Source organism: Macaca nemestrina, chromosome 15 (assembly GCF_043159975.1).
Source record: "Macaca nemestrina isolate mMacNem1 chromosome 15, mMacNem.hap1, whole genome shotgun sequence".
NCBI lineage: Eukaryota > Metazoa > Chordata > Mammalia > Primates > Cercopithecidae > Macaca > Macaca nemestrina.
Genome location: NC_092139.1, coordinates 45360958 through 45649315, shown reverse-complemented (window position 1 = coordinate 45649315; position 288358 = coordinate 45360958). Strand labels below are relative to the sequence as shown.

The 288358-nt window shown below is 39.4% G+C and overlaps 1 protein-coding gene, 2 long non-coding RNA genes and 1 pseudogene across 12 annotated transcripts; 1 reads left to right on the top strand and 3 right to left on the bottom strand.

Annotated features, from left to right (window-relative positions):
- Positions 1–65760: 65760 nt before the first annotated feature.
- On the bottom strand, positions 65761–101434 carry LOC105481513 (BTB domain containing 3). 10 transcript variants are annotated; one of them, XM_011741143.2, is made up of 6 exons: positions 101286–101423; positions 74360–74593; positions 73770–74037; positions 73191–73281; positions 72533–72651; positions 65761–69731 (listed from the first exon to the last, which is right to left on the bottom strand). In XM_011741143.2, the coding sequence occupies exons 3-6, from the start codon at positions 73910–73912 to the stop codon at positions 68699–68701; spliced, it is 1386 nt and encodes a 461-aa protein (XP_011739445.2). In that variant the 5' UTR covers positions 73913–74037; positions 74360–74593; positions 101286–101423; the 3' UTR covers positions 65761–68698. The 10 variants fall into 10 exon arrangements, with proteins under 10 accessions (XP_011739445.2, XP_011739441.2, XP_011739442.2 ...); XM_011741139.2 differs by lacking the exon at positions 74360–74593 and having other exon boundaries at positions 101286–101434; XM_011741140.2 differs by having other exon boundaries at positions 73770–74593.
- Positions 99806–180454, top strand: LOC105481512 (uncharacterized). Its single transcript, XR_986998.3, has 7 exons — positions 99806–99905; positions 102813–102959; positions 119164–119246; positions 163437–163545; positions 164413–164576; positions 179228–179360; positions 180038–180454. It is a non-coding gene; the product is annotated as an uncharacterized lncRNA (long non-coding RNA).
- On the bottom strand, positions 151765–151988 carry LOC112426625 (anaphase-promoting complex subunit 13 pseudogene; annotated as a pseudogene).
- A 79925-nt stretch (positions 180455–260379) lies between the features above and the next one.
- Positions 260380–288155, bottom strand: LOC139358969 (uncharacterized). The gene is made up of 3 exons (XR_011614470.1): positions 288104–288155; positions 287468–287608; positions 260380–260394 (listed from the first exon to the last, which is right to left on the bottom strand). It is a non-coding gene; the product is annotated as an uncharacterized lncRNA (long non-coding RNA).
- Positions 288156–288358: the final 203 nt, after the last annotated feature.

Here is a 288358-nt window from a genome sequence, read left to right as displayed (position 1 = left end):
TTGTTCTAGCTGAAGCATTAGGATCTAAGCACTTCCCCAATAAAATAACAAGCCCTAATATTTATGCCCTCTTCATTTATCTTAGAGCATTTTATGATAGCCATTCCTTGATCTCGTCCATTCCTTTGACAAATATGCATAAGAGTTATGAGTCCCCATTTGACAGATATAAACAGTGAGGTCCAAAGATGGCTGTTGCTATAGTGATCTATAAAGAGGAGTTTGGTAACATCAATGTTTATATTATATTAAACCTAGATGTGACCTCTAATTAATAATATAACCAATGATACATCAGTGTTTCTTAAATGCTAATGTGCATACTCATCCCTGGGGATCTTGATAAAATGCAGACTCTGTTGTAACAAGTCTGGCTAGAGCCAAGGTTGGCTCCCCAGTGATGACGCTGCTGCCCATCCTGGGACTCCATTTGAGGCTTCAGTGAATTCAGCTTTTCTCAGCTCTGACATTTGGTGAATTCAGCTTTCTCAGCTGTGTCATTCTCCTCATTATTCTCATGTGTTACTAAGCATTTGCAAAAATAGTGGCTAAAAAGATGGACTGAGGGTTCTATGCTTCGGTATTTCTTATCATTGTTAAAAGTTTGGAACCAATGCCTTGGAACAATGCTTTTTTTCCCCATTGTACTTTAAGTTAACTTCTAAAAATACATTTAAGTGATATGTAGCCTCACGATTTCAGCCTTTATTCCTTTATCTAAGATGCTTATGTATGGGACTGTAGTGGCAACATTTATATGCAAAAGAAAAGGTTTATAAATCAGTATCGGCTCATATTTTTTCCTATCTTCACTTGAATATGGGTCTGTAAAAAATCACAATTTTTACTTTGCAAAAATAACCAATCCATGTGTGGTTGGTTTTTATTTGTTGTTTTTTGTTTTTGTTACTCATTCTTACCTTTAAAATAAATACATTTTCTTGGCTTGTGTCAGAAAAAAATAGCCAACTTTTCAAAGATGAGTTCTAAGCTCAGAATGCGGGCAGCTCTTGATGTCAAAATCCAGATGTCAAAAATGAGAGCAGTGTTTGTTTGGAAAAAGATCTCCCAGTTGACAGTGTCCTTAAAATCATCCTCTCAGAGTTCCCAAGAGGACTGATAGAAGAGTTTTCAAAGGTCTTCAAAAGTCTCTTTGCTCTTGGTTTGAGGAGAAAAAAGAAAAGAATGAAAAATATCACCTCCTCCAACCCGCACACACACACACACACACACGCACACACACACACCCCTACACTCACTATTGTCTGAGTGCATTCCCATTCTTTGTTTTTGAAAACCTATCACATTTTTCAGCAATGACGAAGAGAATAATGGTGCCTCCATTAAATAATGGTGCCTCATATAAACCATCACTTATCAGTTCAATCTTTGTGATAGATTTATTGCATTCATAACCCAACTTTTTACTCCTCCCTGTGGCTTTGGTAATGACCTCCCACACTGACATCAGCCATGTGATTTGTTTTGGTCAAAGTGAGAGTAGCACATTTGGTGCTAGCAGAAGCTTGAAAGCTATGTGTGTTTTCTGCCTTCCCTCTTGCTCCTCTGATTAGGTGCTTTGGTTGTCCCATTAGAAGCTTATAAGGAACATGTGGCGGGGGACAGCAGCGTTGTTCCAGCTGAGGCTGACCTGGATCAGACATTCCTTAGCAGAGCCATCAGCCGACAACAAACCCACCAGAGATCCCAGCAATATCAGCTGGACTCAGCCGACGTCAGCGGAACAGCCCTGTTCCACTCCTAGACTCGAGAAGTATTAGTTGTTTTTTTGAAGGTAGCTTCCGTCTTCTAATAGTGACCATAACATCTTCAGCATAGACAAGGGCTCCAGCTCATCCATTCATGGAACCTCTAGTTCAGACTCACCACAACGCCAGGAACAAGACTGGCTCAACTGGCTCAAGGACCAACACCAGCAAAGTTAGAAAGAGAGAAGACAGTCAAAGAGCACTTGGAACTAACACAATCTTAAAGTTCCATAATGTTGAAGTTCACAGTATGAAGAAATCCATTCGCCAACAGTAAAGTAAACAGCTGCTATAGATAGAATCCATGTAAACACACCTGCCTATTCCTTGACACATCAAGCCTTTTGTTGTGTATTTCATTCACATGGGAAGAGAGCAGCAGCAGGACTCCGAAAAGTTACCGAGTCTTTTAATCAAACAAATGATAGGAGAAATCTGTCAGGTTTACCAAACAATGAAGCCTACAGCCCCTACAGACATTTATTATTGGAAAAGAAAAGAAAATATTATGATTTGTGCTTATACTGTAGGGAGAAGGAAGAAACGGGCTTTTAAATAAAATGGGGAAATACGAAAGCCTTGTTCTTTTTTTTTTTTTTTTTTTTGAGACGGAGTCTCGCTCTGTCGCCCAGGCTGGAGTGCAGTGGCCGGATCTCAGCTCACTGCAAGCTCCGCCTCCTGGGTTTACGCCATTCTCCGGCCTCAGCCTCCCGAGTAGCTGGGACTACAGGCACCCGCCACCTCGCCCAGCTAGTTTTTTGTTTTTTTGGTTTTTTTTTGTTTTTTTTTTTTTAGTAGAGACGGGGTTTCACTGTGTTAGCCAGGCTGGCCTCGATTTCCTGACCTCGTGATCCGCCCGTCTCGGCCTCCCAAAGTGCTGGGATTACAGGCTTGAGCCACCGCACCCGGCCAAGCCTTGTTCTACAACAAGACAAACAGCCAAGTCATATCTACCGCTAATCTCTGACAGAGGCATATTTGAGCCAATAGCTCGATGTTCATTCTCATATTAGAGGAGGCAGAAGACTGCTTGCCAGTCCTGAAATTCATTTCCACCCAAACTGGGAAATTCCTGTGAAGGTACAGATTTCATGTGTACATTTCACAGTATTTACCAGCCAGAGTGGAAATGAATTTGCTCTAGAGGAAATAAGTGGTCTGAGTCCTGAGAGTAAATTTCCTATTTTCTCTTCCCATCTTCCCCAGTTCCCTCCCAGGCTGATTGCCCAAGGCTTTGTCAAACCCAGGTCCAATATGTGGCTGCACTTAGGAATTACCTGGAGAGTTATTAAAAAATATGTTTCTCTGGGACCCACCTCACACTTGCTGAATCAGAACTTGCAAAGGGTGAAACACAAGGCTTAATATTTTTCAGACGTTCTTCAGGTAATTAGCCAAATAATTAGCAAACTAGCCAATAGCCTGGTTTGAGAATCACTCCTCTAAAAATGATTCTGCCAAGCTCATGAATGACTTTAATACAAACCTACTCTTGTCTCCTTGAAATAAACAAGGGGGTGCAATGAGAGGAAGGTTCTCCCTTGAATAAATAAGTAGAAAAGATTTGAAGGTCTTAATGCAAGTACTCAATTGTCCTCGCTTGTTACTTGTTAGATTACAGAAAATCATTTAATCTCTTGGCTTTATCCCTCAGCTGTTAATTGGCAAACTTAGATTAGATGGCTTGAAAATTCTCTATGTATCTGTCATGAACCAGTCCCAGAATAAACTCTGAACTATTTGTTTCCATATATCTCTTAATTCTCACCCAAAGCCCTGCCACTTTTAACATACCTTCCTTAAAGACGAATGAGCCATGTCTTCAACTCTCATCCCTGTGGCTCAACTGGTACCTTATACAGGCAGGAAAAAAAAAAAAAATCAAAGAGGAAAAGGAGGCTGGGCATGATGGCTCACGCCTGTAATCCCAGCACTTTGGGAGGCCGAGGCAGGCGGATCACGAGCTCAGGAGATCGAGACCATCCTGGCAAACATGGTGAAACCCCGTCTCTACTAAAAATACAAAAAAATTAGCCGAGTGTGGTGGCGGGCACCTGTCTGCCCAGCTACTCGGGAGGCTGAGGCAGGAGAATGGCGTGAACCCGGGAGGCGGAGTTTGCAGTGAGCCCAGATTGTGCCACTGTACTCCAGCCTGGACTCCAGAGCGAGACTCTGTCTCAAAAAAAAAAAAAAAAAAAAGAGGAAAAGGAGGGGAGGGCAGGGATTGGAGGGCAGGTCACAAGTAGAATTTTCACTTCAGGTTCAAATTACTTCTTGAAAATCCTCTATCCTCAGTAACTCAAAGTTATTATGTTTTACGCTGCACAGGTGTGTGGCACTCAAAAGGTATTCAGAGAAGTCTTGTATATAATATTTATTTGATCCAAACTAGTGAACAACTACATTCAAATATGTCAAAGAATAACCAAGGCCCAAAAAATGTTCTCTGTTGAGGCTGAATGCATATGTAAAGCAAGGAAAGCCATGCCTTTCTTTGGGGAGTTCAGCAGGCCTCTCCATTGGGTGGTGTGAGGGCTGGACAGAAGTCAGGGAGGACGTCCTTCCAAATGAGAGAGGATTTGACAGGCACTTTGTGACTTATTGTAGAAGATGGAAATTTCTCTCCTGAGATCCTGAGATGGGTCATTGTTGCTGTATGATGTCATCTAGATGGGCATTAAACTGGACTATAGTTCTCATTTGGGTGTGAGATCAGCTGTTAAAGGCTCAAGCAAGCTTTGGGTTATGCAGGGGTCAGGCCTTTCAGTGTATGTGCAAGGTCCAAGCAGAAATTTTCCTTATCAGCTACCAAACCAAACAAGATCATACTGCATTTACGGCTTTATATCCTGCCTTTTGCACCTAACAATAGATGGTAAACATTTTCCTCTACCAGAATACAATCATCTTTAACATTATTTTTAATGACTACAAAGTATTCCATTATAAAAGTAGGCCATCATTTTCACATGGCCCACTGTTGACATTCATAGCTGCAATGCAAAGTCTCAGAGCCAAATTTTACATAGACCCTCATTTATTTTCTTTAAATACATTTCTAGTGATAGGCATTTTCAAATCTGTATTTACTGTCCAAATTGTCCTCTAGAAATGGATTCTCATTTGATACTTCCACCAGCAAAAGACAGGCTACATCATTCACGTTTGAGATCATAGGTAAGGATAAGCAGGAAACTGGGAACATACTGGGCTTGTGGGACTCTAGTCCTTCCCCAGTGGGGAATGGCTGACCAGTGGGTTGCCGGATTAAGGCACTGTTGGTTACTCTCATAGTTAGGGCTCCCCCAGAAGCAGACCCTGAGACAAGAATTCATCTATAAGTGGCCTACTTTAGAGGGTAATCTCAGAAAATACTAATTATGGGGTGGAGTGGAGAGGAGGAAATACATGAGACAGGGCATGAAGGGTAGTGAAGAAAGGCGATGTTAACAGCTAGTTACCACTGTGAGCGACTGGAGGTTGATTTTTCTGGGTAAGTCTGGAAACAATGTAGAAGACATTCTGCAGAGTTATCTCCCTGAGGATGAAGTCGTGGAGTGTTCATTCCCCAATTCCCACCAGTCACAGGTCGAAGATTGCTCTGAAAGGCGTTGATTCTGCAGCACTTCCAGCCTGCCCTGAGCATAGCCGGGCAAAGTGATGCACAGCCAGCTGACTCTGAAATGGCATGGGTTGCAGTAACCATATGGGTGATGCATTTACAGCCGAGCTACGTCGTTCAGTTACACACTGCTCTGCAATTTCTAGCCAGTCTCCTCCGTTACATTTTAGCCCCTCCACAACACGCAGAGTTTTACAAAATTATCCTCAGTGTCTAGGTTATGATGTAGCCTCGTGGAAGAGAGTGCATCATGATAGTTCATGATGAAGTATAACTTACATGCAGCGAAATGCACACATTTGGAACTTTTGCTTCCAGTCATAACAGAGTAACAAGAACTAGATCTTTTTTCTTTCATCATAAACAACTAAAAACACCGGACAAAATATATGAAACAATGGTTTTCACACATTGTACAACAGGCAGCACTGAACAGCGATTCTCAAGGGAGTGAAAGAAGGTAAACCTTATGATTGTCCCAGCCTACTACTAGGAGAGATTTTTCAGGCTTCCGTACAGGGAGGGGAACCCACACAGGGACAGGGGCAGGTAAAACCAAGAAAGCTAGAGTTTGCAAGGTAGAATGTGGGAGAAGAGAAAGAGACAGAGAGTTTCAGAGTTCTGCAGGCAGTTCTCACTAAATCTCTAGCTGAGTGCTGATTAGCCTATGTATGTGAGGAAACCACTCAAAGCTAGAAAAAGAACCACTGGAAAGAAGTCAATGGAACACTTCTCAGAGCTCCTTGAGAATCATAAATAGCTTCCATTTTAATAGCAAAATGAAGAAACTTCATGATACATGGGGCATCTGTTTGAGTACTGAGAAGGATATTGCCTCAGCAGTCGAATCAAATAGCCCTAGAATAAAGGTTCTAGTACTGCCTAATAAAGCTTAAAGCAAGCCTCGAAAGAACCTATCTGTTTCTAGGTACAATATTCAAGTATATTTAAAGGAAGACCAAAATAATCCAACAGTGTGTCAGACATTCAGTCAAAAATTACCAGGTATGTAAACAAGCATAGAAATAGAACCCATAATAAGGAGAAAAATCAACCTATAAAAATAGAGAAATGGGCTGGGCCTGGTGGTTCACAACCGTAATCCCAGCACTTTGGGAGGCTGAGGCAGGCAGATCACCTGAGGTCAGGAGTTTGAGACCAGCCTGGCCAAAATTGTGACACTCCATCTCTACTAAAAATACAAAAAATTAGGTGGCATGGTGGCTTGCACCTATAATCCCAGCTACTTGGGAGGCTGAGGCAGGAGAATCGCTTGAACCGGGAGGCGGAGGTTGCAGTGACTCAAGATCCTGCCACTGCACCTCAGCCTGGACAACAGAACAAGACTCTGTCTCAAAAACAAACAAACAAAAAAAGAAATAGAGAAATGACACAGATTAATATCCTTAATGTACAAGGACATTTTAAAAATTATAAATATACCTCATGAATACCTCAAATATATCTCTTGAATAAGAAGGTAAAGGAAAGCATGCAAAGAGACATAAAAGGTAAAAGAAGACTCATAACTTCTAGAGACCAAAAACACAGCGGAGGCTGGGTGTGGTGGCTCATGTCTGTAATATCAGCATTTTGGGAGGCCAAGGCTGAAGGACTGCTTGAGCCCAGGAACTTAGGCAACATAGCAAGACCCTGTCTCCACAACATATTTTTTTTAAAATAGCTGAATGCGGTAGTGCACACCCATAGTCCCAGCTACTCTGGGAGCTACTCTGGGAGCCTGAGGCAGGGTGATCACTTAAGCCCTGGAGTTCCAGGCAGCGGTGAGCTATGATAGTGCCACGGTACTCCAGCCTGGGCAACAGAGCAAGATGCTGTCTCAAAAAAAAAAAAAAAAAGAAAGAAAGAAAAAGAAAAAAGAAAAACACAATGGGGAACAATATCTGCAATAAAATACTTATACTGAGCAGTATCAACAGAAGAAAAGTAAAGTTTAAAACATAGTAATATTGCCGGGCGCGGTGGCTCACGCCTGTAATCCCAGCACTTTGGGAGGCCGAGGCGGGCGGATCACAAAGTCAGGAGTTCAAGACCAGCCTGGCCAATATGGTGAAACCCCATCTATACTAAAAATACAAAAATTAGCTGGGGATGTGTGCCTATAATCCCAGCTACTCGGGAGGCTGACACAGGAGAATTGCTTGAACCGGGACCTGAGAAGTGGAGGTTGCAAAGAGCCGAGATTGCACCACTGCACTCCAGCCTAGGCTACAGGGAGAGATTCTGTATCAAAAAACAAAACAAACAAACAAACAAACAAAAATTCTCAAGTATACAAGATAAAACCCAGAGAGAAAAATGAAAAACCATCTTATTTGTACATTTTTGACTATAATATTCTTTTACACAGTGTCTATTCAAATATATTACCCATTTTTAAATTAGATGTTTTCTCTTATTATTGAGCTATAAGAGTTTTTTATATATTCTAGATACAAATCCTTTTTAAGATATGTTTGGGAAATATTTTCCCCCAGTTTGTGGCTTGCCTCTTTTGCCGTTTTTCCTTAATGGTGTCTTTCAAAGAATAGATGTTTTGTTTGTTTTTGAGACTCACAATTTAATTTTACTCTCAAAACAGTCTTATTAACAAGATGAGTCTGGCATTGTTTTAACGTTTCAGAAATAAGGAAACCCATAGGTTCTTTGCCTTGTTCAAAGCCACAGTTGGCCAGAGACAATGTCAGCAGGAGAACTTCAGTTTCATGATTCCAGGTCTGTAGGAAATTTGAGTTTGTCAGTTGAGCAGTTCAGGGATTTACAGTCTTGAATGGCATCTAAGGGAGACCCACTTTCAGTGGTGATCTACTTCTTCATAGGTGGAGGGGTTCACAGCTCTAGTTATAAATCTGTGTTCCAGCTGTGGCTGTCTTCCCACCCACGAAGGAGATGTGAAGAATGGACAGGAGCCACCAGCCGTTTCAAATTCTTTCAAGCTGAAAGTGATTTATTAAACCTGACAGATGATGGTAGAGCAAGGCTGTGTGCCCTCTAACCTCCTCTGACCCCCCAGCAACTTCCATTCCCTTTTTGGACTTCTAAAAAATCTCTTTTTAATGATATCCATAATTCATGAAAGAAATGATAAAATCAAAACATATTACCACTGGCTTATAAATGCCAGTGCTATTAATTATTAACAGACCAAGAAGGAAGTCAGAAATGATCCCAAAGGTGAGAGAGAGAAAGGCAAGCATGTACATGCACACACATACACACACACACACACATACATATACACACACACATACAAGTTGACTGGAAACCTTTGTACTCAAAGGTTTCCAATTTGTACCGTGCATATTAAATGAAGATTTAATTCCTTTCTGCAAGCAGTTTAACTAAAATAGTGACCTTAGCAATTATCTAATGAAAAACTCTCATGCCACAGATGAAAAACCGAAGCCCAAAGCGCGGCCTGCCCTGTGTTACAAGACAGCTAGTGACAGAGCTAGCAGTGAAGCACGTTTCTCTTTACTGTCAGTTCTGTTCTCTAAGTGACACTGCCTCTTTTAGTGTTATTAGTGAGTAGTGCCACACTTGACACCATGGGAGGATGGCAAGTGTTTGCCAAAATAAAGAAAGTTGTCATTGTTTGCAAAGTCAGGGAATCCATCCCCACTTTTATGGTTCCACTTATCCCATCTAAGCAGGTGGCTCCCTCCCCAAGGAGAGATGGCCAGTGCAGAATCAGACTTCACATGTCAGGTGGTCCTGACAGCGACTTACCCTAAAGAGCTACCACATCCTCAACCTCTCCTAGCAACTAGTATTTCTCAAATGGAGATATATTTCTTAGGGATGTAGGGGTTGCTCAGAGCTTCAGAAATCCCAGACTAGAATGTGAATACTAGGTGAACTTGGGACACTTCTCTAGGGCTCACTTTCTTCATTTGTAAAATGGAACAAACAATTGACCTTTGTCTTCAGGTTGTTCTGAAAAGTAAATGAGGGGCCAGTCATGATGGCTCACATCTGTAATCCTAGCACTTTGGGAGACCGAGGCAGGTGGATCACTTGAGGCAAGGAGTTCGGGATCAACCTGGCCAACATGGTGAAACCCTGTCTCTACTTAAAATACAAAATTTAGCCTGGTGTCGTGGCACATAGCTACAATCCCAGCCACTTGGGAGGCTAAGGCAGCAGAATCACTTGAAACCCAGGAGGCGGAGGTTGCAGTGAGCCGAGATTGCACCACTGCACTCCAGCCTTGGGCGATAGAGGGAGACTCAGTGTGAAGGAAGGAAGGAAGGAAGGAAGGAAGGAAGGAAGGAAGGAAGGAAGGAAGGAAGGAAGGAAGGAAGGAAGGAAGGAGGGAAAAGGAAGGAAGGGAGGGAGGAAGGGAAGGAAGGGAGGGAGGAAGGGAAGGAAGGGAGGGAGGGAAGGGAGAGAGGGAGGGAAGGGAAAGAGGGAAGGAGGACGGGAGGGAGGGAGGGAGGGAGAGAGAGAGAAAGGAAGGAAGGAAGGAAGGAAGGAAGGAAGGAAGGAAGGAAGGAAGGAAGGAAGGAAGGAAAGAAGGAAATGAGGTGATCCACTAAAGTTCCCAACACAGGTAGAGGGTTAGTTGAGGATGGCTTGGGGAACCACATGAAAGGCAAGAAGAGAGGAGAAACACTCAAGAGGGTTGGAGAGGGCAGGGGTGCCTGTCTAGCCCAAAATTCACTAGAGCCTCCTATACAGTTTTGTAGTGGTCCATGATCTTGCAGAAATAATTAAACACATACACACACACACACACACACAGAACCTGGTTAAAAGACAATCCTTCGTTGGATGAGTGGCTCATGTTTTTAGTCTTAGCACTTTGGGAGGCTGAAGTGGGTGGATCTCTTGAGTCCAGTAGTTCGAGACCAGCCTGGGTAACATAGCAAAATCTCATCTCTATTAAAATTACAAAAATTAGCTGGGCATCATGGTACGTGCCTGTAGTTCCAGCTTATTGGGAGGCTGAGGTGGGAGGGTCAATTGAGTCCAGGAGGCTGAGGTTAGGTTGCAGTGAGCCAAGATCATACCACTGCACTATAGCTTGGGCAACAAGAATGAAATCCTGTCTCACAACAACAACAACAAAACAAAACCGAGCAAAACAGTCCTTCTATGGAAGGAATTGCTCCTGCTCCCGGGGAGGTCGGTGAGGGTCACCTGAGCTATGCCTTCCTTGCTACTGGAAGTATGGGATTGAATCAAGTGGGCAGCTTTCAGTGATGAAGAGGACACTGGTTATTCTCCTCTCTGGAACCTTCTGGTTTAGCCAAACAAGGCAAGTTATTCTCTTATTTTTAAAATACAATATCTTATGGTGTTTCTATCATATGTTCCCCTCAACATTTGAATTCTCCCAAAATTCTACAGAAGTACATATTATTCAACCTAAGGAATGTGTACTCTTTTGAGGACAAAAACAGAAGTTTCAGAGAAGCCAGACATGAATGGCTCTTTTTGTCTGTGAAGAAGAAAAGATCATTTGAGGGAAACACCTGCTCTCCACAGAAGGCTGATGTTGTCCCCATTACCTTCTCCAACATAAGGTACCATGTCTACACCTGGTCTTCTTCTCCCCCAAATCCTCCTCTAGAAGTGACCACTAGAGGCTGGTATTCTGCTTAGATGTCTTCCAACTGCAGAAAGAATAGGAAAAGTTAGCCTTCAGCCCGGACAGCATCTACCTTCTCCTTTCTTCACTTCCAACCCAAAGGCCAAATTTACCCCAGGACTTTCTAACAGAATTTCAGCTCTCAGAGACAGAAAATAGAGATGTCAGAACTTTCAGGCAGCCTTTTAAACGGACTTTTACTTTTAGCCATGCTATGATACCCTCCTGTATTTTCATTTTAAAAACTCAAAATGTATTTGCTTTCTTCTCTTCATTGGCTCTAATTTGATTTTGAAAAGTACAAGAATATGTAACACGCCTTTCTTCTTATTACTATCCAGCATAGTTTATATTTGAAGAAGAGAAGAGAAGCAAACCACAACTGATCACCAGTAAATAGACATGAGTGTGTCCATTAGGGACTGGATCCCCCAGCCCCACCTCACCCTGGTTTCCATGGGAAGTCTGGCATCAGGGAGAATGATGCTTAGACTCTGGGGGGTGTGTTATGTGCTGGGCTTTGGCCCTCAGTGATTTCTACAGTAACTCTAGGATGGATTGTGCCTTCTATTTTTGGATTTACACTGGGAAGCCAATTAAATTAAAAGGCTATTCATTTCACTGTATTTGTCTCCAGGCTGCTCAAATAGAAATGCAAATGATTCCTATTGAGTGGGTTTTCTACCTCAAAGAGAATGAGATTGTAACACCAAGCCCTGTGTACTTCACAGAATCCGATCTGCCTTGAGGAGAAGAAACAGAAACCTCACCCTTAGGCTATTTATAGGCTTCTTTTGCAAATGTGTTGAAAGTCACCCTACTCAGGGTTTCTCAGTTCAGTTGTTGATAACGGGTTTGCATTTACTGAAATGGACACTACCGAGAGGGAGAACAAAACTTTTCCCCCAAGCTTACCTCGGAAGAATGGGGAAAGGCTAGAGCCTAAATATGACAAATGCTGCTTCCTTGATATTGTTTCCTTGCACAACAGACTGTGTGGCCTTGCAGAGAAGAAGGCTGCAAGGAGCCCCGAGCTCAGCGATTGCATTTTCAAATCCTGCAAAATGCAGACAGTTTTCTATCCCAATAACACAAACCAGAGCCAAAAGTGAGTGCACTGGTCAGATTGGCCTGACTTAAAACATGTGGCCAATGATGACCAGATCACAGAGGCTAAAGTGCAGTTGGCTTAACCAGTGCAGGGGCCAACTTTGATGCTGTGGGTGGGGTCCCACCTGACTTGAACATGAAGGGCTCCTGAGAAAGGTCGAAGGGGAGTGAACATCGGGGAGCTGAACTCACATGTCTACTATGAAGTCCACAGGTAGAATGACCTTTCAAAAATAGATTAACTGGTAGTTTGTCCAAGAAAAGAACTAGAAGCAACTAGAACATGTAGTTTTTTTTCCTGAATACATGTGTGACTTATAGAGCATAGAGATTGTCCTCCGCTAGTCCTTGTACAGTAGTAATTTCAATTTTGAACAGGTGAGCTTCCCTAGATGGAACAGGACTTTCAAACTAGCCTATAGTCTACAAAATAACAGCCTGCAACATGCCATTTGTAGATCATTTTGTGGTCTGTCCAGCCCAAATTGAAACTTGCCCACCATCATTGGCAGATGAAATGGTAGGTTGCCTGTAATGGCAGGACTAGCAGTCTCAGGAATGGAGAGGATGTGGGTTATGATGGCTGCTCTGGCCTTCTTTATGGCTTATGGAGACCCATCTGGCAGGATGTAATAAACAGAATGAAATTTGAGACAACAAAAATGTCTCAATGTTTACAAAAACTGAAAGCTATTTCCCAGGAAAATAAAACATTTAGAGCAAATTGAAAACCATTTGACTTTATCTTCATTTTCATGAAAAAAAAAAACCCACCTGAGGATTATTCAACTCAGTTTTTTAAAATTTATATCCATCTACAAATGATTGGAAGGAAGAGAGAAAGGGAAAAGGAAAAAGGAGGGAGAGAGGGAAGAAGGGTTGGTACTCAAGAGACTAGAATGTGAATACTATTTGAACATCTTGATAACCTGCCTCTCAAATTTCAAAATACACTCTTTATTTTTATTTTTATTTTTTCATAAAATAGAGCAAATATAAACCTGAGACCTAATCTTCTATCAGGCAGAATCGCCTCCGAAATTTCTGTTCTTTTCTGGCAAGTGCCCAAAATAGAAAACTGGATCAAAATGAATGAGCAATTTTTTATTCTATTCTATTTCTACTATCCCCTAACAAAAGCAAAGCCATCAAAAAATGCAAGCAAACATGGACCAGAATGTTCATAGTGGATTCATAATAGCCCCACACTGGAAACATCCCAAATGTTTCTCAGGAGTAAAATGAATAAATAAATTGTTATATATTCAGACAGTGGGATACTAGACAGCAATGAGAATAAATTATTATACAACTACATGCAACAATATGAAATAATCTCACAAGCATATTATTTAACAAAAGACACAATGGAATACTTATAATATGATTCCATTTATATTAAAGTTCACAATCAGGCAACCAGCGTATGGTGACTTAAGTTAGTGGTTACCACTTGGGAAAGGGGACATGTGAGAACCCCTGGAGTTTCTGTATGTTCTATATCTTGATTGCGATATTGGATCCACTTGGTGAAAATTCATCAAGCCGCAGACCTATGGCTTATGCTTTTTTATGCATGTATGCTTTACTTCAATAACAAGTTCACTTTAAGGTGCACGTGATACAAACAAACTTTGGGGGTTGATGGCCATGTGCTATATTTTGATTATGGTAATGACTACAGGACTATATACATTCATTAAAACTCACCAGACTGTATACTTAAAATTAGTGAATTGTACTATATGTAAATTAAGATTAATAAAAGTGATTTTTTCAATCTCAAAAAGTCTAGGAAAAATAATTCCATTCTTTACACACCAAAGCAGTTTGTGAACAACTCAGAATAAAAGCAAATGCATGCATTTATTCCTGAGCTTTATTTTGCAAGAGAAAAAAATGAGTGGCCCAAATGCTTAAATGTATATAAATGATTAGAATATAAATCCCTAAAAGTAGAGATCCTATTTATTTATGAATTTTAGTATTAGCTAATTGGAAAACCAAGGCTAGGGATTCTTGTAATTCTAATTCATAGTCCTATAAATTTCCTCCAGTGTCGCTAATGTGCTGTATCGGCACATTTTCATAGCTGCGTATAAGAATGCTGCTAAACAAACAACCACAAAACCTCGATTATTGTTTACACATCTGGAGCCAGCTGGGGTTGCCTGGGCAGCTAGCTCTGCTAAGCTCCCAGGGCTAATGTCTGGCATTAGGCTAGATACTGGCTGATCTAAGCTGGCCTCAACCGGAATGACTCAGGCAACTCTGTGTAGTTGTGATCCTCCAAGATGGTCTTCAGTGACTTTTCCCTCCTGGTGTTCACGCCCCTATGTAGTCCCCTCCCACATAAAATAGAGCTGACCTGTGTAACTAATAAGATATTCCAAAAACAACAGAGTCATTTTAAGGATTAGTGACAAAAGACATTGTAGCCTCTACCTTGTTCTGTTGGATCATTTAGTCTCATGGAAGCCAGATGCTATCTTATGAAGACACATAATCAGCCCTATGGAGAAATTTCACATGGCAAGAAACCAAGGCTTCCATATCCAGCACCAACTTGCCATTCACATGAATGTTTTGGAAATGGGTCCTCCAGCCTCAGTCAAGCCTTCAGATGACTGCAACCCCTGAGCCAGAACTGACCAGCTAAGCTGCTGCTGAGTTCCTGAACCACAGAAGTCCTGAAAGACAAGTATTTATTGTTTTAGGCTGCTAAGTTTGGAGATAAATTGTTAAGTGGCCATAGATAACTAGTATTTTAGACTTTGTACCACCAAATCTCATCCTTTAATTGGCTGTGCTGGATACATTCTATGGTGATAGCAGAGATGCAAGATCTATGGTGATAGCAGAGATGCAAGAGGACCAGTGAAGACATGAAGCACTTTTCAAATCTCTCATTGCATTATGTCTTCTAAGATCCCTTTGGCCAAATCAAGTCAGATGACTGAGTCCAGAGTTACGAGGCAGGGCAGTTTCACTCATCTATTGTAGGAAGATACTGCAAAGTTACTTGGCAAATGGCATGGTTGGTGGTCTTGAAATGTATCCACAAATTATTTGACACTGCCACATTCAAAAGGTAGTGCTATTCTCCTCCTCTTGAAGGTGGGCTGGACTTAAGACTCATTTCTTTTTTTTTAGAGACAGATTCTCACTCTATCACCAGGCTGGAGTGCAGTGGCACAAGCTTGGTTCACTGCAACCTCCGCCTCCCAGGTTCAAGCGATTCTCCTGCCTCAGACTCCCAAGTAGCTGGTACTACAGGCACATGCCACCACGCCCAGGTAATTTTTGTATTTTTTGTTGTTGTTGTTGTTAGTAGAGACAGGGTTTCACCATGTTGGCCAGGATGGTCTCGATCTCTTGACCTCATGATCCACCCGCCTCAGCCTCACAAAGTTCAGAGGATACAAGTGTGAGCCACCACGCCTGACCACTGACTCACTTCTAATGAACAAAATGTGGTAGACGTGATGGTGTTGGACTGCCCAGGCTAGAAAGAAACTGCCTGTTTCTCTCACCATGAACTTCTTGCTCTGCAGAAAGCCCTGCAGCCACTTGTCATGAGAACAGTCGAGCAGACCTGTAGAGAAGTCTACATGGAGAGAAACTGAAGTCAAATATTAACAATCAGCTCCAACTTGCCAGTCATGTTGTAAATGGATCCTCCAGCCCGAGTCAAACCTTCAGATGATTGCCATCCCTGCCCACATAGCCATTGCAAGTCTAAGCTAAGCCACTCCTGAATATTCCTAACCCCAGAATCTGTGAGAGATAATGTAATATTATTATTGTTGTAAGCCACTTAGTCATGGGATAATATATTAGGCAGCAATCGATAACACATGTAAGGAAGGATGAAGAATTCGCATTTTTTGTTTGTTTGTTTTTTGTTTTTGTTTTTGTTTTTTTTAAACTACAGGGTCAGGATTCTTAGTTGCAAACAACAGGACCCACTCCAGCTTGTTTAACCAGACAAGAAAGAGTAAAGAGTATTTAAAAATCTCTAGGAGAATTACAGCATCATGTCTAGAGGCTACAAAGGTAGCAACAATTCAGGAAGCACCTCTGGTACCTCTGCTTCAGTCAGGACCTCATTACTGCTGCAGTTGGATAAAGATACCTCAGCTCATACCACTGAAGTTGGTAGCCAGGTGCCAGAATCTCCACCATTAATGACTTAGAAAGCTAGATTCCTGTACCACCCCCTTTATTCAAACATGGATTCTGTGAAGCACCAGCTTCATTATACCGCTGTCTTTCAATCAGAAGTCTTGCATAGGTCCATCTACAAGGGAGGATGGGAAGAAATGGGCGGTGGGCTCCTTTCTTACGGAGGTGTTATTTTTAAGGTAGAAAATATCCCAGTCATACAAAGTGTGGTGTGTTCCAAACAGGGCTAAGTAGTTAGGAAAATTTACAAATGCACATATCTTGTCCTCATACAAGATAATTGTTACATTACTAAAATGTAAGTAATTGGAGAAAATATTGACATGTCTTTCTATCTCCTGGAATCTAAAATTGTTAAATTAATTTCATTTCCAAAGCCATTTCTAATTAATTGCTAATGACTGCCTAGAGTTACATGTTAAGACATACTCTGAGGTTACATCTGGGCACAGCTGGAAAGAGATCTGAAATCCAGATGTGATGAAGCCCTGGGTGCTGCATGGTTGGTGTTAAATAGCAGTATCTGCAAAAGTGAACTTCTTCAGGCTCTGTGTTACATTCATTTCAAAAAGGGAGAATCTGAACATACCTCATGACCTTTTGTAATTGTTTAGGTTAAAACTGTTTCCACTGATCAAACCCTCTTTTCTTAATCTCACCGAAATGCCATACATACCAATCCATGTTCCTTTTCTTCATTCCAGTAATTGGCAGAACCCACACATTTAAAACAGAGATTTTGGCTGGATCTGACCTCCTGCTCTATCTTCCTCTCACCTCCTCCACCTCCATGCCACCTACTGAGGGATCGCTTGAGAGCACCAGAATTTCAGAAGACAGAGTTTGAACATCACTGACTTTACCATTGGTATAACCAACTCTTTACCTCCCAAGGCTTGCTCATTTGTACATATTTTTTCTCATGTCTCTCAAATTCAGCCAACTGGTATGAACAAACTGGAAGTAAATAGTTCTACACTTCAGGCTTTCCATTTCTCTATGTGGATGGTGTGATTTTTCCATGTGGGAGTCAATAAGATTCATAGTGTTAGAACTTGGCTTGACTTGCTGGCTCTCAGTCACATCACACATACCAGTTTCAGGAATGGCCATGATGAGTCTCCATTATATTGTTTCACCTTCTTCCTTATACTAACAGCAGACTTCCCTATCTAAGACTGAATATCACATCTTTTTTTTTTTTTTTTTTTTTTTTTTTTTTTTTTTTTTTTTGAGACGGAGTCTCACGCTGTTGCCCAGGCTGGAGTGCAGTGGCGCGATCTCGGCTCACTGCAAGCTCCGCCTCCCGGGTTCCCGCCATTCTCCTGCCTCAGCCTCCTGAGCAGCTGGGACTACAGGCGCCCGCCACCGCGCCCGGCTAATTTTTTGTATTTTTAGTAGAGACGGGGTTTCACTGTGGTCTCGATCTCCTGACCTTGTGATCCGCCCGCCTCGGCCTCCCAAAGTGCTGGGATTACAGGCTTGAGCCACCGCGCCCGGCCATTGAATATCACATCTATTGTGTGAAGGGTTCAGTAGGACAGATTCCCACACTTTCCTCCATCCTCAGTCACTGTTGTTCTGAGTGTCCTCAGCAGTGGCCTCTTCCTCCCTCCTTCTTCTTCCTCCTCTTCTTCCTTAGAAGCAGGGTATTTGCTTATGCAGTAGAGCAGTGCTTCTCAGACTGTAATGTGCCCATAAATCACCTAGACATCTGTTTAAATGCAGATTTTATTATAGCAAGTGGGGCCAAGATCTTTCATTCACATAAAGCTCCCAGGTGATGCTAATATTCCTGGTCTATGGACTGCAATTTATGAACCCATGTTGTAGAGGACCCAGTCTTACCCTCAATGGGAGGAATTTACTGGCTTTGCCTAATCTGTATTTGTACAGAGTTTCTTTTCACCTCTTTCTTCTGGATCATATTCCTTCATCATCCATCCCCTAGACTTGAGTGTTCATTTCTTGTTCCACCCTCAATTACACTAATTTTATTCCCTCACTGAACCAATAATCGTTGAGCACCTATCATCAGCTAGATGCTGTGCTGGGCACTAGGGATATATCCACACACAAGACAATACCCTGAGTATCCTTGCTCACATGGAACTTATAGTCTAAAGAGAAAGACATTGAATAAATAATTACTCAATACCTAATTGTAATTGTAAGGAGTGTTAAGAATGAAAATTACAAGATGCTTTGCTTTGAGAGGAAATTTAACCAAGACTCCTGGATCCTTGGGGTTTCCACTTTACATGATTTCCTCTGGTTTTGTATAAACTCAGCCTTCTCTATGATGAGGCAATGTTAGTGGTTTCCCCTCATGACCTTGTATCTTCCCCTTGACCATGGCCACCAGGATGAATTTGGTGTTGCATGACTGCACTCACATTTGGCAGGAAGATAAGCATGGCATAGTGCTTATGATTGGCAGATGAGTCCTGGGTTTCCAGAGCTCCAAATTAGTATTGTGTTACCTTGTGTAATTCTTATGCCTCGGCACCCCTTAGTAATGGGTCCAGCCATCTGTAATGGCAAGCTGTTCCCTCCAAGTTCCGGAAAAAACGTCCCCTTTCCTCTAAAATGACAGCATTTGTAATATTCCAGTTTCCTCCCTCTCATGACCTCTTTCGCTGACGTGCTACCTAAAACCATAACTCAGCTATTGCCAGCAAATTACCACTGATTTCCACTATGGTCTTAACTTTCAAGCATTAAGAATGACAAGATCCAAATCCATTTGCCTATCAGAGATTCTGACCTCATCAGGCTCAGGCTCAGGCTCTCTAGCTGCAGTAGCTATTCTTTCCAGATGCATGGGGTATCAGTGGGGGAGAAAGGGAGAAAGGGCATGGAAATTGCAGAGCCATTGTAATCTGTACACAGTGATGCCTTCCATGGCTTCTCCTCGAAAGTTCATTCCTGTATAGTGTTATTTTCAAAGAAATAATGATCCATCAGCTAAACACACCTAAAATGCCAGTTGAATCTTTCCTGAAGTCTTTTGAGAGGGGATTCTATTTGTCCACTTTAAATTTAAAGACAACTTAAAATTGTGTTTCCTGATATTTGTATTTTTTAATATTTCACATCTACAGAAGCTATCCCAATGTCCTCTCCTTCTTCTCTCTTAAACTCTCCTAACTCTCCAACAAACCAGAGCCATTGTACTTCCAGATCCTTCATTCCCACTCTTTTCCATCCCTGGATCTGTTCTGCCAACCTCTTGAGACACTGGCTTTCCTCTCTCTCCAGTGTGGGTAAGCACAGCAGAACCTGGCCCTCTCAGGCCTATTGCTCTGCCCAATGGCCTGATTCAGTCCAGATCTACTGACAGACCTAGAATTCTCCCAACCAGGAGGAAGAGAGCACGAGTGTTCATTCTCTCACATCATCTGAGCTTGGTTTCATTACTTACTGTCACATCATTAATACAAGGATTTCATTCCTTTTTATTTCAAGGAAAAGGGGCACAGCATTTATTAGTAAAATTCTAATGTTTGCTGATTAAGAAAATAGAACATGGCAAAAAGGCTAGTGTGAAATCTGTAAAGTTTTTATTCAACTGATTAGCACCTACTATATATATATGAGAGACAGAGAGAGTCTATATACAATGTGTGATATACAGTTGACTCTTGAACAATGTGAAGATTAGGAGTGCTGACACTCTACAGAGTCAAAAATCCATATATAGCTTTGTTTTGGTTTTTTGTCTGTTTGCTTTGTGAGACAGGTCTCTCTCTGTCACCCAGGCTGGAGTGTCATGGCACAATCTTGGCTCACTGCAGCGTCGACCTCCTGGGCTCAAGTGATTCTCCTGCCTCAGCTTCCCACATAGCTGGGACTACAGGTATGCGCCATCACGCCTGGCTAATTTTGCCTATTTCTTGTAGAGGGGAGGTCTCTCTATGTTGCTCAGGCTGGTCTTAAACTCCTGGACTCAAGCAATCCACCCATCTCGGCCTCCAAAAGTGCTGAGATGACAGGCATGAGCCATGGCAGTTGTCATCCACATATAACTTTTGACTCCCGCAAACTTCACTACTAACAGCCTACTGTTGACCAGAAGCCTTATTGATAACATGAACAGTCGATTAACACATATTGTATATGTTATATATATATTATACACTGTACTACTACAATGAAATGAGCCAGAGAAAAGGTTATTAAGAAAATAATAAGGAGGATAAAATATATTTACTATTCATTATGTGAACATGGATCTTTATACAGGTCTTCACCCTCACTGTCTTCATGGTGAATAGGTTGAGAAGGAGGGGAGAGAAGAAGGGTGAACCTTGCTGTCTGTCTCAAGGGCGGCAGAGGTAAAAGAATCCACATATAAGTGGACTTGCACAGTTCAGATCCATGTTGTTCAAGAGCCGATTGTACATACAGATTCAGACTCCCTGTAATAGATCCTAAAAAGAATCCTCCCATGGACCCCTCACCACCATCACCTCTCCACAACCCACAGGCTGAGAATTAACTTAGCTAATAGTTATCATATATCACCAGCATTTTTAAATTTTACCTTAGCCTATGACTTTTCATGAAATCTCCAAATAGTTTGAAATTAGGAGCAAATACAACTCATAGTCCTAATATTTCATAATTTTGGAAATATTAAAGGAATAGAATTTAATCAGGTGTCTTTGACATGCATTTGACTTTTCTGTCGTTCTGTAGAAAGCCCCATAAAACTTTACACTGGTAGTCAGCTCTGAGCCATTACTTGTGGATGCTAATTGCGCACAACATGAATGGAGAATGTGGATGGCACTGGCCTTGCAACCTGCAACTTTGTTTCATAATCCCTGGTTCACCAGCTGGGGCTTTGATGGGGCATTTTACAGCATAGCCTTTGCTACCCTATGAAACATTTTAATCACGTAAAATATTATGCTGTAGCACTGTAAGTAATACCAAGCCTACCCTTGACATCTGGGCCTTAATTACCTCTTTCATCGCTTCACTGCCCATTTAGGAGTCCTTAGAAGGCTTCCTTCCACTTGAATAGGGGTGGGGAGTGTAACCAGCCACGCCTGGCAAAAACACCATCACTTCCAATTCCAGTTAAACAACTCACCAAAGATGGTGTTGGGAAATTCACCCAACTTCCTTGTGCTCTTTTTTAATCAACATGGAAAGGACGTTTCCTCAGTCTTCCGAGCAGTTAACATTTGCCCATTCCAGAGTCAATAGACTCTGGAAGGCCTATTGCAGATGCTCAAACCAACTTCACCAATGAAACCTTGAGCCACAGCCCCATAGTGGCCACCTAACCTGCCTGAGTTTTACCAAGGAGGACCTTGGCACCAGGAAAATAGCCCTAGTTCCCAACCTTGGGGAGATAGTAGGGATGTGTCTGGGCCAAAACTTGAAATTGACAATGCAATCTTGCCCCTATCTAGTTCTGTAGTACCCACAGGGTAAATAAATTCCCTGGCATCCCCCTAAGTGTCCATGCTCACTGTGATCTTAAAGCAGACACAGCCCAGACGTTTCCCCATGGCCTGTAGTTGACCACTAGCTGGTTTCACTGAACTTTCTGGTGAATGGAAGAGCAACATGTAGCATGAATGCAAGTCAGCCAATTGGTAGGGTGAAGAAAAACAAGGTCCACTTTCACTTAGCAATGACTTCTGCAGAAAATACAAAAGGAGCCCACTCGAAGGTGAAGGGCTGACACTCCTCAGGTCAGGGACTAGCTGTGTCCCAGCCACTGTCCCAGAAAGGCTGGCCTCTGGTGGCCTTTGTGGGTGCTCTCCTGAGGTCAAGCAGCAAGATGGGAGTGCAGCAGGCACGGATAAGAGCCAGGCTCACTGAGGCCCTGACAACATACTGCTGATGTGAATGATATCTCTGTTGCAACCACAGCCCTCTTGATTCAAAGGAGCTCACCTTCTTTATGTGGATGCTTTTGATTTTGGCAAGTGTGAAAATAGAAAAAAAGTCAACCAACTGGAACAAGAAGGGAGGGAATGCCTCTCTCTCCCTTATTCACCAAGTCTAGACAAGCTGGTGCTCTTTCAGGCCCTCAAACACTCAAATGCTACATGGGGCATGGCACGATGCCCTTGGTCCCCAAATCTGCCCCATATCCCAACCTCCTAGGAGCTTTCAAAATCCCAGTGCCCAACTCTTGCTTCACGCCAATTACATCTGAATGGCGAGGCAAGGGAGCCAGGCATCAGTTTTGTTTTTGTTTGTTTTTTTGTTGTTGTTGTTGTTATTTTGTTGGTTTATTTTTAAGATTTCCAGGGGGTTCCAATGTGCAGCAGTGTTTGAGAACCATTAGCAAAACAGTTACGAGGGAAGATGTTGGGGTCAGACTTGGGTTTGAATCCTGACTCTATGACTTACCAGCTGTGTGACCTTGGGCAGGCTACTTAAACTCTCTGTGCCTCAGCTTTCTTATAAAATACTGCATATTACAAATAATAATAGTATTTAACTCAGAGTTTTTGTGAGGATTAAAGGAGCTATTCCTTACAAATTATTTAGGTCAGTTTCCAGTGTTTGATAATTGCTATAAACATTAGTTAAAAAGAAAAATACACGTACTGAGTTCATCCCTGCCTTGGCCTTTTGCTCTTGCTGTTCTGTCTGTCAGGACTTCCCTCTTTCTGACTGTCATGTCCAACAGGCAATCACCTGCCTTAGTTATACTATGTCTTAGTGTCCTCTTCCCTCTCATGCATTCAGTGTAGATTTATTACATGTATTTTGGTTGTTTCCTCCAGTTGAATGTAAGTCCTAGGAGCGCAGGATCTGACGGTTACTCAGAACAGTCCCTGAGTAAATGAGACACTGATGCAATGTGAAGATTGAGATGGATTTAATTCCTTAGTAACATATAGAAAAGACATTGGATAAAAAGGCTCATGCTTTTGAATAGAGACCTTTCTACAGACCACCACATGCTGATGATGCCAATAGATGCTTGGGGTTGACTGTGGATGAGACATGACTGGGAAGAGATACAGGTATCAGCATCCCCAAACCTTGTGTAATAAGAGACTTGCTTATAAACAAGAAAGGTTGCCTCTCCCTGAAAATCTAGACCTGCTGAGATTCTGCAGCACATAATTGCCTCATTTGAATTCTCTCCTTTCATTTCAGTAACTAGTTCTTATCTATTTTATTTAGTTTGAAGCTTAATTGTCTATTTTCATTTCTATAAATTGCCCTCTCCCCAACCAGGGTCTCCAGTTCTTCCTCACTGTTGGGGTATGATAAATCATCTTCAAGAATTTTAAACTGGATGAGACGCATCAGGGCCTCGTGGTGAAGAGATTTATATTCTACGTAGAAATAACATTGCGGAGATTTGCAGTGCGGTTCCATAGGTACCAGAGCAGTCTCTGTGTATCTCATTAGGATTCGACATTTCCATTGATGTTAAATTATCATATACATGCGTTCCATTTCATGGAACAGAATATATCCTAACCTGGAACCCCACATCATCCTGAGTGTGATCTGAATTACAAAGTTGCCTCCCTTCACAGAAGATGTGCTATGGATTCCTGCAGACTTCAGCTCCCACCCATGCCTGCTTCAGATCGTAGCTACAAAGTAGCTGACAGCGGAGCTGGGACTGGGGAACCTAAATCCATCCTCAGCTGAAGAGTGTAAAGTCTATGAGAGTTTACTGAAATTGCTGAACTACTTATTTACAATAATGTTTTAGAAACAAATATGTGACAATTTAAACTTTTCTCTCCAATTCACCATAACAGGCAACATGGCCCACACAGACTAGTTTCTTCTTCTTTTTCTACTTTTCATTTTTAGACAGTCTCACTCTGTCACCAAGGCTGGAGTGTGGTGTTTCGATCACGGCTCACTGCAGCCTTGACCTCCCCAGCTTAAGTGATCCTCCTGCTTCAGCCTCCCCAGTAGCTGGGGCTACAGTCACACACCATGTCTGAATAATTTTTTAATTGTTTTGGTAGAGACTGGCTCCTACTATGTTGCCCAGGCAAGTCTCAGACTCCTGGGCTCAAGTGATCCTCCCGTCTTGGCCTCCGAAAGCCAACTATCAATAGTTTCTCATACAGGTTTGTAGCAGGCTTGGCTGAATTAACCAGAGCAAACATAACAAACTGTCCCCAGGCTTCAGCCCAGGCTCTACCCTCCTGGACCTCCCCCACCTACAGTGCCCAGGACAATGATCCTTCTTCACCTTTAGACTCAAGTACCTGGAGACTCTCAGACCCTCAGGCATCAAGATAGGGGTCTGGGAAGCCCACCATTTGGTTTAGCACCTCATGAACAACATTCAGTGGCAGATGAAAACCAAAATGGGTTTTGGGTAAAAATATGATGTCTGACAGTTTGTGAGACAGTCACATTTGAAATTTTTGTTAACTGGAATTTTGCTGTGGAAGGTTGCCTAGCGGATGTCACCCAGGCCATACCATTCTTACCTTTGTTTGTTATTACTCACTGAGAGTCCAGGGCTCTGTCCCCAAGAGGCCACCAAGAGATATCGCTGTTGACCTACATGTTGGCCCGTGGTTAGAGATTACATCTTGATCTTTCAGCTGCTTTCTGCTCTGCATGCATTTTGAGGTTTCTGTCTGCATTTCTAGATTATGTGTTTGCCCACCAGGCTAAATGATCTCTGGGCCTCTTTCCTTGCCCCACATGACTACTATGTGGTGCCATTTCGGTCTCAGACATCTAGATGAGTACCTCCCAAACTTCAATATGCACACAATCACCTGGGGATGTTTTAAAATGCAGATTCTGGTTCAGGAGGTAGGAGATGGCACCTGAGACTCTACATTTCTTCCAGGCTCCAGGAAGTGCAATGCTGCTGATGGAAACCACACATTGAACAGCACATATCCATAGCTTCTGTAGTCTCCCTCCCCAAACCCATCAAAATCGAGTCCTAAAAAATAACTGTTTTGATTATAATGGTTCAAATGAGAGAGGAGGGTTGGTGTTTTTCATTCCAGGCATATTTTTCATTTTATAAGAGGAAGACTGCTTCACCAAAGGAGTGATGTGAACTTGTGAAATTCTGGTGCTGGAGGTGGTTTGAGTTGGGCCCAGGGGACTTCCTTCTCAAATCATCTGAAATCCTGATCATTGTCTATATCTCGAGGCCCCACTTACGCTGAGCAGTGCCCAGGCAGGAGGCCAGTGCTGGAGGCATACATCTGTGTGGCTGAAGCACATGCAAAGAGGAGGTAGGGGTCCCAGAGTGAAGGGACGCAAGGTCTTTCTCCTTGCACAAAATAAACTGTGGATTTGTGCTGTGGGTTTCCCACGTCAGGACCACAGAGCAGGAAAGTGCACATAGTCACCTCTTCTCCAGGCTTAGTGGACCATAAATTCTGCTTCAAGACCAGTTCCCGATGGTCACATTACCAGCAGAAAAGGCATCAGGTGGCAGGAAATGGTTAAAATTAACGCATTGCTTTATCATCCAATGCAGTGGACGGGGAGAGTATACATGAGGCTTCCCAACTGCTTTTCTCCTTTTTGTTCTTCTTAAGGATCATTTTATTTATAGCCGGGAAAAAATAATTACCTACAGCTGGATGTCTCAACTGCAGGGCACTTAAGGCAGCACTTCCACACACCAGGTGGCTCCTCGCTGAGCAGCTCCCTGGGAGAGAATGCCTGGCCCTCTTCTCCTCAGCCCCATATCCTCCCAGCACTCTTTAATCTTGAGACGACTCAGGTTATCAGCCAATGACCTTCCACACAAGCCTTCTATGACTTGTCTGGGATCATTAGATTAATTTCTTCATTCCATTGCACTATCAAGTAAGAGAATTTAAAAGACAAATAGCTCCCCTTTGGGTCCTTCTTGGAATTCTGAGAGATGGACCCTCTGGAGGGATTTGTTTGGCAGAGTGGTTTGTGGCTATGAAGCTCCAGACAGATTCATATTGGAATCCTAGTCTGCAGGTTCCTTAACTTCTTAGTTTCCTCATCTCTAGAGTGTGGATGATAATAATGCCACCCCATTGGTGTAGAGATTAAACAAATGCATGCAAAGAATTTACTCACATGTCTGAGCAAAGGAGGTATTCAGCAAACAGGAGTAATTATTAGATGGGTGGTGGTGAGGGATGGATAAATCAGAACCACAGAATTAAAGCAGTAAGAGTCCCTGGAGGTCATCCAGGCCAGTGCATTGCAAAGTTTAGGAAGCATAAGAATCACCTAGAGAGCCTAGATTTCTGACCCCACCCAGAGATGATTGGATTCAGTAGGTCAGAAGTAGTGCCATGAATTTGTGTATCAAACAAGCTCACCAGTTGATGTTTTTAGTACCATGTAGCTCAACCCATCCTTTTCCTGATACAAAAATACCTCTTCTTACCACTCAAGTTCCTGTAAAATCACTTGGAAGTTCTAATGGACAACTCCCAAGATAGTTGAAGAAAGGAAATGAATCCTTGCTGGTTACCTATAATGAGTTAAGAGCTTTAAATATGTCACTCTGTTCTCATAATAACATGTAATTACCTAGAGTTGTTCCTAGTTTGTGCTTGTTTATTTCTTAAGATGAAATCGAGGCCAAAAATAACTTAGGTGCCTTAGACACCTAAGAATTTGAACCCAGCTTCTGAGGCCTGAGTTTTTGAATCAGTGATGTTCAATTATATCTGGGAACCCCTACCTCACACCACCTTTTGTTGTTAGACAACTCTAAAAAGTTAGGATACATATTTGTTTTTATACTGAGCTGCAATCTGCCTCCATGGTCCCAGTAATGGCTTCTGGATATTCCATAGAATAGAAAAGGACTTAACATCATTTGGTTAGAGACCGGACAATCATTTACTTTATTGCATGATGGCATAATGATTAAGTATATGGCACCCAATGTAGAGTTTCTGGGCTCAAATTTTGACTCTCCTGCTTCTTATTATGTGACTTTGGACAAGTTTCTAACTTCTCTGTGCCTCAATTTTCTCAAACCTGTAATATGGGACTAGTATTAATACTTTCATTAGAATCTTGTTGAGAGGAGAAAACAGGCAAATGTATGTACAGAGTGACCCAGTAATTTTGGCTTTCATAATTTCAATCCATAAGGCCCTTTAAAGTCCTCACAAAGCCTTGAGTAACTGCAGATCTTAAAAATTAGGTCAGTATTTTCCTACTTATGATATGAATACATGTAGCAGTGTCTTTTTAAAAAACTTCACTGATGATTAGAAGTACTGGGTAAAAAAGAATGTCAAAGGTAAGTGTGAATTTCATAAGCAAGAGGCCTGTGTTAAACCAACCAAGGTGCTACAGAATTATTTTGTTTTCTTGCAAAGGTGATTCTTCTTCTTTTATTTGAAGGCAGAGAGATGGAGTCACTTGTGGTACTAAGTTAGCCTTTTCATGTAAGTCCCAGCCAGGAGCCTCCTAAAATTGCAGGAGAATCAAAAAAAGTGGAAAGATCAAAATTATCTAATAATTAAGATATAGAGAAATTGTTAGTTTTTCAAAAATCATTTTTTAAATTAAAGAAATAATATAAATGGTGAGGCAAAGAACACAAGTATTACTTATATCTCCTGCCTAGATGGGTTGAAAATAAAAAAGGCTTCAATTTTGCTCCCTTGCCTGTGTCCCTGCCTTTGGCAATGTGACTTTTCAGCTCCTCCTGTCAAAGGATGGAGTCTATTTCCTCAACCCTTGAATTTGGGCTTGACCATGCGGCTTACTTTGGCCAACAGGATACAGCAGACAGAACACAAGGCCAGTACTAAGCCTGGGTCCAAAAGACTTTATTCTTCTTGAAATAATTTTGCCACCACCTCAAGAATAAGCCCAGGCTACCCTGCTAGAGGGTGAAACACGTGGTCCAGATACGCCATTGTCCCAAACAAGCCAGGAAGGCCATTCAGGATTAGCAAGCCCATAGTCATCTTACCTGGTTACAGACTACTGAGCAAACCTACTTAAGACCATCAGGTCTGGCCCAGAACAGTAGAATCACTGAGCTTACATATACGCTCATGAGAAATAATAAGGGTGTATTGTTTTATCCTTCTGAGTTTGGGGGTAGTTTGTTTCATAGCAAGAGCTAACTGAGATGTCCCCTACAGAGTTTGTAAGAATAAAATAGCAGCAGCAACAACAAAAAAACCCTATTAAAAGCAATAATAGTACTGCCTATATAGTTTGAACTATAGAAAGCTGTCAATATCAACCATTTTTGACTGAAAAAAATAGCAATTTCTATGGAACAACCAATTATTAAGCACTTCTCACATGTCGGGCACTGCATTTTACATAGATTATTTCATTTAACCTTTATAACTCTATGAAGCAGATACTATTATCCAGATTTTACAAATGAGGAAATACAGGCTCAACAAATATCTATTGAAGGTATAAATAAAAGAAGAGGCAGCATTGTTCAAGGTCACATGTTCAACACCTGCTAGGATAGGAATTTGAGCTTAGATTGGCTGGATCCCTCTACCAATGCATTTATTGTGACAGGAAGCAGACAGTAATGACAATGACTGACATCACTAGGCATCCGGCTGTTCTACAACCTCTACATGACTTATCTCATTTAATCATCACATGTAATCCTGGGAGGTTGGTGTGATTTATGCATGGGGAAGTCAATGCACTCGGAAGTTCAATAATTTAACCAATGTAATGCAGAAAGTAAACTTCCAGGTCAGAATTCGAACCCAGCCAGGGCTCCCAGTCAACTACATATGGTATCTTTTAGGGGAACTGAGGGAGGAGGAATGGAAGAAGAAAATGGAGTTCATCATAAATGGAACCCTGGTAAACCTTTTGCATCTTTTAACCTGACTTAAGTCTCTATTAGCCCAGACACATTGTAGTTTAAGAGAGGAGTTTATAAAGGCTCTTTCTTCTCAAGAGGGCATACATAGTGTTTTCTCTTCTATTTCTTCGTTACAATCATGTGTCACACAGGGATATGCTCCGAGAAATGCATTGTTAGGTGATTTCATCGTTGTGTGAACATCATAAAGTGTATTTACACAAGACTAAATGGTAGAGCCTACTACTCACCCAGACTATATGGTGGGTTGCTCCTAGATTACTATATGGTGTATTTCTCCTAGGTTACAAGCCTGTGCAGCATGTGACTGTACTGAATATTGCAGGCAACTGTAACACAATGGTATTTGTGTGTCTAAACATATCTAAACATGGGAAAAGTACAGTAAATACAGGGTATTATCATCTTTATAATCTTACGGGAATGCCATCACATATGTAGTCCACTGTTGACAGAAACATGGTTATATAGTACACGACTGTATTATATGTCAACTTTTGGGAAACTGGGTTACACTCATGGAGACATGGCAGGTGACTCTTCTGTAGGGTCACTGGAGAAGCCCCACAATTCTCTGCAGAAGCTAGCCACTGCAGTCTGATCAGTACAACACTTCTTAATTAAGGCCTTATCTCCAGAAAGCCCTGAAAGTTAATACTAACTAATTAGTATTATGCAAACTTAAGTTAGGGGACACAAACTTAGGGGCCAATAGAGACCTGACACATTAAGACAACAATGAATGTGGCCTGGTGTAACGCACGAGGGGATGATGGGGACTGTAGCAAACTGAAGAGTGTATGTCCCTTCAAAATGAGAATGCTGAAGGCAATTGTTACCATTGACAATGACAGACGTTTTCATTTTGCAAAAGACAAAACATTTAGATATTTGTGGGTAATTTTCCTTTAAAATATTACAAGGAAAGAAATGGATTCTAGGGCTGGAATTGGCCTGCAGGATGCCAGTTTGCAACCTGTGCTTACATCAATGTGTCACTCTTTAGAGCAGAGCTACACTAAGTGTGGTCCCTCAAGATATCAACATCAACATCATCACCACCTGGGAGCTGGCTAGACATGCAGGACCTGAATGGCTGGGAGGGTGACCCAGGTGTCTGGGTTTGACAAGCTCTTCAGGTGATTCTTACATATATGTAAATGGTCCAGAAGCAAAAAGGATCAGCTGTGTAAGGCATAGGGCATCAGAGACAGGGTCTGGGTCTGACAGGGAAAAAAGTATCCCATCCCCAGAGCCAGAAAGAAGAAACGGAAGCGGCCAACAACACCTGAGAAGGCTCCTGAGAGCTCTGCAGGCAGCACTGTCACCTGAGCTGCCCGAGGGACCTTGCACAGCCTCTCAGTTGTTCCTCCTCCAAAGCCAAGATACCAGACTCAAGCCTGGTACCTCCTCCCCTCCCAACTCCTGAGAAAGTGACAATGTGTCCCCATATTTGCAGAGCATTGTCAATGCTAAAGCTGTTCGAAAGTGTGTCTTCAAAGTTGTCACCATTCTCAACTAATTAGTCAAAGGCTTCCATCTGCCTAGTGGCTCACCACACTTTTTATATTAATTTTTGCATGCAAATACAGTGGTTCTGGGGAGGAATGATGTCAAGTAGAGTGATAGGTACCTCACTTGAGCCAGAATAGGATGCATCCTTAACATGCAACCTGCAAAGCCCCCAGAAACATCATGTTGAAATAAGCTTTTGTATTTGGGCTTCTCCGAAGCTTAAAAATAACTTTAATTAAAGTCATAGGAAATGTCTGAGATATACACATGTACAGAAAGGAGATATTGACCTAACCTTCCTGTTGTAATCTTAACAGTATAAGAAACTGCCCACCAAACCAATCATTCAAAGAACAGTTCAATTAAATTTTCCTTCTTCCTTCTTTTATTTCCCCTCACTTTTTGCTTAGCCATGCAATCTTATTCTTTCCTTGCTCCCTTCTTTTTAAAGAAGCTGAGTTATCTTTCAAGAACAAATTCTATTGTAGCAGTGACCTCAAGGACTATGAGGCAGTAGATTAAAACCTAGTAGTCACTTAAAATACTGAGGATGATTTGAAAGAAGAGGTCAATTGTCTAATATTAATTCAGTAATAACTGGAGAGACATGATTCTTATTGCCTCCTTCCAGGCAGAACTATCTCGTGCCTCATGAAGTTCTTTGCCACTGTAAGATGGAGTAAAATAAAAATTGGATGGAGGTTAATTCTAACTCCAGGACTGACCCCCATATTCAGATTCTACCTAAAGATGTTTTTTGGGTTGGAAATTAGACTCAGGGATCAGGTAATTTCCATCCTTCCTTATTAGATAGCTGTTGCTGCAGACAAAATATGCCAACATTTAATGGCTTAAGACAACAACCATTAAGCTAACAATTCTCTAGGCCTCACCTGTGGTTCTGCTGCTCTGCGCTGGGCCTGACCTGTGGCTGTGGCTCCTGTCTCCCTAGTCTAGGATGGATTCCCTTTCTGTGGACCACAGCTGCCTACATAGACTTCAGCTTTTAGAGAAACTCATAAAGATGGAATAGCAAACGCTGTGGGTGCCCTGCCCAGACCCACAGGGTCCCTTTTGCTGGTTCCTGTGTCCATGCCCCTGTTCAGCAATGCTTTGCTGCTAAGGGGTGACCAGTCCTGAAATCCTCACCAGCACAGAGAACCGGAAGTTGCGGAGAGTGATATCCCCTGGGTGACATGTAGCCAAGAGTATAAAAACCCAGCTCTCTTACTTTGATGGAGATAAATTCTAAGGTGTAATTGATGCTCCAGAACCTCCCACAGGATGAGACTGAGGCTGGGAACTTGCCTGAAACTGCACCTTTGCTCAGCCTCTTCCCCTCCCCTGTCTTGCCTTCCTCGCTTCCTCCTGGGATTGTGCCCTTAATAGATCATTGGCTCATGCACTCTTGTCTCAGGGTCTGCTTCCAGAGATCCCCACCTAAGAAAAACGGTCTAACCCACATGTTTTCAAACTGAGCAGAGAGCAGCTTGCTTGTGAGATCTGTGTAGTTTCCTGGGCTTTGGTACCAGCTCCAGCCTTTGCTGATTCTCTCTTCCCCCACCCACCTCTCCTTCTCTTTCTATTCTTCTTTCTCTTTTACTCTCCCTCTCTCTTCCTGCACTTGCCCTTCTGCTTCCCTTTCTCCTCTCCCTCCTCTCCTTCCTCCACTTAGTCCTCTTTTCCTCCCCTCCTCCTCCACTCTCCTTCCCATCTCTTTCCTCTAACCCTCCCCTTCTCCTCCTTTCCCTCCCATCTTCTCTCTCTTACCCCTCCACTCCATCTCTCTCCAGCTCATCATCCTCACCATCATCTTTATAATTATCATGATCTTCTCCACGGTCCCTTTCCTCTGAATCTTCTTCTTGTAATCATTTCTGTTTATTTTCACAAGTAAAGACTTGTGAACCAGCCATTTGGCAAAACACACACGTTTGGACTGACAGTTGTGAGGTAGCTGCTCCAAGGCATTTCCGTCAGCGGGAATGCCATCGCGGAGATTCATGGCCCGCGAAACGGAAGCACGGCGGCAGCAGCCCTGCTCCTCCAGACCAATTTCATTGGCGTTGCAGTTCACAGATCCACGAGGCTTGATTTATCGAAAGGGAGATCAACGTGAAAATACTGTCAGGCTTCTGGAGCTAGGAAGATATTTAGATCACTCCACTCACGTACATCATATTTACGAAAGGAAAAGGAAGTGGGTAGATTACAAATTAGAAGGACCTGAAAGGAAAACTCTGTCCTTTCCAAACTTAGTCTTTTAGGAACTTCCTTCCAAAAGGCTACGCTCAGTGGTAAACACCTTATGTTTGGTTGAGTATACCTTCATTTCTGACTTTCAGACAGCTATTTGGGGGGGGGAAATGCTGCTTTCAGGAATTCTACGTGGGTTCATCCAGGTCTGCCCAGTACCATGCATCCCCTCCCCAGGACCCCACCTAAAGGAAACCGCCAAGTCCCACAGTTAAACCAATTGAGAGCTGGAAAAAGTCAGCAAAATCATTGTATTTCTCTATTTCTCTCTGTAGATAAAAAAAATCTAAGGCCCACAAAGGCAAGGGTAATAGGGAGAATCCAAGAAATAGACTAAGGACCAGCACTAGTCTGAGAGCCAAGAATCCCAGGTCAGAGTCTCAGAGCTACTAAAAGTTTCCTTTGTGACCTCACTTTACCTTTTGAACCTCCGTGTGGTTGATCTCAAAAACAGCCACAGTGGTCCATACCTCTTTATATCAACACACTTTGCATGTGACTCTGCTGTGTCTCTTGTCAATATGTGGGCCTGTTTCCTGGCCCCTTCTTCTGGGCTGGTCTTGTGATTTGCTTTGGCCAATAGAATGCAGCAGATGTTATGGTATGCCAGTTTAGGACTTGGCCTCAGAGGCTTTGCACACTAAGGTTTTCTTACTTGGAACCCTGCCAGTCACCACATGGAAAGTTCAGGCCAGTCTCTGAGAAGATGACAGGCCACATGCGGCAGAGATGAGCCACCCAGCCGAGGCCATCCTAAACCAGTCATTTCCCAGCTGAGCAGAAGCTGCCCACAAATGTGCAAAGTTAGCCCAGCAAGACAATAAAAGCTGTCCAGTTATACTCATCCTAAATTTGTAACTCACAGTATCATAAGCTAAATACAGGATTATTATTTCGAGCCACAGTCTCAGGGTGGTGTGTTGTGTAGCCAAATTTAACTGACCTACTTGGTTTTTTCATCTGTACAACAAAGGGATGAGACACTTATCTATCTCATTTTTCAGGTATAGTTTTAAAAATCAAGTCCATGGAGGGTTAAGGCCTGGCGCCAAGCTATCCAACATAGTAGCCAGCAGTCACATGTGTCTATGTAAATGCAAACTCAATTAATTGAAATTAAATAAAAGTGAAAATTCAGTTCTTCAGTCACAATAGATGCATTTTGAGTGTTTACTAGTCACACAGGGCTAGTGGCCACTGTCCAGGAAGCACAGTCACAGAACATTCCCACCATCTCTCACAGGTGTGCTGGCCAGTGCCATTCTGGAGCCACCATGCAGGCCGGTGTCAGAGCTGAAATTAGAGGCCAGACCTCTGGACCACCGCTCCAACGCTGCCTCCCCCACGGCATCCGGCTCCTTGGAGGCTACCCCTCATATTGCCTTTGAAAATTTCAAATCTATATTTTTAGTCTTCTGCTTTACCTAAAATATCTAAATCACCAAGGAGTCATGGAATTGACTGCAAACATGTTCAGTATTTTAGTAAGAGAGCGAGGACTGCAGCTCTTAACAAGGTAGGTGAAGTCTCCAGACTGATGCCAAGGCTTCCTTCCTTGGGGGGATTGCCCTAGTTTTTATTTTAAGCTTTTTTTTCAGTGTTGATAAGGTTGATAGCTAACTTTATCTGCATTCAACCCTTAACAAGGATTGATGGATTGATATTTTTTTTCGTGTGTGTGTGTGTGTATACATAGGAGCTTTCCTCCCAATTCTCCTTCCACTTTTTCTTTTCCCATCTCCAATGCTCAGGGCTTCCTCTGACTTCAAAGAACTAAAAAAGACTCAGAGGAAAATGGGTATCTGACCTAATTAAGTGCGTAGATTGAGATTTTCATTCTTGGTTAATGAAAAATTCCCTTTTCTTCACAAGCCTTGTTCTGGTTTCCTGGATAAAGGGGACTTGGAGAACTGCCTTCATGCTACTCCTTGGAAAAGCGTTGCCCCTGCCAGAAGCTTGGGGCAGGGAGGGTACAGGAACTGATGGGACAGCAGAGGCAGGAGGGGGCCATTGAGGACAGTGGTCGAGGAACTGCAGTGCCTCAGCTTGAGTCCCAGTCTGGCTACCTTCTACCTCCAGTGGATTCCTAGTCTAATTACTTCATCTTTCTATGTTTCAGGTTTCACATTTGCAAAATGAGGATGGCAACTGTTCTTACCAGTAAAGAGTTTGATGATTGAATACAAGGAAGCCTGGAGAAAAGTGCCTGTCACCAAAAAGGGCTCAAGACAGTCACAGTGGACATGTCAGTGCCCCATGCAGGTCCTCGGGGACCTAAGGTACTGGTTGTGCACATGCATCCTCTGGCTCCCGTGTGCTTTGCTGCCAACAGCTTGCACCTGAAACCTTCTTCAGAGGCTGCCCTGGGCCCCCAGAGCCACTTTATCTGCACAGATGGGGAATCCAAGTGCCAGGTGTTATCCCAAGCAGCTGGTTACTGATGGGGTTGGGAGTCAGGAAGCCCAGCACCCTTGCATCCAGACAGACAAACTATGAAGTGTTACCTACACTCCAGAGCTCCCCTCAGGACCAGGCTGAGGCTGGGGCCCTGTCTATAACTGCTTAGTTGCATAATTTCTTCTTCCTTTCTCTCCTGCTTCCCCACTTCCAGGTCCTCCTGAGAACAGTTCCTCCATAAGCCACTGGAACAGGAATCTTTATGTCAGGCTCTGCTTCTGGGGAACCAAACCTAAAACTGTAGTAACTATCATAATTTTATTATCATAACAATTTTTATTACTGCGGTCATATTTTAAAAAGTGATTTGGGCTCCCAAAGTAGATGATAATTTCTCCAAATGTGCAGAACTCAGCACTTTTCAAAGCACACTCGCTTTTCCCTGTTTCAGTACATTGTTCTTACTGGACCCTCTGGGGAGAAAAATTCAGTGAAAAATCTGATCCATCCTCTTTTCTCTTCCCACTGCCAGCTCCTTCCAGCATGGCTAGGACCTCCTCTGCATCAGTACAGATATACCAGCTGATGTAACTGGGCTTGATCCTCCCCCAGTTCTCTTGCAATTTCCAACTCCTGGGCCCTGGGCTGCACACACGCCAACGTGGCTTACCCTTAGTAGGGCAAACCCTAAAAACAGACTCCTACAGACCCTGGAGAGCAGAGGTTCTCAATCTCAGGCCTACTTGGAAATCTCTTGGAGGGCTTATTACTACCCACATTTCTGGACCTTACTCTTTTGAGATTCAGTGGGTTGGAAGGGAGCTCATGAACTAGCATATCTAACAAACTCCTAGGTGACGCTGCTGCAGCTATCACGCATATCCAACTGGAGTAGCATTGGCCTCAAAGACCCTCAGCTCCTTGTGGAGGAACACAGCTGGAGGGGGCCAGAGAGGGATTGTTTCTGTGCAGGGCCCAAAGCAGGGCAATATTATTTCTGGGCAGGCAAGAACATCTACTGTCATGTCAGGGATATATAAAAGGCAGGGTTTGCAAGATGGCAAAAGCATAGTGTATTCATTTCCTGTTGCTCCTGTAACAAATGACCAACCAACAGCAGCTGAAAGCAGCATAAATATATGGCATTACAGTTCTGGAGGTCTGCAGTCTGAAATGAGCCTAAAGCCCAAGGCTTCGTTAAAGAACCCATTCCTTGTCTTCTCCAGCTTCTAGAGGCTGCCCACATTCCTTGGCTCCTGGCCACATCACTCTGACCTCTGCTTGCATTATCATATCTCCTACTCTAACCCTACTTCCCTCTTACAAAGATGCTTGTGATTACACTGAGTCCACCCAAATAATCTCCCCTTCTTAGGAATAATCTGCCCCATCTCAAGATCCTTAATTTATTCATATCTGTAAAGTTCCTTTTGCCATTTAAGGTAACATTCTTATGTTCCAGGGAGAAGGACATGGGCATCTTTTGGAGCTTTGGAGCTATTATAAACACGGTCTCACCTCTTTCTTTAGAAAGCGACATATCTTTCCTCCAAATGCTTCCAGACACCAGGCCATACTCCACCCGCCGCCTAACTATGTCTATGGCTGACAGAACTTGGAGGTCCTGATGGCTCCCTGCTTTCCATTCCTCCCTCTACCTCACTGATTATGGTATTTCTCCTTACTTATAAAAGCCCTATTCTTTTCCCTTTTTTCCTAAGGCTCCCCCAGTTCTCTCCACCCAGAAGTTATGATCAGAGGCATCACTGCAAACATATTAATTCTCTCCTAGCTTCATCTGTCATGATTTTGAAGCTGTGCTTAGCTGCAAGTTGTTCAAGGAGGAGACCATGGGCTCTTCTTGTTCCTTTGCTTTCTTTCCAACCCAGCGTAGACATAGTAGGTCCAAGTGGCTAATAAATACTTGGGGATGGAAATGCTATTAGATGAGTGTTATGTGGTTTCCTTTTCCTGCCTGATGTTCCTAAGTGACTGCTGTTTTTCAGGTAGCTTGAGGTACTCACTCCATGATGTGCTAATTGCAAAATGGTTCTCTTCTTTCCTGATTTGTGTCTACAATCTTTGTAATCTGCCCTTGTCATTTCATTGCCATAGGCCCAGACTGAACAAGAGTCCTATTTTTGTAAAAGAAATATATGAAACATCTACATTTCTGTAGACATTTCTACATATGAAATGTCTCATCTCTGTAAGAGAGACATTTCCAGTCTGCAAATGTCTCTCAGGTGGCTACCAGAATACATTCAAAATTGGAAAAAAAATTACTTTCCATTTCAGACTTCCAGCATAGTTTGTAATATTAGATTTGACTGGAAGGGATCATAAGAAGACCTTGTGGGATGCTGTTATCTGGGTGCTGGTTGCACTGAGTGGGTTTAGTTGGTAAAAACTTCATTGAATTGTACACTTGAGATTTTACCTTTTTCTGTAGTTATACTATACTTTAATTAAAAGTTAAAATAAAGGCCTGGCATGGTGGCTCATGCCTGTAATCCCAGCACTTTGGGAGGCCGAGGTGGGTAGATCATGAAGTCAGGAGTTCAAGACCAGCCTGGCCAAGATGGTGAAACCCCATCTCTACGAAAAATACAAAAATTAACCAGGTGTGGTGGTGGGAACCTGTAATCCCAGCTACTCGAGAGGCTGAGGCAGGGGAATTGCTTGACCCGGGAGCTGGAGGTAGCAGTGAGCTGAGATTGTGCCACTGCACTCCAGCCTGGGAGACAGAGCAAGACTCCATCTCAAAAAAAAAAAAAAAAAATAGTTAAAATAAAATGAGGCAAAATGAGGCTCTTGTTCAATTTGAACCTATGACAATGACATGATACAAACTGAAGGATGTTATGAATTCAACTCTCTACTCCAAAGCCTAAGATAAAAGAGAGAGTTAGGCACTGGGCCAATCACCCATAGTTTCCTTTCATCCCCATTGTCCTGCACTTGACCCATTATCTTAGTTGCTTGTTTCCTCCAGGTATCTGAGTGGGCCAAATATTAAAGAATGTCTCTTGTCAAGGCATGTTATGGGAGCACCTTCAACTTAGATTATTGGTTCGTGTTCACTCATCTCCAGTTTCTAGCTCTTTCTCTTTTAACTATTTTGGCAGTAACAATTGGGTCACTCTACCAGAGTGTGAAGTAGAAAGGAAGCTTCCCAGTGAGGGATCTCACCTCCCAGCTGTCTTTGCATCCAGGTATGACCAAATGACCAGGTCTCTCCCACAGACCGTGAGTGGAAGTGATGAGTGTCCCTTCTTTTTCAGGTATTAGATTAAGAAGCAATTGGGGCTGATCTACAACAAATCCAAGGCCCAAGCTATGAAGGTTGGACAGAATCTGGGGTCATGAATCCATATGCAATGAACAGCCTTCTGCTGATGGGAACACCCAAATTGGACTCTTAGGTGAGTAAGCAATAACATTCTATTTTGACAAGCCACTGAAATATATTCATTTCTACTGCTAGAGTTACCCTGATTAATATGCTATTGCATCCTATGGTTATTCATGCATTCACTCATTCAATAAATATTCATGAAATCCTCTCACATGTAAGGCACTGTGCCAGCTTTCTGCCTTCAAGGATCTCATACACTGGCTTAAAAATAAGGGCAGGCTACTAATGTTTGTTTGCCTTATTATGTGGCAGACTATGCATAAGTTACTTTACATAAGGTAAAACATTTGATGATCACATGAATTTTACAATATAGGCATGATCATCCCTAACTTATTAATAAAGAATTTAAGGCTCACAAAGCCTGAGAAACTAGAAATTGTTTTACTTACACCTGTGTTTTCTCAGTACATAATACTGCTTCCTAGAAGGGGGGTAAGACGCATGCATAAAAACTGTTGGACAAATTATTGAGGATTAAATGGCATAAGAAAGTAATGCTTAAAAGCTATGGATGTTCACACACCACTAGCTATTTCGATATCACAGTCACACTTACCCCAGGCAACACTGTCCACGGCCTTATCGACTTCTATCTGTGTTCTGGTTGAGCCCCATCCTTGACTTCTCTGACGACGAAGCTTTTGGGGTCAGAAAGGTCCATATTAGCCACCAAAGTGTGATGTGGCAAAAAGCACCAAGCATAAGGACTCAATACATCAGAAACTGCTACGTTCTTGCTGCACATAGGAGACTCTTCCATGTGTTGCTTTCCTAAAATTCACTTTCTCTCTCTACAGAAGCATCTTGGTAAAGCCTGTCCTCCCTTCCTCCCAGAATATGGGGAGTTGGATGAGACTGCATTGAAAATGTGTAAAACCATAGAAAGTATACATCAGTTTTGTTAATTATCCTCATTCATTCACTCAACAAATAATAATTCAACACCTCCTCTCTTTCTGATGATATGCTCGAATTTTCTCTATATCTTAATTAAATTTTGGGCACAATCTACTCAGAAATATTCTCAGAATCCTAACTTGGCTGTAAAATCAGAGGCTTGGCATAGCCTTAGATGTAAATACCAAGGGGAAAAAAAAAATCGCATGCAGTTAACAGTACAAAAAATCTTCAGATCTGAGATGCTTCACCATGTTTGGATTAGAGTTTGGCAGAAGTGGACAACCCATGGACTTCCAGGCTCCCTGTTTTAGTTAAAAGAGATACAAATTGCTTCCTCAGTGCATCTTCTCAGGGGAGCCTCCAAGATAAAATGCTGAGAACACATGAATTCATCTCCAAGCAGAAACCTGAGGCAGATGCCATTATTTTTTTTTTCATGTCATTTTAATGGGCTTGCTTTAAAAAGGCAGTGGTATGTTTGTGCTGGGGCCCTTGGTATTTTACATTGGTTTCCATAATGACACTATGATTGCAGAATACGCTGACCAAGAACCAAATGTTACTTACATATTTAAGGTTCCATTTTGCACAGTTACCCACCCTTCTCTTTTATATACACCTTTGCTTTTTGACCGGCTCAGAAAAAGATTCCTGTTTTATTCACTTGAGAGTCAACAAATATTTGTTTGAGCACCTACTAAGTGCCAGGCACTGAGCAGGGCCCTGGAGAAAACTGTGATATGCAGACAGGAGTCATTGCTCCTGCCGCATAAGGAGCTTGACTTTGAGGCTGCCAAAGATGCTCCTCTATCCTTTAATTTGTCCAAGATCTTCCTAGGCAATGGACTCCTTGAAGACAGTCTAAGTTCTACCTATTGCAATGTCCCTAGTGAGAACTACAGTGCCTGGCTTGTGGTGTGGGTTTGGTGCTGAGCACATACGTTTTGAATGAATAACTGAATGTTTGACAGGATACTTTGCCTGAATGTTATAAAGGAACAATCTACTTTATATTTCATACAAATAGCCTCAATTTTGTTGCCAAGAGCCTAGAGATAAAGCATAAAAGGACTGAAATACTCTTCCAAAAACTCTTATTTCTGTTCTACAAGGGAAAAGGCATTTGTCTATTTATTCATTCAACAAATACTTATTGACTGTCTACTATATGCCAAGAGTGTTCTAGGTCTAAGGCAGACAAGCCTATGCAAGGGCAGAGCTAACCCACATTTAAGTAGGAAGGATAGGCTATAAATAACTAAATCAACAAATAAACAATGCAATGTTCTGACAGTGATAAGTAGTACTATTTAATATATAAAAAAACGAAGAGTTCTGATCACTATTGAATCACAACAAATCACCCCAGAAGTAAATGGCATCCAATAACCAGTTTATTTTGCTCACAGATTGTGTAGGGCCAAAATTTGGACAAAGCACATTGAGACTAGATTGTCCCTATCACAATATCCAGAGTCTCAGCTGGGAAGATTCTAAGGCTGGGGTGCTTGACCCCTGGGGGCTGGAATCATCCATCGGAAGGCCTCTCATACACATCTGGTGGTGATGCAACTGGACACACATGGAGAGTGCTGACTGGAACATCTCCATGTGACCTTGCTATGTAGTCTGGGCTTCCTTCAAGCATGGCGGCCTCAGGGTAGCCTATTTTCATACATGCTGGTTCAGAGTTCCAAAAGCAAGAGTCCCAACAAGCAATGGCCGGGCGCGGTGGCTCAAGCCTGTAATCCCAGCACTTTGGGAGGCCAAGACGGGCGGATCACTAGGTCAGGAGATCGAGACCATCCTGGCGAACACGGTGAAACCCCGTCTCCACTAAAAAAATAAAAAAACTAGCCGGGCGCGGTGGCGGGCGCCTGTAGTCCCAGCTATTCGGGAGGCTGAGGCAGGAGAATGGCGTAAACCCGGGGGGCGGAGCTTGCAGTGAGCTGAGATCCGGCCACTGCACTCCAGCCCTGGCGACAGAGCCAGACTCCGTCTCAAAAAAAAAAAAAAAAAAAAAAAAAAAAGAGTCCCAACAAGCAATGCAGGGGCTCTATGCCTTTAACAGCTGGACATCGTAAGTTACGGGAGTTACGCAGTGTCATTTCTGCTGCATTTCATTGGTGTCAACAGTCTTCAAGGTTAGTTCAGATTCAAGGTGTGAGGACTTGGACTCTATCATGGTTTAAAACTACCACACAGTCTTACGTGACCAGGAAGTTAGAGAAGGTTACTCGCAAAAGGTCAATTTTGACCTAAGATGTAAGTGACAAGAAAGCCATCCATATAACAATATAGAGGAAACAATTTTCAAACAGAGAATATCATATGCAAAGATCCTCAGATAAAACAATCTGGGATGGGACGCCTTGCCTTTAGTGAGAGCTTCAGGCTCATTTGCACACGGCCCCCAGTTTGGAGACAATGCCAGCCAACCAACCACTGAGGGACAATCTGGGATTATCAAGCTCATGTTTACTCAGGCTCTGAGCCTGGATGGGCTATTCCATAATTCTAGAATATTCATGGTAGGAGAGCAAAGGCTCACTGTCCTTGTAAAAAAGGTTTCAACTGCATCTCCCCTGAAGTGATAATTCTTGTGTACCTTTATATCCAAGAAGAGGAAACAAAATAACTAGGGTTCTGTCAGACTTGTGCAAAGGTCAGGTCTCCTAAAGATACATTAGGAGACAGGCCAGCCTGGCAGCTTCTCAATGCTCCAGTCTAAAAGATGCAGCAAAACATTTCTAGAAATAGAATTGTTTTAAAAATCAATGCCACAACTTTATTTACCAGAATTCCTCGATGGAGAGAGAAGCATCCTTCCCCTTTGATGTCTCTCTCAAGGAGAGGGGAGACCATCAGCGTGACCATCCGGGCCTTTCTCGCCAAGGTAAGGGGAACATTTTTGGAGCAAGAACTGGCATTGCCTAACCCAGCCCCTTCTTCTCTGTCTTTGTTGGAATCGAACTGCTTACAAGAAGCAAGCATTTGCTCAACCCATTGTAGTAGGAAGGTCTAACTCAGTCCATCCGACCATATCTGAGATTAAATCTCAGTCTGAGTCTCTGTAACCAGAAACGCACTTTCCCACAGATATAAGCCATGCCCTCCAATATCAGCTTCATTTTAGGAAACCCATCTCTGTCCGCAGTGTTTAAGTCTTACTTCTCAGTTGTTTCAGAACTTGAGAGGAAATGAGAGATACTCTTTATTGGCTGCATCCTGAAAAACTGCATCAACCAGAGGACTAGTCCAGGAACCTCAAGGAACATAGAGGAAGTGTCGTTGATGGGTCACAATAACAAACAGAAAAGCTTGGGATGTGTCTGCAACATGGGCCGTGGCACATTCTTGTGAACAGAGCAAGTTGCAGATATCTGTGTTGGTCACGGGACTTGGCTTTATATGGCTTTTTCACTTTGCAGTTGGGCCCTTAGCTACTATGATGTAGGCAGGGAGCTTGAAGTCTAAAGTGTCAGCTTCAGCAAACTATCGCAAGAACAGAAAACCAAACACCGCATGTTCTCACTCATAGGTGGGGATTGAACAACGAGAACACATGGACACAGGGTGGGGAACATCACACACCAGGGCCTGTTGTGGGGTGGGGAGAAGGGGGAGGGATAGCGTTAGGAGATATACCTAATGTAAATGATGAATTAATGAGTGCAGCAAACCAAAATGGCACATGTATACATATGTAACAAACCTGCACGTTGTGCACATGTACCCTAGAACATAAAGTATAAGAAAAAAACATGAGAAAACTAAATAAATAAAAACTAAAGTGCCAGCCTCACAGGCTTTCACCCTTGTGGAGGCTTTGTCCATAGGTGAAGGTGTATTTGTGGAGGAAAGGCTGTGAGCAAAAGTGAGTGCTCCAGTGAAGATGCTGACCTTTGGTTTCTCCAAGGCACAAGCTTAATTATATGCCAGGTGGCCAGTGAGCATCAATCAATAGAAGGGGTCCAGACAAGCAAATGCTCTTCTGGCCTTTGCAAGGAGGAGTCCCAGTAAAGGCATGGGTTACGTGGTGCCCTTGGGAAAATTTGAAGGTTCTATGGTGCAGGCTACTGCAGCTTGTTCTCATAAAGCATCTGTGCTGACCTCAGCATGCATGTAAGGGCCACTTGGGGTAGAGTACTTCGATGACTGCAGTCCAGTAACAAGCCATGGTCACTATGTCAGTTCTGCTGATCTGGGCTTAGCTTGGCTGAGCTCGGCTCAGCTTGCTCATGTGTCCATCTGTGGGCTAACTGGTCAGTTAGGATGGCCTTAGCTGGATGACTTGTCTCTGCTCCACGTGTTTCTTGGAGGTCTTCAGCAGGGTAGCCTGGGCTTGTTCTCACAATAGTAGCAGAGATTAAAGAGAGGAAGTAAAAATGTACAAATGCTTTTTACAGTCCCTCTTTGCATTCCATTTGCTTACTGTACAATTGGCCAAAGCAGATTGCATGGCCAAGCGCAGAATCAACGTAAGCATTTAATGCAATCAAGCTACTTCTGCCACTAACCTGCGTTTTAAGGTGGTAGGACGTGTTAGCTGTAGGGCTGTGGCTGTGTTGAATGGGAGGCTGGCTAGGGCTAGAGTGAATAACTGAAGATAACCAAGGAGAGACTGAGCACCTTCACCAGTCGCCTTCCCCTCTGCCATTTCTCCTTACAACAGGCTTCAATACGGACACAATGTTTACGGAATACCATGCTGAAGGTAAGATGTTACGAGCTTACCTCAGTGCCTACACCACTTCATCCAGTCCTGGCTCTCCTCTGTGCCTGAATCCAACACAGAGTCATGAAATTCCCAGGTACATGACTGAGAGCAAAGGTTTTGGAGAGGGCACAGCCTGAATCCTGTGCCAGTTCCAACCTAACTGAACTAATGCCTTCAAGTTCACTTTCCTCATTTTTAAAAAGGGGGAGGAGGGAAAGCACTCCCTCCCTGTCAGAAAGACATTGGACAATAGACAACACAGGGCACTGAGTAAATGCTCAATAAATTATAGCATTTACCATTATTATTACTGTCTAAGAGGACAATGTAAATTTCCTCCAGAGTGGACAGAGTGAGAAAGGAGTAGGGCAAAGCAACTCCATTAGCAGTGACAGATATTAATGGAGCAGATTCATCCACAGTAGAAAGGGCTTGATGTATATTTATGCAAACAGCCTCTACTGGGATGTAGAAAGAAACACTGTTCTCAGGAGGGAGAAGAAGGCTTGTATTTGGCTGATAATAGCTCATGAGAGAAGCTGATTGGTTGATTTGAGATGGGTACTGCCCTGCCCCCGACTTTCCAACCCTCTAATGTCATGCCCCCCAGGAGAACTTTGATGAAAAAGACCACAGGGATTGGGTCTTTAGGTCTGGGGCATCTAAGGAGTAATGATACTCTAGGTTCACTTTTTTCTTAATTGTGAAAAGCTGAGGCCAAAAGACCTGAGCAGTCACAGAAAGTAGATACACAGCTTCTGATATTGGATAGGACTTATGTCAATCCCATTAATAAATGACACAGGGATTTGATTATATGGCTACCACAAATAAGTATGTATGTTATGCCTGCATGAGGCCAGGAGGAGCCATTCACCATAATAGTCTATAGAAACAGTGCTCCCAGGCTTCATGTGGTGCACAAACCACACAACTACACATGGTTGCCCTGATTAGGTAGAAAAATGTAAATTATAGAGCTAGTGTGGAAATTCTCAAACACCTGTTGGTATCAGCCCTTTGTCTTTGAAACATTAACAACTTTCTCCAGACTAGACCTAATGGCAAACCTGATGCAAAATTTGGGACGGTCAATTTGCCTTCCTGAGAATTAGGACGGACCTGAAATTGTGTATGATCTCTCATCCTCTTGGTGTTTCCATCCTGGTTTGGTTCCTATCACAGCGAAAAGAAACTGTCACTCTTTACCTTCAAAGTTGTACCATTTGGTTTTATTGCTGCTGTTGATGCTCCAATTGTACTCTAAAGTTTTAGAAATCCATTTATTATTTACATAAATGAATCGTGGACCGGCGCTGTGGCTCATGCCTGTAATTCCAGCACTTTAGGAGGCTAAGGCAGGTGGATCACCTGAAGTTAGGAGTTTGAGAGCAGCCTGTCCAATTTGGTGAAACCCCATCTCTACTAAAAATGCAAAAAAATACCTGGGCGTGGTAGTAGGCACCTGTAATCTCAGTTGCTTGGGAGGCTGAAGCAGAAGAATTGCTTGAACCCAGGGGCGGAGGTTGCAGTGAGCTGAGATCGCGCCACTGCATTCCAGCCTGGGGAACGAGAGCAAAACTCTGTCTCAAAAACAAACAAACAAACAAACAAATGTGTGTGTGTGTGTGTGTGTGTGTGTGTATAAATGAATCATGAACAGTGTTGAACCTCAATGCTTAGAAAACATGTATGCCAAAGTCCTTTGTGAATCTACGCATTTTCAAACACTACTGAAGCTACAATTCTCAGACTGGATGGGGAGGGTGTAAGCTCCATGCCCCCCAGAGAGTTTTCTTGGAACCTTGAAGAACTGTGAACTCTACAGTTTAAGAAAGCGTATTCAACAAAAACCAGTAGTATTTGTAATAAAAGTCTTAGAACACAGAGGTCAGCGAAAACCTTAACTGGTGGGAATAGAGAGAAAACAAACTGAGATAGCATTTTAGAAGACATAAGTTAAAAAAAGAAAAGTTTGAGGAACTGTCTACTGAAACATGTAATTTTTCCCATAACAGACAGTAAATTATAACTGAAAATTGTAAGTGACGCTTTCAGACTCTTGAATATTCCATAAGTATAGGACTAAAGTCACAGATATGAACTTCTGTTGAATAAGGTATTTCACTCTGTAATTTATGTGAAACTTTGACTTTCTTAAAAAGAACTGCCTCCTACATATCGTTCATTCTCTTCACTTTCATTGACATTCCGGCAGCCAAATTTCTTGGAGGAGGAGCCATTTTAAGGGAGAAGCAAAGCTATTGTTTTGTTGAATTGCAGTCTTATTTATTTCTGTTTTTTATTTTTTAAAATTTTATGGTATGTGTTTTTCTTCTTTTTTATTTTTTATTTCCATAGGTTTTTGGGGAACAAGTGGTGTTTGGTTACATGAGTAAGTTCTTTAACAGTGACCTGTGAGATTTTTGTGCAGCCATCACCTGAGCAATATACACCATATTCAATTTGTAGTCTTTTGAGTTGCAATATTATTTAGATGTCTCTATGTTCCAAGGAGAAAACTCCAAACACACAGGCATAAATAATACCAGAATTTACTAGATTAAGCATCTGTAATGTCCAGGGCTTGATCCAGCTGTCATGAGGGTTGTGGCATTTTTCTTCTGTGATTATTTTGTTCTGTCCTTCCCTGCACATTTGCCTTGTTTTCAGGCTATCTTCCCTCTTGGTATCAAGAAGGCAGTCAGCAGTTCTGAGGAATTCCATCCACTTCCTTGTTCATATCCAGAAGTGAGACAGAGTTAGTCTTGATCTATGCATTTCACTCTGACTCTGATAGACTAATTGCAAAAATGGTTCCAACACTCCACCCCTCCCTGATACCATGTCCTTTGCCATGTGAACTTCTGGTTCCTCTTACCATGAAACAGGGTCTATTTTTCCACTTCTTGAATCTGGGATGCCCTCGTAACTTGCTTTGGCCAATAGAATATGATGGAAATGACAACATACTAGTTCTGAGCTTAGGCCTCAAGAGAATTGCACATTTTCACTCTGTCTTAGAGTTTTTCCTTCATCATAAGCACAAGCCCTAGCTACCCTGATGTGGAATGAGAGACTATATGGAGCAGAGATAAACCACCTCAACTCGGTCTAACCCAGGCCAACCTGTAGACAGTCAACCTCAAAACACATGAGAGCCCAGCCTGGGAGAGCAGAGCTACTTCCTGATCTGCAGCTGACCACAGACATCTAAGTAAGCCCAACTGAGATCAGAAGAATCACACAGCTGACTTACAGAGTCATGAGTTGTAACAAATGCTTATTGTTTAAAGCAACTGAGTTTTTGAGTAGTTTGTTGCATAGCAACTATCTAACTGATGCATAGGTCTTTTAAGGCTGCCTTGATTGCATTATTTTAAGTCACCGGCTCACTTCTAAACCAAATGCTTGGACCTAATCCAAGCAATGCCCACTTGAGCTGTAATGGGGAAGTGGAAGTGGAAGGAGGAACCTGAATGAATATCAAGAATTATTAAGATGAGGATGGGAGAAAACTGGGGATGGTACAATCACTGTGGACAAATGGCCTGACTACTACTATCACTTCATAAGAGTTCCTAGGTGAAGGATGATGGGATAATATGAGAATGACAGAGTAGCCACACTGTATTAAGTGACTCCGACCCAAAAGCCAGCTTCACAGCACACTCAGATTAAATGTCCTGTCTCAACAAAAGTAAAAACTACCAACTACCCTGAAATTTCAGGTTGCTTGAAAATTCTTGAAACGACAAGGTCAAATCCACCAGCATCAATGTTTTAAGTACTAACGGTTTCTTATACTCCATATAAAAAATATTGAGACCAAATCCTACGCCTTCTAAGCTCAGAAAGCCTTCAAAAAAGAGAGACTCCTGTACTAAGTAGGGCATGTTTTCCCATGAGGATCCAGCGTAGGCATTTAAGGCCCATAACTAACACATATTTTTTTTTTTCCTGGATGCTTTCTGTAATAAGGGATTCCTCTTGCAATACATATCAATGTAATGAATGTAATGAAACCACTTGGTAACTGCTTGGAAACACCATCGAATGTTGTTTCAATATGTTTTTTAACATTTATATTCCAATTTTCTTTAAAGTAACTGAGACAGGATTGAGAACATCCTAGGAAAAAAAAAGAAAAATAAAAAGAAAGTGCGTGCATTAGAAGCATGCTAACCTAACAGGTATAAATAGCATAAAAGAATCATCCAGGCTGGGCACAGTGGCTCATACCTGTAATCCCAGCCCTTTGGCAGGCCAAGTTGGGGGGATCATGAGGTCAGGAGATTGAGACCATCCTGGCCAACATGGTGAAACCCCATTGCCATTAAAAATACAAAAATTAGTTGGGCGTGGTGGCGCGTGCCTGTAATCCCAGTTACTCAGGAGGCTGAGGCAGGAGAATTGCTTGAACCAGGGAGTCGGAGGTTGCTGTGAGCCGAGATTGTACCACTGCACTTCAGCCTGGCAACAGAATGATACTCCATAAAAAAAAAAAAAAAAAAAAAAAAAAAAAAAAAAAAAATCATCCAGTACAAAACAGTATTGGAAGCTGGACTTCAAAGGGCAAATAGCTACCATTAAGAGAAAGGAAACAGCATTACCTTCCAATGGGGAAGAGATGCTTCTGGTAGCAAACATCTCGTATATTGCATTTCCTTTTTTGAATCTCCCTTCTGATCTTGAGAGAAAAAGCACTACAGAATGTGTGTGCTGGGAGAAGTGATCTGCAGTCCTAAAACAATGTAATCGCATTTTAAAAATAGTATTTGTAAGTAGTCAGGTTTTATTACTAGACAGCATATCAAAGTTTAGGGGAAGCCCCTGGTAACTGATAAAAGAAGGCAACTCCAAGGAATTTTCACATGAAAATTGACCAGATAGATTGGACAAGATTTAACATCAAACGTTATGTGCAAATTTAAGGACTCATCCATAAAAACTAAGGAAAACTGGATTATATTAAACAGCTGTGAAAAACAGGAAAAATGTGAATAAAGGTTTTGGTATCTTGAACATTTTCCTATAACTTGACATTTATTTAAGGAGATCTGAGTAGACTGTTGTGGTACATTCATAGTATTCCTGGCCCCAGTTGACCACATCTGCCTATATCCATGCACTTAAGTATCACGCTACCAGGCGACTCTGTGCCTGACCATGCGATTCCCTTTGGCCAAGGAGGCAGAAGCAAATTTGACAAAAGCAGAGGCTTGAAAAGTGCTTGTTTTCTCCTTCTTCCCTGGGTTCCTGTCACCGTGATGTTTGCAAGCTCAGGCTAGCTTGTTGTAGCCACGTGAAGCAGAATGAAATCATCCCACCCCAGCGGCGTTTAAACTCCCAAGAATACTGCATCTATAGAATCTGTGAGAAGGCAAATCCTTAAAGAGAAGGCAAATCTTTAAAGAATCTGTGAGAAGGCAAATCTTTAAAGGGCCTTTTGTCTGACCTCATTTCTGGTACCAAAATCTGTAATAGTTATTTCTTGCTGCATAATAAATTGCCCTAAAATATAAGGGCTTAGAAAACAACAAACATTCAGAAATCCGGGTGTATCTTAACAGGGTGGTTCTGCTTTGGGGTCTCTCAAGAAGTCGAAGTCAAGATGTTAGCTGAAGCCGCAGTCAGCAGAAGGATCCCTGGGTCTGAGCATCTACTTCCGGGGGGGGGCTTGCTCTCAGGACTGACATTAGGAGACCTCAGGTCCTTGCTGGCTCTTAGCAGAGGCCTCCATTCTATACCCCACCCCTTGGATCTCTCTATAGGATGGCTTGTGCATTGAGTGGCTTCCCAACATGACCACTGGCTTCCCATAGAGCAAGTTATCCAACAGAGCAACTCAGAAGCTATAATGTCTTTTATGACCTAGTCACTAAGTCACACACCACCATTTGTGCAATATTTTATTGGTTTCATAGGTCAGCTCATTCAGTGTGCAGGAAATCACACAGTGGTTTGAATACCAGAACATGGAGATTACTGGAGGCCATCGTAGGGGCTGCTTGATGATTTTGTAAATTTAGACTTTCAAGGATGTACTCCGAAAGCTGTATGTTTCCTTCTAGATAACACTCTTGCATTATCTGAATATCTCTTAGGCCTTACCAGCGTGCAGCTCCCAGAGGCCGCTACTTCAACAGTTTGTTCTAAAGTCCATGGACTCATTGGCTACCACAGCCAAATAGCAGGATTCAGCTCACACCTGTTCTGTATCTCTCTAGCAGGCACCAGAGTTGGCAGGGGTTGGTCTTATCTCGTCTCACATTCCGTTCTTTCTAACTTCTGCTCTATTACAGTTACCTCTCTTCCCTCATTGGTTTATACAACTATCTTTGTGCAAACCTATCCTTGTTACTTATTCTCTCTGATGTCACTGATGTTGCTGCCACTGCCATCTGAACTCCCATCCCCAGATGCCCTAGGTATCCTTGTGTTGAAGAGGCTTACACTGGCTCATGCTTTCAGAACCACAGGCCCCTCCTTGAGCTCTGGTGCCCACCTCTCAGGCTGAAAGGATCTCTCTTTCTCTTCACATGTAGGTATGCATGTGTGCCTGTATACATTCTTGTGTGTAGAGAAAGCTGCTTGGTTCCTGAGTGAAACGTATTTCCTTATTTTAGTCTACCTCTCTCTCTTTACTATGGTACAGGGGAACTCTACCAGTTGGAGCTCTGAGAATAAATCTAAGACGTCTGCTGTCCTCTTCCAGCCCAGCTACTGATTATGACCAATAACCTTCCTTATTTATCATGATTTTCCCCCTCTTGACCCCATGACATTTTCTGCAATCTAACTTCCACTGCCCCACCTTTCAGGTCTATCAGATATGTCTTTATATGTCTGAATTTTGTGTTCATAAATTCTTATTCTCTTTCTGGTGCAAGTAAATATATCTATTTGATAAACAGATATTAATAATACTGAACATCTTCATTATAATCTTTCATAAAAGTAACTAAAGACAACTTAGTTTAGGGGTGATTTGTTACACAGCAATAACTAACTGATATACAGCTCTTCTAACAGCACATTTACACGCTGATTTTTTATTTTATTGTTCTTTCTAGTGTTCAATTATTTCATGTTTGTGAGACTTTTTGTTTAAAGACTTATTTTAAAAGGGAGATTCTCCTCCAACACACACCTCCTTCCTTTTGTGCATATCTCCTGCTGTCTGTGTTTCTGCAGAACAATCCAGAATTACATCTCAGATAGTGGTGCAGAGCTGGGGATGGCTTGGCTCAGCTCTTTGTCTCAAGGCTAGCTTGGCTCAGCTCTTTGTCTCAAGGCTATGTCTGCGCTATTCACATCTCCCCATATCTGCAATTGCCAGGAGCTATAGTAAGAGGCAGCTGTGATTGGGTGGGTGGTTTTTCCTTTCTCCTTTTATGAGTTTGAGAACCCACTCTCAGCCTATGGCTTCAAGCAGGGGGCTCCTCCAAAGAAATATCTCATGGAGCATGGACCTTTCCAGGACCTGTTGCTTGCACTGAGATCCGAAAATAGCAAGGCTGGAGCTTACAGCTTCCTCACTGTGTGTGTGTGTGTGTGTGTGTGTGTGTGTGTGTGTGTGTGTGCGTGCGCATGTCTGTGTGTGTGTGTGTGTGTGTGTGTGTGAGTGAGTGATTCCATTCCTTTTTCCTGGACATATTTATTCTAAATTTAATCCCAAGCTTGTCTTTTCAATTTTTCACTTTTAATATATAACCTTTGTTACTATTTATTTAGAGAACCAGGAAGGGGAGTGGAAAGTGATGAAGCTTTCAGTCACTGCACCACACCGACCTGGAAATCCTGATTTCTGCTTTTGAAAGATCTTCCTGGCTGCTATAGTGGGCTAGGTTTGAGTACCAGGAAATGTGTTAGGAGGCTGTTTCAGGTAAGAGACAACTGCAGTGAGGGCTCACATGAGGGCAGTGGAGCTGTGGAGAAATGGACAGATTAAAGATATGTTTTCAATATCAAAACATCAGGATTTGCCAATGGACAAGATATGGGAAGTGATGGAAAAAGAATCCAGGATGATTCTATCTTAAGTAGTTAGGCTGGGAGTTGTATTTTTTACTAAGATTGGGAAGATGAACAAGTTGTCTTTATTTGCTTTGGTTTTTGTTTGGGAGGAGTTGTATTAATTAAGATTTTCATTTTGGAAATGGACATTTTTAATTGTCCACTTAGAGATCCAAACGGAGTTGTGAGAAGGCAGCTAAACATACATGCCTAGAACTCAGGTCCTGGTGGAAGACATACATTAGAAGTTATTACATATCCTGCCCCAAAACTTAGTGGCATGAACAGTAATCATTTTATTCTGCTCACAGATTTGAGAGATTCGTATTGGACAGGGTACAGTGAGTACAGACCCTCCATGTTCCCTGATGTCTAGGGCTTCAGCTGGGAGTAACTTGAATGGCTGAGGCTGGAACAGCTGAACCTGGAGGATCCACTTCCAAGATGGCTTCCCCTCTCCCATGCCCCTTCCCTGGCTGAAGGCCTGACTCAGCTGGAAACGTTGACCAGGATGCCAGCGTGAAGTACTAAGGTAGCCCATCTCTTATCGGACTATGTAGCCCTCCAAGAGCAAGCGTTCCCAGTGACCAAGGTCATGGCCTTTGATGACCTAGCCTTAAAAGTCACACAGCATCACTTTCACTGGGAACTGTGAGCCACCCAAGTTCAGGGAGTAGACATTGACTCTATCTTGTACAGGATGGAGTAGCAAAGAATTCAGGATCATGCTTAAAGCTACCGCATCTTACTCATCATCTCCCTCACTAGAAATTAAGCTCTGTAACACAGGGACTTCTGTATCCCATGTATTAGTCACAGTTCTCTAGAGAAATAGAACCAAGAGGATATATAGAGAAATATATAAATGGAGATGTATAGTGCGGTAGAGTAGCTCACACCTGCTAGTAATCTCAGCACTTTGGGAAGCTGAGGCAGGAGGATCCCTATGAGCTCAGGAGTTCAAGATCAGCTTGGGCAACATAGCAAGACAGTGCCTCTACAAAAAAAATTTTTAAAAATAGCTGGGTGTCGTGGTACATGCCAGCTACTTGGGAGGCTGAGTGGGGAGGATGACTTGAGTCCAGGAGTTTGAGGCTACAGTGAGCTATGATGGTACCACTGCACTCCAGCTTGGGAGACAGAGTGAGACTTCATCTCTTAAAAAATAAAAATAATTTAAAAAGAGATTTCTTATGGGCACTGGTTTACATGATTGTGGAGGCTGAGAAGTTCCGTGCCAGCTGTTTGCAAGCTGGAATGCCAGAACACTGGTGGTATAATTCTGTCTGAATCTGAATGCCTGAGAACCAGGAGAGCCTCTGGTATAAGGTCCAGAGTCCAAAGGCCTGACAACCAGGAACTCCAATGTCTGAGGGCAAGAGAAGTCAAAGGTACCAGATCGAGAAGAGGGAAGGAGAATTCATCGTTCCTCTGCCTTTGTGTTCTATTCAGGCCCTCAATAGATTGGATGATGCCCATCCTTATTGGTGAGAGCAGATCTTCACTCAATCTACTGATTCAAATGCTAATCTCTTCTGGAAACACCCTCACGGGCACACCCAGAAACAATGCTTTACCAGCTATCCGGACAGAAACAATGCTTTACCAGCTATCTGGACATCCCTTAGCCCAGTCAAGTTGACACATAAGATTAACTCTCACACCCTAGTACCTAGAAAGATGTATATTTGTTGAATGAATGAATGAATGAACGAATGAGGGATATAAAACCATGGAACTAGATGAGATCACTTAGGGAGAAAGTACAAGAGGAAAGATTACAGGGCTCAATACCAAGCCCTCAGGGACACTCCAACATTTAGGGAGTGTGATAAAAGAGAAGCAATAAAGTTCTTTTCCATGGATCATCCAAGCCCCTCGCAAATTAGTCAAGGGGACGTGCCTACCTAGAACTTATGCTTCAACCTCTCCATTACGCAGTTATGCAGAACCTGGCATTCTCTGTCCTTGTGATCTTGAGCTCCCTTCCTCAAAAAGACAGGCCATGCAGCCATTGTGTGCACCCCTGGTTCCTAAGGTCAGTTCTTTGGTGTTGGATTGGGAGGGACTGAGTTGAATGTGTGACCTGGGGAGACCATACATAAGTAAGGAGACCCCTTGTGCTTTGAGATAAAGTCAGGGGTGGTAAGAGAAAGGGAGTAAGCTATGAGCAGGGGCCCAGGACTCAGGAACCACCTCTCATCAATCACCATATTCCTTGGTGCAGAATTTAGAGCGGCTGAGAATTCAAAACTTGAACCTGGCTTCCCAGGTTGCTACAAAGTCATATTTGTCAAGGTAGAATACTAGAACATATTTTATTTAGCAGTTTTTCAGCTTGATTAGGATGCTAGAATATATTTTTATTTAGCAGTTAGCTTAATTTATAACTTTTAATATTTTGACATATAATATGTAGGTAGACATTTGTTCAATTGTTCTTGGTTCTCTACCTGTTAGAGTTGGGCATAGTTAAGTGAAGGGTCTGAGGTGGAACAGTGTTACTACCTCCAGAAGCCAGGATATCTGAGCCTCAGTTCCAATCCATGGAAACCCATGCTGCATTGGCAATTTAAAAATTGCAAAAATTAGATTATGTTGCCACCAAGGGAACTGTGAGAATGCTCTAATGAAATCATGATCTAAACTTCCAGACCTCTCCCAGATATGATTAACAAAGATCGAGAATGCTTTTCTATTTAATTAGGGATTTTATGAAGTAGGAGTCCTCAAGTAAGCAGCTATGCATAAATCTCCATCTCTGCATTTAATGGGATGTATTATTTAAGTTTTAAAATTCAGGAGTCCAGTGTTTGTAAAAACATTAGTCTATGTTATAAGATGCTGGAGCTTGGTTGATCACAGAGACCCCTTTGTTCACAGAAGTGTCTGTAACAAGCCAGGTTTACTTTCAACATATTTTCAGCTATAAGTTATTGGAGTGGGTCCTGTTAGCAATGCAAATTAAACTTAGGGGAAACATTGTCTCTGCTCAGGAATTGCATGCCATGTATGAATTCTTTGATTCAATCCCTACCACAATTTAAAATATTTTTTCTTATGAAAATTTCCAAAGATAAAGAAACATAGATTGTAAAATGAAACAATGTACCCCTCACCCATTTCAACAATCACCAACATTTCCTTCAATTTTTTGTTTGGTGATCATTCCACAATAGTCTGAAGTAGAATATCCTCTTTTTGACTGAAGGCAATGGGGTTTTTTCTTGGTTTGGGGTTGCTTTTATTTCTTTCTTTTTTTTTTCTTTAGCTATCTGAATGAATTTCATCTTTCCTGTTTGTGTCAACCAGAATGATGGGGACCTGCTCCCCGGTGAACATCTACAGATAAATAAGTGCATTCATTCCACGTATGGGTTTTCACAGCATTCATGTTTGGCTACTCTTCTCCCCTGATTATTGCATAAATGCTTCCATTGTTAACCAGAAAGGAAAATGCTTCTGGGAAGAAATTAGAAAGGTGACATCAATTTAACAAAGCCATTTGGGGTTAGCACAAAATGACAGGACAGCAGGAAGCAGTTAAAAAGCTTCCCCTGACAAGAAAAGCTAAATGACTCAGAGAGCTGCTCCCAATCAGACATGCTATTGACAAGAGACCCGTTCTGATAATGACCTATGAAAGACTGCATTCTGACCGCACATGATAATTTGTTTTTCTAACCAGGGTGACTTAGCAGGGGTTTGGGTAAACCGCATGGCTCCTGTGCAAATGACAGTCACATGGCAAAGCCCAACACCTGGCTCATTTTATTTATTTAGGCTGTAAGAAGCCACTTGTCATGTGTCTGGTGACATTAAGCTGTTTCTTCCCACCCAACTCCATCACTGTGACAACATGGCCCCCTCTGACTCGTCCACCAGCCTGGTCCCTCCTTACCCTCCCACCTGTTGTGAAGTGGTCTTTTAGCTTGAGATGTGAATGCCATTCTGCAAGATAAATGTTCTTTCACCTTCAATCTTTGCTGAGGAATGTGGGGATGAAGATGGGGCAGGAAGTGGAACAGGCTGCCCAAGTCCAAAGGCTATAACGGGAGGTCAGTGAGCAGCACCGGTGAGGCCCCTGAGGCAGGAAGGGTAGAAAGGAGGGGTGAGGGTATCCAAGAGGACCTCTAGCTCCCCATGTGAGGCTGGCTTTACCCAGCCTGAGAGAACAGCAAAGTGGACAGGAAAGAAACTGACACCATCTTCTGGACTCCGGGTATTTCTCAAGCTGCTGTGAGCAAGACCAGGCACTTTCTGGTGAGCAACAAAATCCACACATCTTTTCAGCTGCTGCAAGACCTGAGGGCAGTGCTCCGTGGAAGGAGTCAGGAGGGGCCTGGTTTCTCACCTCTTCTCTTTATCCTGAATGACTGGTGGATCTGGCCTGCACTCCAGGCCCTAGTTGGAGGCCCAGCAGCTGAAAAACCCCCAAGGAAAAGATCTACAAAGATCATTCACGGGACTCCAGCCAAGGCTTGGCAAATCCACAAAGGCTCCTTATAGAGTTTGGGCAGTAGGCCACCAAGGTCTAACAGAGACACCTCCCTACCCCTGGCAGCTTGTCACTGTGTGACATCCCCCCACTTCACCCAAAAGAAGCTGACTCCTTTCCTTCATCCCTCTTCCAACAGCTTTGCATCTCAGAGGAAATGGTCTGGCTCTTGCTCTCTCTCTCTCTCTCTCTCCTCTCTCTCTGTGCTCACTCCCTTTTCCACCCCCAGTCCTTTCATGATTTATTTTGCCTGCGGCTATTGCTTGGATATGGTTTGCTCCCACCAACACTCATGTTGAAGTTTAATTGCCAGTGCAGCAGCATTAGAAGGTGAGGCTTAATGGGTAATTTTGTGGTCACAGGGACAGATCCTTCACCAATAGATTAATGCCATCTTGTGAGAATGAGTGAGTCCCTGCTCTCTCGGGAATGGATTAATTACTGCAAGAGCAGGTTGTTGTAAAGCAAGTTTCTTCCTCATGTGTGGTCCCTCTTTGCACACACCTGCTAGTCTTTCTGCTTCTCTGCCATGTCTTGATGCAGCATATGGTTCTCTTCAGAAACTGAGCAGATGCCAGTGCCATGCTCTTGGACTTTCCAGAATCATGAGCTAAATAAACCTATTTTCTTTATAAGTCACCCACCCTACCATACTCTGTTATAGCAACACAAAATAAACTTAAGACACCTGTGCTATCCTGTTTATAGTTAGGCCACATCCATGCTCCTTTCTGGACTTTTCTTGAGTCAGAGGCCAATGTGACTTGCATATATGGAAGATGTGGTTTTACTGATCTAATAACTGCTTAACTGACATGGTGGGTGTTTCTTTGCAACTACAGGAAAAAGTTCAGTCCACTTACTACCTAGACTCTGTCTCCGTAAATGAAGCATTAAAGAATGACAAGAAAACCCACCACAAACATCCAAAAAATACCAAGTAGAGCTTTCTTGCACATATATTATGCGTATACATTGGACCATATCAGAAATAGATGTAACTACCTCTGCTTGGTTATGCTTTCTTGGGGTGTTTGTCTTTATGGGAAGATGGGTTTCTCCTGAATGTAGCAGGAGAGGGTAACAAAAAGCGGGTGAGAAGCTTTAACATTCCGCAGCTGGGAAGAGAAGTATCCTCAACTGCAGCCCTAGTTTTCTGATTCGGGTGAGTGATGGAGACAGTCTCTGAGAAGCCACCATGGCATGTGACTCCCATTCACATTGAATGCTACCACCAACGCAAGCTGTACCTACAGTCATGGCATTTTTATAGGAGGTAAAACCACTCATTGGTGAACTTGAAAATATTTCTACTATATCACAATTGCTCTGTTTTAATATATCTTTAAGATAAGTGTTAAATATATCTTCACTTAAGATAGATAAAATAAGTGTTCAAAGCCCAAACAAGTTAAATTCCTTGAGCTGCCCTCTCTCGATTTCTGGTAAACCTATGTGGCCAATAAAATCTCAAATTTGGGGAAGGAATGGAGTGATTTAGCAACTCTGTAGTTGACTGTTTGGCTGTTCAATAAGTAAATATGATTCCTCAGTAAGTGCTATAGCCTGAATGTCTCTGTGCTTTCAAAACTCGTATGTTGAAATGCTAACCTCCAATGTGATGGTATTATGAGGTGGGGTCTTCAGGTAGCAGGAGGTAGTTAGGTCAGGAGGGTGAAGCCCTCATGAATGGATTAGTACCCTTAGAAAAAAGCCTGAGAGACTCTTTGCCCCTTTCATCCTGTGAGGATACATCAGGAAGATGCCACCTGTGAACTAAAGAGTGGACTCTCACCAGACACTGAATCTGCTGGCACTTTGATCTTGAAATTCCAAGCCCCAGAACTGTAAGAAATCAATTTCTGTTGTTTATCAACTACCTAGTTGTTTTGTCATCATAGTCTGAACTGTCTAGGACAGTAAGGAATGCAGGATCTGAGACACTCCAGAAGTTAAAACTTTTGGTTCTGTGGAAGAAGGATAGTGAGAAAGCAGCCAGGGCTTCCCTCCAGGGCCATTGGCAGAGGAGGGTGCTTCAGAAAGGAAAGGAACACAAACAAGATCAATGGCACTGTTGTACCTCCCCCAAGACCACAGAGCAAGGAGCTGACGTGCAAATGCATGTGGAAACTGTCAAAGGGAAACAAGACACACTAGTGTAGGAAAGTCACATAAGAAACCTATCCTGTTGAGGAGACCTTGGTGATATGGTCAGAAAATGCAGAGAAGATTAAGGAACTCCTTGTCAAACACTGCTTAGGAGTTAAGGGTGATGTGCCCAGACCAGTGGCTCGTGAACTAGCCCTATCTAGACTTTCCCCATGTGCTGAGTTTTCCCAGGTTGAACACTGAGAGTTGGGCCCATGCCAAGGAACCCTGAAGAGAAGAAATGGGAGAGAAGCTCTAAGTAAAAAGCCGTGTGAGGCTTCTCACTAATCTGAGCCCCATCCTTCCTCCCTCTTCCAGCCAAGCCTCCTTCTGCAGTTCTCTCTGACTCCAAGGGTTGGCTGGGCTGTTTTCTCAAAGCACACAGTCTTGCCCCATATTCCTGTACCCGGAAGAAGCATGGACCATCTAAGGTTTCCTTTGGGGTGTTGCTGTGAACAGTAATAAAACACAGAGGAGAAAAGATCCTTCCTCTTCACCTCCACAACCTTTTTTTGCTTTACTAGGGCCAGGTTTCCTGGGTTAAATTGTGCAGTGATGCAAGCAGTGCAGTATATGAGAATGGAAGTAAGCTCATAAGTGACAGGATAAAAATTATATCTAATGAGGAGTTTACTAACTCCAAATGCAAGTTCCAGCTTCAGGAGTCAGAGCTTGGGGGTGAGACACAGTCCAGTGAAAAGCTACAGCTGTGGCTGGAGGGTTGGGGCCTGAGAAGCAACTCTTATCAGCAGAATCAACTAGTTACATGGGAGGAGAACTGCCACATGGATATTTGGACAGTTTATGCTGAGTATGAGGGAGAGTTCTCCTCCTCTCCTCTAGAAAACCTTCAGTTCACTAATGCTTTTTCTGCAAGTAGATTCTCTGTGGATAACTTCAAGTGGCGTTAAGTCTAGGGTCCAGGTTGAAAAGGAGCAGAGTGAGTATCTGTAGGCTTCTCCAAGCCTAGGTTAAAGTTGTGGCTGCTTGACTGTATATATGGCTAAATATGCCATCCCTCTTTGTACCCACAGCCCTGTCTGTGTGACTTGCAGCCCTTTTCAGTAAAGAAGTCTAATTCTCTACCCCATGCACCTGGGAGGCCTTGTGACTTGCTTTGGCCAATAGAATGCAGGGGAAGTGACAATTTACGGGTTTTGAGCCAAAGCCTCAAGAGGCCATATGTGTTTCTTCCTGTTTCATGTGATATTTTTGTGCCTCCACCACAGCCATGAAGATGTGCTTGGGCTAGCTCGCTGGAGGATGAGAGACAATCAGACTAAACCTGCCCTAGCCGAAGGCAGTCAACCATCACACGTGTGAGTAAGCCTAGTCAAGACCTGCAAAGCTGCCTAGACAACCTGTGGAAGGTTGCATTGCAATATGCGATTGAGGTGTTGTGTTTGTTTTGTATTATGTGGGCAACAGAAAGCTGACACAAACGTATTTTAATTTTGACATTCTGGGTGGTAGGTCAGAGGCAAGAAGGAAAAAGACAGAGATTGGGGCTAAAGAACAGGCTGGACAGGGGCCCTGTGGAGCCTAGTGGGCAGATAAGTCAGCTTGGCTTTGGAGGCTGGGAGAGGATGCACTGCAAGCCAGCACCTATCTGGAAGAAGTGCAATGGTTACCGAGACAGTCCCAAGCATTGGCAGGCAATAAGACCAGTTCATGGTGATCAGACCATTAAGTAGGTGGCATGTCAAGTGCATGAGTTGGAATCAGCACACTGCTGATCAGACAGGATCTCTGGGCTTCTGAGAAGCAAACGGAAGGATGAGGGTATAGGGAGATGAACAGGCAGGAGCCAGGTCACCTAGCAGAGATCAGGATCAAAAAGTTAAGAGTCAGAGACTGGGCCTTTGATAGCCCCACTGTACCCTGGGTATCTCATCTTCACACTTCCAAGATCTTCATCCTTCTCCCCATCCCCTGACCCCTGTGGTCTTCATTGGCATGGCTCTCACTCCCCTAACTGCTCCTCTGGCCTCCAGCATGATCCAGTCTGTTTTTCCCAGACGCAGATGGTGGTTTTATTGGAGTTGGCTCCAAGGTCATGGGTTCAGGGTATAAGCACCAGACTGATTTCCCAAAGTATGTGGTGCCAGGGTCCCCAGCAAGAATCACATGCTGAAGCTGGAAGTCCATGTGGTGACAAAGGAAGGTTCCAGGATTTGTCTACATCGGGGTTCTCAACCTTTCACGTGCATTAGCAGAAACCTGACTACCCGTCAGCAGCTTCATATAAACAAACGGGACTGGCTGCGCCCAAGACCTCCTAAATGAGAATCTCTGGGGAAAGGTTGGAGGATGCTCTTACAGGTTTACTTTGCGAAATAGAGGAGAATCTGGTCCTGAAAAGGGGACAGAGAATTAGCTTCTGGGATCATAGAGCCCTAGGGAAAAGAGGTCCAAGTGCTGGCTCATGAACTGAGACTGCAGATGGGGACATTCGTGGGGAAGACAGAGATGAAGTGCCAACAACCATGGGTACACCCAAATAAAGTTGTGAGTGCTTCAGGCACACCTGTGTTTACTTGAATAAAAACAATTAGCCATTCAAATATTCCCTGTAACATTCACATTACTTAAAATAAAGGTCAAACCTGCCCTCAACACATAATAATGTCAATGCTAAAACTGATTTCAATCTCAAAATATTTGGAGAAGGGGCTGTATCTAAAATTGCATAAGACTGTAGGCCACAAAAAGACCTTACTTTGACTCTAGCATAACTAGTAAAGGTGATATTAATATTAATACTTTTTTCCCGCAAAATAGACTCTTCTTGGAAAATGTCTCAAAAACTTGTTATGCACACACACGTTCAGCTTTTACAAAGTAATTTTCTGAGAAATCCTACACAATTCTCTAGCAGAGAAGCTGTCTGATGTGCTAGAATCCATCTAATCAGAATAAATCATTCCTATCTCATTAACATGACAAAATTCAAGTATTTATAAGAAGTTTGGTTAGAGTATGAGATTCCTCAATAACCCAGCTCTCTGTAGCTTTATATTCTTCCTATTGACCATAGCAATTTTAAAAAGCAACAAAATCACTTTTTAATTGTCTGCATTGATCCAAATTGTTAAATGTACAAACTATAAGTAAACTGGTTCTCATAAATGCAAATGAGGCAAGTGTGTGGGTTTAATCTGTGGCTTTTAACATTTTGTTTCACTTAATGAACACTTATGTGGCACTTCCTGTTTGCCAGGTACTATTGTAAGTGCTTTAGAAATAATGTATTTCATAGTCATGATGACCATTTTGAGAAAGCACTATTGTTACTGCCGTCATCCTTGAGGGAACTGAGGCTCAGAGAGGTGAAGTAACTTCTCCGAAGTCACCTGCGGTTAGAGCCATGGTCAAAACCAGGCCGTGGTCTGGCTCTAGGGTCTGAGCTACTAACCTCTACCCTGTGGACTCTTGTTTTACCTTCTTCCTAAAAGACTGTAAAGACACAATCAAGGGTGGATATCTACATACCACTCCCTACAGAGGATGGTAGAGAAAAAACTGCCTTCCCTCTCCATAGGATAAATGGAAGGCAAGAGGTTGTGTCCCACTTCAGCAAGCCCTTTTCTGACTGGATATTGAAAACCCCACTGCACCCTGGGGATCTCCCCTCCACACTTCTAGGACTCCATCCTTCTCTCCATCCCCGGCCCCTCTGGCCTTCACTGGCATTGGCATGGATCTCTCAGCCCGAACTGCTCCTTTCCTCCAGCCTGATCCAGTATACCCTTCCCAAAGCTGTTTCTAAAACACCAAACTGTTGTTTTCTATATACGCGAATCTCTATGCCACTGATTTATTTTGTGGATAAAAGCCAGATAATTTAGCTGAATCCACAAAGTGCTTACTTCACGCCTCTGCCCAGTTGATCATCCTACTCCAAACCTGGCACACAGTAGGTGGCCTCATTCTTCCACAGGTTCCCTTTACTGAACTGTATTAAGCTGTCTGCCATTCTGTCCCCACTGATATTTCCTCTTCCAGAATTCCCTTCATCCCCCTCCTTCCCTCTCATGACAATTTGCATCACCAGTCTTCACGAAGATCATTCTAATGCATCCTTTATAACCCGGCTCAAGTGTCATTTTCTCTGGGAAACTTCCTGTTCTACCCCAAGGCATGCCGCATCACCTCTTACTGGTCGCTGACTCTCCGGCACCTCTGTGACTGCCTGGGATGAAGCAAAGGATAAATAAATGATTGGTGAATGAATGAACGGTGGGTTGATCCCTTGAATGATTCATTAAACCTTCTATCTCTTCTGGGGAGCTAAATTATGCAACAAAATTAAAAAAATTATTCTTTATTCCATTAATGCCTCCAAATGTTCTTGGAGTTTTTCTTGAAGACTGAAGATCTATGACAGCCTTTAATTTTGAGTTAACGTTCAGTGCACTGTATCAACACAATTATAAGGGGTGCTAAAATAATTTAAAGTTTAGTATTAAGACAAGCACAAAAATGAAAATTCCCTAAGACAACTAGAATGTCTTTCAAAAGCACATTTTTACATACTCTACAGTATAGCAGAATGTACCCTCTGCTTTAAGCTTTGAAAGATTATTTGTGTTTCCCTAAATAGTCACTATCTTTCTTTTGACTTTTTGAACATAGTTTAGGAAAGAAACTTCATATCGTATAGCCACAGTAAAGGCTGCTACATATCAAAATATTTTATAGACTTTCCTAGTTTCTCACAAAAGAGTCTTCATACTCCAGGCTGCTCACTAATTTGCTGCAGTACTCCATGTCAAAGCTAACATGGAGGCCACTAGTATGACTTATCTTTAATTTCTTTCAGGTGTAATTTTACTCTAAAACCATTGAAATCAAAGAGAGTTTACTAAATATAAAACTGCCCACCAGTCATAAAAACAAAAATATGTCTTAATTTGAAGTAACTTTCCGTACTGTTGTCATATGAAGTAAAAAAGGACATCATCCTTACAGTAACTTTGAACACATGCCCACTCTGGTTACTACCAACAGCTTAAAGGGAGATCTTAAGAGTATTGTTTAAGGGCTAGTAGTCTACTAGGTAACTTTTATTATGTCCTACACACAGATGTATTTAAAGTACAAGTTTGACAAAGAGTGGGTTGTTTTGTTTCACTACCTGTCTTGAGGTTAGGGACTTTTTGGATGGCAGAGCATAAAACAGCAGCATCTGCTAGTAAAACTGCTGTCCACCGGACACGGAAGTAGATGGGCATGTAAACAATGATCATGAGGATAGTTCGGGTCGGCAAACATAGGAATTACACCTTCCCTACTGCCCTTCACGTCTCAAAAAACATTTAAGAGGCATCAGGGGGAGATGCCCAAGTTCGGAAAGTGTGCATTCTCCGGAGACCAATCCGTAGCTGCCAGTGCCTTACACTGCTTGAAGTGTGGCAGGGACGGCCACAGTCTTCACTTCTTCACAGGTATTTCCATCTCACCTCCCTGGCAATTTCTTAGTTGAGAAGCTTTTCACCAGTGTTTATGTTGGTTATGGAAATAAATGAAGAAGCTATTTTTGGAAATTTTCCCTGGTATTAGTCTTTTAGAACACATATTCTGAAAAGAAGAGGGTAAGTGAAGCGTAGAGCAAAGGGAATAATTGGTCAATAAATGTAAATGGTTCCATAAAAATGTTGAAATGTACTAATGAGGAATCCACAAAGTGTGTTCATCTTCACTGAAGCACCTCAAAGGCACTCAAAACCCTGCTCTAATAAACACTTAACTACAGGTTTTCAGGGCAACTTGCTTGTTTTGGCCTCCACATTTTATACCATTTAGTTCTTCAGGAATGCTTTTCTCCTTCCTGCTTTCTTCCAAGTGTAAGCCCTTGGCTTTCACAGGCAAGTTACAGAGTCAACTGGGAAGACAGTGTCCTTGACATGTAGATCCCAAGTCCCAACAATGAAGGATTGTTCCCAATTGTCTTGGCATAATGAAAATAAACATATATGGATTAAGTGGCAACAAAGAAGAGATAATGGCTAAGGCTTTCAGAGATTAAAGATCTTTGTAACTCAGGTTATAACTGTGATTGAACTGATGAGAGTGGGGAGTTCCAGTGTCTTTGTTCTTTGGAGTAATTCCAAAACTCCTCTGGGCAGGTAGGCTATGGAAACTGAACCCTGAGTAGATGAAGTGGTTAAGCAAATATACAGGGTTTCACACTAAACTGCAGTAGAAAAGCATCAGAAACTGCAGGGAAAAAAAAGTGTATGTGTGTAATTATGTATGAGTATGTGGATGTGTGTGTATATAAATACTTGATATAAAGAAATATAATGGAAAACTAGTTGAGCATGTAAAAACTATACTCAAAATTCTTACATGCCATTTTTTTTTTTAATTCCTAGACTTAAGCTACCGTAACAAAGGAAAAAGCAGCATTGGTCATATCAGAAGCCAGATGTCATTCAGTATCAACACCCTGCTTAGTACAGGAAGATCCAGACACTTAAGCAACTATAGCTTCAGAATACCGGCCAACCAGGAATTCCATAACAGAAATATAAATGCATCCATTCACTCCTCATTAACAGTCAGGCTTTGAACAATGCAAGTCATTAACATATTCATTGTTCTGCTATCCTTTTGCCTCAAATTTTTACTTCTTTAGGGATCAAAGATATCTGAACACTTAGCTAACAAATGCCTCTGCGAAACCATCTCTGCAAAATGTAGTGGCATCAAAAGTGCCAGAATGAATTTTTGACTATTTCAAGGGTGTGACAAAAACACTAAGGAAAACAAATCTATGAACTAGTTTTATTTTATTTGCATTTAACATGATTATACACATTCATGTGTCTAACAAGATCTGCACTGTTACATTAAAAATACAGTACAATAACATTCAACATGAGGTACTTCATATTTATGTATTTTTTCCTTCATAAATAATGCTGTAAGCTACTAAATTCAAGCACGCTGATGCACAAGTGGCTACAGTGTCTTGAATTAGCTGAGCTTATTTAAACACCTTAATAAACAAAAAAGACAGTTCAGTGCAATAATTATGTAGAAATTAGACCATTTACTTAAATACTATTTTAAGATATGCTTAAAGAATGTCACATTAGAACTGCTAGCCTAGTTCCCCTTTATCCCCAGGATGAACAACGACAAAGACTGTCAGCCAGATACATTGGGGAAAAGCATCTACAGTGTATTCTGCTTAATAAAGTTGTGTTTATAGAGTAGAGTTGCCTGCTTTGTTAGAACAATGGTTTCTAGTTTTAAAAGCTACAAAATCCAAGATTACAAAAGAAAATAAAGCAAGCACATTAGCCTTCATTCCATTTCATTGAAAATGCATAAAGGAGAATAGGGTTTAAAATGTAAAACTTCTTACTCTAAATACAATTTTCAAATTTTACCCACAGCTCTCGGTTCCAGCCAATCAGATGGTAGATTTTTTTTTAAAGTAATTAACAATTAACATAAAATTACATTATACACAGTGTACAGGACTTCACACGACTTTCACCAGCAGCTCGCTAGTCACATGGAGGCAGCGAGCTAACATGGGCACTGACAGTGAGTGTTAGTGAATGAACGCTCTGCACTCGAAGACTATCACACCCACCTCAACAATCTGATAGGATGCAATTAAAGTTTCTTCTCCTCTGGCTTAAAAACAAGTGCCTTCTTATAAGGTCTACCAACTTGCATGGTAGCTATGAGTTACTGAAATGTTTAACCATAATTTAAAAACCAAATCTTTTGTAGAAGTATGCTTTTTAATTGAAAATGTACCTTTGTACATCAATGCTTTGCCAAACTACCTGTCAGCTCCCTAATAAGAAATAATTATAATTTTAGAAAGTTGTCCTGGAAATACTAATCTATAATCATCAGTAACAGCTTTTCATCATCAATGCTAATAGATGTAGGTAATGGCAAGAGTGATTAAAACATTTCCAATAATCCAGTGTTCTCCTCCCTCAGGGAAGTCAGCTGAAGGCAACAAGCCCACATCTACAGGGGAAGAAGTGGCCCAGAGGCACAGTGAGTAAGTAAGGGCAGTCACTTATGGGCCTTGCTGGGGCCAGCAGGAGGACCATTACTGTCTTACCTCTTACTAGCCAGGTAGAGAGGAGACAGTTCCTGAGCTGGCAAACACACTTGCATGCGCATGGGTGCGCAGGCACACACACACCCCAGGACTAACTCCTGGCTCCAGACAAGCCAGTTTCAGGCTTGCAGAGCAGGAGCAGGAGGCGGCCAAGGACCACACTCTGGGTGGCGGGGGGGAAGCCATCTCAGGATCACACTGAGCAGGAAAGCTGCCCAGAAACACATGGATACTTCAACTGGAAGCGAACACACTGGACACTGCCAGGGACACAGGCACTAAACCAGCACAAGCCAGCAGCGAAGGAGAATTTTTTAATAAGCTTTTCCCTGCTTTGTTTACATTATCTGTGGACAAGTAAGAGAGCTAGATGTGGATGCTGATGCAGTGAATATTAGGTATAATCAAATGTGTCACTCCAGACCATTTTTTACAAACCCTGCAGGCATATGTTGGCACTTTAAGATGGCCAGGGGCCAGATTCTAGCAGTCTAGGAACAGGACAAAATTAAAATTAACAAATAATATAGTATATAATCAAAGTGGATCAGGCAAAGTAATATTTCAAATTTTAAAAAATGAACAAAGGTATCTCATTACATTAAATGTAGTGCTACAAAACTAGTTGCTACTCCATTTGTATAAAGAATTGTTTGGTCCTCTTTTAATGGGGAGAAAGAAAATAGAAATTCTACACAGTATGACTTATACAAATAAGCAAACAGTGGGGATCAAAAGCTAAGTAGAGAGAAGAGTTTGGCTTTTTCAAACTGCATATTCTTATGTGCCATCAATTATTTGTAGTCTGAGTCTTTTTTAGGCTTCCTTTTTAAACTGTCTTAGTTTAAATAAGTAGGACTTTAACTTTTTTCTACTGACAATAAAATTTAAAAATTTACTTCTAAAAGAAGTATCCGTATTGAAATTTTTTGTCTTCTAAACTAAAAGAAAATAAATCTGCTTGTAGAAGTCATGGCCTAAACAAATGCCCCCAATTCCTTATTTTCCAATTTTACATTGATACTCTGAAGTGTTTAATACCCAACAATCTTATGAATTTAGAATTGTTTTAAATCCCAGAAGCAACAAATGTAAAAGGAATAAAACAAGAGCCAAACATGACCACTGTCTACTTTCTAAATTATTACTCATTACAAGGCAAAACTTCTTTCAAAATTGTACACTGAGGTTTATCTGTTTTGGGGGGTAAGAGGAGTTCTTTTTAAAAATAACTCTTGTTATCACTTTATTTCTGTTCATCAAATAGCATCCAAAAGGAAATTCAAGGTGATCTAAAATTATCTTCAGAGGGACAAAACTGAGAGGATGGTGGAACGCTTGGGAAAGCACATAATCTCCCCAGGTTCATAGACGCAACTCTAAAAACCACAAAGCCTTAATAAGAACGTTAGCTCTTTTAAGCATATAGTTAAAAGCGGAATGCTGCATTTTTGCCTGTACATAATTAAAAGGTTAAAAGAAATTAGAATCTGCCTACTGCTTCATTCATTACAAATTACCGGCACTGATCACATATTTGCAGATGAGCTAAGCATCAAGCAAGTTGGAACCAGATGTGCACTTTGGAGCTCACGCTGCTTCAGGAAGTGAGTTTTCAAGCATAGAATATAAGTTCGGGGATCTGCCCTCCCTGTACCCCAGTGCCATTGGTGCTATCTGAGGAGCACTGAAACTGGACAGTCACTTTGCCACACTGAACTTCTGTCATGCCTTCTTGTCCAAAGTAGCTGAGTTCATTGCCATCCAGTATCACACTGGCTGTGTAGAAGGTGTCTGGCTCAATCTGCACTGGGTATTCAAACCACACCGGAAAGGTATTGCTGGACCCATCTGAGAAGTACTTGCTCAAGTTCTGCCCCAGGACAACGCCCTGCCGCTTAAGTTCAATCTTGGCACTGTATTCTGCAGAACCACAGCTGGAGCCATACAGCCCAAAGCCAGCAATGAACACTCTTTTATCAACTGCAAACTGGATGCTGTCACAGCGACCCCGATAGCGCCATTGGTTGCTTCGATAGGCACATGACTGGAATCGGTGACAGCGCTGGGGGACAAGGCCCTTGCGGGCTTTACTCACAAACTGCAGCTCAGGCTTTTTGGCTGCAGTATACCAGAGGAAGATGTCGTTGGTCTCATTGAGAGTTAATACTCCGGACTGTGCAGCACCATTTGCAAAATCATCGAGGGCCATTGTGGGTATGCGGATCAAGTAAAGTGCCTTTCCTAGGACCTTGCGTTTATTTTCAATGCTCAACGCTAGATCTTGTCGTTGGCATTCTACTTCAGCCCAGTTGAGAGCTGCCTCAAAAACCACAATTTCTTTGGCATTCAGAGTTTCCCTACGGAGAATACTTTCTAGTGTCTGGAAGTCGATATCGCAGAATCCCTCAGACTTGAGAGCTAACTCAGCCTGGGCATCAATCACCTCCCAGCAACGCTGGGTCAGGTCTGGCTCCTCGAACAGGCAGCTCTGAGAAAGGAGCACACAGGCATTCTTGGCACTCAGGCTGGTCTCCAGGAAATTAACACAGGCTCTGGCAAGGTGAGGGACAATGTACTTTTTGGCAGCATAAAGTGTGGCCAGCACTGTGTCGGCAGCCAAGTCAATTTCATCACAATAGATATATCTGTAAAAAGCACATAACATGTAAGTGGAATTTTCACAAAATGAGTACAACCACTCATTTGAAAAGATACAACCACTTTCAAGTTTGTTCTGAGAACATCATCTTATGTGACAGTTATTACAAATATATTTGGAGAGTAAAGGAACATCTGAAACATACTAATACATCATTAATATTTCAACCCAGTAGTAAAGTTTGTAAAGTAATTAAAGATATTAACTTTGTGCTACCATTCTAGCCTCTATTTTCTAAGCTGCACTCAGTGTCATCTCAACAAAACAGAAGCTATTGAAACTGAAAAAGAACTGCATATTGAATAGTCAACATTACAAAAAAAAGCAAAATTCTACTATATATACTATATTATATTTAATCAAGAATAGTCTCATTATATTTTAAGAGAAATTATTGCATCTTCATGCTTTTGGAGTTTTCCTAAACACAAAATAAAACCTGAGATTAAATATTTTCCAAATAGTTCCAAGTTCAAAGGATTATCAAGTATGGACTGCAATATTGTCTTCCAGTTAACTTTACATAGAAAGCAATAGACTTTTTATTTGTTTTTGTTTTTTAAACTCAAAACTCTTCCTTCTCCACATATTCCTTCTACCTTCAGAATTAAAGATTACATTATTTCCAGATATATTTAAAGACAAAGTAGGAAAGCTTAAATATGTATTAATTCTGTGCTTCTGTCCTTATTTCAGGAGATAAAACACTTCATGGGATATACTTTTTGGGAGACAGTAGCAGTCTCCCAAAGAGGCATGTAAAGGTAGTCATCATCTGCTTCTCTTCTAACTGAGGTCTACAGCTACTTTATCTTGAGTTTTCCTTTAGTTATTGTATTTCACCTTAGCGAACCACGTATAACTTAAGAAATTAGCAATAGCTTCTATAAGGAAGTAAAAAAACACAAGGATGGCAATGAGAAAAATGTCCACGATCACAAATGAAACCTGCCTTTTTGCTCACAGGAACCTTTCTCTTCTATGATAGGCTAAGTCACCCACTGATGGCAAGGCCACTTGATAAGACACCTGCGACTCAGTGATGCTCTGACCGCGAGCCAGGACCCTGGGGAGGATCCTAGAGCACGGTCAGCACTTTCGAGCTCTTACCCTGGAACTGTCAAGGGGGAGCAGCTGTTCTCTTTTTCTGACAACCCCAGGAATACTGGCTACTCATACTCGATGAAGCAGGCCACCACTTTCACAACTACAGCATTAGAGCAAATGGCACCTGACTCATTTCTGATCTTACATTTTGTGGACTGCATGTATAATTTTATAAAGCTGTATCAACATATACTGTAGGCAATGCATCTGTGGGAAAAGATACTTGTCAAATGATTAATCAAATGACTTAGGTGAGATGTAATTCTCTGCCATTCTTGTTCATGTTTCCTAATTATGTATACATCAGGAATGATACAACATCCTACTTGACTGCAGAGAAGACAAAATGCTGAACTAGTGCTAGCAATCTCCTCAGCAACAGAAAACGCTGTAAAAAATATAAAGCTGACTTCACACAGTGGGGATCCTCGCAGGTAAAAGTGGTTTCTGTACATACATCTCCAAAAGATTATAAAGGTTAAAAGTAGCAGATTAGTTTACATTTTGGTACTTCACATGCTCACTTGCCTTTAATTTCCCTATCTCCCACTGTGAAAGTTCTTGTCAGTGACAATTAGATTTCAATACTGTAAAATGAATAAGGAATTAAATACTTTTAGGTTCTAGAACTAACCATAGTACTTATTTTTCAGGAGACAGTAATGTACGGCAACATTTTAACTATATGTAGGAGTATTGTTCAACTTGTTGACCCACTGAATACTTTTCTCAACAAATATTTTACTTATTCCAATGAACTGAAATCCCTAGAGCAACAGATAACGATAACCTTAAAGTGATATACTTTGCTGTGCTAGAATAAAGATTAGGAAAAATCATATAAATACTATTTAGAATAATAATTAGATTTTGATCACTTGGTGGACTACCACATTGTCTAGTACCGTATATGATAAAGAAGCTGATTCTATAACGTGGTTAACATAAACTGGAGCCTGCAGAAGATCCACCAGACAGAAAACTATCTTTTTTATAAATACATAACGTATCTTAGTTTCATATTTCTATATTACAAATGAAAGTTTTTCTGTATAAATCCACATGAAACTGTACGAGACTATCCATATCTTCATATCTTTCTAAGGTTTCCCCTCTAATATCAAATGCAAATACTTTTTAACCTTGAGAGTGTCTGATTTTATATGAGTATGTATACGTATGTATACACAAAGATCAGATTATTTCAACAGATAGTAAGTTTTTCATTTGCTCTTAGGAGACAATAACTCTTAGAATACTCAGAAATCTCCCAACTGGTGGTACTTAAATAAGGTACTTAATTTCTGAAATTGTGAAGCAAGAACATTTACTTCTTCAAAGACTTTTTCACACACAATGCTTTCAGAGAGAACATCTTCTATTAGATAATGCTAATACCAGAAAGTTATTTGTCTTTAATTCTAAGTTGTTAAAAATCAACACTACACATGCCACTTGCTCCCAAATTCTATGTCAAGGTGTGATTATAAATGCTGCATAATTCCATATGCTTTCCACGGAAAGATAAAGTGTTTTTTTCCAAAAACATTTATAAGGTAAGCAGCACCCTCTTTCTTCATCAGTCTTCTTTTCTGTTATGCAGAACTTAAATTCTGTGAAACCAGCAGGGTACAAATACAGCATAAACAAACTCTTTCCAAAAACACGAATGATGCTTACTTCAGCATAGCAAGAAAAGCAGCAGGTTCGACATCTGGTATACGGATTTCATCTTTGTCCTCTGCAAGTTCTCCGTAAAACATCGCATGGAACACAGAGCTCCCAACAGCTAAAACATACTGTGTAGAAAGGGAAATCTTATTTCATACACTAAATTGAAGGCATTTCCAGCAAATCAATGCAGAAAAACAACCCTAGGCAATCAGGTTTAGTAAACATAGCGTACCTAAACCCACTGCTTTGAAAAAGCCAAGGTACACAGGGTAGCTTGCCATGGAAGCATAAGACCATGCTGCTAATTATTTCAAAGCTTTAAGAGATTAATGCACACGTCCCCTCATTACTAAATACATACAATAAAAGCTTACATAACTGATTTCTAGGAGAAGGGTAAATATACGACTTTCCTGACTTGTCACAACAACTTCCCATGACTGGAGGGTTAAGAGGGGATGTGTGAGATATAAAGCAGTATAGAAGGAAACAAAGAAAAAATTAAGCGTGGCAAAGCCCTCTGGAGAGGGTGCGCTCTCTCCCTAATCGAGTAAAACATGCACTGCCTGACATCGGCAAGCTGCCCACACCAAGTTACAGGCTTATGGAGAGGGTCCCTCTTTGTAAACGTCAGGACTAAACCGGTCATGCAGCTGTTGCTTACTTTGTGTCCTGGCAACCGTTGAGTCCCACCTGGTGGCCCAACCACAAAATGTACATCTGCCATCAAATCATTATTGAACATCACCGCATTTCTATAAACAGAGGCAACTCATTAATTCACAGCAGCCTGCATTTTTAATACCCCTTCCCCAATATACAAAACCCACAAAAGACTTGCAAGCTAAGCAACAGTTCAGTAACTTCAAGGCAAAACAACAAATAAAGGTTCTAACTAAACAACTGTTCATAATCATTGCAAACACACAGGAAGTAACTAAAGTTTAAAATAAAAGTTATACAAACTTTTAATAAAGCTAAGGACAAATAAAAGGTTCTTATTTTCTATGGCCCACAGACAACTCTGTCACTTAAATGTTGCAGCTTGCAAAAACATTTTTATCTAAGAGGAAAACAGCTGTACTGTTTTGGAAAAGATACAAGGCAATTTTCCATTACCAATAAAAAGCTTCTGGGAAAAGAGGAAACACAGATTTGTGTTAAAATACATTATAGGTTTTGCAAAAGCAGAAACTTCAACACAGGAAAACTTTTAAAGTAAATAGACTAGCCCGACACTTACCTCTCTCTAATGGTGGGATAAAGACCCTGCCAGTTTGGGGCCGGGATAAGGTTGTTGTTACTGAGATTCTGCTGGTGGTACTGCTGGACGCTGGTGCTGCTGGAGTTGGCTGGCTTTTTACGGGGGAATATATCAGCAGCCATCTTCTTCTTTTTAGTCTTCAAGGTAATTATTTCATAACAAACTGGTGGCAACTTGCTGCTGTTGCTACTGCTGCTGCTGGTATTTGCTTTCTTCGAGCTTTTCTTGGACCTGTTCTTTACCGTCTCTGGAAGCATCAAGAAGAAGGTGAGACATTTCATGTTCTTTTCCTTGTCATCTACCATGAGTACAGTGTGTCTCTCTTTAGAGTTAGATATCCCAAATTGGTTTGAGCATCAAGGAAAAGAGATTAGCCCGAGCTAAGAGGTTAACTGAAACCAACAAAGCTGATATTTTGCTGCTTTTCTCAGCCAGGCAAGGTGACCTTTTCACTATGTTGAATAGAAACTGGCTTTAAGTTTTATCCAGTACTGGGTCTGTTAAATATATCCCCATCATGATTCCTGTTTCTCTTATTTGCTCATAAAAATAACTGTTTCCCAGATCACCTGAAAATGCTACACTGCAAAGATGACAGGCACAGAGCTGTAGCACTTGTTTTCTGAATTAGGTTAGCAAGATGGGCTGGAGCTGCGTGAGTCTGTTCAGCCGGCTGAAGTTGTGTGGTGAATGGATCGGAGGAGAGTAGGTATTACAGCCCTGCAGATGGAGTCAGACAGCCAGTGCTCCGAGCCAATAGCTGAAGTCACCAATCATGATTGGACCAAGCAAAACAGTGACACCTATTGTAACATGCATAGTTCTGATATTAAAGGAACAGCAGTTGCATTTTCTCCTCTACTGTATTTTTAAATAAGATAAATAACATATGAAATATATTTGACAACAGGAAGGGAGGAGTTTATGCCCACAGATTTCTCTTCAGTAGACATACATTATGTTCCCAGTTAAGCAGGATCAATTAACAAAGGGTAGGGACAGATATCTACTCTATATTTCTACTAAAATCTTTTTCCCGGCAGCATTTAGTTTCAAATACTTAAAACAAAATCCTCCAGTCTATAAAGTGAAAAGCGTTATTAATAGCAAAACACATTTATTACACTTTAAAGGCTAAGGATGTTATTCTTCTTTTTCTTAGCCTCTTTTGAGTGTAAGTCATAGTCTAGTGCTAAATAAGAGAACTGAGGCCATGTGTTCAGTTTACCTCCCAATGTTTTCTAGCTTCTATAACGGACTTTGACAGTAGTCTCAGGTCACAAAATACTGTTAATTAGATTAAGATTATACCAGTACACCTAAGCACACTGAAGCATAAGATAAATTCTAGAAGCAAAAATAAAAACAAATCTGTTGATCAATGTTTAAAGTCTGTAATTCACTAAAAATATTTCAGATGGGGCCCTGTTCAGGATCTCAAAATTCAACTTAACTGTTAAGGCTACATTTAGTCTTGTCTTAATTTTAAAGAATATAATCCACAACTTCTAACACAGAACCAATAACAAGGCTATTCAAAATGATAAATGTTCGGATTCCACCTAATTAAAATGCAAACAGGTTCTCTCTGCTTTGAATTAGAAGAATATAAGCTACTATTTGATTTTTATGGGTGTGAACCCTCCAACAATTTCTACCATTGGTGAGTAAAAAAACAAAAAAACACCTGCTATAGGTTCTACATATGCTTATTTACTGTAAAGAGGGACTAATGGAAATATTTAATCTCACCCCTATCTATTTGGATCACTCTCATTTGTTCAAAGCAGCCATTTGCTACCCCCCAGGCAAATGCACCCTTCATGACCACAGCCCTCCTTGTTGTAACATTTGTCTGAATGGCTGCCTGACACAGTGAGGGCTCAGCAAACAAGAGTTATGATTGTTATTGTTATAATTAATAATCTGTTAAAGTCAGTCACCAGAAATCAGTCTTTAAATCCCTAGAACACTAAATTGAACCAAGAAATATCCTCTTTATTGTTGTTATTATTCTTAACACCATTTGCAAAGCCTCTGTAAGAGAACCACGGCCTTTAGCAGGTACCTGTCTCCATTTTAGATGGATCCTGAAGCACTGCTTATTATGTTTATCATATTCTCAATACCAGAACACACACATACATACAGACACCTCCAAATCATCTTCACACGCACTTTTAACACACAATGTTAGAGAGGGATCTAGAAACCAGCTTAAAAAGCACATAGAGAAAGTCAAGAACAAGTAAGCTCCTATTGACCTAATTATTCAGAATAGGGTTAATACTAAAGGATTTCTCTCCTGCTCAAGTGCTACTGAACTTCCTGACCGCTTCCTCACAGGAAAGCCCCCATGCCAGGTAGGCCTTTCTGACTGGGATTAATCTCATAAATATTTCTAACAAATCTAGTATCTGGCTTTTCAGGTCAGAAGTAATCAATTAGAATGGAAAGGGAAACCAGCTGCTTTGAGGCAGACATACTATTAATTGGTAGCTGGATGCAGACAAAAGAGAAAAAACACAAAACACAGATACAAGAACTTAGAAGGGTTTGTGATCTTTACTCATTTTGCATATAGCTCAATATCCATCACCAAGAAGTCTCCAAAAAACATGGCTCTTACACCACTAAGTTAAAGAAAAAAAAATAAAGTGCACGTAACTTTATGAGAAAGAGAATTATGCAATATTATAGAACAAGTTTTCTAAAATTAAAGATTTCAGTTATTTAGAAAAGTAAGTTTTGTAGAAAATTCTGACAATACTAGTTAAATGAAGTAGTGCTAAATGTGAATCATCTACAACAGTGCTACAAAGAGGGGCATTATTACTCCAATGTATGTAAGGACTGATGAGCATGGCTGTTTAAAATCAAGAGAAAAAAATTGTCTGACAGCTACTTTTTCTTACCACGGTAATAAGGCAGGTAATACAGGTTCTTGCTACTGAAAATGCAGTTGAAGGATCAGCAGCAGCATCTACAGGGAGCCTGTTAGTAACCCACAATCTCAGCCAGACTCTGGATCAGAATCTGCATTTCATATGGTATTCAAGGTTGAAAAAAACCTCACATAGATAACTGCCGACTACTAGATGTCTTCCCAATGATCCAGTACCAACATCTGGTGCCATATGTTGCATTCAACTATTAAGTGAATTGAAAATAATTCAAAATAATTTAATTTGGTTTGGACATTAAAAACTTAACAACCCCTCACATCTTGTTCTAAAATTCTTCTGATTAGGCCCCAAATGTCAAATTCCAGGATTGAGGTGTGCAGACAGCCAACTGAGAGGGACCAAGATATTTTCTGGAAAGGAAGCACAGGCCCCAATTATTTTAAAAGATAATGACAGTGATGATTTCAGGCGGAAAAATAAGGAATTAAAAAATGTCAACTATGAAGCAGACAAATCACTTAGTATTTTAAAATGGTCTACTTGACTATTCTATTTCAACAAATTAGCAATGTAGCATGGTAAAATCAGCAATCAATCTAGTTCAGTCCTGGCTGGGCCACTTAAAATACAGAAAGGGGAGTATGTGAACAAATCATTTAGCCTTTAAGGACCTCAGTTTTCCTCAGCTATAAGATGGAAGAGATTCACCCAGAATGAATGTTTTTCGAACTTTACACTCAATCCACAGTCAGAAAGGCATTTTATATTCTGACTTAGTACTAAACATAAACACACATACAGGCACACAAATGGAAAGAGGTGGTTCAAAAAACAAAACCTACTCTTAGCGTGTTATGATATACAATCTGATATTTCATATTTTCTTCTTTCTTCTTTTCTTTTTAATGTTGGTCATAATCCATTCAACTGATCTCATGACCACAGTTTAATAAACGCTGGTCTAGGTTACTTGTAAGGGCATTTAAGGTTTAACACACTAGGTTCTTTTCTATCAAGAATTTGGACTAGGGACCACCAGATGACGACAAGTTCATGAAACTCTTCAAACTTCATGTGAAATTGGCAGTATGTGTGCATTTATTTTTCTAGAAAGAGAAGTGACGGCTTTCATCAGCCCTGAGTAATTGCAACCCAGAATACAATAAAATGTTAGGGTTAAAATGTTATAAAACTTTAAGACTTATTTGAATATACAAAATTTTGGTATCACTTTATTCTTTCATTTCTATTGTCTACTACATTAAATACAAATTATGGCTTCTTTTCCTCCTTGATTAAATATAAATAGTTAAAACTCCATCGGTTGAGTCTGTAACCCAGAAACATCACCCACTGTGTTGACGGGTAAAAAAGGATAGCAGCCTGATGCCTACTGCCACATTTTACTCCTAAAATTTCTTTCCAGTTGGCATTTTATCACCTGTTTCTAGACCTCCTGAATTTTAGAGCTGTCTGCCCTAATGAGGTAAATATAGGCCAAGAAGCCCATCAAATTTGTATGAAAGTATTCCCAAAATAAAACATACTGACCAAGCCATGTATTAGGTGTTGGGCATACAGTGGTGAGCAAGATTAGAAACCAAACTTAAAAGGTTAGCTAATAATAGTGGGTTTCAGTTGATTTTATAATTGCCAGAAAGCTGAATCACTATTAACTTATTTCCATTCAATTCTCAATCACAACAAAATTATCAACAGAATTTAAGCTCACTTAGATCATCCTTTTCACCACTGGAAGGTTTGTCAGCAATCCTACCTTTATTTAATACAATCTTACATATTCAGTTTGCAGACTTGAATGAGGTTTGAAACTGAAAGGGATTCCAGAAATCATTTAATGCAACTCTTTTCTCACGGGTATGGCAACTGGGTGTCAGAAGTTTAAGGGGTTTGTGAAAATTCCATAGTAAAGAAGTGGGGCAACACCTGGATTACAAGGCGGATCTCATGGCTTGTCATGTTGTTTGCTTCATTCACTCTAATATTCACCCATAGTAATTACCTCACATATGATTGTTATATTTCAAAACTACTTTAAAATAAAAAGCTTTCTTTTAAAGTTTACAAAGATGAACACCATGAACATATGTAGTCTGCACCCCTGTAGGGGCACACTACAGGTAACGATGCGGAAAGGATACTTGTGGAATGAGATGGAAGGAAGGAACCGCAGTGAGGACGCTGCTCGAAAACAGAAGAGGCTCTCCAGGTAAAATAAAGTTAGAAACCAGCTATTCACGGTTAACACCAACTTCTATGTCAACAACTAATAATGCTGGCAACTCTTGTTTAACTTGCTCTAACTCTGGACTCCTTGTCTGGACTTGTACATGGTTTACTACAAGGCACCTAAAAAGTAATAGCAGTGAGGTTAACAGAGGTTTAAACAAGGTAAGGTAGACTGAAGAAATACCTACCACTTCCAAAAGTGAGTAACATAACCTCACAGAAGAGAGTAGTTTAACCTGGTAAGTTATGAGGGAATAGTGTTTTGTTTTTTGCTTGTTTGTCCCTTCAATACTGAGCAAAAATTATGCTTTTGATTTGGGAGGTAAAAAGATAAGCAACAAAATGTTGGCAGTCCCCAAAGTCAGTAGCAGCTGCTGGAAAACAGACTATATATGCTTTCTAAATTTGGAAACAAATATGGAGTCAAGTGCTGGCAGCATAGCATAGTGAAAAAAGCAAGAGCCAATAACAAGTGACCTTAAGGTTAGTATCTGTGAGCCTCATTTTCCTCATCTGCCAAATGGGGTAATTAGACCCAGCTTCTCCCTCAGGTTTATTGTGAAGGCAAGATTATATGTTTTGTGAAAGCACTTTAGTCAAAAACACTTTACAAAGGTAAGCTCTCACCATTAGCAGCAATTGTACCCAAAGGAGGAAACATTTGTGATGCAATCATCTAAAACACAAAAACTCAAAGATTAATCTAGCTCCTCATCCTTATACTCATTCAGACACTACAGCTACTGACATTTCATCCTATCTGCAGGCTTCCTCTAGCCCCACCTGTGGGCCAAGCAGGTCCCATTTTGCTGTGAATCTGATTTTGCAGAGAAGGTTCAATAATAATCAAGATCTGTGCTGTGCACTGTGATCGGGTCCACACCCAATGTCCAAATCCCACAGTATTATTTCCAAACCTGCACTTGAACTCACACTTCAGGCTGGGTGCCCACTGTGGACTTCAAACCTCCATGAGGCCACCTGTTGGCTGATGCACTGCTGTACCCACCTCCTGAGACAGCCTCCTGCAAGTAGTCCATCTAGCCACCCAGCCATATCTCACTAGCAATTCAATTTGGCCTCTCTCGACAATGACCCAGTTTGAATTCCAGCACTAAGGGTGATAACTAAGGCCAAGTATTTGGTCAAGGCATACTTCAGTGCTGTCCACAAGGATAAGGTTCATGGTCAGTTTCATTAAGTCACCTTTTCACCACATAGAGCTCCAGTTAACCTTGAATTGTACTTTAGATTTGGGGTGGGCAGGGGGCGGGGGGGAATGCCGAAAGGTAGAATGTGGTAATTCTTAGAAGGCAGGGAACGATGATTCTTTTTAAAATTCCATATGGCACTTACCGTGACATTTGACGATTCTAGCTCTTACATACACACTGTGTCTCAGTGTGCACCTCGTTTGGAATACTAAACAACTCATCTAAATCCCAAATTATTCTCTTCCATACATTTAGTGATCTTGAAAAGGGGTATATAAAGTTTACCAGGAGATACTCTGAAGATGGCTATTTAAAGGAATATTATACTTTCTTTTGTAAAGTTGAAGGTACTTCAATAAAAAGGCAATCAATTGCTACATTTTACATACTCTGCATCAAGCTTGTCCAACCCACAGCCCCGCAAGAGGCCTAGAATGGCTTTGAATGCGCCCCAAACAAATTCGTAACCTTTCTTAAAACATTATGAGAATTTTTTTTTCTGCAATTTTTTTAGTTCATGGGCTATCATCAGTGTTACCATATTTTATGTGTGGCTCAAGACAATTCTTGCAGCGTGGCCCAGGGAAGCCAAAAGATTAGACAGCTCTGCTCTAGATGATCTCATGGTGCCTTTCCTCAGGTGTAAGTATTGACTACACGATCGCCTATCTTTTCCAATTATAGGTTTCTAGGATTTAAAAAATCTGTACAATATTTGGCAGAAATAGCGATTTGCTTAATTTTCTTTACATTTTAATATGATTATGACCAATAGCCAACTAAAACTCTATATGTATATATGTGCCGTATTTTATGGATTGTACATTCCTTGTGCCTCTCCTACCCTTGCCACTTTAACATCTCTAAAACTGGCTTGTGTTTTTTAATTGATGTCATCTCATGAGTATAACTATTAGGCTTTTTTTTTCCTTTCTTAGTGGTACATAAAGTAATGGCATGTCTTACACCTGATGGCACCCTCCAGTCAGTGAAATACGGTAAAATCTGTACAATTCAACAGAAAGAAAGAAATCTTTTTTTTAGATTGCTTAATTATTTCCTTAACCAGGCAAGATGATGGCTCAGAATTCTGGCTGAACTACATTAGAATAATTGAGCTTTCATCAAGTAGTTATTTGATAAAGTATATAATCACAATTCTCAATTGAGACTGCTACTATGACAACCATTGATATGGTAGAATATCTAGATGGAAATCTCAAAATGAGAATTTGCATTGCCAGGACGGGTAAGAGTTCCAGCATTAATATAATGCATTTCTAATATTTTCTCATGCCACACAATTGTACATAAAACTGTACATAAAATGTACATAAAACTGATCAGTATAAGCCTGTAACTCTCTGGGTAATACTTGCTAAAGATATTTTATCAATCAATTCAAAATTTATTAACTTAAAACTACTTTATACATAGGTTAAATCTAGAGCTAAATGACTCCTTAGAAGACATTGCTTACTTTCAAACAAATAGAATCCATATTAACATGTTAGCTTAAGACAGAGAAACATTATCGTAATAAAATGATCCCTATATATATATGACTCTCTACTAGGTACTTGAAAATAGTCTATCCAAAGAAAAGTAAAATCAAGGCTCAGCAGGTTCCTTTCAAAAAGGCTTGAATGGGGCTGTTCCAATAGAAGACTTCAATCCTACTGGGAATGCTGGAATGGAACAACCTCACCCAACCATTGCTGTGGCTTTCTCCAGGTCATTTGTTGGCTTTAAAAAACAGAAGAAGAAAATAATATGTTTTGGTCAAAGAAAAAGAAAAGTGTTTCCAAAGATATGTTATACTTTGGCTAGTAATAGCTTTTTTTTTCTCTGATATTCGAAAGATAGTCACCAAGAACATCTCCTCAATCAGATCATCAAAGTCCAAAGCTTCTCTCATTTGGTTACCGGAGTATCTTGTTCTATTTGGGAAAAACACCTTTTCCAAGGAACACATGGCATGGGAAGAAAGAATCCAGACAACCAGATACTCTACGTCAGTCCTGATTATTAGTGCGGTTCTAAGTGTAAGTTCTATACCTTTAGTCACTCAGTACTTATGAAGTCTCCTGTCCTTACAATTTACTGCCTCCTAACCATCAACACCAAAACACCTGAATGATATCAATTATCTTAGATTTTAAATTGTGCTCACTGTAAAATGAACAGGACAGGTTGGGAAAGGCAAGGCCAGAAAAAACTTTTTTTTTTTTTGGCAAAACCACATAGAAAAGACCAGTTACAATTTCACATTTTGACAATCACTATACACATATCCACAAGGTCTCAATTAATTCTATTTAATGAAATGCCTTCCTTTGTTTTACAATATATATGATCAGAATGAAATCTAGTTATTTTGGGCAAACAATACAAGATCTAACACTAAGAGGTCTGCTATGCTGAGTGAAATCTGAGAAATCTTGCTGTGGGAAAACATAAACATCCATGAAGTTACAACGCAGCTTCACACTCAATTTCTAACATACCTTCTCTCGAGTAGCTATCACCAAATAAAAATGAAAAAAAGGCACATACATTTCTAAAATAAGTAACAATAATATTCCCTAACAAAAAATTCAAGTAGAATTAGAAGGCCATTACACAGCGTTATTATAGAAACCAGTTTCTGGCAAAAACTCAAAGTAAAAGCTCTTCTAGAACCAAATTAAAAGATATGTTTTATGCTACTTTTTTTTTTTTTTTTTTTGAGGGGGGTTTCACTCTTGTTGCCCAGGCTGGAGTACAATGGCACAATCTCGGCTCACTGGAACCTCCGCCTCCCGGGTTCAAGCAATTCTCCTGCCTCAACTTCCCAAATAGCTGAGATTACAGGCATGTGCCACCATGCCTGGCTAAGTTTCTATTTTTAGTAGAGATGGGGTTTCACCATGTTGGTCAGGCTGGTTTCGAAACTCCTGACCTCGTGTGATCTACCTGCCTAGGCCTCCCAAAGTGCTGGAATTACAGGTGTGAGCCACCACGCCTGGCCGTTTTATGCTTTTAATTAGCTTAAAAGTATACAATCCCCATCAACTGTTGTGAAGCACACAATAGAAAGGCACAGTGTACTTTAAATGTTAGTATAATTTTAAATATAACACCACCAAGTAACATTCACAGACTACCACCATTTGCTGCAGGAAATAATAATCTGACACTGATAAAGTATTTCTTTGTTGCTTCAACCTCTCATGCTATTATAATCAGAATAAAAATTGCAGTTCTATACCTAGCTTGATCACATGTATTAGAACTAAGAAAATAGAGTATGTCAAAATAATTCAATTCTCTAATAATATTCTCTAAAATACAAATAATTATTTTTTTAATTAAGAGCTACTATATAAGTAGGTCAGTACTTGAACTGCCCAGAGATTTAGAGTAAAATAAACTAACTGCTCATGAAATAATGCTAAAATAAGTCTCCCTTAAAGTGGGGACTATTCATGAAAACGTGTTCTTAAATTTGAGTTTCTTCAATCTCTGCACCACATAACAGTAGGGAGGACAGCATTTATAATACATATGAACATTAACCATAATAAACAGATTAAAAACATTAAAGCCAAATTACATCTTCAAAGAGTGGCAACTCAACTGTCAGTATCTTAATTTTTAAAAAAAATAATACATAGAGAAGCAACCACTCCACCACAGTTAACAGAGATATGAACTCATACTAGATCCATGGTGATGATGACTGGAACCAGACCAAGGAAGGACAATCTCTGAAAATAGTGATCACAATTTACACCTGAGTCAGGTCTCTCTGCATAAGGATTTTACTTGTCATCTGTGGAAATGCCATGATTTCTACTAAGAGTTCCGTAGTAGAGGTCTACGTAGTTCCAGGTCTACTAAGAGACCTGGGTGATGTCAGTATTTGATTGAAGTAACACCCTCTTGTAAAATTTAAAATATAGCATCATAAATGAGACAAAAAGAGGCATGTGGTCAAATCTTAACTGTACTCTGTAATGCTCTTCCCTAAGGGGCTAGCATCTAAACTGAGGAAGGTCTCTTCTTACATGCCACAGGAATGCAAGCAAGCATCTGCCCCAGAGAAAGGGAAGAAATTCCACCTCACCTTTACCAGTGAGAGGAAGCATGGTTTGCAATTCATTTTAGAGCTCCAAGGCCTGGCTCAACTCACAATTAGATCTTTTGACTCATCCTCTTCATTCACCCACCCTGCAAACCAGACTATTCCCACACTACAAATGGTCCACTGCTTCCTGCCATCCTCACTGCGCTTTCTTCTGTACGACCCTACTTATCAAAAGCCTACCCACCCATTCTTCAAGATGCAGTCCAAAGGATACCTCAGCAAGGAAAGTTTCCTGATGCTTCCAGACTCATCATGCCCAACTGCAGTACTTTCTCACATTCTATCTTGCCTTATGTTGCCTGATTAAAGTGTGCTTATTCTGAGGACTGCATCTCCATATTTGCAACAGTGCCATGCTCACACACCTGGCTTTCAATGTTTATACAAAAGGAGGTTAAAGCCCAATCCTTCCAAGTCCAATGAGAACTCTAGATCACACTTGTGGAGTGCAACTGGTCCTAGATCAAAACGGTCTGAAACTAAGGTGTACGGTGTTTCTAGCTGACTGAAATGCAAGCTTAGACTAGGTAGAGTGGCAAAGAACCTGAATACCTATTAAATGTGTCCTGGGGCTCTCCTGAACATGTCTAAGCACAAATGCAGTATTATAATACTACATTAATCTCACAGCTAATCCAACAGTAAACACCAAAGCTCAACTTAAAGCAAGTCCCTACATGCTTAGAGTAAGGCTTTGCAACATTAAAAGTCTAAAATTTAATGTAATATAGATATTCACAGGGAAGTGTGGGTTAACCAGGAACAAGAACTATTAACAGGACAAAGCTGCCTTTATCAACCAGCCTCAATTCATGGCCTGGCATATTTATTTATAGTGCTAGTAAAGCATTTTAATGATTTAATGAACTGGAAAGGATGATAAATTCTCAGCAATTCACGTGAAAAGAGGAAAGCAGTCATATGAATAATCAAAAAAAAAAAAAAAAAAGGATAATTAAAAAGACTTTCTAATGTGGTCCTGAAATGTGTTTCATCTGTACTTAACATTGAATCGATGAATTTCCACTACATTAGACATACCCAATCTTCAAACAAAGTAATAAAATGAGCTTGTGTGTACAGGACAGTAGGAAAATGCATGCCTCCCCTGCAAATACACCACAATTCTAAGATGGGCAATGTCTCATTTCAGATTACTGCAGAGCAAAAGCACAAGCGGAAAAGTATAGTGCTTACATGTGTAAGTCTCTGTGTCTCACTTCACCGAGAGGAATCAGACAAGTAATCAGGTGCTTGACTTTTTTACAAAAAAATAAAGAATTCTCAACTTCCATCTATACATTCCCTTACAACATTGAAGTAACAGGCCAGGTGTGGTGGCTCACGCCTGTAATCCTTGCACTTTGGGAGGCCGAGCCGGGAGGATCACCTGAGGTCAGGCATTCGAGACCAGCCTGGACAATGTGGTGAAACCCCATCTCTACTACAAATACAACAATTAGCCAGGCATGGTGGCACGTGCCTGTAATCCCAGCTACTTGGGAGGCTGAGACAGGAGAATAGCTTGAGCCTGGGAGGCAGAGGTTGCAGTGAGCACAGACCACGCCATTGCACTCCATCCTGTGCTACAGAACGAGACTCCGTCTCAAAAAAAAAGGAGTAAAAATAAATGGAAATTATGGTATCAGTAGTGGAATAACTTATTTTTGGCCAAAGCTGGAAAGTCTCTTGCTGGGCCAGTGTGTTTATGGAACCTTTACCACCAGCAATGATTTTAAAAACCATTAAGAGTGTTGAAAATGTAAACAAACTGTTTTAAACTCATGTTGGCCTAAATAAATAAATAAATAAATCTGCTTGAATTTTTCAATAACGAATTCACTGGCTATAAAAGTATATTTCTTAGAAGGCAGGGTGAGGAAAATTCATTCCATGTGTGCCTGTTGTTTGATGTGTATATGAATTAAAAGTATGAAGCCTTTTAAGCAGTTCTGACTTGCACTGGTCAAGAAAATATCTAAGCAGAACAAGTGACCAAATCCCTCTGCAACCTCCCAGCAACATCTGCTAGTGGTGATGCAGAACAAAGACTGCCATAGGGATCATTTGCTCCTAACAGAAAAGGCAAGAGTTTCTCCAGGAACTACAAAACATAGAAATTGCCCCATAGTTGGCTCTGTAACTTTTCTTACTATTGATGCTGTTGGTTTCTAAGCCATCTGAAGGTCCCCCAGTGACTCTTGAGCAAAAATGAACAGTGCCAAAGGAGCAGTAAAGTCACCTTACTTTTCCCCAGTCCTCCTCACCCACACCTGAATGATGGGGGATTTAGGCATAGTGGTAACATGGCCTGGGTAAATGCAAAATAGCTACTGTGCATTCCCCTTTGCAATAATCAACGTATTGTTTCATGGGGAATCTCTGGGAGATGCAACAGTAAAAATTATTGATTTTATTAAACTTCAGCTGTTGAGTACACACTTTTAAAATATTCTACATCATAAAATTGGGAAGTGTGCACAAAGCATTTCTGGGGAAATTGAAATAGAATGGTTTCCTTGAGAAAAAACATGTGTACAACTATTTGTGTTACAAGTCAAACCAGCAGCTTTCTTCTTGAAATACCATTGTTACTTGACAGAAGAAGCAAAGTATGCTTATTCAGACTAAGGTATTTGGCAGACATTTTCTCAAAAATGAATGAAGTGAGCCTGTCACTGCAAGGAAAACTGACAGTATTTATCGCTGATAATAAAATTCAAGGCTTCAAGCAAAAATTAGAATTTGGAAACCTTGATTACACCACCACGAGCCTGACAGCTTCCCGATACTCAAAAGACTGTTCTGATAAGAGTAGTGATATTAAATGAACATGATTTTTGATACTGTATAATGAAATGTGTCAACACTTGAAAGATTTGCATAACTCAGTGAACCAACCTTTTCTATTAAGAATGCAATTACAATATAAAATCATGCATTGGTAAAAGATCCAAAGTACAAGACTGACCAATGGATTTAAAGTATAACAAGTGTACAAAACATTCACTGATATGGTTTTAGATTCTACATGGTAATTTAAGAAACTACTATTTATGAAGCTTTGGTGAGGTATCAAATATCCACAATCATCTGAAAATGCTATTAAAATATTCTTTTCCAGCTATACATCTGTATGAGGCCAGATTTTCTTCATATGCTTCAATGAAAACATTTATTTTTAAATAAACACTTTTTTCTTTAATTTCGACTAAATATTAATAGATATGACCCCTATAAACACGTGAGCCAATTAAACCTCTTTTCTTTATAAATTAAACAGTCTCAGGTAGCTGCTTTACAGCAGTGTTAGAACGGACTCATAGAGCTATTAACAAAAAAAAAAATTCTTAATGAACTATATACAAGATCAGGGCCAAGTTTTTACACATACCTGCTTTTTCCCTTTTATTCTCCTAGAAAACAGTAACTAATTCTCAGAGCACAATTCTCAACCATTCACTCCAAAATATATTTTTGCACATTACAGACAGAATGAAGGATACAAGAACCAATCTCTGCCACAAAAATTAAGAGCGGTGGCTCACGCTTGTAATCCCAGCATTTTGGGAGGCCAAGGCAGGCAGATCACCCGAGGTCAGGAGTTCAAGACCAGCCTGGCCAATATGACGAAACACTGTCTCTACTAAAAATACAGAAAATTAGCTGGGCGTGGTGGCGGGCGCCTGTAATCCCAGCTACTCAGGACGCTGAAGCAGGAGAATCACTTGAACCCAGGAGGTGGAGGCTACAGTAAGCCGAGATCGTGCCATTGCACTCCAGCCTGGGCAATAAGAGCGAAACTCCGTCTCGGGGGAAAAAAAAAAAAATTAAAAGCAGTCAAAGAGCTACTATTCCATCTGTTCAATGGCACTGGTTGGCATCTCGTTAATACCCCAACCTCAGAAAACTCACAGAATACAGGGTGCAAGATCGTATTAATTGACATCCTCTTTGAAGACATTAAGAAAAATATTGTAAATGAGCTTTGAGGTAGACAAGTACACCTACAAACTTCACATAAACCAGCAAGAAAACAAACATCTTTCTCCGAAAATTTGCTTTCTCCTACATCGTATTTCCTTAGGAGAATCGGGGGTAGCGATCTTTGGTGTTCTCCTAAAGCAAGTATGGCTGCCAATGTTTAAGATAATTTGTTAACTTTTTTCTTTCATTTAAAGAGAGACATATCAGGCAGAAACTGCCTCTTCCTACAGGGCCATTTTAATATTATATCTACAGAGTATGGCATTTGACACTATACAATATCAAAATATTCCTACATACTAAGTAGAAAAAATGATTTGTTAGAAATAAAGTTTAGGTTAGGACTTTGTAAAAGTCCAAAAGAAATACTTAATCTACCAGCAATAACATTTCATTTAAAAATACAGGGAACCCTTGAATGCTATGGGTTTAAACTGCTCTGGTCCACTTATATTTAGATTTTTTTCAATAACTATATTGGAAAATTAGTTGGGAGATTTGTGTAACAATTCAAAAAAAAACCCGATGAACTGCACAGCCCAGATATATCAAAACTTTTTTTTTAAGTTTTGTATTTTGTTAATGGATAAAACATGTAGCTATTAATCTGTTTTATCATTTACTACCACAAAACATACACACATCTATCAGAGTTATCAAAATTTATGCACACACATACTGACGGTATATAGTGCCATTCCCAGTCCAGAGAAATGTAAACAAATGTAAAAAGGCAGCATTAAATCACAAAGGCATAAAATTAACTGTAGTACATACTATTCTACTGTAATAATTTCACAGCCATCTCCTGTTACTCCTGTGGTGAACTCAAGTGTCGCCAGTATCTGCCTAAAATGCCGTATGACGCTAATCATCTCAGCATGAGCACTTTCACTCCCCAATATATTGCTTATGGCAGTAAAATGTGAACTCTGGTGGTTCTTGCGTATTTCTCATCATGTTTAGTGCAATACAGTAAACCACGAATAACACCACGAGACCCATACAAAGTGCCACTAGTGATGCTGGAAGTGCTTCCAAGAAGCATAGAAAATACATTACAAGAAAAAAGTTAAATTGCTTGATATGTATGGTAGATTGAGGTCTGTAGCTGTGGTCACGCACCATTTCAGAGAGATGACTCATCTTGTAAACAGATGATGTAAACTCACAATATTGATGAATACAGTACAGTTCTATAAATGTATTTTCACTTCCTTATGATTTTCATAACATTTTCCCTAGTTTATTGTAAGAATGTAGTATATAATATATATGACATATAAAATATGTGTTGACTGTTTATGTTCTCAATAAAACTTCGGGTCAACAGTAAGCTCTTAGCAGTTAAGCATTTGTGAGTCAAAAGTTACACATGGATTTTCAACTGTGCGGGTGGGAGGTGGCGGTCGGGGGGGCATCAGTGCCTCTTTATGCTCAAGTTGTTCAAGTCTTTTACTAGAGCTAGTCTCCAAACACTTTCCCATCTTAACTCTTAAAAAAATTTTAAGAGGTTGTACATTTTAGTAGGATTCTGATCCTCACAACTACTTCACACTCAATAACTATATTAATACTATAGAAACACCGTAAAATCAAAATAAATATAGGTTGTCCTTATCTTGAGCATCTCATTTTCCTATAAGCCAACCCAAACACCATTATATATTGACATCCCTAACCCACACCCACCTAGTCAAATCCGTCACTGCCTGGTGACGATTTTGAGTACTTGCTAGGAGATATTCGCTAGCTAAGAGTTCAGAACTCATTCTGACATTTTGGGGAGATCACTGATAAGAGAAAATAGCTAACAAAGTAATAAATTTCAAGTACGCGGCCGGGCGCGGTGGCTCACGCTTGTAAACCCAGCACTTTGGGAGGGCGAGGCGGGCGGATCACGAGGTTAGGACATCGAGACCATCCTGGCTAACACAGTGAAACCCCGTCTCTACTAAAAACACAAAAAATTAGCCGGGCGTAGTGGCGGAAGCCTGTAGTCCCAGCTACTTGGGAGGCTGAGGCAGGAGAATGGCGTTAAGTAAACTCGGGAGGCGGAGCTTGCAGTGAGCCGAGATCGTACCACTGCACTCCAGCTGGGGGACAGAGCAAGACTCTGACTCAAAAAAAAAAAAAAAAAAAAAAAATTCAAGTACGCGTGAGCTGATCCCCACTGATCCCACAGAAATACTTGTTGAATGGTATTAAATTAACTACACAATCTACTAATTTAAATAAAGAAATTATACAGCATTTATTAAATAGGTGCTGAAATCATCTTGGGGAGGGGTGAGGAAGTTCGCCATGAGAGACTGACTGCGGCTGCACAGGGATCAAAAGTGACTGCACAAGTGACTGCACATGTGCATGCTCCCTCCACTGCCGACCACTTTCAGTAACAACCCACCCTCCAATAGATGAGCTCCAGCTTCAAGCACTTATTCATCCTGTCTCCCAAGGCCACAAAAGACGGTGAAAAAACCACAGGAAGAGCCAGAGCACTCTGGAATGCACCTCCACCAACACTGGTGTCTAAGTGGTGGAGCGGGGAGGGGCTATGCAAGAGAATGCTACCAACAGCTCCCTGTAGCCTGAACCTGCATCCTGAGCAGAAGGAGGGACTTCTGGGTAGCTTCTCACCATTTTTTTCCATTGAAAATAAGATTTATTTTGGGAAAAGTCACCTGATATAACCTCAATTAAGAATTTTACCAATTTCCGGGTTTTCTAGGAATACAGATCATTCTCCAACAACACATTAAATGTAGATGGACTTTGGCCGAGTGCGGTGGCTCAAGCCTGTAATCCCAGCACTTTTCGAGGCTGTGGCAGGCGGATCACCAGGTCAGGAGACTGAGACCATCTTGGCTAACATGGTGAAACCCCCTCTCTACTAAAAATACAAAAACAAAATTAGCTGGGCATGGTGGCAGGCGCCTGTAGTCCCAGCTACTCCGGAGGCTGAGGCAGAATGGTGTGAACCCGGGAGGCGGAGCTTGCAGTAAGCCGAGTTGGCGCCACCGCACTCCAGCATGGGTTACAGAGTGACACTCCGTCTCAAAAAAATAAATAAAAATAAATAAAAAGTAGATAGACTTTATTGAATTTGACTTTTTGCTACATTCTCCATGAACAAAGGTCTGAAAATAGGTGACAGTCTACATTAGAAGTCCTTCTCTATCCACAGAGACCTAAAGTACAAAATAATAGCAGAGGGCCAAAATCAGTTCCTTACTATAGAGTAGGTATGTTTGCTGGTGATGGGTAGGCAAGACCGCTGCTTTCAAAAAAACTAGGTAAGTAGAAGAAATTAAGTGGCATTAAAAGACAAAAACTCTCACAAAGGCAACAAATACTTACAAGAGTCTCCAAAGCAGGTGTAGAACTTTAAGCAAGATGTGTTTTCTAACTGGGCTGTCCATTAATGGCCTAAACTGAGGGCAATGTGATTTATCATCAGAAAGATACATAGCTCAATGCTTTCCATTCAGCTTTGGCCAGCAGTACTGAATACTTAGGGTTCAGTATAAAATGAATTTGTGACAGTACTATTTTCAAAAGAATGAGTCTTCACGACAACAAAAAGTAGATCTAGTCAGAGTTACAAAGGCAAGGCAAATTCATCAGGTAGGATAGATGCATTAAAAGCACTGGAACTTGTGAAATTTTATTTCTAATATGCATGGTAATCATTGCTAAAATGTTTACACCTAATTAAATATGGGGAATGTTCTTACTTATCTAGCATCATAGAAAAATTAAGGAGAGATCAAATATACACAAGGAGCTAGGTATATCTTGAATTATTTTGACAGTAGAGTTGAAGAAAATTTTCACATTTTTGTGTATAGGTAACAGCTATTGGGCTTATCCATTTCTAAAGACAACATACATCATGGTTTTTGTTCATTGTGTATTCTTCAGTTGCATAAACAATCTCTAAAATAATCATCTTCTTTTCTTGCAAATCACACCACTTGCTTGCACAGTAAAAATCTACAAATATTTCTTGCTCTATTAAGAAAGAGAAGGAAAGGGAGTCTGGTTTTGAGATATTCCTGGATTTGAAGGACACAAAAGGAGCCTAGAAACACAGTAAGCAAAACTTGAAAATGACTGCTTGATAAGTGCAGCAAACCACCACAGCACACATTTACCTATGTAACAAACCTTCATGTCCTGCACATGTATCCTGGAAGTTAAAATAAAATATAATTAGAAAAAAAAGAAAAGAAAAGAATGCAAATACTTCAAGGGTCTGACACACAGGAGCCATGGAAAATAACGAGAAGTGTCCAAGAGATCAAACACAGTGCTCATCTACTTCTCAGATTTGTGTGAGGACTACAGGGGGCATAATAATTATTTAATATAATTCATATGAAAAATATAAAAATCAAGTATTTTAAAAATAATAAAATGACTGATATAAGGATTGCTGTAGGGATGACTACAACATTCTCTTGTCTGGAAAACTGAAGGTAAAGGACTAAGATCCTTTGATTTTGTGGATTTAGTAAAAGGTTAAATTATATGCATCTAGGTGGCTCTGAGGATTTCAAAATCACCTTAGAAGTGATTTCAGCAAGAACCTCATAGGTAAAAAGGCTAGAAGGGGTCATGAAAGATGTCCCAAACAGCAAGAAGGCATTAAAAGGGCCATGAAAGATGTCCCAAACAGCAAGAAGGCATTAAAAAGGGGAGAGCAAATGGTTATTGCCCACACTAAGGTACAAAATACTGCAGACTGGTTAAAAAACAAAATATAGTAACAATATATCACTGATATTTACCAGGGAACCAGGTATGTTTTGAAAACCTCCCAGGTGATGCCATGCCTACTCTTGATTAAAAACTGAAATATAAACAGAGAAGATTCTAGAATACAATTCACATAATTCAGATGTGAATCGGGGCACTTGGTTAGGCTTTTTTGTCAGTTAAGTGACCTGGACCTATCCATTAGTACAGTTTAGTACTTCACAAAGAGCACCCTATTTAATTCTCATAAACACTCTCTGTATTATTATCTCCATTATGAATTATAAATGTTCTTGAACTTCTCCCTTGCTGGTGGGATAAGTCAATGTTAGATCTACAAATGCTAAAACACTATGCATATGTTGCTTTATGGGAAATTCACTGAAAAAAAATGGAGAAGATAGACTATATTCATTTATTCAAAAAATATTTACTGAGCATCTTCTATGTGCTAGGCACTTGGGACACATTAATAAACATACTCACCCTCAAGGAAGTTATAGTCTAGCAGACGTAGGAAAGAGAGGCAATTCACAAAATAAATAAGTAAATAAATACATAGTAACTTAGAAGGTAATAGATGCGATAGAAAAATAAAATGCAGAGCACTGCAAGAGACATACGGGATGCAGATTGCAATTATAACTAGAGTAATCGCACAGACAAAATGCTATTTTAGTGAAGACCTGAAAGAGATGAGGGAGTTGACCATGAATATATCTGGGAGCTGGGGGGTAGGATAAAATATTATAGGCAGAGGAAAAAATCCAGTGCAAAGACCTAAAATGAAAATGTACCTGCCATGTTCAAGGATTAGTAAGGAAGTAAGGACGGCTGGAATGGAAAGCGCTGAGTGGGAGACAAGTGGGAGAAGAGGTCAGTTAGTGAGAATCAGATCATGTAGCGCTTTATTTTTAATTTTTATTTCCTTATTTGTTTTGAGACAGAGTCTCACTCTGTCCCCCAGGCTGGAGTGCAATGGCACGATCTCGGCTCACTGCAACCTCCACCTCCCAGGTTCGAGAGATTCTCCTGCCTCAGCCTCCCGAGTAGCTGGAATTACAGGTGTATGCCATCACGTCTGGCTAATTTTTGTATTTTTAGTAGACATGGGGTTTCACCATGTTGACTGGGCTAGTCTTGAACTCCTGACCTCAAGCAATCTGCCCACTCCAACCTACCAAAGTGCTGGGATTACAGGCGTGAACCACCACACCCGGCCCAGATCATGTAAGGTTTTATGAATCATTGTAAGAAAACTGGACTTTATTCTGAGTGACATGGAAGCCACTGGAGGGTTTTAAGCATAATGTGACTTGTGTTTTTAAAAGATCACTCTGATGTTAAGCTGATAGAAAATTAAAGAGAAGCCAGGGAAGGAAAAGGAGACCAGTGATCTGTTAGGAGGCCACAGCAATAATCCAGGAAAGAAATGCTGGAGACTTGGATAAAGACGCTGGTAGTACGGATGGGAAAAGTAGTTAAACTGATTCTGGAGACATTTTGAAGACAGAACAGGATTTGCTGACAACCTGGAAATAGAGTTGGAGAGAAAGAGAAGAGTCAGGAGGATTCCACATTTTGTTTTGTTTTGTTTTTGCTTAAATAACCTGAAAAAAATGGAGCTAACACCCATTAGGTTGGTGCAAAAGTAATTTGCCATTAACGGCAAAAAAACACGATTACTTTTGCACCAACCTAATAAAATGGGGCAGGCTACAGGTGGAGTAGGTTTGCAGAGAAAGATCAGAAATTTTGTTCTGGCCATATTTAGGTTGAAGTACCTTTCACATATTCATGTTAAGAAGTCAAAAAAGTAGTTGGAGTTGTCTGAGGTGGAAATATTCATTTAGGAGTTTTAAGTAGCTGCACAGTATTTTATTAAAGCCCTGTGACTATTTGTGCCAACAAGCTGGCAAGAACTGGGCCTTGGCACATTCTAAATTCATAGGCAGGTAAAAAGACAAAACCAGCACAAATTTAAAAACAACTGAAAAGAAACCAGAAGGACAGCGGTATAGAAGGAAAGACAACACAGTGTGGTGTCCTCAAGAAACAAATGAAGAGAGAATATTGAAACAGAAGGAATAACAAATTACATCAAATACTGCCAACAGGTAAAGATGTGACTTGAGTGTCAGATATAACTTGGAATATTTGCTTGTGAAAATTCCCTAGTGACTATCTCCTATACCACCACAACCAAGACAATATGCTCATGCATTGAATATGTTATACTTCATTCTTCCCAGGCATTCAACTTGTTTTTCTAAAAGAACCATCCATAAGAAAAATTTTGATCCAATTTAATATTTGGGACTCAAATCAGTAGACTTTTTAGAAATACCAGTTGATAAACTGCAGATGCTAATGATCACTTGCTAATATTCAATTCCCATGTCTTAAAAACATAAAATTACCTCTAGGCAACTTGGAAATGAAAGGACAGATTTTCTTTGTCCTGATGAAGAACTATGATAAACCAAAAAGCCAATATTCTACTATTCTTTCTCCTACTAAAATAAAGAACAACAACAAGTTTGTACATTACCACCATTACTATTCCATAATGTTCCAGAAACATGTTCCAGAAACTTGTTATAACGTTACAGAAAGCTAAATCTAATGCAAACTGCCACCGAACCAAAATAAAAGTTTTAACTATTAAAAGTAGATAAAAGTGTCATTATCTGCTACTGATTATATAACTTGGGAACATACAAAAATAAACTGCAAAGCTTTTAGCATAAGTGCCAGCTATAAAATAAATACACCAAAATCAACCACCATCTTAGTCTACCAACAGCCAATCTGAAAAGCCCATCACAAAGTAACAAAAACAGATACCTAAGAACTCTAACAGGAAACATTAGGACTCAGATGAAGAAAACAACTCTGCTGAGAGATAAAAGGTCTGAATAATCTTTCATGACCCTTAAAAGAAATACTGATTACAGATGGCAGTCCTTGCCAACCAAACAAAATGCAACATGATCCGGTATTTTTTTAGTTCTAAGGATTCATCTTCCAAGCCTTCCAGATTAAGATGGCAAATTTAACACACATATCCAATTACACCCTTCCCCTAAACTCCACTTAAGTGACAGTAAGGGATCTTTCTAGAAGACATAGAGACCCAAGGACTTAAAGAATTGAAATAGAAACTACAAATCATGAAAGTAGAAAGTAGATGGACAAGTGGCAACTGTCTCAGCCAACTTGAGAGAGGGAATGCTATACTATCAGTGAGAAAAGCCGGGAAGAACTCACTCCAGTCTACTCAAAAGACTGAGGGTAAAAGGGCGACGGGTTAAAATAAGATTAGTAAAAGCTGAATGAGAAGCTCTAAAATTCCAAGATGCCTTCCCCACCTCCTCACTGTAGACCATTGGCAGACAACCCCAGAACCCAGCAAGACTAGAGATTTGTTCTTGGAAGAGTAGGTAAATAGGTAAGTCTGCATGGTGAACCTTCTCCAAAGTGACTACACAGAGAATGGTGAAACCCCAGCCAGACTCCTCCATGAACAGTGGAACCTACACTCTCTCCTCAGTGCAAAACTTTACTGGAAGACCACTCTCTGATCAGCCTGAGAAGACCCTACAAACGGCCCCAGTGAAAAACTCAGGAGAAACAGTGAACAGTCCAAATTGGCTGCCACTGGGGAGGGAGAGTAAGGGATGGGGAAGAAGAGGCAGATGAAAGACCATTTATTTTACAATAAGCCTCTTAGACTTTTAAAGCCGTGCATGTATTAAATACAATAATCCTTATCTGAAAGGACAGGTGCATATAATTGTAATGTTAAAAGGACAGTGTGACTTGCTCTGCCAGATATTTCTAAGTATTCTAAATCTATGATTAAAAAGATGTGGCATTAAGACTAGAGATCAACACACAAATGAGGAGACCTAAAACCGAAGCAGACCCCAGTTAGTCAAGATCTTAAAAAACAATAAAGACCACAAAGCAAAGAAGAAAGGAGGAACTAATTAACAAACAGTGCTGGTATAACTCACTAACTAGGGAAAAGGAGGAGGAGGCAGCGGTATGGGAGTGCTTCACATCCACGTACAATTATAGAATTAAACGTAAAAAGATCTACTATATTTCCAAAATGTTGCTTCATTTATCTCACCTTTCAGATAAAGATTATTAAATTTAATACATGCATACAGTTTTAAAGTCTAAAAGCCCTATTGTAAAATGAGTGGTCTTCCTCATTGCCTTAGTCTTCCTCCCCAGCGGCAGCCACTCTTGACTGCTTACTGCTTCTCCTGAATTTTTCACTGGGGCCATTTGCAGGGTCTTTCTGGGCTTTCCAAGCATGAACAAATACAAGGAAAAAAATCATAAAGGACAAGGTAGAGACCTGTTTATATAGAAATAAAAGTATTTTATTGTTTGAAAAATGCCAAAAAGTGAATTAAATAATGGCCTTTGAAGAAAAAAAAAAAACCCACTAAAAATACGATAAAGGTGCAATCTTTTTTATATAAAACAGGTATGTCATTTTTTTAAAATCACCACTTAAAAGTAAAGTAGGCAAAATACCAGAAGAGAGAGCTCCCAAAAGAAAAAAAAAAAAAAAAAAGATTATCAATTTCGATAGTTACCAAAAAAAAATTAAAATATCATATTTTTATAGAAAAATCAGGAAAGATGATGAACACTGGAGTGTTGACACACTACAGGTAGACCATACACTCTGTAAGGGAATGTTACAGCATAAGCAATTTGGCAACAAGCCACAAGACTCATAACAGAGTTCACCTCTGCCCCAGGATTTCTACTGCTAAAAATGTAACCTGAGTAAGTCTGAAATACTTAAACTTTCAGACAAGGGCATTTTTCTCAGCTCCACCTGTGTGTCCACTCTTACTTACTGAGCCTACATCCTTTGGTCAACCCTGCTGGCCTTCCTCTACTTAGTTCATTCCATCTCACCAAAACTCTATGGTGCAGGTACCATGACCCTTATTCCAAGGAAATGCGATTAAAGAGGTAATTAAGGTTACTTAGGAAGTGGCCATGGTAGGACTTGCAACCAGAGGGTTTAATACTGTATTCTCAGCCACTACAAATAAAAATAATATGTAAAACAACAGAAAACTAGTTCAATAAACTTGCATGTACTCATCATTAAAAACCTTATTTTCAAAGGGTTTATGCAAAAAGGAAACATCTCTAATATTTACTTCATACTAAATAAGAGAGGAATATTTAAAACTACAGATAAAATTAAAAGCCAATTTTGTTTAAAAGTATGTCTGTGCAGACAAACAAAAAGGGTAAAATGGAAGCACATCATCTAATTACCAGTTGTTTGTTTCTGGATGATGTGATGGTGATTTTACTTTATTTTTTTCAGTGATTCCCAAAATGTCTCCCAACAGGAAATACTTTTTTATTTAATTTTTTTAAGGGAAACAAAGCAACAACAGAAATTCTCAACTGTATTTGCTTAATTTGAATAAACAAAGGACATGTCGATAAATGTACATTAATGCACACCTTCAAGGAATTTGAGACTGGACAACTACGTTGAAAGAGATACTAAATTGAAAAGGCTTAAACGTAATTTTTAAATGTGTGATGAAAGAAGGGAAGATTAGGTGAGAGATCACTATTTTAGCAGCCCAGCATCACTGCTGGAACTACAAGGTCCATCACATGAGAGGGGTTTCCACCATTATTCCTTTCTCATAGTAAACGGGAAAAATTCACCTTACAGAATTTGCTTGATAGCCCAGTTAACAGAAATTTAAACAGCACATAAAATAGATTTTAGTAAGAGAAAACCATTTCAACTCCCAACACAAACTCAAAAATCATTGGAATCCTAAAGGCATTTTGGAATTAACTAAATTCTGGTAACTTACAAAGTTTAAAAGATTTTTTAAAAAAACAATTAAAAACAAATGTGTAAATGACCCATTTCTGTACTATTTTATTCAGAAGAGTTTTAACAGTTCCTTGAAAGGCAAAAGGGAATTAGATGTCTATAGAAGACCTATTTTGAGCGTTAAAAAAAAAAAATGAACATTTTTTCCAATTGATCTTTGGATGCATGTGTTTCAGCAGGTAAGTAGGAGAATGTGTAGCCTAATTGTGCCTTTCCTTTGTTAAAGTATAATATTACAAGCAGTTTTAATATTTTGTAAAGAATGTTGGCAGAGTACTTTCTAGGAACACAACAATTTAAAAGCTAATAATAACATTTTTGCCACAGATTATCAAGCAGAGTACTTTCTAGGAACAAAACAATTTAAAAGCTAATAGCATTTTTGCCACAGATTATCAAAAGTTTTCCGCACAGATGTGGAGTTATATTTCACTTTAATTTTTAAATATAAGGTGTAACTTAGGACTTTAGAGAAATAGTGCATACAATTCTTAGGCATGTGCACCTCCAAGAAAACGTGCTAAAAAAAAAAAAGAAGAAGAAGAAAAGAAAACATTGTTTCCACTTCATTTTGGAAGCCCGTTAAACAAGTTATCAATGCAAGGATTGGAAAAGAATGAAAAATCAAGAAAGAACATAGCTGCTAGTAGTTACCATCCCATACAACGGCATTAATAACTAATCTGTAAGTATCTTAGAAAGAAAATCTTGGAACTGTATAAGCTCACCCTTACCTGCGCTGAGGCCAAGAAATGAAAAAGGGTGATTCAAAAATCTTCTGAAAAGGAAGAGTCCTATTCAGAAACCCAAGGGTAAGAGGACCCGCCCACTTCCCCTGGAGGACTCGTTGCTATGGGAACCCGCAGTAACCCTGTAAAGCCAGTAACCTACGGGGGAAGAAGATCCTCCCCGAGGTTAAAGTTAAAACAGGGGATCTGGCGGAGGGTTGAGTGGAGGACTGAGGTAGGGTTAAAAGAAGGGGAAAGCCTTTGGCTGGGCATGGGGTCAGTGAAAGCGGGCTTAGTAACCCCAACAGAAATTCAAAACAGCACTTAGAACAATTGTTTTGAGTGCTAGAGTCACATTATAGTTCATAAAGTTTGAACCATTAGAGACACTTCCCGCCCTCCCTGGTGGGAAACAAACCCCCCTTTGTGAGTTCCTGTCTAGGAAAATGAATTTGAGTTTCATCTCACCAATTACAAACCGCATGCTACTTACTATGTGAAACTAAACTCTTGACTTTCTTACATTAAACCAGTATTTCCAAACTCGGCTGCGCGATCACCTGGGGATCTTTAAAAAACACACTGTGTTAATTGGTCTGGTGTGCGATTAGGCATGAAGAGTTTTAAAACTCTCCAGCGACTCCTCTGTGCAGCCAAGTTTGGGGAAGCCGTATTACAGGATTTGGCGAGGTGGCGGGGAATGTTTAAAAAAGAAAAAGCACCGTGATCTCCCTCGGTCTTTTGAGGCCTAATAATAGAATTAGCTCGCTTTCAGCAGGCACACACAGGACAATGGGCTGCTTGATAAATAGGGATCCCCAGCAGGCCGGAACAATACTTTCTTTGAAAACGCCAGGAGGTAGAAGCCTTCTCTTCCCAAGAGAGCAAACATCCTTCTTCCCGAACACCAAACTTATACGTCTATTTTAAGAGCAAACGGGCCACGAATGCCACTCAGAACTCGGAGGACGAGTTCCAGCCTCAGGAGGAAGCCGCCCCCGCCATCGCCCGCCGCCACTCGCTGGGTTGCCGCGGCGCCTGAGGCCGCGCAAACCCGGAGCGTCGGTCCCCGGAGTCCCCCCCGGACCCTGCTCACCGCGCCCCGCCGGCAGCGCCTCAGGAAAGTTACTTAGGGGAAGTTTGCTCCGCTTCCCACCGCGCGCCTCCCCGGGAGAGGGGCGCGGCCCCCGCCACCTGCTAGGCGCCAAGGCTTCCCGACCGCGCCCCCTGCTTGGACCTCCGCCACCTCCGGGGTCGCGCACCCCGCGGGCGTCCGCACTGCCAGGAGGGCTCGTGCGCCCCTCCCGGGGTCCCTCGGCTGAGGCGGCCCTGCCCCTCCGCCCCGGGCACCAGGACCACCGCACGGGCCCGACGCACCCCACTGGGAACCCCTCGGGAAGCCAACCCGCGCAGCGAGCGACTCTGGAGCCCGGGGGGCGGATATGGGATCCACCGGACCCCTGGGTCCGAGGCCGACCTGCGCCCCCCGGCCCAGCTTCTCCTCGCTTCGCTTGGCCCCTCCGGCCGGCCGCCGGGCGCGCGCCCCTGCCCGGGCGGTCCCGCGCTGCGCACGCGCGGAGGCGCCGGCCCGCTCGCCCGCGGCGCCCTCACTCACCGCCCGCGCTCCTCCTCGCCTCGGGCGACGCAGCCGTCCGCCGCCTTGCCCTGTGCCCGCTCCTCAGGCCCCGGCCGGGGCACTCGGAGATCCAGCGCCCGGCGGGCTTGGCGGGCACCCGCACGCAGGGCACGCTCTGCGGGAGCGAGCGCGCGTGCCCGAGCACCGGGAGGGAGCGGGGCAACATGGGCGGTGCTCCCGGAGGCGGCCCTGGATACGGGGCATGCGCAATGTCTGCCCTTTCCTAAAGTAGGAGTGAGGGGTGGGCGGGAACCCTGGCCTGGAGGAGGCGGGGAGGGTGGAGGAGAGCCAGCACTCCCCCATCTCTGAGAGGCGACTTCGTCCTTGTCCCACAAACTGCATTTTTTCTCTCTGGGGCATTCATCAATGAATATATTAAGCATTTATTGAACACTTGCATTGGCAGAGCGGATGTGCGGGATACAGCGCATCCTCCGGTAATAGGGGGCCGAATACATTTGGCTTTGGGGCTCCTTTTCAGGCGCTGATGCCAGCCCTCTCTCTAACAGATAAGGAGGGTGCATAAATAGAGGTCTCGTAATACCTAACGACTATACTCTTCAGTGATCTGGGGAAGGAGAGTAGCTGCTGGTTGGGTTAATCATGAAAACTTAAACAGCATATGAATCCATGCACCCTGTCGGGGACAAGTTTAATCTGAGTGTATTGTTCTTAGTGAAAGATGAAAACGGCGGCCGGAAAGGTAGTTTCAGCTCATCTGGAAATAATCTTTAATGCTTAGCACGACTTCACCCTTATTCCGTGGATAATTGAGAGGCACAGAAGAAGGGGAGAAGGGGAGCCTGGTGGTGGCTTGATTAAATGCAAAATTTAGGAATATAAAGTGAAGGCTAGAGATATGAAATGCTGTAGTGTATGTTCTAGGTAAGAAGTAGTAGAGTCCTAAGTTCAAGGGTTGGTATCAGGCATGGAAAGGGTCGAAAAGTTTCCAGAGACTGTGAAGGACAGAATGATGCCCTTACTTATGTCACTGCTGAGATGTTTATCATGACAGGCGCCTACTTCATTAGATTAGATCATCATCCTTGGCAAAATGTGTATCAGTGGATAAATTAGACCTATACAATACTGTTAGGACCAGTAGATGCTTCTTTTAGCATGAGTTTGGCCCTGGGAGAACATATTTCTGCTCAGTTGGAAAATCATTAATTTGAGAGACAACATATATAGTGAAAGACACCTAGGCTTTGGAAAACAAAAACCCCTTTGATAAAGTCCAAATACCTCATAATAAACTATATTGTCCAAATTAGTTATTATCTGTGAGCCTTCCTGTGTTCATCTGTAACACGAGATCATGATATTTACCTTGTATAATGGTAAGTTTTATGTGTCAACTTGGCTAGATCATGGTATCCAGATATTTGGACAAACAGTCTAGATGTTTCAGTGAAGGTATTTTTTAGATGAGATTTACAATGAAATCAGTAGACTTTGAGTAAAGCTGATTACTCTTAATAATGTGTATGATTTTCATCCAATCAGCTGAAGACCTTAGTAGAAAAATGCTGACTTCCCCTAAGCAAGAAGGAAGACTGGCAGCAAACACCCATTGACTTGCACCTTTTGCCTGAGCCTGCAGCCCGCCTACCTACTCTGCAGATTTTGGGGTTGCCAAGCCTCCACAATCATGTAAGCCAATACCTTAAAATAAGCCACAATCATACAAGCCAATACCTTTCTCCTTCTCTTTTTCTCACTCTTAAACTGCAAAAACAAAACAAAACGAAACAAAAAAACAGACAGCAGGTCCAAAATGGAGTCACTCATACTAGTGTCACATAACCAAACCAAAACTTGCGTTATTTCTTTGCAAGATCTGACCTTGTGAGAAATCAGAAGAGAGATAACAGTGAAATCCAATTAGACCAACAAGATGTTGCTTACATCTGTAGAAGAAAAGTAACCTTGAAATGACCAACCATCTATTTGCTCTTTTTTTCTGCTTTCCTCTTCTTTTTTCTGCTGATAAAACTCACCCACTCTGTTTAGCTCATCAGTTTCTTTCTAGTTTGTAGACTGGATGCTGCCCAGTTCATGAATTGCTAATAAAAGCCAATCAGATTTTTGAAACTCAATTTGGTGAATTTTTTAAATTGACATATATTTAAAATAGATACACAGATACATATCCATCCTGTTGCCTCTGTTTCTCTGGAGAACTCTGGCTAATACACCTTGAAAGGTTGTGAAAATTATGTAAATTAATTCTCATCTGAAAAACAAGCATTATAATCTTTAATTTGTGAGGCTGTAAAAAATTAAACACAAGTGCGTGAAGCACCCAGTTCATAGCAGAACCTGAGTAAATGACAGCTACTATTACTTGTGAATGAACACTGAAGGGAAAAAACAAAGAGATAGGATAGATATTAGCACTTTGAAAGCCTTTTCTCAGTTCACTGGGTAATAAATATGTAAAAAACAGATTTAAGAGGTAAAAGAAAATTTTGGTGTCCCTAGCTCTGACACACTAAAAATGTGATAAATATTACAATTACTTGCATAAATTCCTTAAGAACCATTAACTAAAGATAGACTCTAGCTGTACTCTCCAACACCAAACATGCAAAGCAGCGATATGAAGTCATATCTAAACAGTTTACTCCAATTTGAGTTCCACTTGAATTCACTCTGCTTGCTACTAGGAAGGAGAAACCTGGAAGGAGTTTACTTTTGAAATAATTCCAATGTCACAGAGTAGGTGCATGCTAGAGCACTCAATCAATGTGTTTGGTGAATAGGCTTCTGGATGAGCTGATTGTTCTGGGGAGCATGCAAAAGTGCTTAAAATATTCCATTTATTCTACAAATATTACCAGTTTTTATGTACTAGGCAGCATCCTGCCCTCAGAGAATTTATCAAATAGCATAGAAAAATGCATAACTGTAACTATAATTTAAGGCAGAATGTGACAAGTGCCTTCAGGGGAACATAAATGGTTGGGCCAATTGTACCTTGCTCAGGTAGTTTAATGCTGAGGGCTCACTTTCCTAATCATGTCTCCACAGTGGTTCCCAGCTTTGCATATTTTCTTATGGTGAAAGCCAATGAAATGCATGAGCATCTTGTAAATATGTTTTGAGCAAAGTTGGTAAATATCAAGTCAACATTCTCATTCCACTGACTCTTTTACTTCTGAGTTCACATTCAGAGGGTGAAGCAGGAGAAGCACAATCCATTCAAATGTAACAGTTTATCCTTTTCTTCCTCATTATTTGTCTTGGCTGTTTCATTTAAGGCAGATTTAACTTTAGAGTGAAAAACAAAAAATACAGGTAATTTTTCTGACTTAATGAAGATTTATGAGCAAAATACATAAAAACTAACATGAAAATAACAAAAGGTGGGGCTTAGATTTATGAAAGGGTGATGAATGATTGAGTTGGAAACCATTAACCAGGGGGACAAAGATGACAATCATGTTTGTCCTATAACCAGCGTTGTCACAAGGTGACTCCTTTTTCCTTTTGGCTGACAACGAAATACTCTACCATGCATAAGTACAAACAAACTCCAGGAGTGACAAAAACAAATGATTTGGGGAAAATACACATTTTAGTATATTTTAAATAATGAGAAAGCTATTTTATTATGAGAATTTGTGAATATATTAATTTTACAAGTTTTGTCACAGTGACTTGGGAAATAAATGTATCTGGAACTAAAGGAAGCCCTGTACTACAAAATAAAATGTTTTAGAAATTGAAAGAAATGGTCTCAAGCCATGGATGATAATTCTCATCTGATGTTCCATGAAAGAGTCGTATAAGCAAAGTGACCCCCAAATGCTAAAGGAGCCAAGAAGCCAAAGAGAAGGCAGACAAATTTAGTTTGTTGGTGTTGATGAATTTATTAGGGGACTTAGAGACAGAAGCATGGCCTTGGGTAGCCACAAGACAAGTAGATCTCTGTACCTGTTACTCCCCAGACCCAAGGTTTATCTACTATAGGGAAAAGGTATACATATTCCAGCAAGACAGTGAAAGGCAGCTCTCCAAAACAAGAAAGAATGCTATGTGTGTTACAATCTCTAATTTGTGTGATAACATCAAGGTTGCTTTACTCTAAAAGCAGGAGTAGAGTTTCTTACACTAGGGACAGTAAATAAAGTAGCAATCAGGTGGTGTTCACGGGACTGGGGCTGATCAGAATTTAACACTGTAGATTAGCATCCAAGATGGAGTCACTTTTGTCTCCATACCTGATGAATAATAGCATGATACTAGGAGATGTGAAATAAGTTAAAATATATCCTGGGCCAGAGTTTTATATATAAATATAAATATATATGTGTGTATATATGTGTGTGTGTGTGTGTGTGTATGCTAGCTCTAAATGGTTTAAAATCAGACTGAAAACAGAATTAGCCATACATTATTCATATGCAGCATTCTCCCTTTCATGGTCTTTCTTTTTATTGATGCTGTTCAAAAAAATTCAACCACATCAGTATCGCAGGTAGACTGTTGTCCACTCAATAAAGAGAATAGTAATATAGGGGTTTCTTAGAGCAAATGGTCCCCAACTTTTAATGATTAGATTTACAACTTTTTGACTTTATGGTGGTGTGAGTTCAGTAGAAACTGTAATTTGAATTACAGCGTGTTCCCAGGCTAGCAATATTTGGTTCGACACTCTCTCACTATGCTGAGAAGTCAGCCACAGCTCCCAGCCAGCTACTTGATCACAAGGGTAACAGCTGATACTCTACAGTGTACTACAGTCTGCAAATTACATGATATATTGAACACTTTATTATAAAACAGTATTTGTGTTAGATGACTTTGCCCAACCCTAAGCTAAGTGTTCCAACCACATTTAAGATAGGCTAAGCTAAGCTACGATGTTTGTAGGTTAGGTACATCAAATGCATTTTCCAATTACTATGCTTTCAACTTATGATGGGTTTCTTGGGCTGTTACTCCATTGTAAGTTGAGGAGCATCTGTGGAAAAATATTTGACCATGAAAAAATCCGAATTTAATAAAATGGCTAGCAGGAACAATATTGATTATTGTTTAGAAGTTCTATCTCCCTTATTCCTTTAAGATTTTATTCAGCAAGACTGGTTCAACATATGCAAATCGATAAACATAATCCAGCATATAAACAGAACCAACAACAAAAATCACATGATTACCTCAATAGATGCAGAAAAGGCCTTTAACAAAATTCAACAACCCTTCTGCTAAAAACTTTCAATAAATTCGGCATTGATGGAACGTATCTCAAAAAAATAAGAGCTATTTATGACAAACCCACAGCCAATATCATACTGAATGGGCAAAAACTGGAAGCGTTCCCTTTGAAATCTGGCGCAAGACAGGGATGCCCTCTCTCACCACTCCTATTCAACATAGTGTTGGAAGTTCTGGCTAGGGCAATCAGGCAAGAGAAACAAATAAAGGGTATTCAATTAGGAAAAGAAGAAGTCAAATTGTCCCTGTTTACAGATGACATGATTGTCTATTTAGAAAACCCCATCGTCTCAGCCCAAAATCTCCCTAAGCTGATAAGCAACTTCAGCAAAATCAGGATACAAAATCAATGTGCAAAAATCACAAGCATTCCTATATACCAATAACAGATAAACACAGAGCCAAATGATGAATGAACTCCCATTCACAATTGCTTCAAAGAGAATAAAATACCTAGGAATCCAACTTACTAGGGATGTGAAGGACCTCTTCAAGGAGAACTACAAACCACTGCTCAGTGAAATAAAAGAGGACACAAACAAATGGAAGAACATACCATGCTCATGGATAGGAAGAATCAATATCGTGAAAATGGCCATACTGCCCAAGGTAATTTATAGATTCAATGCCATCCCCATTAAGCTACCAATGACTTTCTTCACAGAATTGGAAAAAACTGTTTTAAAGTTAGCCACATGTGACTCATGGCTATTGTATTGGAAAGCACAGATCTAGGACTAAGTTGTTGATTCTCAAACTTGATTGCACATTGGAATTACCTGACAAACTTGAAGTTTTTTTTTTTTTTTGAGATGCAGTTTGGCTCTTGTTCCCCAGGCTGGAGTGCAATGGCATGACCCCGGCTCACTGCAACCTCTGCCTCCCAGGTTCAAGGGAAACATTTTTGATATCTATATCACAGTTCCATAATTCCAGCATATTTGTTCTGGGGTGCTACTGGGGCATTGAGAGTCTTTTTAAAGGTATTTAGGTGATTCTAATATGTAGCAACGTTTAAGAATTGCTAGTCTCACTTATTTACATATTTAGAAAAGCATGATCAGAACTTTGATATTATGAAATCTGTGGCAAGTATGAAATCCGTGGCAATTATTCTTACATTTTCTTTATTTAAAACCAACATTATCTAAAAATCATGTTGAAACATACTGGTGCTGAAATAGCATACATGGTATATGTACATCACTGGTATATTTTAATAAAATTAATAATTGCTAATAAAATGTCAACACTTTGATTAATTTGGCCATGGGTTCAAATGTAACATGAATGATTCCAAGTAAGGATTTTTTCCTTTTTTTTTTTCTTTTTTGGGACAGGGTCTCACTCTGTCACCCAGGCTGGAGTGCAGTGGCACGATCTCAGCTTATTGAGACCTCCACCTGGCCCTCAACCTCCCAAGTATCTGGGACCACAGGTGCAGGCCACCACTCCCCGCTAATTTTTTAATTTTTTGTTAGAGACAAGGTTTCCTCATGGCTCTCACCAGGGTTGCACAAGCTGGTCTCAAACTCCTGAGCTCAAGGGATCCATTAGCCTCCCAAAGTGCTAGGATTAGAGGCCTGAGCCACATCATGCCTAGCCTCCAGGTGAGAATTTAGTCTCAGCACTTGAACTGTTGAGTAATGGGACTTCTGGGTGTGTTCTATTGAGGAGGAAAAACTGCATCTACCCTCTTAAGTTCAGTGTTTGGGGACATGTGAACTAAATTGAAACTGACATATTTGCAGGAAAATAAACAAAGTGTATCCATATGCATGTGGGAATGCACGAAAGCTGTGGCTCTATAAATAGCTAAAGATGAGGGTTTATATACATAATTTTATGGTGTGTGGAGAAAAGACTTCTATGGGAAAAACAAATGGGTTTCTAGGAAAACCAATGGGAGATAAAAGTTTGTGACGCTGTTTGTTTATGCAGATCCAAATGGTCTTCTCCATTTTTTTCTTCATAGCCATAAAACTCCCTCAGAGAGGGGATTTATAGCAGCCTCATTCCCAGAACTTTTGTTTTTACTGAGATAAGGGAAGCCCTGGGAAACTTTCTTTCTGTATCTGTTGAATCACAAATATCTTTATTTTAAAATAATTTTTGTATCAATTCTGGAACCCAAGTTGGTCCCAAAGATTTTTTAACTTTGTAATTGTTTAGCAAACCTCCTAATAGAGAAAGTGTCTCTGACAGTGGGTCAGGAAAACTTTTCATCATGGCTATATTTATTTGGTGTGTTAACTCTTGCGTCCAGTACCCTGAATGATAAGTATGAAGGCTAATCCACCTGCTTAACAAATATTTCCCATCTTATTTTCTACTCCAGTGATTATTCATTATCTGTACCTAGTAGGTATACTTAATATTGCTGAGTGCTTCAAGACTTAGTGACTTTAAAATCATCTTCATTACTTCCATTAAGTCTGTGGGTCTGCTGGAAAGTTTTGTTTCTGGGTCAGTCTCCATTAATCTCTCCTAGGCTCTCTCAAGCATTGACATTTAGCTGGTGGATACCTGGAGGCTAGTTGGTCTAGGACAGCCTCAAATGAAACAACTCAGTACTGCTCCATGTGGTCTCTGTTGGAAGGCTGCCACTGCTCTGAGAACAAAACCAGGCTAGCCTGCTGGAGCATGAGAGACTATGTGGAGCAGGAAGTACACGTTCAAGTCTGATTGCATCAGGTTTCCACTGTCTCAATGGCCAAAGCAATTCCCAAGGACAAGCCCAGAGTCAATGTGGGAGTACACTACCAAAGGGAATGGATACCGGTATTAGCATATTCACTCTGCTATGCATAGTGCTTTATGCAATTAGCCCTACCATGTTTTATTCTGTCCATTCCAGTTGCTCTCATTCTGAAACATTATCTTAGTTATTGCAGTGTTGAATATCTTTTTTTTTTTCAAACTAAATGTCTTCCCTTCAAGTTTTATTAGTATCCTGTTGTTTGGAACTATTTCTTTTTTTGTGATTCAGTCTTTTTTATACTTTTAAAATGCCTGTTTAAACTTGAGTATATGAATAAATAATAAAAATGACTGTAATCTTTGCTCAAGTAAGCAGTCAGTAAACAGATGCAATGTGTTTAAAAGACTTTATGCTTTGTCTTGAATTCCAAAAATGTTTAAAGACAACCTAATTTCAAAAAGATTAGATAAATAAGACCTCATAGGCATACAGTATTGATAAATGTTCCCTTCCTGCCACTCATTGTCCATTCAACATTTGTAATTTGCATGTACATTTTCAACTGCAGTCTTTCACAATCAGCTCAATTCATCATGTAAAATCATTTCTGGTTGAATTTTGATGCAAACATGCTAAAGAGTTGTATATGGAGAGATTCTCAAACTTGGACGTTAGAGTAAAAAGCATTGCATTTTATCAACTGGAAATATGACTAAACTATGTTTAAAAAGTAAAACAAGTACATTTTCTCCTCTAGGATGACTTATTTTGTGTCTGTGGTGTTTCAGAATCCTATAGAATTATCTTTTCCCCGTTATACAGTCATCGTAAATTATTTGTTCCTAGAATATAACCTTATAAGATTTAAAGAGCTTTGAATTACCATGCAACATTTTATGCCTATCTGAGTAAATGACAAAATAGTTAAGAAAACATCACCTAGTTATGTTATATTGTTTACCCTTTGAAAATATGTATTGTTATGCAAATCCTAGCAAGGAAGAAAAGACTAAATTCTCTGTGTATAACTGGAGAAAGTATTCTTTCTGATCAAATAATACTTGGACCAGGAGAAGCCCCATGGATTTGGATTCTCTCAAGATGAGCTTCACAGTCTTGGAGCATACAGGAGGCAAATGTAACAGCACAAATCCATATCCCACCACATGCTCTTGCTTTAGTTTTCCTCAGAACCAACCTCCTAAACAGGATTCAAGGGAAAGTAATTTATTCTGCAATGATCAGAGGAAACTGTAGTGAAGTAGGGAAGTGAAACAAACAAGAGGAGGCAACCATGTTACTGTGGTCAGCTGGAGCTCAATCCTGCCTGGGGGAATTGGCTGGGATATCCTGATGATCCTGATGAAGGGTGGAGGGAGCTGGAATCATTATTTACTAACTCCCATTCATCAAGGGACAAAAGAACTGAAATCATTATCTGCCAGTTTCCATCTATCGAAGACTGTGGGTTGTTCTCAGAAAACTAGTTTCCTGGCACCTACATTCAGCCCCTGCTCATGAGCTGAACATGGTTCTATGGCCGGAAAAAAAAAAAAAAAAGAAAAGAAAAGGCAAAGAATCTTATTTGCTGGTAATCGGAAGTCATCCCTCCTGCACCTGAATGTGTAAGAGACTCTTACACCAGTATGCACCAGGTACGCAGAGACACACAGCATAGCATCATGAAGGTCTTTCCCAGGCACACCTGAATATTACCTTATTCTCTTAAAGGATTGCCTTCTTTCCTATATTGTCTTTACTGCCTTCTCTGATCCTCTCAAATTTTAATACCTTCAACAGAAGTATGCTCTGAAGGTGGAGATAGTAGACAGTGACCCACTGCGCCCAGTGAACAAGGCAAAAATACAGGGTTTGCGAAACCATCAGGCTACGTGTATACTCTCTGATCAAGGCACCTTAGATGCAGATGATTTCCAGAAAGTCTGGAAGAAATTGCATGAAGGCGTAGATGTGAGGAAGCAGATCTGAAGACAAAGGTCCTAGCAGATATTCATCTAGAACAGTGATTCTCAATTGGAGGAGATTTTACAGACTATCCAACACCTGCCCTGCCCCAGGGATATTTGGCAATAGCTGGAAATATTTGGTTTTGCTTGCTACAGTTGGGGGAGAGGTGCTACTGGCATCAGGTGCTTAGAGGCCAGGAATGCTGCTGAACATTCTACAAGGCACAGGACAATGCACATAACCATAGCCATCCTCAAAGTTCCATTGTGATGCTGTTGGAAAACCCTGATCTAAAGAAACATCAGTGGAAGAGGAAGAAACTGCAGGTCATGCATTCTAGTTTTCTCTCCTAATCTTTACTTTCAGTTTTTACTCTAACATGCAAAGTTTCCATTGATTTCTAAAGGTGATTCTAAGCATGTTGGGAGGCACAAAAAGAAAGCTCATTATGGTTTTTGAAACTTTACTAAATTGAATAAGGGAGTAGCAGTTTAACTTTTAAAAATGTTTCCAGATGCTGAACATAGGATTGAAATGCTAAATGGAAAGAACTAACTATTACTGATTAGTAGTGCAATGGCAAAAAAGGGCAGTTTTCTTTTGATGTACCAAGTCATGAAGGATGGAAAGACGCTGACACTCAGTGATTAATTTCTGCAAATGTGGTTGAACGCCTCAAATTATGTATCATTTGATGCCATTAAATTTGAGTTCCTGCATTATGTGTGGACCTTTCACTTTCCAAGCATTCTCAGTGTGTGAAATTGAGTGTGCCATTTACAAGCTATCATGTAATTTTCTGTTTTCTGAAACAAAAGCAACAATCTGGGTGCATTAAAGACTATTATATAATTGACAAACCTGCTTTTTAAAACTTGATCCAAAACACGTACAATTACTATCATTTGCCAAAGGGAGGTATTCCTTAACAGTGCAAAATCATTTAAACATTAAAATGACAACCCTCTTTTGCTTTTGTTCCAATAAGGATAACTTCCATGTGTATACATTTATACCGTTTACAAAGCTTCTTTTATTTAAATGTCCATTAACTCACTTGATTTTTAAATCAACCACATGAATAAACAGAACAGATAGCATTATCCCCATTTTTAAAACAAGAAAGCTAAAACTCAGAGATCGTAATTTACTAGTTCAGCAATGAAGACACAGAGTGTCAACTCTTTGTAAGACAACCACATTTTTATCACATCATATTACTTTCACTTGATGTTTAATTCCAATATAATATACATACAGAATAGTGTACAAATCAAAAGCGTGCAACTCTACGAATTTTCATAACCTAAAAACACCCACGTAACCAGCACCCAGATCAAGAACCAAAGCATAGCCATCCTCTCCAAAACCCCTCATTCCGCTTTTAGATACCACTGCCTATTTCTCTCAAGATAACCAATTATCTTCACTTCTGACAGCTCTGTTTCATTTTGCCTGTTTTTGAATTTTATATAAATGGAATTATATCGCATGTCCTCTGATGTTCTCTTCTTGGTCAATATTAAGTTTGTGGGCTTCATTCAGATTATTGAATGTTGCTGCAAATTGTTGATTCTCATTGTTCTATACTATTTCCTGTGTGACCATTTCAGAATTTATTTATTCATTTGATCATCTGATGGCCATTTGTGTTGTCTTCAGTTTTTGCCTATGGCAAGAAGAAGTGCCATGAACTTTTTTTCTATACATCTTCTGGTGAACGTAGGTACATATTTCTATTGAGTTTATATCTAAGAGCAGAAGTGCTGGGTCAGAGAATAAGCATAGATTCTGCATTAGTGGGTACTGGGCAACAGTGTTTGTACAAATTTACACTCCTACCAACATTCTGTGAGACTTTCTGTTGCATTTTATCCCTGTCAACACTTGGTATTATCTGTCCTTTTTCATCACAGCCATTCTCTTAGATATGGTAACACATCATGGTGATATTTTGTTTCAATTTTAATTTTAATAATTGAAACCCAAATATTCTGAGATCACCAGCCTGTAGGTTAAACATTTATTTTAACACCAAAACTTGCTGCCCCTTGCCCACACCTACATAAATGCAGGGCGTTAACGCCCACTTCAAAGTCATGCAATTATTCTGGGTTATCCATTGAATCTGTAGAAATCTTCTCATTTCATCAGTGTTTGGTACCCATAAGGCATGTGACAAGTGCTTGCATCAGAATCATGGATGCCAAGCCCTATAAGTAAGTATTGTGCCCCCACCAAAATGGATTTTGTCAGTTGTTCAACTGCTGTTAAAGTCCAAGGCTGCTGACAAGCATATGCTGTGTTCCATTCTGTTCTCATTTCATGAGACCCATGTTCCACTGAAAAAGGTTGTTACTTGGGCTCCAGAGCATTATCTCTGCCTCCTTCCCAAATCCTGCCATGATCCAGCTGGCCAAGCCCCATCCAAATCCCTCATTTCAGCTCATGCCTTGTGATCTTCTTCTCTCTCTCTCTCTCTGGGCTCTTCATACCTGATTGTAAGAGGGAACTTGGAATAAACCTCCTCTACAGACTCTCTATCCATCTCTTCATATCTTACATTTCTGCCCCTGAAACTTACATATAAAACTTCTGTCTTGCCTCCCATGAGTGAATGCCATCATCTCCATAGGTCGCCACTCACAACTGGACTAGGTACATATTTCTCAATGTAGGGTAGCTAGGGATAATTGGCTATTAAAAAATTACATTTCCAATAAGAAAGATAATTTGGAAGTTAGAAAATCATGAGAAGTCCATGATGTAAATAAGTATCTCTGTACTTTCCCACTGAGAAGTCACAGAGCTACTCAAGATGGATAATCCTTCAGGGAATGGAGGGAAATAGAAACTCTTTAAATTGGATATGTTGCATCTTCAATGCCTGGGCCACTAATGGCCAACAGAGCAGCCAGTATCTATAAAGAGATACTGCTATAAAAATAACATTTTAGTCATTATCTTCTCTAGTTCTACCTTTGCTTTTATTAAATGGATGGATCATCACAATAATATTTTATAAAGAACCACCTCAAAATTAAGAGGCTTAAAACAATAAGATATAATTAACTAATGACTCTGAGGGCTGGTGATTTAGTCCAACGTCATCTGGGCAGCTCTTCTAGTCTTGGCTGGGTCACTCATATATCTGGACTCTTAACCTTGATTGGGATGACTGATGTGGCTGGTCTCTGCTGTAGGTAGTTTTCTTTCTTCCCTGTTAACAGCAGCCTAGCCTGGTCAGGTCCTTTCCATGGTTATGGTGAGGGCAAAAGTGAGCAAGCCTAGTTGTACAGGGTCTCTTCAAGACCCCTCAAGACCCTGTCAGACTCACTGACATTCCATGGACTAAAGAAAGTCATGTGGCTGGAGCCGGAGTCCGAGTAGGAGTATTGCAAAGTTATCTAGCCAGAACCATAGGCACCAAAATGGGTGAAAAACTGGCCTATTTTCACACTCCATCACACAAGTAAACTTAGACAAGTCATTTAATCAGTTCTGCTGTCAATAATATGGGGGTGATTATAACCCAGAAGCTTCTCCCAAATTTTTCTGATGACGTAAAATGTGATAAATAGAGTGAAAACATTTAAGTACTTTAAAACTGTTAAGTGATATATGCATGTGAGATCATGTTATTATGATTATTTATATTTATATATTATTTATATTATATTTATAATAAATTATATTATTTATATTATTTATATTTATATTATAATAACGTAAATTTATATTATATTTACATGGTTGGCTGTAAGCAAAATCCTGAGATAAGTGATCTTGGCTTTCAGTGTTTCTGGCTCTGACAAGTAGCCTCATGTTTTATGATATTAGGTCTCTCACAAGCTTCCATTATAATACTCTACCCATTTTTAGGAATCACCCAATAAAATAATAATCAAAATGAAGAGATGAATGAATGAAGAATGAATGAATGAATAAACGAAGTTCTCAAGAAATGGCTAGTCAACCCTCATTCTTCCCTGCATTCCACCAGAATGGATTGAGTACCTTTTCTGTGCAAAACTCCCTCAACCTGTCATTACCAAGTTCCAGGAATGCAAATCAGAACAGAGACAACCTCCTTCTTGGAGGAATTCACAGTCTATGGGTGAAAAACACTTCCAAACAGAAATTTCATTACCATGTCTGGAGAACTGCATTGGAGATATGTGCCAATAATAGTGAATTTTCATGGGTTTTCCTAGAGAAGTAACAAGGTTTCAAAGAAGGCACTTTGGAGCTGAAAAGAACTGAGGGGAGGGGGCATTCCCAAGCTCACAGGAAGAGGGTGCACATTCCAATTCGAGGCAGTGGCCTGTGGAAATGCCTCTGGAAGAGGTGGCATGTTGGGACATTGTTCAGAAAAGCTGGAATTTATAAGAGGATCACAGGTGTGATGGGAAATGAAGTTAGAGAGGCGTGTAGGGTGCACTAAAGGGTTTACATGAGTAGCATGCTCTGATTTTAGAGTGAGACCACAATAAGAAAGTTGGACTGGAGCTGAAAATGATCAGTGACAGGGAGGACAAGAGGGCTGAAATTTCAAGAGTTTGGGTGAGATATACCACAGCCCTGATCCTGGGCTATGACAGGAGGGATGAAGTGAGAGAGAAGGGTGGATAAGACAGACACTAGTGCTAATGGGAGAATGTGATTGACTTGATGAATAAGAGAGTTATACCCTCCCACAACAGGAGCATGAAAAGGATATTCAGTCAATCACTATGTGAGTCAGTCAACAGACTGACATTTACTGAGAGCTTACTTTGGGAGGACCAAGAAGTTAGTTGTTGTGGAGCATCTATAAAGATGATGAAGATAAAGACCCCTGGCAATTAGTAAAAATGTAGCTGTATGTCACAGAATCAAAACAAGAGACTTTATTAAGGAACACACAATGTGCTACGAGATCTTCGAGAAAAGAGTGATTGGACCTAATTAACAAGCATTCATTTTAGGGAGCTGAGAAACAACATTCTAACCCTAGATTGTTCTTGCCTCTGTTCATTGCCATGACGAATTCTATTTCCTTAATGAGAAACCAGCTAGCTATCTTTTATTCTCTCTAATCTTTGTAAAATAAATAAGACTCAAAATTGGAGTTCTTCTAGAATCTCCTTACAGAAACGGCTGGGCCAGCACAGTGTCTTTGCTCGGTGATGGTTGCTTTGAGGGATGTGCTTATCTTCCAAGGGTTCCTTATCTAAGAAAGATTAGGGTAGCATAACTAACTCTGGGCAGATAGACTCAGGGAGAGATGAGTTAAGATTCCAGGTGCTCATTGTCTCGACTTTGTAAAGCAGTACAAGACCATTCCTTGAAGTCCTGCCACGTATCTTCAGAAGTGAGGTTGTTTGTTATTCTGTTCAGTATCTTTGGTTGGATTCTCCAGAAGCAGGCTTCGGGATGAATAGTCATGTTCAAATTGTTAACAAAGAGATGTTCCCCAGGAAAGACCAGCAAAGGAGTGAAGGATGCAGGGCAAGGAAGGAGAATAAGCCACACAGTGGTGTGATTACAGGTGAACTCCCTGCTTTGCCTTGATTCAGTGGGGGAGTTCTGGAGAATAAATTAATCACACCTTAGGCCTTGTCAAGCCTTGGAGCAAAGGAACGAGGTTTTTATACTCTGGGACCAATCAGTCTTTGACTGCCTATGGCAAACACGCCATACTCCCAGGCACTTCTGGCTTGCTATGAATGGGGAAAGTGGTTGCAGAGCTCAGGCGCAGCCTTTGGAAGGAGTTCCCAGGTGCAAAGTGTAAGAAACAAATGGATTTTAAATAGGGCGAAGAGGGACATGAGGAGGTTGAGGGACAGCGAAGAAGCACTATGTTTACTGAATTGTAGGTCCTACTGGAATTAAAGAATTGCCAGTACCAGGGTAGTAGGAAATGACCTAGAGAGAAGTAATGTCCACTGAGAGAGCAGAACTCTTGAAATTGGGATGAAGGGGGTTTTCCAGCTATTGTTAACGAGAAAGTCTGGGGCAATCATTCTCAACAGAGAGATACTGCTCAGTCCTAGGGCATGTCTCAAAAAATTTCAGAGGCTTTACTAGTTGTCAAAAGAATAGGAGGCAACAGTGTCATTTAATAGGCTAGAGACAAAGATGTAGGTGTTTTTCATCATCATACAGTGAAAAAGTCCCCAGTAGCATGGCAATCTAATATTCCACCAGACATTCATTGAGGTAAAAAACCACTTATCTTAACCTAGAACTTAACCCCATTTTACATATCAACACAAATTATACATTTTGCATGGTTTTAGCATAGATTGATTTTTCTAGAAATGGAATGGTAGTGGAAGTTAAGGGAATATTGTACTTTGTTATTTGTAGAGCTTTAACAAGAAATGTTCATTCTTTTGGCAAATCACAACACTGATTGTAACTTGTGATAACTAAGTGACCAAAGCAACACACCAATTTTGTATTTTCTTGGAATTCGTGTTGATTTTTTTGTGAGTAGGTACAGGAATAAACTTATGTGATCCTTATTTCAAGGAGAAGAAGGAGAAGTTGAAGCAGGAGGAGAAGGAGAAGGATGAGAAGAAAAAGAGGAATAGGAAAGAGAAGGAGGAGGAAAATGAGAAGAAGAGAAGGAACAGCAGCAGTTGCAGGAGGAGGAGGAGGAGGAGGAGAACTAGCAGGAGGAGGAGAAGGAGGAGGAGGAGGAGGAGGAGGAGGAGGGAGTGTGCAGAAGCTGGGGGGAAATTCAGCACAGTTCCAACAGTGTGTGTTATACCTGGGTGTGAAGTGTCCTGCCTCAGCAAGATCCGGGGGAAGGGTTAGAGGAGGATCATCCTCCTGATGGCTGGTTAAATATTTTTGTACCCTGTCTTTCTTTATTTCCTTCCTTTGAGAATTTGAAGGTTACTTGGGGGTAGAAAGGAATAAGGGCCATAAGTTTACTTACTTATCTAAAACACACATTTTAAGAATTTTCTCAGAGCCAAGTCAATTCTGAAGCAAATAATTTACATCTGGAGTGGAAGAGCATAACCTTCTCAGAGGACATTGACATTTACCTACAAAATACTGAGAGTGACTTTAGGCAGATTACATATACCCTCTTCTTAGGGAAAAGTGGGCTGATATTTGTGGGGCTGATAAATAAAAGGACTAAGTTTCTCAGCTGCAAAGCAGAGTCCAGTGACATCAAGTTGGATAAATGCTTTCATTAGGACCATGGAAACTTCTGTGGAAACCTGTGTAAGCCCTAAACAGCACATTTACTCAGGGTATGTCAGCATTAGGTCATCTCTTTGGTCAGGTAGTTGGAAAGAACTTAGCAGAACAACGTTGAAGAAAAAAATAATTTCCTGAAATAAAATGTCTAAAGAGAATAATAAGCTTATTTGCTATCCCTTTGAAGTGTAATTGATAGGTTAATCAAGGTCCATAATGAGTTTTCTTTTGTTTTTTCTAGTAATATAAATGTACAAGGAGGTTCGAGATTGATTTATTTTCTTAAGCAAAGGGTAGGCAGGCGATATAATTGAAAAAAGAAGTTAAGTTAGACATTACTAAATTTGTTCTTTAGTAAAGGAAGCAGTTACTTTTCAGCTCCTGTCTGTATTTGCCATGTAAGAATGAGAGTTCTCATCTTATCAGAATTTTTGAGGATTCAAGAAAACTTGGAAATTTGAACATTTCCAGTGTTAAAATTTTCCCAACTACTAAGAATCTACTATGCTACCCAAACCTCATAAATAGCAAGGGTATCATTTTATCACAGAATAAATATAAAGCTATTGCTAAACATTGAAGATGTTTTTGTTGTAATAAAGTTGATAATTAACCCTGTGATATTTAAGTACATTTGATTTATTGCTCACTTTTATTTTAACTTTTTTTTTCCTTACTTCTGTCCACTCTTAGTGTTATGTTTTTACTCCTGATATAAAGTCAATGTCAAAATCAATATGTGTCAATCCCTGCATTGTTTTCTAGGGATTCCAGTGTTGGAAGCATTTTTAGCATACAACAACATCCAAGTGGATTATGATGAATGCCTAGACATCTATGGCAAACAGGTCAGTAAAAAGAACAATACATAGAATCTAAAACTTGTATTCTGTTTCTGGTAGCCCCTATTTTCTAGTCTGTAAAGGCTGAGATAACATCGGATTCTATAAAAGCTGTCTTTGAAGAACTGCAAAAAAGTCTCTTTGAATATGAATAACTTTAAACCATATGACCTAAAATTGTATGCTTCTGAATGGAAAACAGAAATTTGCCACGGTCTCTCATTTTGCTCCAATACAAATTGTGTTGGGGAAAAACTCTCCTAAACTAAATTTGTCCTCTGCTCTCACATCACAATAATCATCAACACAGAAGACCTCTGTGACCAAAGATGTGGGTCTTTTTCCCACACACCAAGCAGTGGACACCACATCAACGTCTTTCAACTCAGTTCTGACAGAGATAGCATCAGAGATAGCATCAGATTCTACAGGTTAAGGGCTCGGTCCCACAAGACCACCCCCTCTTTCCCCCCAGTCTCAAGTCTGGGCCTCCAAAACTTCTGACCGACCAACTTCAAGTCGAGGTTCCCAAAATCCCCTCTTTGGATTCGATTAATTTGCTGGAATGGCCCACAGAACTTACGTTTACCAGTTTATTATTAAGGATATTGCAAAGGATACAAATGAAGAGATGCATTGGTACACACCCTCCAGGAAGCTCCACATGTTCAGCTATCCAGAAGCTCCTCAAATCCTGTCCTTTGGGCCTTTTATGGAGACTTCATCGGTTGTCCATGATGGAAGCATGAGTAACTGTGTCAAAATGTGATTGGGCAAAAACAGTATGATCTAAACCCAGAAAGACCTGTCTGTTCAGATTCTTCTAGGTCTCTCCATGAAGCATTCCCTCCTCCAGACTATGGGCAGGACTCTCTCTGAAATGAGGGTCTTTTGACTCACGATCAGATTAGAGTCCTGCCTTGGGCAGGTGAAAGAAGTCAGGAGAAGGCCAGAGAGAGAGATTCTGTTTCCTGAGGCCTAAAGTGGCTCAAGAGTATAAAAAGTACCGTAGAAGTTAGGAGACAGGAACTGTGGATAAAAACCAATATATATAACATGACACCACACAAATTTAATTCAGTGGAACAATTTAAAAAATGCAAAAATTTACTTTTCAGATTATCAATGATTAAAAAGGCTAAAAATAGCTACTGTTGATATGGATTCTGAGCGTTGGATTCTTCTTCACTCTTGGAAGTATAAATTGGGGTAACTTTTGGAAATTCAGTTTAGTAATATGTTCAACAGTATGTATCAAATTTAAAAATGCATACATATACTGTTTGATTCAGCAATTAAGCTTCTAGAAAGCTCTTTGCTGCTCTGCCCATACTACTAAACAAAAGCAATAATTTAAACGTTTATTAGACAGAATAGTTGAATGAGTTTTGGCACAGTCAATCAGTGGAATATTCTGCATTTACTAAATGTAAAATGATGTTTATTTATATTTGTTAATGTGAAAATAATGTATTATATGTGAAACAATAAAGTAGAATTTAAAACAATGGTTTCCTTATGGCCCCATTTTTGTTAAAGTACATACACTATTACGAGATGGTCAAGAGATGAAGCAGAGAGAAGGAGAGAAAAAGAAAGAGAGAAAGAGAGAGGGAAAGAGAAAGAAGGAAATAATTTCCTATATACTGGCACACCTTGCATGGTATGGTAGTGTGAAATTGTAAAAATGACTACACAAATTGTTTCTTGCTGTCTAAGTTATATACAGAAATGAAATACTGTCATGTGTGGCTTAACAATGAGAATACATTCTGAGAAATGCCTCCTTAGGCAATTTCATCATTGTTTGAAAATAATGGAGTGTACTTACCCAAACCTAGAATGTATAGCCTACTATACGCCTAAGCTGTATGATATAGACTATTGCTCCTGTGCTACAAACCTGTACAGCATGTTACTGTACTGAATACTGTAGGCAGTTGTAACCCAACGGTGCATATTTGTGTATCTAAACATAAAAAATACAGTGTGTTGCACTACATGGTAATGGTACAACGGCTATGATGTCACTAGATGACAGGAATTTTTCAGTTCCACTATAATCTTATGGCACCACCATCATTGCAGTCCATTGTTGACCAAAATGTCATTACACAAGGCATGACCGTGTCTATTTAATACCCTCTAATATAACACATTAGAAGCATTAGGAATTAAAATGTTTTATTGATTAATAAAAATTATAGGCCAGGTGTGGTGGCTCATGCCTGTAATCTCAGCACTTTGGGAGGGAGAGAAGGGAAGATCACTTGAGGGCAGGAGTTCAAGACCAACCTGGCTAACATGGTGAAACCCTGTCTCTACTAAAAATACAAAATTAACCAGGCATAGTGGTAAATGCTTTTAATCCCAGCTACTCGGAGGCTGAGGCACAAGAATCGCTTGAACCCAGGAGGTGAAGGTTGCAGTGAGCCGAGATCACACCACTGCACTCCAGCCTGGGTGACAGAGCGAGATGCAGTCTCAAAAAAAAAAAAAAAAAAAAAAATTATGAAGAGTAGTTTGAATAGTGCCTGCCTTGAAGTCACGTAACTTTTGACATGGAGCAAGCATCTTTTCTATGCCTTGGCCAATTGTCATATTCCCTTTAAGTTTGGATGGGCTTCCAACATGAAATCTTTTGCCCTTTCAATGTCATGAAATATTTCTGAGAGTTTCTTTAACACAAGTATTTTTACTGGCATCATCCTCTCTGGGACATCTTCATCCTTCCTGTCACAACTACACTCCTCATTCATGTGTATATACTTGCCCCCACTAAACTCCTCTTCAGTGGCAACAGTGCCAGTGTTCCCAGGGTTAGCTATTTCTTCTATAATTCCATTTACATTCTATTTGAATTGCACTTCCAACGTGATGACTCTCTGTTTCTTTGCTGATCTTTCACTTTATTGGTCAATTCTCTCTTTCAATTATCCATTTCTATAAAACGTTACATGGGTTTATCACTGGGAAACACAGAGGCATCATATAAGCTTTGCTGTCTGTGTATGAGCTGAATAACAAATGTGCAGTGACTAATTACTGACAGACTTTGAAAGAGGTGTTATCTTTGGTCACTGATTTTTGAGGTGCATATGTTATATGCAAAGGGATTGGTGGACAGAAGAGCAAGAAGTAAAGTTTGTAGTTTATGCAATTACTCACAGTTAACATAATGCAGTGACTGAAATTCCAACCTAAGATGCGGGGGACTGACTTACAACAGAACTATGGTAACAGAAAGTTTTGCATATCAGAACCATGCATGTCAAGGACTGCAAGCCTAAGAAAAACTTGGAAGAACATGCAATAAAATGTAAAGAGGAAGGGGCTGTTTGCTGGGTCTTACATTTCCGGATAGTTGTATTTTGTGTTTTTTAAAACATTCTTATTTGTACTTTAAAATTTTCTACAATCAATATATATTATTTGTATAATACAAAATAAATGATATTGAGGAAAAAATTTAGTACTTGCTTGACTTCTATAAAATCCAATTAATTTTGATGTGAATCAATAAACCTAATTTGATTCAGATAACTTGAGGATAATTTAGTTAATAAAAAGTTTTAAATCATTATTTTAACCTTCCTCACTGTGAAATTGGTTTTGATTTGAATGAGTACATTTGATTAAATTAATTTGAGGGGAAAATACTTTATTACAATATTTAGTGTTTCTTTTCAAGAACATTGATTGATGTATTTCTCCACTTATTCTTGCCTATTTTATGCCTGTTCGTGATATTTTACAGCATTTTTTCATATAAGTTCTCCATGTACCAAATAAGTGTATTTTTCCTACTGATACCATGAATGGTGATCTTTCCTTTCTCACTAGATTTTTTAAATAGGATAGTTATTGATTTTGTACACTTAATCATATTAGTTGTCACCATACAAAACTCTCTTGTTAATACAATTTATAACTAAAGTAGACACATATTTAGTATGTCTATTGACAATCATAATTACTCATATGATGGTTGAACTTACCCTGTTGTCTCGTAGGCTTACGTTTCTTTCTTTCTTTCTTTTGAGATGGAGTCTTGCTCTGTCGCCCAGGCTGGAGGGCAGTGGCGCGATCTCGGCTCACTGCACGCTCTGCCCCCTGGGTTCAGGTCATTCTCCTGCCTCAGCCTCCCCAGTAGCTGGGACTACAGGCGTCCGCTGCCACGCCTGGCTAATTTTTTTGTATTTTTAGTAGAGACGGGGTTTCACCATGTTAGCCAGGATGGTCTCCATCTCCTGACCTCGTGATCAGAGCGGGGGGCCTTGGCTTCCCAAAGTGCTGGTATTAGGGGCCTGAGCCACCGCACCCCGCCAGGCTTATGTTTTAATTCTGAGTTGAATCCCATTCTCCTTTTCCACTCAAATATCCCCCTCTGTCCTGCCTCACCAAATTTCCTCTTCTACTGTATCATTCCTGTCATCATACAAACATCCGGGAAACTCACTCATATTAAAAATAAGGAAATAAAAAATAAAATCCTTTAACATTCTATATTCTTTCCAACTGCCATCTGATTTCTCTTAACTCTTTTGTAGCAAAATTCATCAGAAGAGTAGTTTCTGTCTGCTTACTCTCTCTGCTTGTGCAGAAAAGAGTTCATATGAGAAGCCTGACTTTAAATGACCTGCTTATAATGGAATTTGGATTTCAGGAGAGTTCCCACCACCATTAACCATAAGAGTGGTTCATTGGATACAAACTGTTTACACAAACAATATGGTTCATGTCAGACACCTGCTGTCACTCTGGGAATTTGGAATTTTTGTATGCATCAGTCAAAGACTGGCCACACAACCAGTGTCCGATAAAACTTTCGGGTTGTGAGACTCTAATGACCTTCTCTAGTTGGTAACATTTCTCACAACTCATTGCTGGGAGAATTAAATACGTGATTCTACTGAGAGAGAACACTTGGAACCTCATGCCTGATTTCCCCCTAGACTTCACTCCTTACACGTCTTCCTTTTGCCAATTGTATTTGTTTTGTGTCCTGTTCCTGCAATAAATCATAACCGTAAACACAACAATATGCTGAGCATTGTGCGTTCTCCCTGAGTATTGTGACCTTGGGGACTCTGTTACAGTCCTCACTTCCCATTCTCTTTTGAGCCCATTTATTAAGTTTTTCATTTCAGTGTCTCTATGGAATTCACTTTTATCAAGGTCATAGTGACCTCCAGATTGCCCAGTCCAATGGCCATTTTCCATTCCTCATCTTATTCCATCCTCTGCAGTGTTTGAATCAGGCCATCGTTTTCTTCCTTTTGAATTACTTTTGCTCCTTGATTTCCAGGGCAGCACACTTATTTCCTCCTATCACACTGGCGTGCCCTTTTCAGCCTCTTTTGCTGGATGTAGCTCTGCTTCCTGAACTCTACATTAGAGATGACAGTTTGGTTGGCATGATGGGGCTGAATGACTAATTTTTTTTTTTTTTTTTTTTTTTTTGAGACAGAGTCTAGCCCTCTCACCCAGGCTGAAGTGCAGTGGTGCGATCTTGGCTCACTGCAACCTTCACCTCCTGGGTTCAAGCAATTCTCCTGCCTCAGCCTCCCAAGTAGCTAGGAATAGGCATGCACCACCATGCCTGGCTAATTTTTGTATTTTTTGTAGAGATGGGCTTTCACCATGTTAGCCAGGCTAGTCTCAAACTCCTAACCTCAAGTAATCTGCCCACCTTGGCCTCCGAAATTGCTTGGATTACAGGCATGAGCCACAACACCTGGCCTGAAAGTCTAATTCTGATGGCCTAAGAGGTGAAGAAGAGAAATTAAAGGCAGTATAGAGAAAGAGGAGACAATTTTTTTTTCCACAAAACTTTAGTACAAAGGGGAACAAAACTGACATACTACCTGAAATGGAAATCGGAACACAGAAAACATTTTTAAGTTGTGAGAAATTATGATATGTTTGAATGTTGAAGGGAATGATTTGTGAGGAGGGTAAAGACAGGATGCAGAAGAGAGAGAGAAATTGCAAACATCCAAGGCACAAGGAGAGGAGTTACCTTAGATGGGAGGAGGAGAAACTTTATCTTTAATTAACAGAAAAGAAACCAGGATGCATGGGCCCTTTTGCTTCTAAATTTGTTAAGGTGGTGGGAACTTAAAGAGTGTTTTAGGGTGCTTCAATTTTGTCATTAAAATAAATGAGTTATGAGCCGAGAGTGGAATAAAACGCACGCTGGAAGTTTAAGGAGCAAGAAGCCTATGGAAGTAAAACAAGCTACAGAACTTAGCGATGGATAAAACATGGGGAATGAGGGTTGCATAGATTTCCACTAACCTCTCATGCCCCTGATGGAAATCTTTCCCAAAATTGATGTCAGTGAGATCTGTTTTGTGACTGAGAAATTTGTTAATATTAATTTATCAATATCACTAATATCAGTTTATTTTTTCCTAATATTGCATATTACCCAAAGGCATATGCAATATTTTGTAGGCCAATTTAAATGCAGTCAAATGGATTAGACTCTTCTACTTTGATTGTATATAATTTTATTTAGAACTGACTTGGTATGACATAATAAGAAATATATATTTAATCTCTTCCAGATTCCTGGCACAGAGCTTCTAAAATCCTTTAGAAGATGGTAGGGGGTGAGGAACATCTTTTGTTATAATATTTTATCTTAGTCCCTGACTTCCTACATAATAGTTTCTAAGACTCTTGGAGTCTCCAGAGAGAAATGAGAGTGCCTTTTTAAATGCTAATTAGATGACTAATGGCTGCGGTTCCTAGATAGCTGTAGGAACTGGGCTGGTCACCACAAAGACAAAGACATGATTAGAGAGTTAGAAATTTTAACCTTACTTTCTTACCTCTGGGGAGGGGAGAGGTGTTGGAGATTGGCTTAATCCATCATACCTAATTAAGACTCTATAACCCTGAAGGATGGATTTTGGAGAGCTTTCAAGTTTGTACAAGAATCCATATGCCAGGAGGGTGGCATACTCCAACTCCATAGGGACAGAAGATCCTGCTTTCAAGACCTTTTCAGATCTTCCTCTGTGGACTTCTTCTTCTGGCTGTTTATCTGGATCCTTGATAATATCTTTCATAACAAACTGGTAAACATAAGTAAATATTTCCCTGAGTTTTGTGAGACATTCAACAAATTATCTAACCTGACGTGGGAGGTCTGGGAACCCTTAATTTATAGTCAGTTGGTTAGAAGTACAGGATGACAACCTGGGACTTGCAGTTGGTGTATAAAATTGAGAGAAGTCCTGTGGGACTGAGTCCTTAACCTGGGGGATCTACAGTAAATCTGGGTAGTCAATGTCAGAATTGAAACTCAGTTGGTGTCCCCAGAGTTGGAGAATTGGTTGATGTCTTAGTCTGCTTTTGCTGCCATAGCAAAATATCAAAAACTGGGTAATTTATAAACAGTAGAAATGTATTGCTCACAATTCTGGGGGCTGGGAAGTTAAAGATCAAGGTGTCAGCAGGTTTGGTGTCTGATAGCTCGATCTCTTTTTCCAAGATGGTGCCTTGTTGCTGTATCTGCTGTGCGCACATGTGGTGAAAAGCAGAAGAGTAAGAGAGCCCTCCCTTCAACCCAGCATCCTTTTATAAGGATGCTCATTCCATTCATTAGGGCAGAGCCCTCATGACTTAATCACCTCCTAAAGGCCACACCACCTCTTAGTTGTGTTGCATTGGCGATTATGTTTCAACATAAATTTGAGAGGGGATACCATCATTCAAACAAGTGCTTGGTATGAAAAAGAAACCTTACAAATTTGGTGTCAGATATGTTGTAAATAGTAGATAAACTGTTTTTGTTGTTTACCCGGATAGGACAACATTCTCAAAGATTGAGTTTGAAGAAATTTGTAGTGAGTATGCAAGGATAGAGGAAGGAACTTGTATGTCCAGGTCTGGAGGTCAGAGAAATGACCTCAACTGTTGCTGAAACTTTAAGCCATTTGCTTGTAGGTAGTACTTAAAACTCTGAGTTGTAAGACTTGAGCAAGAGTAAAGCTGGAGAGTAAGTGTCTTGCTGACCATTGTATTTACTGGCTGGGGAAAAGAGAATGAATCTGCAATAAACTCAGAAAAAGATTCTGAAGAAGTAGGTGGAAAACCAGAAAAGTATGGTTTCCTAAAGCAAAGGGAAGATAGTACTTTAAGAAGGAAGGGACAGTTAACAACTCCAAATGGGGACTAAGGCTTATATTTGATGACTTCTGAAAAAATAATCTTTGGATGTATAGACCATTCATGACAAGAACAATTTCAATGAAGTCACAGGAAGAAAAAAAATTGAAACACATTATGCTTTTATTCTTCAAAATGAGATGCTGCTAACACTTGGATACACAGAGATCCAAGGTATATGGAGACCAATGTAAACAATTCTTCAGGAAATCTATGAAGTTGATAAGAAGGAGAGATAAAAGGTGGAGGGAAGATGTTGGTCTGAGGAGAGTTATGTTTTAAATGAGAAGACTTAAGTTATGTTTTAAATGAGAAACTATTGGGAATAATTAGATTTAGAGTTTAAATAATAAAGCAAAACAGTTTAACTGTCAATATAATACTCCTGAGAAGCTGGGAAAGGATAGGAGTTCAGGCATGGGTTGAAGTCTTGGCCAGGGTTGGGAGGAGAGACACTGCTCCCCTTGAAATGGAAGATGGTGGAGAGGGAATGATTGCAGATGGGTGCAGATCTGATATCCCTTCGCTCCTTGAATGTATTTTCAGTAGTAACTTTGAGCCAGGCACTGTCTGAGGTGCTTGAGATGCATCGGTGAGTAACAGAGTATAACATCTTAAAGGGCTTACACACGAAAAGGTAATGTCGCTGCACTTTTCTCTGAGAAGTTGAAGGTCAGGCTATTGATAGGAGGAAGTTGGCAGGGAGTTGGGAAGGCCCAATGGGAAAATGTAGAAGCCTTGTCATTGAGGACCAGACAGAGAAACTTGGCAGGATTTTTCAGGCATTGTTGAGGCCGTTTTGAAGTTGACATCTTTGCCTATATAGGAAAACCATTGTGTGAACTGTCATGAAACTTTCCTGCTTAGCTTGGCTCTTAGACATAAGTCTAGAAAAAGCAAAGAGGAAATGTTAGCTAAAAAAAGACTCTCCTGCAATTAAATTTATTTTCCTCCTTTTGTTTATATGCCTAATTTTGTTTCTAATACCTGTTTATGTTTTATTTCCTTTTGTGCAGTTGACAATAGATTATCTACTGAATTGGTGTGTTCGAATAATTTTCTCTTTTTCCTTTTTATCTCCAATATTGTTTTTATCTTGATTAGTTCAATTTAATTAACTTTGTGTTCATTTTAGTGCTTTTTACCCTCAGCTTCTTTTCATGAATACTTAATTAATTTATTTTAATTTTTCTTGCTTAATAATAGAAAGCATTTTACACTGCACATTTTTTTCTGAGGACAATTTTAGGTTTATGCAGTTGATTTTGATACATAATGTTCTTTAATTTATAAAATGTTTTTAACTGTACTCATTAATCTTCCTTTTGTCTCCTCTCCAAGAATTATTAAAAACAAGGTTTTTAGATTTCCAGTTAGTTAGATTTAGCTATGGTTATTTTATCCTTATTGTATTTTTAGTTTTATTATGGCATGGAAAAAGCATGTAGGTAGCACAATTCCCACATGATAGAATTAATTAAGGTTATATTGATATCTATATATGCAATTAAACTTTGTAGTCATTCCACTGATAGACATTTAAAAATGATGTATTTTGTTTATAGGGTAAAAATTTAGAAAACCATTCCTTTGAGTTTCTAATGTATGCAAGGTTTTATATTAGGTACTGGGAATGAAGGGAGAACAAGACAGGGTTTCTGTACTCATGAAACTTATGAGTACAGAAGTTGTGTCTAAAAGACAGTACAGAAGTTGTAGTATAAAAGACTGGAGGAAAAAGCACATGTCTATTAAAATATTTACAAGCCTCTATAAGCTTTTTGAAAGAAGAAAGGAATAAATACAGAGACCAAGCTGTACTCAATTTGTATAGGCTTGTCTGGAAAGGCTGTCCAGAAGAACTGACACTCTGGTGGAGCCCTAAAAAATTACAAGCTGCTGGCCAATTGGAGCTTTGAAGAGAGATCATTTGTTAGAGGGAGACTGGGAGAGGAAAAGAGATCTGGGGATACTGGCAAGGGAGTGGTTATCTTGAGCAGTCATGGACATAGAGTTGGGCAGGAGAGAATAAAAAAAGTTATGGGGTCTGTATTTTGGCAGTCTCTGAAGAGTTAAGGAATTGTAGCAGTGGGGGTTTATGAGTTTGTGAGTGAGGTAGAGCAAAGATGGTACACAGAGACTAAGATGTTTAAAATCAAGATTTCAGAAATAGTGCAGTTTCTGATGATGCCAATATCTAAGATATGACCAGTGGAGTGGGTGACTAAGTTGGACTAGAGAAAAGATATTGATGGTAAAGAGGTAAGGATCCAGCTGTCTGCGGTGTTGGAGAGTTCATCTGTGTGAGGTAACTGTAGAACTTCCTTTAGGTGGAGAGGAACATCAAGAGCCAAAACAAGTTTATTGTCTATATTATTCAGATCTCTATATTTCAATTAAATTTTATTTAATTGATTTTTTGGTTCTCAGAGACATGTTAAATTCTCCTACTATGATTGTAATTTGTGCTTTACACAGCTGATTCTCCCTATTTAAGGCAGTTACGTTCTATCAATATGGTGCAAAGACGATTAGCAAACACTGAAACATTGCTCCTAGGGGAAATGTTGTATTAGGTTCTTACAAGCTTCTGGTCATATTTTCATCAACTAACCAATATGTAATTTTGTTTTACATATGCTTCTGATTAAAGACATTTTATCATATATATATATATTCATTAATATTCAATGGCCAATGGCACTATAACTGATGCCTAAACAAAGCTTATCTTACACACATATTTTCTCCATAAGGCACATTCAAGCCTTCTTCAGCTTAGAAGTACTAGACACTAATCTTGGGGGCCATTTTAAACAGTGAGATCAATAAGAAATAAGCACAGAAATGTAAAAAAGGTGCTAAATAGACCACAAAAAAGATAGTTGTTTAGAGTATGAGAGCTGAAATAAGAAGGTAGAGCATTGCTTAGTTTAACCACAACAAAAACTTGTACATTTTTTGCTGCTCTGTACTTGCCAGTGAATGACTGAAAATGTACAAGTATTGATTTTGAGGGCTGCAAATACATTTTAGCAAGTAGACAAACACAATTATTTACCTCATGAATAATAAAAAACAACTATGCATTTTTAGATTGTTAATTGGCAGAGTCAGGACTATACTATTTTCAATGTGTTTTTAAAAATAATTTTGGAAAATAAAATGAACCCTTTGGCTCAAATTAAACCTTTCTGTCTCAAATTTTATTTTGGCTAGTGCTTATATTGCTATTCTTTATTTGTTTGTTGTTTATGTGTTGTTTGTATTTTCATGAAATACATTTCTCCATATAGCTGAATTTTATTTTTTCTTATTTTTTAATTAAAATTTTAAATTTAACTCTATAATTCTCTTTTTCTGTTTGTTGTCATAAAGTTCTCTCCTAAAATTTATCTTGAATAATCTGAAAATGATGGTCTTATAATAAACAGCTATAACTAAAATTTTTATAATTGTTATGGCTGATATTTTTGTGTCACTTTGTAGTTTGACTTTTGTACTGCCAGATTTTGGAGGGATTTTCTTTTTCTTGTCCTTTGCTATGTTGATCAATGTTTGTTCCTTTTTATTTCCTGTAGTCACTTTAACGTTGTAGATAATACTTTTTTTCTACTAGTGATGGCATTAGCATTTGATTGTGGTTGTTTTTATCGAACATTGAGTATGTATAAAATAATATAGTATAAGACATATGAGGGAATAAAGAAAAATAATGCCATAAGCACCTTAGTACCAGTCACCCAATTTGATAGGCAGAACATTTCTACTGGAATTGTAGTACCCCATGCCCCATGTTTTGTTCCAATCCCACCCCTACCAGTCCCCTCAGAGGTAATTAGCTTGAATGCTCTGTTTTACCATTCTCCTTTCTTTTTCATTTATCACATATATTTTATGCCTAAACAACCTGTTGCTTCATATTGCACATTCTAAACTTTATATCAATGGAATAAAACTATAGGTATTTTTCTGTGACTTATTTTTTTTTGCTTAATACGTTTTTGAGGGTCATCCTTGTGGATATATTCAATTGCTCATTTTTACTAAAAGTTGAATTATGCAACTTATTTATCCAATCTACTTTTACTAGAAATTTTTGTCTGTTTTCTTTTTTGTGTGTGTGCATGTGTTTGCAATGTTGTAAACATTCTTGTATAAATCTCTTGAGGCGAAGCTGTAACAGTTTCTCCCAGGGTATATTCCTAAGAGTGACATTGTTGGGTCACCTTTAACTTCCTTGAACAATGACAAAATTTTCTCGAAAAGTCTTGCTTCCTTCTGTGGGAAATGCCTGTTGTGTCTCTTGCTCACTGCCTTTTCATTTTGAGTTGTAGGAAGAGAATAGATGGATGAATAGTTGGATAAGTGGATGAATAAATGAATGGATGGATGGATGAATACAGAGAGACAGATATTCCAGTACTTTGGGTCAGTTTTATGTGTTGCAAATACCTTACAGTTTTTAGCTTGACTTTTCACTCTCATTTCTGTCTTAAAAACATTTTATTGTATACACATTTACATTATTATGTATAACACTTACTATCCTATAATAACACATTTAATTCTCATCTCAACTTGACGATGTGGATACTATTATCAACCCCACTTTACTTTTGAGGGAACAGATGCAGAGAGCATAAGTAAATAGCCCAAGTTCACATTGGTGGTAAGTAACAGAACTAGGATTCAAAAAGAAGCCATTAGTCTCTAGAGTATGATATACTAATCCCTATTCTGTACACTTCTTTATGATGGACATAAAAGTCATTTTCTTTGGGAGACTGAGGTAGGAGAATGGCGTGAACTTGGGAGGTGGAGCTTGCAGTGAGCCGAGATCGTGCCACTGCACTCCAGCCTGGGCGACAGAGCGAGACTCCATCTCAAAAAAACAAAACAAAACAAAACAAAAACAAACAAACAAAATCATTTTCTTCAATGATTGCACTTTCTATGTCTTAATTAAGAAACCCTCCCTTATCCCAATGTAATAAATAAAGGTTTCTGGACTGTCTCTGAGAATTGTTTTGTCTTTCACTCAAATTTTTAGTCCATTGAAGATTTTGTGTGTGTTTTTATGTGTTGTGTGTTATGTGTGTGTGTGTGTGTGTGTGGGTGGGTGTGTGTGTGTGGTAAAGGATCCACATTTTTTTTTTCATAGGAATAGCTGTTAAATGCTGATCTATCTCTGCTGATGTATAATATCATTTCTGCAATAACATAGTAGGATTAAAACTACTAGAAATAAGTGAATTTGGTGATGAACAACTGGAAAATAAAATGGAAAAATCTATCATGTATAATACATAATAATCTGAAATACTTAAAACTTGTATAATGAAACCTCCAAAGCACTGCTGAGGAAAATTATAGAAGGCTTAAATAAGAGAATAGATATACTACTTTTAAGGATCAAAGGACTCAATACTGTTAAGATGTCAATTCTGCCTAAATAGATCTATAGATTCAAATTAACTCCATATTCTATCTAGCTGTTTTCATAGAAAGTCACAAGCAATTCTGCCTTTTACTTTAAATATTTTTTGACATAATGTTTTATATATACTAATATATTTATGGATTATAGAAATACAATTAAATTTTCCATATTGATTTTGTTCCAGCAAATTGGCTAAACTCTGTTATTCATTCTAATAATATGCCTATAGATTTTGGGGAAATTTCTGCAGACAATCATATTAGCTCTGAATTCTGACAGCTCTATTTCTTCCCTTCCAATTCTTATGCTTTATAGCTCTCTTGCTTTACTTCACTGGGTAATATTGAATAGAGGTGGAATAGCAGGCTTATTTATTTATTTATTTATTTATTTTCCTGTTCTGAAACACTTTAAAATCTGCACATAAAATTAGATGCTCGCTATAGTCTGTCTGTCTGTCTTTCTTTCTTTCTTTCTTTCTTTCTTTCTTTCTTTCTTTCTTTCTTTCTTTCCTTTCTTTATTTCTTTTCTTTTTCTTTCTTTCTTTTCTTTCTTTCTCTTTCTTCTTTCTACTTGTTATCAAATCAGCATAATTTCTTTCTATTCCTAATTTGCTCAAGAATTTTTCAAATAAACGTAGTGAATGTAAGCTTAATTTCATGTAACATCCTTTCTATATGTATATGTATTGAGGTGATTTAATTTTGTTTTTGTTATAATCTTTTTTTCTATCGTTACTTATACCTTCTCTAATGCTCTTCCTTTCGGACCCATATCATTTTCCCAGTCTCTGAAGAACCTTTGTTTGTTTGTTTTGTTTTGTTTTGTTTTGTTTTGAGACGGAGTCTCACTCTGTCACCCAGGCTGGAGTGCAGTGGTGCAATCCTGGCTCACTGCAACCTCCACCTCCCAGGTTCAAGCGATTCTTCTGCCTCAGCCTCCCGAGTAGCTGTGATTACAGCCACATGCCACCACGCCCAACTAATTTTTGTATTTTTAGGAGAGACGGGGTTTCACCATTTTGTCCAGGATGGCCTTGGACTCCTGACCTAAGGTGATCCACCCGCCTCAGCCTCTCAAAGTGCTGGGATTACAGACGTGAGCCACTACACCGGGCCACCTTTTTTTTTTTTTTTTTTTTTTTTTTTTTTTAACATTTATTGCAAGGGTGGCCTACTGGCCACAAATTCTCTCATTTTACTTGTTTGAGAGTGTCTCCATTTCTCCTTAAATTTTGATGATTAATTTCGCAGGATACAGAATTCTAGGTTGGTGGGCTTTTTTTTTTTTTTTTTTTAATTTCTCTCAACACTTAAACGTTTTGATCCATTTATTTCTCCTTACTTGCATGGTTTCTGATAAATCAGATGTTATTTTTCTCTTTGTTCCTCTATAGATAAGAAGTTTTTTTCCCTCTGGCTTCTTTAAAGGTTTTCTTCTTTATCTTTGATTTTCTGCAGGTTAAATATGATAAGCATGCTTAACTGTGGTTTTGGGCATTTGTCCTTCTTGGTGTTCTCTGAGCATCCTGAATCTGTGGTTTCATGTCTGACGTTAATTTGAAGAAAATTCTTAGGCATTATTGCTTTAAATATTTCTTCTATTTCTTTCTCTTTTTATGCTCCTTCTGCTATTCCCATTACACATTTGTTATGCTTTTTGTAGTTGCTCCAGAGTTCTTGGATATTCTAGTCCTCTTTTTTAGGTATTTTTTTTCTTTGCTTTTCCGTTTTGGATGTTTATATTGACATATCATCAAGCTTGGAAATTCTTTCCTCAGTTGTATCCAGTCTAACAATAAATCTATTCAGTCATTCTTCAATCCTGTTATAGTGTTTTTGATCTTCACCATTTCCATTTTATTCTTTCCTAGAATTTCCAGCGATCTGCTTACATTACTCCTCTGTTTTTGCATGTTGTCTACTTCCATGAGAGCCCTTAACATAATCATCACAGTTGTTTAAAATTGCTGATCTAATAATTCCAACATCCCTGCCATCACTGACTCTGGTTTCAGTGCTCATTCTAGCTCTTCAAACTATGGTTTTTACCTTTTAGTCTGCCTTGTCATTTTTTCTTGATAGCCAGATGTGATGTTTTTGGTAAAAGGAACCGCTGTAAACAGGTGTTTGGTGATGTGTGGTAAAGTCTGGGGAGAGGAGAAGGGTAGAAGATTCTATAGTCCCATGATTAGGTCTCAGCCTGCTTTAAGCCTGTGCCCTGGAGTGTGAACCCAAAAGTGCTTCTCAGTTTTTCCCTTACTTAGCTGGGACAGGATGGCTAGAGGGGACTGGAGTTAGATTTTCTCCTTCTCTCAGGTAAGTTTTATTTTGGTAAAACCACAGTAGGTTAGGCTTTGGTAAAATAGTTTATCTTGAGGGCAGACCTTGTTAAGAATAGAGTGATCTATTTCAAGATGGCTATTTTTTCCATCCCCATGTTGAAAGCAGAGGAAACTAGTTTTTTTTCTTTCTTTCTTTCTTTTTTTTTTTAGAAACGGAGTCTCACTTTGTTGCCAGGCTGGAGTGCAGTGGCATGATCTAGGCTCACCGCAACCTCTGCCTCCTAGGTTCAAGTCAATCTCTTGCCTCAGCCTCCCGAGTAAACTGGGATTACAGGCACATGCCACCACACCCAGCTAATTTATTTATTCATTTATTTTATTATTTTTTATTTTTTTTGAGACCGAGTCTCGCTCTGTCCCCCAGGCTGGAGTGCAGTGGCGTGATCTTGGCTCACTGCAAGCTCTGCCTCCAGGGTTCATGCCATTCTCCTGCTTCAGCCTCCTGAGTAGCTGGGACTACAGGCGCCCTCCACTATGCCCAGCTAGTTTTTTGTATTTTTTAGTAGAGAGGGGGTTTCACCATGTTAGCCAGGATGGTCTTGATCTCCTGACCTCGTGATCCACCCGTCTCAGCCTCCCAAAGTACTGGGATTACAGGTGTGAGCCACCGCGCCCAGCCTACACCCAGCTAATTTTTGTATTTTTAGTAGAGATGAGGTTTTACCATGTTGGCCAGGATGGTCTTGATCTCCTGACTTGGTGATCTATCCACCTTGGCCTCCCAAAGTGCTGGGATTACGGATGTGAGCCACCGCGCCTGGCCCAAGCAGAGGGAACTTTAGGCATTCCTATGAGAACCTAGTAGAGTTACTTGAAGTAAAACTCACAAAAGTATGCATGTCCCCCCAAATTAGCCCCTCTAGAGTTTTAAACTCTCAGCTTGTCCACACTGAGCCTCCAACAATTCATCACTTACAGTCCAGATTTTCTTGCTCCAATGCTGGTGCTCACAGAGAGTTTTCAACCTGTGAATCTCTGCTTTATTAAGTTTTGATTCTCTGTATCCAGCTGTCTGTCTGTCCAATTTTTAGGGCAGCAGTTTACCTTGTGACCTAAATTCTCTGATGGAAATAATTGATTTTAGTTTAACTTGTTATGTATTGTTTGGACAGAGTGATGACTTCCAAGTTCCTTACATGTCAGACTGGAAACCAGACTCTTAACTTGTTAATACAGAATACAGTAAATTTTATTATTTGTATGTAATAGATTTATATATTTAATATATATTAAAAGTTATATGTATATTATGTATATATATAACTTTTTAAACCAGCATCACATTCTTGGGACAAATATAAATTGGTTGTGATACATCCTTTTTGTACATTGCTCAATTCAATTTGTTGAATTTTTCTTTCAGGATTGTATACTTATGTTCATGGGTAAGAATTTCCCGTAAATTTCCATTTCCTGAATCTTGTTTGGTTCTTGTGTCATGACTATGTTAACCTCATAAACTGTTGGGAAATATTCTTTCCTTTGCTATTCTCTAGAAGAGTATGAATCATATCGAATTGTCCTAATGTTTGTTAGAACTTGTCCACAAATCTGTTAGGATCTGATATTTTCATTGCAGAGAAGCTTTAAAGTGTTGATTCCTTATCTTTAGTGGTTATAAAGCCACTCAGATTTCCTATTACTGTTGAGTCAGTGTTGAAACATCATCTTTATGGGAACTGGCTTATTTTGAATTTTAGGGGGATAACATCCTCCTATGTTCTTTTGAAATAGCTATAATAGTTAGAGTTATGTCTCCCTCTTCTTTATTTGGAGCTTTATGATAATTCTTTGAAGTCTGGAGTAAGGTAAATTCCCTCAGACACTATCTGTTTCTGCCTATTCTTAGAGTGTAGGAACTAACAAATGAGGAACACTTCTGTAGTAGAAACGGGTGTCCACCAAAACATTTCCTTCTTCATCCTGGATGCATAGCTAGACTATATTTCCCAGCCTCTCTTGGGGTTGAGTGTGGCCTTGTGCGTGAGTTCTCAACAATGAAATATGAGTGGAATGGAGTGATGACCTACTTCCAAACATGGAATATAAAATCCTTACTACCAAATGAACACCCATTTCAGTTCTCTTTTGCTGTGTCACAAGCAACCCCCAAGACCTGGTGCCCTAAAATAAAAATAGGTTTATTTATTTCAACAGTCAGTTGACTGAGTCAGACTTTGCTGGTCCTGTCTGAGCTCCTCATATGTCTGCATTATGTTATAAACTTGCTGGAGCTGGAAAGCCCAAGATAATCTCTTCCATATATGGGATCTTTGGTGCTCAGTGTGAGCTGGGACGCTGTTGTTCTCCTCTTTGTGACCTGTCTCTCTATGTGATGACCCATACCTCTGGCCTCTACCTGGCCTCTTTCTCCAGCAGGATTGCCTGGACATCCTTACAACATGGTGGTTGAGCCCAACGGGGAAAATGTAGATGCTGCCAGTCCACTTACGGCTTGAGAGAGAAGTTCTGTAATGTTGCTTCCACCACATCCTATTGGCCCATGCTAGTCATAAGTTCAACCCAGATTCAAGGCATGGGAAAGTAGACTCCACCTCTTCAAAGTAATATTGCAAGGGGTCATGGGGACAGGGGGACAACATTCACGGGAGGCCATTTTTAACACTCTAACACATTACCTCTGACATCCCCACACACTCCTTTTTCCCCTGACTGACGGGTAGATGCAGATGCTCAGGGAAGCCTTATGAGCTGTGTAATGAAGATAGAGGGGACTCCTCACCTCCAGTTTCCAACCTGTGGCATTGAATGTGGTGAAAGCAATAAATAAATGTGAATTCTGTTAAGCCACTGATATTTCAGGGGTTTTTTTTTAATTAATATTTTTTTGTAGAGACAAGTCTCACTCTGTGACCCAAGCTGGAGTGCAGTGGCCCAATCATCGATTGCTGCAACCTCAAATTTTGGGGCTCACGCAATATTCCTGCTTCAGCATCCCAAGTAGCTGGAACTACAGGAGTATACCACTGCATCTGGCTATTTCGTTTTTTGTTTGTTTGTTTGTTTGTTTGTTTTTTAGAGATAGGTTCTCACTATGTTGCTCAGTCTGGTCTCAAACTCCTGGCCTCCAGGGTTTATTTAGTAAAGCTAATCTAACCCCAAAAATACAGCCTTAAGCTAAGTTCTTAGCTTGAGGTTTTTCAGACCATACAGGTAATAGTAATCAGATTGCAGATTTATGAAAGGAACAAGTTGTGACTCACCCAATGCTAAGGTTTCATGATCCACTTTTCTTACTGATCCATGTGGTGTGAAGCATTGGAGAATTTGTGGAGGATAGACAGTAAAGGCAACTTCCCCACACAGTCCCCCAGCCCATTTATCTTTGCTCTGAGCATAGCCCTATGTGGATCACATTGTATGTGTGTAAGCTCTGGCTTTGTCTCCCGATCCCAGTCAACTCCATCCCACAACTAGATTTCGAGAGACACCAAATCTCAAATTCCCTTGGACTTTTCAAATCTCCTTAGCCTGAAGTTGGCCTTGACTGTCTGCTGGCCTGTCTGTTATACTATTTTCAGTTGGTGTTTGGCCCCTGAGAAGTCCACACTTACTTATTCACTCAGCATGCATCTAAAAATATGTTATTCATATTTTAGCTAGCATCTTAAATTGTTTTCAGTGTGAGGGTCAGTCTGATTTTGTAATTTTCAATACTCCCAGTAAGAGAACTGGGCTTTCATTTTTAAAGGCATTTAAATTTATAATAAGTTTATGTATTTTTCATAACTTCTATAAATTAATTCATCTCATTTTGCTTTTGTGAATTTCCTATTCACATCCACTGCTTTTTTTGTTGTTTTTATTTTGTTGTTTTAAACTGGAAAATAGTACCACGAGTGCTCTAAGAAACGTCTTGATATGTTTCACTCACTGTGACCTCTGGTGGCTAATTTACATTTCAGAACCATGAGTAAGATCAAGATGGACACCACCCCACCTTTCCCTGCCCAAAGAGACCTATTGAACAAGCCCATTCTTGCCTTCAAGTCCTGCTTCTCAGAGTTAAGCAATGTTTGTTTCATTCCACTAGATTCTCTTCTATTTCCTAGGCAGTCTGCTATGAATTTTAGGTTTATCCATGTTTCCTTCAATTTAACATTCTCAACATTAAATATATATCTTAGTCTGAGAGCTCCCAAAAGCAGACCTTGAGGCAAGAATTCAAAGGCAAATATTTATTTGGGAGATGATTCCAAAAAGCTGGATCATACATCAAACCAAACTCTATTTGCATTATGAAAAGAATATAAACGTAGATGTCCAGGACAGACAGATTATAGTCAATAAGAAATGGGTTCTACATAATGGTCAGATAAATGTTTAGTCCCTTAGGCTGCTATAGCAAAATACCATAAACGAAGTGGCTTATAAACAGTGGAAATTTATTTCTCATAGTCCTGGAGGCTGGGAAGTCCAAGATCAAGGTGTCAGCATGGTCAGGTTCTAACTTCTTGTTGTGTCCTCACTTGGCAGAAGGGGCAAATGAGCTCTTTTGGGCCCCTTTTATAAGGGCATGAATCACATCGTGAGAACTCTTCTCTTGTGGTCTAATCACTCCCCAAAGGCCCCACCCCCTCATTTCATCACCTTGGGGATTAGGATTTCAACATATGAACTTAGCAGGGGCAGAAATATTTACACCACAGCAAATGCCAAGGAAAAAGGGATTAATGAACAGCATTCTGTTTTATAATCACCAAGGTAATAATAATAATAATAATAATTAATACTTATCAAGCATTTACCATGACATTTTTATTAAATTTAATTGATTTAATCCTCAAAAAAATCCAATGAGTTAGCTGTAGCAAAAGAAAGAAAAGAAGGAAGGAAGGAAAGAGAAAGGGAGGGAGGGGGAGAGGGAAGGAGGGAGGAAGGAAGGATAAAAGAGAGAGAGGAAGGGGGAGGGAGGGAGGAAGGAAGGAAAGAAGGAAGGAAGGAAGGAAGGAAGGAAGGAAGGAAGGAAGGAAGGAAGGATCAAAGGCAAAATAAAATATGTATTTAGTAGAAGTGAATTTCTAAATTTAATGTTTTATTTGGAAAGAAATAATTGAAATTCAGGTCATATACACAGACCTGGTTGGTGGTCTTTGGTGTGTCTGCAGAACAAAGAGGAGGTTGGAAATATTATATTATGAAAAGGAGAAACACTACGTATGCTTCTTTGAGAAAGTTCATTAGCACGGGTAAAATCTGGGGGTAGCTGGAAAGTTCTGATTGGTGAGTGACTCTGGTAGGTAAAAGTAGTCTTTGTGTTGCAGCCACTTGTTTCAGAAGCCATTAGATAAAACTGGTTTCAGGTTACAGTAGGCAGTTTTAGCAGCCAAGATTGCACAGAATTACAGTCTTAGAGCAATGTTATGTGCCCTGAGTGCTTTTCCTCCCTGGCTTCTTGACTCTGCTTTAGTTGACTGTGACAAGAATGACCCAATTTCATCTGATCAACTTTCATAGAAGGAAGGAAAGAAGAAAGGGAGGAAGGAAGGGAGGAAAAAAGGAAGCTTAGAGAAAGGAGGGAGAAAAGAAGAAGAAGAAAAAAAAGACAGAGAAAGGTGGAACCTGGATGTAAGCCAGATTTCTCTTTTCTTCATTCTAACACTCCAGTTGGCATAGAGGATTTATTTCAGGAGCACATTATGAGATCTAAAGGCAATTCCGTTAGAGTGTATGGGTGTGTGTTTACTTGCAACAGCTCATAAATCTTTGAATCTGTACATGGAGTGTGTGAGGTTTTTGTTCCACATCTCCCCTCTCAGGTCCCATATTACAGAAGCTAGCATATTCTTTTAACTTTATATCTTTGGACCAGACATAGATGTAACTGTTAACTCTCTCGTAGCCTTTTAAGAGTTTCTGTCTCTCTGAGGCTCATTCCATATTTAAAATAGTCTCGAAATAATATTCAGGTCATTTTTCTACTAATAAAAGGAGGATGATCTAAATGATCAAGATAAAATGAGGGTATATAAATACAATTTTAGAAGGAAGTGATTTGCTCTTTTTATTTTAAGCATTGAAGTAGAAAGATAGGTAGAAGGAAGAAATCACTGAAGGAAATTAAATTAGGGACCAAGGAAGGGCAAGTGCTTAACAACCAGCTTAATTGTAATAATTTCTAGAAGCTCATTGTAGGATGATTTTAAAATATTATTAATTGGATTGCAACAGATCTGACCTAGTATGTCTTAAGCAAGCAGCTTGGTTAGCAATCAGTCTGAAATCTTAAAGCCTGTCAAGAGAGCATCTGCAATCTGTTATTAGTGGGGAAAATATAAATTATTCTGAGCCATGGAGAATGTGGTTGTCACTGAGTATACCACTATTAGATATTTTAGAGGGAATAAGACAAATGGCACAATTAGGAGAAGCAAAACCTTGTAATTTAAGAAAACCTTGAGATGGATTTTTCATTTCGTACACAGGCTGATTATTAAAGTCTAATATATAGTCTTTATTTTGCTTTTGTGTTTTGGTTTCTCATGTTGGCTGGTGGTTACTGTCCTTGGCCTAGATTAACTTTTTCCTCCTGTAAATAAACATGAATTATCTATGAGGCACATAGTACTTAAAATGACCTGCAGTCATTATTTAGTCAATTCCTGTAGCACAACTTTAAGCTTTTTCACAGAGTGAGTTCAGTGTGTTTGTATGGGTTTTCAATTGATTAATACCTTGCCATTTAAAAAATAAGGATTTAATGTAATTAAGTTACTTCAGATGGTTAAAAAACAGTGCTAATTAAAGTGTGGTCCCTAAACCTGCAATGTCAGCTTTACTTGGGTGCTTGTTGTAAATCAGAATCTCAGGCCTCACCCAGATGTACTGATTCAGAATCTCTGCTAGGTGAGGACCTAGAATCTGCATTTTAGACAAGCTCTCCAGGTGATTCTTATGTACAATAAAAGTTTAAGGCACAGGACATTAGAGATGGGTCTGCAAACATTTTCTGTAAATATTCATAAATATTTTGGGTTTTGTGGACCTAAATGGGCTCTTTATAATGACTCAGCCCTGCCACTGGAGAAATGGCAGCCAGCGACAATGGGTATGGCTGTGTTCCAACAAAACTATATTTACAAGAACAGACTCTGGGCCAGATTTGATGCATAAGCCATAATTTGCCAACCCCTAGGTTAGAGCCTGGAGTGTCAGTTGTTGCAGGTTTTAACATTCTGTTTGGAAGTTTGTAGATGGAGGTAAGAAGAACTACTATTATTAAGTACCTATTGTGTACACGCCATCTCATATTTACTCAAACGACCTAACTACCATTACCACAACCCCAAACTACCATGACCAGCCATGCAGGTTATATACTGAAGAACAACAGTTGGTGGAATTTGAAATGATACAGTACACAACCAGGACAGCATTATGTGGGGATCATAGGTTTGCATCATTATCTTCATCTTACAGATAAGGAAACCAAGAATCAGAAGGATTAAAAATTTGACGAAAAATACATTGGCTGTCAGTGTCAGAACCAGGATTAAACCTGAATTTGTCTGATTGTGGAGGCTGTGCTCTATCCACTCACTCTGCTGAAGACAGGTAACATAACTGACCCTGGCCATTGGCCGTATGTATTTATGGTCCCAGTCATGAATGCAAAAATTTGCCACTGGATATTGGAAGACTGAGAAGGAAAGAAAGAAACTGGCCAGGCACCGTGGCTCACACCTGTAATCCCAGCACTTTGGGAGGCTGAAGCAGGGGGATCACTTGAAGTCAGGAGTTCAAGACCAGCCTGGTCAACATGGCAAAACCCCATCTCTACTAAAATACAAAAACTGGCCGGGCATGGTAGTGGGTGCCTATAATCCCGGCTACATGGGAGGCTGAAGCAGGAGAATCTCTTGAACCTCAGAGATGGAGGTTGCAGTAAGCCAAGATTGTACCACTGCACTCTAGCCTGGGCAACAGAGTGAGACTCTGTCAAAAAAAAAAAAAATGAAGGGGGAGAAGGACAAGGAGAAGAAGAAGAGGAAGAAGAGCAAGAAGAAGAAGAAGGAGGAGGAAGAGGAGGAGGAAGAAAACATGTACCAATGAGAGGTGACTCAAGGAAACATCTTCAACAATAAATGAAAAAAAAACCCTCAAAAATTGCTTTGGGTCAAGATAGAGGCTAGTATTATAGCAGGATGATAATAAACTCGTTCTATCAGTTAGTTATTGACACATAACAAACCATCCCCAGACTCAGTGAATTTATTATTACTCTTCTGTTCTTGGCTCAGCTCACTCGTGTCTCAGGTTAGCAGTGGGTGGGGCAGCAACTCTGCTGGTCTTTGCTGCATTCTCCTTCATGTTTAAGGGCTGGCAGGCTGTAGACTAGTCTGGGATGACCTCAGCTGTGACAACTGGACTCTCTTCCATGTGTTCACTTGTCTCCTCACAGATTAGTCCAGCCTTTCAGTTATGGTGGCAGCAAAGTTTCAAGAGCAAGCAAGCAGATGTGTGTACATCTTCTTGAAGCCAAGGCTTGAAACTGGCATACCATTATCAGTACTGAATCTCCTCCAGTCAAAAGATATAATCTATTTCCCCATCTCTTGAGTTTGGTCTGGCCTTGTGATTTGTGTTGGCCAAAAGATCGCAACAGAAATGATGGTGAACTAGTCTAAGCATAACCTTCAGGTGGTCTTGATGCCTGTGCAGTCACTATGCCCAGGCTAGCCTGTTGAAGGTGAGGTGCCACATGGAGCAGAGGTGGGCTACCCTAGACTAGCCAGCCCCGACCCACCCACAGCTGACTAGAGAAGCATGAGTGAGCAGTGCGAGACCAGAAGAACCACCACCCCACTGAGCCCAGCCAAAATTGTCAATCCATAGAATGCTGGGCTAATCACTAAGTTTAGGAGTGTTTTTCTTCAATGCCACAAAAATTGAGCAATAGAGGTGTCATACATGTAAAGTGGCCACCATTTACTGTGTATCTGTTTTGTATAAATGTTGAGGCGAGTAGTATTTAATCTTGTACTCCAATTTGAACCACAAAAAGTTGTCTAAATATCAATATAAATCCTGTAGCTTGCTGGTGGATACTACTGAGGTTTGTCTGGCCTTGTGATTTGTGTTGGCCAACAGATTGAAACAGAAATGATGGTGAACTAGTCTAAGCATAGCCTTCAGGTGGTCTTGAAACCTGCTCAGTCACTATGCCCAGGCTAGTCTGTTGAAGGTGAGGTGCCACAGACAGCAGAGATGATTGATGTTTATTGATTCAGCAAACATCTCCAGAAGAGCACTGAGAAGTTGTCAGGACATAATTCTTATCTGCAAGAAATCATGGACCTGTGGGTAAGACAGCTCCATAAATAGATACATGACAATCCAATATGATACATGTTGACATAGAGCTGTGGAAGCACAAAGCTGTCAAAGAAGAGGGTGTGATTTACTTTGCTTGGAGAAATTGAGGGTGGCTTTTCAGAGCTTTTTCCTGGGTAAGGGGAGTGAAATTTCAAATAGAGTAAATGACATGTGCAAAGGTGACTTGGTTCTAAAAAAAAAACTGATGGGTTTAGGAAACAATAAGGCTGGAATCAAGGAAATTTAGGAGCCTCTTCAACCTCCAGGGTAAGGAGCTCCTCACTTTTCCCTGTGTTTATCTCAGCCTTTAGGGTAGTAACTGCATTCTTCAGATATTAATTCTCTGAATTACCTCAACCTTAGAATTGGCAATAACCTTGAAACTGCTGATATCTGGTTTTAGCTCAGTGCCCCCTTTGTGCTCTTTCTGCTTTCTAATCTGGTTACAAAAGTTTCTTTTATTAAATCCTCTCCGACGATACTTAGTGTAGATTCTTTTTTCCTAACTAGAGCTTGACTGATCTAGTTTTCCAGGGAAATGATTCTGAGACTTACAGGATAATCAGGAGGACAGTTTTGAACAGGAAATAGCAGGGAGAATAAGAGACGGAAAGAAATGGAAACCAGGACACTAACGGGATTTTGTCCAGGATAGAGTCAAAGAGAACCTCAACCAAAGCGGGGGATGAGAGAGAACATTCACTCTGGCCCCCAGTGAAGAAGCCATCTTTGATCTTTTTATTTCTCTTTCAACACCCTCCATGTGCTCTCCCTCCTCCCCACACATGATTGCATTAGCAGGTACTGTCAGCTCTCCATACAGGAATTTTCCAAATCTGACAATGTTTCATCACATCTGCTGCAGCAATTCTAGTCTAAGCCAATACCATTCCTAGGCTTGTTGGGCACAATAGCTTCCCACTTTCTCCTGTTCTCACTCTTGTTTCCCATATAAATCCATTATCCAGACAGCAGCCAGAATCATTCTTGGAAAAAAAGATAATTCATACCATACTGCTCCCCGCTTAAAACTCTGAGTGATTCTCCTGGTAACAGAGATAAAATGGAAGGCTGCCCATGCACTGGCTTTGCCTGCTTCTTTGGAGTCATCCTATACCTCTCTCTTTCTTTGCCACTGTCCTCCATCCCCACTGATTTTCCTGTTCCCTGAACTCACTGAGCCATGCCCTCCTCTGAGTCTTTTCCCCCCTGCCTAGAACTCTCTCCTACTCTGTATCCTATGGCTATTTTATTGTACACATCTCTTCAGCATGTGTATATTTGATGTCAATAGGATGCTTTCTTAATGTTTTAAAGAAATTAACTTCTGCTTGTTTTCATCACTCTGGTCTCAGTTCAGACATCATCCATTCAGAGGGGCCTGTCTTCTCTTTCCTTTCTGATGTAGATTCCACTTACCTTGCTAGACGCCATTATATCACTGTTTAATTTCTTTCATAGCATATATCTGAATAATCCCATCTCCTTTCCCAATTTCCTTCCTTCCTCCCTCTCTCCTGCCTTTTCTTTCCTTCTTCCTTCCTTCCTTTCTCTTTTCTTCCTTGTTTCTTTTTTCCTTTCCTGTTCTTTTTTTTTTTTTCCTGGCTTTTCTCACTATCATGTAATCTGCACATAAACACCCCAAGGACAGCGACCTAGTACTCACTCGACAAGAAGTTTCTGAAGGGATGAGTGAACAGTTTGAAGAGACATTTTTGAGGTAGATTCTACAGGCTCTGGCAACTATTTGAGTGTAGGATAAAGGAGATCAGAGGGCAACTTCTAGAGATCTTGTTAAGATCAGTCTGCTCATGGTGGTTGATAGATGACAGTACTATCGACCAGATCAGGACTGTCTTTAGAAGAGTACATTTTGGAGAGAAAAAGATGAAATTGATTTAGGACTATTGGAATCTAATATACTCTCCAAGATAGCTGGGAGAGGTCCTCTGCAAAGTGAAAATTTGGATCTAGACCTCAGGGAAGCGGCGAAGGCTGGAGACAAAAGCATTCATCATCATCATGATAGACAAACATCTATGCAAATCTTTATAACTTGGCAATCTGTTATAGCATGTACATTTATAAATATAAACAATCAATTATAAACATATTCATAAGATATTTGCATGCAAACATATTTTATAAATATAATTGTAAAAGAGTTTTACATTCCAGGACAACAGAAAGAGAGCTTAGTCCAAAAAAAAAAAAAAAAAAAAAGCTAGATTTTCCTTTTTATTTTAGAGATTTTATAATCCTTTTAGAAGCATATTACTTTGAGGCTAATTCCAGGATATATTTATGCCAGCATTTTGACATTTGGTATTGTAATAAACAGTTTGCATTTTTGTTACTTTAGTTTTATGTCCATTTCTTGGTCCTTCTGAGAATCTGTAGTTTTAAGTCAGGGACGTTTGAGTGGAATTAGTTCAGCAATCCTACTTGTCTCCTCTGATTTTCCTGCCAAATAAATCTTACCAGATAATATGCAAATTGATTTAAAGTCCAAAGTGATACATGTTCTATTTGAATGTTGTCATGGTAGAGAAAAAAGGCCTCCCTCTGTTTTGACCTTGAGTGTTAGAGAAAGAGACATTTTTTATTTCACTGTTTGGAGAGGACATTGGGGTGAAATAATCACAGCTACCCTTAAGTGAGCCACTTTATCACAGGTCTTTAATGCATTTTGATATTTCTAATGTAACATAGTTTTTTCTTAATAAACTTGTTACAAGGAGTTACCACCTGACAGGTGTCAACAGACAGGTAAGAAACCTTCAGCGTGTGTACGTTCAGTGTCAATAGGTTGCGTTCTTAATGTTTTAAAGAGGTTAACTTTTTTTTTTAGTACACTGAATATTTTTCTTGAAATATATTTTAATAACTAATTTATTTGAAAACTCCAATTTTCTACATTGAATTCAGCAAGTGTTTACTTCCTGTATGTTAAACAATGCGCTGAATATAGCAGGAGGTGGAAAGGAAAATGACACCTAGACCTCAGCCTCCTAGACCGAAAATACAAGTGTCTGAGTCACCACAATACAAGGTATGCTACAAATGCATTATAATTACCACACTTATGTTATCCCCATGAATGCTGGATTTATTCAGCAATCTTAGAAGTAGTATTACTCAGAAAAGGAAGGAGGAAGAGAAAAAATAACATTGCAATTAAGAACACACGCTGTACATCCAGATTTTCTAAGCTTGGAGTTTGGCGTGTTAATCAAAGTATCATCTTTGCTGTACCAAATATTCCTGAAGTTCCAGGAACTCAGCACGGTGTGATTTCACCCACATGCCACTGTTCAGTGTGAGTAAGGAGGATCTCCCGACTTTCTCTGCTCAAAGAGGTGACTCAGAGGTCCAGTCTCCTTTCATGGTATGGCTTCTCCATCTTGGTGCCATTTGCTCCGAGAGAGAGCGAGAGAGAGAGCATGCATAAAAAACCATGCTGCAGAAAGCAGGGGTTAGGCCAGATAATTGACCTTCATCACTTCTGGCCACATTCCATTGGCCAGAATCAGTCACGTGACTGACAAAGGGAAGTTGGAAATAAAATCTTCCTCTGGCAAATGGAAATAAAATTGAACAATTTAGTTAAACATGGCATCATCTTTATCATACCTGGTCCTACCATTTATTAACATATAAGATACAAAACTTTCTGTTGCAGTTTTCTCATCCATAAAATGGAAGTAGTAACAGTACTAACTCTGACCACCTAGGATTGTTATGAAGATTAAGTGAGGTAGTATATGTAAAATGCTTAATAGAATACCTGGCACCATATACATCATGGAATACTATGAAGCCATAAAAAAGGATGAGTTCATATCTTTTGAAGGGACATGGATGAAGCTGGAAACCATCATTCTGAGCAAACTATTGCAAGGACAGAAAACCAAACACCACATATTCTCACTCATAGGTGGGAATTGAACAATGAAAACACTTGGACACAGGGCAGGGAATATCACACATCCGGGCCTGTCATGGAGTGGTGGGACGGGGGAGGGATAGCATTAGGAGAAATACCTAATGTAAATGATGGATTAATGGGTGCAGCAAACCAACATGACACATGTGTACATATGTAACAAACCTGCACACTGAGCACATGTGCCATAGAACTTAAAGTATAAAAAAAAGAAAAAGAGTGCCTGACACATAGCACTATTGAAGTGAGCTGTTCCTACTTTATATGTAAATAAAATTACTAGAAAGGAGATATGACGGGCCATAGGATTTCAGAGTAGAATGAGATCATCTCTATAGTGGGGGATACGTGGTAGGCATAATGGCCCCTCAAAGATATCCACATCCTAAATCATGTAGCCCATGAATATGTTATGTGACATGGCAAAAGAGGTTTTGCAGATGTGATTAAGGCTATAGGCCTTGAGATGGGGGAGCTTATGCTGAATTATCTGGGTGGGCTTAATCTAACAGAGAACATTCCCAGCTGGAGGCAGATAGGATGCAACAGAGAGGAAGTCAAAGAGAATTGAGGCTTCAGAACAACTAGATTTGATGATAGAGGGCTCAGGGACCTCAGTACTACAACGGGAAGGAAATGAATTCTACCAACTAATCAAAGGAGCTTTAAAGTAGATTTATCCCCAAGAGACAAGAGCTAGTCTGGCAACAACTTTTCCATTTGTCTTCTGTGAGATCCCAAGCAGAGGACCAAGCCAAGCCTGCCTGAATTTCTAACATACAAAATTGTGAGACAAATATGTGTTGTTTTAAGCCACTAAGTTTCTAGTAATTTGTTATGGCAGCAATAGGACACTAATAAAAGAGAGAATCAATAAAGTATTCATGATAGAAAAGACACTTGAACAGAGATTTGATTGACAGGCTGGGTTTTCCTACTTAAATAAAGTGGGAGGACAGTCCAGATAAAAGAAAAGTTTTGAGCAGAGGAACAGGGAAGGTAGGGCGGGAATTTGTCAGAGTTGAGTTCCATGTGATATTAGGAACTTATGCGCAATGATTAAAAATTGGTAGCTTGGGCCGGGTGTGGTGGCTCAAGCCTGTAATCCCAGCACTTTGGGAGGCTGAGGTGGGTGGTTCACAAGGCCAAGAGATCGAGACCATCCTGGCCAACATGGTGAAACCCTGTCTCTACTAAAAATACAAAAGCTAGCTGGCGTGGTGGCGCGTACTTGTAGTCCCAGCTACTCGGGAGGCTGAGGCAGGAGAATTGCTTGAATGCAGGAGGCAGAGGTTGCAGTGAGCCGAGATGGTGCCACTGCACTCCAACTGGTGACAGAGCGAGACTCTGTCTCAAAAAAAAAAAAAAAAAAGTAGCTAGATTGGAGTTTTGGAGTTATGGTATGGAAGGCTTTAAATTCCAGGCCAAGGAGTCTTTCCCAAATTCCACAGCAAATGAGCAACTATTGCTTGATTTTGACTGGAGAAGTGGTGTGATCAGGGACATGCATTAGGAGGTTGTCTGACAGTACGCTAGATGGAAGGGGCACACCGGCTAGGAGGATTGCTTATGCCATAAGGAGTGAACCAAGATAGTAACTTTGGGAATGGAAAGGTGGGCACTCAGGAGAGACTGTCACTCAAGAGAGACTGTCTAAGGTTTAGCTCTCTAGAAGCAGGCCCTAAGGTGAGCCTACATGGGCAGGTAATTTATCAGAGCATTGCTCCCAAGAGAAGTCAGTAAGGGAGTGGAGCAAGCAGGACATGGAAGGAGGAGAGGGCAAGCAAGACTGTGCTTTCAGGGCAAATGCCAGCCTCAGCTTGGTCACACAAGGAGCTCTGGAGCACAAATTACAGTTCAGTGTTTGTTTGTTTTGAGAAGAGATTTCAATTATTCAGTGTTTTTAGTTTTTAAATAAGGGATACAGAAATATAAGCCATGGCTTCTTCCCAGAGTTTACAATCTGGATAGAGAACATGAAAGACACTGATTAACAGAGGCAAGTAATTTCAGGAGATAAATATACACAGATGTGTTTTGCAAAATACAGGTTCTTATACAAATATATAAGTAAATACTGATTGCATGGTGGTTTGGTTTTATCTGAAAGGGCTTTGAGAAAATAAGAAATGCCATTAATGGATAAAACTAGCAGTCTACCTAGCCAGACATGCTTTCCAGCAGCACCAATGGACATTGTAGGGAGAACAGGCGTAACTGTCAGATAATTTTTTAATTCACAGATTTATCCAACATTTGAAAATACCATGAAGAATCCGAGGAATGCCAGTAATCAGTGAATGGGATATCTACATGTCCATAACATCTATAGGCTAAACCCACTCAGAATGCTGTTCGCTAAGGGTTTATGTTTAATAAGCCCTCCTGGTGGTTCTGCTGCAGGTTCAAGTCTGAGAAGTACAAAATTAAATGAGATGGCATTTAAGATGCAGCATAGTGTAATGATTAGAGACACAGGCATTGGAGCCAGATTACTTGGTCCATGGGCAAGTTCTATAATATGAAATGTTAATAACACTGTAACACTCCTATGTCTGGCTTCTGGCTTCCTCTTCTTTTTTTTTTTTTTTTTTTGACAGAGTCTTGCTCTGTCACCCAGGCTAGAGTGCAGTGGCACGATCTCTGTTCACTGCAACTTCCACCTCCCAGGTTCAAGCAATTCTCACGCCTTAGCCTCCCAAGTAGCTGAGATTATAGCCCCCCCACTCCCACACACCATGCCTGGCTAATTTTTTGTATTTTTATTAGAGACAGGGTTTCGCCATATTGGTCAGGCTGGTCTCGAACTCCTGACCTCAGGTGATCCACCCTCCTTGGCCTCCCAAAGTGCTGGGATTACAGGTGTGAGCCACCACGCCCAGCCCTGGCTTCCTGTTTTTTTTTTTTTTTTGCCTTTCCAGCTCATACCTTCAATCATTTGTGTCACAGGACACATATAAGTACTTGGGAGGAGATAAACTTTGACAGTAAAGCAAAATCAGAGTTAAAGGCAAATGTTTAACCAATCATATCCAATTACAAGCTACTCAATGAAGAGTTTTAGATTTATAGAGCCAAATATTCCACACTCCTGAGAAATCTCAGCTTTTCATTCTGTAAATATTTTCATGCTGCACATAGCTGCCACTAACTAAATAAGTATACATATTTTAGTGTTGATTTATTACTCAAAGATTTGAATTAGGAGATTGAAATAAAACATTTGTATCTATGTATTTTTTTTAAAATCCATGCATGAGAAAGGAGCCAAGTGTCAGTTTTCAATGAGGGGAACGTTCTCATGGAGGTGTTGTAAGGTTAAGTCTGTCCACTTCATTTCTTGCTCTTTGGAAGATTCTGGGTGCCAACATTGTCTTGTTCAGGTTTAGGAAACTCATTCAGTGGAACTGCAACATCCTCCTATGGCAGCCTGTCTTCTCACCAAGCGTTGTCAATCAAATCCAAGATTCTTCCATCTCTTTGTACCTCACTGTTCATTCTCCTGGAGCTTTAACTTTGTCAGATCTGCACCTGCTGCACCGCTGTGCCAGCTTCCTCTGGACCATACCCTCAGCATCACATGACTCACACACTCTTCTCCCAGATCCCTGCAAGTAGGTGAACTCATTTGCTCACATGGAGGGAAAGTCTGGAGAAGACCTCGTTTCTTTTCTTCTTTCTTTTATTTATTTATTCATTTATTTTAAACAGAGTCTCAGTCTGTCACCCAGGCTGGTATGCAGTGGTACGATCTCAGCTCACTGCAACCTCCGCCATCCGGGTTCATGCTATGTTTCATTAAATAGAGATAGGATTATAGAAAGAATTCAAAAAATTCTTGAGTTGGGAAGTTCAATAATTGAAATGAAATATTGACTGGAGAGGCTCAACAGCAAATTTGACCTGGCAGAAGAATCAGTGAACATGAAAATTGGCCAATTGGGATTATCCAGGGTGAGAAACACAGTTTGACAGTTCCTCAAAACTCAAACATACAGTTTTTATATGACATAACAATTCCACTCCTAGGTATAAATCCAAGTGAATTGAAAACATATGTCCACATGAAAATGTGTACATAAATGTTTATTGCACCACCAAAAGTGGAAACAACCCAAATGTCCACCAATTTATAAATTGACTTTTTCAGTGTGATATAGCCACACAAATGGAATATTATTCAACTATTAAAAAAAGTAAGTAACAACACTGCCACCATATTGATCAACCATATGCTTAAAAGCACTGTGCCCACTGGGTGCAGTGGCTCACGCCTGCAATCCCAGCACTTAGGGAGGCCGAGGCAGGTGGATCACGAGGTCAGGAGATCCAGATCATCCTGGCTAACACATTGAAACTCTGTCTCTACTAAAAATACAAAGAATTAGTCAGGCGTGGTGGTGGGTGCCTGTAGTCCCAGCTACTTGGGAGGTTTCGCCATATTGGCCAGGCTGGTCTCGAACTCCTGACCTCAGGTGATCCACGCTTCTTGGCCTCCCAAAGTGCTGGGATTACAGGCATGAGCCACCATGCCCAGCCCTGACTTCCTCTTTTTTTTTTTTTTTTTTTGCCTTTCCATCTCATACCTTCAATCATTTGTGTCACAGGACACATATAAGTACTTGGAGGGAGATAAACTGGAGGGCAGTGGCACAATCTCGGCTCACTGCGACCTCTGCCTTCTGGGTTCAAGCAATTCTCCTGCCTCAGCCTCCCAAGTAGTTGGGACTACAGGCACGCACCACCATGCCCGGCTAATTTTTGTATTTTTTAGTAGAGATGGGGTTTCCACCATGTTGGCTTGGCTGGTCTCCAACTCCTGACCTCAAATGATCCACCCACCTCGGATGGGGATCTCTCCCACAGTGTTGGGATTACAGGCATGAGCCACCGTGCCTGGCCTGAAGACTTTGTTTCTACTAGGAGTGAGGGGGCAGTGGGTGGAATGAATGTGATGATGACAGAGGCTGGACATAAGCTTTCTTTGATTTTGTTTGAAGTCGAGTCAACTGGGCTTTTATCCTTTGGTACCAGTCAGTCATTGACTATAGGCAACCCAGGGTGATACGTATTTCCAAGCATTGGGAGGAAAGAATACTGAGTCTCAGAGGCAGCTCTCAGGTTGAAACTATGGAAGCATAGCAGGCAGAATCAAAGAGATGGGCACAGAGAGCCAGTAAAGAGCCTCAGGACCTGGGAGCTCACCAACAGCATCCGCTTCTGCGGTGGTGCAGCTTGAGTGCAGGGCAGCTTGTGGGGTGTGAAGATGAGGGTGATGGAAAGGAAGTGAAGGCAGCACCAATCCCTGTGCCCTTGGTCTTGGGGGAATGGTCAAGCAAAGAAAGATAAGGAAGGTGTTGGGGTCAGTTTTGGATAGAAAATGTACAAAACTGTATTTTCCGTGAATCCATTATTGAGAACATCAGAGCTTAGCTCAACTTCCGAGGGATGCAAAGGCCCTAAAACTTTGTAAGTTGTATGAACTCAGAGCCCCTGTAATGGTGGGGTTCCATTTCCCACCTTGGTGCATTAATTTCTTTTCATTTTCCAGAAATGTCTACTTAATTTTTACACATGAGGGTGATCAAAGTGAAACATTTTTTTAAATGCTTTTAGTTACTCTGAGGAACCATAACTGGATGGCAATATTTTATTGTTACTAACGAGGAAAGTGGAACTAGATATTGATCACATTAGTATATTGTTCAAGTTAAGCAAGAATGAACAAGAAACTGTTATACATTTTATCTGGCCTCCAGGGTTAGTCTAAATGAAAAATATTACTTCTGTCTGTTAAAATATATGCAAAGGCAATCTGTAGTGACAAACTAAATTTTGATAGATGAAGGAAAAACAGGCACTTGAAGAAAACAACAAGTATTTTCTAATCTAATATAACTACTTGAATCTTAACTCTTGGGCGATGTTCTAATTTCACTTTAACTTAACACAATTCCTGTTTGCTCATTGTAGTCAGGAAGCTATTCTAGACCTTGTGGGAAGTAGAGAATTTGAAAGCCTTGACTCCGTGGACTGTTCTTAAAAGTTTTTTTGTCTGAAATAAAAGTAGATATTTAAATATTCACAGTGTCATTAAGCTACGAGATCTTGGGCAAATCATTTCCTTGCTTTATGCAAACTGCATTGATTTCCACCTACCATGTGCCAAGCATTGTGCAGATAAGGTGATCTTTAAGCCCCCCTTTAAAATGAGGAAGTAATAGCATCTTCCGTGCAGGAGTCCTGTGAAGATGAAATGACTGCTCCTCCAAGTGTGGTCACTGGACCAGCAGCTTCTGCAAAATCTGGGCACTTGTAGAAATGCAGATTCCCAGCTTCATCCCAGACCTGCTGAATCAACACCCATAAGGATGGGGTCCTGGAATATGTTTAATAAGCCTCCCTGGTGATTCTGATGATGGTTCAAGTCTTAAAAGCAGCAAATTAAATGAAATAGCATTTAAGATGCAGCATAGTGTAATGATTGGGAACATAGGCACTGGAGCCAGGCAACTTCCCTCATGGGCAATTCTATAACCTTGGGACCTTCCCTGAATCTCAGTGTCTCTGTTTTCTCATCTGTTGTATGGCATATAGTAACACAGGAGGTATGTGAGCATTTAGAACAGAGTTTGGTGCCTTGTACCTTTGGTATCGTGCTCAAGAAACTTTACCTGTCATCATGGTTAAAGTGCTTACCTTGGTAAAAATTGGCAATTTTCGGGTGGATGGGGTTGATTAACAAAGGACGTTAGGAGATATACCTAGTGTAAATGACAAGTTAATGGGTGCAGCACACCAACATGGCACATATATACATATGTAACAAACCTGCACGTTGTGCACATGTACCCTAGAACATAAAGCATAATAAAATAAATAAATAAAAACAAACAATGGGGAAAAATACAGGATGTTAAGAGCTTCGGTTCAAATGCAATCTGTAAGGCCTGAGGCAAAATATCTAAGTGTTCAGTCTCTGCATCTCTAAAATGGACTGATACTAGCAACTATCTTCTGGAGCTCTTGTAAGAATGTCAAGGTGCCTGGGACACAAGAAAAAATGTAATGACCAGTACTATTAGCCATTACATTTGTAGTGGAGGAAAAATAATTTTCCTTCTATCCTTCTGAGTTCTTAGCTGTGGGCCTCTAAAACAAAAGACGAATTAACAACAACAGCAAAACAGGTTTTGAACGTTTATTTCATATATACACGGAACATACCCAGGTATTGAGTAACTCTCATGAGATGGCTTAGAACCTCAGTCTATATGACATCTTCAACGAAGAATAATACATTTTTAAAGAAGTGACAAGACAAAAGAAAAGGACCTTGAGTCTCTAACAGTGGCAGATTGTGGGAAGGCAAATATATGGGAAACGAGTGGTAGGTAAAGACCAACTAGTAAAGTTTGTTCTGTAGACTCCTCTGGTGCCACCTCCAGGCTGGTAAGCATCTATAGTTGTCTTTGGGGATCAAACTTTGTCTTTCCTGGTAGAAAGGGGAGGAAGCACACTTTTGTAAATTCATGTCCTGCTTTTAAGCAGATAAGGGGAGTGAAGACAGCTTTCCTTGTATCTTCTTTTTCTTAATTGCCTTTGGCTCAAAATAATCCTTATGCCAAAGTGGCATATTCCGGTCTACACAGTAATGATATAAAGTTATGATTGCTAAATACAGCCTGTGTAATGGAGCTTTAGGCAGGCCCAAAGGCCGGTGTATCTTTTAGGGGGAGAGGCAACAAGGTACTAGGGGAGTATCCAAGTCATTTGGTTTGAGCCCCCTCACTCAGAAACCTGAGAATTACCTGGTCTGTCTGTTGTTCCCCACTTGAGCTTTTGCTCAATGAATACAAAATATCAGCAAAAAAGTTACTATGAGAAAAGCGCAATTCTGCATTAAATGTCTACAGACAGGATGGTAGAAATGACATACCATGACCCTGCAACACCCCCTCTCACCACCCCCTTTCTGTCTCCTTCCTGCTTTTTCCCTTCCCTTCCCTTCCCCTCCTTTCCTTTCCCTTCCCTTCCCTTCCTTCCTTCCTTCTTCCCTACTTTCCTCCCTCCCCCCGCCCTTCCTCCTTTCTTTTCTTCTTGTCTTTTAAAATAAGAATATATATTAAGGGCCTACCATGTATCAGGCATTGTGCCAGATAGGTGGTTCATTGGTGAGCAAGACAAGAAACAATTTCTGACCTTATGTTGCTCACTGAATAGTTGGGAACTTAGACCTCCATCCATCCATCCATCCATCCATCCATCCATCCATCCATCCATCCTTTCATTTCCTTCAAAACTACTTATTGAATGTCTATATATTCCAGGCACTGTTTTGGCATATATAAGGCTGACACACAAATGAATATAAAATTTTGAATGGAACATATACAACAAAAAGAGATCAGTGATATTAGGAGACTTTATAATAGGGTTATAATCAAAAGAACAGTTTGGAATAGTTGTTTGTTTTCTTTCTTGTCTTGTTTTCCCCTTAACTCTCTAGTAAACAATAACACACATACAGAGGAATATACAAAAAATAAAAGTGCAATTCAAAGAATTTTCACAAGGAAACATACCCATGTTACCAACACTCAGATCAGCCAACAGAACATTATCATCCTCCCAGAGGCCCTCCTCATAGCCCCCTCCAAGTCACCACCCTCTAAAAGTAGCAAACATCCTGATTTCTAACACCACAGACTAGTTTTGCTTATTTTCAAACTTCATAAAAATGGACTCACGCAGTCTAAAATCTTGCATCTGTTTTTCCACCTCAATGTTATATTTGTGGGATTGATTCATGATGTTTTGCTGTAGCTGTAGGTTATTCATGCTCATTGCTGGGGAGCATCCTGTTGTATGAATATACCACAATTTATTTTTTCCATTCTACTTCTTTTGGAAATTTGAGTAGTTTCCAATTTAGGGCTATTATGAATAATGCTGCTATAAATACTCTATTATAGGATGGGATGTGGTGGCTCATGCCTATAACCCCAGTGCTTTTGGAGGCTGAGATGAAAGGACTGCTTGAGGCCAGGAGTTCAAAAGAAGCCTGGCCAATAAAGTGAGGCCCCATCTTTGCAAAAGAAAAATTAAAAATTAGTCAGGCATGATGGAGGATGTCTGTATTCTAGCTACTTGAAAAGTGGAGGAGAGAAAATCTCTTAAGCCCGGGAGTTCTAGGCTGCAGTGAGCCATGATTGTGCCACTGCACTCCAGCCTGTGTGGCACAGTAAGATTCTAAAAAAATTATATTATACACCTTTGGTAAAGAAATATATACATTTCTATTAAATATGTACCTAGGAATAAGAGCGCTGAGTCATGGTGGGTTACAAATGTTGAACTGTCATGGTTAGTGCTAGCTTTCCAAAGTGGTTGTACCAATGTCCACACCCACCATTAGTGTGTGGAAGTTTCAGTCAGCAATGGTTCCTAACCAGAGGCATTTCCATGTTCATCCATGGCCTTCTCAGCACTAGGAGTTAACCTCCTAGTTGTAGCTAGGATAACCTTGCATTTGATCTTACGGGGCATGAAGAGTTTTGATAGGAGAACTCAGAAGATGACAGTATTTCCTCCAACTAGAATTACTTGGAATTTAAAGGCAGAGTGAGAAAAGTGTTATGGTCAAAGCAGACTTTCCAAAGCAATAATAACATTTCACATTAACACATATAGTGAAGTGACAATTTCTTTTACAATTTTCTGTTTCTATTACTCTTTACCATTGGAATGTCTAACCATGTTTTGAATGACAGAAATAAAGCATCTTCTACAGTGCTCTCTGGTAGCACCTGTATTTCTAATAGAGAAAATGGATGGGCTGTTTTGAAAGTTGTTCAGTTGTTATTTAAAATACTGCGGGAGAGTTCAGCAATTTTCCAGCAACCTGAAAAATAAGTCATGCTTTGTTGGTTGCTTGGCACTATACCTTAAATGACCTTGTGAATAAACATAAAAGTAAGTAAATTCTAAAAGTAATCTGCAAATGACCCCCAAAAATATAACCTTAGGCTTTGTCTTGCAGACTCTCATCACTAAGCAAAGTGAAAAAATGTCTCATTCAACAAAACCCAATATTTTGGTCCCAGGATCCTCAAATATAAGGGAAAGAAATGAATCTTAACACTAAGGCCTGGGGCCAGATGTGGTGGCTCATTCCTGTAATCCCAGCACTTTGGGAGACTGAGATGGGAGGATCACTTGAACCCAGGCGTTCGAATCTGCAGTGAGCTATGATTGCACCATTGCACCACTGCTCTCCATTCTATGCAACATAGTGAGACTTCATCTCTTTAAAAAAATAACATTTTTAAAAGTTAAAAAAAATAGGACCAAAGTCAGGGAAAATTCAGGATGAATAACCAAGAAAGAAGTGGCTGTATGTCCATGTCATAGGAGATCTGTGCAACCCCAGTTTCTATGAAATAGAAAACATAGAAAAGAAATCAACCAGCAAGAATAAAAGAAATGAGAAGTTGAGGAACCAAACACAGTTAGGCATATCGATTGGTATATCAATCACTATGGGCTAGGCTACTCTGGGTAACAAATGGACTCCATATCTCAGTGGCTTACATGAATGTTTCTTTCTTGTTAATGCTTTGTGCCTTGTGCCTGCTTGCTGTAGCTCTGTCCTACATCTTCTGTACTCCGGTTGCAGACTGACAGACCAGCTTCAATCTGTCTATTAGTTATTTCTTGCCACATTAATCCTATAATTCCAAACCACCACAAAACTTCAGCAGCTCTCAGCAATAAACACTTATTTTTTTCTCATGAGTCTACATGCCAGCTGTACAGTTCTGCTGATCTGGGCCTGGCTCGGCTGAGCTCAACTTGGCTCACTCACCTATTTGGGGATGGACTGGCATAGGCTGGTCTAGGATGACCTCAGCTAAGACAATGAATCCCTGGTCCACTGGTCTCTCCTCTTTCAGCTAACCCATGCTGAATTACATGATGGTGTCAGGATTCCAAAACAGCAAATGGAAAAGTGTAAACCCTCCTGCAAATTAGTTAACAAAAAGGCACATTACTGCTTCTACCACATTCTATTGACCAAATCATGTCTCAGGCTAGCCCAGCTTCTAGGGACAGGGATCTTCAAATTTTGTGGGGGTTGCTATAAAATCATATTACAAAGGGAGAAGTGAGAAGTGAGTCATTTTTGCAATCAATGTTCTAAAACCTGGAACATTGCTGGTCATGAGGGCAAAGGAAAAGTAAGCATATCACTTCTCTCACATTTCTTTGTTAGAGCAAGTCATGTGGCCAAGCCAGGTCCCAACCGAGTAGGCAAATAGAATCCTCTCTCACAGATGGGCAGTGAATATTTGTAAAAATACTACGATCTTTCACAAAAGTTAAAGAAAGAGGGGAACATGTAGGTTTCTTTTAGTATGTTGATGTCTGGGATAGACATTGTCCTGGCATGAGGATGATTCCTGGATGTTAGACAAGACATGAGAAAGTTGATAACACACTTTCATTTTTCCAAAATTTTGTCCCTTGAAATCCCTTTAGCATATAGGCACCCCTCACTGGCATAACCACTAGTTTAATTAATACAACCTATTATCCACCTGACCCTTGGAAGCAACAGGCATATACCTGTTCCTCATATGGCAAATGGTAAAATGAACTCAAAAAGAACACTTAAAATAGGTAATTTTTCAAAACTCGGTTTCCCATCCAGTCAAGGTTAGTTGGTACCAATCCAAGCTCACAAACTCGAATGCGTAAGAATTCAGTTGTCTTGATTTTCTGCAACTCTAGTTAATTTCTATTATAAGACCCTATGCCACAATAAAGTATAATTTAATTTCAGTTAATTCAGGATCTCCACATGTTTGCCCAGGGCTGGATGTTTAGCTCTGAGGTATTCACGGTGTCATGGTTTGCATAGCATGGGATCAGGGGTATGGATTCCTCTGTCACGTTGATCTTTGTGAGCCATCCTTCACATGGCTGTCAGTCTTTGGTCCTACAGATTACTGGTGCATAATCCTAAAGTTCTGTTGCAAGATCCCAGATGAGGGTCTTTCTCGCATTGTCATGCCATCCTGGTCTGCAGGAGACCTACGCCATGTGGGGTTGAAAGCAGAGACTTGGTCAAGTTGATGAAGACCAACTGGCTAGATGCAATCTGCTTCTATTTCTAACCCATAGTCTTCCTGACTACTTGGAATTTCACCAAAGGAGGCTTAATCCTTACTTCATTCTTCCAAAGCTAACCTGGTTTTCAATCAATCTTGCCCCAAGGAGGTGTGCCTAAGGTCTTATGGTTTTCCTTTCTTAGGGAGCCACCCCCATGCCCATTCTTCTCCCCAAGTTCCTTATTTTGTTTGAGGGGTGAGTAAGCCAGTAAACTTTGCTTTTCCGAATCTTACCTTCTCAAAAATCTATTTTATTATCTGTGTATATGAGCTTGCTTTCTTCCCAGAGGGCCTAACCTTTTACAACTCAAAAGCCTGGAAAACAGTTGTTATTCCTCTCCTTTTAGTGTATCTTCCATTTTTTGAGGCAATGAACATAAACATGACATTACCAGAATGGGGGTGAGAGGAGAAGACAGGAATCAACAGGAAGTAGAAGGAATGAAAAGGACAGAAGTGAAAATGATTGTTGCTGTGTTGGGAAATGTTTAACGACCTGCTCTCAAACAAACAAACAGAAAAGATAAAAGCCTTGATTTGTAGTGTTTACTGATTTCTGTGGTGTAAACACTCCCACCATGGCTGGTTTCAATTACCTATGTGACATCACCGATGTGACAACACAGAGTTGAGAAAAGATAGGTGGGAGGGCACGTTATGTAGTATTTTCAATATACGGATCCAAAAGATATAACTAATAGCAAGACCATACAGAATAATTAATGTAGTGAAATAATTACAAAGTGATAAATTATGTTTAACTTTGTTTTAATATAATCTATTTAATGGCAAGTTTATGTAATTAATTTTTAATAATAGTTTTGTTTGGCTCAGAAAACATTTGAAAATTTCATTATGGGCACTCAGCACCTCAAAATTGTTAATATATTAAATACAATTGTTAATATTTTGTGTCTATTTTTTGACACAAAGGAAAATAGGCTTTTCTTGCTCAGGATGTGAAATGCGTCGTTTAGCAATTATGAGTGCTCTGGATGTCTCTGAGCCCTACTTCCCATTCTTTCAGACTCACCTATGATACAGCCATTTGCATCAAGCTCATGCCACTTATTTTCATCTTTCGATGTATGCCCAGGCCTGTTTGGACCTAACATGGAAGCGTGCGGGTTGTCTGCACCCACTGGGGCAACCCTTACCTAATTGGGAAAGAAGGTGATGGATCATTATTTCTCTTCCCTGATCTTCATTTACAACAAGCTTCATTTACAACTCCATAATGGATTGTTGGATTGAATTTCCTCCTATCCCTGTTACATTCTCTGTTGCCCTCACTCCTGATCTTTGAGAGAACTTCCCGATAAACTATTTGCACCGAAGGCTTGTCACAGGCTCTGCTTTCAAGAGCGCTCACAATTAAGACACTGACTCCATCTGGTCTCGCACCACTATCCTAGAAGGCTTATGTGATCCAAGGATACCTGCAGTAATTTGGAGCATGCATGTGTGATTTTTTACTCAGAAACATTATGACATATAGACAAGACATTTAGAAACTGTAGAAATGAAACAGACCAAAAGCATTGATTTGAGCCCTCTCTGTTATTGAGAAAAGTCTGTCTCTCCACAGGCCTTGAGACTACAAATAATCTAGGAATAGATTTCACTTGAGGTCATTCATGATGATCTGATTTCACAAATGTATATTAGAAAGATGTGACAGATTGTAGTTTCAAACTGACTATAAGAAGGTCTCTCATCTCACATGTTCTTCTTACAGTGTGAGTTTGACTATCCTGCCATCAAAAAGTGGTGGTCCTAGCTCATTTGGACTTCTATAACAAAATGTCATAAACTGGGTAGCTTATAAACAACAGAAATTTACTTTTCACAGTTCTGAAGGCTGAGAAGTCCAAGATCAAGGCACCAACAAATTCAATCTCTGGTGAGATTCTATTTCCTGATTCCTAGACGGTGGCTTCTCTCTGTCTTCTCACATGGTGGAAGGGGCAAGGCAGCTCTCTGGGACCTCTTTTGTAAGGGCACTGTTCCCAAGCCCTCATAATCTAATCATCCCCACAAAGCTCCACTTCGTAACACCATCACATTGGTAATTAGGTTTCAACCTATGAATTTGGAGGGGACACAAACAGTCTGACCACAGCCCATGGCAAGTGGGGTCTATGTTTTGTCCCCTTAATCTGGGCAGGCTTCTGACTGTGTTAGAAGAAACTCTATGGATTTCTGAAGCTGTTTTATAAAAGACCACATAGACCTGATTCTCAGGACAGCTTCTGAGATTCCTAAGCCACCATTTGAACAATTCAGCTGCCTTGAGGCCACCATGTTATGAGGAAGCCCAATCTAGTCCACGTGGAAAGAGAACATGGAAAGGTCCTGAAACTACTTAGAGAGGGAGAGAAAGAGAGAAAGAGACAGAAAGAGTGAGCGAGAGAGAGAGAGAGAGAGAGTGAGAGAGAGAGAGAGAGAGACCCAATCCAGCACCCGGCTGCCTCAGCTCCTGGCTGTTCCAGAGACTCCAAGCCAGAAATATCCAAGCAAGTCCCTCTTGAATTCCTGTCCATGGACACTGTGAGAGGTAAGAAATTAATTGTTGTTTTAAGACACTACATTTTAGAGTGATTTGTTATGAACAATAATAACTAGAACAGAAGAGTTGCTTAATTTATGTAGCTTTCTTCATGCTGGTAGACAGTCAATCTTACCTGTTATTGTGAGAATAAAGGGCAGATGGGAGGCAGGTAATTACTATAACCATTTTTTTCTTTTTCTTTCTTTTTTTTTTTTTTTTTAGGGATTGGAGATAATAATGGCTGCTCTTGACTACTGGAACAACTAAGTAGTAAATGAGCATGTAATAGTGAAGGCATTTTGAGTTATGCCTGCATTTTTATAAAGTAGAGGTACTGGTTTTTTACTTTGCAATTTTTATATAATTACCAACTTACAGGAAACTTGCAAGACTAATGAAAAGACATTTCACATACCATTCATCCAGACTCACCCATTGTTAACACTTTGCCACGTTTGTTTTATTACTCTCACTCCCTTTACACACACACACAAACACACACACACACATACACATACACAGAGACACATTTTTTCCCAACCACTGCAAACACGTTGCAGAAATTATGCCCATTTACCTGTAATTCTTCAGTGTGTGCTTCCTAGGATCAAGGCTCTTCATTTCCATAACTACGGTACATTATCAAATTCAAGAGGTTTAATATTGATATAATACTAATATTCTATCAACAGATATTTTTTAAATTACTCCAATCAATCACACCCTTTTTAGTTTCAACTTTTAGTTTAGATTCAGGAGTGCAGGTGTGTCACATAAGTATACTGTGTGACACTGAGGTTTGGGGTAGAATTCATCCCATCACCCAGGTAGCGAGCATAATACCGTTTATGTAGCTTTTCAGCCTTTTCCTCCCTCTCTCCCTCCCTCCCTGCTTTTGGAGTCCCCAGTGTTTATTGTTCCCATCTTTGTGTCCTTGTGTACCCAATGTTTAGCTCCCATTATAAATGAGGACATGTGGTGTTGGGTTTTTCCATTTCTGTGTTAATTCGCTTAGGATAATGGCCTCCAGCTGCATCCAAGTTGCTGCGAAGGACATGATTTTGTTCATTTTTATAAAAATGCCCTGTACACCAGCTTTTTTTTTTTCCTGTTCCAGGATCCAATCCTGGTTCACACATTGCCTTATTTTCACGTCCCATTTTGTCTAAAAAAGTTACTCTTTTGTTTGGCTTTCTAGAAAAGTCCATCACTGTGTTTGTCATTACTATCAAAGATACAAAGAAGCTGATGTGGCCTTCTGGTGCCTTTGTAAGATAACTTTGGAACCTGCTTTTCAAAACTGTCTATATCTGATTTAACAAAATTAGAAGATACAGAAGCATTCACTCAGCCAGGAGAGATGTAAGTATAGCAGTGGCACTGTTCGCATCTATCCAAGCAAATGCAGTTTGTTTACTGAATTGAAAACCACCTGCTACTTCACATTTAACGTATTTAAAGAAGGAATCAGAAGATTTGCATTTCTTATGAATAAGTAATTAATTATTATTACTGTGCCTGGAAATCGAAAACATTTGTGTTACAGGGCTTTGAAGAGGGTAGTGTAATTGGCTTGGGGTTCTGACTGGTTTGAAAGGAATACGTAGTAGATCCTCATTCTCTCACCAACCAGCTGACTCTTCAAGGCCCCTGGCTGTTTTCTTTCCGACTGAGAGTGTTGGGAAGCCATTTGTTTCTTCTTAACTAAGTGGCTCACCCTATTTTGAATATGTCTATGTCTATAGTAACATAGCAGACATAACATGTTGTACACTGGGATGGATTCTAGACAAGAAAAGAAAAGTTTGGGCATATTTGGAGAAGTTGACCATATGCCCTAGAGCAGGGGATTGTTGGAGACATGGTCCCCACTGGTGGTCTGGTGAAGCCTAGAAGCACTTCTCAAAATGATGTTTTTAAATACACACCGGAACCCTGGTTCAGTTAGGATTTCGATTAATCAGAGAAGCAGAATCATGAGGCAATCTGGCTCTCTCTCTCCTTTCTCTCTCTCTCTCTCTATATATATATACACACACACATACACACACACACACACACATAAAAAACTAATTATATATAACATATAAATATATAACAAATATATGTGTGGATATATATCTTTTTAACATAAAATAATATATAACAGATGTATATATGTACACATATATGTGCTTCAAGTGCATATACACAGTTGATCATCAATATTTACAGAGTCCACATTTTTTAATTTGCCTGGTAACATGTATTTGTAATCCCAGATCAGTACTTATAGAATTTTTTTTTACTTTTTTGTGAACATGCACAGAGAGGCAAACAATTAGCATAGCTCGCCTGGGCACGGTGGCTCACGCCTGTAATCCCAGCACTTTGGGAGGCCGAGGCGGGCGGATCACGAGGTCAAGAGATCAAGACCATCCTGGCTAACATGGTGAAACCCCGTCTCTACTAAAAATACAGAAAAATCCGCTGGGCGTGGTGGTGGGTACCTGTAGTCCCAGCTAGTTGGGAGCCTGAGGCAGGAGAATGGCGTGCACCCAGGAGGCGGAGCTTGCAGTGAGCCGAGATCGCACCACTGAACTCCAGCCTGGGAGACAGAGCAAGACTCTGTCAAAAAAAAAAATTAGCATAGCTCCATGTATACATTTCCAGTGGAGGTTGAACAAAGCACTACTCTGACTTCTTTCAGCTTTCATACTATAAACAAGGGCCTTTTTTCTGGTGTATTTATTACTACGTTTTTCACATTTTTGTCCTTTTTTTGTTGGTACTTTTGCTGTTTAAAATGGATCCAAAGCATACTGCTGAAGTGTTTCTAAGTGCAAGAAAACTGTGATGTGCCTTATGGAGAACATACGTGTGTTAGATAAGCTTCGCTTAGGCCTGAGTTATAGTGCTGTAGACTGTGAGTTCAATGTTAATGAAGCAGCAATATATGTTAAATAAGGTGTCTTTCAACAGAAAACACATACAGCAAAGTTATGTATTTGTGGGTTGGTGAAAATGTTGTGACCAGAGACTCTCAGAAACCTAATCGTGTATTTTCCCTAGGAGCAATTGTTCACTATTTGCTGATTCAGTCTTTGCAGTGACTTTATAGAACATAACTACTGTGAATAATGAGAATCAGTTGTATGTATTGTATATGTTATATAATAAAGAGTGAAATTTCAACTTTTCTTTCCCCTTTCACCTTTCATAATATAGCATATACATTATATAGTAGGTTAAATAACAAATTATATATTGTTATTAATGTATAATATAATAATATATTACTATTATATTATAGTGTAACATATTATGCTATATAATTTAATAATGTGTACTATTATATAAATATTATATATTATATAACAAGTATTATATTTTATATATGACGTACTGTATATATACATATAATAAAGGGGGAAAAGGAAAAGAAAAGTTGAAAAGTTACTGAAACATTAATAACTCTTTTGAGAAACTTCAAATTTGCAGCCATTTTATATGAAGCCCAATAGTCTTTGAGGTCTGTGTGAGAGAGTTACAGCTTTCTTACTTATTGACAAGAAGAAATTGTCACTGATTCAGCGATTTCTCTTGTGGCATATTTTGTCAAAAAAGTTACACCAGATTAAGTTAAACAAGAACGAAAGATTTTATTTAAGCCTATTGCAATAGAGGAGAGAGGCCAGCACCCAACTCAGCTCAGAAAAGGGTTGAGAGTTTTTAAGAGTTGGGATGAGGGGTTATAGGCCACCTGTGTTCGCTAAGTGTCTTCCAAATGAAAAGTAAATTTTCTTGTATCTTCATGACAGTAGATAGTTTTCAGGTTGGAACAAGGCTGAATTTGGGCTCCTATCCTCGCACAGAGACTGGGAAATAAGGGCATGATCTTCCTTGCTGCTTCTATTTCTGAAGAATAGCTCCCAGGTCCTTGAGGAAGAAGACATTCCTGGGTCTTCATGCTGCCAAGAGGCTTTAAAAAAGATTTATATACATTTCAAAGGGAGAAAGAAACAATTTGCACTTACAAGTTTTCTAAAGTGAGTGCTCTAAGAAAAGGGAAGTCAGGGATCTATGGTCAGAAAGAAACCTGTGTCAAGTTTAGTCAAGCTGAGGGGAACATTAAATCTGCCTTCATCTATCTCACTATATTTGTGAGTATATCCTTTAAATATGTATGTGCATATATACATATATTAAAGAAATCCGACTTTGTGAAATTGTGGAGATGATGCTGTGGGTCTTCAGGGGACTAAAAAATCATTACTAAGAATTGCAAGTACTTGAATACCACATTATTTGTGAAATGAATAAATATAATGCTTGTATGTTAGGTTTCCAAAATATACTTTTGTGATCAATAAAACACAAATCGTTTTGTTGACTATATTGAATAATATCTTTTTGTCATCCTTCAGCTTATTAATCAATAAATAATAAGGTATAACATTATCATCTACAAGACACTTAATTGATTTTTCTTTAAAAAGAGGTCCTTATGCACAAAGAATTATTGGCACTATTAAGCAGTTAATGAACTATCCCCATAAAATGAGTCATGGTCAATATTCTATTTCCAATTTCCTTCATCAAAAAGCAGCATTCTCCTTGAGTTGGAACATTGTAATTCTAGAGGAAAAAATTAAAAGAATTTTTTTGACATATGGTTTGGTGATAAACTTAGTAAAGAAATATCATGCTTACTCAAAAAAAGCTTAGATTTAGATTATGAAATGTGTTTAAATGCTAAGAACACTTACAGTGTAATAAAAGGCTGGGGCATAAAATCTTAAGCTCAGTTTCACATATTGTGTACTGTCCTAACATAACCTCCGGAAGAAGGACTTCAAATCCAATGTCACAAAGTCAAATAGGATCAAGAATGTTTGCAAAACCTTGTCAAAAATAAGATAAACCTGTATATACAGTTTAAAAGTAGAAGAGCTATTTTAAACCAAGCTGTGTGTCATGAAGCCCAAGACTTCGATTTCCTTTCATGTCACTAAATAGCGTAGTCCAATAATAAAGGGTGCAGTGCAGGAAAATGGGAAAGGAAAGTTAAAAAGTTATTAAAACATTAATAACTCTTTCAAGAAACCTCAAAATGCAGCAGTTTTGTGTAAAGCTCATAGGCTTTCAGGCCATGTGGACAGGTTACAGCTTTCTTCTTTGAACACAAGGAAAGGCATCTCTGAATTCAGCTATTTTTATTGTGGTGGTGGTTCTTTTGTTCCCACAGCTCTGCATAAGGAAAGAAAAATGTTCTCAAGTAGTGTAAATAAGCTGTAAAATCTAAAGGATTAAGATAAAGCTTTTGAAACTGTACTTTGAGACAGAGCCCTGAGACCTAACTCTGACATTCTCTAAAAATACACTAGTTTTCCCTTATTAAAAATTTCCTACACATAAATCCCCCTGTTTCACACACACACATACATACACACACACACACACACACACACACACACACACACTTTTCAGTGGTAGCTACATTAACATAAAACTTTTCTTCAGTCTTCAGTTGCTTATAAAAATGCAAACCCCTTTGGAAAGGTTGTTTGAACTTAATAAAAACCAGAATATCAGTCAAATGAATCACAAAGTGCACGATGAAACTTACGTGTGTGTGTGTGTGTGTGTGTGTGTGTGTGTATGTAGATATATATAGTTTTTTTAGTTTTTTGTTTTTCTGTTTTTTTTGTTTTGTTTTGCTTTGTTTTGTTTTGTTTTGTTTTAAGAGACAAGGTTTCTCTTGTTGCCCAGGCTGGAGTGCAGTGACACAATCATTGCTCAATGCAGCCTCGAAATCCTAAGCTCAGGCGATCCTCCCAGCTCAGCCTCCCAGATAGCTGAGACTACTGGCAGGTGGCAAAAAACACCCAGCTAAATTTTTCACATATTTTTTGTAGAGTCAGGGTCTTGCTAAATTGCCCAGGCTGCTTTCAAACTCCTGAGCTCAAGTGATGCTCCCACCGTGGCCTCCCAAAGTACTGGGATTACAAGCCTGAGCCACCGTGCCTGGTCTCAAATATTTTTCACTGGACTGAAAATAGAGGAACAAAGTATATATTCTCCAAATCTACTGGACAGAAACAAAACTGAACCATTGACATCTTTTTCAATCCAAACCAATAATTCACTTGGAATGTTTATTTCTGCATTTAATCAAACATGTGTCCTGAAAGCATCTTGGGTTTTATGTGACTATTTTCCCAGGTTGCTTCATTCTTATAGGGAGTCTCAATTTTCCTTAGAGCTCCATTGGAGAGAAGCAGGTGTTGAACTTGCTTCTGAGAAGGTGCTGGATTTATTTATTTTTTTCTCACAAAGTAATAATTAAATATATAATAGTCACAACAGTAACAATAATAACAACTACTGCCATGTTTTCTTAACTGGAAAATATTTTGAATCACACAGATCCATCTTATTGACTATCGTTTTTATTGAAATTTAGGAGGTAGCTAATATTATGTGCAACAAATACATCCAAATGAAATCAATGGTCCTAAAAGGTCAACTCATTTTTACCACTGGTCCAATTAAAGTACAGCAGTAAAAAGCAGAACTGACATTGATTTTCCTTTCTCTTTTTTGGAAATAGATTTTTCCCCTGATAAGCAATGAGGAAAAAAATGTATTCTACATGACTGTTTTCCTTTATGTTGTACAAGATTGTTCCTAATGTACTCCTGGCCATCTACGTGATAATGAGGAAAGTTTAGTATTAATTAATCCATTGCTATGATATTTTCTTTTGCTTTCTGGCATTCAACTTACCCTAAAGTACCAAAGGAAAAAAGAAAAGGAAAATGCAAAGACAGGAAGCTAGGCTTGTCAACTGCATAGAATATGTCACTCAAAGGTAGATTTAAAACATTGATTTTTCAATATGGTGGGGAAGGGAGTATTCAAAATTATATTCTGGACAATAGATGAAATTTATTAAAGCACTACAGATTTTTAAAGAAGCTGAAAGTAACAAAAGGTAAGTACTAATTTTTTTATATATCACACCAAGTTGATAATCTTAAAATTAAAATCAAAATGTAGAGTTGACATTGGGATACTTTTTTCAACAGTTATATACAAATGTGTTTATTTATAGCATGAGTGCTGTGGGGACAGGGAGAGGAAGTGACTTATCAAGATGTTTTGATTTCATGGTTAACGTTCAACTAGAAGCTTATCTGCCTGATGTACAGGCTATCACATATGGGTGTATATCTTGAGTACACTTCCTGTTATTCTTTATTCCTGTAAAACAAATTTGTTCCAAAGGAAGGAATCTTTTCTGCCAGATGGCAAAAGCCTTCAGAAAAATAAGGATCTTTTGAGATCTTTCATCTCAATGAATTACGTTCAGCCCCAGTGAAAGCTAACGAGGCCTAATGAAGGGCATTTACAACTCCAGGTCACTGAGTCAGACAAGGGACCACAATATTAGCCTCCATTTCCCTTTGAGAGATACACTGAACATTTTTTTCTGTCAATTTAGGAACTTCCTTTAGTAGTCATTTCTCAAAAACAAATTATGTCTGCATGTAGAACACACACATTACCCAGATTAGCTTGAAATTGGATCTTGTTTAGACAATCAAAACATCTTCAGCGATTCACTTCCCATCGCTGAACTGAAAAAGTGAAGGTACAAATAACCGTACTTCACACATAATTATGTCAAAAAGCAGAATTTCACTGATTTGAGAGTCATTTCTGGAATCAGGCTTTACAGAATTTCCCCCTCGTCCATCCCACATTGGCCTGATCCTTTTCCTCCTTCCCTCATCCCTAGGGAGGTATACTTAGGTAGAAGTTGATGATGCAAATGACTTTTACATCACTGAGTGTAAATGAATCAATATCTAATCCTGGAGTAGGTGACTTGGTTCCTTTTTTTAAGTTATGGGTTTAAGCTGAAGAGGACAATTCACTGTTTTATGCAAAAATGTAATAGGTACATTGAAAAGAACTAGAATTCTCATTAAAAAGTATATTGGTTCATCTATATAAGACACACAGATAAGCAAAATGTACCTATGTGGTTTGAAGAAAGGACAGTGGTGACCCTTATAGGGATGGGGGATAATGGCAGAAAAAGATAAGGGTGTATTTCTTGATCCAGGTGCTGCTTACGAGGGGACACTTTCTGAAGATCCAGCAGGCTCTACCCTCTTAATGTGCCCTCTGGGAAACTTTCTTTCTATTCAATAACAAGAGTAGAAAATTTACAATCATGTCCAAGCAACGCTGTTCACTTTTAGATTTGACTGTGTGAACTGGCTGAAGATCCTTAGTATTTTTTCAAGCCTTTTATTTTGAAATAATTATAGCCTCCCAAGAGGTTGCAAAGATGGCACAGAGAGGTCCCATGTAGGCTTCATTCAGTTTTTCTTAGTGGTTACATTTTACATCATTACCTCTTTCTCTCTCTCTCTCTCTGTCTCTGTCTCTCTATCAGTCATCTGTCTATCTGATGTGAGGGCTATCTGGCTGTGGCATCTTTCACCCCATTGATCACCAAGGTTGATTCAGCTGACCTGACTGGCTAGATGGGTGTCCCCTTCCTCCCTCACCGTTCCATGTGCGTCCCTCCCGAAGTTGCATGCTCAGTTGAAGAGGATGACCATCCCAGATAGAGGAGGACCGGTCTTAGTCAAGGGCATACGAGTAGCTGCACTCCCCTGCTAGAACCTCCAAACAAGCTAGCTAGCTTGATCTATCTATCTATCTATCTATCTATCTATCTATCTATCTATCTTTCTTTCTTTCTTTCTTTCTTTCTTTCTTTCTTTCTTTCTTTCTTTCTTTCTATCTACCTATCCATCTATCTATTTCAAAAAATATATAGACATCAAAAATATATATCAATAGCAAAACCAAGATATGGACACTGCTACAATGTGCAGGTATAGTTCTATATCATTTTAATCACATGGGTAGATTTTCACAACAACCACATGATGTAGATACAGAACTATTCCACTACCAAAAAGAACTCTCTTATGCTGTGTGTTTGTAGTCATACTCAACTCCCTCCTCTCCACCATTTCTAATGCCTGGTAACCACTAATCTGTTTTCTATCTCTACAGTCTTGCCTTTCTGATAATATTATATGAATGGAATAATATAATATGTAGCCTTTTCAGAATGGCTTTTTAAAAACTTAGCATAATGCCCTTGAGAACCATCCAGGTTGTGGCTTGGATCAATAGTTTACTTTTTTTTATTACCAAGGAATATTTCACAGTATGATACTCCACAGCTTGTTTAACCATTTACTTCTCGAGGGACATTTGATTGCTTCTGATTTTTGGATATTACAAATAAAACTGCTACGAATAATCACATATAGGTTTTTGTACAGACATAAGTTTTAATTTTTATGTGATGAATGTCCAGGATTGCAATTGCTGGGTTGTATAGTGAGTATATACTTAGTTGCCTTTATTTTTGTAAAGAAATTGTCAAGCAATTTTTCTGAGTTGCTGTACCATCTTATATTCCCACCAGCAACGTATGAGAGGCCCAGATTTTCTGCATCTTCACCAGCATTTTGTATTATCATTACCTTAAAGTTTGGTTGTTCCAACAGGTGTGTAGTGATACCTCATTATAGTCTTTATTTGAGTTTTCCTAATGGTTAATGATGTTGAACATTTTATATGCTTATTTGCCATTCGTATATTTTCTTCAGTGAAATATCTCTTCATATTTTGCCCTCATTTTGTTTCTCTTACTTTTGTTATATTGCCTCATTAATTCTTTCAAGATTTTTTTAGCATCTTTTTAAATAAAAATATTTCACCCTGTTAACGTATCTACAGGTTGCTGTTTCTGCTAGTGATGAGCAGCGCTTCCCACTTGTGTCCAGAGAACCAGAGTCCCTGCTTCCCAGAGAGCCCCCACTTTGTTCCTCCTCTTCCTTCTGCCTGGAAAGACCTTTTCTAGACTCTTGGCCTCCCTTGTGGGAGAAAGCTTATGGTTTCTGATGGGAAGCAAAAGCATCTATTAAGATTCACATCAAATGACAGCTCTTCCAGGAAGCCTGGACTTTTTATACCAAATATGCATAATCACTAGTCCTTTAAACTGGCATAGTACTTTTACAAATAGTTCCCAGTGGTGGCCTGGCAGATGCTGTTTGTGTCCTGTCCATATGACATTCAGCATTTCTTTGCACACTGGCCTGATTTCTGTGCTAGCAGCTACTCCTCCCTGACTGAGGCTTTCTCTGCCTTCCAGATGTTGCTCTGCCTGGGCACAAATACTGGGAGGAGCCCTCAACCTATGGTAAATAAATACTTCAGTTTCTTTACTCCTTGTGTGGGATAACTGTGTGCCTAGAGTTTCCACGTGGGAGTAAGCCCTGGTTGCCCACAGTGGGAACTGGCTTGATAATACACATTTCATTGACTGGTTTCCTTTCCCTTTTTCATTTTTCTATTGCCCTACTGATATTTTCTGAGGTCCCCTCCTGAATAAATTTAAATAATTGTTTCAAGTTTTGTTTTCTGAGAACCCAAAATTAAGTAGCAAGTACTCCCTCTACCAAGATGAATAGTAACCCACAAACCCATGGTCGTTCCTATACAACAGAAAGCTCTTGAGAGAGAGAGAGAGAGAGAGAGAGAGCAAACCAAAAGTGTAAGAGAGAGAGAGAGAGAGAGCAAACCAAAAGTGTATCCTAGCTGAAAGACGAGCAAGTGCAAAGGTCATGAAGCCAACATATTCTTGCTCTATTCAAGGAACCACAAGAGACTAACAGGGCCAGAGAAAAGTAAGTAACAGAATGACTAGAGCTGGAAATAAGCTCATACAGGAAAGTTCCATCTTTCCCCTTCTTCAAATAGGGAATGAGGGTAGAGATGAAAACAAATGGGCTGAGAAAAATTTTTGTGGCCTAAGGGCTGTGGAAATGTAATATTTCTTATGAAAGTCACCAGTGTCTAAATGGATCTTAAATAGTCTATCAGTGCACACAGGCCATTTCTCCTGGTATTTTAATGTTATTAAGATACGTAGTCAAACTAATTAGAAACCTTAGGATCTTCTTATTAAATAGAAAATGAGATAAATGAACAAAGACAGCACATATTCTTGGATTAGGTAGTATGAAAGGGTTGAATTGACAGTCTGTGAATTGGGCAGAGGTATTGCCAGGTTTCATACTGGGACGTTCCCATTATTGCATTTTGGTTAGATCTTGCTTGGGGTACATCCTCATGTTATTAATCTCAAAGATGAATCAGCCTAAATCTTGACATAAATCCTCCCCAAACCAAAGGATAAGAGCATTAACCTTAACCAGCTGTATCTGTGACTAGAGGCTGTGAACCTTTTCTGCAGAGCTGAAAAATAGAGTTCATTCTTGACCTGAGACATTGCTATCTATCTCAGAATTGATCAAAGTCTTAAGACTCAATAACTTTGAGGAGGAGAACCTTCCCTGGAGGCCAAGTTGAAAGGTCTTCAAATCCACTTCACTTCCGATTGAAGGTAGACTTCCAGGATTTAAGTTATGTCATGAACAGAGGGGAAAAAGATAAATGTAGTAAGCCCATGTTGACATTTTCCTCATATGCATTTTCAGGAAAAAAATTTAAGGAGGGATGATTCATTTGCATTAGGCTGTCTTTCTCTTAGTTAAGTACCTTTGTTTTATGTTCCTGTTATTCTGTCTGCATAATAAATTACCCAAAAATGTAGTGGCTTAAAACAGTAGAATTACTTTGCTTACAAATTATCAGAACTTGATGGGGAATAGCTCCTCTCTCCTCACATGTCTTCCACTGGAAAGAGGGCTGCAAGATGAAAAAACCTAAAACCCTACTCCTTGGCCTGTCTGCCTGTTGATGGTGGAAAGACTCTAATAGTGCTGGTGAGGCTGGGGCTCCTAAGGCATAGCTCTCTGTTTCTATAGATCTCCATGTCATTGCCCCACATTGCAGCTTCATTCAGTAGATGAACTTCTTACCTGTTGGCTCAGGGTTCGCAAAGTGTATATCCCAAAGAATAGTGTCAGGAAAAGCCATATTGCTTTCTAGTGCCTGAGGATGAGACATAGGCTCTAACTCTCAATGGAGGAGTGTCAATATCATATCGTAGGATAAGCCTGTGGGATATGACATACAATGGTGTGGTCATCTTTAGAAAATACTGTCTGCCATATTTTGCCTTTTATAATACATGCTGAACTGCAGAACTATGAATTCTCTGTCATTATCTACTAGACAAAACAACTCACAGCTTTTGAGGCCTGATCTCGATTCCTTGAACAGAACTGGACATGATAAAAAGATTAAGAAAACACTCATATTACATTTCACACTCAACATTTTTGCACATGGGCATTGCATTAGAATCAGACAGAATTGCATTCGAATCTCAGCTCTGTTATTTTCTATGCAGGTTCTTCATCTGCACATAAAAATTCCTATCTCAGCATAATTATGGTGATTAAATGAGAAAATTCACATAAACTCTGAGCACAGTACCTACCATATAGCTACTGGTTTTAGTAGGGAGTGGTAGTGATGGAGATAGAAATTAGTAGTAATTACAGCAATGTATTTAAAGGTGTCTATTTTAAGTCATGCCCATGGATTTTCTTCTACTGTTCCTCTAAATTTCACAATAAGAAGGCTCCCCAACCTCACATGCATTAGTGTTTAGAAATTCATGTAAATCTGATTAATGCACATTGATTTGAATTAACCAGAGTCAAATCAAGTTCTCTCTAAAAATAATACCTCAGCTTTCATTTTGGTTCAGCTAGTGAATTGCTATGGAACTTGGGACTGGCAAGCTTTGTGCATTTTGCGCAACTATAACATTGCTTAGGGATGGTCTCTTCTACTATAGAACACCTATTGGTTAGGAAGGTCAGCAAAAGTCTCTTTCTCTAATAGTGAGTATGTGGCATATGCCCTTCAGCAGAAGACTACCACCCTTCAGAGAAGACTTGTGAGCCTACCAATGCCCTCTGTGCTCTCTTTTTCCACTTAAGGTCCTGAGGGTGCTTGTTGTCTATACTCTTCATGTAGCTTGTAACCTCAAACTCTCCTGTGGACTCTCTTGCATTGCTGTTGCAACAGGTCACCTGCTCCTACTCACCAACTCTGCATTTGATCACTAACTTCCGGAATCTTTGAGGGCAAGTAAAGTGATAAGTATTCTACTTCATGAATTCTCTCATCCATAAATATATATTCAACACCCACCACTTGCCAGGCACTGTTCTTAGTCAAGAGAATTCACACTGAGCTACAGAAACTCTGTCTCAGGCTGCACGCCTCTTGGAGCTGACCTGGAGATATGGGTTCATCTGCAGGCAGTTTATTGGAGAAGTGATGTCAGGAAACACCAGTACAGGTGTGGGGGAAGTGGGACGGCAAGAAGAGTAAGTAAGGAAGAGGTATGTCTTCCAGAAGGTTAAACACTGGGGCCAACCAGAGCTTCAACCTATTAGGGAACCCGAGGAAACACCTTTCTCAGTATTACCACACTTGATGGGTAAGGGAGCTGAGAGGTTTATAGTCCCACCAACTCCCACCAGGGCTGCTTGCAGGGAGAGGCCACATGAACTCCTGGACCCTCCTGCAGATCTGAATTCCAGCAACTAGAAAAAGCTTGCAGGCAAATAATCATACGTAATAAAAGTGAGCCAGTGTGGATTGAAGTAAAAAGAGCTGAGGCAGTGTGTCAGTTTCCTAGGGCTGCTATAATGAAACACCACAAACTGGATGGCTTAGAACAACAGCGACTGAAGTTTCCACATCTCTGCAGGCCCGAAGTCTGAAATCAAGGTGTTGGCAGGGCCAGGCTTGCTCTGAAACTGCAGAGGAATCTTCCCTTGTCCTTTCCTAGCTTCTGGTGGTTTGCCGGCAATCTTTGGCATCCTTTATCTTGTAGAGGCATCGTTCTAATCCTCCACCTACATATGGTGCTCTTCCTCCATCTTCACTTTGTCTTCCCTCTGTGCATGTCTGTCCAAATCCAAATTCCCCTTTATATAAGGACGCCAATCATATTGGATTAGAGCCCCACCCCAATGAACTCATTTGAACTGATGACTTCTGTAAAGACTTTTTCCAATAAAGTTACATTCTGAAGTTCTGGGGCTTAGGACTTCAAACATATAATTTTTTTTTTTGAGACACAATTCAGCCCATATCAGGGGATAAAAGTGAGTATGCTGACAGCATCTGATGTAGTCTCTACTTCAAAGGACCTGTACTCTAGTACAGGGGTCCCCAACCCATACCAACAGGGGACCCCCATAATACCGGTCTGTGGCCATTTAGGAATAGGGCTGCAAAGCAGAAGCTGAGTGGCAGGTGAGTAAGCATTACCTCCTGAGCTCGGCCTCCTGTCAGATCAGTGGTGGCATTAGATTCTCATAGGAGCTCGAACCCTGTTGTGAACTGCGCATATGAGGAATCTAGGTTGCGCACTCCTTATGAGAATGCCTGATGATCTGAGGTGGAAGAGTTTCATCCTGAAACCATCCCCCCTCCATCCATGAAAAATTATGTCTTCCATTGAGGTAGAAGTATAGGGTCGGGAGTGAGGAAACCTAAGGTCGTTTCATGCTGACTTCCTAGAATTAAATTGAAAGGAAAACCCTAACTTTTCACGCCTAAGTAACAAAAGGACCAGAGACTACTCCCTTTGCAACTACCCCCCCCACCGACCTTTTCTGTCAAGCAGATGGGAAATTGACTGTCCACAACCAATCAGATTGATGGCCAGTCCAGTCTTCCTTTGCCCAGAAGTGCAACTTTGTAACTCCTCCTCAGCCTCTGATTGGTTACAAAAAGCAATCAATCAGATGTTGGCACAGAAGTGTGAACTTCGTTAACTCCACTTCAGGTCACTTTGTAACTCCATTTTGCAACTCCTCCAATTGCAGGCCACCACTTCATTTACATGAGGTGAGCATGAAGTGGCCAGTGGGAAACCTCTAGCAGGCATCTGGACCAGAGAAGATTCTGTATCCAGGCCCTTGAGCCACTTCTCAGGCCCACTCCCACACTGTGGAGTGTACTTTCATTTTCAATAAATCCCTGCTTTCGTTCTTTCGTTGCTTGGTTCTTTCCTTGCTTTCTTGCACGTTTTTCCAATTATTTGTTCAAAACGCCAAGAACCTTGACAGCTTGCAGTCAAGAACCTCTACCGGTAACACCATGAAATCAGTCCCTGGTGCCAAAAAGGTTGGGGACCTCTGCTGTAGTAGGGGAGAACAATAAAGAAAACAAAGAAATACAATGTATAGTACACATGACAATGATAAATGCTATGGAGCAAAATGAAGATGGGAAGTAGGATGCTTCTTGGTATTCCCCAAAAGCGTTTGAATAGTTCTGCACACACAGTTGGGGGTTCAATATTTATGAATGTCATGACTAAGTGTGCGAATATACAGAGTGTGCTATTCACGTGATCTTTCACTCAATATTTAATATCTATCAGTGGTCTTCCCAGTAGTGTACTAGGTCTCTGTGGAGAATCTGTGTCTTTTTTTATTTGAATGGTTTATTTACTCACTAAGAATTTTTAGCCGATTTATATGTTGACTGTGGAGTTCAGAAAAGTAGTTATATTTGTATTTGTATACATTAGTTGTATTTGTAATCTCTCTGGAGAATTATTTTGAGGAAGAAGGGTTAATACACATACACACACATGTAAAACATATATAAACACATATATAAAAACACAAATTTAAATATAAAGTGCCTCAAAAAAAGGTATTTGGTAAAACATTAGCCTGAAAATAAAATACCAATACAGAAACGATTTCTGGTTTACTTAATGAGGACATGGTGATATCTACCTATTTCATGAAGCTTTTATTTGGTACCTTTACTTGGATTTTTCGGTGCATAATATCTCTTTAACAATTCTGACATGGGCTTTTTAAACACTGAAGTTATAATTACATAAAAATTTCTGACTCTGTTTTAGTTTCATGGTGGTAGAAACCACAGCCATAAAAATCTTCTAACCGTATGTATTACAGGGAGAAAAATGACATCAGTCCTGAACAAAGGGTAATAATTGAGATGTGTTGTCAAGCAGTGCAGTGACAGAAAAATAACCTTGCTGATCTCCTCTGTATCTGTGAATAATTATCAGCTATAAAAAAGGAATAGGTTGGTGCTATAATCTTTTTGTTATTATTGGAAGAAAGACTACTTTAATCTTATTTTGACAGTCCCTTATCTAAACTATTAACAATTTATTCATTCTGTATTATTAAGTCACAATTGTGATCACTTATGACTGGACATTCTCTCTGCTCTTTCAGATCTTGCTCCCTGGGCTCTGTGCCTTGAGACCCATGGGGTTCCACTCAATACCGGTCTTAAATACATAGTTTTTTTCTGAAAGCTACTAAGCACAGCTTGAATGCCAGTGCTTTCAATTAAACCTTCTAGGTTTTGTGCTGGTGTTAAATAGGCCACCACTGGGGTTGGTTGCTTCCAATAAATGTAGAACTAAAGGCAACTGTAGGGTGTAGAGAGAGATGATCCTTTAAACCAATATAGTGGAGATAAAAGATTGAACAAACTGCTCTTTTTCTTGCTTGACTTAGAATGGACATGTTGTAAATGATACTCTTAAGCAATCAAAGCACAGTAAAAATATCCACTGACAAAGGAAAAAGGAGAGAAAATAACTTTTAGTTACCTGTGTTAGTTAATGGCAATACATATATTAAAACAGAAAAGATGAGATTTCATTCTTCAGGCTTGACTTTATACTCAATAAGATTACATGGTGAAGAGTCATCAGAATAATCGATCTTCCCCCACTTTCCTTCTAACAGTCTCTTATTGGCCTGTGCTGAGGACTACATCAGTCTCCTGTAATTATCATCTACACTGAAAAACAAAGAGGACAGAGGCACAGCTAGTGGCCCTCACCATCCCCTGCAAGCTGATTGCTTCTTACTGCAAGCACTTGAGCATCTTCCTTGACAACTTTCTTAGGCAATGGGAACCAGGCTTGGCCCATTCACAGGCAGGTGAGAAGGATGAGGAAATGGAGAAGGCGTTGTCCAAGGAGCAGTCTTCAACCTTCGTCTTTCAAGTGAGACAACTCTAAATAAGATGTGTTCTATGCTCTAGCTGCTCATGTGATAAGCTGCCTATTAATGCACCCAAGACTGCCTTTCCTCTTTGCTTTGTCTTCCTCCTGCTCTCCTATCACAGTTTCCTGGGATTGCCTCCAAATAAACCACTTGTACTCACGTATTAGTGTTATTGTCAGTAGCAAGATTTTAGTATTTTAGATATACAGGAGCGCTTCAGCTTTTAAAATTGCAAAATTTCTTCTTTATTCAGAGCAGTATTCATACCTGGCCCGTATTTTTTTTTTCCTGGAAGCATTTTATTATTGCTTAAAAATACCAGGAAGACTATCATGAAAACTGTACATTTATAATTTAATAATGGAATCTTCATGTAGTTTCTTAAACCTCAGAGGTGAAGGTATTACATATTCCAGAAATTCAGGAAACTTTCTGTGTTATAGAATAGCAGGATATTGACACCTACATTCTCTGGTTAAGAGAATGCATACATGATTTTCAAATAATTGGTCTACAGGCTGGACATGGTGGCTCACACCTGTAATCCCAGTGTGTCTGGAATTGGTGGGTTCTTGGTCTCACTGACTTAAAGAATGAAGCCGTGGACCCTCCTGGTGAATGTTACAGTTCTTAAAGATAGTATGTCCGGAGTTTGTTCCTTCATATGTTCAGATATGTAGGTAGTTTCTTCCTTCTGGTGGGTTCGTGGTCTCGCTGACTTCAGAAGTGAAGCTGCAGATCTTCTCAGTGAGTGTTACAGCTCATACAGGTGGTGCAGACCCAAAGAGTGAGCAGCAGCGAGATTTATTATGAAGAGTGAAAGAAGAAAGCTTCCCCAGCGTGGAAGGGTACCTGAGCAGGTTGCCCCTGCTGGCTGGGGTGGCCTGCTTTTATTCCCTTTTCTGGTCCCAACCACATCCTGCTGATTGGTCCATTTTACAGAGAGCTGATTGGTCCGTTTTGACACAGGGCTGATTGGTGCGTTTACAAACCTTTAGCTAGACAGAAAAGTTCTCCAAATCCCTACCTGTCCCAGAAGCCCAGCCAGCTTCACCTCTAGCTAGCACTCCCCGTAGGACCCTGCGGCACCCAGCTGGGGCACTCCAAGCAGCCCAGAAGGAGCTTGTTGCCTGATCAAGCCCAGCGGGCACCAGCTGGCTGCCCGAGTGCGGGGCCTGCCAAGCCTGCGCCCACCTAGAGAACCCGCACCAGCCCACAATCGCCTGGTGCAGCCCCGGTTCCCACACACACCTCTCCCTCCACACCTCCGAGCAAAGGGAGCCGGCTGCAGACTCTGACTCGGCCAGCCACCGAGAGGGGCCCCCACAGCGCAGCGGCGGGCTGAAGGGCTCCTCCAACGAGGCCAGAGGAGTCGAGGAGGCGCCCAGAGCCAGTGAGGGCTGCTAGCACGTTGTCACCTCTCACCAGCACTTTGGGAGACCAAGACGAACAGATCACTTGAGGCCAGGAGTTCAAGACCAGCCTGTCCAACATGGTGAAACCCTGTCTCTACTAAAAATACACAAATTAGCCGGGTGTGAGGGTCCGTTTCTGTAATCCCAGCTACTTGGGAGTCTGAGGCACAAGAATTGCTCAAACCTGATATGCAGAGGTTGCAGTGAGCCAAGATTGCGCCACTACACTGCAGCCTGTGTGACAGAGTGAGACCCTGTCTAAAAAAATTAAAAAAAAAAAAATTTCTATGAATAGTGATAGCAAGCATAGCATGTTTCTCTTCTTCAAAGAAATAATTATTGAGATCCTGTTATGTACATGTTTTGTAAACTGGTTCCCTATGCATGGTGGGGCCCCACTCAAGTTCAGGACTAGATACTTACCAAATCCTGGAGAAGAGCCTGCTCTTTTCTAAGTTTCCTTGCTTTGTGGAATTGGAAGTGATTGTCATACCTAATAAGAAATGCTTAGGGGGTGAGGAGAGGATTAATAGGGAGGCTAAGTTCTTATTCAAATACAGCTCAGTTTTAGGTCTCATTTATGGCCATTATCCCATAGAGATTTGCCGAGAAGTATTCCAAAATGATTCTTGATGATTAGCTACCAAATGGAAAAAGAAATAGATTCTTAACCTGTTCTTTGTAGACGTGCTTCCACATAGAACTAGGACTTCTAGGTCCTAAAATCCAAATATTATCTTGTCTCTTTCTTCTGCTGAGTGTTGAGTGACTGCCAAGGCCATCAAAATAGAATGGTCAAGTACTAAAGATGGGCACCCACAAAAGTCATTTCTCTAGTTTGTCCTTTCAGAAGGGGATTACATGGTATAAGGCACTGCAAAAATAAATAAATACTTGTGGCTAGTACCACAATAGCATATCCCTTGTGATGAGGAAGACCTTAAAGTGGATAGAAGTATGATGTAATGGGGGCAGAAGTGTAGAAACAAAACTGTCATATAAGAGATATACTGTGTACCTGTGTTACTTCATTTTGCACTGCTATAAAGGAGTACCTAAGGTTAGGTAATTTATAAAGAAAAAAGATTTATTTTGGCTCACAGTTCTGTAGACTGTATGTGAAGCATAGTGCTGGCATTTGCTCCTTGTGGGGCCTCAGGAAGCTTCCAATCATGGCAAAAGGTGATGGGGGAGCAGATGTGTCACATGGTGAGACAGCCAGTAAGAGAGAAGCCAGCTCATTGAAATATATATGTTGGCTGGCTAAGGAATAAGTCTAGTGTAGTCTGTCTTTCCTACTGATTACAACTAAAAAATCTGGGCAGATTGTGAATAGCACTGCCCAAGGTCTCTGCAAAGTAACCACAGCAAGTGGTTGAAGATGGATGCTAAAACATGAATAATGACCCAAAAGGGACAGAGCAGAGGGGTGGAATATGGCAGGTGAGTTTCGTGTTGTTGTTTTCTTTGTCTCTCAGCACTGTCTCAAGAGGGGTTTTAAGTCCTAGAACTGCACAGCAGGTGCTGAAAGCAAACGCTTTAGGGAAGAATCCCTTCTTTTTGACTAAAGACAAGTAAAAAGGACCTCTGTATGCTGGAGAATGTGGGGAGAATCCCTCATCTCCTTTTTTTAATCTTTTACTTCCAAACCCTGCCCAGAGCAGCTCAGTAACTGAGCTGCATAGATGTATGGTAGTAAAGCAAAAACCTAAAACCATGAGAGAAGGCTTGTCTTTCTAGCCTGAGGAGCTAAAAAGAAGCTCCTATTGTCCAGAGTGTGCACAATCCATGACATTTTTCTCATTCTCCTTTCTTTTGCTACTTAACCTTAAAGTAACCCTATTTACTCAAGAGTATATGACATTGTGAGAGGCTAAACATCTAAGAAGATTCAATCTTTCTGGCTAGAAATATCAGGGGAAAAAGGTCATTGATTATGGGAATGTGTGGGAGAAAATTTAGAGACGAAAGAGCTGAAGAAATGGAATTCCCAATTTCGGGTATGTAATGACATAACTCTTGGACTCACCCTGAGCTAAGTGTGTGTGGAGCAACACCAAGGCATAGCAAAGATTGTGAGGGCTGAAATGTAATATAAACTATGACTCAAATTTCAGGCTCTTTTCCAAGTGCAGCGTGCATCAGCCTGGCCCAAAGAGCACAGTAAAGACTTTGAAAACAGAATTGACATTGAGACCACCACCACTGCAGGCGAAACTTCTTGTCAGTCTGAAGCTAATGATGTTTATTATCAGTTGCTCAGAAAATTAGCATTTTTATATTATAACAGGACCTACAAACTTGCAAGATGAAACTAAAATGTTCTGGATACAATCCAAAATTATGTGACATAATAATGAGAAAAATATGAAAAATTTACTGTCTTCAAGGGGAAAGACAGTAAATAGATGCCAAACATAAGATGACCTAAGCCTTGGAATAGTCTGTCAAAGACTTTAATACAACTATTATTATTATTATTATTATTTTTTTTTTTTTTTTTTTTTTTTTTGAGACGGAGTCTCGCTCTGCCGCCCAGGCTGGAGTGCAGTGGCCGGATGGATCTCAGCTCACTGCAAGCTCCGCCTCCCGGGTTCACGCCATTCTCCTGCCTCCGCCTCCCAAGTAGCTGGGACTACAGGCGCCCGCCACCGCGCCCGGCTAGTTTTTTGTATTTTTTAGTAGAGACGGGGTTTCACCGTGTTAGCCAGGATGGTCTCGATCTCCTGACCTCGTGATCCGCCCGTCTCGGCCTCCCAAAGTGCTGGGATTACAGGCTTGAGCCACCGCGCCCGGCCAATACAACTATTATAACCATCTTCTGTGAGATAAAGTTAATAGTCTTGAGAGATAGAAACTCTCAGCAAAGCAATAAGTAAAAAGGTACCAAATGGAAATTCGAGAACTAAACAAAAAGCTAGAACTTCAACATATATTAAAAAAAAAAAACTGATAGAACTTCAAGAAAAAAAGGGCAAATCCACAACTATACCAGATATTTTAGTGTTTCTACCTTAATAATTGATAGACTAGTGTATTAGCCTATTTTCACATTGCTATAAAGAAATACCTGAGATTGGGTAATTTATGAAGAAAATAGGTTTAATTGGCTCATTGTTATGCAGGCTATACAGGAAGCATGCAGCTTCTGCTTCTTGGGAGGCTTCGGGGAACTTTTGCTCATGGTGGAAGGCAAAGCGAAAGTAGGTATCTTCACATGGCTGGAGCAGGAGGAAGAGAGTGAGAAGGGAGGTGCTATAGACTTTTAAGCAACCAGATCTCACAATAACTCACTCACTCGCTATCACAAGAACAGCATCAAGGGCATGATACTAAACTATTCATGAGAATTCCACCCATATGATCCAATCACCTTCCACCAGGCCCCACCTCTTACACTGGGGATTACAATTCCACGTGAGATTTGATGGGAACACAGATCCAAACCATGTCAACCATGTAGTCAGAAAATCAGTAAGTATGTAGAAGACTTCAACAAAACAATTCTCTGCAGGTGCAAAGAGTGGAATATTTACCAAGATAGAAGATATTCTGGATTATATTACAAATCCTCATAAATTTAAAAAGGATTAAAGTCATACTCAGTGAAAAGGTTTAGCTGTGTCCCCACCGAAATCTCATCTTGAATCATAGCTCCCACAATTCCCAGGTGTTGTGGGAGGGACCCAGTGGGAGATAATTGAATCATGGGGTTGGGTCTTTCCTGTGCTGTTCTCATGATAGTGAATAAATCCCACAAGATCCAATGCTTTTATAAGGGGGCGTTTCCCGGCAGAAGTTCTCTTTTGCCTGCTGCCATGTAAGATGTGCCTTTCGCCTTTCGGCATGATTGTGAGGCCTACCCAGCCACGTGGCACTGTGGGTCCATTAAACCTCTTTTTCTTTGTAAATTATCCCATCTCAGGTATGTCTTTATCAGCAGCATGAAAACAGACTAATACACTCAGTATGTTCATTTATCACAATGGAATAGATTGGAAGTCAATAACAGAAATATCTCTAGGGAATTTCTACATTTCTAAAAATTAAATATCACACATTAAAATAACTCAGAAGTTGAAACAGAAATCAAAAAAGAAATTAGAAAGTACTTTGGACTGAATGACATAACATATCAAAATTCGCAGGATGTTGCTAATGTAGTACTTAGGAAGAAATTTATAGAACTAACCACCCATATCAGAGGAGAAGAAAGGTTTCAAATCAGTGGCTTCAGCTTGCATCTCAAGAAACTAGAAAAAAAAAAAGGCAAATTAAAAACAAAATAAGCAGAAGACAGGAAATAATAAAGCCAATGCTGAAGTCTAAGAAGTAAAAAACAGAAATACAGTATAGACAATTATTGAAGCAAAAAGCTGGACTTCTGTGATGATCAATAAAATAAATCTCTAGCAAGCATGATTGTGAAAAAAAAATGAGAAGCCACAATTCATCAATATCAGGAATGACAGAAGTGACACCACTACACATTCTGTATATATTTAAAAGATAATAAGGGAATACTATGAGTGACTTTATGCCAGGAAATTTGACAATGTATGTGAAATGGACAAATATATGAAATGGAAAGATTTCTTGAAAGACCTAAACTACAAAAGTTAACTCAAAAAAAAAAATTGATAGCCAATGTATATGAAATGGACAAATATATATGAAATGGACAAATTTCTTGAAAGATCTGAACTAAAAAAGCTAACTCAAAAAAAAAAAAAAAAGATAGCCTAAACAGTCTTTTACCTACTTAAGGAATTAAATTTGTAGTTAAAAGCCTCCCTACAATGATAAATCCAGGGTCAGATGTCCTTACTGGTAAATTCAGTCAAACATTTAAGTAAGAAATCAAAACAATTCAGGTAAACTCTTCTACAAAATTGAAGAAGAGGAAATGCATCCCAATCCATTCTCTGAGACCACTCTAACCTTGATATCAAAATCAAAGCCATCACAAGAAAATAAAACTACAGACGTATATTCCTCAAGAATATAGATGTAAAAATTCTAAATAAAATCCAACAATTTTTATAAAGATAATACTTCATAACTATGTAGAGCACATTCTAGGAATACAATACTCAAAAGTAAGTCAACTTAATTCACCATAAAAAAGCAAGCAAACAAAATCTTTGTGATCTTTGACTAAGTAAAGAGTTCTCCAATACACCATCAGAAGCACAATATGTTTTTAAAAAGATAAATACAACCTCATCAAAATTAAAACATTTGCTCCTTGAAAGAACCTATTAGAGAATGAACAGAAAAGAAATGTATTTTCTTCTAAAGACTAGAAGAAAATATTAGCAAATAGAATATCTCATAAAGAACATTTATTACAGCTCAGGAAAAGGAGTGGAAAAAAAGATTTATTCATAATATTATGAAAAACACTCAAAAATTCATTAATAAGAAAACAAGCCAATAATAAAATGTGCAAAATATTTAAACAATTCACTAAAGAAGATATATCGATGTTAATAAGCCTGTAAAAAGAAGTACAACATCATTAGCCATTGGAAATATACCAATTAAAACCACAATCGGATACCGCTACATACCTATTGGAATGGCTATAGTAAATAAAAACAGCAATACTAAATGCTGATGAGGATTTGGAGCAACTGGCATAGATAGATCACCTGTGAGAATGCAAAATGGTACAGCCACTTTGGAAAGCAGTTTGGCAGGTTCTTATAAAGTTAACTATATGCTTACTATATGACCCATCTATTCCATTCCTGGGCATTTTCTCAAGAGAAATGAAAATATGTTGGTGCATAAACCTGTACGCTAATAGTTATAAGCAGCTTCATTCATAATTTCCAAAACAACCAAATGTCCTTTAACTGGTGACGGGATTAAAGAAAGACTACTAAGAAATAAAAAGGAACAATTGATAACTTGCAATGAGATGGATAATTGTTTTATGATGCTAATCTATGGAAGTCAGGCTCAGAAGACTACTACCATATGATTCCATGTATATGACATCTCGAAGAGACATACAAAAGGCATGCAAACATCAGTGTTTGCAGAGGTTAGGGTAGGGGAGCATTTGAGCACAGAGGAGGAGGAAGAGATAATTTTGAGGAAGATGGAACTGTTTATTTTCTTGACCATGATGGCGTTTACATGACTTCATGCATTTGTGATACACAGAATAATGGCCCTTGACAATGATGTTCATATTTGAATCCCCAGAACCAGTATATACGTTAGGTCACATGACAAAGGGAAATTAAGGTTATTGACAGAATTAAGGTTTCTAATCAGTGTACCTTCAAATAGAGAGATTATCCTGGATTATCCAGGTGGGCCCAGTATCATCGCAAGTATCTTTAAAGGTGGAAAAGGGAAGTGGAAAAGAAGGAGATTTGAAAATGACTTAGCTTGCCTTTGGAAGGCAACCACAAGCCAATGAATGTGGTCAGCTTCTAGGAGATAGAAAAAGGCAAGGAAACAATTATCTCCTGAGCTTCTACAAAGGAAGACAGCTCTGCCCTCAACTTGCTTTTAGCCCAGTGAGAATCTTGCCAGACTCTGACCTATAGAGCCTTCAGGTACTATATTTGTTTTGCTTAAGTCACTAAATTTGTGGCATTTTGTTCTGGTGTCAATAGAAAATTAATACAGCGTTCACTTGTGAAAACTCATAGAACTGTATTAAAAGAAATGAACTTTACTCATGTAAATTTAAAAGTAAATTTAAAACATTTAAAGTTACGTAAGTGGCTCACCTTGTATTTCTATTGAACAGCAGTGATTTAGAGCACCTCACAAGTAGAAAACAACTTTTTATCCAGAATATCTAGAACAGTGGCTGATGTGACACACCATAACTGTTAAGCACATAGTAGATTCATATGTGAAATTAAGAAGTTTGCTGGTATTGCATTTCTCTTTTTAAGCCTGTCTGCCAGTCCCCCCTACAATCATGAGGTACCCTCAAGTTTCTCTCTGATACATTCTCCTCTTCCTGACTTATTCCTTTTCTTTGTTAGAGCCAGGGAAAGATGTGATGGATGAATCTTTTATTTTAAAATGAATCTGTGAGCACAAGGACTCGGTTTTCAAAACCCAAGTTCAGTGCATATGAACAAATGCCAGAGTACTTTAGGTATAGAATATTTTTAGATGGTCACAGAAAATGTAAAGCTTTGGTTGTCTTCAAGAAGTATGGATGAAAGGTGACACTAATACAAAATGTAATTATTCTGCATTGTTTTCTGAACTGAGACACTTCAATATTACTGTGAATGTTATTTTTGATCACGTAATTTTCACAATGCTTATAGTCTTTAGAAGATTAAGAATTTCATATTTTTGTTTCAAAAGAGGAGACAGATTGCTCTCACTGAGACAGCAATGTTCATGTGTAAAACTCTCATTGTTAATGTCTGAAACACAAAAAATTGGAAGGAATCATGAAGATTGTCAATTTTCACGGCAAAAGTTGAGACACAAAGTTTAAGGAGATTCTTCACTTTTTGGAAGAATTTCAGACCAGCTATGTCCCTTGGAGAGGAGATATAGACAGCTGAAGTTACAGGCAAAATTAGTGTGCTTTTTTTCCTGGATGTAAGGAACATGCCTTTCATCAGCATCACAAAGAGAACAGGTATTGCCTTAGTAGATGCAAGAAAGTTCACTTATGCATTTACTACTTGTGGAGAAGAGTTATTTCTTTCCTTTTTTGGTGGAGGGGTGTGGCAGGGGAACGGAGTCTCACTCTGTCTTCCTAGGCTGGAGTGCAGTGGCACCATCTCGGCTCACTGCAACCTCCACCTGCCGGTTTCAAGCAATTCTCTTGCCTCAGCCTCCTGAGTAGCTGGGACTGCAGGCATGCGCCACTATGCCCGGCTAATTTTTTGTATTTTTAGTAGAGATGGGGTATCATCATGCTGGTCAGGTTGGTCTCGAACTCCTGACCTCATGATTCACCTGCCTCAGCCTCCCAAAGTGCTGGAATTACAGGCGTGAGCCACAGTGCCGGCCCAGAGTCATTTCACATGTATTATTTGCATATCAGTGTTCCAAAGTGTGTGTTATAGAACACTGGTCACATATGCATATTTAAGAGGAAAAGGATTCCATGATGAAATTATGGGGAATATATTCTACTACATACACTTTTGGAGATTCTTGATAAACATCACTATTTTTTGCATTTTATAGACCTCGACTGAATTTATTTGATAGATAAATACTTGATTCCAACTCTCACTGGAAATATATTGTTAGTGCATCTTGTAGATGCAATGTGAATTTAAAGCAATACGTTTATTTGTTTGAAACCTTTGCTGAAGTCTCATTTATCTGTATATTTAGAATTTACTACTTCAAATTGCTAAAGAAATCTGTTCATCTGAAAGCAAACTGTTTATATAAAAGTAGAGTGATATTTTAGCTTGTGAATGATTTTGGCTAAATATTAGTCTTTAATTTACTGAAAAGGAATATACTTTCTTGATTAAGAAGAAACTGTAACTCTATTTTAACTAGATCCTACAGTTCAAAACAATCAAACCCACTATATTACTGTTTTTTCCTGTCATATTTCATGGAAAACTGCTAGAAAACTTCCTTATCTAAATTACTTACTACGTCTTGGGCTTTGGCAGGCACTTTATTCACTATCTTATTTAATTCTCAGCACACAGTGTAGTATTATACAGATGTGGGATCCTAGGTTCAGAGAGGTTAAGAATTTTTTTATTAGCAGCTTTATTGAAATATAATTTGCATACCATAAAATTCTTCCATTTAAAATGTACAGGTTAGTGGTTTCTAGTGTATTCACAGAATTGTGCAACTATCACCAAAATCTAACTTTGAACACTTTTATCACCCTGAAAAGAAACTCCACACCCATTAGCAGTAAATCCCATTCCTTCCTCCTTTCCATTCCTAGGCAACCACTAATCTACCTTCTGTCTCTCTAGATTTGCTTATTCTGGATATTTTGTATAAATTGAATCATACATATGTGGTCTTTTGTGACTGGCTTCTTCACTTAGCACAGTGCTTTTTGTTTTTTTTGTTTGTTTGTTTCTTTCTTTCTTTCTCTTAGACGGAGTCTCACTCTGTCGCCTCGGCTGGAGTGCAATGGCGTGATCTCTGCTCACTGCAAGCTCCGCCTCCCGGGTTCAAGCCATTCTCCTGCCTCAGCCTCCAGAGTAGCTGGGACTACAGGCGCCCGCCCCCACGCCTGGCTAATTCTTGAAACATCATCAAAATTTTCTTTAATTGTTTAGACATAATATCCTTTAGTTCTTTGACTATATTTATACTAGCTAACTTAAAAAGTCCTTAACTGTTAAGCCAACATCTGAATTATTTGTGGGTATTTTCTATTGGCTTCTTTTGTATGAGCCATATCTTCCTCTTTCTTTTCATGTCTCATGATTTGTTGCTGAAATGGAGACATTGTAGTTAACATAGTAGCAACTCTGGTATGAGACTTCTCTCCTTTGCCCCTCACCCCATTTAACAAAATGGTTGTTTCTACTTTGCATGTTGTTGTTGTTACTTACTTGTCATCAGCTTTCCTAGACTAATCCTCTAGATTCTATATTTCCTGCAGTATGCAGCCAATGAGTTCCTTATTGACATTTTATTTAATTTTTATTTTTTTATTATTTTATTTAAGTGTTATTTTCAGTTTTAAGACTGGTACCTAGAGTTCACTCCTGGGTCAGTACACTTAGGGATTAGCCACTCATCTGTCAGGTTTCCTTAATTGCCTCGAGTCATGGAGATCTCTGTGCAAAGGCACACCTTCAAACTTCAGGCAGCAAAGGAGTCGGATTTAGCTTTCACTTCCAGCTTACGCAGGCTTCAAGGTCAGTCAATAAGAGCTGAGTGTTTGGAGCTTTCACCTTTCCCAGGTCTTTCTTGGGCATGCCCTACTCATGTGTGTAACCCTGCACATGCACACAGCCCTTCTAGAGTCTCAGAAATACGTCAGAGCTTTTCAAAGTTCCCTATGGTCATCTAGTTCTTTAAGTCATCCTTTCAAATTTTCGTCCAGGGTTCTGTTTGCCCCAATGAAATTACAGCCTTAGGCAGCTGTTATGTGACAGTGTTACCAGTAGATTGCTATTGCTTTCATTCATGCCCTCAGGATAGGACTTTTTTTTTTCATCTGATCTGAGATTCAAGTCAAATCAAATAGAAAAAACAACCTGCCTTAGAATGGGGATTTACTGGAGAGCAGCTAATTTGATCAGCATATTGACTATCCTCTGGAGATGCAGCTTTTAATGGAGCTCCAAAGAGGTCAGTTTTCTCTGTTGGCTGCCAGGCTGCGGGCATTTTATAGTCACCTGGCCACTGAGCTGGGAATGGAGGTTGGATGGGAATTGTCCCAAGTGAAAATGACACAGACTCACTGTTTTAAAGAAATGATTATATGTGATTTTTTTTGCTTGTATTTTTATTATTTTATAGGGAAGAGGGTTTGCCAAGGTCCTCATTCCACTGTTTCAGCTAGAAAATCTGAACTCAGCTATCTCAGAGTAAAATACTCATGCTGTTAATCCTTGTGCTTAGTTTACTTAATAAATGGCTTGATGAATATAAAGTGCTTAGAAGAGTTTTGGGCATATATAGGTAAATATGAGAAGCATGTAAGTTATGAGTGTTAGCTATTATTATCCTTTTCTTTTATCCTCCCCAAGAGTGGCTTCTCTCTTCTGCTTCCATTTGGAGCACAGTGAATAGACTATTTGAAGCTACAATGCTATAAAGCCATTGATAGCTGAGAAAAGCATTTAAAATGTATTTTCACAGATTTAACACAGGAAGTACAGCCATGCAGAGGGCTTTAAACTCTAAGGTAACATGCTGCAGACAAATAGATTCTACCCAAACCTGGGAATAAAAGGAGGGCTAGTTCTAAACAGTGAATGGAGACGAACAGCCTAATAACCAAGATATTAACTCATACTTAGGGTCCCTTCCTTCTTCAATTTAACATTTCTAAGTAAAAAAAAAAAAAAAAGAAAAAGAAAGTTATTTTACCCTTATCTGAGTAGAAAAAAATATCCTTTCCATTTTGGTTTGTAAGCTGTACTTCTGGGGACTGTGGCTGTTCATAGTCAAGCTGCTAATGAGAGCATATTCTGATTCTAAGTGAGATATATAGGAGGAAACTGGGAGCTTCCTGACATTGACATTTTACCTACATCTTCTAATTGGAAAACAACCTCCCAGTCTACATAGAATAGAAAAGTGTGAATCGGACTAGTGAATCCTGTGGGGAGAGACTCTTGTGGGAGGTAGCTATCCATGTCCTGGAGAAGAATGTAGAAAGCAAATATTCTAATTTTTCAAAGAATAAAAATTACCTAAAATAACAGCAGCTCTTGATAATCTATGACCAATTGACCTAAAATCTCTGGGGAAAAGATCTAGCAGTCTTAAAGAGTAAATAAGAGAAGGCTGGGTGCCTGTATTTATCAATGAAATGGAAGACCCACTTTAGGCTGAAACTGGCATTTGGACATGAAGAGGCAAGTTTGACAAAATCAGGGGCCATGCTGCCAGATGCCAATTTTCATGATGGATTTGTATTTTAATTTTGATTGGAGAGAAGCAAAAAAGTGGCTTTTTGCAAGGATGCCTAGAGAGAAGGGGCAGGTCAAGGCATTCTCTTGACTCGGATACCCTGCACAGGTGTTCAGGGGCCCAGGTTTGGGAACAAAGCATGGCCTCCATCTGCAGTCTGCGGAGGCTCCAGGGAATGCTGAGTGGCTCCAGGGTTTGAAGCCTTGGAAGCTCAAGGAGGACGACCCAAACGAAGATTCCTTTACCAAACTCTAGTCGAGCTCTTTTGAGCTTTCCTCTCAACTAGGTCTAACCTTGGCTTATAAATTGGAGCAAACACTAGCACAGTTTCTAACAGCTAAGGCCACGCTCCTAAATGACGCTACCCCTCTTTAAAGTGCCTGCCTGAGAAAACTCAAGGCTGCTAAAGAAGATTCACTGTTTGTTGTGGCAGACACCCGAGGATAGGGCCTCTGACTTCCAGTCTCAGTGGGAGGATAGAATCCTAACTTTGATTAATTGCCAGCTGGCAGACACCGCTGGCCTAATGGCATTTAAACTGACTAACCTTTTGTAATTTTTCACTTCTCTGACTCTACTACTCCCCTCCACCACCATTTCCCCCCTCCGTATTCCCTTATTCTCTCTTTAAAACATACATTCACATCTGAACAAATGGAAGTTGAGTTCAGTATATGCTGCACTCTTTTCTTTATTGCAACTCTTATTATTGATTAAAATCTGTCTTTACCACTTTAACTAGAGCCCTGTGTTGTTCATCTTTGACATTCGCCCTCCCCGTAGCAGAGTTGGCACTGAATTGCAATGGACAAGGCAGCAGCTGCTCTCAGGTAGAGGCCCTCAGCTAGGAGGATTATCAAAAACCAAAATGAGTGATGTGTGAGTTTGAGACCTACCCCTTAGGAATCCTGGAAATAATTGTGTGAAGCTTAAGGAAGGGACTTGAGGACCTCCATTTGCCCCCTCGGTGTTATGCTCCAATCAGGAAAATTACAGTGAATATGATTGCTTTAATGTCTGTAAACTAATGAAGATTGAAGACATTGTAACAGTCTCCATTTATTAAGTACCCCCACATGCCCAGCAATGCAATATATTGTTGTCTATGGTGCTTAAAGCTATTCTTTGAGGTTGTTTTCACTCTCTCCGTTTAACAGATTAAAAAGTAAGGCAAAAAAAAAAGTGGAGCAACTTATCCAAGAACACACACATAGTATTTGGTAGAATCAAAATTGGAACTCAGATCTTCATCCAAAATAAAATTCTCATTTCAGTTCACCCTGTCTCATGCCATCTGTAGAAGCATATTTCTTATTGACACCTTCAAAATGTCTGAATACTACTTTTGAGTAAGTAGAAAAGGCCAATACAGAAACAACAACAAACTTCAAAGAAAAAGGCAAATATTAATAAATGATAAAAGGCATTTCTACTGTTAGCATGTTACTGGGTCCTACACAATCACAATGAGCAACCTGGGAGAATGAGAAAAAAAAAAAAAATGCCTGCATTCAAAGGGCAAAAAGAGTGCAAAAGAAACTTGACTCATAAGGCTATTCATGTAATAATTTACAGTATGGTAGCTGAAGTGACAGCTACTTCCTGTTCATTTACCCAAGTTGGGGAAAGAAAGTTGCTTTCAAAACCTGAAATGCTGATAATTGCCTATATGATGCTTCATTTTAGAGAGAAAACATTATTGAAGCTGAAATTGTTCCAGTGAAAAGATGGTCAGTGTTGAAACAATTTGGGTGAAACTTGTGGATTTGATGAAGAAGAAAAAGGAGGATGAAGAGGAGGAGGAGGAGAAGCAAGAGGAGAAGACAGCGGAAGCCAATTATGTTTAAATATAAATTAAACCAATTCCTGCCAGATAGAATAAGTGCAGAGTTGCTCAACAAATTAGCCAGCAGGACATTCCCATTCCAATCAAGATCATGCTGATACATGAGAGGGGCTAATTTTTTGGATTAACGATTTTTATTGAAAATTTTCTTTCTCAAGGATCTGGACCCAGACACCTTAGCTAATTTATAAAGTTGATTTTCTAAGATGTTAGAACTTTAAGATTGAGAATGATAGTGAGGTCTACTGTTAATAAACTGAGTCCTGTCTTCTGTAAATTCATATGTTGAAGTCCTAACCCATAATGTGATGTATTTGGAGACAGGCCCTGTAAGGAGATAATTAAGGTTAAATGAGGTAAGAAAGGTGATGCCCTAATCCAATAGGGCTGGTGTCCGAATAAATAAAAGAATAAATATCAGCGTTCTCTCTCTCTCTTCCTCTCTCTGTGCATGCACAGAGGTAAGACCATATGAGGACACAATGAGAAAATGGCTCTTTGCAAGCCAGGAAAATAGCCCTTACCAAAAACCAACAGTACTGGCACCTTGAACTTGGACTTCCAGTCTCCAGACTGTCAAAAAATAAATGTCAGTGTTTAACCTGGTCTGTGGTATTTTGTTATGGCAGCCTGAGGATATTCATATGGGTACGTAGCAATAATTATCAGATTTGGATGTGGCTATTTTGTGTGCCTTACGGTATTTTGTCATTGTCCTTCAGTCGGCTGTGTATCAGTAGCTATTGTTTCAAGGTAAGCTTCAAGTTTCAAGATATCGTTTCAAGAGATTAACCACAGAGATTCCCAAGCTGTTTTAACTACCTTTGGATGAATTTTAAAATGAATGATGTGAACTGTGTTTAAATGCCTTTCTCTTCTCCATTTAATTTTTTTTTTTTTTGCATACGATTTACATTGACCTATCTGTTTTCTATCTGTCTTACTTTTCCTTCAATCATACATAGTTTTGTTACCTTTAAAGTCACCATTTAAATACCACTTAAAAGTATTTTTACAAGGACTTTGCAGTATCACAGGAAGAGTTTTGGCCTTTTAATTCCGTATGACTTTCACATCCATCCAGGAAGGAGAGGTGATCTGAGAAAAGTGCAGATGAAAGGCACACAGTTTCCAAGTTTTCTAGAACTCACTAAAGATAAGGATGAAACAAAGTTGTCCCCAGGTGTCTACCACTAGGCCATCCATTCTTTCAATGTAGTTCTCGAGCACTGATATTGAACTAAGTTAAGAGGCATGCAGCAAGCAACTTATGCAATCTCCAAAGTACTCATTTAATCTATCTTAAGATGACGCCGGCCGGGCGCGGTGGCTCAAGCCTGTAATCCCAGCACTTTGGGAGGCCGAGACGGGCGGATCACGAGGTCAGGAGATCGAGACCATCCTGGTGAAACCTAACATGGTGAAACCCAACATGGTGAAACCCTGTTTCTACTAAAAAATACAAAAAACTAGCTGGTCCCGGTGGCTGGCGCCTGTAATCCCAGCTACTCAGGAGGCTGAGGCAGGAGAATGGCGTAAACCCGGGAGGCGGAGCTTGCAGAGAGCTGAGATCCGGCCACTGCACTCCAGCCTGGGCGACAGAGCGAGACTCCGTCTCAAAAAAAAAAAGAAGGTGACCCCTCCAGTCCCCTTATTTTCCCCAATCCTACTCCTCTGTGAACTCTTTAAGGGAAGAGACCCTGTGCCTTCTTACCTTATCTCAGTGTCTCCAGTGTATCATACTTATTACACACTCCAAAATATATGTTCAGTTGCATTTAAGGCCACTGGAACTAATTAATACTTACTGTCCCTTAAAAACTGGATTCAAGAATAAAACTATAAAAGAATTATAGCTATTTTACCATAAATGCATTTTAGAGCCACTCACTGAGACCCAAAGAATATATTCATTTCCTTAGAAAACAGTGCACCTCTACAATTTCATGACAAGTCCATCAAACAAAAGAAAAGAAAAGTGGATCGATTTAGCCGGACAATAAAAATTAAGTTACTTCTATTTTGACTAAAGAAAGCATCTTCTTTTATGGGAGAATTTCAAAATTGCAAATTACAATTTAAAATGATAGCTGAAGGGCGTAATCTACAGGAAGGCAATTTTTGTAAGATATATTAATCTTGAACTTTTCTATTATATTTGATGATATGTAGAATCATAGCATTTTAAAACTTGAAATAAGGAAGGGGCCTTAGAGAGCTCCCATTGAAAACCAAATCACACACACACATACAAAATCTCTTTTCTATGTGTAAAAATGGAGATTTGCTTTTGAAAGATGGAGCAGCGTTTCCCCAGAGGTTTTGTTGCCAAGTGGTTTTCAAATAAAGACACAGATAATAAAAATTTCTGTTCTCTTAATATATGGTTAGAACACACACACACACACACACACACTCACGTCACAGCGTAAACCAAAAAAAGCAGGCATCCATCATCTACTAAAGATATCACCACATGTTTCCATGACACTTCACAGGATTGCTAGGTGGCTTGTCCACCTGAGAGAAGCCTTCCGTTGCATTCTCCATACCTTATTATCCTTAGGAGTCTCAACATTTTGTTATGTTTTGGGGTTTTTGTTTGACTATAGTCAATAATAATGTATTGTAAATTTCAAAAGAACCAAGAGAGTAAATTTCATATGTATCACCCCAAAAAATGTCAAGTGAGACAATCGATATGTTAATTAGCTTGATTGAATCACGTTATTGTAAACATTTGTGAAAATATCACATTGAACTCCATATTATGATTTGTCAATTTAAAATAATACAAGTTCTAAGATGAAAAAAAAATCACCCTTGTATGAGTCTCCTTATTCCCTAATCAGCTGAATGATGTTAGACACTAAATTCTGGTAGCGCTTGGGAGGGAAGTGATAAGAAGGAAATAAAGCAAGTTCCTGGGCTGCTTAATGTTCTACTTACTGATAAGGTGTTACTTATATGGGTGTGCTCACTTAAAAAAATTAATCTATAATTTTCTTATAAATCCATTATAATTCTTGCACTGTCGGTATGTAGATTATATTTCGATAAAAGTTATCAGAACTTTTAGGTCTCTTTTATATTGGATGGAAGGGGCATAAGTGGGGAGAGCTGGTCCAAAAGTTGATGAGAAGACCATCACATTCTATATGATGACTATATCCAAAAAGATGGGCGGTCAAGGTGAGTCTGACCTGTGTGCTTAAATGTCAGTGCCTTCTTTTCACCCCTTGCTTTCCAGTTTTTGCTCTTGGAGATAATTCAATCCAGTGGCTAATGCCAGGGAGACCCAATAATTGAATCAGCATTTGCTTGAACAAGGACCTTTTATTGTCCTCTTTTAATTGTGTGCATGCCCTATGCCACTGATGTGGACAACGCACATTTTAGCTAAAAGCTTCCCAGGTTATGAGTAAACTGAGTGCTTACATAGGCTATTTCAGGGACACAGCTCAGCAGGATTCTTTAGTTTAAATAGAAAGCAAAATCTGAATGAATTACTTTGTTCTTCCACAAAGAAGAACATTGTTCTCATGTAGACATTGATTTATTCATCAATCAGTCACAGGGCATCTACTGTACTCCAGGCACTGTTGTAAATGCTGGGGATAGGGGAAAAAAAGCCACATGTAATCCCTGTCCTCATGGAACTGATAATCTAGCCAGGAAGTCAACTTATTTAACATATCTAAAATGATGTCTGTACCATAAGAGTGGATTATATAAAAGGCCTTGAAACCATAGAAAAAAAATGAGTAATTGATCCTTTCCAGGGATCAAAGGAGACTTGAGTGAGAGGGCAACAATTGGGCTTGGTTGTAGAGGATAAAGTAGAGCTTTCAAGAGAGCTTTCAAAGAGAGAAAGAAGAATGGGGAGTCCAGCCTGAGGGAACAGACTCTGCAAAGTCAGCACTGTGAAAGTGTGTGTGCTGTTCACTGACCACTGACCACTGATAGAGGGCTTGTGTTACAGACCAAAGGGTCTTACGCTCCCAATGTAATGGATATAAACAACGGGGGCCTAGTAGATTTCCCACATAGGTCTCTCTTGTGGGACAAGGGAGACAGCAGAGACATAAGGATTTTCAGGCTGGCTCCCTGAAGAGTCAGCAGGTAGAGATTTTTTTTTTAATCAGGAAAAGCACGGGAATTGACATCAGAGTTTAGGTATGCAGACTGGGCTGGGCAAAGCATGTGTGGGGTAGGGTATGAGGGCAGCACATCTGGTTGCGATGGTTATCTTTAGTGATGGGCCACATGGTGTCTTGCCTGCAGCAGCAAGGCTGTAAACCAGTTGTTCAGCATTCCTTCCCAAGATGGGACACTCCACAACCTTTGTTCAATTTAGGATCTCTTAAGACTCATTTCTGGAATTCTTCGAGTAAAAGGCATGGTTAAACATTACGCAAGTACAGAAGAACAATATAGAATGGCTATTTTCTTTGTATGACTGTTAATGGCTGTGGCGTCAGTGAAGTAGTGGTGTGGGTTTTGTGACCAGTGGAAATGCGTAAAAAAAATGCTCTAGGCGGGGGTGAGCTGAAGCCAAGCCTTGCTCCTACTCTGTCTCACTTGGAAAGAAGAGCAGGAGTGAGGGACAGCCCGATATTTGGGGCTGGATTATAAAACTATAGAAGATGCTGTTGGTGCCCACCCAGGTCCCCTTTGCCTGGCCAGTGTGTTCTCCCTCTAGCTGCTCTGGGAGTTGGCTCATGGCTGCCTCCTCCTCCGGAGAATTCCCCTTGGTCTGTAAGAGCCACCTTACCCAGAACTGCCTGAGAGGATAGAGCCCTCACCTCCTGCGGGTAATCTGCAACCAATAGCTGACTGATCTGGAGGAGATGAAAGCCTGTGGCATGCTTCAAGATGAGGCCTGTGCTGTTTATGCTCTGTAGCTTCTCATGGGATGAGGCAGAGCCTAGACTTCAGCTGATTCCATACCTTAGCTTGGTCTTCTACCTGTTCTTCCTGCTTCCCTCAATCCCTCTCATCTGAGAGCACGCCTCGCTAAATCACACACACAAGAATCCCTGTCTCACATTCTGCTTTTAGGGAGGCTGACCTAGGACTTTAATTTTAATTCTATAAGTAACAGGAAACCACTGAAGATTTTAAATCAGTGGAGTGACTCAATCAGAACTGCATTTTGTGAAGTTAAGACCATTATAATTTTGCATATGAGTTTGAGAAGAAATCCTCTGGTTTCTTTTTAATGTAAGAACATATCACTTTTAAACATTGCTCTGATATAACTTCTTGCTGCCCAATTGGAAGAGGGGTGTGTGTGTGGGCGGGGGGGGGGGTTCTAATTCTATGAGGAGAATGTGATTGCATCTGGGAAAAATAGAAAAGGAGTTTACCTGTTCATTTGCTTATTTTATTGTAATTGCACTCCAGAATTTTTTCCTTTATTTAATTGTTTGCTGATAGCCATTCTATCATGTTTCTTATACCAGTAATTACTTTCATTTCTATGTGTTTTGTTTGAAAAACATTCTTATCCTATAGCTCATTATTCACAATATTATTAGAATTTGAGTTTTAATAGAGCTTTAATAATTGATCATGGACCAGTAAAGGTGATCATCATTGTAACCCTGCTGGAGATTAACAGTATTGTAAAGCTTTCTTTCCCTCCAGCCCTCCCTCCCTCGCTTCCTTCCTTCTTTCCAGAAACCAAAAATACAATTCTAAGCCACCCAACCATCTGAACAGACCCCTTATCTCAGTCAAGGGCATTCCAAAGTTAACCTGAAAAACTAGTTCAGGCCACGATGGGAAGGGGATGTTGGATATGTCACATTATACCCTCCTCCCTTTTGGAATTCAGGAAAAGTCGACCAGCATTAACATGAATACAGACCTTAAGTCTGATAAGAAACATTTACAGTCTATTCTCTCTGAAGCCTACCACTTGGAGGCTTCATCTGCATGATAAAACTTTGATCTCCACAACCCCTTCTTCATAAACCAGACATTCCTTTCTATTTATTCCAGATCTTTAGATAATAACTTAGCTCTTTCAACCAATTACTAATCAGAAAATCTTTAAATCTATCTATGACTTGGAAGTCCCCTCTTCGAGTTGTCCCGCCTTTCCAGATCGAACCACTGTATATCTTACATGTATTAATTGATGCATGAAATCTCCCTAAAATGTATAAAAGCAAACTAAACCCCAACCAACTTGGGCACATGTTGTCAGGACCTCCTGAAGTATGTTACTAGTGCATTCTTAACTTTGGCAAAATAAACTTTCTAAATTAATTTAAATTTACTCTCTCAGATACTTTTCCTTCCTTCCTTCCTTCCTTCCTTCCTTCCTTCCTTCCTTCCTTCCTTCCTTCCTTCCTTCCTTCCTTCCTTCCTTCCTCCCTCCCTTCTGATAACTCAATATGTTAAATACGTAACAATTAGCCTTCTACCACTTAGAATAATTGGCTTTTACATTTTGTCGTGTAAAAATTCAGTTTTGCTAATTAGTTGACCTTTATGAATAAAATATGTGTGTTTTCATCCAACAGGTGCTGGGGTAATTGTACATGTTTGCTGTAGACTGTTATTCTGTTCACTGTAGATGTAATTGCCTTTCCAAAACTGTAACTGTGGTGTTGATCGCTGGCATGTGAGAGGGAGAAATTTATGTATTTATATAATTTCTTCTTAGTCACAGAGGAAGGTAATAAATCTTTAACACATGAAGTATGTAAGAAAATCATTGCAAACTTCAAATGAAGAAATATTCATTAAAAATAAAGATGTTATGCTCTCCTTTTATTTTTACCTGAGGAAATTCCACTTAACTTTCAAAGCTAAATTTCATTCCTTTATGAGAGGAGGATGAGAAAGGTAATGTTAATTCCTGTTTTTCTCATCCAGAATCCAACTCTTTCTCTGAATTCCTGTAAAATTTAGTTCATCCTCTTTCAAATTGCCATCTAATACCCTCCTGGATTTCAACTACATAAACATATTGTATCAATTAGCTACCACAGCATAACAAACACCCCAAACTCAGTGGCTTAAAATAATAAAAATGAATCATTGCTCATGACACTGTAGATCAGCTGGGTGGTTCTCTCTCATCAGGGCTTGCAGATGTGTTTGATGTCAGCTGCAGATTTGGAGCTGGTTCTGATCCTTATTTGGGGCTCTCTCACATGGTTTGGGACTCAACAGGTTTTAGGTTGTTTAGAATAGTCAAGAGGCAAGTGGGCTGCCTTCCATGTGGTCTCTGTGGCCTAACAGGTTAGGCTGGGCTTGCTCACAAGACAACTGGGCAGGCTTCTGATAGAGAGCCTAAGTGTGCAAAGCTGCTGGAGGCCTGGGCTTGAAACTTCTACCTTCTGTTAGTTGAAGTAAATCACAAGGCAGACCAGGTGCAAGGAGTACGAAATGGGTTCTACTTCTTAGTGGGAGGAATTGCAAAACCACATAACAATTAACGTGGTTCAGAGAAGGGTGGAGAACTGGAGATTCTTTTGCAATGATGAATATTTTACATCTATGTGTTGTATGCATGGTTGCTTTCTGTCAGTCTAAAATCTTCTTGAGGATAGGTGATATTTTATTGGCTTGTATTCTTGCATGAACAGTGGTGTTTCAAATGATACCTAAACATAGCATCTCTTCCCCCTTTCTTTCTCTGATAATAGCTGTTTGCTCACCCTTTGGCATGCTCCTCTACCCTTAACCCAAACTCAGGCTGCAACAATGAGACTCTTTCTTTTGAAAATTCAATCTAGCAGTCCATGTAAGGAGGATATGTACTGAAGCTGAGGTTCTCTGAAAGTAAGGCTCAGAGATATTTATGGGTTATGGAAGTGTGGAGGCCTGAGGCATGGGGAGAGTGATTGGCAGTGCGGAAAAATGACATAACAGGTTTATTTTTCACAAGCGTAGTCGAGGGTGACGGCATCTCACAGGACATACGTATAGAAAATGCAGAAGTTAGCATGATCTGAGGGTGAAGCTTTTGGCCTTCTCATGTCAAAAGGCCACCTTTCAGGCACTTGTGCAGGCCCAGTTGAAGGATCCATGGCTTCAAGTGGTTTGAACTGGACAGGAGCTGGCCCAAGTTCCTAAATAACAACTGAAGTGACAGTTACCATGGTGACCTATACATGTTATCTATGACGTAGCCAGTGAAGGTTAAGTTGCTGTGTTCAGCAGGAAGGCCTTCAGCTACTGCAGCCTTCAGCTTCATGGAGAAAGGAATTTTAAAAAGATATTAAAAAGCAAGCAACCACAAACAAGCAGGCTACACAGACCTGATCAAATTAACTCCTTAGTTTCACTTATGGGTCAGTCTTACATACATACTGAGCAGTGTTACAGAAATTCTATGAATATTCACTGGGAAAATCAGGCACTTACTTGTTCACTGGGTAAACATATATGTTATATACACCCTGTGCTCACTTTGGGGTGGGTTTTAGTATTAAAATGAGGTGGAATTCAGCTCTTATGTCAAAAGGCGAACTACAGGGCACAAAGACAATGTGTGCAGTCTCCACAAAGAGGCTCAAATTGACTTAAGGTCTACAGCCATTTATCAGTAAGGAGTGCTTATGAAACTGGTCCTCTGTCTAATTAGAGCTGTGGCAGGACCACAAATTTGTCCGCTGGCTTCAGGCTGATCTATCAGATTTGCTTAGAAAATTTTCCAGTTGTAGTTGTTTCAGCAATGCTTTTCAGGAGCTGGTTTCTGCTTAATTGCAGGAAAAAATCTTATAGCAATGAATAACACTGGGGTACATGATCAATCCCTCGTTCTTGTACCCAGGATATTCTGGGGGTTTTTTCTGGTCTTGTTTTGGCCACAAGGCATCCATTTCTTCTCTCTGTTGGGGTATATTTTAGGAGTAGATACTTTTACATTTTTCGAGATGAAGAAACCAACGTAAGACACTGGGTCAAGACACGTTCAACCCAGTCTGTTACATCTCCTTCACTTTGATTGCTTGCTCGGTGCTTCCTTCCTTTGAGCTGCTTTGGCTCACAGCAAAAACAATGATATCTCTGGGGCCCTCAGGGTAAACGGATGAGGCTGGAGGTGACTGGATGTTGGGGCTGTGCTTGGCTCACACTCCACCAAGGATCCTCTTGGGGCTGAGAGTGAGTATTTTAAGTGTCCATCTGCAGATATTCAAAGACACACACTTTAGGGTGACTTTAGGATTTTTTGTTTGTTTGTTTGATAAAAGGCCTGACTCTGTCAACCAGGTTGGAGTGCAGTAGCATGATCTTGGCTCACTGCAACCTCTGTCTCCTAGGCTCAAGTAATCCTCCCACCTCAGCCTCCCGAGTAGGTAGGACCACAGGTGTGTGCCACCATGCCCAAGTTAACTTTTTGCATTTTTGGTAGAGATGTGGTTTCACCATTTTGCCCAAGCTGGTCTCTAACTCCTGAGTTCTGGCATTACAGGTGTGAGCCACAGCACCAGGCCTAAAATAATTTTTGACAACAAAGATTGGGGCACAGTGAAACCCCGTCTCTACTAAAAAAATACAAAAATAAGCCAGGCATGGTGATGGGTGCCTGTAGTCCCAGCTACTTGAGAGGTTGAGGCAGGAGAATGGCATGAACTCGGGAAGGGGAGCTTGCAGTGAGCCAAGATCGTACCACTGCACTCCAGACTGGGCGACAGAGGGAGACTTTGTCTGAAAAAAAAAAAAAAAAGGATTGGGGCAGAAAAATAGTCTTTCTGATATACACTCATGCTCAGGTAACCAGAACACACAACATTCTCCTGTTGCCCCAGCAAATGGACAAGAGGCAAAGTACGTTGATCTATAGCATTATGACATTTTACAAATCAAGGCTGGTGCTTGGGTTTCCAGATCAGCAATAAACATAAGTTTTAGAATCCATTCCTCCATTTCTTTACCTGTGTTTTCTTTTTCTTTTTTCTTTTTTTTTTTTTACCGAGAGGAGGGATTCCCACAAGAAAACAAAATATTTTTGATATGCAGCAGATGCTTGATTCTGAAATGAAAGTGTTTGCTCAGCACTGGTGGAGAGAGGACTTTGCAAGCCTTAGTTTTTGCCATGCCTGTTAAAGAGAAATATACCTGTAGCTTTATTACTGAAGAGATGGGCTGTGTTTTAAAATATGTGAATCATTGTCTCTATAATGAAATTCGAATGGAAGGGAATGGCAACGGAACTGTATGTAATTAGAAGTCAATCCAGCAAATCATTCACTGATGAAGAGAGAAAGAAAGAAACCCATCAGATATTTAGAATTGACATAAGGCTGTAGTGAGGGAAGTTCAAAAGGCCTACTAGGTGACAGTCACAATACTCCTCTAAATTTTACACAACAGTACAGTGGTATTTATCACGACCGTATGTAAGACATGCTGTTGGTTGCCTTGTCTCAAGGTGGGACCAACTCTGAGGTGTAATTCTAGCTCCAGAGCTCTTCATAGTATCAGGTGGAAGTTTGACTTGAGCTGAAACCACACGGCCTTTCTTAGCACCTTCTCCTAACTGCTTTCTGCTTTCTTCACTCCCTTTTTTCTGAGAGCACACATTTAACAAATTGCTCTCACACTAAATTCCCCAACTCAAGCTCTGTTTCTTAGGACTCTGACTTCAGATACTCCATTTTATTAATGGGATTACTGAATTTAGCAGAGGTTAGAAACTGATCAAGGATATCCCAGATTGTACATGGACGACCTGGTATAAAAACCTCTGTCTTGGCCGGGCGCAGTGGCTCACGCCTGTAATCCCAGCACTTTGGGAGGCCGAGGCGGGTGGATCACGAGGTCAGAAGATCGGGACCATCCTGGCGAACACGGTGAAACCCCGTCTCTACTGAAAATACAAAAAAATTAGCCGGGCATGGTGGCGGGCACCTGTAGTCCCAGCTTCTAGGGAGGCTAAGGCAGGAGAATGGTATAAACCCGGGAGGTGGCAGAGCTTGCAGTGAGCGGAGATCGTGCCACTGCACTCCAGCCTGGGCGACAGAGCGAGACTCCGTCTCAAAAAAAAAAAAAAAAAAAAAAAAAAAAAAAAAAAAAAAAACCCTCAGTCTTAACTTTCTCAAGCGATTTCTTAGTGTAATTTTTATTGACAGTTGGCAACTGAGATAACTAAAACACTCTTCCGTCTCTCTCTGCATTTCACTACCTAAACTGAGCTGGTGACCATGAATTAAGTCTTACATCTGAATTGCTGCCTCCAGGTGGTCGGTATCTCTACTCAGATGTTGAAGCCATCTCAAACACAACGTATCTAACTCCACCCTTTGTTTTCCCCCAAAGCTGCCCTTTTTGCAGCTTGCTCTATCTCAGTTGATGGCAACTTTATCATTCCAACTGCCCAGCCGAAAACCTTGAAGGCATCCTTGATGGCTGTTTTTCTCACATGCCCTACCTCTATTCCACTGGAGAGTTAATTCTGTTTCTTGACATTCAAAATATAGTTAGAATCCGACCAGTTCTCTCCACCTGCACTGTCATCACTCTGGTCTGAGTTGCCATTATCTCTTGTCTGGGTCTGTGCAAAAGCCTGTTAACTGGTCCCCCTCGCTGTGCTACATATAGTTTGTTCTCAACACCACAGCCAGAGCAATCCTCTTGTTAGGCAGATCACTCTGCTGGCTCTCATTTCCTTCACAGTAAAAGACAAGGCTTAAAGTGACCTACAAGACCCTACAAAACAGGACCTGCTCCAACCCCACTACCTCTGTGATAACTCTCCTATGGCTCTTCCCCCTCACTCTCCACTCCCTTTTCACTGGCCTATTTGCTGTTCCTCAAACACACTGGACATGCTTCTGCAGAAAAGCCTTTGCATGGGTGGCTCTCTCTGCCTGGGCCACTGTTTCTTGAGATATCCATATGCCTCCCTTTTTCACCCTCTTTGAGTTTTCGCTAAAATATGAGTTTTCTATTTAAATGGCCTTAACTCCAACTAACAAATGATTTTCTTTACCATACTTTACTTTCCATTTTTTTCTGTAGCACTTCCCTTCTTCCAATATACAATGATGATTATTTATTATTTTTAACTATTTTACCCTTCCCTCCACTAGAGTCAAACCTCATGAGAGCAGAATCTTTGTCTGTTTTTGGTCACTGATACAGCCCATGTGTGCCTATAATAAACCAGCAGTTAGTAGGCGCTTAATATTTGTTGAATGAACTTTACCTGCTTCAGTTTGAGCATCAGCCTTTTGATCAATATGGGAGCTGTACAGAATAATATTTTGAAGTTGAACGACCAGTGAAATAACAAGCAACATTTTCCCCAGTATTTGATTATACTGTTGAGTTCGCTGAAGTAGAGAATGTGCCTGTGAACACACACATACAGGTGTGCTCACATGTACGTGCACGCACATGCATATATACACACATCTTTTGCTCCTGTTATCAAGATGTTCTCCTTTTTCCTTTCTCTTTAAGGTAAAACTTCATCCTGGAAGCACTGAAGAACTGCATCACATATCAATCAAGGACATTGGAAAAATCACTTTTATTTGATTAACAGCTAAAGAAAAGCACAATAGAAAATCAGTTACTTAGGAAATTTCAAATGAAACACCTCAGGTAGTCTATTTTAGGATGAGCTAACCATCTTATCTGAAAATTTGAAACAAATACTTTTTCCCTCTTAGGTTGGCATTTTCTACTCTGTCAAACAACATTTTGTTGTTCCTACACAAAATGGGAATACACACTTCATGGGGTGCTACAAAATCCACATTCTCATGGGACTAAAATGCTAATGACTTGATTCCATCTTGCTTGCTCATCAGTGTAGACCCAAGTTGCTAAGGAAGTGATTATATCATAATAAATCTCTTAAACTTCATAAAAAGACATGTAAGCACATATATGGATTAAAAAGGAAACGCTGGAGGAAGCCAGCTCAGAATACGACAGTGTTCACTCTGAGGTGCAGGCCTCTGGGGAGTTGAGGTAGATCTCTGGTGCACACTTCTTCTGAAGATTTCTACAGGCTCCAGAACATTTTGTGTTTCGTTGAACAAAGATTTCAATTCCCTTCAAAGGTAATTCCGCAATTTTTAAAATTAGGATGCTTCCTTCAAACTTCAATATTCTTTCACCTTAAAGAAAAAAGTAATACCTTAAGGACTTAAAATATCCTATTGTGGACACGTTACTTCTTCAGTTGTATTTTTTCAACCACTTATATAACTGTGAAGTTTGCTCTTTCATCCATTTCCAGAAGAACACATAATACAAGTGATACGATTGTTCTTTAGGATAAAACAAGTTCTGATTGTTTGGGGAGGGTTATAATGTCTTGCTGTCATCGCCACTTTGTGACAGAGCCTGCGTGGTCCATTGGTGATCAACAGTGGTGGCTGTCGTGATGAAAGTGAAATCCCTGTCTATTACTAGCACAATATTGAATCCAGAGCCTAACGTGTTCCTGACTTCTCAGGCAATTGGCATTTGCCCCAAAATAGCTTTTTAAAAAATGAGTGATCATTTGCAGTTAGAGGTCATGCTCCATAAATATTAGAAGTTCTGTGCTGCAGGCATGTTTCAGAGTAAAGCCTGGAACTCCTCATTTATTGGTAAGATCTTTCAAACTGCTAACGGCAGACATTTCAAACTCATCAAAGTTTTAGAGAAATAAGGTAGTTTCCTTTCTGACACCATTTCTTTCTGCAGATGCAGCATTTCACACATGCAAAGACTTCAATCCTTACCCCAAATGAACACAGCGAGGGTGACCTTGAAAATATTGCTGAACTTGCCATTTACTTAAGCAGAGTGGACGCACCCCTCTGCTCCCTGCTGCATACACATCTTAATAAAATAACTAATGGCTTCAACAAAAAATAATATTAACCAGACAGGGTTAATGATTGAGGGGAGAGAGAGCTGACCCTTATGATTAATAATGAAACTTTTGGGATGAAAGATGTACACATATTCTGAAGTTGCTGTGACTACACATGCAAAACAAAACCAACACAGACTTTTGTGTTTTGCTAAAAAGAAACACAGACTGTGAGGATGCATTATGTTGAGTTACCATTTAGAAACAGTCAATTTGAAAAGAGAAGTTTATTGTATATGACCTGGAATTCTTCCCTTCTGAAAACAGGTGCAGAGAGACTATGTCTATGTGAGATGCATAAATATATTTTTGAGGGCATTTTTTCTTCCTACTCAGATACTTCTTTTTATTCAAGATTTTTATATTGTCAATTAATTGCTAACTTTACTCCAATTCTTCGCTGCAAGGAACTGCTTTTTCATTAATAGGAAAGAAAAGGAAAAAAGACCCCACAGCTGCCCAAGTGGTTAAACTAAACATTTTCTGTTTTCAACATCATCTGCCAAAAATAATGTTCAACGTTATATGAAGAAAAAAGAGAAATATATTTGGAGCTTTGAAAAAAATCAAAACGTTTTTGCAATACATTATTTTTTGAGTAAAAAAAAAATCAAAGAGATGCATGCCTTATGTATATAAATCACAGCCACACATACACAAATACAGATAAGTGTCTGCTTATCTTTAGTTCCTGAATTCTTCCTTAGCTAAAAGTTAGTTTCTTCTGAATGTATAAGGGCCTTTGGGTTTCTAGAAAGCTCTTCAGTGAATGTATCAGTACCCTTATTAAGATTCTAATGGCGCTGGGCGTGGTGGCTCATGCCTGTAATCCCAGCACTTTGAAAGGCCCAGGGAGGCAGATCACCTGAGGTCAGGAATTCGAGACCAGCCTGGCCAACATGGTGAAACCCCGTCTCTATTAAAAATATAAAAATTAGCTGAGCATGGTGGTGCATGTCTGTAGTCCTAGCTACTTGGGAGGCTGAGGCAGGAGAATGGCTTGAACCTGGGAGGTGGAGGTTGTCGGGAGCCGAGATCATGCCATTGCACTCCAGCCTGGGCAACAGAGCGAAACTCCGTCTCAAAAAAAAAAAAAAAGGAATTGGTTACCTAAAGGTTACAACTACTTCCCTAAATTACTATTTTTACTTTTGTAAAAACATGGTTTACACATAAGAAGATGTACTTTCCAATTTTCTTCTTGACCAATACTTTTCTTCTCCTTTTTAATTTTTTAAAAAATTAAGGAACAAAGAAAAAAAAATTTTGCAATTCTCTTAAACTGTAACTGTTTTATTAGTATATATTGCAGCCATAGCTATTTAGCTACTTAATACTAATTTATTTAATCAGTATTTATTGTCTACAGAGTTCAGGAGACTACCACAAAACATAAATGAAAACCCCATAAATCATATGTAATTAGTCAACAGGTTGTTCAATGGTAGAATACTTTTTTGTTTGTTTTGAGACGGAGTCTCACCCTGTCACTCAGGCTGGCATGCAATGGCACGATCTCTGCTCACTGTGACCTCTGCTTCCCAGGTTCAAGCAATTCTCCTGCCTTGGCCTCCCGAGTAGCTGGGATTACAGGCATGGGCCACCATGCCCAGCTTTTTTTTTTTTTGTATTTTTAGTAGAGATGGGGTTTTGCTATGTTGGCCAGGCTGATCTTGAACTCCTGACCTCAGGTGATCCTCCTGCCTTGGCCTCCCAAAGTGCTGGATTACAGCCATGAGCCACGGTGCCTGGTGGTAGAATACTTTACTTCCTTAAAATTAAAATTGCAAAGTTTGACTTCTTTCCCAACTGTTTTGGTGGGAAGAAATTATTTCTTACAATTCACCTTTGTTTTCTTCTTCTTTGGTCCTCAATTACAACTCATCTGATAATAACTCCTGTGGAAAAACATTATCAAAATTGTTCCTAGCACAGAAGTTGATTAATATTTTATTTATCTTTTTCCATGACTCTTTAAAACTCATTTCATGGAGTGCTGTGTCTCAACGTGGTTGTCATTTTTCCAAATTCTACCCACCCTGAAATTTTAGCTCAAAAGCAACTTTCTCCCAGGAGGTTCTTTCAACCATCCATTTCCTCTCCCATGCCAGTGACCTGCCCTTCCTTCACTGTTATCACATAGAACATGAACACTGCTTTCTGTATACCTTGAATTTTCTCCCACATTTTCGGCTGTGCCACATTATTCTTAGTATATTGCATACTTTTGGAAGGCAGAGCATATGTCTCATGCATTTCTGTATTCTCCACTCCATTCAGCAAAGTTCACTGTATAAAGGAAGCTCTCTGCATATGCATGAAGAATAAATATATTTATGGTAATCATGATATATTTTAATTTTATATATAGGAACACATGGAGGATTAGGACAGGGTAGATGTCAAGGTTTTTCATGAAAACTATAATATTTAATATAGTCTTAATATTCTGTATTTCTCAGGTTAAAAAAAGACACAAAAAGTTCTGGTGACATAAAGAACGTGAGTTCAGAACACACAACTAAAAAAGGAAACTTCCCAACACCATAAATATCACTCACGTTTTGTTTGTTTGAAATTTCCTATTCCACGGTAACAGGAAAAGGACTAGAATTGAGAGTTCTTTAGAGATACAATCGTTTCCTGATAAATATAATACGAAAATATATTCTAAACTGCTATAGAATGGTGTTTAGTGAATAGTGAATGCCCTTGAAGGAACACAGGACAGTTTGTTCTAAGCAAAAATGAAATATAAATGAGAAATAAAAGTGGTGTTTTACTCGGTACCTCTGCTTTTTCTTTTTTTCGTTTTTCTTTTTTATTAAAAGAAGAGAGATGCGGAATGTCAGGAATTGTTTGTAAAATTAGCACACATTCCTTCCATTCACACAGAAAACATCTGACCCACAGCGGCCCCAGTTTGCTCAACCCAGTTGGCTGCACTATGGATAGTGTCTGCTCTTACAGAGCATCCTGACTACTGGAGACAGAACTCCCGGTAAGCAAAGTTGGATGGTTTTCAAAACTGTCATCCCTAATAGATTTACAGTCACAAAGAGGCTGTCATTAAATTTAGTCAGTGACCCTAAGTTTGGAATAATCCCAAGCTGGTACTCTCAGCCGGCAGTGGACCAACGTCTAAGGAGCAATTAGGGAAAAATAACAAGATTGAATTCTGGCATGGGAGGTGAGAGGTGAGCGGCAAAGAACTGAAATGCTGATTGGACAATGGTAGACAATTTAGTGCTAACAAAAGAATGATTTCTCTTTGCTGAGCAGTCATGGAGTTTCTCAGCAGTGTCAGCCGCCAGCGACATTATCACAGTCAGTCCTCTCAAAGTTGAGAGTGCACCACAGTCACCTGAGGATCTTGTTAAAATGCAGATTTTGATGCAGCAAGTCTCGGCTGGGGCCTGAGATTCCACATTTCTAACCAGCTTCCAGGTGACGCTGATGCTACTGGTTTATGATCTGAATAGCAGGAGTCTGGAGTTGCATTACCTAACACAGAATGCGAGCGCTGCAGGGGATAGTGAGCGCTGCACTGAGATGTGCTGCAAGTGTCAAATGTATATCAGAGTTTTAAAAATTGAGGTAAAATTTCAACACCAGAAATGTTCCCCCATTTAAAGCACAGTTCAGTGATTTTTAATATATTCACAAGGTTGTGCAACCATTATCACTACCTAATTCCAGAACATTTTTGTTAACACTAAAAAGAAATCCAGTACACTTTAGCTGTCACCTGCCCATTCCCATCCCCACCTCCTCAGCCACCACTAATCTACTTTCTTTCTTTGAGGGTTGCCTATTCTGGACATTTTGTATAAATAGGATCCCATAATATGTGGCATTTTGTATCTGGCTTCTTTCATTTAGCATAATGCTTTCAAGATTCTTCCATGTTGCAGCATGTATCAGTACTTTCTTCTTTTTTATGACTGAATGATGTTCCATTGTATGAGTGAATACACCACATTTCAGTTTTCTATTCACTTGCTGATAGACATTGGGTTGTTTTCACTTTGTTTTGGCTACTACAAATAAGGCTGCTATAAACATTTTTACACAAATATTTTTGTGAATATATCTTTTCAATTTCTTGGGCAAATGCCTAGGAATGGAATTATTGAGTCATATGGTAATTCACGTTTAAAATTCTGAGGCGCTAGCAAGCTGCTTTCCAAAATGGCTGAACCATTTTAGATTCCTTGTAGCAGTGCATGAGGGCTCTGCTTTCTCTACACCCTCACCAACACTTGTTTTTGTTTATGTTTTGTTTATAGTTATCCTATTGGGTGTGCTGTGGTATCTCACATGGTTTTTGATTTGTGTTTCCCTAATGCCTAAATGATGTTGAGAAACTTTCCATGCATTCATTGGCTATTTGTATGTTTTCTTTGAAGAACAGACATCAGACTTTTTTAAAAAAAATTAGAGATTTTACTTATTAGACTAATTTTAGTTTTACAGAAATATTGAGTAGATAATACAGAGAGTTCTCACTCAAACAATTAACCCTATTATTAACATCTTAAATAGTATGGTGCATTTGTTAAAATTAATGAACCAATATTGGTACATTATTATTCACTGAAATGCATATACTTCATTTAAGCTTTCCTTAGTTTTCGTTTGACATTCTTTTTCTGTTCCAAGATCCCACCCAGGATTCTACATTACATTCAGTCGTTTTATCTCCTCAGGCTCCTCTTGGCTGTGACCGTTTCTCAGGTTTCTTTACTTTTGATGTCCTTGACAGTTTGAGGAATATTGGTCAGCTATGTTGTAAGATGCCTTTCATTGAGCTTTGTCTAATGTTTTTCTGAGGATTAGACAGAGGTTATGGGTTTTTGGGGAATAAAAGGTCACAGAGAAAGATAATTCCATCATACCAATGGTACATATAATACTAGCAACATGATTTATGACTGTTGATATTGACCTTGATCACCAGGCTGAAGCGGTATTCACCAGCCTTTTCAGCAAGATTATTCTTTTGTAAAATAAAATATTGTTAAAGACTCATGTCAATTTATTTTATACGTTGATGTATATAGTATTCTGTTCTCACATTGTTACAGACTAGGTAACTTATAAAGAAAAGATTTAATTGGCTCACGGTTCTGCAGGCTGTGATGGAAGCACGATGCTGGCATCTGATTGGCTTCAAAGAGGCATTAGAAAACTTAAAATCATGGCGGAAGGTGACGGAGGAGCAGAGATACCACATGGCCAGGGCAGGAGGAAGGGGGAGTAAGTATCACACACTTTTAAACGACCAGATCTTGTGAGAACCCACTACCGTGACGACAGTACCAAGAGCATGGTACTAAACCATTCATGAGAAACCTGCCCCCATGATCCAGTCACATCCCACCAGGTCCCAACTCCAATATTAATGATTGCATTTGGACATGAGATTTGAACGGGGGCAACACCCAAACTATATGAGGGTATAATCCAATCCTGTTTTGTTGCCAAAATTATTTCAGCTTTAATCTTTTGGGACTCCTTCGGCTGCGTCATTGGACAAACTCCTATCAGCGTGAAGTTGTTTCATTTGTTGTTGTTGTTGGGCGTTTTTGTTTTTGTACTTGTTTACTTTCTAGCACTACAAAATAAGATAGGTGCAGGGCGGGGGTAGGAGGGTGGGGGGGAGGGGCACTAGCTATGAATGTTACTACTGTAGTGTCCTTTCCTATAGGCCCTCTCAGCTCACAGAGCAACAAAGTATATACATGTATACCAAACATCGAATATACACATATCTGTAAATATTTCTATATGTAACCATCTGTATCTAAATTTCAGGTGATAGTAAATATACAGGTGATAGTAAATATACACAGGAGTTCAGGCCGGGCGCGGTGGCTCACGCCTGTAATCCCAGCTCTCAGGGAGGCAGAGGCGGGAGGATAGCTTGAGCCCAGGAGTTCGAGACCTGCCTGGGTAATATAGCGAGACCCCGTTCTCCACAAAAAAGGAAAAAAAAAAAAAAAAAAAAAAGACAGGAGTTCATACTAATGTCTCCAACTCTAGTCTATTACCATAGGGATCATGTTAGCCTTCTCCCTTTGCTTATCTGTGACCCACCTCAGTCATTCAGTTACTTTAGTTATTCAATTTCAGGGTAAAGTATAGCAGTGGCAGAACTGTTAACCTGTGTCTCCTTTGGGAACAACTTTACCAACTAGAGTGCAGCTCTCTTGTAGAGTCACTCTTGACTTTGTCCTTAAAGGCTCTATTCATTTTCAAAGTTACTCAGGTCAGCACCATTTTCCCCACTCCTAATGTTTGCATTTGTTTCATACATTTGTAATAAAGTTATACTATGTTGTTACAATCTGTACTCTTTTGCTGGAATTCCAAGACCTTCTAAATAATCATTAAAAATTTGCACATATCAAAGCTCAGTCTTTGTGCTATTAATTTCCATGGGTATGACAAATGCATAAAATCATGAATCCACCATTATAGTATCATACAGAATAGTTTTAACTACTCGAAAAATCTTGCTCTTTTCATCTTATTTATCCCTGTCCCTCATCTCAACTCTGGCACCACTGAAATATATACATATTTAACTTCCTGTATTAGTTTGCTGGGGCTTCTACAACAAAGTCCATAGACTCATACTTTCTTCTAACAACAGAAATTAATTTTCTCACAGTTCTGGAGGCTAGAAGTCTGAAATCAAGGTGTTGACAGGGGTGGTTTCTTCTGAGGCCTCTCTTTTGGCTTGTAGTTGGCTGTCTTATCCCTGGGCCTTCACATGGTCTTTCCTCTGTGAACATCTGTGTCCCGATCTCCTCTTCTTATAAGGACACCAGTCATATTGGATGACGGCGCACTTTAATGACCTTATTTTAACTTAATTACCTCTTTAAAGACCCTGCCTCCAAATTCAGTCACATTCTGACAAGGGTTAGGACTTCAACATCTGAATGTTGGGGGGAACATAATTTGGCTTATATCATTATGTAGTTTTACCTTTTCCAGAACACCATATGATTGGAATTACGTAAGGTATAGCCTTTTCAGACTAGCTTCTTTTACTCATTAACATGCATTTAAGATTTTTCCATGTATTTTTCTGGTTTGGTAGCTTATTTCTTTTCATGAATAATGTTCTATTTTATGGGTGCATCAAAGTTTATCTATTTATCTGTTCACCTATTGAAGGGTATTTTAGTTGTTTCTAGCCTTGGGAAAATATGAATAAAACTGCTATAAGTATTTGTATATAAGTTTTTGTTTAGACATAAGTTTTCCAATAAATTGGGTAAATATATAGGAGTGCATTTGATGTATCTAATAATAAGACTATGCTTAGCTTTGCAAGAAACTGCCAGAGTGTATGTTAAAGTGGCAGTATCATTTTGCATTTCCATCAGTAAAAGAGTTTCTGTTGCTCCACATACTCATCAACATTTGGTAATATCAGTTTTCTGTATTTTATACATTCTATTAGGTGTATGATGATATCATTGCTGTTCTAATTTGCTGTTTAATTTCCTATTAAAAATGAGGTTCAGCATCTTTCCATATGTTTATTTATTGTACCTGTATCTTCTTTGGTGTGATGTCTGTTTATATTCCTTGCACATTTCGAAATTGTGTCATTTGCTTTCTTATTGTTGAGTTTTACAAGTTATTTATATATTTTTAATACAAGTCCGTTATGTGTTCTGCAAATATTTTGTCCCAGTATTTCTTTTCATTCTCGTAAGTATCTTTCACAAAACAGAATTTTTTTCACTTTAATAACGTTCCACCTATCCAGTTCATTTTTTTTTTTTTTTTAAATGCTTTTGGTGTTATATCAGAATCTCATTGCCAAACCCTAGGTCACCTAAATTGTCTGCGTAATCTAATGATGAGTCTGTCAAAGGCATTCTTCATTTCTATTATAATGTTTTTTATTTCTAGTGTTTATTTTTTATTCTTTCTTAGAATTTTCCTCTCTGTGCTTGTATTACCCATCTTTTTTTGTATGTCATCCACTTTTTCCATTAGCGTTCTTAACATAGCTAAGATAAAATTAACTTATTAATCAGTTATTTAAAATTCCTTATCTGATATTTCCAGAAATTTGTGTCATATATGATTCTTGGTCTGATGTTTACTTTATCTCTTCAGACTCTCTGTGTGTGTGTGTGTGTGTGTGGTTTTTTTTGCCTTTTAAAATATTTTTTGTTAAAAACTGAACATAATGTATTGAGTTATGTGGTAAATAACACCTTAGCATGATGTTTTCGTGTTTGAGGTTTGTTTAATGGTTGTTGTAGTTTAAGGTGTCAGAGGTTTCAGTTTCTTTTAGTGTTTCCTTTTTTCTCTTCTTTGGTATTTAGGTTTTCCTAAGAACTCATTTTAAAGTAAGATCTATGTCTTTTATCTCCTTTAGTTTTAATTTACTGTCATGCTGGAGCACTGTTGTGGTATAAGGTATAGGAGATAGTGAACATTCTCTAAATCTTATCACTAAATCTCAGTCTTCTAGTAGGTCTGAGCTCTTGGACTGTGAAGTCCAGAAGTGTTTTGTCAGTTTTTAAAAACTTTTTTTTCCTCTCAGGTGAGGCAGGAAGGCTAGAGGGGCTAGAGTTGAGCAATTGTTATTTTACTGGGAAAGATAGGGCTCTGGTACAGTTTTTTCTCTTGGAGAATGAGGCTTTCTTATGGAGCATACTCTGCTCTATTTTAGAACGGCTACTTTAGCCTAGTGTTCCTGTCATTCCAGCTCAAGTGCATGAATGGCGAATGAGTCTTCCAGTACTTCCAGCCCCCAAGCTTTTTCATTTTTCCAGTTGAGGCCCAAGACGTCATAAAATAGACAAGCCATTCCCTCTGTGCTCAATCTGAATTTCTGATTTATGGAATCTTTGAGCAAAATAAAATGGTTGTTTTAAGCTTCTAGGTTTGGGGATAATTTATTATGCAACAATAGTAACTAGAACAGAGCCATTGGAAGCTTGGAATATGACATGATCGTATTTATTTACATTTTAAGAAGGCAACTCAGGCTGTTCTATGGAGGATAAACTATAGCAAAGCAAAAGTGGGTGGAGAAAGTTGAGGCTATTATAACTGCGTAGGAGAATAAGGAGAGGGCATTGGGTAGGGTGGTTTTGGTATATGAGACAGAAGACACGGTAGGATTCTGAGTATAGCTTTAAGATGAACCCAAAAAGATTTGTAGATAGACCATGAGGTACAAGGTAGAATGAGACTAGTCAAGGATGACTCCAGGGGTTCTAAACTGAGTAACTGGGAGGTAATGGAAGGAGGAGCAGGTTTTGAACATATTACGTTTATTATTTCTAGTAGGTACTCCTGTGAAGATTAGGGTTTAGAGAGAGACTTACATGTGACTATAGTTTAGGGTAAAAGTGGAACTGAAAAAATAAAATTGACAGATGTCAAAACATAATGATGCTTACAACTATATGGTTGGATAGTATAATTTAAGAAATAACCATAGTTAGAGAAAAAATAATGTTGTTAAACTGAGCCCTAGAATACTCTAACATGAAGAGGAGGAGCGGGCTCTAACATGAAAGCAGATCACAAAGTAGCAGGAAAATCAGCAGATTGCAATGTCCCAGAATCGGCGTGGAGAAAATGACTTACGGAAGACAGAGTCATCCAGTGATTTAAATGGTGCTTGTGGATCCAGTGAATTTAGGAATGAGAATCAACCATTGCATTTGGCAATGTAAAGAGAAATGATATTGTAGTTAAAGGGACATATAGGGTTAAAGGAGATATTGTTGAAACCGAGATAAGTTACAGCATGTTATAGAATGTTTGTATATGCTAAGAATAATTCAATAAAAAGGGAAAAAATTGAGGATACAGAAATGAGACAAACACCCAGAAGGGTTAAATACTTGGATGGGCAAGTAGTGATAAGGTCCAGAATCCATGTGGAACAAGGAGAAAGAAAGCATCTTCCAATAGAGGGGACTGAACACACAGACTCTGAGCAGAAATATTGGTAAACTGGATTTTATAGAAGATGGAACTCCCTTTGATTGTTTTATTTTTCTTATTAAAATAAGAAGTCACACTTTGATGGGAAGGAAGGGGCTGGGAGCTAGAAGTGAGCATACTGAGGAGGTGTAAAATAGTTATCTTAAAAAAAAGAAAGAAAGAAGGAGGAAAGAAAAGAAAGAAGAAAAAAAGAAAGAGAAAGAGAGAGAGAAAGAGAGAGAAAGAAAGAAAGAGAAAGAAAGAGAGAAAGAGAAAGAGAGAAAGAAAGAAAGAAAGAAAAAAGAAAAGAAAGAAAGAGAAAGAAGAACAGATTGACCAGGGAATTACAGAATTACTTAGGTAGCTATTGAGGTCAGTGGTCATGAATATAAGATGAGGCCATTTGGTAGTTTTTCTCCTACTATGTTCAACTATCATGTTGAGAGTCAGTGCAGATAATTTAAACAGGACTTGGAGTTTCCTTTCGTGATTGCAATAGAGGGAGAGGGTGAAATAATAGAAAGAAAATGGCATGGATTAGATTATTGTTTCCAGTTTTCACTTTCTCCTGTAAATAGGATTATACATCTACACCTCTTGCCATGTGACTTGTAGCACCTGCCACTAACCATTGTCTTCTTGACCATGGGCCCAGTCATATGACTTTTTGGCCAATAAAATTGGAGCAGATGTGATGTGAGCAGAGACTTTACAAATGCTTGCATATTTTGATGGTTCTGCTGAGCTGTAATTACCACAAGAAAAGCCTGCTCCAGGCAGTGTCCTGTCCTAGAATGAAGCAATATGGAGTAGACCTGAACAAAGCACGTAGATTGATGCAGAGCTGCCCAGCTGCCCTGCAGATACATGATTCAGAAATAAATGCCTCTTCTCATCAGCCACAGTGACATATGTATGTATGTATGTGTGTGTGTGTGTGTGTGTATATATATATATATATATATTTTTTTTTTCTTTTTGAGACAGGGTCTCCTTTGTCTTCCAAGATGCTATGGCATGATTAAGGCTCACTGTAGCCTCAACTTCCTGGGCTCATGTGGTCCTGCTGCCTCAGCCTCTTGAGTAGCTGGGACTACAGGTGTGCACCACCATGCTTGACTATTTTTTTTAATATATACTTTTTTTTTGTAGAGATGAAGACTCACTATGTTGCCCAGACTGGTCCTGAATTCCTGGGCTCAAGCGACCTTCTTGCTTCGGCATCCCAAAGTACTGGAATGTATTTGTTATGCAACATAATTTCAGCAGAATTCTGATTAATACAGGAGAGAATGATCACACGTATGAAAGCGTGAGGGTGTCATCATAATGATGAATGGACTGCAAGCCAGAGGAGGAGGGAAGTGAAGCCATGAAGGAGGAGACAGACAGTAACAAAGTGGCAGTGTCAATGGATTAGAAATCACATCACTGAGTGAGGGAGTGTAGCTGTTAGAAGGGGTGAGCTGGGAAGACCAGAGGTAATGTTTAGAGAATGGGATGTTTAAACTTGAGATTTGGATGGGGCAAAGTTATTGGTCTTGAGAAGAAAATGACAAGGCAGAGGGCATGGTCATGGAAATGCATGGCTGAGGTAGGGGGCAGTGCAAGGGAAGATTGTGCAGGACGAGGAGAGCAAACGCCTGAGAGGTCCGAGTGATGGGCAAGTTATAATGCATGGGCATCAAAATGACCAGAAATGATAACTGGAACAGTGTTGGAGCTCAAGAAGTAAGGAGATAGTTAACATCTTTAATGAATGAAGATATTTCTGATAGAGCTGTCCATGGAAGCAACAAGAAGGGTTAGCAGATGGTGTAGCCTAATGGCAAGTGATTCACAAAAGGCCAGACTTGTGGCTCATACCTATATTCCTAGCACTTTGGGAGCCCAAGGCAGAAGGATCTCTTGAGCCCGGGAATTCAAGACCAGCCTGGGCATCATGGTGAGACCACTGTCTCTACAAAAAAAATTAAAAATTAGCCAGGCATGGTAATGTTTGCTTGTAGTTCCAGCTACTCAGGAGGTGGGAGGATCCCTTGAGCCTGGGAGGTCAATGGTGCAATGAGTGTGATAGCACTACTGCACTCCATTCTGGGTGACAGAGCAAGACCCTGTCTCAAAAAAAAAAAAAAAAAAAAAAAAAAAGAGAGAGAGAGATTCAATAATATAGTTGTCTAAGGAGAAGAGAGAAGAGAACAATTATTTGGAAGCAGTGAAGAGGAGTAGAGATTCTTCCAGATTCTTCCAAATTCAACAGTAAATAAAGTGATAATTTTAAAACTGCAGCTACTCCTGGTGATGGCTGCAGGTAGCAGCATTCTTAGGAGACCACCTGGTTCCGAATAGAGCCAAATGGGAACAGGATTTGTTTCAGAAAGATGTGGCTATTGGAGGTTTTTTGTTGATGCACTGTGTAGGTTAAAGATGACAGAGGAAGGGCTAGAGGATCAGGAAGGGATTAGACTGGGTTAGATAGGAGGATAAATGGGGTTAGTTAAGGATGAGCGCCCAGGACATGCAAGATAACCTGGACATTTTTGGCAACCAAAGTAAAGAGGAAAACAAGGCATGAGGGGATTGTTTCTGTCATGTTTTGGTGCCTGATCTCTCAGGCAGTTTTCAGTGGAGTGTGAAGAGGGACTTGCCAAGCATTAAGGAGGATCTGTGGGGTCCCCTTCGTACATAATATCAAGACAGAGGGAGGTGGATTTACCAGGACCTTTTAGCTTTCTTGAGACACATCTGAAATTAGGCAAAATATGTCTTCATTGATCCTTACTTAAATTCTATGTTTTTTTTTTTCCTATTCTCTCTCCTGTTCCTATCTTACTTCTCACGTCTGCTGTCTTGGAGGATTTAATTTTTTTTTTCTATCCTCTGGATAAAGAAATGCCCTCATCTAGGACTTAAAGTATAATAATAATAATAATAATAATAATAATAATAATAATTTAAAAATGAACAAAAAAAGAAATGCCCTCATGACAGGATTCAAGAATCAGATATTACTGTTGTTATTCTATTCTTAATTATGACAAATTACCAGCTGCTCCTTAATCTCTACGAACATCTACTATGTGTCAGGCATTGTGCTTACTGCTTCGTTCAAATTATGTTGTGTAAACCTCATGACAATGGTATGAGAGGAGACAATTGCTCTCATTTTACAACTGAGAAATGGAAGCTTTGAGGACTTCAATACTGTATCCTGGGCTACTCAGATGACATGAGCTTGAATGAGGGTTTATACCTGGGATTCTAGGCGCTGAGTCTGAAGTGATTCATTAATCTAACCTGTGGCTGATTGCTCTGTGGAAGTCTGTGGGTAATTCTTAAATTGGGGTATTAGCAACAGGTAGAGAATTATCCACTCCTCTATGTCAACCCAGCATGTCATTTCCTTTTTCACACTAGATTTGTCTTTATGGTGGCCCAACCTGTGGTGTCTTCAACTGCATAGACATCTTTTTTCTCCTTTGGGCCAAAAGGTCAACTTCTTGTTGAACACCGCATCTGGCAAAATGCTCTGGACACAGTAAATGCTTAAAAGAATGTATTAGTTGAGTGAATTAAGAGTTACCCAGGCACCTAGTTAAGTCTTCATCCTTAGGCATATATTAAAATCAATCAGGGAGTTTTTAATTTTTAAAAAAGTCCCAATGCTCAAGTCACACTCTAGACTGATCACTCATGCCGGGCCTAGGTGTCAGTATTTTCAAAGCATCCCAGGTGATTCTACTGGGCAGCCAAAGTTGCAAATACCTGCTCTGAGGGAGGCAGGCTAATAGTTGCTGGTTTTGCTTAGGATATAATTGCATTTCTATGATATGGGATGTGAGATGCAAGAAGCAGCAAGTGCTATAGTAACATCGACGTAAAAAGATATGGAATGTTAACTTTGGGCCTTTTCTCATTCCACACTATTTGCCAGAGGCAAGGCTGTCATGTAAACACCTTCTTATTCCATTTGATTTTGCCACTGTCTTCTTGTTTTTGCCACTTCAGCCAAGTACCTGCATCTAGCTTTCACTTGATTTGCATCCAGTTCTGCCTTTGCTGCCATGAGCTTACTTGGCTGCCTAGTAGACACAGTAATCACTCCCAGGAATTGCATTTGAAAGCAGAATGAAATCTTCATAATTTGCACTATTCTGAGATGCGTTCATCCTAATGGAGGTGACTGAGTCATTTAGGCTGAATTTGAGAAGCATTCTTGGTTTTGTGTGCTGAGTCCTTCTAAGCCACCTGGCAGTTAGTGACACTCTTCAGGCAGTGCTAGATGGTGCGAGCTGACAGGGAGCCTCAAACAAAAAGGGAATTGAAGCAACCTTTGCCATTAGAATTCTCAAGTATTTGTCCAGGGGAAGCTGGAAAGAAGAGCCTGCATTTATATATGTGAAAGGGATCTTAAGTGTTGGTGGTAGGAAAACACTCAACTAACTACAGGGAATTTGTTTCTTTGCTCCTTTGGGCTTTTCTTAACTCTTTCTGGGCCTCTGGCAGATTGATTTCAAGGACTTGCCATAATGATTCCCTCCTTCCCTGTATTCACATTACTTGTAAGACTGTGCAGCTCCTCCCATCCCAAAATGAAGTCTATTTCCCCCTACTCCTTGAATCTATGTTGGCCTCGTGATCGGCTATGAGCAATAGAATTCAGTGGATTTGATGCTCCAGTTCTGAACTTATCCTCAAGAGGCTTTGCACACCTCTTGTAATCCTGAGCTGCCTGCTCGAGTGTAAAAACTGACATTGAGAGAACACAGTTGTCTCAGACCATTCTAGACCAGCCAACCTACTGACCTCAAACATGTCAGAGAGTGCAACTATGACAGCAGAGTGCCTATGTGACCCTGTATGAGACCATTCTCTTTCTCTCACACATGCACCCTCTATTTGCCCTTCTGCCACGGGATGACACAGCAAGAATGCTTTTACTAGATCCAGTCCCTTGATCTTGGACTTGCTAGCCTTCAGAATCATAAGGCTACAATTTATTTTCATTATATATTACCCAGTCTGTGATATTGTGTTTTAGCAGCACAAAATGAAGTAAGACAGGCATCAAAAAGAAGAAAATACTTAACAGTAAATTTAAGGAAGTGAGAAATCAATATACTGAAAACCATAGGTATTGAAAGAAATTGAAAAAACACAAGTAAATGGAAAGATATTATATTTTCACAGATCAGAAGGATCAGTATTATTAAAATGTCCATGTTATCCAAAATGATCCATAAATTCAACACAATCCTTGTCAAAATTTCAATGACATTTTTTCACAGAAATAGAAAAAATAATTCTAAAATTCAATGGAACCATAAAAGACCCAGAACAACCAAAACATTTCTGAGAAAGAACAAAGCTGAAGGCATCATATTTTCTGATTTCAAACTATATTACAGAACTATAGTAATCAAAGGAGTGTGATACTGTCATAAAAACAGACACATTAATTAATGAAACAGAATAATAAGCACAGAAATAAATAAACCCATGCATAGATAGTCATCAACTAATATTTGACAAGCGTTCCTAGAATACACAATGGAGAAAGAATAGTTTCTTCAATAAACTATACTGAAAACTGGATATCCACATACAGAAGGATGAAATTGGATGCTTATCTTATACTAATCATAATAATCAACGCAAAGTGTATTACAAACTTTAATGTAAGACCTGAAACTCCAAAACTCTTAGAAGGAAACAGGATAAAAACTCCTTGACAGAGGTCTTGGTAATATATATATATATTTTTATATGACACCAAAAGTACAAGCAACAAAAGCAAAAGTAAACAAGTCCAACTACATCAAACTAAAAAGCTTCTGCAAAACAAAGGAAGCACTCAATAAAATGAAAAGATGACCTACAGAATGGGAGAAAATATTTGCAAACCATCTGTCTTATAAGGAACTAATACCCAAAATATGTATATTAAAAAAAAACTCATACATCTTAATAGTGAAGAAAAATCCCACAAATAATCCAATTTCAAAAATGGGCAAAGAGTCCGAATAAAAATTTTTCAAAAGAAGACAGTGACAAACAGGTAATTGGAAGGGTGCCCAGCATCACTGATCATCAGGGAAATGCAAATCAAAATCATAATGAAATATCACCTCACGTATGCTCCCACGTCTGTTATTTAAAAAGAAGAGTTAAGTGTTGGCGAGGTTGTGGAGAAAAGGAATCCTGTGCACTGTTGAAGGGAATATAAACTGGTATAGCCATTATGGATAAGAGTATGGAGGTTCTTCAAAACTTTAAAAATCTAACTACCATATCTTCTGCATATGTATCTGAAGGAAATGAAGGAAATGAAATCTGTACCCCTGAGACAGTCACACTCTAGTAATGTTTTTTAAAGCATTATGCACAATAGCTAAGACATGGAAAGAGCTTAGGTGTCTGTCAATGAATGAATGGGCAAGAGAAATGTGAATATATATGCATATTAAAAATATATAAAAACACACATACATATACACAAAATGGAGTGTTATTCAATCTAAAAGAAAAAGAAATTCCTGGCTGGACATGGTGAGATTACATGCCTGTAATCTCAGCACTTTGGGATGCAGAGGTGGGTGAATCATTTGAGCCCAGGTGTTCAAGACCAGCCTGGCCAACATGGTGAAACTCTGTCTCTATAAAAAATACAAAAGTTATCCTGGTGTGGTGTCACAGGCCTGTAGTCCCAGCTATTCAGGAGACTGAGGTGGGAGGATTGCTTGAGCCTGGGAGGCGGAGGCTTCAGTGAGCCATGATTGTGCCACTGCACTCCAGCCTGGATGACAGCAAAATTGTGTATCCAAAAAAAAAATAAACAAACAAAAAAATCCTGCCATTTGTGACAACATGATGAACATTGGGGACATTATACTAAGTGAAGTAAAGTCAGACAAAGAAAGACAAATACTGTATGATATCATTTATATGTGGAATCTAAAATGTCAAGCTCATAGAAACAGAGCAGAATAGAGACTGCCAGAGGCTGGGGGTGGAGGAAGTGGGGAGATTTTGGTCAAAGGGTACAAACCAAATCACTGTTAAATATTATTGCATGCATATGTTCTTACAGGTTTATTATAATTTACATTTTTGTAATGGAAGGAGACACTGTTTATTTTGAACATGTAGATAGTGTTTCTCCATTGTCAGAATACAAATCCAGCACTTGGCTGGATGTGGTGGCTCACACCTGTAATCCCAGCACTTTGGGAGGCCAAGGGGGACAGATCACGAGCTCAGGAGATCAAGACCGCCCTGGCTAACATGGTGAAACCCCATCTCTATTAAAAATACAAAATAGCCAGGTGTGGTGGCGGGCGCCTGTAGTCCCAGCTACTTGGGAGGCTGAGGCAGGAAAATGGCATGAACCCAGCAGGCAGAGCTTGCAGCGAGTCGAGATTGCGCCCCTGCACTCCAGCCTGGGCGACAGAGCGAGACTCTGTCTGAAAGAAAGAAAGGAAAGGAAAGGAAAGGAAGGAAGGAAGGAAGGAAGGAAGGAAGGAAGGAAGGAAGGAAGGAAGGAAGGAAGGAAGGAAGGAAGGAAGGAAGGAAGGGCTAAAACAAATCCAGCACTTGCTTCACACCTTTGTCTCACAGTCTTTAATTTAGGCATTCTCCCTACAGAGAATATAAGAAATAATTAAATAAATGACCAAGAAATAACACAAACTCTTTAAGAGTAATTTTACTATCAATCTGATTAATCTGCTTTATGGTTTTATTCCCCTGGGCAAGGCACATTTGTGCAAAGGAGAGAGAAGATTAAAGATTTTCCTGGTTTAGAAAGTAGAAGAATGATATTTTGCAATATCTATTTCGAATAACATAGTGTAATTGCACAAACTAATTTAAATTCAAGATATAAGAAATTTATATTCAAAATGGAGGGAAGTAAAATTTATTTTTCTTGTATAGTTTGGTAAATCCTTTAGGAAACCACATTGGTCTTGCAGACATGACATCATGGAGTTTTACAGTTTAGTGGGAGGTAGATGTAATCAATTAACAACACAGATAATTGTGCATTACAAACTAAGGACAGTGATGGAAAATTACAAACAGATTTTAGAGCATGAAACTAGGGCACCCTGTTGTAGTGACAGTGGGATGATGAGGTTGAGAAAATGATGTCTGAATAATGATCTGATGGATGCATGGAATTGAACCAGGCAAAGACTCATTTGAGATAGAGGAACCCATATCTATGCAGGCCTTGTGAGGTGGGGAGCATGGCACTGGAGAGAGTGAAGGAAGGCCAAGATAGTTTGAGCCCGGAGGGGAGATGGGGGCTAAATAAGGCTGGGGAGAGAGGCATGCTCCACATCCACATGGGACAAGGCCATATACTCCATATTCAGGATTTTTGCCGTTATCCTGAAAGCAATAGGAAACCATCGAGCGGATTTCAGTGAATGAGTGCCAAGAGCAATTTTTAGAAAAAAATAAGGTTGTTTTAAAATGAGTATTCTGAATGCTGTCTTGAGAATAAACTAAGGAGCAGTGGACAAGGTAGATGTGGACATAACAGTTGGGAGGCTACAGGCAAGCAGTAACAGTGCCCTGAAGTGGTGGCAGTAGTAAGATAGAGAAAATTGGATGAATGTGATAAGGTTGAACTGACAGGTCTTAATGATGGTTTGGATGAGAAGGTGTGGTACATTTGTTGCCAACAGGACCCTGATCCTTCATTCTCTCTGCATCCACTCCCTTTGCCATGTAACTTTGAACTGTTCTCTGGCTCTGCCTCTAGACCTGACTATGTGCCTGCCTTTGGCCAACAGAATGAAGCAGAAGTGCTAAGGTGGTGGTTCTGAGTCTGTGATTTGAGAGGCCTTGCTGTTTCCTGTATTTTTGTTAGTTTCATGAGGACATGCCTGTGGTTGCCTGCTGGAATGTGATGGATGTGTGAAGTAGACCCAAGATGTTCAGCTGTCCTAGTTGAAGCTGGTCTAGATCAATAGGTAGCCAATTGGCACACAGCCCTACCAAAAGACATAGAGCCACCTGGCAGATCTCTAGCAGGCTCCTGATAGATGAGTAATAAGTGCTATTGTATTATGCCACTGAAGCTTTATGGCTGTTAGTTATATAGTATTATTGTGGCAATAGATACACTGAGACAGGAGAAAGGGTGAAAAATATTTGGAATATAAGCATCTGTTGTAGACTGAATATTTATGTCCCCCCAAAATTCATATGTTGAAATGCTAACCCCAAATGGGATGGTATTAGGAGGTGGAGCCTTTGGGAAACAATTGGGTAATGAGGGTGGAACTCTTATGAATGGGATTAGTGCTCTTATAAAAAGAGACAGGAGAAAAGTGATTTTTCTCTTGGCCACATGGGGACATGATGATAAGATGTCATCTACACACTAGGAAGTGGGCCCACACCAGACACTGAATCTGCGGGCACCTTGATCTTGGACTTCCCAGCCTCCAAACCTGTGAGAAATCAATGTTTGTTGCTTAAGCCACCCAGTTTATGGTATTCTGTTCTAAGTGATCCAAAGTGACAAAGGCATCATTGATATGCAATTACTATTATAGAAGAATATAATATATTATCATAATCCAGAGTTCTAAAGAAATGGGAAATAAATGAGATAAACTTTGATTAGAGGAAATTGTTACTCTGAAACCTTCCTTACACATAGTAAGTCATTAGCATCCCTCAAAAGTTGGATTAATAAAAGTGTCAGCCCTTAGTATAATAGTAAAAATATTGCAAATGAAGATTCCAAAGGCATCAATTAGACTTTTTGTATATTTTTCATAGTTTGATATATGCTTGCTATCAAAACTTTTCTTTTTTTTATTTTTTAAATTTATTTATTTTGTTTTGAGACAGAGTTTTGCTCTTGTTGCCCAGACTGGAGTGCAATGGCACCTCCCAGGTTCAAGCGATTCTCCTGCCTCATCCTCCTGAGTAACTGGGATTACAGGCATGCGCCACCACGCCCAGCTAATTTTGTATTTTTAATAGAGGTGGGATTTCTCCATGTTGGTCAGACTGGTCTCAAACTCCTGACCTCAGGTGATTCACCCTCCTTGGCATCCCAAAGTGCTTGGATTAGAGATGTGAGCCACCACTCCCGGTCAAAACTTTTCTTAAATGTGCAGTCAACCATGATTTTAAAAAGGAAGTTTACAAAACCGTATAGCGTGACCACGCATAAGAAAAAAATAAATTATGCTGGCCAACTCCTGTGCACTAGAGTTTCCTGTTTCCTTGTATTTTTTTGTTGTTGTTGGTTTTGTCCCTATTTTTGCACTGTCTCACCAGATAATCACAGAGAGGAACACACAATTGATGGCAGGGACAAAACAGTTCCCAACAGCGACACTGTCTGTTCAAAGTTGCATCTCTTCAAAGAAGATGAAAGGAGACAGTGAACAAAACGTCCATTCCTGGGGTTTGATGACAGAAGGGAAGCAGTTAGGGACCAGACTGTTTATATGAAGCCCTGACCTCTGCTCCATGATACAATTAAGAGTTTCCACACCTAATTGTTGCTACTAGGGTGAGGGTTTATAGCAAAAATTCTTCCCAGAGGAGAGATCAATAAACGGAGGAATAAAACTGCCTTTTCTTTTTGGTTTGAACTGTCATAATTCAAGATTATTTTTGGATGTTCTCAAGTGGTTTTGAAATGTTAGTGTGCATACAAATCACCAGAGAAGCTGTTAAACTCTCTATCCCCGGAGATTTTGACTCAGTGAGTCTGGGGTGAGGCCCAAGAGTCTGCATTCCCACCAAGCTCACAGAAGCTGCTGTTGGCGCTGGTCTGTTTGAGGTATCTCCACTCACAATGCCAAAAAGAGAGAATCATAAAAGCATTCTCATTGGTACATTATCTTTGTTATTATTATTGCCTGTCCTAAAAGGAAGGTTTTAAATACTGGTCCTGTTTCCAAATTACTGTTCAAAAACATGACTGCACATCAACCATGCTAGGTTGAAAAAAGGGTACAGTTCTTTCTAATAACTTATTGACAAACAATGTGAATTGGTAAAAATGTATTCTTGCTTTTTCCTCCTTGCCTGAATCTCAGGTTTTCCAGTATTTCACAAAGTCAATCAAGCTAAGAGACTAAAAAATTATGAATCTTAAATTAGAGGTTATGAAGAGTTTTGTTATATTCTGTCCACACCTGCAGTGCGCTGCTTAGAGAAAGGCAGCTTAATGGAGCAAGAGGAAAAAAAAAGCCCTGGGTGGAAAGAGTCAAAAGGTTCCTCCTGGATGAAGTCGCATTTTCCATTTGATGAGAATCAGCATGAGTAGAAGGCACAGCGGTGTTGTGCCTACTTGGCTGTGGGTTTCTCTTGTTGAATGTTATTGGGGCTATTCCATTTTTTTTTTTTTTTTCCAGTTTCCCTCATGTCACTGACATAGCCTGAGTGTGTGACTAAGAGTGCAGGTGGATGGAAAAAGTGTTTTCTAGCTCCTGGTTTTCCTTCTTAATTCTTCCTGTTTTTTGTTTTTTGTTCACATTACACAATAAGGATGTGAACCTTGCAGAATAATGGAAAAGCATATGAATAAAAGAACGTGTGAGTCCATTCTCAAGAGAAAATCACTGTTAATGCTTTAATTCATTTATTTTATGTTTTCTAGGTATGTAAAAATTCGTATCTTTTTAAATTTTTTACAAAATTGGATTATACTTTACAGGTTTGAATCACTGTTTTCTTTTCAATAATGTCATAGATATTTTAACGTATTATTAGATTCTAATAACAAGATTTTAATAGTGTACAATTTTCATTTTTATCATTATTCATAATTTCTTGAACCAAGTCTCTATTTATGGATGAAATGTTAAAAAATCAGTATTTCTCCTCTCTTTCCCTTTTTCCTTCTCTCTCTCTCTCTCTTTTTTGCTGTCTTACATTTCTGAGCTTGGGGGAAAATAAGGACTTTTTCTAAACCCAAAATAAGAGAAAAGCTTAAATCTGGAGAATATTCAAGTGCTAGAAACAGTGCTTGCCCTGGGGATATTTACATATTTCTAATTGTCTTAGTGTAATTTGGCCAATCGCAGACAGAAGAGTGGATAAAACCTGGGACCCCAGCAGGTGAGAAAACAGAGCCAAGCCCCAGGACAGGAAGGCTAAACCCATACAGGAGATGTGGAGGGCACCTGCTGAACTCAGCCTTTGCTCAGGGCCAAGAAAAATAAAACAAAAGCAAACAAACAACATATATATATACACACACACACACACACACACACACACACCCCACACACACACATATGGCAGAGCATATGGAGGGCATCTAGGTACCTGTAATATTCTGTTTCTTGTTTTTGGGGACTGGCTTCACAGATATGCTTAGTTTGTGAAAATTCATTTTCCCTTGCATTGTAATATGTGCACATTTTTGTGCATACATATTTTACTTTCATAAAAAGTAAAAATATTACATTACCTATCTGACTTTTTCACAAACTCATAAGATGAATATTTGTTTTAATTTGGCCCCAGGATGGTAGAGTCTCACATACCTGGGGGAAGAAAATGCAAATTTGTTTTGGAGAAATGTAAATTAAACTCAGAATATTCACAGATAAAGTGCTAAAGGTTAATAAGTGCAAGAAGAAATGAGTCACTAAGGGAGTGAGTCAGTAGAAACAATATATTTCAGAATGAGACCTATAACAACAGTCGATATTGGTATTACTAGGTAGTAAACAGAAAATAAGGATATGTCCAGAGAAATAAGAGTATTGAAAGTGTCACAAGCAATAGAGAATACAAGTTCTTCTTACCAGTAAATGAACCAAATAGTAATTATAGAAATATGAAATACAATTTTAACTTAGAGCATCAACACTTTTATAATATGTAATTTAAAAATGTCTACTAGCAGTATGAAAAAGTAAAAATAAATGAAATTTATTTTAATAATGTATTTTATTTAACCCAATATATCTAACATATTATTATTTCAACATGTAAACAATATAAAATTATTAATGAGACAATTTACATTTTTTTCTTATAAGTCTGAAATCCCAGATGTATTTTATACTTATGGCACAGTATCAATTTGGAATAGTTGCTTTTAGACAATTCTTTATGCACACACACATACACACACAAGCAGAAACCTACCTTCTTCTGCTATGTACAGATGGCTGGCACTGGTCCAAGTTGGAATAGATAAAGCAACTATTTAGATAGCTTTGTAGCTATATAGTATTAATTTAATAGAACTGATGTGTATAATTTATTGAACCATTTTCCTACTGAGAAGTACTAGTTTTCTTTTTCCTATTTCAAATAAGGCTGCAAGAAACATTACTTATATGAAACCTACATGCACTTGTGTATTTCTAAGGCATACAGTTTCAGATATGAATTTGCTGTGCAATGGAAGGTTTTACAAGCAGATTAGACACAAGTGAAGAGGTACTTAGTGAACTGGAAAAAAGATCTGAAGAAATTACTTAGAATGCAGTGCTGAGAGGCAAAGAAATGGAAAATATGAAAGACAGGTTAAGACACATGAAGGATATAGCTATGTATGTCTAAACAGAGATAAAAAAAAAAAAAAGAAGGGGGAGTAGGAATGTTCATAAAGATAATCCCTAACATGTCCCTAGAATCAACTCAAGAAAACAGTCCCAGATTAAAAACTTCAATGAATCTCAAAAAATAAGTAAATAAAAAGAAATTGATCTAGACACATTGTAATGAACTCATAGTACACTGAAGACAGAAGATCTTACAATTAACTATAGAAAAAGGAGACAAGAATCACCTACAAAACAATGATTATTAGACTGACAGCTGGCTTCTTGCAGCAACAGTGTAAGATGGGAGTCAGGGAGCAAGATCTACAGTGTGCTAAGAAAAAATACTATCAATCTATAAAAGTATGACTTGAGAAAGCATGAGTGAGAAATAAAGACAACTGCAGACATAAACTGAGGGAGTTTACAAGCAGCAGACCCTTACTTAGGGCAAATATAAGGAATATACTCAGGTAGAAAGAAAATTCCAGAAGATGTGTCTGAGTAGACAATAAAACAAAAAAAATTTAAAATAATAACCATTTTGGTAAATCTAAACAAAAGTTGAATAGCTATAACAATAATAATATCTAATTTATGAGGTTAAAAAATCAAGAGAGACCTGAATTCTGTAAAATAGAATCTAATTTAGAAGAATGAGTGAGTAAAGGTGTTTTAAAATTTGTGTGTTATACAGGAGAAGAGTTAAGATACTGATCAACGTTAGGCATTTTAAGCTAAGACTGAATGTTAAATTTTTAGACAAATCCCTAAAAGGATAGAAATTAAATGCAGAACTTCCAAGCCAGTAGACATTAAAAACGAATGGAGAAAATAAACCTCAGTTCAAATGGCATTGAGAAAGGGTAAATAAACACATACCAAACGAACAAAAATACAAGTAGGTACAAAATATTCTGAGAAAAATTTAAAAAATGAGTTTATCTTCACCCATAATCAATAAAGGACTAAATTCCCCACTAAAATATTTTTGAAATATTTTCTGTCCATAAAAATGGTTGGGGGAGGAAATGTCTTCTGAAAGACAATCGCCTAAAATAGAGGTCACAGAAAAGTTGAAAACAAAAATATAGAACAAATTACCCATCCAAAAGTAATTAAAGTTGGTAGGAGTATGTAAATATTAGACAAAATTAACTTAAAGTAAAAAGCATTATAGGACATAAAGAGGATTATTTGTATATTGGCAAAAGTTTTTATTGGCCAGAAAAATATGTTAAAAACGTGTATGCATCTTACAAAGCAGGCCTAAAATAAATAAGCCAAAAAAATTATAAAATGTTATAGAGAAAGCTGAAAAATCTACCAGTCTATTAGAAAATGTTAACATAGCTCTCTAAGGACTTAATAGGTTAGTCAAGCAAAACTAAAGCCAAAGAAGTTTTCAGCAACATAATGAAAAGGTTTCATGTAATAGTTATATGTAAAATGTTACTTCTGGTAACATAGAGAAAATTTATGAAAATTAATGGTATGTTAGGCCAGAAAGTCTTAACTTTAAAAAATGTATAGTCATACATACCATATACTCCAGTGCAATCATTCGAAGAAAAACTTTAAAAGAATTAAATTTAACAGAGTTTATTTCTGCAAAACATGAATCATGAATTGGGCAGCACTTAGCGCCAGAAGAGGCTTAAATAGCTACACCTGGCAGCCTGAGCCAAGTGAGGCTAAATAGGGAAGCATAGTAGAGAAATCATCTGATTGGCTGCAGCTAGGAGTTGGCCTTATTTGTACAAGGTCTCATCAGCTGGCTGCCTGTGACTGGCTAAATCATGGCTGTTTGTGATTGGCTGAAACCAGGCTATTTGTTTTTAAAAAAATACTATTACTAGGTTTTGGTTTGTTTACATGCTAAGTTAGGGTGAAGTTTTTATTTTTAACATAGTGACTCAAAGTACAAAGACTGCCTCAGACTAATGACCACTTGCTTATTTAATTTAACCAATTAAGTTAGAGATTAATAACAATAAAATGCCAAAAAGAAAGAGATGTGGAGGGAGAGGGAAAGGCTGATTTTTCCCATACTGGTACTCTCAAGACTGGCCTTCCAGAAAAGAAACCAGTCTCCTTCAAGCTTCATGGAAATTGGCTCTAGTGTGGCATATAAGGGGTCAATTGACGGCTTAGACTGCAGTCTTCAAATCATGCCAGGGGAGGGACACCTGCTATGCCCCAGCTATAAACAATGAGCTGAAAGGAGAGGGCTGGGGCCAAGATTCTGCCACGTCTTATTTGTGTCGTGTTGGAGCCTCTCATCATATGAGGGGAGAGACTGATGCTTCCCAGTAATGAATCTTAAAAACCCTCAGACCAAGATGTGGGATCCTTCTCCCAGAAACTGACTTTGGGCCAGGTTAGTTTCCCATGTGCTGCCCCAGAGTGTGATGAGGAACATCTACTACAGACTCCATCCCTGTGAGTTTCTCCAGCAAACACTTTTTCAGCAGGTCTGATGTATGCGCTGCTAAGTCAGCTGCCCTTGTTTGCACTTCATGGAACAAAGGGACTCTCAGACATCGATGGAGGGAGTAGACACTGGCAGAGCCCCTTTGAAAAACAAGTTGGCATTGCAACTCAGGTTGTACATCCACAGCATTTGTGTCCTGAACATTCTACATCCAAAGAAAGTGGCTCAGGTACCCTGCAGGCTCCTTGCTGTGGCATGCTATAAGCCAGTGAGGTGGCAGCATGTGGAAAGATGTCATTCCCTGCCTGCAGATGAGCCACCCTGATAGGCAAAAGAAGATCTGGGAGGGGCCCCTTTACTGCTGCTCCCATTGATCCCCAGAGAACTGACCTCAGGGCATAAAAGTCACCAAACATCAGCCTCATATAGAGTCTGCATAGAAAACTAAGCAACAATTTTTCCTTTTGACATTTATCTTTACATACCATGGTTTCTAACATTTTTGGGACACAAAGATAAAAAATTAAGGATGTGTCACTACGGTCCATTAGTTCTCTGGAAAATGCAGCATGGCCCTTGGGAACCATGGCAACAAATGACTTACTGATCAGCAAGACTTCTCCATTTTTAGTCATTTGCGTTGCTGTGGTGGCTACACAACCAGTGTTGGGGGTTTGGGAATTCCAGCTTCACATCTTTTATTTTTTCATTTCATTTTCTTTTCTTTTTTTGTTTTTTTCACAATTGACCTGTCAGGTTATGGCTAAGACATAATGGAGATGATGTAGACATAGTACTTCTGACTATATATATAGTATATATATGTATATGTACATATATACATGTATTTGAGACGGAGTCTCACCCTGTCGCCCAGGCTGGAGTGCAGTGGCGTGATCTTGGCTCATTGCCAGCTCCATCTCCCAGGTTCACGCCATTCTCCTGCCTCAGCCTCCTGAGTAGCTGGGACTACAGGTGCCCACCTCCACGCCTGGCTAATATTTTGTGTTTTTAGTAAAGATGGGGTTTCACCGTGTTGGCCAGGATGGTCTCAATCTCCTGACCTTGTAATCCACCCGCCTCGGCCTCCCAAAATGCTGGGATTACAGGCGTGAGCCACCATGCCTGGCCACTTCTATTTTTGAGGAATCCCTTAAAAATTCTTCAGAAGCATAATTTACAAACATGAGCTTTTTAATAACAAAAAAGTCAAACACATAAATATCTAGCTATATATTATAATGTCTTGTTTACTAACTTGTAAAATCAGTAATAAATTTTTATGTTTCTACTTCATAGGTAAATTAGAATTTTATTTTGTTAAAATGGGTGTCTTTTAAATTTATGTTTGTTACTCGGCATAATGTTGTCATAAAATGTATCCTCATCTTGACCTGAAACTTACTTTTCCTTTACAGCGTTTCCCTTTGAGCTATGTACCATCTGGAGAAGTAGAAAAATGTAGCTTTACTCATTATTTACATCCTTGTGAACTAGAATCCCTTCAGAGATGGCATGAAAGTCACACCCGACTTCTAGCCCAAAAAAGTAAGCAGAGCACATGCATATGTTAGATATTAGTCAGATATCAAATTGTTGCACAATCTATTCTCTTTAAATCTTATTGCATGTGCTATTGGTAGGCACATTCTGGCTCTGTTCAGAAGCATCTCCTTTTGCACACACACAGGAGGATTGTACCTCACTCTCCCTTGAAGTTGTCATGGCCACATGACTTGCCTTAGTCAAAGAAATGTCAGTGATGTAATGTGTGTCATTTCTGGGTAAGAGCGTTTAATTGCCAGAATAAGAAGCTGGAATCTTGAGTTAACACCTGTAGGACAGATGGCCTTGATAGTTTCTTGGAGCAATAAGTGTACTTTATGAAAACAAGAAATAAGCTTTTCTTGTGTTAAGTTGCTGAGATTTTTAGAGATCTTTGTTGCTGCAGCCCAACTCAGTCTATCCTGATGAATACACCATGTAGTTTAATTGAGGGTGAAACACCTCTACAATCAAAGCATTATGTTTTAATGGCTAATTTTATTGACAAATATTTTGTCATCAGAGTTAAAATAAAAGATTTATATCGACAGTTAATCTATTGTTTTTTCAGTAATTTAGTCTCAAAATCTGGGAATTATCTGTGATTCTTCAATCTTGATTCCCACATTGACTGGTTAGCTAAATTCTATCGACATCTGAAATGGAGAGTCGAAACACTGGGAAACAGAGACTGTAGTTCTCTTTCTGTTCTTCAAGTTGTCAACAGATATTTTGAACTAGAGACTTAACTTCTATGTGTCTCTGTTTCCACATTTTCTAAATGAAAGAGCTGGGTAGTGATATTTTAAGTTTAATTTTCAGCTCTAATAGTCTATGACTTTTTGAAATGTTTCACAAATGAGGTTTTGGTTTTATTGTGAAGGTATTTTGTTACAATCCTTCATCAGCGCATGTTCTGGGCTCCTGTCTCTTTGGCGCCTACTGCGCAGCTTTCCATCTTATACCTCACTTTAATCTACTCCAAAATCTTTAATTTCCCTCCACTATATAGATCAGTTTTTAAATGCCATTCATAACTGAATTGTTAAAAATGCATCTGTTTTCTTTAACTCTTAGCCAAGCTCAGAAACCATGGTTCTGTGGCCAAAATAATAAACATCCACCATTGCTTCTCTAGCAGGTGCCATGGCAGATATGAGTAGTCAATGACAATACTTTTCCTCTTTGAGTGTGGGACAACTTCAGAGTTATTCTCAACATTGAGCGTTAGGAATTCACTACTTGTCAATCAGAGATTCCAACTTTTACACTGAAATGTTTTTGTTCTTTCTGGCTTGATAAGTTCACTCTAAGTAGTGTTCCAAGTTGCCCACAGTCAAGTTACATGTTTTCTTCTCAACCAACTCAACTTCATAGTCTATTTTGTTTTCAATAGGAGAGTTTTTTTTATAGCATTATAGTCTTACTTCTGTTTAGTCCCTTCATCTAGAGAGACTCCTATGAAAAAAAGTTATACCCATCCTTTCATTACAAACTCAAATTTCTATTCTACCCATTGCCTTCTCCAGCCACTTCAGCTCTCCTTGTTGCTCCATCTTCTCTACAAATTCTTGGTGGGGCTTCCCCTTTCTCTTCTCTCCTCTTGTCTCCTCTTCTCTTTTCTTTCAGATGGAGTCTCGCACTATCGCCCAGACTGGAGTGTAGTGGCACGATCTCGGCTCACTGCAACCTCCGCCTCCCGGGTTCCAGTGATTTTCCTGCCTCAGCCTCCCGAGTAGTAGGGATTACAGGTGCACGCCACCATGCCCAGCTAATTTTGTGTATTTTTAGTAGACACGGGGTTTCACTATGTTGGCTAGGCAGGTCTCGAACTCCTGACCTCATGATTTGCCCGCCTGGGCCTCCCGAAGTGCTGGGATTACAGGGGTGAGCTAGGGCGCCCGGCTGGGGTTTCCCCTTTCTGAATGCCACCCTCTACAACTGTAGCTGCATCTCTAGAATTTATTCACAAAATGTATACATATTGACAAATAGTTACTATCAATTTAGGTACCAGTTAAAAATGAGCAAATATTTTATTAATCACAGCGACTTCATTTATTGGAAATGTGGGAGAATCCATACACATAGAACATTTTTTCTGTCTACTGACACTACATGGTGTATATAAGGAAACTCACCTTGAAAGAAGTTTGTGATAAGCCACTCATCCATGACCACAATGAGAAGACGCTATCTTAGTGAGTTAATGATGTTTTTCTTTTCTACTGGATTATGTTTCTTTAGGATAGGAACCATGTCTTACTTTTTTTTTTTTTTCTGTAGCAGAATACCTTTGCCAGCCTCCTGATATCATCCCCACCTACAAACTCAGGGATGAAGAGGCAGACATAGAAAAAGAAATACTTGTTTTCCTAAAGTGCTGCTGCTAGCATACAGTTTAGAAATGCTGAGCTATGTACCAAATACCTAATAAATATGGAGAATGGAAAACCAAGAATTATGTTCTATCTCAATGTGTCTCAAAGTGAGGTTTGTGGACTAGTGCCCGCCTGTGATGAGAAAAGTACAGGAGTTGCAAGCGAGCAGTTGAAAACTTTTATAGCAATTTTTCTGTTATGCTTTTTTGTAATCGTATTCATTGCAATGTAATTTCTGTGACTCTTTAAACAAATAATAAAAACCTGGGCCTGTCTTTTGTATGCCTTTGCTTATTTTTTTATTTCATGTTCTATTAATCATTTTTATTTTATTTTTACAAAGGTATCCATCCTTGACAGATTGGAAATTAAAAATACAACGAATTGGTTCTTCACTATAAAGCATTTGAGAATTATTGCTCTACATATCTATTTATCTACTTCTAGACTTATTTTTTTCTGTATCTTTTTCCTATGTAGTTAGGGTTCTAATAAGAATTCAAATCCATATATTGACTCTTTATGAAAACAAGAAATCTTATATCTTGCAGATTTCTCTTACAGATAATATCAGTCCAATAATTATGCAACAGTTGTTCAGCTTTTAAGTCATGGAACTGAAACAATCTCACCTTTCATCCTCAGAGTGTGCCACAATAGTTAGAAACATGAAGAAAACCGGGCATGTGAATAAAGAATTGATTGTTCACCTGCACTTTTGAATTCTCTGCATTTAGCTAGTTCTAACTTTATACATAGTATTCAACATGAATTCTTGTCCAAGAAAAATGAAGAATAACTGTTATATCCTAGGAACAGATAATATATCGTGCTCAGAAATAAGTTTCCATCCGCAAATGCTGGCATTTTGAGGTTACCAGCTGTATTCAGGATATAGGAGATACAGAGCACATTGCAGGAATATAATTTTATTGCAGTGGAGGTCATGTGGGGATTAATTCACCTACATTTTTATTTAAATTATATTCACAAGTAATGCCATTTTGAATAAAGTCATATCATTAAAAGTGTCAGACACTTTAGACTCCGTTTCCACATGCCCTATTATATGAAGACCTGCAACTTGAAATTCTCTCCAGATTAATCTGAGAGGAAAATATAGGCTCTCATTCTGAATACATCCCAGAAGGGATTAAGTGACCTGATTTCAAGAAAAAAATGGAACAGACTATGCAATGACTAATTTGCCTCTTGGTAAAATAAAAGTGACAAACAACAATTTTATTCATAATAGAAGTTTCCCTCAAAGCAGACTTTTCTGCTAACTTTGGCATATTCTATTTGCAAAATATTTTTAATGTACCTCATGTCATATGGCTCTGTTTGTGAATTCAGGTTTTCTCCTTGCAGGAGCATAACATCCAACATCTATTTTAATATAAAATTAAAGATTTGTTGAAGGCATAAGAAGCATATCATACCAAACACATGATTATATTGGAAAGTAGGCACTCTGAATCTTTTTCACCCTCCAGGAAAAATATCATATTTACATAGTCAATATTATCGACAGATTTGTATTTAATATGCAATCTCTATGTTTTATTGAACATGCTATGATTTGATAACGAAATAAAAATAATGATGACCTCTTTCCCACTGAAATAAAATTCTTGGTATATAGAACGGCCTGTTTAGAAAACTTACTAATTGAAAAACAAAAATTTCCCAGTGTTGTCTTTTCTGCATAGCCCCCTCATCTGGGATAGCTTAAATTTATAAATGCAAAATGTTGGGTGCTTGATGATTTGATGATTTAGTTTCAGTATAATAAGTCAAATGTGGTATTAGTTCATATTTAATAGCATTTTTGAAAAGAACTTTTAATCTTTTGATCCACAAAAGGATCTTCATTCCCAAAATTTTATCCCTGATGAAGACATTTTGTATCATTACTTGTAAGTGAGAACTTTGAATCTTATCATCATTTTTTAAATTCAGAGACATCTTTCAAGAAACAGAGAAGGGAACACACAAACATGAAAAAGAATAGACCAAAATAGGGCCTTTAGCTCATATCTTCATCTCGAATATTATTTCTGAGTATGTGGAGAATCTGTCTCATCCTTCTGGTACTGGTATTGAGAGTGAGGTAACAACAGCTGACAGCCTCACTAAAATCTGGATTTATTATGATGTGAAGTTTTCAAGTCTTCATGAATTTTTCCTAATCACACTATTAAATGTTTTAAAAGTGGTAGTGATTAAAGACTGAATTTAAGCTGTACCTAATGACCTGTCAGTCAGTAGCTTTGATGTATCTCAAGACCAAGCAGGAATTTCTAATATGGCATCTGATGTCATGTAGAAATGAGATGCCAAACTATAAGACAGAAAGGCTGACAGACTGGAGCGGTAATCCAAACTCATCAGCCTTTTACTTACACCGGCTTGACATAGTTAGTGAAATGCTTTGAAAGCGACTCCTAGGAGAAGGTAAATTCTGAGTGGAACAATGAGATTTCAGTAGCATGGAGAAACTGATGCGGTGGCTGAAATTCACTGAATGTGAAGTCTCATTCGTCCAATGCTCCTTAGACTTACTGTGAGAGGGGTCGCTGCTGGAGAGACATTGTGGTTGAGCCTGGAGAAATATGTATGTTTCCAGGCTGCACACTGATATGCAAACATGAACTTAAATATCTTACATGAAAACTTTAAAAAATCATAGGATTTTTTCGTGTGTCTGTTGGCTGTATAAATGTCTTCTTTTGAGAAATGTCTCTTCATATCCTTTGCCCACTTTTTGATGGGGTTGTTTGTTTTTGAAAAAATGCTCATCATCATTGGCCATCAGAGAAATGCAAATCAAAACCACAATGAGATACCATCTCACACCAGTTAGAATGGCGATCATTAAAAGTCAGGTAACAGCAGGTGCTGGAGAGGATGTGGAGAAATAGGAGCACTTTTACATTGTTAGTGGGACTGTAAACTAGTTCACCCATTGTGGAAAACAGTGTGGTGATTCCTCAAGGATCTAGAACCAGAAATACCATTTGACCCAGCTATACCATTACTGGGTATATACCCAAAGGATTATAAATCATGCTGCTATAAAGACACATGCACACATATGTCTATTGCGGCACTATTTACAATAACAAAGACTTGGAATCAACCCAAATGTCCATCAGTGACAGACTGGATTAAGAAAATGTGGCACATATACACAATGGAATACTATGCAGCCATGAAAAAGGATGAGTTCGTGTCCTTTGTAGGGACATGGATGCAGCTGGAAACCATCATTCTCAGCAAAGTATCACAAGAACAGAAAACCAAACACTGCCATGTTCTCACTCATAGGTGGGAATTGAATGATGAGATCACTTGGACACAGGAAGGGGAACATCACACATCCGGGCCTATTGTGAGGAGGTGGAGTGGGGAGAGATAGCATTAGGAGATATATCTAATGTAAATGACGAGTTAATGAGTGCAACACACCAACATGGCGCATGTATACATATGTAATAAACCTGCACGTTGTGCACATGTACCCTAGAACTTAAAGTATAATAATTAAAAAAAAAAGCAATTCATGTATAGATGTGAAACCATAAGAAGAGTTTTCTCTCTTGTTGCTTACTTCACATTATGATATCTTTACCTGGACTTTCTACAGTCCCACCCTCCCCGCTCTTCTGGAATAGTATATATATCATGATAAAATGTGTGGGTGTATCCTAAAGAATAATCACCCAAAATACATTCTTTTGTTGTCTTTTAGGGGTAATTGTTTAAATGGAAGAGTGGATTTTTTTCTTAAATAAAGTGAATGTCTCTCATCTTTTTCTCTTTTTTCCTTCAGTTATTGGGGAGCAACTCCATGAAATTAATAGTTAAACCTGAGTCATTTCATCTTCCATTTTAGGACTTTGATACCAAACATGTATTTTGGCCCCATCTTTCCTGAAACAGATTTAACAGACTATACGCTAAAATCTTTAGATAGATGAGAAAAGAGTTGAAGAGCTAGAGCACTCCATTTTTAAGTCACCAGTTTGTAAGGCTAAAGTAGCAACAAGGAAACCATTAAGAAAGTACATGCTTCTTTCCCTTGGATGAGACCCACTCAGACATCTCAAATGCATAGTAGATGTTCCTTATGCATTCGGATTAAGGATCAAATCCAGGAAAATTTATGCAGTAGGCAACTTTTTTTTTGTCTTCAATATATTTCCCTTCCCTTTTTGTAGATTCTACTCCCATTTCCTTCTGAAATTCAGCAGCCACGAGCATTCCTTTCCTCCTCTCTTCCTTCCCTCATGCAAATCCCTAAACATTAATTCGAAAAATCTGCTTATAAATCTATTTCACTCTCATACTCCAGGGAGGGTATGGATATTTACTTAGAAGTATTTGTAGGAACAGTAATTGTTTAAGACGTATCAAAATCAAAAGTAAAGAAGAGACTGTGAAATTTACGCATCCACCACTGGGGGAGAAATGTTAGCTGGATTGACATCAACAGGATTTTGCATACCACGTCTTTAGTTGAGTCAGTTACCTCTTTTATTTTTGAGTGAGACTTTTTCTGCCAGACATTATTACTAGCACTGGATAAAAGAAATGACCGAGTCTACTCTGCTTCAGAAAATAGTATAAATTATCCACAATGAGTGTGTTCATCAGCTTTCTTTTTTTCACTAAGCAAAGAAGGAAGAAAGGGAGTGCAGGAATTAAATGTTGTTGAGTTCCTACTCTGTGCAAAGCCTCTTACACATAGTAGGTCACTTAAGCCTCCTTAAAGCTTTATAAAAAAAAGAATTACTCTCTTTGCTCTTTTTTTTTTTTTTTTTTTAACAACAATCATCATTTGTTGAGCTTCCCCTGGATAACAGCCAATTGTCTACTTATTGCTTATTTAATTCTCACATCAACTCCGTGAAATAGGTGTTATTAGTACCCCAGTTTTTCAAATGAGAAAACTCAGACTCGGAGCAGTTAACTTGCAGAGCTATAATTACAGAGTTGAGATTATGGACACATTTGCATTTTTCATAGGATTAAAAAAAGCAAATGATTGTGTAGATGTAAAGTGATTAAGTTTGAAAATGAACTTATATTTGCATCGACCCCAAGCCATAGAAATGCTATTTTGGTTATGTTGAGTATGAGAGCATGTGTGTGTGTGTGTGTGTATCTGTGAGTTTGTGGGTGTGATTGAAATATATATTTCATTTTTAAAATTTTTTTCTGACATTCTAAATCTTAGCTCTTTCCTCTGAACTAATGAAAGATTCATTTAAAAATAGAGAAACAGGGAGGCCAAGGCAGGCAGATTATGAGGTCAGGAGATCGAGACCATCCTGACCAACATGGTGAAACCAAAAGTCTATTAAAAATACTAAAATTAGCGGGGCATGGTGGTGTGTACCTGTAGTCCCAGCTACTCGGGAGGCTGAGGCAAGAGAATTGCTTGAACCCGGAAGGTGGAGGTTGCTTTGAGCTGAGATTACACCACTGCACTCCAGCCTGGGCAGCAGAGCAAGATTCCATCTCAATAAAAAAAAAGAAAAGAAAAGAAAAAGAAAATAGAGAAACAAAAAGACAAAGGACAAAATAAAGGAAGAAAAGGAAGCATGGGAGAAAGGATTTCTACAATCAAAATGAGAAAACCATTAGAATGTAAGATGAACAAAACATAAACACATTATATGAAGAATGACACCTATCTATAGCTGATTAATTGCTTGTTATCATATTAAATTTGATAGATTTTCACATGTAAGACCTCCAAAAATCCTATTAAGTAGATCTTATTCTCCCTGTTTTACACATGAAAATAATATGATACAAAGATGTTAAATAATTCATCTGAGATAAAACTTCCTGTAAGATTAGAATGTGCTACTTTCTAAAACTATTTGATATCATTTCTTCCAACCTTTCCTCCTAGGCTCAGATATCAATCCTCTCTTCTAAGGAAGGAAAGCAATGCCAAGAAAGAAGACTGCTGGTCTAGATTCTGACTAGTTCAGATAATATCATTTACCTTTTTGACCAGCTGGGGAGGAGGAGAGGCCCTGGCCTTCCTTAGAGACAGATGACAGCTCAGAGACCCTAGGCTGCCAAAGGGACAGCAGGAAAAGCTCAAAATTTACTGCCCTGCCAGCCCAGCACCACTCAAAGCAGAGCTAGCCAGATCATCTTAATGTTATCCATTGATAGAAAGATAAGCAGATAGAAATTTAAAATATTTAGGATATAAGGTACCATAACACAATATTAATTTCAGAAAGTAAAATTAAATGTTGGTTTGTTTTCAGGTTTATAAGGGATATCCAGTATTAAATTGTTGATAAATACACTTCTTAGCATGAGCCTCCAAAGAGTCCTTCTCAAATTGGATATTTTTAGTTATTCTGGATACAGACATTGATCCCTTTAAGAGTGTGGGATAATAACTGTATCTTGTTAATAGGAGATCCAATGTGGAAATAAAAGCTTCTTAAAGAATGACTAATAATACAAATATGGAAAAATATGTTAAGAAAATGTAAATCAACAACAAGCAAGAGAAACAATATTAATAATAAAGAAAAAATTTAAAGTGAAAATTTTAAAGTGAAAATTTATTAAGATCAAAGGAATCTGATACAATCATTATATGAATCATTATGTGAATCATTATATGAATCAATTATAATGAATCATTGAGAAAAGACATCTTTCCCAATAAGAATATGCTGGTCTAATACAGGTTAAAAATATATAAAGCAAAACTATTAGAACTGTAAGAAAATAACAAAAAAATTTAGTGATTTTCATATACTAGTCAATTTTTTCTCAGATCAGTTAAATAATAATAATTATGAATAGAGGATTTGAATACATGTACCTATATATTTAATTAATAGTTAATAAGCTTTTTTCTCTCTAAAGCTAAGAATATATATTTTTTACAAACATATATTACATTGGTCTTAAGAAAGTAGTTTGAAAAAATTCAATAAATTTCAAAAGCAGAAATTTTAAAAAACATATTTTATAATCAGATTGAAGTAAAACTACAAATTTCCACAAAAGGTAGGCATATAAACATGAAAATCAACAATATATTTCAAATCACAAAAATAAAAATTATATAACTAACTAGAAAATGAGGATGAGAAAACTGCCTGCTGAAATTAGTGTTGTGTAATCAAAGATGTGCTCAAAGGCAATTCTATGACTGTCTTCTTCTAAATAAAGAAGGCATTCAATGTAGAAAATTATTTAAAAATTTTCTTAAAATAGTAGAAGCATGAAATAATAAAGTCAGAAACAGAAATTTTAAAAGGGCTAAAATGGAAGAATATATTCAACAGCTAACTCTTGAAAAACATGATATACTGTATGTGAAAAATTTAACCAATATTTATAATGAGAAATGATCTACTTGAAAAGATGAGAATACTTTAAAATAATAGCAGAATAACAAGTAGAGTTTCAAAATAAATTATAATAATAAGCAATATTTAGCTAATTAACTTGATAATCTAAATGACAAATATGATTGTCTAGGCAATTATAACTGACCAAAACACTATCAGGAGAGGTTGAAATCCTGAAAAGATCAATTCACAGAATGAATTGAATACAACAATACAGTGTTCATATTGAAACTTTCAGAGAAAAAGTAGGGCAATAGTCCCTTAGAGTTTATTCACTGAACACATTTCTGATTCTAAAATGTTATTAAACACACACACATATGATAGTAACACTAAGTTTTAAAATAATGGTGAAAAATATCTACTTAAAATGCTAGTGATTCAAATGTAAGAAAATACAATAATGATAATACAAATTGACCAAATAGAGTTGATTCCAGGAATGTAAACAATTTTCAATATGAAGAAACTGATTAATATAATCCTCCCGTGCAGTGATACAAAGAAGACAAAATTATATGGTTATTTTACTGTTTAACAACATTCATTTGATAAATTTCAGCATAATGCCTCGATAAAATAAAAAATTTTAAAAGTAAACTCTATAGGCTAGGATTAGAAGGATACTCCTTTAAAATTAATTTTAAACACTGGTATCAAACCAAGGATGTTGACATTCATTCTTCTTAATGGTAAAGCACGAGGAGTACCCCCTGTAGAATTAGAAAATTGACAAATAATATGGATTCCTCTTATTGCTGCCATAATTTACCTTTGTAAATAGACATTTTAACCAGTACAATTAAAATAGCAATTATAAATCATTAATGAATCATTGGTAAAAAGGAAATCCAATATTTATTGTTTCTAGATTATCTGATTGTTCATCTGAGAAATTCAGGAACACTGACGAATAAACTGTTAAACTTGTCAAAGAGTTCAGTAATTTTTATAGGTACAAAATCAATGGATCAAAATCCATTGTTTTCTTGTACAGCAAAAGTAACTAGTTAGCAAACAAAATGAGAAGAAAAAAATTTCCTTCACAGTATCAATAAAAATGAAAACTACCTAGACATAAAGAAGAAATAAGTTCTTTTTTAAAAAATGAAAAACACAATACTTAAGACATACAGCAAAGGAGAATTGAATAAATGGAAGCATGTACCAGGTTTTCTAAGAAAAGACAATATAAAGTTTATAATTCCTCCCAAAATACTTCTAAAAGATAGTGCGATTACAAAATAATACCAAAACAGATTAAAACGTGATATAAAAATTCTAAAATTTATTTGTGATAATGAAAAGATATTAATTCCAAAAATATTTTGGAAAAGCTGAATAATTAATGTACTTAGCCAAGTAGTCAAAATAAAGCAAAAAAAAAAAAAAAAAATTAAACGATGTGGTACTGGTTTCAGGAATACATAGACCAAATTAGTGAAGTAGAATAAAAAATCTAGAATAGACTTCAAAACTGAAACTGTGAAAGAATCAAGTAATCTTCTATAGATTTAGACTCATTCATTAAAGTATTCATATATTTGAATATGAAATCAAAGTCTATAGTCAAATGAAATGCTGCCATGTTATCTTTTGTTATCCTTTTTGCATTTATTTCTACAGAGACACACATACAAATCATCATCACTTAATTATTATAGTTATCATTATTGCTAACCTTTATGTAATGCTTTTGTTGTGTCAGAAACTATTCTAAGCACATTCCATGTATTTCATGATTTAATTGACCTAGCAACCTTATGAAGTTGGGACTATTATTTGCTACAATTTACAGAAAAAAAACACTAAGATTTAGAAAGCCTCAGTAAATTGCCTACAGGGATTGTGAGGCTAAAATGAAAATACAGGAAATCCAGCGTCAGGGCCAGGTTCTGAAGAATTAAACTGTAATTTCACATGTACAATCAGGTTTATATTTTATAAGTATTTCTAAGTAGAGATGCAAAGTCTTGATGTAGATGCACTAAAATTTTAATATCAATTTTCTTCTGATAGTGAGAATTTTATTTTCCTCTTTATATGCAAATGTTTAAAAATATGCAGTAAAAATTTCTTTTGTAATCATGGAAAAGTACTTTTAAAAAGGTGACCTCAGCCTGGTGATTTCTCTTTAGTGAAGAGTTCAGACAAGTCTACCAAATTGCACCATTTGCCTCATCAACTCTCTAGCCCAAGATATTAATGCTCATTTATTTTCACAGTGGCTCCCAGAGAAGCTGCTGCTATCAATTGGCATCACGATCATCATCAATACCATAGCTTGAGTTCTCAAAATGTCCCTTCTCTGACAATTGCTTTATGCATATTATATCCAGTACTCTTTTTGTTGTTGTTCTCATTTTACAGAGGATGAACTGAAGCTTGAAGTGATCATAGGACCTCCTCAAGGTGACACAGCCCAAACTTGGAATAGACTAAGTCACACACAGGTCTGCCCAGCTCTGCAGAATCTGCTTCTATTCTTCTTTGATATGTCTCACAGAAGTTTCCAACCGGGATCAGATGGAAATCTCAGGTACTTGAACTAGTGTTTTAATACTTGGTTGATCGTCATTAAATTTGAGTGCACATGTAATTACCTCGATTGAGTACATAAAAAAACTAAGAATCAAATTTTTTTTTTTTTTTTTTTTTTTTTTTGAGACAGAATCTCACTCTGTCACCCAAGCTGGAGTGCAGGGGCATGATCTCAGTTCACTGCAACCTCTGTCTCCTGGGTTCAAGCGACTCTTCTGCCTCAGTCTTCCAAGCAACTGGGACTACAGGCGTGTGCCACCACACCTGGCTAATTTTTGTATTTTTAGCAGAGACATGGTTTCACCATATTGGCCAGGCTGGTCTCGAACTCCCGACCTCGTGATCCACCTGCCTTGGCCTCCCAAAGTGCTGGGATTACAGGCATGAGCCACCATGCCCAGCCAAGAATCAGGCATTTTTTGTTATGTGAAATCTTAAGTCTCTCCTTGGTAGCTGAGAATCTTCCATTCTTCTTCAGATAATCATAGAAAAATGGCATTGTTCCCCAAAATCCTGATCAAATGCAGACACCCAGTTGCCTCTACCAAGTACAAAGAATCTCCCACATACCAAGAACCAATGCTTTCATTTGTTGAATATCTACTATGTTTTAGACACTATGCTAGCCATGGAGAATAGAATTGTGTTTTATTAGAGCAATGCTTGCCTCTACAAAAAATTCCCGAATAGTTTGAGTAAATGTCCTTCTGTTTGTGACTCAGACTTTTTCTGCCTTGTGGTAACCCTGTCTTCAAAACATGACTTCCAAGGTCTTTATCCTTTTTTATGTTCCAGTCAGTTTAAGAAAAAATAATATGGAGCATTACACATGCAAATTTCATATGGGCCTGTTCTTGAAGTGGTCCACATTCCCTCTGTCCGCATTCCATTGGTCATATCCCTGGCATATGGCCATACATAACTAAAAAGGAGGCTGGGAAATGTTAGCTAATTAGGTGCCCAGAGTTAATGAAACAGCCTTTCTTCCTGCTTATTTGCCATTTACAATATAGCTGGGGAGATGGGCATTACCAAATAATACATAAAACCAATGGGCAATTTCAACTGTGGAGGTCATCATTAAGGAGAAAAATGTAGTGCCAAAGAAAGCTTACTATTTATAGTTCATTTTGATCTAATTGGAGAAATCAGGAAGTATTCTCTGAGGGAGTAAGACTTGGACCTTAAGGATGAGTAGGCGAAGAAAGAAATGGGGACTTCAAAGAACTTTTGAAGGAGAGTTCTTGGGAAGCAGGTGGAAGAGGGAGATGCCATGCTGGCAGAGGCTGGGGGAGCCCTCCCCTGTAAGACCATTTAGGAGTCCGGACCCTATTCCATGGACAATACAAAGTACAGAAGAGTTTTAAGCAGAGAGCTAACTAGATCAGACTTACATCTTGGAAAACCAAATCACTCTGGCTGCATTGTGAAAATGTGCGGGAGTTGTGGGGGAAATCAACGTGGGGAAGCCTTTTGGAAAGCTACAGTAGAGTGACAATGACTGAGACAAAGGTGCTAGATGGAAATTCAACAAACTTGGAGAGAGAGCTAGGCGTTTGCTGTGTATCTGTTGGATTCTTTTGCTGGATGGTTTGCATACCAATAGCTTCAGTGATTATTAATGAACTTTAAAACTGGGCAAAGTTCACTTTGGGAGGCCGAGATGGGCGGATCACAAGGTCAGGAGATCGAGACCATCCTGGCTAACACGGTGAAACCCCGTCTCTACAAAAAATACAAAAAACTAGCCGGGCGAGCGCCTGTAGTCCCAGCTACCCGGGAGGCTGAGGCAGGAGAATGGCGTAAACCCGGGAGGCGGAGCTTGCAGTGAGCTGAGATCCGGCCACTGCGCTTCACTCTGGGCGACAGAGCGAGACTCTGTCTCAAAAAAAGAAAAAAAGAAAAAAAGAAAGAAAGAAAAAAAACTGGGCAAAGTTGTTGGGCAGCTAACGGCTAGCTTAGATAGCCTTGAGCCAGACTTACACAAACTGAAGCAGAGACATGAGTGGCCCAATAGCCGATTTCCTTTCTCTGTCAACATTTTCTCACTTTGATTTCCATTTGACCTCAGGGAGGGAGGAAGTGGATCTGTAAAACTAACCTGTGCCATGACGTATTATGTTTTCCTATGGGCATTTGCATTTTAAAAGAGGAATTTAAGGAAGAAGTGTACCTGTCCAAAGAGATTAACCAACAGAAATAAAGCAATGGTGCTTTGAATATTTGGGGAAAGGTGGCCTTCATATTATGCAACATAGATATCACTTTCAGTGTATTTAATAAGAACATTGATTCTAGTTCTACTTGAAACCTCCTAAGTCTTCGGTGGGGAAAGTTCCTTAAGGCAACCAAGCCCTGGACCAAAAGTTTCTTTCCCATAACTAGGACACTTGCCCATTCTGAAGCTTCAGTCTACCCTTTTACAACTTGACAACACTAGGTATAATTAAGAAACAAAGGTATATTTCATTTCTTGCTGAAAATAAACATATGCTTCTGTTTTGAAATATTTTTATGTACACAAAAATTCAAAAAACACAAAAATACATATTCTATTTTTGTACGTGTGTGTACACTTAAGGAAGCCACAAACCACTCATGAAAGGTTTATTTATGGATGCCCTTCCACTATGGCTAACAATTTGCTGCTCTATTTGAAGCAAATTATAGGAAATGATGCTCTTTTTTCTTTCTTCTAGCCCTCTCTTCTGCAGATTAAATAAGGGAGCAGAACTTGTAAGGTGGCACCTGATTCATCCCTAGGAGGCTGCACCTGTGTCTATGTATGTGGTGTGTGTCTACGTCACTCAGCACCCTCACTCATCCGTCTCACCAGACCAGTCCCCAAGAAACCCACATTTGCTTTTGAGCTGAAGTCAAGGATCAACAAACACAGTTCCTCTAGCTAGAAGTGGGGGAAAGAAATAGAATTTTGTTGCTGGCAGCTCCATCTCTTTGGCAGAAAACCGCCATGTGCACCTGTTCAACTAGATCTCAAGTGATTTTTAGCTTCCCAGCATTTGGCTGACATAAAGAGTGTAGAGTGATTCTTCATTTATTTTACAACTCAGTGAGCACCAAATTAAGTTTAATAGCCATGATAAACACACATATGCACACATACCTCCCCATCCCCAATTTAAAAAAGAGTTATTACATTCTGGCTAATAAACACTTCACACAGCTCCTTTTATTTTTGTTTTTTAACACCATGAAACTATTTTAGGTTATTTAATTATTGTTTAATCATAAGATTTAGAACTTTTTTTTCAAGGAACACTGTAATACTTCATTTGCAGCCTGTGAGTGTTGCTGATATTTTTATTTAGAAGAAGAGTAACTGGGGATGTTCAATAATATTTAGTGTAGAGTGTATGCAACGTGTAAAAGGTGCCACATATTCTTTTTTAAATTTTATTTTAAGTTCTGGGGTACATATTCAGGATGTACAGGTTTGTTACATGGGTAAACGTGTGCCATGGTGGTTTGCTGCACCTGTCAACATGTCACTGAGGTGTTAAGCGCAGCCTGCATTTGTTATTTTTCCTAATGTACTCCTTCCTTTTCCCCCACCCCTGACAGGTCCCAGTGTGTGCTATTCCTCTCCATGTGTCCATGTGTTCTCATTGTTCAGCTCCCACTTATAAGTGAGAACATGCAATGTTTGGTTTTCTGTTCCTGAGTTTGTTTGCTGAAGATAATGGCTTCCAGCTCCATCCATGTCCCTGCAAAGGACATAATTTTGTTACTTTTTATGGCTGCATAGTATTCCATGGTATATATGTACCATATTTTCTTTATCCAGTCTATCATTGATGGGCATTTGGGTTGATTCCATGTCTTTGTTATTGTGAATAGTGCTGCAATGAACATACGCATGCATGTATCTTTATAACAGAATGATATATATTCCTTTGGGTATATACCCAGTAATGGAATTGCTGGGTCAAATGGTATTTCTGGTTCTAGGTATTTGAAGAATCACCACACTGTCTTCCACAATGGTTGAAGTAACCACCAATGGTGTAAAAGTTTTCCTATTTCCCTGCAACCTTGCCAGCATCTGTGGTTTTTTGACTTTTTAGTAATCGCCATTCTGACTGGAATGATATGGTATCTCATTGTGGTTTTCATTTGCATTTCTCTAATTATCAGTGATATTGAGCTTTTTATCATATGTCTGTTGGCCGCATGTGTGTCTTCTTTTGAGAAATTTCTGTTCATGTTTTTTGTCCACTTTTTAATGTTTTTTTTTTTTTTTGTAAAGTTCCTTGTAGACTCTGGATATTAGACCTTTGACAGATGGATAGATTGCAAAATTTTCTCCCATTCTGTAGGTTGTCTGTTCACTCTGATGGTTTTTTTTTCTGTGCAGAAGCTTTTTAGTTTAATTAGATCCCATTTGTCAATTTTTGCTTTTGTTGCAATTGCTTTTGGTGTTTTCATCATGAAATCTTTGCCCGTACCTATGACCTGAATGGTACTGCCTAGATTTTTATCTAGGGTTTTTATAGTTTTGGGTTTTACATTTAAGTCTTTAATCCATCTTGAGTTAATTTTTGTAAAAGGTGTGAGGAACAGGTCCAGTTTGAATTTTCTGCACATAGCTAGCCAGTTCTCCCAGAACCATTTATTAAATAGGTAATTATTTTCACATTGCTTGTTTTTGCCAGGTTTCAAAGAACAGATGATTGTAGATGTGTGGTCTTATTTCTGAGTTCTCTATTCTTTTCCTTTGGTCTATTTATCTGTTTTTGTACCAGTACTATGCTGCTTTGGTTATTGTAGCCTTGTAGTATAGTTTGAAGTCGGGTACTGTGATGCCTTCAGCCCTGTTCTTTTTGCTTAGGATTGTCTTGGCTATATGGCTAATTTTGGTTCCATATGAATTTTAAAATAGTTTTCTTCTAATTCTATGAAGAATGTCAATGGTAGTTTCATGGTAATAGCATTGAATCTATAAATTACTTTGGACAGTATCACCATTTTAATGATATTGATTCTTCCTATCCATGAGCATGGAAAGTTTTTCCATTTCTTTTTGTCTCCTCTGATTTACTTGAGCAGTGGTTTGTAGTTCTCCTTGAAGAGGTCCTTGACTTCCCTTGTTAGTCATATTTCTAGGTGTTTTATTCTCTTTGTAGCACTTGTGAGTGGGAATGCATTCATGATTTGGCTCTTTGCTTGTCTGTTGCTGGTATATAGGACTGGTTGTGATTTTTGCACATTGAATTCATATCCTGAGACTTGGCGGAAGTTTCTTATCAGCTTAAGAAGCTTCAGGACTGAAACAATGGGGTTTTCTAGCTATAGGATCATATCATCTGCAAACAAGGACAATCTGATTTTCTCTCTTCCTATGTGAATATCCTTTATTTCTTTATCTTCCCTGATTGCCCTGGCCATAACTTCTAATACTATGGTGAACTGGAGTGGTGAGAGAGGGCATCCTAGTCTTGTGCTGTTTTTGAAAAGGAATGCTTTCAGCTTTTGCCCATTCAGTATCATATTGGCTGTGGGTGTGTCATAAATGGCTCTTATTATTTTGAGGTATGTTCCTTCAATACCTAGTTTATTAAGAGGTTTTAACATGAAGGGATTCTGGATTTTATTGAAGGCCTTTCTGCATCTATTGAGCTAATAATGTAGTTTTTGTCTTTAGTTCTGTTTATGTGATAAATCATGTTTATTTATTTGTGTATGTTGAACCCAACCTTGCATCCCAAGGATGAAGCAAACTTGATCATGCTGGAAAAGCTTTTTGGTGTGCTGCTGGATTTGGTTTGCCAGTGTTTTATTGAGGATTTTCGCATTGATGTTTATCAGGGATATTGGACTGAAGTTTTCTTTTTTTTTGTTGTATCTCTGCCTGGTTTTCATATGAGGATGATACTGGCCTCATAGAGTGATTTAGAGAGGAGTCCCTCCTTTCCAGTTGTTGGAATAGTTTCAGAAGAAATAGTACCAGCTCCTCTTTGTACTTCTGGTAGAATTCAGCTATAAATCCATCTGGTCCTGTTTTTTTTTTTTTTCTTTTTTTTTTTTTTTGGTTGGTAGGCTATTTATTACTGCCTCAATTTCAGAACTTGCTATTGGAATTCAACTTCTTTCAACTTCTTTTTTTTGTTTTTTTTGAGACGGAGTCTGGCTGTGTAGCCCAGGCTGGAGTACAGTGGCCAGATCTCGGCTCACTGCAAGCTCCGCCTCCCAGGTTCACGCCATTCTCCTGCCTCAGCCTCCTGAGTAGCTGGGACTATAGGCGCCCGCCACCTCGCCCGGCTAGTTTTTTTGTATTTTTTAGTAGAGACGGGGTTTCACCGTGTTAGCCAGGATGGTCTCGATCTGCTGACATCGTGATCCGCCCGTCTTGGCCTCCCAAAGTGCTGGGATTACAGGCTTGAGCCACCGCGCCCGGCAGATTCAACTTCTTAATGGTTCAATCTTGGGAGGGTGTATGCATCCAGATGTTTATCCATTTCTTCTAGATTTTTCTAGTTTATTTGCATAGAGGTGTGTATAGTATTCTCTGGTGGTTGTTTGCATTTCTGTGGGGTCAGTGGTGATATCCCCTTATCATTTCTAAGTGTGTCTATTTATTCTTCTCTTTTTTGCACTGTATTAGTTTAGCTAGTGGTCTACTTTATTAATTTTTTCAAAAAAACCCAGCTCCTGTATTCATTGATTTTTGAAGGTTTTTTCATGTCTCCATCTCCAGTTCTACTCTGATCTCAGTTATTTCTTGTCTTCTGCTAGCTTTGGAGTCTGTTTGCTCTTATTTCTCCAGTTCTTTTAGTTACGATGTTAAGATGTTGATTTGAGATCTTTCTAGCTTTATGATGTAGGCATTTCGTGCTATAAATTTCCCTGTTAACACTGCTTTAGCTGCCTCCCAGAGATGCTGGTATGTTGTCTCTTTGTTCTCATTAGTTTCAAAGAACTTCTTGATTTCTGCCTTAATTTCATTATTTACCCAGGAGTCATTCAGAAGCAGGTTGTTCAGTGTGCATGTGGTTGTGTGGTTTTGAGTGAGTTTCTTTTTCTTTTTTTTTTTTTTGAGACAGAGTCTTGCTCTGTCACCCAGGCTGGAGTGCAGTGGTGTGATCTCAGCTCACTGCAAGCTCTGCCTCCCGGGTTCATGCCATTCTCCTCCCTCATCCTCCTGAGTAGCTGGGACTACAGGCACCCACAACCACACCTGGCTAATTTTTTTAATTTTTAGTAGAGATGGGGTTTCACCATGATCTTGATCTCCTGACTTCATGATCCGCCCGCCTCGGCCTCCCAAAGTGCTGGGATCACAGGTGTGAGCCACTACGCCCGGCCTTGAGTGAGTTTCTCAATCTTGAATTCTAATTTGATTGCACTGAGGTCTGAGAGACTGTTGGTTATGATTTTAGTTCTTTTGTATTTGCTGAGGAGTGTTTTATTTCCAATTATGTGAACAATTTTAGAGGAAGTGTCATGTGGCGCCAAGAAGAATGTACATTCTCTTGTTTTGGGGGAGACAGTTCTGTAAATATCTTATCAGGTCTACTTGATCTAGAGTTGAGTTAAGGTCCTGAATATCCTTGTTAATTTTCTGTCTTGATGATCTGCCTAATATTGACAGTGGGGTGTTAAAGCTTCCCACTATTACTGCGTGGGAGTCTAAGTCTCTTTGTAGGTCTCTAAGAATTTGTTTTATAAGTCTGGGTGCTCCTATGTTGGGTGCATATATATTTAGGATAGTTAGCTCATCTTGTTGAATTGAACCCTTTACTGTGATGTAATGCTCTTCTTTGTCTTTTGTGATCTTTGTTGATTTAAAGTCTGTTTTGTCATAAACTAGGATTGCAACCACTGCTTTTTTCTGTTTTCCATTTGTTTGGTAAGGTTTCCTCCATCTCTTTATTTTGAGCCTATGTGTGTCTTTGCATGTGAGATGGGTCTCTTGAATAAAGCACACCAAAAGAGGCTTGAATCTATCCAGACTGCCATTCTGTGTCTTTTAATTGGGGCATTTAGCTCATATACATTTAAGGTTAATATTGTTATGTGTGAATTTGATCCTGTCATCATGATTCTAGCTGGTTATTTTGCAGACTTGTTTATGTAGTTGCTTCATAGTGTCATCACTCTGTGAACATCAGTGTGCATTTGCAATGGCTGGTAATAGTTTTCCTTTTGCATATTTAATGCTTCCTTCAGGAGCTCTTGCAAGGCAGGCCTGGCAGTGACAAATTCCCTCAGCATTTGCTTGTCTGAAAAGAATTCTATTTCTCTTTCACATATGAAGCTTAATTTGTCCAGAAGTGAAATTCTGGGTTGGAAATTCTTTTCTGTAAGAATGTTGAGTATTGGCACCCAATATTTTATGGCTTGTAAGGTTTCTGCTGAGAGGTTCACTGTTAGTCTGATGGGCTTCCCTTTGTAGGTGACCTGGTCTTTCTCTCTAGCTGCCCTTAATTTTTTTTTTCTTTCATTTTGACTTTGGAGAATCTGATGATTATGTGTTTTTAGGTTGATCTTCTCATGGAGTATCTTACTGGGGTTCTCTGCATTTCCTGAATTTGAATGTTGGCCTGTCTTGCTATGTTGGGGAAATTATCTCGCATGATATCCTGTAGTATGTTTTCCAACTTGGTCCCATTCTACCCATCTCTTTCAAGTACCCCAGTCAGTCATAGGTTCAGTCTTTTACGTAATCCCACATTTCTCGAAGGTTTTGTTTGATCCTTTTCATTCTTTTTTCTCTAGCCTTGTCTGCCTGTCTTATTTCAGCAAGATAGTCTTTAAGCTCTTAGATTCTTTTCTCCACTTGGTCTATTCAGCTATTGACACTTGTGATTGCATTGTGAAGTTCTCAAGTTGTGTTTTTCAGCTCCATCAGGTAATTTATGTTCCTCTCTAAACTGGTTATTCTTGTTATTAGTATCTGTAATGTCTTATCATGGTTCTTAGCTTCTTTACACTGGGTTAAGGCATGTTCCTTTAGCTCAGTGAAATTCATTATTACCCACCTTCTGAAGCATTCTTGTGTCAAATCATCCACCTCAGCCTCAGCCCAGTTCTGTTCCCATGCTGAAGAGATGTTTCAATCCTTTGGAGGAGAAGAGGAACTATGGCTTTTTGAGTTCTCAGCATTTTTGCATTGATTCTTTCTTATCTTTGTGGGTTTATATACCTTCAAACTTTGAGGCTGCTTACCTTTGGACGGGATATTTTTGTGGGTCATTTTGTTGATGTTGGTGTTGTTGCTTTCTATTTCCTTGTTTTTCTTTTAGCAGTCAGGCCTCTCTTCTGTAGCACCGCTGAAGTTTGCTGGGAGTCAACTCCAGACCCTATTTGCCTGAGTCCCTTCTTAACATGGAGGTATCACCAGTGGAGGCTACAGAACAGCAAAGATGGCAGCCTGCTTCTTCCTCTGGGAGCTCTGTCCCAGAGGCACACTGACCTAATACCGGCCAGAACACCCCTGTGTGAGGTAAGTGGCAACCCCTGTTGGAAGGTCTCACCCAGTCAGGAGGAACAGGATCAAGGACCCACTTAAAGAAGCAGTCTGGGCTGCCCCTTAGCAGAGTGGGGGCACTGCATTGGGGAGAGCCTCCCTTATCCAGACTGTTCAAACTCTCCAGAGCCAGCAGGCAGGAGAGACTAAGTTGGCTGAACCGTGGAGACCTCAGCTGCCTCTCCCCACAGGGGCTCCATCCCTGGGAGATAAAGAGTTCTGTCTGTATACCCCTGGCTGGAGTTGCTGGAATTCCTGCAGGGCGGACTCACCCAATGATGAGGGGTGGATTTGGGTGCCACTTAAAGAAGCTGTCTGGCCATGACCTGCCACAGCCACTGCGCTGCACTGTGGGGAATTCCTTCTGATCCAAACCACCCAGTTCCCTGGCACCGGCAGGAGAAAATGATTGACTGGGGCTGCAGTGATGGTGGCTGCCCCTCCCCCAGGGAACTCAGTCATCTTAGGCAGTATCCAGCCTGCTGACACTGACTGGTGGGGATTCCAAGCCAGTGGGTCTTACCTGGTGGGAGTGGCGCCAACTGAGCAACACTGCTTGCGTGCCACATATTCTGCAGAGTAAATTAAAGCAGGAGAATAGGCAGTTGGACATTTAGTTGTTTAGATTGTTGTCTCGGTGATGAGTTTTGAGAGACTCGGGTCTAAGATATCTTTCCCATTAGCCTGAATATTTCAGACCCATGGACTATTGACTGTCACTTTTGAGCCTTATGCTAAAGCTGGAGCAAAGCTGGTTTTAATTATGACTCTGGCCAGCTGCTGCCAATGTGCTCAGTGAGTGGGAGTCCCACCCAGCCCTCATGACTATGGCTGGCCAACATACCTGCCAATTTCCAGTCCCCATTCATCCAATTATATGCCTGAAAGAAAAGGCTTAGGACCTGCCAGGATGCCACCCAAAGGAGGAGGAGAGACCATTGATTTTACTAGGACATTGACAGAAGAGACAGAAGGAAAATGAAGTGAAATTACACAATTTAAATATCTGATGCAGTATTATTTACAGAGTACTTGATAAAAATATAGAGAGTTTTGGAGTGTAGAAGACTGATGGGTCAGTATCCTATGGGTAGCAGGAGTTTTTTGACTTATCAGGAGAACTTTTTTTGCATCAGAATTTTGTGAGGAATCCCATGAGTAAGACAGGTAAACAGAGTTCTATCTGAACTGATGATGAAGCACCTGGAGACTCACATGCTCAGAGTTCCCCTTGAACGACCCTCACTTCCCATGAGACACCTCCATGGGACCTCAGAACCCTGTGGAACCCAGTTTGAGAAATAGCCCATATACTTGAAATGTTTGGTTAAAAAGATCCGAGTGCACAGGGGGCAGTAGTGAGCATCTGGCGTGGAGGCAGAGGGAAAACAGGGGGAATGTGCCCACATGGTGCCATGGCCATTCACCAATCCTATGGTTGGGGGTTGGTATACGTGCATGCCATATTGGGCCTGTTTATACATTCTGCCCTCATCAGACAAGTAATTTTTCATAAGACACAGAAACATCTACGACAAGTTGGCTCGGGAAGGGACATGAGAAGTAGCACTTCCAAAATCCACCAGAATGGTTTTCTGGCAGCTTTTCTAGACTTTAGAAGGAATGTGTGATTAGTTGCTGACTGAGTTTCTTCTTTCTCCAATCTCTGATTTGCTGTTAGTGAACAAAGAATCATAACCCAAGAAGATATAAATATGGACAGAGTAGCAATCAAAGCCAAGACATTACCTAAAAGAGTTTCAAAGCTCACAAGCTCACTGCTCAACCACTTCTGAGGCACTCGTTTAGGTACTGTCCCACTGGCTTGCCTGAGGATAACAGAACATCACCCCCCAAAGTCTCCTTTGAGAATGGTCAGCTTATGAAATTTATTTATTTAGTGGTTTATTCTTCCTATTTTATTTCTTTCTGCTTCAAAGGAAGTAGCATTTAGTTGTAATGTGTGAATATTTGCGTCAGAGCATCTTAGTAATTTTAAAAGGTGTTTTAAAATACAGAATAAGATTTCCAGGAAAAGGTGGTAGAGCAATGACTTCTTTCCATTTTGTCTCCTGAAATCCACTGACATTTCTCTCTGATGTCTGCTGAGGATGGGAGAATATAGTATAAATTAAGAGACCTGCAACTAGATACGCTGGTGATTGCTGAAGCCTGTGACTAAAGACAATAGAGAATATTAGCTCAAGATTAAATAAATTTAGACTAATTCAGAGGAAGATGCCAAAAATAATTACAGAAACATTTAAATTTTCAGCAGGATATGGTGTTCTCTGAAAACATAGTAGAGGATCCTATTGAAATAATAAAGAAATGGAATGTGGTTGTAGTCAGAAAAGGAGAACAGATCCCTGAAATAGGCTACTTGGCCCATCTGTCCCCATGGGGTAGAGGGCTAAAGGAAAGATAGTTTGAAAACTTGATCTTTACGGTTGTTCCTTTTCATGGCCTGCATCCCTGCTCTAGAGAACTGGCTTGGAGCCCAGGCAGTATGGATTCACAAGAGGAAGTGGCCCCTAGCTTGGCAGCTGTTCATCAGAGTCCACTGTACAGAATGATACTCACTGGATGTTTGTGGGGAGCTATGCATGTATGCATTGTGGGGAGACATTTAAAGCTGACAGGTGATTCTTTGGGCTGGACAGTAGAAAATTAGCAGAAAACTTTTACAAAACAACACCATCATTTTCATACAACTGGCTGGCCTAATTTGCTATGTATTCACCTAATAAGCCACTGCACACCCTCCACTTCATAAACCTGTCTGGCTAAGAGAGTTGCCCGCATTCAAAGATTAGGAAGAAACCAAAAATCTCTAACATTCAAACCAGGCAAATATTTATCCCACGTTAATTGAGCAACTATTTGCACATAGACACTGAACCAAGCACTGTCTGAGGCACAGGGAATACAGTGTGAATTAGACTGAAGCATTGTGGCACTTCCTTCCAAAAAGATAAGAGTGTCCTATGCAAAGAACAGGTGAAGGCTGCTCATGGGGAAGTTACTTTATGTAACAGAATCCCTTCAAACAAATTCCAGTCTACAAACCTAAAGAACTTGCAGAGAGCGAGGGAAGTAACATACATTTATAGACAGAGATCTAACAATAGTTGATAGCAAGAAGGTCAGCTAATAGCACTCACAATGGGAAAACAAAACGAATGCCATGATAGGAAGACGGAGCAGAGCAGAGGCCAGAGATCGGCCTTCCCCAGGGAAGGGGGTCCCCTGGGGATTTCCATACCCTGGCCATAAACTATATGGGAGAGAGAGCCTTAGTGGGGTTGTCACAGGTCTTCCCAGAAGAGTGAGGGGCCCTCAACAGAAAGAGCCCTGGAGTGCACTGCTGGATTTCCCAAGACTGGGGAAGGAGCACTGATTGAGCACGTGTGTTCACTTGTGAAAATTCGCCGAGTTGTGTTTTCATGATTTGTGTACTTTTCTATTTGTGTGTTTTACCTCAATAGAAAGTTTACTAAAAACAATTGAGGTGTATAGACAATGATGAAAGTAAAATAAAATTCTTGGCAGAGAGAACAACATGAAAAGCATAATTCAATTGTTATGTTTGTATGTGTGCTGAGAGACAGAAGGGAGAGAGGCAGAGAGAAAGAGGGGGGCAAGGTGGCGGGAGACAGAAATGCAGTTTCTTAGTCTTAGATAATGCATAAAACTCATGGAAATCTATGCTTACCAAATAGAAAGTGATAGGCATAGACCTTCAGTAAAGTTTTAAAAGTTGCAGGAAATACAATGACTATGACAAATGGGAGTTGTCAGGTTGAATTTCTTCCATGAAAAACCGCTGGTTCAAACTAATCCACACTTTCAGGTAATGAGAACCTGCACCTCTCAAGGGAACCTAGAAGAGATAATACACAGCCATATTTTGTGTTTGGTATTGTCATGGAAAATACCCTAGATGCCCGATTGCAAAGAATAATGAATCTCGCTTATTAATTCATTTATTCCAGAAATACTTGTTGAGCCTCTACTGTGGGCCAGACCATGTAGTAGATGCAAAGATATATATCAGAGAAGATGTTTCCAAGGATAATCTATGGTAATAGAGAATACAGGTAAAGAAAAAGTGAGAGCAATGAATCTCAGTACCAGGATTAAAGGCTATCTGAACAACAGGAATGCAAATATGGATAACTGGTAAAATTAGGGATCAGCTAGAAGGATACAAGAGGCTTTTGGGAGAGGATGAGACTAAGAGAACGACATTTTGAGAGTATTGCATTTATGTTAGAATACTAACTTCCATGTTTCCTGTTGCCTTGGAGTTAGACGGTGTTGCTACACATTGACAGAGGACAAGGATGACAGCCAGGGAGCTATCACCACATCTCACTCTTATCACTTCAGTGTAAATGGGCCTGACTTCCCAACTGCCAGAACCTCTCTTTCTTGCTGGAAGGTTTTTTTTTTTTTTTTTCCTGGCTGTTGGTGCCTGCTCTGCCTACACATCTTCACAGCAGGCTGGAAGCGCCAGGGAATTAACCACCCCTCACCCAGAGCAGCGCTCGGTTTATGCTGGATAGATTGTAGAAAATGGTGTGTTTATACATAGATGGGTGTATAAGTGCTCCAGCCCTCTCAATCCCTGGTGGGACAACTTTAAAATCTGTACTGTACACTGACTTCCAGAGTTTTTGGCCACAGTGATAACCGTATTGAAAAATACACCTTGCACTGGCTTTCTTCTTTTCCCTGTCTCTCTTTCCCTCTCTCCAATCTGTGTTTCTTGAGATTATCTCATTAACTAATCTTTCATTCACATCCCCTGTTGCTTCTATGGGAACCCAAACTAAGAAGCCCATGAAACTAGTTTTTCAGCCCTTAGCACATCATCCATAAATGGAGACAAGGTGATCAAGAGAGGCTGAGGAGGGCTGATAGTGGAGAGAATTGTTGGAAAGCATGAATTTCCCCCACCACAGAAGAAAGGTAGTGGGGAAGTAAAGGAGAAGGGTTGGTTATGGAGCTCCACTGGGAAAACCTGACATATGCCTATGGAATTTAAAGGTGGGAGGCACAGGGACTGATGCCTGACTCCTACTTGGAGAAGCAAGAGAGTGTGCGATTGAATGGAACTGACAATAGGCACAGAGAACGTTTCCTGTGGGCCAAGCATGCATCCACAGGACTGAAATGAGATGTAGGTTACTGGAGTTGCATAAAGGTTATAATCCTTCTCTGCTGTGTATCTATACCCTTGCAATGTCTCTCTGCAGCTTCTCCTGTTAAGAGTCTCTTTCCTCACCCCTTGCATCTGGAAAGGCCTTGAGACTTCCTTTAGCCAATAGAATTTAGTAGCGATGGCGCTGCCCCAGTTTCAAGTCTGTGCCTTAAGATGCTTCACACACTTTGATTCTTTCACAAACCCTGCCCATTACCACATTAAAAAGAATGAGCTACCCTGCTGCATGATTTGAGATCACATAAACCAGATTTACTGTTGGACATGTAGTTGTTTCTTCTTTTTCTTTGTTTTACTTTTGCTGTTAATTCTTTTTTTTTCTTTTTTTTAAAAATTTATTTATTATTATTATACTTTAAGTTGTAGGGTACATGTGCATAACGTGCAGGTTTGTTACATATGTATACTTGTGCCATGTTGGTGTGCTGCACCCATCAACTCATCATTTACATCAGGTATAACTCTTTTTCTCTCTTTGCTAGCTTGGGATAGCCTACTTCATTCTCCCTTGTCATTGATGGTTAATTTTTATTATCTTGATCAACCCAGTTGCCCCAGTCAAACTCCTGTACAAGCAAGAACTGACCTGCAAATGCTCAGTGAGAACCATAGAACTCCCAACCCAGCCAAACCCAGCCTAAATTGCTGATCCACAGATTGTGAGCTGAATAATTTGTCATTATTTTAAACTATTAATTTGAGAGTGGTTTGTTACACAGTAAACACTTACTAAACAGAGAGTGAACATTTGGTATCGATTATATTACATATTTTTTCTCTCTGGAAGTTGAGACTATTTTTAGAGTGACCTGAAAAGTATGTGATCCACATAAGGGAATGTCTAAGTTTGAGGAAAACAGGAATCTCAGAGGTACATTCCTCCTCCTATCAGTTAGGTCCCTACCAGTTATATAAACTGTTATGCAACTTCTAAAATCTCACTAAGTTCTAAGCACTTTTACTAGATCCTAAGTCTCTTGAGGCTGAAAATCATGGCTGACCTATCTTCCTGGTGAGATAATATAATTAGCTGTATCCTGAATGTCTCTCTCTCTCTCTCTCTCTCTCTCTCTCTCTCTCTCTCTCTCTGTGTGTGTGTATGTGTGTGTGTGTGTGTAAATGTCTTTGATAATTAAAAACTAGTGAAAAACTTCCTCTCACTTAACTTGTCAAAATAATTCATTTTACTTTTCATATAAAACTATCACCTGGAGTATAACATTTACTTTTCAGTCTAAAATCTTAAAAATTGCTACTTAAAAAATAGAAAAAAGAACCCTGTGAGATTATACTACAATGAATGTGAAAGTGCTCTGAAATATTTAAGGAGGCGAGAGATGCCACGCATGGCCTCAATGGGGTGCATGCAAGAGATGCTCCAGGAACTTGGAAGAAAAGTATGAAAACAAGAGCAGAGAACCAGCGTATACTGAGCTCTCCTCTCAGACACACAGTAGGCCAGTCAAATTAAGTGGCTCTCGACTGAAGAAAAATGTGCCAATTAAAGGTAGGGGAGCTGGGCATAGAAGAGAAGGTGGTTGGTTAAAACGAGATATATAAAAAGGAGAGTAAAATAGTAAAATAAGGGTAAAAATTGTGAAAGTCAGTGAGTTAAAGATATTTTGCTAAAAAAAAAGCTTCATTTTTATCTGTTGCCATAGAATTAGATATAGTATTTTCTCACCACAATTGTAATCTCTTGTGTTTGTGGCTGTGTCTTTCTTATTCCTTGTTCCATCTGCTTTTGCTTTTGTTCGAAATTTTCTTTGTCAGAATCATGAGATATTTCATCTATTTTATTAATGTTTCAAAGGACAAGCTTTTGAAATCATTTGTCTCTTCTTTTCCCCCATTTTAAAATATTTCAAAATTTCCTTAACTGTTGTTTAATTTTGCTGTTCATCTTTCAGTTTTGAGATGAAAAATTACTTTTTAAACCAGTTATCTCTTTCAATAATGAAGACAATTAAGGCTATACATTTTCCTCTAAAGATAGCTTTTGATTTGTTCTGCAGGTTTTATTATGGATGACGTATTCCTTTTCATTGACCTCTGTACAGGTTTTAATTTCCCTTTTAATTTCCTTTTTGATCAAACAATATTTAGAAGCATCCTCCTTCATTGTTGTCACGTCATTAAGATTTTTTGTCATCAATCATTTATCTCTAGTTTTATTAGCTTATTATGAGAAAACGTAGTTTATAAAAGCTGTTCACTTACACACTTTTCTGTTTTTCTTTTTCCCCAGTGACCACATATATGATCAACTTTTAAAATTATTCTAGGAGTGTTTTTAAAGGTACTTTCAAAGGATAAGATGTAATTCATATCAAGTTGTTTATTAATTGTATTTTTTTATTTTCTCTGTTTTCTATTTTTTCACTAGATCTTTCAGTTTTGAGAGAAGGATATTGATGTTTTCATCATAATTATATTTTTAGCAAGTTCTCCTTGCATTCCAAATAAAATTGCTTTAAGATTTGAGCTGCTATGGTGATTGCCTCACATCAGTTATGACGGCTGTATCATCTCCAATTGTGCTGTTTTTCACTGTATCATGTCCCTTTGGTGCCTGTCTGGTTCTACCAAGCTTAAATTCTACTTTGTTGATATTGCCATTTTTGTTGCCCTTTTGTGTCCATTTTTCTGGGTATCTTTTTGCTCACTCCATTTATATTTATGTTATTTTAAATTTAATTTAAGTATTTCTTATATATAACATCCAACTGTGTTTTGTTTTACAAAGAAATGGGTTGCCTTTGCCTTTTAATGATGAAATCTTATTCTTTTACCTTTTATATGGTGACTGATATACTTGCTATATGACTTTTATCTTATTTTAGATTTACCTTTGGACATATAGCTGTTTCTTCTTTTTCTGTGTTTTACTTGAGCAGTTTTTTCTTTTTCTCTCTTTGCCAGCTTGGGAAAGCCTAATTTTTTCTCCCTTGTTATTGATGGTTAATTTTTATTTTCTTGATCTAAATGATCAGATACCAGTACCTACTATCCTTTAAAAAGGAGATTTCTTCCTCCTCCTTAGAAAAAAAAATCGTCAGTTTTCTTTCTATTTTGCTTCATTCCAATAAAATGAAATTTTAAAAAGATACTTCCACTCTTCTTCCTTCCTTTTGTAATTCCTCTAAAGAGATGCTGAAATGTTTTTGTTATTTCCCTGGTAACCATTTCTCCTAGGCTTGACAGATGAGATCTAGTAGTATTTATTAACTTTCTAAAAAATTAATGTTTTCTTAATTTTATTTCTTTATTTTCTTAATTATTGTCATTAATTTCTGATAGTACACATTGCAATATAACCTATTCTTATTCAGTTATGAACATTGTTCATGTTTACCTATATAGCTGAATATATATGAGCTTGTATAAATATTTCATACAAATATATACACACATATGTACGTGCAGCTTGTGTATACATAATCATTGCTCACTCATCTTTTCGGGTTTCTGAATTTTTTCACTTGTCTTTGGGATAGAGTCTTTTTAGCACTTTTCTCAGTTGGCGTATTTCAGTTTTATTCTTTCCAAATTATTTTCTCTCCTCAAGTAGCTTTTGTTTACCCTGACAGATAAATGATATGTTGGCTGGATATAAGTTGATGCTGTTCCATTGTCCATTTCCTTCCACTGTTGGTGGCATTATTTTACAGTGAATTCCGTTTTTCTGACTTTCGATGTTCTTTTTCTTTAGAAATCAGGAATTTATTCATGATGTACATATGGATGTGTCTTTTTTTAAAATCCAGCTTGAATCTTAGTGAACATTTAAAATGTGCTACTTCAGGTTTTCATTATCTCTGGAAATTATTCTTCTAGTATTTATTGTTGGTTTTTCTCTATGCATTCCTTTTTGTTCTTCTGCAACTACTATTACTCACATTTTAGGCCACTGATTCCATTCTGCGGATCTCTCATGACATCTGTCTCCTGGTAGATGCTGTCTGCTTGAGAAGTTCTCAGATTGACCTTCCAAGTCTGCTGATGTGAATCTCAGCAGCTCCATTTTCTCTTTGAATGAATCTACTGCGTAAGATATACACAAATCTCCTTTAAAATACCTTTAATTTATTTTCTAATTCAGGGTTGGTTTTTTTTTTTTTTCTGCTCTAATAATTCCATTTTGCTGAGTGTAAGTCCTGAGAGTTCCACTTGATCTTCTCTCTGGCTAATGGGTTCCCATAGTTTGCTTGTTATTTTCCTTTGATGGCTCCTTGGAATTCTAGCGTGGTGGCTAGAGTATCCTAGCAGGGATCCTACAGTCATGGAAAGCACAGGCGCCTCTATCCCCCTGAGCTGCAGTGTAGAATCAGGCAGGCTGGCACCTGCTGCCTCTCTTATCTCCCCGTAGTCTCTCTCCCCTAAGGAAGGAAATACTCAGCTTCCTTGTTCATCTCCCACTTGGCATTTTGGGAATTTGGCACGTTCATACTGAATTTACATCAGTACTCCCTTAAGGGACCCCAGATCTTTGTATGCTCAGTCTTTCCCCAGAATTTTCTGTTTTTAGGTTCTTAACTAGGCTATGATGCTGTTTATCATTTTACTTGTTCATATTATGAGGTCAAAAGATCCACACAATTCTCTATGCCCAGGACCCCAGCAGAAGCCAGAGCCTCACTGCATTCATTTGCTATTTGTCTTAGGAGAGGCAGATTGATTAGAGTTGGTAGCAGCAATCAAGGGCACCATGCTCAGAATACCATGTTCCCATACTTCTTCCCAGTGGGTTTGAATGACAGGTACAATCAGCCATTTTAGGCATATGAGCCATTTGTGCTAGCCAGTTCTTTTCAAATTTCAATGTGCATATGGTTCCCTTGTGGATCTTATTAAAATACAAATGCTCCTTCAGTAGGTCTAAGATAGGGCCTTGAATTCTCCATTTCTAGCACTTTCAGGAAGGCACTATGGGCCCACCAATTATACTTTCAGTAGCAAGGTGTTAGAAAGATGAACCAGATGGCCTATATTTGACTAGTCAAAGCAGATGATAGTATTAGAAATGTAAACAAAAAAGAGTATAGTATAGCAAATTGAGATCAGCAGAATGTGATTATCAACAGTAATGTTAGGCAAAACGTTAGGGTCTAGTAGAGCAGTGCAAAACTTAATAAGCCTCCAGAAATTTTATAATAATTTTTCATAAATGCATTGCTTATTTCCCCAATCTCTTTGTTTTATCCTCTTTTTGAACAAAGTTTGCTCCTTTTAATCTGTTATAGAGGGTTTCTTGGATTAAACAAGAAAAACAGGTAATTCTCTTGGTGGAGTTACATGATACATGACATTTCAAGACTCTCTCGTTATTCATTTACTTATTTATTCAGTAAATATTTATTGAGCATCTCTTATGTGCTAAACCTTACTCTAAGTGTTAGAACAACGTTCAACTAGATTGCCTGTGCAATGGATCTTTGTCTGTTTTTAACTGATTCATTGATTTGTGATTTAGTATTCGTCCTCCTGCTTCTTAAATGTAACGCAATTTTCTTTTGGAAAATTATCTTTTTGTCCAGTTTGTTATAGTCACGCCATGATGTTAATTAAGCATTGTGTCCTGTCCTCCTACAAAAGACTTCAAGTACTCTCTGAAGGCTTTTTCTCTATATCAGTATTTTATAAATTTGGCTAATGATTAAATCACTTTGGGGGTTTTAAAAATACCAAACGCTTTGGTTCTACCTCCAGATAGTCTGATTTAATTAACCTGCGGTGTGGCCTAAGTATCAGGTTTTTTTTAGAGCCCCTAACAAGTGATTTTAATATGCAGCCAGAGTTAGACAGCCAATTCCCTAGATCTCTACTCTCATTGATCCAATACAGTCAAGCAGTGAGGCTGTGACCTCAACTTGGCTAGCTGGACTCTCTACCTGAGCTTTGAATCCAAAGAGCAAATGGAAGAACATTCTGTAGCAGCCCTCAAACAAGGCTGCACAGCATTGTCTGCTCCATACTCTCTCCATATCTGTTGTTCTAATCCTTTGAGCTTCCCCATACCTTATCAATAAATACCATTTTTGCTGGGTATATTAATCTAGATTCTCCAGACAGAACCAAGAGAATATACTGATGCAGACATAGAAATATAAGTATGAGAGAGAATTTATTAGGGAACTGGCTTATGGCATTAGGGTGGCTGAGAAGTCCCACAACAGGCCATCAGCAAGTTGGAGACCCTGGGATGCCAGTGGCATGGCTCAGTCCAAGTCCAAAGACCTCAGAACCAAGAAAGCCGATGGTATAACTCAGTCTGAGGCCAAAGGCCTGATAACCTGCTGGGGGACTGATGTAAATCTTGGAGTCCAAAGGCTAGGCAGCCTGGAATTGTGTAAGGACAGGAGAGGAAGAGTGCAACCTAGCTCCAGCAGATAGATGGACACATTTGTCTTTTCTCTGTTTTCATTCTCTTAGGGCCTCCATCAGATTGGAGGGTACCTGCCCACATTGAGGGTGGATCTTCTGTACCTACTCCGCTCAGATAAATGTGCCAATCTCTCCTGGAAACACCCTCACAGAAACACCTCCAGATGATTCTTTACCAGGTTTCTAGGTATTCCTTAATCCAGTCAAGCTGACATCTAAAATTAACGGTCACACTGGGATCAGCTGGGAAGAGTCGTTTTTTGTTTCTTACGGCCAATGAATCTCAACTGAGCAAACTGCTGAGCTTTTTGTCACTCTAAATATCTGTTGAGGGCTCTTGATCTGCTGGATCAATCACAGTCTCAGCCCTCGTTATCGGGCAAGGGAGCCACCCCAAGCTCCATTACATGTCAGTGACTGAGAATTCTCATTGTGCCTGCATGTCTGTTTCTTTGCTTGTTTATTCATTACCATACAAAAAAAAAAAAAAAAAAAAGAAGAAGAAGAAGAAAGAAATCTTCTTTTTGCTGATTTGTTTTTAGGAAAAATTTAAAGATGACTGAAAGGGTGCGGCAAAATTGAATAGACAACTCAGAATGCATGTGACTAAGCAGAAAAGCTGGAAAATATTCTACATTACCAAACAAGATCACAAGCATCTGCTCACAGCAGAAATATGCAGAACTCCCAGTCTCTTTACACGTTTGCATGGAGACCAAAGTGAAAATGAGATGGAAAAGATGTAGACTATCACAACTTGCTATCTGGCATTTGCTGTCTCTCCTACACACTCACTTAAGGTTTCTGGTCAGCTTTCCTAGAAGCACTTGATTTATCGAAGGCAGGGTCTCAGAACAAACCTGCAGGGGCAGAGAAGGGCAGAGGAACGAGTTGAATAAGGAAGTGGTCCCAGCTGGAGTCTAGCCTCAGTCTGATCACAAGGGGAGATCTGGAGTGTGACTGAAACCACACAGTTGAAGCAAGATGGCTGGCCTTTTGTAGCCCGTATCAATTATTCATTGGCACTCTCTCAGGCACTTCCAGAACAGGCGTATTTGCTGGAGAAGGAGGCAGCCATTAGTTCTTAGCAGCCAATACTTGCAGTAGTTGAGAGACGGGCATACCTGCTGGTGAATGTGATCCAACAGCAACTTCTATACCTGAATAAATACTGTCACTCGCACTGCTCCTCAGTATTTTCATCTATAAAATGCAACAAAAGGCTGGGTGCAGTGGCTCATGCCTGTAATCCCAGCACTTTGGGAGGCCGAGACAGGTGGATCACCTGAGATCAGGAGTTTGAGACCAGCCTGACTAACATAGTGAAACCCGGTCTCTACTAAAAATACAAAAATTAGCCAGGCATGGTAGCAGGCGCCTGTAATCTCAGCTACTTAGGAGGCTGAGGCACAAGGGTCACTTGAACCAGGGAGGTGGAGGTTGCAGTGAGCCAAGATCGTGTCACTGCATATGTCAGAAAAATGCCACTTTCATGCACTTGCTACTGCTTGAAAATCACCTTTTTCTTGAAACTTTTGTTTTATGCGAAGTCTTGGAAAGGAATACTACCTTGAATGCTTCAGTGTATGCCTATTTAACAAAAGGGGTATTTATTGATAAGCTGAGAGTTGAGTGATCTGGATTCTAGTTCTGCTTGTGTTGCTCTTTAGCAAAGTGGCTTTGGGTAAGTGGTTTATGCTTTCTGGGATTCACCATCTTTATTTACAAGAGTTGGGGGTTGGAGTAAATTCTTTGAGTTACTTTTGAATTCTGAAATCTTGTTAGGTGCTGATTCGATTTCTCCTCCAGTGCAGGGAGGAGGCAGAGATAATTGTTGTTTGTTTGCAAGGAACAAGTTTTCATCTTGCAGCCTTAATACAAAAGCAAGAGAAAGAAATGTAATAGCTCGGAGGTAGCAGCAGCTTGGCTTTGTTTGGATTCGGGGTCTCTGATACGACATATTGGATGTGTCAATGGAATGTGATTTATTTTGCTTCATAACATTTGGGAACAGATATTTGGTATTTCATCCAAGGAAAGCAATTTGCAGAAACCTTTTAGAAGGTGGCTGGAGCATCAGTAATCGGTGCCATTTCTTTAGGCCAACATTTCCTTAAAGCTGCACAATCTTTCATTTTAATCATCCCTCTCAGCAGGCTCCTTTTAGGGCTCTGGAGCAGGGCACCCACCCCTCAGAAATGAGGTTCTATTTTTAAAGTCCACCAGCCAACAAACCCCCTATTAATCGTGTGAAATCTGCTCAGATGGCTGCTCTTCCGGGTTCTCCACCTCCTCCCCCTACTCTCTCTCTGCACAGCCTCCCCTGGAAGATATTTTTAGCTCTTAGCAGCTACATCCTTGAGAATTTCTAGGCCTGTGCTACACTTCGTGCTCAAGCAAACATTTCAGAGATTCCAGTTTTTATTCCTAATATTTTTGAAAAGATTAAGAATGCCACTCCTTAATACAATTCAGTATTAATCAATCTGAACTTCAAAGTCTTCATCTATCTCAGAATCCCTCTTTCTTACAAAGAGATAAATACCTTATTTATTCAAAGTTACTTAGTCTTTTCCTCATAAGGATCAAGTGTGACTTTGATCCATGGTTCAAGACAATCTCTCTCCAAGGCAGCCTTGGAATTATTTTGGGGGTGGGAAAATCTGGGCTCTCCCTCTGCACACATTTTGTCTAAGGGTTCAATTTTGAATCAGGAAATACAGATGTCTCGTTAAGAGCACTGTACTAAAACATATCAGTTCTAGTTTAAGAACCCATTATGGTATCCTGGGAAGGAAAAATCATCAAAATATTTTCAAAGCACCTATAGGAATTCCAATAAATAACATACATAAAGAATTTGGCTTTGCAAATATGATCAGCAGTATTTAATCACCCATTTTTCACAGCCAAAATCATATTGTTTAGCATGTTATTGGTGGTTTTGATTTGTGGGTTGCAGTCTTTTTAAGTGCTTATGAATAGGTAATAGAAGTATACAGGAAAATACAAATTCCAGGAAAACAGCAAACAGTGAAAAGGATCTCCCTCCCACATCTGCTTCCTAATTTCTCAAAATACACGTGTATGTGTGTGTGTCTCTATACATATAGAATATTATATTATACATATATGACACACATTTATACGTACAGATATTTTATATATGCACATATTTAAAGTGATTCTTGGTTGCTATGCCACAAATGTTTTGCACATTGCTTTTTTTAATTTTATTTTTTCATTAAACATTGTATCTTGGAGCATATTTCATATCAAACCATAAAGATCTGTCTCTTTTTTGATATCATGTTTCATTGTTCGGAGGAATGAGAATTTATTTAGCAAATCCTGATAATTGGCTTCTAATTAGGAAGGGATACTGAGAGGGAATGAGGAGCTCTTGTTCTGTGCAGAATATTGGGCTAATTAACTCTGGTTACTTAGTGGCTATTTTGTGAGTTTCTAAGAATCCTAATTTTGATTCAACAGTAGCCTCTTCCTTTTCCCTTGCTCTTTCTACTCCCTTTTCTCTCAAAACCTGCAGCAAACCCAGGTGATTCCTGCCTAGTGATATTGGTAAACACACACACACACACACACACACACACACACACACACACACACATCCCAAAAACTAAAAACACAGTTTGAATGCCTTTCAAAGGTGAGTTCTCCATAAATAAATAAGTTTCCAAATGAAATGTCACGATGGTGTGGCTAAGGTGTGCTTGTTCCCCTTGTGTATGTTTTCCGGAGCCTGTTTTCAACTGGTACAAAAATCTCCCATTTGTTCTTCTTGTTCAGAGCCTGTGGTTTATTTTCTCTTGTCTGGACACTGTTCCATGAACCCCAGGAGAGATGCATCATCACAGAAGCCTTGGCATTTGTCAAACAATGAGCAGCGTGAGGTGATGGAGCCAGGCACCCAGCGGGGACCCAGTAGAGGCTGCATGGGCTGGCTGGCAGGTGGCCCTGATAACTTTGGGAGTGGGGAATCTGCATTGACTGCCTGTTCATCTCCTGTCTGAGGATGAAGTGGGAGGACTCTTCAGTGAAAAAGCACGGCTAACTCCAAAGTCACATTTTCCAAAGCAGCCTTGCCATTCACCTACATTTACCTGCTTTGGCTTCTAGAAAAAAACAGGGCTTCATCTTTGATCCTATGTTCCTCAATGCATTGTAGTTTTCGAGTCTTATCTGAACTGATGTCTAGACTGACACATTTTGGGGAAGAGCATCCCCAACATGCTGACAGATGGCTGGCACACCTGTTTACCTGAGTCTTGGTTCAAAAAACAATACAGCATTTTGCTTGTTCAAGATTTCCATGTAAAAATTTACACGTTTTCTAGAGAATATGCAGAAAATGAAAACTCCTGTAAATTTAGAGTGGCATCATTTGAAAATAATGTATTCATATTGATTGATTAAACTATATAGACTATGGAGTGTTATTTTCTTTAATACTTTTTTTTTCTTCTTTTTAGAGACAGGGTCTTGCTATGTTGCCGAGGCTAGTCTCGAACTCCGGAGTTCAAGCAATCCTCCCACCTCGGCCTCCCAGAGTGTTGGGATTACAGGGCATGAGCCTCTGGGCTCAGCCTTTCTTCATATTTTTAAAATGACAGCTGTTTTAGATTAAGTTCATAGAATTCGAAATGTGGATTTTTGTAGAGATGTGCTGAGAGAGGCTTTTCAGGAGGACCCTGTGTGGGAGTGAAGGAAGCAGGATGGGGCAGGGGAGGAAGACGGGAAAGGACATAGGCTCATACGGAATCTGGTTTCAGCCTGATCCCACTAAAAAGTTCTGGAACTTAAAGTGTACTGCATAGTTGATCCCCCTGAGATCAGGGCCTGGTCTTTACTATCCTTTTAGTGATTGGTCATCACGGGACCCTGGGGAGAGAGGAAAACTTCAAGGTTTTTCCAGGGGCGGGGCTCTTTAGAGAACAAGTCTCCTGAGAAGAGGGTATTTTCAAACTGTTAGCAGCCAACACCCAAAGCAACTAGGAGATGGCTGCACCAGCCTCGTCTGTGAAATCTGGGAGGGACCCTCAGCATCACTTCAACCCACAACCTAAAGCTAAGTAATTTACATTATGACCTACACATCCAGAGCTACATTTTAAAGAAAGTATTCCCAAATAACGTTTATTGGTCCACTTGTTGTTCAATTTGAATGATTTATATGCTATTCTAGTGTATCCAGATTCACACATACAAAACAGTAGTCATGGTCCACTATTAGGTGGTGACCTGCAGTTTCAAAATGTTGATTTATGTTTAAATACTGCTTAAAAGCTAATCATGTTTAAGTGATTTAATTAGATTTTTAATCCTACTGGATTTTCAGTGTTGCATAACTGGAGTGACCATATAATGTTGCATAACTGGAGTGACCATATAATCAATCGTCCAAACTGGGATGCTTTTATTTACAATGATGCCAGGGCAAGAGGCATTCACCAGAGCTGTCCTGGGAAAACCAGGATGCAGAGGCATGCGACAGCAAGCCACTAGAGGGATTTGTCAGTAAACCTCTATGGAGCAGTTATTGTGCACATTGAGATGGTGGAAGATGTGACACAAATGAAAAGTCTCTGTCATTGGGGAAACAGATATGAGTCAAATGCAATCACATAAACAGGAAAACAGCAACTGTGGTAAGTGCTACAAAGGAGATGTGTGTTTTCAAGAGAGAGATTTCACAAAAGTAGAGAAAGCTTCCCAGAGCAAGCAATACTTGAGCCCCAATGAGAGCCAAAGGATCTAGCCAGATAAAAGGCATAGGAAGGGCCATTTTAGTCTGAAGCAGAGTGAGCATGAGAGAATGAAAGGTGTGCTCTTTCATTTATTTCATCTACATTTAAAAAATTAATATCAATGTTCTAGAAGCTGGAGTACCTCAGGGAACATTACAGAGTGATGAGTTTCCTTTCCTCACAGAGCTTATATTCTGCATTGTGTACGTAGAGGTGGTCAACAGGTAGTAAAACAGAAAATAAATAGCATAATGTTACATAGTGACAGTTGTCACAAAGAAAATAAATTGGGTCATATTTGTGGAAGAAACTATCATTTCCCTGTTATGTAGTCTTAGCACCCTTGTTAAACTTCATTTGACCATATACATAAGAGTTTATTTCTATGCTTGTTATCCTGTTTTGTTGGTCTCCACGTATTTAGAACAGTGCTATAGTGTTTTGATTACTGTAGCTTTGTAATACATTTTGAAGTCAGAGAGTATAAGGCCTCCAGCTTCATTTTTCTTTTTCAGATTGCTTTGGCTATGCAAGGCAAGTTTTGAGATCCCATATATATTCCAGGATGGATTTTTTTCCTATTTATGCAAAAATCATGGAATTTTGATGGACATTTAGATAAGATTTGCATTGAATCTGTAGGTAGTATGAACTTTTAATAATATTAAGTTGCTTTGGGACGTATGCATATTTTAATTCTAATAAGTCTTTTACTCCATGAACATGGGATGTGTTTCCATTTATTTGTATCTTTAATTTCTTTTAGTAATGTTTTGTAGTTTTCTGTGTACAAGTCTGTAGCCTTTTCAGTTAATTTTGGTCCTAAATGTTTTATTCCTTTTGCTGTTATTGTTAATGAAATTGTTACCTTAATTTCCTTTTTGGATTGTTCATTGTTGATATATAGAAATGCAACTGATTTTTGTATATTGACTTTGTATCCTGCAATTTTGCTACATTTATTAGTTCTAATTGTGTGTGGGTGTGTATAATCCTTAGAGTTTTCTAACTATAAGCTTATGTCATCTGTGAGCAGAGCTAAATTTGCTTCTTCCTTTCCAATTGGGATGCTTTCCATTTCTTTTTCTTACCTAGTTGCTCTGTCTAGAACTTTCAGTATTATGCTGAATAAAAGCTGTGAGAGTGGGCAACCTTGTTTTATTCATCTTGGAGTGAAACATTTTACTGTATCACCATAGAGTATAATGTTAGCTGTGGGATTTTCACATATGGCCTTTATTATGTTGAAGTAACTTTTTTCTTCTCCTGATTTTTTGAGTGTTTTTTCATGAAAGGGCATTGAATTTTGTCAAATACTTTTTTGTACCAATTGAGATAATTGTGTGGGTTTTGACCTTTGTTCTGTTAATGTAGTACATTACATTGATCAATTTTTACATGTTGGAACATCCTTGCGTTCCAGGAATAAAAAATTCCACACAATTATGGCGTGTGGTCCTTTTAATGTGTTGTCAAGTTTGGTTTGCTAGTATTTTATTGAAGATTTTTGCATCAATATTCATTAGGAACCTTGGTCTGTTGTTTTCTTTTCTTGTAGCACTTTTCATTTTGGTATCAAGGTTATGCTATTCTTATGAGTTTGAAAGTGTTCCCTTCTCTCTGACATTTTGGAAGAGTTTGGGAAGGATTAACATTAATTCTTTAAATATTTGGTAGAATTCTCCAGTGAAGATATCTGGTCCTGGGCCTTTCTTTGTTGGGAGGTTTTTGGTTAGTGTTTCGATTTCTTTACAAGCTATAGGTCTGTTCAGATATTTTATTCTTCATGAGTTAGTCTTGGTATTGGGAAGGATTAACATTAATTCTTTAAATATTTGGTAGAATTCTCCAGTGAAGATATCTGGTCCTGGGGCTTTCTTTGTTGGGAGGTTTTTGGTTAGTGTTTCGATTTCTTTACAAGTTATAGGTCTGTTCAGATATTTTACTCTTCATGAGTTAGTCTTGGTATGTTGTATGTGTCTATGCATGTATCAATTTCTTCTAGCTCATCCAATTTATTGGTATATAATTGTTGATAGTAATCTCTTATGATCTTTTTTATTTCTGTGGCATCAGTTATATTTCTTCCCATTTATGATTTTTGTTATTTAATCTTTACTTTTTTTCTTAGTCTGAGAATTTGTCAATTTTGTTCATCTTTAATTAAAAACAACTATTAGTTTTATTGATTTTTCTCTATTGCTTTTTTATTCTCCTGGTTATTTATTTCTGCTTTAATCTTTATTTTTTTTCTTCCTTATAATAACTTTGTGTGTAATTTTTTTTTCTGTTTCCCGTCTCTTGAAGTATAAAGGTAAGTTGTTGACTTGAAGTCTTTCTTATTAATGTAGGTATTTACTGCTGTAAACTTTCCACGGTACTGCTTTTGTTGCATACCATGTTTTTACATGTTGTATTATAATTTTCATTTATCTTAAAGCATTTCTAATTTCCCTTTTTTTTTTTTTTTTTCCCCCAGATAGAGTCTCACTCTGTTGCCCAGGCTGGAGTGCAGTGGCATGATCTCAGCTCACTGCAACCTCCGCCTCCTGGGTTCAAGTGATTCTTCTGTCTCGGCTTCCCATGTAGTTGGGATTACAGGCACTAGCCATCATGCCCGGCTAATTTTTGTATTTTTAGTAGAGACAGGGTTTCACCATGTTGGGCAGGCTGCTCTCGAACTCCTGACCTCAAGTGATCCACTCGCTTCGGCCTCTCAAAGTGCTGGGATTACGGACGTGAGCCACAGCGCCCAATCTCTAATTTCCATTGTGATTTCTTCTTTGACCTGCTTGTTGTTCAAGAGTGTGTTGTTTAATTTTCACATATTTGTAAAATTTTCAGTTTTCCTTTTGCTATTGATTTGTAGTTTTATTTTATTGTGCCCAGAAAAAAAAAAAATACTTGGTATGATTTCTATCTTCTTAAATTTGCTAAGACTCGTTTTGTGGATTAACATGTGTTCTATCCTGGAGAATGTTCCATGTATGCTTGAGAGGAATGTGTTCTGCTCTCACTGAGTGAAACATTCCCTGTATGTATGTTAGGTCTAATTGGTCTACAGTGTTCAAGTCTGGCTTCCTGTTAATTTTCTGTCTGGTTATTTTATTTATTATTGAAAACTGAGTATTGAAATCAACTATTATTTTTATACTATTTCTTTCAATTCTGTCAATATTTGCTTCTTTGGATACTTTGTTGTTAGATGTAGACATATTTATAATTGTTTCATCTTGCTGGTGAATCTACAGTTTTGTCATTATATAATGTCCTTTTTATTTTTCCTGTGACAAATTTTAACTTTAAATCTATTGGTTTGATATAAGCATGGTCACTTCTGGTCTCTTTTGGTTATCATTTGCATGAAATATATTTTCTAAACTTTTCACTTTCAGGCTATGTGTGCCCTAACATCTAAAGTGAATCTCTTGTAGAAAACATAGAGTTTGATCTCATTTTTGTACCCATTCAGCCACTGTATGTTTTTTGATTGGGCAATTTAATCCATTTACATTTAAAGTTAATGATGGAAAAGGACTTACTATTGCCATTTTGTTAATTGTTTTCTTCTGTCTTGTATTTATTTTTATTCCTCTCTCTTCCTCTCTTGCTGCCTTCCTTTGTTCTTTTTTGGTGACAATCTTGATTCCACTCTCAGTTTCTTTTGTGTATCTTTTTTTTTTTTTCTTTGAGACAGAGATTCACTTCGCTCTTGTCACCCAGGCTGGAGTGCAGTGGCGCGATCTTGGGTTGCTGCAACCTCCACCTCCTGGGTTCAAGCAATTCTCCTGCCTCAGCCTCTTGAGTAGCTGGGATTACAGTCATGTGCCACCACACCTGGCTAATTTTTTGCATTTTTAGTAGAGACAAGGTTTCTCCATGTTGGTCAGGCTGGTCTCGAACTCCTGACCTCAGGTGATCCGCCCGCCTCAGCCTCCCAAAGTGCTGGGATTACATAGGTATTTTCTTTGTGATTTCCATGGGAATTACATAAAAGTTCTTATAGTTATAACAGTCTATTTTAAAATGATAATTTAACTTCAGTAACATACAAAAACTCTTCATCTTTACATCTCTATCTCCTGCTATATGTTACTGCAGACACAAATTACATCTTTTTATGTTTTGTATTCATTAACATAGTTTTATAGTTATTTTGTGCTTTTATCTTTTAAATTCTATACCACCATTAAAAGTGATTTACGGCCGGGCGCGGTGGCTCAAGCCTGTAATCCCAGCACTTTGGGAGGCCGAGACCGGTGGATCTCGAGGTCAGGAGATCGAGACCATCCTGGCTAACACGGTGAAACCCCGTCTCTACTAAAAAAAATACAAAAAACTAGCCGGGTGAGGTGGCGGGCGCCTGTTGTCCCAGCTACTCAGGAAGCTGAGGCAGGAGAATGCCCTAAAACCCGGGAGGCGGAGCTTGCAGTGAGCTGAGATCCGGCCACTGCACTCCAGCCTGGGCGACAGAGCGAGACTCCGTCTCAAAAAAAAAAAAAAAAAAAAAGTGATTTACATACCATCATTACAATACTGTAAGATTTTGTATTTGGTTATAGATTTATCATGACCAGAGAGCTTTATATTTTCATATGCTTTCGTGTTGCTGTCTAGCATCCTTTCAGTTCAACTTGGAGAAATCCCTCTAGCATTTCTTACAGGGCAGATTGGAAGTGATGAACATCCTCAGCTTTTGCTTATTTGGGAAGGTTTTTATTTTGCTCTCATTTTTGAAGGGCAGTTTTGTCTGATAGAGTATTTTTACTGGCATTTTTGTTCCTTTTAGTATTTTGCATATATTATGCTTCTCCTTTCTGGGCTCTTAAGTTTCTACTGAGTGATTCACTGACAAGCTTGTGGGAGTTCCCTTGTATGTGACAGTCAACATTCTCTTGTCATTTTCAAGGTTATTTCTTTGTTTTGACTTTTGAGTGCTTCGTTGTATGTATCTTGATGCGAGTCTTTTTGGGTTATCCTATTTGAAGTTCATCAATTTTCCATATTTGTTTCCATTTTTTTTTCCTTCATGGTAGGATGTTTTTGGTCATCATTTGAAAAAAAAATAGCTTTCTACCCATTTCCCTCTCCTCATTCTGGAATTTTCATAATGTGCATGTTGCTCAGCTCTCGTAAGGGTTTGCTGACTCTTTCTTCTGCTTCATCAGTCGTACTGTTGAATTTCTGTAGTATTTTTTTCTTTAATTCAGTGAATGTATTCTTCAGAATTACTGTCTGATTCTTCTTTTATAGTTTCTCTTCGTTAATAGTCTTGTTTGGTTCAAGTGTGTGTGTGAGAGTGTGTGTGTGCGAGTGTGTGTTTTCTTTTTCGCTATCATTAGTTTTCTGTCTGTGCTTTTTGTAGTGCATTGACCTTTTAAAAGAAAATTATTGGGCCAGGCGCGGTGGCTCACGCTTGTAAGCACTTTGGGAGGCCTGGGCAGGTGGATTGCCTGAAGCCAGCAATTCGAGGCCAGTCTGGCCAACATGGTAAAACCCCATCTCTACTAAAAATACAAAAAAATTAGCTGGGTGTGGTGGCACATGCCTGTAATCCTAGCTACTTGGGAGGCTGAGGCAAGGGAATTGCTTGAACCAGGGAGGTAGAGGTTGCAGTGAGCCGAGATCGTGCCACCGTACTCCAGCCCGGGCGACAGAGCAAGACTCCATCTCAATAAAAAAAATAAATAAATAAATAAATAATAAAAAATAAAAAATTTGAATTCTTTGTCAGATAATTCAAATTAATAAATCTATGCTTGTTTATAGTCTGTTTTTGGATATCCAGTTTGTTCCTTTGATTGGGCCATGGTTCCCTGTTTGTTTGTATGCCTTATTTTTTGGTGGGAATTTTGCATTTGGAAAAACTGCTTCTTTTCACAGTCTCTGTGGACTGGTTTTGTACAGAAGACCTTCCCCACTCTTCTCAGCTAGAGATTCGGGGGACTCTCAGATATTTTGGGAAATGCATCTTGTCTTGATTTATATGTGTAACTTCCAAGAGTGGTTTGCAAGCTTTTTTATTTTATTTTATTTTATTTTTTTATTTCAGAAACTTGTAATCTTTTGTTCCCTCTGGCACTGCAGCAAGCTGTTGAGCTCTCTTTTGAGTTCATCAGCTTCTAGGTAACCAAAGTATACCTGTTCCATCATAGCTTCTAGTCAGGGGAGATAGAAGGTAATTCCTTAGGCAATAAATCTCCCCCCAAAATTAAAACATTGGCTGCATATTTCACTCTTCTCCTCTTTGCTCCTGGAAGAAAAGTTATGAACTGAACATTCTCTCCTAGTTGCCCTGAGTTGTACTGGCTTCTGTCTGCAATACTGAAGGTTTCCTGGTGCTTCAATATGCCACTGAACTCTCTTTTGTTCTCAGCAGCCCCAGGCACAGAAAGTATGCCAGTTCCTACTCAGCACCCTGATTCAGGTGAGGCAGAGAATCCAGTCCCTTAGGCAGTCCCTCTAAAAGCTAGAAAGGTGTACAAATGTTCAGCTCTTGTCCTTCACTCCTGATGGAGAAGTCGTGTGCTTGACTTTTATTCCCCATTGCATCACGCCATGCTAGTTTGGTGGAGAACTATTATGAGTGAAATAAAATTATTTTTACAGCCATTTCAATGCATCTGTTCTTAGATTTGAACATGTCTGGGGTACTGCAACTTTTTATCTGATTTCTGGAATACTTCTAATGACTTCTTGGGCACTAGATTGTTAAGTCAGTGTCTCTATGAGGCAATGAAGTCTGAGGTTTCCCATTCTGTAACTTGGTCTATAGACAACATTTTAACAAGCAAAAAAATAGTGATGTGAGAGAGGAGAGAGACGGAAGATAGCTAGAAGTTATAAAGATATGGGAGAATTGCTTTAAAATGTAGCAGATACTAGGACATATTGCTTGCTGATGAGAATAAATCAATAATTGAGTCAGAGACAGCTGATGCTCTACACTAGCGCAGTGACATGCAAACTTTCGTGTGCATTGGGAACATATGGCAAGCTTCGGAACACACAGATTGCTGAGCTTTACCCCAGAGTTTCTGATCCTGGGGTTCTGGGATAGGGCACTAGACTGGTCGGCCTAACAGCTTTCCAGGTGATGCTGATACGGCTGATCCAGGGACCACATTCTGGGGGCTCCTGCTCTAAAGAAAGAAGGAAATGAAGTCCTTGAGAAAAAGAAGAAAATGGAGGCAGAGAATATGGGTTTTTCTCTCTTGGTTTTGTTATCTCATTGTTACATTCAGGGACAAGTCACTCAACTAACTTATGTGGTATGTTTGGCCGCATGGTTACAGAAACTGTAGATCTTGGACTAACAGAGAGAATACTCATTTCAAACATTTTCCTCCATTTTCTCTATAATTATCTCTGTTCTCAGATCTCTCTCCATGTCAGATACAGAACAAAAGGTCATATGCGTATTTTACACCAACTAAGTTTACCTTGTGCATGTGAAGATCTCCTTTCTTTGTCCAGAATTCTCACCTCTTTTTCACAACCTTTTCAGATGCCTGTAAGGCTCTAATTTTCTCAGCAGGTAGCAATTTGGAGCAGGTGTAGTGATTTCTCTGACAAGAGTAGTGAGACTTGAAAGGAGCTCTGGGGACATGAACCTCATCAGCTTGTCAATAAAGATTCCAGCATTGGCCACGTTTTAATATTTGCAGCAATTCACACATTGGGGAAACAAGGCCCTTGGTACACTCAGTGAAATGCTAGAAGTTTCAGAAAACATGGCAATAGCCCAGGGGTTTTGACAGAATCTAAATATTGCCTTCTTGAGTCACCATAGGATGATTACGTTAGATACAAAAAAAAATAAAAAATAAAAATAAGCACAGTAAACCTGTGATGTGCAAAGAAAAATGTCAACATTTTCACACTTTAAAACTTATCTCATCAGGGAAAAGGTTTTTTTAGAAGAAAAATCAGCAACTTTTGGTTAAAAAAATAATCTGTCTCTACACAAGCTGCATCTGTTCGGGCGTCTGTCTTCTCCTGTCAGATCTGCTTAAGTTGAAGTTCCCAACGTGTGAAAGTCAGATTCAAGTTCTTTCAGGGTCTGAGAGTATGGAATGTACTAAACACCCAACCACAGTGAACTGAAGTGGAAATTGAAAGGAAATCCATTTTGAAGACTTATTTCCCCTCCTTCTCTCCCTTCCTTTGATGTGAAGAAAAAAGCTCAGCTTCCAGGGTGGTGATAATGGAATTTTTTTTCCAGTTAGATTCTTCATCATATAATCCAACTGTGTCTTAATTCTCTCTACTTTCTTAATACTCCCTGATGTGGCCCAGAGACCTGACTAACTAGATGGGCCCACAATGAGGAAGCCAGCATTGGAAAGAGAAAAAAGCAAAATATTTCACATCAAAATAAAACAAACAACACGACATGGGGCTAAGTGGGAAGTAAAAAATCACAAAGCCGTTTTTTTATAGTACATCTCATTACGTCAGCTACACTCTAGAAAATTAATTTCAACTTTTTTAAAAAGAGACAGGTTATAAATAGCAATTGATTATATACAAAAATTAAATATAATTCTAAAATTCGTACAAGTATATAAATTGTAAAATAACTATATTCACGTTATAAAATACATTATAAATTATAGCATGTATATTATATTTTATATGATCACATTATGGATTAATTACATATGAACTGCAAAATATACTTAAGTATGTACAATAATATTAAATACAATAACTAAAAACACTTAAAAACAGCCTCAGAGTGATGCATGTTAAAGCTGAAACCTAAAAAATCTTGAGTTTATTATTTGAGACCTTTTTTTTTTACCTCTTCTCTGTATCCATTAATCCTCCTGGCATAATGAGTTAGACTTAGTATTTATGAGAAAACAAAATGTGTTTATAACTTAGAAGAGGAAGTTTCAGTCTTTTCCCTAGATGTTGGTATTAACCAAAATTTCTAGGGTTAAAACTACCAGGGAAATTATATCAATTGAAAACAAACAAACAAACTTTAAAACATTTTGAAAATTATAAAGCTGTTTACAGAAGCCTAAAGAGGTGGCAGTCTTACACTCCTGGGGTCATCAGAAAGGAAAGGAAAGGGAAATAGAAGGTAACCGCCAAGCGGATACTGAAGCCAAAAGAGCTGCAAGGCAGGACCCTCCATTAGAAATTATAGAAGGACCCCTAGTATGGGGTAATCCCCTCCGGGAAACCAAGCCCCAGTACTCAGAAGAAGAAATAGAATGGGGAACCTCACGAGGACAGTTTCCTCCCCTCAGGATGGCTAGCCACCGAAGAAGGAAAAATACTTTTGCCTGCAGCTAACCAATGGAAATTACTTAAAACCCTTCACCAAATCTTTCACTTAGTGATTGACAGCACCCATCAGATGGCCAAATTATTATTTACTGGACCAAGCCTTTTCAAAACTATCAAACAGATAGGGCCTGTGAAGTGTGCCAAATAATCCCCTGCACTTCAGGCCATACATTTCAATCCCTGTACCTGAACTATGGAACAACTTCAGCACAGAAATAAACACCACTTCCGTTTTAGTAGGACCTCTTGTTTCCAATCTGGAAACAATCCATACCTCAAATCTCACTTATGTAAAATTTAGCAATACTGTAGATACAACCAACTCCCAATGCATCAGGTGGGTAACTCCTCCCACACAAATAGTCTGCCTACCCTCAGGAATATTTTTGTCTGTGGTACCTCAGCCTATTGTTATTTGAATGGCTCTTCAGAATCTACGTGCTTCCTCTCGTTCTTAGGGCCCCCTATGACCATCTACACTGAACAAGATTTATACAATCATGTCGAACCTAAGCCCCGCAACAAAAGAGTACCCATTCTTCCTTTTGTTATCAGAGCAGGGGTACTAGGTGGACTAGGTACTGGCATTGGCGGTATCACAACCTCTACTCAGTTCTACTACAAAGTATCTCAAGAACTAAATGGTGACATGGAACAGGTCGCCGACTCTATAGTCACCTTGCCCTAGCAGCAGTAGTCCTTCAAAATCAAAGAGCTTTAGACTTGCTAACCGCTGAAAGAGAGGGAACCTGTTTATTTTTAGGGGAAGAATGCTGTTATTATGTTAATCAATCTGGAATCATCACTGAGAAGGTTAAAGAAATTCGAGATCGAATACAACGTAGAGCAGAGGAGTTTCAAAACACCGGACCCTGGGGCCTCCTCAGCCAATGGATGCCCTGGATTCTCCCCTCCTTAGGACCTCTAGCAGCTATAATAGTGTTATTCCTCTTTGGACCCTGTATCTTTAACCTCCTTGTTAAGTTGGTCTCTTCCAGAATTGAAGCTGTAAAGCTACAAATGGTTTTTCAAATGGAGCCCCAGATGCAGTCCATGACTAAAATCTACTGTGGACCCCTGGACCGGCCTGCTAGCCCATGCTCTGATGTTAATGACATTGAAGGCACCCCTCCTGAGGAAATCTCAGCTGCACAACCACTACTACACACCAATTCAGCAGGAAGCAGTTAGATCAGTCGTCGCCAACATCCCCAATAGCACTTGGGTTTTTCTGTTGAGAGGGGGGACTGAGAGACAGGACTAGCTGGATTCCCTAGACCAAGAATCCCTAAGCCTGGCTAGGAAGATGACTGTGTCCACCTTTAAACATGGGGCTTGCAACTTAGCTCACACCTGACCAATCAGAGAGCTCACTAAAATACTAAGTAGGCAAAAACAGGAGGTAAAGAAATAGCCAATCATCTATCGCCTGAGAGCACAGCGGGAGGGACAATGATCAGGATATAAACCCAGGCATTCAAGTCAGCAATGGCAACCCCCTTTAGGTCCCTCCCTTTGTATAGGAGCTCTCTTTTCACTCTATTAAATCTTGCAACTGCAAAAAAAAAAAAAAAAAAAAAAAGAAAAAAGAAAATTATAAAGCTGTTAAACTTAGGTATTTATCAGTGCGCACCTACTATGTATATAACTCTCTGCAGGGCACTGCAGTTCAAAGAAATATGATACCTTTACCTGCCCTCTGGGGAGCTTGCAATCTAGTTCACCAGAACATATCCTGCTAGCTGAATCCACGGATGATTAAAGTTAGAGCTGGCCAGTGAAAGATGTGGTCCCTATCAATTGGAAAAAAACTGCTTTGTGAAGAATGCAGAATTTGAAAATATGGGAGTGTGGCTTAAATGCACCATGAGAAATAATTAGAAATAAGTAGAAATAGCACTTCAGGTGGGAAAGAGGAAAGGCAAAAATAAATTAGGAACATGTTAAAAGTTAGAAAAATAATTTACAGCTCAAAATATATAATAGATTCTGTTAGAGATCAGAAGCCAACTCCTCCTTTAGAACAAAAGGCTAAACCACCTGCCTAATAGCTAATTTGTGACAGAACTGCGGTAGGCCAACGTCTACTATCAAGTTCATGTTTCAAAAAATCCCCTTATTTTTAAACTCTCAATTCTGCTTGTAATTGCATTTTAGACTAATTTACAACAGGAATGGGAAAAACATTTAATCTCAGAATTTCATTGTGTCTGATTGGCAATAGCAAATGGCTACTTAGATCACTTGTTAGGAAGGATTCTGAGGCAGTATCTGGGCTTAGGCCAAATACATTATTCAACGTATTTCTGAATCCACTCTGTCTTCATTGTTATTCACCAAATTAGAAACTCACCTAGAAGACTAGAAGACTAATAGACTTAAAATATTTCTGTGCCTCTCCAAAATATCACATAATTCTGAGTATAAGGCCTGAAGATATCCGTTTGTATTCTAATTGAACAGAAGGTATGCTAATAGATGTGCAGTGATGCTTACACTTGATTTGGACGTCTTCACTCCATAGAGAGCCAGGTTCATCTGACTTTCTCATTCACCACGTCGAAGAATAACACTAGAAATATTTGCTTAGTAAATTCCTTAGGATTCCACAGAACAAAATGGAGCTTATCCTCATTGCTTCAGTAGGGAGGGGAATACAAGGAGATGAAATTTATTATCAGCTCAAAAGCAGCAGATACCAAATAAGGCTGAAAATCAATCATTGTGTCTAAGATAAGAGTAATGGTAAAAGAAATACAGTTTACAACTGTGGCATCATGTAAACACTGTGCCTTAACTTGGTTTAAATTAACATTTACTTTATTGCCAGAAAGCGGGAAGCAATATGATTGGGAAACAGGTGCTAGGGAGATAACCACTTCCTGTTTGTTTTTTTTTTCCCTAAATTCTGAGGGAAAAAAGAGATCGATATTGCTAATGCATATTAAACATCACTTGATAGTTTCCAAGCCATAATTATATCTGTGACTTCATTTGATCCTCTGAAAAGGACAGTTATTAATGCCCATATTCTTGTATTATAAATAAGAAAAATGAGGTTGAGGCAGATAAAATTCTCTATTCACAGTCATGCAGCTAGGAATAGGTGGGAGGACTTCTTGAGGCTCTGACCTGTTTATTCATGTTCATTTCTTGCTTATCCATTAAAGTGTGTGTAGCGTGGACTCTGGAGCCTGATCTCAAATCTCCCCGCTGACACCCAGACCTGTGGTCTATGGCAAGTGATGCACTCATCCTGTGTTATGATATTCTCATCTGTAAAGTGAAGATGATAACAGTGCTGACCACATAAAAATGTGAGGATTCCATTGGTCAGTGGCCTGGCATACAGTAAGTGAAACAATTGAGGTTGTTGTTGTTGTTGGG

Coding starts and splice junctions, on each gene's coding strand:
- LOC105481513 (XM_011741140.2), bottom strand. CDS start 74,095: ATGGTAGATGACAAGGAAAAGAACATGAAATGTCTCACCTTCTTCTTG. Junction 73,282..73,769: donor TATCCCACCATTAGAGAGAG/GTAAGTGTCGGG, acceptor CTCTGTTTATAG/AAATGCGGTGATGTTCAATA. Junction 69,732..72,532: donor GCTTTTCTTGCTATGCTGAA/GTAAGCATCATT, acceptor TGCTTTTTACAG/ATATATCTATTGTGATGAAA.